The sequence below is a fragment of the Canis lupus genome, chromosome 13, assembly GCF_011100685.1.
Source record: "Canis lupus familiaris isolate Mischka breed German Shepherd chromosome 13, alternate assembly UU_Cfam_GSD_1.0, whole genome shotgun sequence".
Classification (NCBI taxonomy): domain Eukaryota; kingdom Metazoa; phylum Chordata; class Mammalia; order Carnivora; family Canidae; genus Canis; species Canis lupus.
Genome location: NC_049234.1, coordinates 2001139 through 2242001, shown reverse-complemented (window position 1 = coordinate 2242001; position 240863 = coordinate 2001139). Strand labels below are relative to the sequence as shown.

The window sequence follows — 240863 nt, the reverse complement described above, 5'->3', positions numbered from 1 at the left end:
TTCTTCCAATCCATAGGCATGGAACTCCTTTCCATTTGCCTAATTCATCTTTGGTTTCATTCAGTGAAGTCGTGTATCTATTACTTCCTTGGTTAAATTTAGCTTGGGCATTTTGTTTTTGATGCTGCTATGAATGGGATAGTTTTTCAGATGTTTCATTGTTCTAGAAATGCAACTGATTTCTCTATCGATTTTATATACTGTGACTTTATTGATTTGATTAGTTCCAACAATTTTTTAATCAAATCTTTGGGATCTTCTCTATATAAAATATCAAATGCAAAAAAAATTTACTTCTTCGTATCTGATTTTTATGCCTTTTATTTATCTTGCCTATTTTAGATAGGCTCTCCAACACTTGTATTAAGAGTGGGCATCCTTGTCTTGTTCATAATCTTACAGGAAAAGCTTTTGTTTTTTCACTGTTGAGTATGTTCATTTTCACCAGAGATATGGGATGGGTATTTAGTTTTCTTGTAGGCTCTTGTCTGGCTTAATATCAGGGTTAATGTTGGCCTCATAGAATCATCCTAGAAGTGATCCCTCCTCAATTTTTTGGAAGAGTTTGAGGATTAACTCTTCTTCAAATGTTTGGTACAATCTGCTAGTGAAGCCATCTGGTCCTGGAGTTTTCTGTTTGGAGGTTTTTTGATTATGATTCAGTCTCTTACTGGTCTTCTCAGATTTTGTTTCTTCCTGATTCAGTCTTGTGAGTTCTGTGTTACTAAGCAATTCATCTATTCAAAGGAATCTAATTTGCTGGCGTGTAACTGTTCATGCCAAGCTCTTATGATCCTATGCATTTCTGTAATGTCTCCTCTTTCATTTCTGATTTTGAGTCTGTCTGGTGAAGCCTTGTCAATTTCATTTTTGAAAAAAGTTTAGTTTTGTTGATCTGTTGTTTTTTTCTGGTCTCTAGTTCTGCTCTGATCCCTATTTCCTTCCGTTTTTTTTGTTTTGTTTTGTTTTTTTAAGATTTTATTTATTTATTTTTTTTTTTAAAGATTTTATTTATTTATTCATGATAGTCACAGAGAGAGAGAGAGAGAGAGAGAGAGAGAGAGAGAGAGAGAGAGGCAGAGACACAGGCAGAGGGAGAAGCAGGCTCCATGCACCGGGAGCCCGACGTGGGATCCGATCCCGGGTCTCCAGGATCGCGCCCTGGGCCAAAGGCAGGCGCCAAACCGCTGCGCCACCCAGGGATCCCAAGATTTTATTTATTATTCCTGAGAGACACAGAGAGAGAAAGAGGCAGAGACACAGGCAGAGGGAGAAGCAGGCTCCATGCAGGGAGCCCGACGTGGGACTCGATCCTGGGACTCCAGGATCACACCCTGGGCCAAAGGCAGGTGCTAAACCGCTGAGCCACCTGGGGATCCCCCCTTCCTTCTGTTAACTTTATTTTCATTTGATAAATTTTATTTCCCCTATTGATTTCTTCTTTGACCCATTGGTTATTCAGAAGTGTGTTGTTGAATTTCCAGCTTTCCTCTTGTAGTTTCATACCATTGTGGTCAGAACATATGGTTGGTATTTCTGTCTTCTTAAATTTGCTAAGCTTGTCTTGTGTTCTATCATATAATCTATCCTCGAGAATGTTCCTTGTGTACTTGGGAATAATAGATTGTTGGTAATGGATGGAATGTTCTGTCAGTTGGGTCCATTTGGTCCAAAGTATGGTTCAAACCCAATATTTCCTTGTTGATTTTGTCTGGATGATTTATTCATTGCTATTAAGGGTTAAAGCCCTCGACTGTTATTCTATGGTCTACTTCTCCATTCAGGTTTGTTAGTATTTGCTTCATCTGTTTAGGTGCTCCAATGTTGCGTGCATACACATTGTTCTGACTTCTTGCCGTATTGACCCCCTTTATCATTATTTAATGACCTTGTCTTGTTACCATTTTTGGCTTAAAGCTTTGTTTTGTCTCATGTTAAGTACAGCTATCTTTGCTCTTCTGATTTTCATCTGCATATAATTTCTTTTTCCTTCCCTTTACATTGAGCCTGTGTTCTTAAAGCTGAAGTGAGTCTCTTGTACACAGCATAGAATTGGGTCTTATTTATTTTTTCTCCAGCCACTTGATTGGTGAATTCAATTCATATTGAGTAATTATTGATATATTGGGTTTTACAACTGCCATCTTACTGATTTCCATTGTTCCTTTTTCCCCAGTTTTTCCCCCCTGTTCCTTTTTCCTTCTTGTTTCACCTTTGTAAATTGGTGATTTTCCATGGTGGGTATACTGTACCATGCGTATGTTTCCCTTTTTAAATCTTTCGTGAATCTAGATTTTTTGCTTTGTGGTTAACATGAGGCTTACAGAAAACATTTCATTCATGTAACAGTCCATTTTATGCTGATAGCAACTGATCTTCATTTGCCTAGGAAGGCTCTACTCTCCTATTTTTATCACCTTTTAACTCTTTATATATCTCTAACAGCATTTCTTGTAAAGCAGATCTAATGGTGATAAATTCCCACAGTTTGTTGGGCAAGTCTTTATTTCTCCATTGCTGAAGGAAACTCTGGCTGGCAATGTTTATCTTTGGACACTTTCGATATGTCATCCTACTCTCCTGGCCTATCAGGGTTTTTTGCCTAGAAATCAGATAGTCTAATGAGGGTTCCTTTGTAAGTTACACTTTTTACCCTTGGCTGCCTTTAGGATTCTCTGGTTTTTGATAGTTTCCTTGTAATGTGTCCGGGAGAAGGTATTCCCATTGAGATAATAGGGTAAACTTGAACCTTGAATTTGGATGTTCAAGTCTCTCCGCAGGTTTAGGGGAGCTATCGATTTCTAAAAAAATAAACTTTCTGCCCTCTTCTCCCTCTTATCTTCTAGAGTGTGGATTATTTCAAAATTCCTATCCTCTAAGTCATTTATTCTTGCTTGCATCTGCTCTATTCTACTAGAGGCTGTTATAGTCTTCATCTCATTTACTAAATTCAACTCCAGAATTTGGTTTTTATGATTTTTATCTTTTTGATAAAGAGTTCTTTGTTCGATTGAGCATCTGACTCTTGGTTTTGACTCAAGCCATGATCTCAGGATCCTGCGATCAGTGGTTGGCTTCCCCTTGCCCTCTGCCCACACTCTCACTCATGCATGGTCTCTAAAATAATTATTTTAAAACGTTATTTTGTTCATATATTTTCCTTCCTAATATCATTGTATTGTTTTCTTACAACTAGTTGTGTTCTTCAAAACAGTTGTTCTGAATTTATCAGCTAGATCACAATATTGTCTTTGAGCACAATTGTTGGAATTATCTTTTGGGGGTGAAATATTTTTTATTTTCATGTTTGTGTTTTTGCATTGCTGTTTTCACATTTGAAGTAGACTCAAAAAAAAAAAAAAAAAAATGAAGTAGACTCATCCTGAGTCTTTACTGGCTGCCTTCCCATGGAGGGCAGATCACTGGTGTTGCTACGTCAGTTTTCCTAGGCTTTTGAATGGGTCAAGCTGCTCCGCTCTTCTTGCTCCCTCTAGAGGCAGAATTCTTAAAATTTTCCCATCTTTTTTTTTTTTTTTTTTTATGATAGAGAGAGAGAGAGAGAGAGAGACAGAGACACAGGCAGAGGGAGAAGCAGGCTCCATGCAGGGAGCCCGACGTGGGATTCGATCCCGGGTCTCCAGGATCGCGCCCTGGGCCAAAGGCAGGCGCCAAACCGCTGCGCCACCCAGGGATCCCCAAATTTTCCCATCTTTTCTTGTAACTCGCTAGACTGGCTGCTGGAAACCTTGCTTTTGTTTTCCAGAAGGTGGGGCTATTAGCTCCACAGCTCCAGTTTGTGATTTCTCCCTTGCCCAGAGATCATTTTTCTGAGACCACTCTTCACTGAATCTGTTCTCACTGCACAGGGATCTAGCCACATAGTGGGAGCTGATGTGAGTTCAGCACTTGGGGCTTTGAGGGTGCCACTGGACCCAGTGGGGGCAATCCAGTGGAAAGATTCTTGAGTGGGATACTCCCGAAGGTATGTGGGCAGGCATCCTGCTTAGGTTTTAAAGCAGTTACCAGGAACTCTATTCTTTTAATGGCCTTTGGTATTCATTCTTATTTGCCTCCTTCATCTCTCTTCATCCCCCTCAGTCATGGAGGTCCCACTAAAGTACCCTGGCTGCTGCTGGAGACAAACAGGTTTCAGCCATGACCCACACAACTGACATAGCTGGACACTCACTATATGTACAGCTTTCCCCTTCCTCTGAAGGAGAGGTCATTACTGCCAGATGGCTTAGCCCTCTTGCAGCTAGGTGCTGGGTATGTAACTGCCAACAAAAGAGAAGGTTTCCTTTTTAAGTCTCTACTGTAAAGTTTACTGACATTCAGAAGGAGAAGACTGGTTTGCTTGAAGATTACAGAGCCATAGATTTCCACTAATGAACGAAGGAAAAGAGAACAGTTAAAAAGAGATCTTCTAAAGAATAAAAGAATGTGCCAGAAAAAGAGAACTGACTCTAACAACTACAGGAATAAATGACAGTACATTGATACAGAGATACAGACCTGAATGTTTTATTTTAAGAAATACCTTGACTCTGACACAGTTAACATAGGAGCCTTCATTATAAGATTTCTTCACTTTCTCATTTCCATTAAGGAAATAAATATAGTCACGGTTAAAGGAGGGGGGAAAGGGACATTTAAACATTGGGGACAATGTGGAGGTGAAAAAAAGTAGGCTTAGTTTTTTATATGGTGGTAGTTTTATCATTTACATAAGCAATATATATGGGATGGGAACTTTAAGATTTTATTTATTTATTCATGAGAGACACACGCAGAGAGAGGCAGAGGGAGAAGTAGGTTCCATGCAGGGAGCCCGATACGGGACTCCAGGCCAAAGGCAGATGCTCAACTGCTGAGCCACCCAGGCGTCCCAAGGATGGGAACTTTAAGTAATAGAAATTTTTGCCAATTTTTGTTCTTAATTGTTAAGCAACGTTTCCATGTAAGAAAAAGTAAGTTCCTCTTATGGCTCTTAAATTAATCACAATTTATTTAATAATCACTTCATGTTCTAAGACTTAAGTGTTGCATTTCACCCTAGCAGACCGTAATCTACAAGTATAAAATGGGATTTATAGCAGGAAATAAAGGTGATATAATAATCAGTTAATGATTTTTCACTTTTAAAGAACTACATTTCTATCAAACTTTAGAGGAATCTTTCATAGCCCAAAAAATGTAATTTAACTCAAATTTTTAACAAGTTATTAAAACATAAATTAAAATGTACTTTAAACAAGTTCCAAATATTAAATATAAAGATGTTAGCTCTTGGTATGTAAGAAAATATTTACAACTAATAAAAAGTATATTGTAGAATATAATGTTCTATGTATAAAAATAAGTAAAATATTTTATAGCCCAGACCACAGGATCTTTTCTAAACCAGGTTTTATCCATGCAACTCTATTACAATACCATCCCATTAGCATTACTGGAACATGTGCATGCACGGAAGAAATCTAACAAGTCTTGACTTAAAGCTCATACTTCCTTTTTAGGGCATGTACATCTTCCAAAGTAAAATGTTTATTTGGTGTGTCTGAGAGATCATCAAAGAGCTGTTCAATTTGTTCCTTTTGGCTCTTGCTAATTAGGGTCAACATCATCTGGAAGAAAGAGAAAAACTGTATTAGCTTAATTTTTTTAAAAAAATGAACATTTTAAAGTTACAGAAACTCTAGGAGAAAATCCATCTCTATTATTTTTCCACTTACCATGAACCTTTCTGCTTTACTCAGATATAAAAGATGCTGATACACCAGTGAGGGATCTTTTCCAATAAGATTATTTTTCAGAGACTGAATGAGGAGGAAGAACGTATCCCCTTCAAGTTTGTTACTCAACAACACTGGCAAATCTTTTGGTTCAGTGATGGCTAAAAGGTGTGCACAGGCTTCTTTATCATTCCTCATACTAATAGCATTTATAATCTGACCAAATTCATAGGCATTGTTAGGCTTGGTAATCGGTAGTTCTTCATCGCATTCTGGTGGCCCATTAGTTGTGTCCCCATTCTCAGAGGCCATGCAGTGAGTGAAGAGCTCCTCCGAGGTCCTTTCAGGTTCTTCTTCCTGGCCTTCACTCACCTTCATGAGGCAAAAAACGATACTGTGATGGAACTGCCATTGCACACATCCCAAGCTACATTTATTAAAAATGGGAAGGAACTAGAAAACACTAGTAGGCTACATTTTAGTCAAATTCTAAGGAAGAGTAACAAATAGTAAAATCTACTTTTTTTTAGGAAGAAATTTAAATATCCATTCATGAAAATATTTTTAAATTTTTTTTATAGTTTTCCATGAAAGACCTACAGGGGCGCCTGGGTGGCTCAGCGGTTGAGCGTCTGCCTTCAGCTCAGGTTGTGATCTCGGGGTCCTAGGTTTGAGTCCCTCATCACACTCCCTGTAGGGAGCCTGCTCCCTCTGCCTTTGTATCTCTCTCTGTCTCTCATGAATAAATAAAATCCTAAAAAAAAAAAAAAAAAAAACCTGTAACAACTTTCTCTTTTTCATGATAAATTTTACACTTATTTCCTTATATTTAACAGAGACATGGCCTTAAGACACTTATTTTCTTCCCTCAGAGGAAAGATACTCCTGGTTTCTCTCACTTTTTGGCTTTTTACTCTATAATGGAAGTATAAGGTGATAAATGGGATGACATTAGCATTCATGAATACAGAAGAATTCAGCTTTTTTTTTGAGTGTGAGCAAGTGCACGCGTGTGTGTGTGCGCGCGCGCGCGCGCGCTCACGCTCACGAGCAGGGACTGGAGGGGGAGGGGCACAGAGAATCCTAAGGAGCCTCCACACTCAGCAGAGAGCCTTGACAGGAGGCTTGATCTCATAACCCTGAGATCATGGCCTGGGCTGAAATCAAGTCAGATGCTTAACCCACTAAGTCACCCAGGCACCCTATGAGTTGACATTCTTCACTGGAGGCGAAGGAAGAGCTAGAGCACAAGACACTGAATTTGATTCTGGGGGTAGTCCAAGAACTCTATTAGGGCAGTCTTGCTTCAGAGTGGTAAAAAGGCCTTAATCAATCTAAAAAATCCCATGGAGCATGGCAGGGCCACTGAAACTTGAATAAGTCCTATCAGGATTCTCCAGGTCTACCCTGAAACAAAGTTCGATGGCCACAGGCCCTCAGAGCACTATGGGGTGGAAACAAAGCAAACTGTAGGCCAGACTGAGGGCGGAGGCAGAGAAAGGAAGATCCACAGTAATGCAGAATCCCAATGCCCTCCAGGGACCCAACCTGGGGAATACAATGCCTAATTATGGCAAAGGAAAAGTTTTGTTGTTCTAACTGGTTAAGCATCTTTGTAGAACTCCTAGGAATCTGACTTTAGAATCCAATATAAAATCCCCCAAAGAGTATTTTTCAAAGATAATCAAATACAAATTTACCTCTTGAATCTCAATTTTCCTTCTCTCTTTTTCTTTGTTGAATGATGCTATATTATCCTTCATGTTAAGGAATCTGGTTACCTCTTCCAGTTCCACCTTTGCCTCAACAATACTTGAATCTAGTAGGAGAACTTTATTGAGATCGTTTAAACTTTTCTGATAATCCTGAAAGTAGAAAGGCAGAAAAAAATAATCTTCATAAGCAAAAGAAGGGGCACAGATTAGCCCAAGTGGAAGTGAGAATGACGAGCTGAGTAGCACAGAACGTGTGCAGGGGTCCCCTTTTAGTACCCTGATGATAAAGGCAGACCCATAAAGTAGTCTTTAAACATAAAACATCCGCCAGGGGAAAAAAAAAAAAAGAGCACAGAATCTGGAGTTGGAAGACTCAAGTTCAATTCTGGATCACCACAACCTTCATAAGTCTAGTGTGGTAGGCATAGGTTGTCTGCTGAGTAGTAAGTGGAAGAAAGAACATCCTCATGTTGGCATCTGCTAATTAGGAAATGAACAAAATATTAATCTTTGAGTTTTGGTTTTCTCATCTTTAAGGTTAACAAAAGCTTCTCTACTCTGGTTCTCACACAGCATACCAAGTATAAATGAATTAATAATACTTTTTTAAAAAAGATTTTATTTATTCATGATAGACACAGAAATAGGCAGAGACACAGGCAGAGGGAGAAGCAGGCCTCCCACAAGGAGCCCGATACGGGACTTGATCCTGGATCCCGAAATCACGCTCCGAGCTGAAGGTAGATGCTCAACTGCTGAGCCACCCAGGCGTCCCGAAGAAATAATAATTTAACCTATATAAAGGGCTATCCAAATGTCAGCTGTCACAGATTATCCTGCACCATAAAACCCTTCAAAGTTGTATGCTGTTCAAATAGGCTAGCATCAGCATTTATTCTTCCACAGAGTCAAGATAATACATTGGGAGGGTTAGAGGGGAAAGAAAAGGAATCTGAGCTTAACAAAACAGCATAGAATGTGGTAGTAGAGTCAGATACCACAGAATCAGTCTGATGTGACAGGCCATTCTAGAACTACAGACCAGACCAATGTTTGGATTAAACAAAAATTCTGTGAGGAAGAAAAGAATTCCAATGATGTGTAACCTCCCTAAGTATTCACGACCTACCAATGACAGCATGCACTGAAGGCTGAGGCACAGGTAGACAGGCTAGTGGCTATGTGACGTTCCTGGGGGGCTAGCTGGGAAGCCATATCCCTTCCCCCTCCACCCAGGACAGTAGAGCAAAAGTGACTTGTTTAAACAGATAAATCTGCTCTAATTCATTAAAAGGTAAATTACTTACAATACACTATGTGTTAGTAACAAATCACATAGCACTGTGTCAGGACAGTGCAGCTGGAACCTGCTACAAAAACACAAGTGACACTATATTTCCATCCAAAGTGTTCATGCTGGGAACCATACTGAAAGGCAAGGAAGCAGGGGCAGCAGAGCAAGCTGAGGCAGTAATAACTGCTAACTCTTACCATTCTCAGCATTTTTAAAGCATTAGTTTACTCACAATAGCTTACTAACTTCTTTCCCCATTTTAAAGATAAGAAAACTGAGGCACAGAGATATAATCTTTGGGATGATCAAGGCAGCAATGCCCACAAGACAGAAGAATACAGTTGTGGACTCCCAGGGAGAAGCCTGAAAACGGATCTGTGAGCTACAGCCTTGAAAATGGAAGAAGTCCCACACAAGAAACAATACGTTTTTGTTTTATTTGTTTTTAAGAAAAATATGTACTTAAAGAGCAATCTGTCTGCCTGGAGAAGACCTAAGAAAACATGGAATAACACTTTGATAAGAGAAAACAAGAAAGCAGGAAGAGTGGACACGTGGAGGAGGAGCCAGTCAGCCAGCTCCTGAGCCCTGGCCCTCATGGGAGCTTCTGGCTTAGGAAGGGAAACACTAAAAAAAGTAAGGGAAACACCTTTTAAAAACTAAACAAGTGAGTAAGTATAAAGTATCACTAAGCAATGAGGAAAACCAAGGCTTTCTATGGATACTAACGGGGGGAAGGAGTCTCCTTTTGATAAATTTGTCAGAGAATACAAGACCTGAAGAAAAACAGCCATGCAGTGAAGGGAAGAGCAGAGCCTACACAGAGAGAAGTGTGGCTCCTGAGGAGGGCATTAGAAGGTGCTAATTACTTCAATAAGCCTCAAAAAAAAAAAAAGCATAATCACATGTATTATGATAACCTATACTAATCGATGCACTTAACCTGTGAAAACAATTCTATTACTTTTTGAAATTTTTGGCTTTACAGCATACCCAATTAATTGGCTACAAATTCCTTAAGGCCATCACCATGTCTCTTCACCATGGCATTCCACAGTCTAGCATGTAAATGGCATTTAGTAAAAGAAGTAAATTCTAACACAAATACATGATTTCACTCACATGTGAAACTCAAGAAACAAAACAAGTGAACGTTAAGGGGGAAAAGAAGAGAGGCAAACCAAGAAACAGACTCTTGGGAGGGTCCAGGTGGCTCAGCGGTTTAGCGCCACCTTCAGCCCAGGGCGTGATCTTGGAGACCCGGGATCGAGTCCCACATTGGGCTCCCTGCATGGAGCCTGCTTCTCCCTGTGCCTGTGCGCCTCAATCTCTCTCTCTCTCATGAATAAATAAATAAATAAATAAAATCTTAAAAAAAAAAAAAGAAGCAGACTCTTAGAACTGATGGCAGGCGGGCGGTTAAACAGGTGATAGGGATTGAGGCGAGCACTTGTGATGAGCACAGGGTGTTGTACTGAAGCACTGAATCACTAAATTCTATACCCAAAACTAGTACTGCACTGTATGTTAACTGGAATTTAAATAAAAATGTGGGGGGGGGGGGAATTCTAAATGAAAGCCCTGTAATTTTCAAAACTGGCGAGCGTGCACACACACAAAATTAAAATCCACTAGAAAAGCAAAAGATCTAAGAAAGCAGAGTGCTCAACTGAGGAGTACAGGCAGGGCACCTGCTACCCCCCGAGTCGGTGCCAATGCCTTATCAGACACCTAACAAAGTGGGTCCCTGCCTAAGTTCTGGTGCATTTTATAAGAAGTGTCCCCTCTGAAGATCTGGAAATTAAATTCGCTTGGCACATGACTCAAACTACAGAATAAATAAATGTAGCTACAAGAACTCAAACTAGAAATACAAACCGCCAGCCTCGTGATCCAATGGGGTGGGATTACTCAAATTTCGAATTATCTTCCGGCATAATACAATTTCTAGAATTCATTCTAAAGACGTATAAAAAGTCATTATTTTTTTACTTTGTCAGGAAAGCAAGTTTAAAGAATCAGGCAGCCAAGGATGCTTGGGTGGCTCAGTGGTTGAGCATCTCCCTTCAGCTCAGGAAGGAATGAAGGGAGGGAGGGAGGGAGGGGAGAAAGGGGAAAGAAAAGAAAAAAGAAAAGAAAAGAAAAAAGAAAGGAAAGAAAGAGAAAAAGAAAGAAAACGAACGAACACAGAATAGAGAGGCCAGAAATAAACCCATGCATCTATGGTCAACTCATTTATGACAAAAGAGCCAAGAGTTCTCCCTGGGGAAAGGACAGTCTCCAATAGTGTTGGGAAAACTGGACCACTATCTTATACTATACACAAATATCAACACAAAATGGATTAAATTTGAACATAAGGCTGGAAACCATAAAATTCCTAGAAGAAAACATAGGCAGTAAAGCTCCTTGACACTGGTCTTGGGTTTTGGATTTGACACCAAAAGCAAAGGTAACAAAAGCAACAACAAGTGGAACTACGGCAAACTAAAAAGCTTATGCACAGTAAAGGAAAACAACAAAATGAAGAATCACCAAGGAGGAGAAAATATTTGCAAAGCCTATACAGGTAAGTGGTTAATATCCAAAATATATAAACAACACATACAACTCAGTATCAAAAAACAAAATCTGATTAAAAAATGAGCAGAGGAGGGATGCCTGGATGGCTTAGGGGTTGAGCATCTGCCTTTGGCTCAGGGCATGACCCCGGGATCAAGTCCCGTATCGAACTCCCTATATGGAGCCTGCTTCTCCCTCTGCCTGTGTCTCTGCCTCGCTCTCTGGGTGTCTCTCATGAATAAATAAATAAAATCTTTAAAAAAAAATGAGCAGAGAACTGAACATTCTTCCAAAGAAGACATACCGATGGGCAACAGGTACATGAAAAAATGCTCAACATCACTCACCATCAGGAAAATACAAATCAAAGCTACAATGAGGTATCACCTCACACCAGTTAGAATGACAATCATCAAAAAGATGAGATTAAAAAAAAAAAGATGAGATAACAAGTGTTGGTGAAAATGTGAAGAAAGGGGAACCCTTGTTTACTAAAGGTGGGAATGTACATTGGTGCAGCTATTGCAGAAAACAGCATGGAGGTTCCTCAAAAAACTAAAAATACAACTACCGTATGATCCAGCAACTCCACCTCTGGAAGGAAATGAAAACACTAAATCTAAAAGACGTCTGAGCTCCCATGTTCACTGCAGCAATTTACCACAGCCAAGACAGGGAAACAACCTAAGTGTCTTTCAGTGACTAAAAGGATAAAGAAAATGTGGTATTTTTACCCAATGGAGTATTACTTAGTCAAGCCAAAGGAAATCCTGCCATTTACAACAACATGAATGGATCCTGAGGGCACAAGCTGAGGGAATTAAGTCAGAGAAAGGCAATTACCAGAGGACTTCACTTGTACGTGAAATCTAGAACAAAACGGAATTTCACAGATTCAGAGACCAAACTGTTGGCTGTCAGAGGCAGGGGGTAGGGGGAGTGAAAGGGGCAAAAGGTACAAACCTCCAATTAAAAAATATAAATAAATAAAGTCCTGGGGGCATATATAATGTACAGCATGGTGACCACAGGTAGTAACACTATACTGTATATTTCAAAGGTGCTACAAGAGTACATTTCTAAAAGTTCTCATTATAAGAAAAAAACTGTAATGTATGCTGATGGGCTAACTAGACTTACTGTGGGGATCATTTGGCAAATCAAATCATTATGCTGTATACCCAAAACCAATAATGTTTTATATATATCAATTACACCTCAATTCAAAAAATCTCTAAAGAGAAAAAAGCCAATGACCTGTAGGCTTACAATGTGTGAATTTCATTGTATTAGACCCTAAAACAAATTGGTTTTTAAGAAATATAATTTCAAGAAATGCCATCGCCCAGAATGTCATAATTTGTCCTTGTGATGTTACTTTCTACAAACATGAGCATTCATTCAAGTATTTCTACGCAGAAGAATCAGCATAAAGGAAAGTGTAATTACACAATACTTTTAATAGTGTGATTTTCTGGGGATCCCTGGGTGGCGCAGCGGTTTAGCGCCTGCCTTTGGCCCAGGGCGCGATCCTGGAGACCCGGGATCGAGTCCCACATCGGGCTCTCGGTGCATGGAGCCTGCTTCTCCCTCTGCCTGTGTCTCTGCCTCTCTCTCTGTGTGTGTGTGTGTGACTATCATAAATAAATAAAAATTGAAAAAAAAAAAATAGTGTGATTTTCTAAGAGAAGAACACCACTCTACAGTTTCACACTGATGACCAGCCCATTTAAGGCCCAAATCACCATGAGCTTCCCAATCTGTGATGTCTCTACCAACTTCCTTTGGGTGACTCAATCTTCCATTCTGAAGCCTTCCTCCCACCCCAGACAACCCCAATCCTTTGGTGGAGGAATCCAGTGGCACCGCCGGTTGCCTTCAGTGATTCAATAAGAAACCTTCCTGGCCTTTAAGTGGGCCTACTGCAATTCATAAAATTCCTTAGAAAATCAGGAAATAAATCATTTTTGAGCTGGAAGGAATCTTACAAATTATCTAGCTCCATGTTCAAGGCAGTGGAAATCTGAGGCCTATTCCAAGTTTCGGGATTAGTTAGCACAGAACCAGGATCAAATCCCAGGATAATCTCACTCCTTTCCCATGATCCCAGGCTTTGTTTGTAAAAAACCAGTTTGTTTTCAGAGCTGTAATTTACATATTAAAATGCAGATTTCCTCACCTTAAGTCCTTTGTGAGCAAGGGCTCGTCGATAGCATGCTTTCACATTCCCGTTGTCTATCTGAAGGGCCCGATCGCAGTCCTGCTTTGCCTCTTCAAACTGGCACAGCTTCAAGTAACAGAGAGCTCTGATGTAAGTAAGTAGGAAGGTAATTACGTATCATGAAAAGCAAAGACAACATATCTGTGATTTCAGACAACTAATGAAAATCACAACATAGCTTAGTGTCTGTTTCTATAGCCGGGTATCTAACATTTTACTCCAATTACGGCATTTTCTTGCAATACATATAATTACAGCACTGATGATAGAACTGCACACAAAATACAGCCCAGGCCCCTCAAGGAGGCTATAATCTAGTAGAAAAGAGAGACAATTAAAATAAGCAAAAACAATAAACTCTGAACAGGATGCTCCGGGAACACCCTGCTGAGAAGTTCACTGATCTGGCGGGGCTGAGGCAAGGGCTGGAGTAGCCAGGGGAGGCTTCCCAGAAGTTACATTTAAGTTGAAGCCCAGAGTATGAGGTGAGAATTATCCAGTACAAAGGCACTGGGACGCGGGCAGCCCCAGTGGCGCAGCGGTTTAGCGCCGCCTGCAGCCCAGGGTGTGATCCTGGAGACCTGGGATCGAGTCCCACGTCAGGTTCCCTGCATGGAGCCTGCTTCTCCCTCTGCCTGTGTCTCTGCCTCTCTCTCTCTAGCTGTGTCTCTATGAATAACTAAATAAAATCTTTAAAAAAAATTATATAAAAAAAAAAAAAGGCACTGGGACGAGACTTAAGATGTAGGAGAGGAGAGTGGTGGCCAGGGGCCCAGCCAACAACAGTCTCACGGTGACAGTGAGTGAGAGAGAGAAAGAGAGAGAGAGAGAGAGATCGCTCCGGAGAGAGCACGGTGCTCTTGGGGGTTAAGGAAAGGGCCACATGGCTGGGTGCAGGGACAAGGTAGACAGGAGGCCAGGCCAGGTGTTGCAGGGTTCTGTGAAGCATGGCAAGGAGGCTGAGCTTTCTCCCAGGTGCCCTGATGTCCATGATGGGTCTCTGACAGGCACTAACCTGTCTCCCGGGTCTGAGAGGGTGGCCCGAGCTGCAGTGTGCAGGGTGCCATGGAGGGTGCCCAAGCACCTAGGGGATGGTGGTGACCCAGGCCTGGGGTGCTGGCGAGGGCAGAGGGGAAGGCTCCCACCACCGAGAAGCCCAGCCCAGATGGTGGGTGTCAGGAATGCAGGAGAGTGGGGTGCTCGGGTGTGAGGCCTGAGGCGAACAACTGGAAGGCAGTGGGGGCCCCCCAAGGAGAGAAGATAGATCGGCTCAGTGATCTATCTGATCACTGAAGATAGGGAGCGTGCTCAGTGAAAACAGGGCAAGGGCCTCGAGCACTGAGAGCGGCAGGGGCAGGCAGCAGCTGTAGAGCCCTGTGGGCCTGCGGACAACAGATGCAGCGGGACAGTGGCCAGCTGAGGGAGACATGCACAAGAACACCGCAGTGAGAGGGGACAGTAAACAGAATTCATCTGAAATAGCTGGGGAAGCGGGTACAGAGCCCCTGCTCTGTAGGAACTGGACGCTCCCCTCCTCGCAGCGGTCTAGGACCACTGTGTGGTGAAGACTACCTCTCAGCAGCTTTCCAGAACAATCTGCCCATTCTTGCTACACACTGAAGGGTGCTGGTCCCTTCCTTTAGGATTCCAAGACAAAAAAGCCACTCAGGGAGTTCGAAAGGCAGCTGAGTCCTGCTCCTCCGGGGGGAGGGGGGGCGGGGGGGGGCAGTGTCGGGGCTTCCTGGGGGACTGACAACCCCCCTACACACATACACAGCATGCCCTTGATGCCTGCAATGCCTCTGGCTCCATCTCCTTGAAAAATACTCACTGAGGACAATATGCTATATAAATTTTCAAAACAACAGGGGGGAAAAAAAACAACCTTGGCAATTAATTTATCTATAATTTTTAATAGTAAAATTAACATAAGAAACACGTAAAGTTACAAAGAACTTGCCTGTTTGTATAAATGGCACATTCCTTGTTGTTAATCGTTAAGCATTCACTGTATTTACTAAGGGCATCTTTATAGTTTTTGTCCTTTACACATTGATTTCCTTCTTCTTTAAGGTTTTTAAACATTTTTTCATCTATGGGACACCCCCCAAGGGGGGCAGGGAAAAAGAGGAAGGATTCATATAAGCACCTCTACAAAATCTTTAGTACATCTGTAAGCAGATACTCTATTGCAAATTAACCTGGCCACACACCACGCAGAGCTGAAGTCTAACTGAACAAAACTTTGGAAACGAATTAAAAGGACAAACTGGCTCTAAGTAAAAAGATACATCTACAGTGTTTGGTTTAATGACTATTTCACGTAAAATGCACAAGCAAACCTGTTCAAGCCTGAGGTGGACATCCATCTACCACCCACTTCCTTGGAACACGCCGCCTCCCCTGCTCCGTCCTGTGGTTTAGGTAAAACCAACCCCACCCTGGCCTGACCTCCCAGAGTCATCTTCGTTGTACCGTCAGCACACTGGACATCTTGGCCACAATAATCAAAGCGGTCTGGGATGGGACTAGGAGAGCCACTAAGCTACAGTAAGATTTTTGTGGCGGCTTCTGGTAATTCCTGCTCTTTCTCCTGGAACACGAGGAGGAAAAGAGAAGCTATTCTGCCATCCGGTGACGGAACGGGAGAGTCTGCAGGTCTCAGAACAGGGTGAAAGGAGCAAGAAAGAGGCCAGAGAGCTAAAGAATCTCTGAGCTCTGAATCCAGCCATCCCTGCAGCTACTCTACCTGGGGACTCTTCCAGGAGAGGAGCCAATAAACAACCTTTTTCACTTAAGCCGTAAAAGGCTGGGTTTTCTGTTACCTGCAATGAGAGAGTCCCAACTCTTAACCATTACCTGTGTTACCTTGCAGTGATCATGGCCAACTCTGCTTAGGACCCGTTTCCCCTTCCTAAAGGGGCTTGACATTCACTCAGCTATCACCCCCTCCTATTGAACCCAGGTGTTCAGGGGAAGCTGACCCCACTGGATCAGGCCTAAGCCACCTGGGCCATGGCATTTCTTCATAACAGGGACTGGCTCTAGAATGAGCACATGACCCAAGAGAATAAGGACCACATGAGTCAAGAATGTGACAGAATAAAAAAGCTAGAGCTTTAGGTGTTAATATAGTTTCTCATTTTTTAATTAATGCCACCCAAAGCAATAGTGTCTCTCTCCCTTTGGACATTGGTATACATACCCATGAAGCCTAAAACCACCAGGCTTCTATTATTTTTAGTCAGGACCTGAGCCCTGATGAGCTGATGAGCTTACAGTTACATGACCCAAAATATTCCTTACAATTTAAGTCAGTAGATTTTCTGTTACTTACAACCAAAGTTTTCTACACATAAAGTATGAAAACCTGAAGTTTTAAATCTATGTAATAAATCTACCTCATGGAGTAACTAGATATAAAAACAATCCATAAATTAAAATTTAAAATATACCTTCCAATTTTGCAATCTAAAAATCATGATATGATAAACTTATAGTATAAACTTGGAATGTAAATAGTAATCTTATTTGTCCCCTGCACAATGGCATGAAAAAGTAACTTTCCACCTCTTATTTCAAATCACAGAATATTTCTAATGTTTCACATTTCAAAAGATCTCACACGATGGGGCCAAATGACATTCCCCATACATCCTGCCACATATGAGCCCTAAAACAGAGTATCACAGGGATTCCTCTCTGCCAATTTGCTGAAAAGCTTTCCTTAAGCTTTTCCTTCCCTGGTGTTTTTAAACCTTTGGTATCTATTCTAATAATCACATAAATATGAGCAGAAAGAGCCGATTATACTTGTACTTACAACTAGCTAACACAGATCTACAGTATAGTTAGTATGTGCTCTTTATTAATAAACAGCTACCCTTTACTGAGCGAATGAATGCTTTGTGCAAGACTCCAATAGTAGCAAACTCTAGAAAACCAGATATTTCCAAGATTTTCCAAGGAATGCTAAATAATCTTAAAGCCTTAGCAGATGTTCCCTGCATCTTCTTTCTAGTCAGTGAGGAGCCTGACTCCGGAATCACAGGGTGTCTACAAGATGAGACTCAGCCAGAAACACACATGGAGTTCCTAAGCAGGCAGGGGAAATGAGGCCTCAGCCTGCTTTTAGCAGAAAGCAAGAGTAAGTCCCATTTATTAAACACTCTGCACAAAGTAATGAGGTAGGTTCTATGGAGAAGCAGGTATGTTAACTATGATAGAAGGCAGAAAGAAATACCCGCTGGATACTTATGTTGTAGGGTTTTACTTTGTTCTATTATTTCAAACACACCAATCTTACTGCTTTAGCCCTGCCACATTACAGGTATAGTACAGAACTACGCGCTACTTCTTTTTCTTATGAATGATAATGCTAACTACACCTCTATTATTTTGTTTGCATCTCTCCATTATCACTGAGAACAACTCCATGAGACAGTTAGTTATTCATCTTCCCCCTTTCATACATGCTAGGACACTGGGTGTGTGAAGCAACTTCTTAAAACTGGTTAGAAAGAGGGAAAACAGGGTCCTTAACTTAAACCCGGGCCTGATGCTTGAGTTCATGCCCTGCCTTCCTATGAAAATATACACACAGCTCAAGATAACCTTCAAAAGAAAACAGTGTAGGCTTCCCCCACCTGTGATGCCAGGCTGTGGACGGCTGCAGGAATCTCCCACTTGGTTGGGTGGCGGCTCTACTGCCAGCTGCCAAGCTCGCAAATGCGCAGAGGTGGGCACGGCAGGAATGGGTGATAGCTTCTCCCGCCAGCTTGGCCCATCGAGATTCATCAAAATCCTTGTTATTCTAAAAAGAAAATGAGTTTTCTCTGTTAATCATGCCATTTGTTTTTTGTATCACTGAAGCTCAAATTAAGAGTAAGATTTACAACACCACATTTGTGTACTTCCCTATAGAAACACCGTCTTGAGCTATCTGCTGGCCACATAAATGGTCTTTAAAAGGACTTTTAAAAGTTGCTAATAACCATGTTAATTTTAGACCCATTTTGTATCAAAAGAGAAAAATGAAGGCATTTGTAATAGGTTTTTAAAAAATGTCTTTAATGTATATGCAATAAAAAGTGAAATATAAAGGTAAAATTCAGGAGGCCTAGAAGAAATGCATCACATAACATTTGATATAATTACTAAACTGATAATGCATTACTCTTGAGAAGAATCAAAAACATTGTAGAGTTTCTATGCTCAAACAATATGCGGAAGACAGGGGTACAAGACTGGCCACTCAAATAGATAAGGGCAAGCTGTTATGTGGAAAATGTTTCTCCTTAAAACATTTACATATGGCTAAGATACTCTTACCTTGAATTGGTTTTTTTGTCTTTAACATTGTCCACTTATTGTGTTTGCATAAGCATAAAGATGAAAGGACAGGATGCTGGAGTCTACTAGAAGGACCTTTGTACTACTGACATTTACTAATGGCCATCATAAAGTTCCAATTAATAGCTGATTACTACTCTGTCATCATTTTAAACATACAAAATATCGTATTTACATTTAAAAACAAAACTGAAGTATGTCTTAGAAATGAAACTGGTTTTAAAAAGGGTGTCCCAAGACTGAGAAGGTTTACAAGAAATTAGTACACTGCACTCAAGTCAGTTAACTCAGTAGTACTTTTTGTGTGAATAGTCTTTATATTTATATAGAGACAAATGCAATGCACATACTTTCCCCACAGTTTCTTAAACTGACATTTCAATAATGACCTTTGGTTATACTAACCAAACCTCATGTATTTTATTGTTAAAAAAAAGAAAGCTTTTTAAATTATGAAAACCACCCACAACTGCAGAAAAAAAATATTTAGAAAAGAGAATTTTCAAGCAAAACTTGTATTACCAGCAGAGAGGAAGGAAGAAGCAGCTGAAAAGAGATGATGTGTTGCCAGGGAGTTAATAAGTGTATGCAGGGAAATTTAACATATAAGATTCCTGGAGAGGAAGAGAGGAATATGGTTAATGGAAGACAGAAACGAAATAAACACAGATGTTTAAATTAAAAAAAAAAAAAAAAAACAACTGTTGTTGCTCACATGGAAAAGCAAGTATAAATATGAGATTCATGAAAAGGAACAGTGAAATTTTTCAAATGGATATTTTATAAATATACATAGCCAAATCAGACAAAGCCTCATCTTCTTATAAAGTATCCGTAAGACACGTTCAATTAAAAAAATGAATGAATCTTAAAAGTCAATCTGTATAATAGACCTTTCATGAGTACATGTAAAAAGTGTAACACAATCCTCAAAAAGCTAAACACAGAATTCCCATATGACCCAGCAATTCCACTACTAGGTGTACTCCAAGAGGAACTGAGAACAGGTGTGCAAACAGAAACTTGTACACGAACGTTCACAGCAGAAAATTCCCAATAGCCCAAAGATGGAAACAACCCAAGTGTCCACCAACTGACGAATGGATAAACAAAATGTGTCATGTCTATACGATGGAATGTGATTCAGCTTATAAAAAGAAACGAAGCACTCACATATCCTACAACATGGATGAAACCCTGAAAACCTCACGCTAGGTGAAAGAAGCCAAACACACAAGGTACATATTCTAGGATTCCATTTACAGGGACCATCCAGAACAGGTAAATCCACAGATGGAAAGCAGATGAGTGGCTGCTTAATGGGGACAGGGTTTCCTTTCGGGATGACGAATGTTTTGGAACCGGAGAGAGGTGGTGGTGGGCTGTACAAGTGCGGATGTACTAAAGGCCACTCACTCACACTTTAAAGTAATTTTATGTTCCGTGAATTTTACTTCAACTTTTAAAAAATATATAGTGCAGAAGGTTCAGAAATAGGAGTAATCACAGCTCCTCAGATAAATATTTCTCCCTTCAGACCTTCCAACCTACCACTATGAACTGGCCTTCCTAAAATACCTTCCAACAGGCTGCCCCTGTCAGCTACTTCAGCTGTCTTTCCACTTTGTTTCACTGTGAGAAGACCCTACTTTCCCAACTACCTTGGAGATGACCAGGCAGAGGAACACAGGAGTGAATTTTGCTTTCTGTTGGAGAATGAATTCGTTCAACATATTCTACCGAGGAGATCTATACCAGGTACTTCAACTACACAGGGAGATAAAACACAATTCCTGACCTCAAAGAACTTCCAGTAGAATGAGAGAAAAATAATTTTACAAGAAAGAGAAGGATAGAGAATTTACAAATAATATGGAAGCTGCATAATAATAGAAGGCACAGTGTTCCAGGGGCACTGGAAGGGAGCCTCGAGTACATACATGGATGGTGTACCGTGGGGTAGAGGTGAGTGTTGTCAGGGAAAGTGGAAGCTGGTCCTCTCCTAAAAGACAGGATGGAATTAACCAAAGAAGGGGAGTGTGGCTTCAGGCACATATGAGGTAGCCCCAGATGACATTTCAGCAAGGCAGCCGTGCCACAGGGCAAATGGCTTAGAGACCTCCTAGGTGACTGATTTTACAAGCTCAAGATCAGGGAGGCAGTGAATGCTCAAGGTTCCATCTAGCCTCACTCCAGGTCCAATTACCAATAAATTCCCTTTCTTCCAGCCAGGCCAGGATCAGACAGGTCCCACATGACCACAGAGTGGGCGTTCCAGGAAATGGCTGTTGGCTCTACCTACAGATCTTTCCAGCAGCCTTCTCCTAAGTGTGGTGGGACCACGTGGGGAGGTAAGGCATGATTTTATAAAATGAATCCAAAACATGCCGTTCTCATTTTGTACACTTTTGCTCATGATCTCCTCCTGTCCAATCAGTGCTCTTCAAAGACCACCCCAAGTACTTGCTCTTCAGTAACTGAAGTCTACACAACAAAGTAGGCCTAGCCTCTCCGTGACCCTCCCCCCCGCCCCGCACCTTACTAACATATTTTCATAATCAGGGATAATCTGTCTTATGTTTCTTCCCCCCAGCTATATTCCAGTTTGCTTCAATACAGAGATTATGTTATTTTTCCCCTTTTTGCCTTTTTGCGGGGGGAGTGAGGCATGGTACACTAGACCAACAGAGGGCACAGTGTAACACACATAAGCAGTTATTCTCCAGACAAATGGGATAAAAAATAGTACACATAACCAGAAATATTATCCAACTAGTAATTTTTTAATTTCACCTGAAAGCAATTTATGAAGTCTGGAAATTCTTACCTTCCCATCCTCACTCAGGGGGTAAATGGGTCATAATACAAATTAGCTCCAAATTCTTTGCTATTTCACCATGATAAATTAATACTCATCCTAGATGAGTGTCTAATTTAAAGGGCATACAACACAAAAACTAGGAGGCTCATGAAGACATCCATTCTCCTGAGGAGAAAAAACAGCTATGTTTCCACTGACAGATGTGGTGCCAATGAACATGTGTAAACCCTGTAGGAGGAGAAGATTCAACATGGCAGTTTTCACTACATTTTCAGATCTTGTCCTATAATTAGTACTCATTTACAATATCACTGAAAACACCTCCCTAGTTCCACAGATATTTACAAAGATTAAATTTAAATTCTGTGCATTCTGAACTGCAAAGGTCTAGGCCCTGCACTTAAAAAAAAAAAAAAAAGTTTTACTGAACAGAAATTAATGAACCAGGAAACAAATATAAAGGTGATAGAGGACAACTCAAAATGGATTACAGGACAGTTAGAAATTAAGTGTGAGAGAGAGAACTGTTTCATTCTGATGGGAGTAAAAGATGGTTATCATTCATGCAAAGTAAGTAATGGAGAACATGTCTATACTCTGATACTGTTCTTGAAGAGGAGGAGGAGAAATGTAATTCTGGCACAGAACAACTAGACATGAGCCACCACCTCGGTCTGGCTTACCTGTTAATACTGTCATTTGCCAGCTGGATTTTGCAGTCTATCTGCAACACTGTTTTGTAATCCACATAGGCCTTCTGATATTGCTCTAGAGTTTCATAGGCCATCGCTCGACGAAGAAGAGGTTTGACTGAGAATGGGTGAAGTTCCAGAGCCCTGAAAACAAAAACACTACGTGTCATTTGTTTTGAAAATTACTTGTTTAACTTCAACTAACTGAATATACACTATAGTACTGGACTTTCAAATACAGACGTATCTGGTATTTCATACTGGGGACCTACGAGCACACTAGCAAGGCAAACTCAGAGTAGAAGAGCAATCAAACTTAGGGTTACTTCATTTTATTTGCGGTGGGGGGTGGTGGGGGGAGGATGGGGTGGTGGGCAGAGGGAGGAGATAAAGAATCTTAAGCAGACCCTACACCCAGCCTGCGGCTCAATCTCAGGCCCTCAGGTCATGACCTGACCCGAAATCAAGAGTCGGAACTTTAATAACTGACTGAGCCACCCAGGCACTCCTACTTCCTTTAACTGAAACCAGTAGCAAAGTGTGTTAGCATTTACTCTGTCCCTCACTGAGACTGAGCTCCCTGGCAGCAGACAATGTGCCCCACCCTCTCCAAAGCCCCTAGACTCCTCTTTGCCCTAACAGAGCCCACCATGGCATGAGGTACAAAAGTAGGCTTTCAACAGATTCTTGTTATTTACTGATGGACTAAGAGGAAAATTTTTATTTGTACCTAGGAGTTTAACTGTTTAAATCTACTTTACTATATAATGGACTTCATTATATTCTGAAATAAGGCATGCAACAAGAGATAGTATTTATGAATCAAGACTATCCTACTCTCAGTTTTAACAAACTTAATAAAACTGTCAATTAGTATGGTGAGCAGAAACCCTAGGAAGGGCCTACATTCTACATTTCCCAGCAGGGAGTATCTGCTGCCCCTGACCATCCACACTGGGGATGGTAGGTCTGCTCTTCTGGTTAATTCTTCTGCTACATGCAGTTTACAGAGCGGATGCTTAACGTGCTTCAGGGAATGCATAAATGAGGGCTGCTTTACTTTTTCTCCAACAGTCTTGGGGATCCACTGTCTCTTCCCGTCTACAGTGATCTGGCAAGAAGAAAGCTCTGACGGACATATGCCATGTGCCAGTCACCATAGACATTCTTACTGAATTGCACAAGCCTGCAAGGTAAACAGTCATACGTTCATTCTGCAGGTGAGGAAATGGAGAGGAACTGAGCAATCTGCCCACAGGTCAGTTCTTTTGCATTTCAGCTTCAGGAAAGCAAAGGTACTGCCTGTCCTAAGTGCCACTACATTCCCAGTGCTGACATCAATACCTGGCCTGCGGGAGGCACTCAGCAAGCACCTCCTGAGTGAACCTACCCTCTGTGTACCACAAACATACAAGAACACTATAACTAAGGATCTTTGCTGGAGTCATTGCTATTGAGACTCCCCGACGATTCTCCACATTGTACAGATACTCAACTGCACATGCGGGTGTGCTCCAGGGCTCTGCACCATACAGGCTGTCATTAATGAGCTTCAGTTCTCTAAAAAAAAAATTACCAATTTTGTTCTCCTTTGTACTGTACTGTTTTTTGTTTGTTTGTTTGTTTTGTTTTGTTTTTTTTTATGATAGTCACACAGAGAGAGAGAGGAGAGAGAGGCAGAGATACACAGGCAGAGGGAGACGCAGGCTCCCTACACCGGGAGCCCGACGTGGGATTCGATCCCGGGTCTCCAGGATCGCGCCCTGGGCCAAAGGCAGGCGCCAAACCGCTGCGCCACCCAGGGAACCCATGTACTGGGCTTTAAACTTTTTTCTGTAACATGTATGTACTGCTTTTATAACCAATAAAAGTTATTTTAAAAATAAAACTAAGATCAAGTAAAAACTCTTAAATGATAGAAAACAGATTTCTGAGCACCAGGATCTATCACTCTGATCATGGCCTTAAATTCAGCTTAGTTTTATGCTGAGGAGTTATTAGCAACATGAACTGAGATTATAAACACGTATGATACTTACACAACTACCCCATTTCACCACCACTACCCCATTTCACCACTGACTTCCAACACCCAAGGTGCTACTCAGCCACTAAAGCTGGATCCCAGGTAGGCATTTAATCAACACTGAGTGAGATGATGCATCTAATATTTAGCACTCCCAACCCAATAAGTGCAAAGTTTTTTCTCTTTAACCACAATCCTGAAAATGAGTATGAGCATATAAATGGAAATTCCACTAAGAAAAAAAAAAAAAAAGAAGGGCATTCATTCATAAAAACAGAGAGAACTTTTAAACCAGAGCTCCCAAAGGCTTAACTATTCAAGTTAACATAGTTAAGACCCTAGAGTCTTCTGAAACCTGGCAGAGAGCAGCAAAGAGGAGCAAAAGCAGAGAATTATCAGGTAACGTTCATTTTTAGTGAGTGTCAAAATATCCTCAATGGAAAATCACCGAAAGATTTTTTGATGTAGTTTAGATAACCCAAAAGGTTCTCTGGCACATGGGAAAACAGAGGATTTTTTTTTTTTTTTTTTTTTTTTTTTAGCTGATAATTCTGAGAACATAAAGCAATTTCTAGGATAATGGTTTTAAACTTTGGCTTAGGCATCATAATAACCCTGTTTCATGGTTCACCTCAAAGCCTAACAGAAACATGGAGATAGGTAAGGCCCATAGCCCCTTGAGCTCCTCAACACCCTTTACAGCGACCCTCACAGCATACTTCTGGGACACACCTCAGGGGAAATGCTTCAGAGCCAGCCCCAGAAGTTCAGACAAGTAAAATCAAACACTTTTCCCAAATACTTCATAAAAAGTTATTTTCAAAGGTCAATCTATGAAAGCTATTTCATAGGTTCCCTTAAAGTTTCCCCCATGGAAAAAAAAAAAGTTTCTTTAGTATTTGACTCCTGCTACCACTTACCCTTATAATAAAGGCTCACAAAACAATTCTCCAAAGACCAGAGACAATTAAGTGAAAAAATAAAACATAGGCTTCCATTAAAAAGGGATCCCTGGGTGGCGCAGCAGTTTAGCGCCTGCCTTTGGCCCAGGGCGCGATCCTGGAGACCCGGGATCGAATCCCACGTCGGGCTCCCGGTGCATGGAGCCTGCTTCTCCCCCTGCCTGTGTCTCTGCCTCTCTCTCTCAATCTGCATCTCTATGAATAAATAAATAAAATCTTTAAAAATAAATAAATAAATAAATGTATGTATGTATGTATGTAGTTTTGAGATTCACTGTTTTGGAGTAAAACCACCCCATGCCCCTTATGTTGGGACTCATATGCCAAGTATCAAGAAAACACATAAGTAGGTCAGTCTCCAAAGAGGTCAGTACTGACCAGCAAAGCAGGATTCCCCGGCCTAGAACAAGCTCTTATCTGAGGACTCTTAACTAAACCACCGCCCACCTCCTACTTGGAAGGCCATTGAAAATCTCCTAGAATCTACATTCTAGCCTCCTTAGACACCCATGGCTGGAATCCCGTCTTTGACTTCCTCCCAGATCTACACTGGAACACAACAAATTTTAGCCAGAAAATATCTGCTATCTTAAACTATCTCACTTAAGGATAAAGTGAGTCTACTGTTTTGCAGTAGCCCCAACTGTAGGGTTCCCAAGTTTTAACTGATGTCCTGAACTCGCTCACTGGAGGAAGACCTCAGCTAAATCTGAAGGTTAACACAGACATTTGAGCTCTAAGGTTCTTGGCTGCAAATCACAATGTGCTTGGTATTTCATAGATTCACATCGTCTTATTAGGTTAAGTACAGTGGTAAATGTTTAACAACTGGCCCCCCTGAGGAGAAAAACTCAGACTTGTGGTGTTTGCTAATTTTCATGGTGGTATTACTCCAACCAGGCAGATTTCAAACTACCAATATGACTTTAGGCAGCTCCTAAAAATGTAACAATTAGTGTGAGCTAGCACAACAGTGGATGGGGTCTACAGTCAGGCTCAAGTGAATATAAATAGTATTTATCTTAAATTTGAATATGTAAAATTGGCAAAAACAAAACAAGCCCCTCCACACCTTCTTTTTAAACTGTAGGCACAGGGATGCCTGGGTGGCTCAGGGGTTGGGTGCCTGCCTTTGGCTCATGTTGTGATCCTGGGATTGAGTCCCGCATCAGGCTTCCTGAGAGGAGCTTCCTTCTCCCTCTGCCTATGTCTCTCCCTCCCTCTCAGTCTGTGTCTCTCATGAATAAATAAATACTTAAAAATATACAAACTGCAGGCACAGATATTACCTGGTTTTTACCCATATCAATACACCGATACTACCACTGAAAAAAGAACTAAATTGTTCACCTTCTAATGAGGTTGTCCACAGAAGTTATTATTCAAACTAAGGCTGCTGAGTGAAAAAGGGTGATATAAATAATTTTACCAGACAAGAGGAGTAAACTAGGATTGTACCGGTCAAACCAGGACAGACAACTTATTTTTTAGATGCACTAAGAGTAGCTTCTTTCCAAAGGGCTTCTGAAGCAGGCTTACTACTTAGTGGTGGAAGAAAAAAGTACTTTTTATTCATGTAAATACATTCACCAATGTCAGTATGTAACTTGTTGAGTACCAGGCTGACTATAGTATTTGAGGGATGCAAACCTGTATAAAACCTGGTTCCTGACCTCACCCAGCTTAAAACCCAACGCAGTGGGTGACACAGGTACCCATGGGGGTGGGAGCGCCAGTTGCAAGGGTTAGAGCCATGCAGGAGGCAAAGAAGGGGGGCGAGTTGAGCAGGGATGTCGGAAGCAAAGATGTGCAGACAGCATTACAGGCGAGAGCAGAAAGCTTGTTTGGGGGCCAAGTGATAAAGCTTATAATGACTGGGACCTGGACCACACTGAGCCACCGAATGCCCGTGTAAAACACGAAAGAAAAAGCTGCTTCAGGAAAAGTTGCTTTGATGCTACAGTGGAGGAGCTGAAGGGCTGACAAGAAAAGAGCATGAATGAGCTGGTGGCTGTGAAAGTGAACAAAGTCTGCGGTCTTCTATTAACCGTCTTCGTGTACGTGGAGAAGAATTTATGATTTTTATGCATGATTCAATTAACACGTCCTTAAAGCGTCTAAAGAATTAGATTCATGGAGAAAATGTAGTAAGAAATCAAATACTGCATTCACCACAGTGAAATGTAACAATCTCTTGACAAACCTGAAAACGCACAGTTTACCTGTTACAATCTTGAATGCAGCCGCCGCAGTTTCCTTCCTTCAGGTAACACGCCGCTCTATTTGCATATAAGACACTTAGATCGTCTGCACTTCCACTCCCTAAAGTCACATTTAATTGCACGCGGTTAAAATCCCTTAGCGCGACCCGGGGCCCCGCCCCCCGCAGGCCGGCGACGAAGGTCGCGCGGACGCGAGCGCCCGTCACCCCGGCGGCGGCCCCGGGCCCGCTCGCCCCGCTCGCCCCGCTCGCCCCGCTCGCCCACCTGCAGGCTCCAGCCGCGCGATCGCCGCCGAGTACTTGAGGGCCGCCTCGGCGAACTGGCCGCTTTTGAACAGCTCGTTGCCCTGGCTCTTCAAGGCCGCGGGGCCGAGCGCGGCGGGGGCGGCGGGGGCGGCGGGGGCGGCGGGGGCGGGGGGCGCGGCGGGGGCGGCGGGGGCGGCGGGGGCGGGGGGGCGCAGGGTCCCCGGCGCCCCGCCCGCCGCCCGGGTGCCGGTAGGCACTGCCCGCCGCCTCGGCCTCCGCCGCCCGCGCTCGGCCCCGCTTGTCCGCGCCGGCCCCCGGCCCCCGGCCCCGCCGCGGCGCGCCCCTCTCCGGCCGCTTGCCGCCGCCCTCGCCCTCGCCCGTCAGCTTCTTCTGGATGTTGCCCATGGCGCTTGGCGCGGCGGGGCTCCCGGCTGCAGCCGGCTCGGCGGCCTCTGTGGGAAGTGGATGCGGGAAGCGAGTGTTTGCATCACCGGGAGGAACTACCTACCGCGGCGGCCGGGGGCGGAGTAACTCGCTGAACGCCGAGCGGCTCCGGGCCGCAGCACCGCTCCTCCAAGTCGCCGCGGGTCAAGGCGTCCGTGGCGAGGTGCCCCTCACAAAATACGTGCCCTCCTGGCACCGACCATTCACGAACGCACCGAGTTTCCAACCCTTGAATACAGTGATTGCACCCAAGGTACCCTGCTCTTACGTTCAAGAACCGGGAGAAAAAAGTTAATCTGAAGGTGAAATAGAACCCAACTAAGTCATTTTAAAATGAATTTAGCAAAGAAGTTACATAAAATACACGCTAGGTTTTTAAAGTGAGCCTTAATAAACAGTATATCTGCCATTACAATGCCTTGTTAAGCTTAAATTCCTTTCATCTTGATCGGAAGACTTCAGGCATTAATCATTGACTACTGAATCTATTTTTAACTATGAAAATGATGTATAAATATTTCTTTGATGGGTGTCTTATCAATATTTAGAGCTAAGCAATTAACTATTTCACGGCATTGTTAAAAAAAAAAAAAAAAAAAAAAAAAAAAAAAAACACCTACTTCCCAGGCTTCTGTTTTAACAAATTCTGGTTTGTTTGTTTTTTTTAGGTAGGGCTTGAACTCAGAACCTGGAGATCAAGAGTCATGTACTGCACCACTGAACTGGCCTGAGCCAGCGAGGCACCCTTCCAATCTGATTTTTAATGGATATATTTTCATGAACAGTAAAGCCAGGATTTGAACCACATGGACAGGGAGAATTAGAAAACCACAAGTATTTAAATGAAAATCAGTGGATGGTCACCTTAAGGCAAGCAGAGTATAAAAACACACTAATTAGTAAATATGGGTTTCTATACAGTGTAATAACCAAAAGAAGCTTCATTATAAAAACAATAAAAAGATCTTGTTATAGCAAGATCCCCAGATTGGACCCAGTAAGATTATTAGAGCAAGACTACAGTTGTCTTCATCTGATAGCTGTTGCTCAAGTCCCCAAGCCACATAAAAACAGATGAAAGCACAGATCAGTGTCAGCAGAAACAACAGACAATTTAGTATTATTCTCTATTCTCTCATAGGTTATCCCTTCATGTCTGACCAATACTATTCCTAAACAGCTGCAGCTTATTTAAAACTTAGTATGGGTCAAGCTCTTTACATATATCATTTTCCATTATCATTAATCCTCATACCTAGGATTATCATCTACACATTACAAACAAGGCAACAAAGACACAAAGAAAAGCTAGACTGTCCTAGAGCAAAGAGAGCTAGAAACCAGCATAACTGGTTTACGGAATTCAAATGAAATGAAACGAAATGAAATGAAATGAAAGCCATACCTCTCTCTCCTTAAGACTGCAATGTCCTTGAACAACTTTGATAGTCTCTACAAAGGTAAGCCTAGGCCTGATCCTGAAAGACCTGTGAGTCTTGGTGTGTACTGCACTACCTGTGGGACATTCCAGAGGAGTTATTTAGGAGGTGGCTCCAAATGTAGCTCAGAGGTGTGGCCTTATCTTGAGTCTTCAGATAAATCCCAATTGATTTGGATCATCGGAGTCTGGGTGTGAATGGCATTACTCAGGTCTTCCAAAGGATCCCTAGGAAATACTAATACTTAAAGGATGATAGTAAGAAAAATCTCCAGTGGAGATGGAGGAGTATATAGGAATGATAGAAGACTCAGGAGGGAGTACAGCCTCTGAAACCAAGGAGAAATTTAAGGGAGAAAGGAGCAACAGTAACAAATAACAAAGGAAGGGATGGCCAGTAGCATCAGCTGCTAAGACCTACAGAGAACCATTAGATCTAATGCCATGAGGACTTACTTCAGCAGCCTTCAGTAGTGGGGGTAGTTGGTAGATGCAAAAATCCTCAACAAAATACTAACAAACCGAATTCAACAGTGTGATACAAGGATTATATACCATGACCAAGTGGGATTTATCTCAGAAAGTAGTTCAACAGTATAAGATTAATATACAATGTGACACATTAGTGAATAAGGAGGAAAAAAAACGCATGATCACAACTAATACTGAATAGGCATCTGGTAAAAGCCAACACCCTTTCATGATAAAAAATAGAAAACTAGGAACAGAAGTGAAATTTCTCAACATGATAAAGTATACTTATGAAAAACTCAGTCAACATCATACTCAATAGTGAAACCCTGAAAACTTTCCCCTGAAGATCAGGAACAAGATAAGGATGCTGTCTTCACCACAGCTACTCAACACTGTACTGGAAGTTGTAGCCTGATCCATTAGGCAAGAAAAAAATAACAATAATAAGCATCCATATTGGAAAGGAAAAGTAAAACTATTTATTAACTGACATAATAATTTATATATTATGTATATATAATATATATATGTATATATTTGGAGGGTTTATACCTAAAGAATACATACACACACATTACTACTGCCAGGGCTAAAAAGCAAATTCAGCAGTTTCAGGGTGCAAGATACACTAGTAATGAACAATCTGAAAATTACAAAAACAATTCCATATAAGATAGCATCCAAGCAAGTAAAATATTTAGGAATACATTTAACCAAGGAGGTGAGAGACTCGTATACCAAAAACTACAAATCATTACTGGGAGAAAACCAAGGAAAGATCTCTTGATCATAGGTAGGAAGACTTAAAATACCCAAAGTGATCTACTGATCTGACATAATCGCTATCTGAATTCTACAGCCTGTTTTGCAGAAATGGAAAAGCCGATCCTCAAATCCATACGGAATTTCAAGGGGTCCAGGATAGTCAAAACAATCTCAGAAAAGAACAAAATCAAAGGACTTACACTTCTGATTTCAAGACTTACTAAAAGCTTTAGTAATCAAAACGGTGTGGTATGACAGAAGAGTAATTTAGGCCAATAGAATAGAACCAAGAGTCTATAAACCCATATATCCATGGCCAATTGATTCTTTACAAGGATGTCCAGTCAATTCAATGGGGAAAGAATAGTCTAACAAATAGGTGTTGGATTTTTACATGCTGAAAAAAAAAAAAAAAGCTATGAAATTGTGTAGCCACTTTGGAAAATAGTCTGGCAGTTCCTCAAGAAGTTAAACACACACACACACACACACACAGTTGAACACAGAGTTATCATATAATCCAGCATTCTTCTCCTAGTTATATACCCAATAAAGTTAAAAACATATGTACACACACAGAGCTTGTACATGAATTTCATAGCCACGCCATTCATAAGAGCCAAAAAAGTGGAAATAAGCCAAATGTCCATCAACAGATGGATAGAGAGTATGCGCGGTATGATCCATGCAATGGAATATTATTTGTCCATACAAAGGAATAAAGTGCTGATACATGCTGCAACATGGATAAACCTTGAAAATATTACACTAAGTGAAAGGAGCCAGACACAAAAGGCCACATACTGTATGACTGCATTTATAGGAGATACTCAGCACAGGCAAATCTATAGACATAGAAAGCAGATTAACGGTTGCCACGAGAGGGAGATAGAAGTGACTTTTAATGGGCATGAGGTTTCTTTTTGTGATGATAGAAATGTTCCAGGATTAGACAGTGGTGATGGTTGTACAACCTTGTGAATATATTAAAATCCCCTGAATTTGAAAAGGATGAATTTTATGATATATGGATATCTCAAAAAAAATGCTTATTTCATTTTACCCTTGACAACAAAGAATACTTTTTTTCCCCCTTTTTATCCACATCTTGGCCAATTTGATGGGAGAGAAAAAGAATCTATCTTTAATTTTCTTTTTTTGTTAGCCATACAAAATCTGTTGATCATCTGATTTCTTCATTAGTGATTTATTGTTCATATGGTACTGGGCTCTTTCAACATTTTCTTACTGTTTTGTAAAAGCTCTTCATATTAAGACGTTATCAACCCCTTGCCATTTTTCCTAGTTTGTCATTTACCTTTTAATTTTTTGATAGCATCTAACTGGTACAGGTTTTTCACTTTTACACAGTCAACATCATTCAGTCTTCTTTTCATGATTTTATCTATTGTTTTAACTCCTTGAAATCCCTACTGTTCCACCTTCCTGATCCCACCAATTCTAGGACAAGAGAAATAAGTGCATTTTATTGTTTTGAGTTACTATTTAATTTTCTTACATTTTTTTTTTTGAGATTTTATTTATTTATTCATGAGAGAGACAGAGAGACTGAGAGTGAGAGGAAGAGACACAGGCAGAGGGAGAAGCAGGCTCCATGCAGGGAGCCCGAGGTAGGACTCTATCCTGGGACTGCAGGATCACGCACTGGGCTGAAGGCGGCGCTAAACCGCTGGGCCACGGGGGCTGCCCATTATATTTCATTTTTAAGTGGGGAATAAGCAACAGCACAAGTGAGGCTAGATACTTACTTTCCTCCGATTACTTCTTACAGACTCTGTAAGAAGATAAAATTAATACCAAAGTCTCTGACAGCTAGTTTTATGATGATGGTCACATCTAAATGCTCTCAGTGAAGAGAAGAAAAACAAATAGATGGGTGTTCCCAAGAAAGCTCAGGAACTCAAGTCCTCAGATCTAATCAGCCTGGCAAATAGGTATTTCTTCATACTAGTCCTTAGAAGGGCAACTGTCAATTGTCTTGTCTCAGTACCTGATATAGAATAGGTGATCAATAATTGTCAGCTACTAAATTAAATCCACTGGCTAATGTTATACCTCAGTCAGGATGAAGTGTGCCTGGCCAACCCGAATGGCACTTACTGGAGAGCAGCATTATCAGCTGAGGTTACACAACATTAAAAGCTGCATTTTCCCATAGTCTTCAGGGCTCCCTGCATCATACCCCATAATGACTAAGAATTCTTCTTAGAATGTGGTGGGGTGGGGAAACACACGCAAGGATTCCATCCTGATAATCTTCCTCTGGACATTGTTATTTCCTAAAAGTAACTTGGATTTCTCCTGCCTTGCCAAGGCTCCAGGACCTCTTTTTTACATGTCCTCTAACAGTGGAACTTAGTAGAGGTGAGCATAAGATAGTCCTATTGACTTTATTTCATCTTAAAAGGACTACTTCTGGGCTTCAGGCCTTGATTCCACCTAATCTTGATTTGCTTTCCTGATAAAAGGGAATTAACTGGTCTTAAGATTTATATTCCTATCAAGACATTTTTGCTTTCTGAATCTCACATATTTTTATGTATTCCCTAATCTACAAAATAATTATCAAGGGGCACAAATGACAAGATCAGAAATGGTTCTCTTAGGGGCGCCTGGGTGGCTCAATTCTTTGAGCATCGACTCTTGATTTAGCTCAGGCCATGATCTCAGGGTTTGGAAATGGAGCCCTGTGTCAGGCTCTGCAATGGGGGTGGAGCTTGATTAAAATTCTCTCTCTCTCTTCCTCTGCCCCTCCCCCATCCTACGCCCCCCCACACAAGCCCCACCCTCCATAAAAAAGAAATTAAGAAAAAAAAGAGAAATGGTTCTCTTAAAGCTCTGGCTGCTTGGCGATCTGAATCAGAATATTGTTTCTCTGTGGTTCTGATGTTAGGGATAGCTACCTAACTTGGAGAGAAACATCAATCTACTAAATGACATTATACAACAATCCTGACTCACATTTCTAGCCCTTTCCTGTTTATCTCTATGTGAGAGGAGGGCCTTTTTAGTATCTTTCCCCCTCCAGCTTTATTGAGATACAATTGACATATAGTATTCTGTACATTTAAAGTGTACAATATGATTTTATATATTGCAAAATGATTACCACAGTAAGATTAACACATCGATCACCTCGCTAACCTTTTTTTATAACATTTAAGATCTTTTTTTTTAGCAACTTTCAAGTATTATCATATATTAACTGTAGCCACCATTATCATATATTATCATTATCATATATTAACTGTAGCTCCCACATTACCTCCCCAAAACTTATTCATAAGTGGAAGATTGTACTCTTTGACCAACTAATCCCCAAAACCTCTACTCTGGCAACCGCTGTTCTACTCTCTATTTCTACAGGTTAGGGTTTTTCCTAGATTCTACTCATAAGTGAGATCATACAGTATTTGTCTTTCTCTGACTCATTTCACTTAGGATAATGTCCTATAGGTCCACCTATGTTTTTGCAAATGGCAGATCTTCTTCTTCTTATAGCCTAATGTTATAGTGTATGCGAGTGTGTCTCACATTTTCTTTATCCATTTATCTGCTGAAGGACATTATTACTGATGAAGGATAGGTGGAAGAAAGCCAGGTAGGGACAAGGGGCCCTGCCCTAAGAGGAAACCACCCTTAACAGGATTTTACACCACCCTGGAGGAGGCCCTCTACCCTTTCCTACCTGATAGATGACAAAAACCTAATTGGATGACAGACTTAGGGAGGGTTAATGATTAAAACAACAAGCCCATAAAAGCCTCTAGACTTAGAAACTCCTTCTCAGGTCCTCTCCTTCTTTGGGAACCTTTGTACTAGCACTCAATAAACCTTGCTTCACTGCCCACCACTGTCTGGTCTACCCTTCATTCTTTGAGTAGTATGACCATGGACACCAAAGGAAAAATCCTGTGACATTACCATGCCTTGGCTATTGAGAATGCTGCAATGAACATGGGGTGCCAATATCTCAAGATAGTGGTTTCATTTCTTTTGGACATACAAGAAATGGGATGACTGGACCATATGGTAGTTCTACTTTAATCTCTTGAGAAACCTCTATACTATTGTTTATAGTGACTGCATCAGTTTCCATTCCCACCAATTGTGCACAGGGTTCCCTTTTCTCTACATCTTCGCCAACACTTGTTAGCTCTTGTCTCTTTGGTGGCCATTCAAACACATTTGAGGCAATATCTTAGTGGTTTTTTTTGATTTGCATTTTCTTGATGATTAGTGATGTTGATTGAGCACCTTTTTCCTATGCCCAATGGCCATGTGAATGTGTTGTTCAGAAGAATGTCTATTCAGTTCCTATGCTCTTTTTTAATAAAAAATTATCACATTAGTCTTTAACTCACTTGCTCCTCAACATATGTTCAGCTCCAGGTAAGAGTTGGTACAATATCCATGAGCACAAAGAAGATAAATACCAAATTATGTCTGTTTCTTTGACAATGTAGCCTAGGGATGATCAGTTTGGATTTTATAGAACCTATACTTCCCTAGTTGGCATCCAGTAACCACTTTGATGAGACAGAATTTGGAGTCACACAGGTTTAGGGCCACATCCTAGCCATGTGATTTACAGCCCATACAAATATAACAACCTTTCTAGGCTTCCACTGCCTAATCTATAAAAGTGTGGGTTATAGTTTCCTTGAGGGTTAAATAATCTATGTAAAGCAATTTTCATAGTTCTTCGAATGTGCTAATCCTTCAAAAAATAGTACTGAGGAGGGCAGCTCTGTCAAGATGGAATAAACACATTCCACTCATCTCTCCCACTAAATATAACTAAAAACCTGAAACAGAATTGATGGAGCAGCCAAATAAGGACACCAAAAAGGAAATGGCAGTAGGCCAGCTGCAAAAAGGATCGAGAACCTGAAATACCACCAGACCAGCAGTGAGTTCCTCATTTTTCTTTCCTCTGTCATCTCTTAACCTGGTTCAAAGGCTGTCCAAAACCCAGAGCTGGTGTGCTGGGTATGGACAGAAACAGCTTCAGGAGAAGCCATCTATTATTTATCTAAAGCAACAAGACAGCAGATACCTATTGGAGAGAGATCCTGGTTTCTTTTTTTTGTTTTTCCTTTCTGTCCAATGCCAGCCCCAAGCTATCCTACAACAGCTACAGTGGCGGCAGCAGCCAAGTAAGTACATAAAATTCAGAGGGAAAGGAATTCTTTTTCTCTCTCCTGAGAAACTGTGGAGTCCCCACAGTGTCCCCATTGCTGTTCTCTGTCCTCTTGCTGCTCAGTCCTGGAGGCACAGGATCATGGGAAGTGTGCAACAGAAAGGGGAAATTAAAAGCCTGGCTTTCTAGGTAGACGAATAGGAAGTAAAACCTTGGGGTGCTACAAAGAGTAGGGAAGAATCACAGAAAACAATTGTACATGAACTGGGCTAAGCTTCCAGGTGATCCATATCCATAAAGTGACCTTAAGCATCATACTTCAAGTTTTGAGAAGTGAATTACAGAGGAAGACCACTGCCCAGACCCTGGGTAGTAACAGAGTGGTATACAGGTAGGACAGATGCAAGTGGCATTGCAAAGGTTTTGAAACTGAACTGACTTTAGAACCATAGTGCACAGAAGTCATGTAGGAAAACTGCTACCCAAACCTAACCAAGTGATGAACTGCTGAAAAAATATTCTCCAGAAGATTTAAATAGGACTGAAAATCGCATACCATAATATTTGAAGTTGCTAGTATACAGTACAAAACAAGGAAGAAAGAAAACCTTAACATCTGGCAAGGGAAAAGATAATCAATACCAAACCTCAGGTAACACAGAGGTGAATTCTCAAAGACTTTAAGTGACTGTTATAACCATGCTCCAAGAAAGAAAGGCAAACACTACTGAAATGGATAGAAAGATTTAAAAACTTTGCATAGAAGTTGAAGATTAAAAAAAAAAAAAAAAGAAAAAGAAAGGTACCAAATAGAAATTTTAAAATGGAAAAACAGTAGATTTGGCATCAGAGAATGAAAAAAATCAGTGAACTTGAATATAGATCAATAGAAATTTTTCAACCTTCTGTTATTTCAGAAAGAATGAGAAAAAAAGAAGAAAGCCTCAAGGACTTGTGGGACAATACTAAGTGATCTAACAATTGTCAACAATTCCTGTGGGAGAGGAAAAACTGCGTTGCCATCCCAAACCCCCAAAATTTGAAGAATTTGTGACAGACAAATGGTTACCAAGGTTTGAAGTGAGAGAATCATTTGGCTAAAAGAAGAGCAAGGAGTCTTTGGTGTAATGAAATTGCTCTGTATCCTGTCACATGATTTTACACATGCTTGATAGAACCGCATACCAAAAAAGTCCACTTTTACTATGTAAATTTTTAAATAATAATTTACAAACAGGATCAACTGATCTAGTTTATACCGTATTTTGTTCAGTTAAGATTTTCAATTATTTTTTTTTGAAGATTTTATTCATTTATTAATGAGAGATACAGAAAGCAAGAGACAGAGACACAGGCAGAGGGAAAAGCAGGCTCCATGCAGGGAGCCCGAGGTGGGACTTGATTCCGGGACTGCGGGATCACACACTGGGTTGAAGGCAGCGCTAAACTGCTGAGACACCCGGGCTGCGCCAATGATTTCCTTTAATTTTAAGACACTTGGCTTGATACCTTAAGATAAACATAAGCCCTTAGAATAACATTTGCTGCCAGAATTTATGTAAAATCTGGCTGAAAGGTGAGTCTCAATCCTTGAAAAACTAATCACTTTAACTTCTTTTTTGTTCTTTTGATGCCCTGTCTTCCTTTACCATCTCTTTAGTGCTCTTACTCTCTTTTTCTCTCTTCCTCCCTTCTTTTCTGTCCTTTTGTCTTTACCCCGATTTTACTGATATTTTGTCAAGATGTGGATTTTATGTTATATTTGGCACTAAAAAAAACCTTCATTTTTTTAAGTTGAATGAACTGAACACTTTCTATTCTTCTCTCAAAATTAAACTATTCTGTTTTATTACTTACAAGTTGATTTTTGCCTATGAATGATTTTCAAAACTGTTACTTTCCCTTTGGTTGTTCAGGGGCTCTCAGGAAAGAGGTAAATTCATCCCTCCACTTCTTCAGGGAGTAGCGCATCTTTCCCCCTTAAAGGTGACGTAACTGTCATTGTCTTATATTATAAAGATGAAGCTTTATCTAGTCTAGATTCTTTTAAAAAAATTATACCAGAAGTAAAATTATACCTATTTCTTTTGCATATTTAAAAATATTTTTTGAGGGGCTCATACAGCAATTTCCCAGTAATGCATTCATTCATTTTTGTCCTGTACCCTCAGTGAAGGCAACATGTTTGGTTTACAACCAAGCAGATATATACAGAACAATCATCTAGGAGAGGGATTTAAGGTTAACTTGCAAATTATCAATTATGTCAATATACCACGATAATCAGGAATTGAACGTGAGAGAAAGGTGCCAAGTTAAAAAAGAAAAATGGGTTTGGAAGACTCTATTAAGAAAAACACGAAGTGGGATGCCTGGGTGGCTCAGCAGTTGGGCATCTGCCTTTGGCTCAGGGCGTGATCCCAGTCCCTGGATGGAGTCCCACATCAGGTTCCCTGCAAGGAGCCTGCTTCTCCCTCTGTTTGTGTCTCTGCCTCTCTCTCTCTCTGTGTGTCTCTCATGAATAAATAAATAAAATCTTAAAAAAAAAAAAAAAAAAAGAAAAGAAAAAACTCGGAGCACCTGGGTGGCTCAGTGGGTTAAGCATCTGACTCTTGATTCCAGCTGATCTCATGACCCTGAGGTCATAACCCCATGACCCAATGATATCAAGCCCCATGTAGGGCTCCAGGATGGTCCTGATTCTCCTTCCCTCTCCCTTTGCCCCTCCCCCTGCCTCTTCCCCTCTCTAAACAAACAAACAAAAACTTGCTTGTGACTTCATATGGTGAAGCTAGAAAAAGTTTGATAGACTAAGAATTCTGGTAGTACTAGAAAATTTGAGCCAGCTCATCATATAAAAAGGGATGTTTTTGAAGAACCAAAAGAGAAGAGATGATTTACTCTTAACTCCACTGCCGTCTTTGTGTGTTCTTCCACTGTCCTTTCCACCTTCATCCTCTGAATTTTCTACTTCCTGGATAACCATCCTCGTCCCTTTGGTTTGAGTCTTAGATGCAGGTTCAGAATTTTTCATATCTCTCTCAACCTCCAACAAGGTCTTCTGCAACATAAACACCATGTTAAAGAAAACGTTTTCCTTTAATTAAAAATATAACCATTCTATCAGGTAGGAGTATGAAGATATTAAAAAGTGAATAAAGATACATAGGACAACACTTTTTATGGTGACTTTTTTTTTGTTTTTTCAAACAACTTCATTGCTTTGTCTGATTATAATCATACATGTCTGTCGTCAAAAACTGAAAGCATTAATGAGCATGAAAAAAAAATCATCTGAAATCCTGCCACTCTGATAACAACATTCTGACATTCTTAGATGTTTTTACACATATGTACAGATAGTTTTATACAAATAAAATCATGACACGTTTTTAATGTTGAAAATTCTATGTTTTATGCCAACCAGAATGAAAAAAAAAAAAATATATATATATAGAAACATTTCCCTTTGCCCCATGCCCATTTTTAACAGCTTAGGAGGCATAGCTGACAAAAATCACATGCTTAAAATGCACATATTGATAGGTTTTGACATAATATTCATCATTCCCAGAAGTTTCTTCCCATTTCTTTGTAATATCTCCCATTTGCCTCTCCCTGCAACTGCTGTTCTTTCCCTCATGATAGGTTAGTTTGCATTTTCTAGGATTTTATATAAATAGAATCATCCTATGTACTCTTGTTTTGTCTTATTTCTCAGCATAATTATTTTGAAATTTATCCACATTGTGCATTTCTATCAGTTTATTTCTTTTTACTGCTGAGCAGTATTGTATAGTATAGACATAATACAATTTGTTTATCCATTCACTTACTGAAGGACATTTTAGGTTGTTTTTAATTTTGGTGATAACAAAGCCATTATGAATATTTGTGAATAAATCTTTGTATTGATATATACTTGCATTTTTCTTGGGTAAATAAGTATGATTGGAATGGTTAGATCATATGGTAGGTGCATGATTTTATGTTTAACTTCTTAAGCAACTGCTAACCTGTTTTCCAAAGTGGTAGTATCGTTTTATATTCCTAATACTGTCAGATCCTCCATATCCCCACCAACACTTGCTTGGTATGGTCACTCTTTGTAATTTGGGTTATTTTAACAAGTTTGCAATGGTATCTCTTGTGATTTTAATTTACATTTCTCTAGTGACTAATGATCTTGAGCATCTCTTCATATGCTTATTTTCCATTCACATATCTCTTTTGGTGAAGAGTCTGGCAGTCAAATATTTTGCTTATCTTTTTATTTGCCTGTTTGTTTTCTTATTATTGAGTTTTGAGAGTTCTTTGCAGTTCCTACAGATCTTCCTCAACTTACAATGGGGTTATGTGTTGATAACTCCATAACCCCGTTCTAAGTTGAAAATGCATTTACAAGACTCAAAATGGATGAAAGACCTCCTAAATATGAGACAGGAATCCATCAAAATCCTAGAGGAGAACACAGGCAGAAACCTCTCTGACCTCAGGCACAGCAACTTCTTGCTAGTCATGTCTCCAAAGGCAAGGAAAACAAAGGCAAGGATGAACTATTGGGACTTCATCAAGATAAAAAGCTTTTGCACAGCAAAGGAAACAGTCGACAAAAGCAAAAGGCAACCTACAGGAATGGGAGAAAATATTTGCAAATGATACATCAGATAAAGGGCTGGTATCCAAAATCTATAAAGAATTTATCAAACTGAACACCCAAAGAACACATAGTCCAATCAAGAAATGGGCAGAAGATATGAACAGACATTTCTCCAAAGAAGACATACAAATGGGCAATAGACACATGAAAAAATGCTCAACATTACTCGCCATCAGGGAAATACAAATCAAAACCACAATGAGATACTACCTCACACCAGTCAGAATGGCTAAAATTAACAAGACAGGAAACAACAAATGTTGGCAAGGATGTGGAGAAAGAGGAACTCTCTTACACTGTTGGTGGGAATGCGAACTGGTGCAGCCGCTCTGGAAGACAGTGTGGAGGTTCCTCAAAAAGTTGAAAATAGAGCTACTGTACAACCCACTGCACTACTGGTTATTTACCCTAAAGATACAAATGTAGTGATCTGAAGGGGCATCTGCACCCCAATGTTTATAACAGCAATGTCCATATTAGCCAAGTTATGGAAAGAGCCCAGATGTCCATCAACAGATGAATGAATAAAGAAATAAAGAAGTGGTATATATGTACAATGGAACACTATTCAGCCATCCAAAAAAAAAGAAAGAAAGAAATCTTGCCATTTGCAATGATGTGGAAGGAACTACAGGATGTTATGCTATGTGAAATAATTCAGAGAAAGACAATTATCATATGATCTCACTCATATGTGGAATTTAAGAAACAAAACAGGATCATGGGGAAAAGAAAAAAATAAAACGTGACGAAATCAGAAAGGTAGACAAACTGTAAGAGACTCAATTATAGGAAACAAACTGAGGATGGCTGGAGGGGAGGTGGGTAGGGGATAGGGATAAGTAGGTGATGAACATTAAGGAGGGCATATGATGTACTGAGCACTGGGAATTAAATAAGACTGATGAATCACTGACCTCTACTGACCTCTACTTCTGAAACCAATATACATTATATGATAATTAATTGAATTTAAATAAAATTTAAAGTTCCTTAATACAAAAATATTAAAAATTTTTAAAAAAGAAAATCCATTTATAACACCTAACCTACCAAACATCATAGCTTAGCCTATCCTACCTTAATTGTGCTCAGAACACTTATATTAGCCTATGGTTGGGCAAAATCTTCTAATACAAAGCCGATTTTATAATATAGTGTTAAGTATCTCATGTAATTTATTGAATACTATACTGAAAGTAAAAAACACAATGGTTGCATGGACACAGAATGGTTTTGAGTGTATTGGTTTCCTCCTGTGATTACATGGCTGACTGGGATCTGTGGCTTACTACCCCTGCCCAGCATATTGCTAGCCTGGAAAAAAATGAAAATTCAAAGTGCAGTTTCTACTGAATATGTACCACTTTTGCACCATCATAAAGTCAAAAAATCATAAGTAAAGCTATTATAAGTTGAATATATGTATATATTCATGATGTCACAGTTCTTTGGTGGATACACAATTTGCAAATATTTCTTTCCAGTCTGTCTTTTTTTCTTCTTATAGTGTCTTTCAAAGAGCAAAACTTTTAAATTTCGATGAAGTCCAATTTACCAACTTTTTCTTTTGTGGATTGTGCCATTATATCATATCATACCTAATGAATATTTGTCTAATCCAAGGCCTTAATATTTTATCTTATATTTTCTCTAGAACTCTTATAGTCCAGGTTTTACACTGAGATACTCATTTTGAGTTAATCTTTGCATGTGGTTAAGATATAAATGGTTAAGTTCTGAAAGTTAATATGTAAACATGAAATCGCATTGGGTAGTGACATTGTTTTAAATATTTTTTAGAACATTGTCATGCTAACTTTTCAATAAATATACCACTACAAAATGAAAGTACTATGGGAAAAAGATGTGTTCTTCAGGGGGGCCCTAAACCTAATTCACTGAAATGCTAAATTGACAAATACACTAGGGACACTGGCTGCCACTGTGAGAGAGTGAGACAGATAACCTGACAGATGCATGTGGAAACAGTGACAACTTACTGCTGGACGATGGTTCTTCATGGGTTTCTCACATTTCTATGTTGTGAGCAGAGACATAAATAACATTTGTTCTGGACTATCTCTTTCAGGATGTCTGTTACTGAGAAGTCTTGGAAAACAGAGTATTTCTCTTCAGAGAAGAGAGTACGTTTGTTTGCTCTCTAGTAAATAAAGATGGTTCCCTCCTGAACAGAATTTTGGACAGGTTTACTTGTATCAAGTTATAAAAGACGGCACTTTCCTAAATTGTGATACAAACCCGATGAGTGTGCAGCTCTATGTGGGCTCTATGTGGGCCACTCTGCACCATCCCCATGGGACTTGGGGGCTCAGGGAGCTGACGCGAACTTGAAGTTCATAGTTTGCTGTTGTGTGAATAACACAGTCCTCTGTGTCTGACCCAGGAGCCTCATCTCTTCTGCTAGGCCACCTCGTTAATCTGCAAGTAGGGTAAAACCTCAGACTCTTGACAGTTCTCAACATTTACCTCTATTCTTTAGGCCTCAAAACAGCCCCCAGAGTGCATATGTGAGCCAGTCTGCTCAGTCAGGCAGTGAACACTGTCAGTGGTGCTAATGCTTACAATGTACTCTTCTAAGGCCACGGAATGCCTTAATCCTACCTAGGAATGTGCTTAATCCTACCTAGGAAACTTCTATAACACTCTACATAATAAATTGAGATCGGCTCAGTGAAAAGCATTGCCTACAACACTACAGGAAAGAGAAAAATCAAACATCCTTGTTGTGTGATATATCACTTGTATGTGAAATCCAAAAAAGCCAAACTCATAAAAACAGAAGGAATGGTTATTACCAAGAGCTAGGGAGGTATGGGCACTGGGGAGATGTTGCTTAAAGGCACAAACTTGCAATTAGTAGATAAATAAGTCCTGGAGAGCTAAGGCACAGAGTAGAGATTATAGTCAGCAATACTGTATTCTAAACTTCAAAGTTGCTAAGAAACTAAATCTTAATTGCTCTTACCCATAGAAAAAGAAATAATTATGTGATGTGACTGACAGGTGTTAGATAAAGCTAAGGTGCTGATCATATTACAATATATAAATGTACTAGATCAACACATGGACACCTTATAAACAACGTTCTGTGTCTAAATAAAATGCCCTTCAGAAGTAGGCTTACAGTTTTATATAGTTTAAGAGCCTACTTTCTTCCACTTTGAATAGATATTAATAATTTAGGGCATGAGGATATACCTAGTTGTGTTTTTTTTTCTTTTGTGATATATCTAGTTTTAAAGCTGGGAACTAATTCTCAATATCGATCATCCAGCAAGACCGAAGTCATTTTAACATAAATACAGAAATAATAACTAATAGAATCAGGTGAGGAATCCTTTCTGTACTTACTTTGGCCAATTCATTATCAGGTTCAACATTCAGTACTTTATTCAAATCTTCGAGAGCCTCCTGAAGCTTGTTTTGATGTTTATAGGTAGTGGCACGGCGAAGAAGAGCTGAAAATTCACCTCCAAAGGTTAATTTTTTAACATTTGGTTATCATGGTTAGAACTTATTTTTCAAGGGGAAGAATACAAATAGAATCATTTCGCCTGCAATCGTGCAAAGCTTACACCCATTTTCATATTGTTGTGCGTACATGTCCAGAAGATGGTGGTGGGATAAACAGAAGAGGCTGCCTTAGGCACCAGGCCCGGCGCAGCCCCAGGCCCTGCCCGCTCCAAGTGCTTGCCGACTCCAGACCTGCCGATGCCAGGCTGCACTGCAGTTCCGGGAAGCTTTTCATGGAATGTGAACACTTTCCTCCTAATAATCATCGTTAGCAGTACTTTGCCACTTGATAAAAATTGAGAAAATCCTTTCCTCAAATTTAGTATATTGCTGATCAGCAGATAGCTCAGAATACAAGCCGTTAATGAAGCCTTTATAGCAATCTCTAAAATGATTAGACGAAGGTATTTCACACAGGGAATGGACAGAACCCTGATGAGGAGGAGGTCAGCTCAGTTCGGAAACTGAGTACTTTGGTCATTTGCATCAGATCTGTATACTTCAAATAATTCGGCAGTTCTTTAATACTGATAATGAATGTCTTTAGAGTCCCATAATTTTCCATGTATAATGAGAGACCTTTGTATGGTAAGTCATTATTTTAAAAAGAATGAGGCTTGGAAATTGTGAAAAATGAGAAATTTATATCCGATATATTTTAATATGCTATTTTAAAACATACATTTGGCCAATTTGATTTTAGTGTTAGAGTGAGCCATGAAAATCTACAGGATAAATCATTTTGTCATAAACTTAATCAAAATCATTGCATTATACTTTAAATACATGGTTAGCTATTACCATTATTACTCAGAAGGGAACACCATAAAGAACATGATATGGCAGTTATAATTTTTTTAACTTTTTAGTTTTGAAATAATTTTAGATATATGAGAAAGTTGCAAAGATAATAGTTTTCATATATCTCCTTCCAGATTTCCCTGATGCTAACATCTTACATAAAAATGGAATATTTGCCAAAACTAAGAAATTAACATTGGCCTAATACTATAAACTACAGGCTTTACTTGGATTTCATCAATTTTCCCATAATGCCTTTTCCTGTTGCAGGATGAATCAAAATACCACACTGCACTTAGAACACTTATATTTTGAGTAAAACATAAAGTTTTGGAAAGGAAGTTATTCACTTAAGTAAAAAATAAGACTTCTTAATGTTTTATAGCCCTACTCATACTAGATTTGGCTCTACCCATTTTTTTTAAAAGATTTTATTTATTTACTCATGAGAGAGACAGAGAGAGGAAGAGACACAGGCAGAGGGAGAAGCCCGCTCCCTAAGGGCAGCCTGATGCAAAACACGATCCCCAGGGATCACGACCTGAGCCAAAAGCAGACACTCAACCACCAAGCCAGCAAGGTGCCCCTATCCAGTTCGTTTCTTAAATAGTGAAGATTCTAGTGCTTTTGAAATTACTCAAACAAGGGAAAATGGAAACGTAAAGTCACTCTGGTAGCAGAAGATGAACCTTATGGTTGAATGTGGGTTCTAGAGTCTGCTGCCCAGCGTTGAGTCCTGTCTCTGCCATTTGCTAGCTGTGTGACCATAGGTGAATTGCTTTATTTTTCCATGCCTCAGTTTCCACTTTCTGTAATGAGTGTACTAACAATAGCACCTGCACCTCTATCAGCTATTGTGAAATCAGTGAAGTTAATACACGTCAAGTAACTGGCCCAGGGCCTGGCACAGTGTTGGTATGGGCCCATCAGAAGATCACAAAACTTTTTGCCACCTCCTAAAACTGGGAGCCTTCCCATTCTCTGTGATAGAGACAAAATAAAGGCACAAGAGATTTTTGCCGGTGAAAGAAGGGCAATCCGTGGCAATGACAGTAAGGGCTGATGCTCTAGGGTTTCCCCTCAGCATATCCACAGCTTCTGCACACACATTTTCACAGGCACACAAGGGTACATTCCAAGTAGAAAAAATGAAGTGTTTATATCCATGACATTTAAAAAAACAGAGTTTAATATAAATTATGCTGCTGCCTTGTGGAGTGATTCTTTCTCAATAACAGAAATGGAGAGTGGAGTCTAATGTGTATAGTCAGACTCAGACAACAGCAAGGCTGTACAGCCACTGAGACAGGAAATCCAAACACAGAGTAGGTTTTGGTAAAAAACTATAGTTAGTTCTAGGCACATATCTATGGACATGTAGGCAGAAACGCCCACAAAGCCACTGGCAGAAGGTTCTAGAGCTTTGGCATGGGCTTATTATATTAACAAATGTCAGAAATTCTATATTAAATTATACTCAGATTTTTTTTTGATAAAAAGGTAGCTCAATAAAAAGTAACAAAAAGATAAATACTATATAATTCCACTTAGAGGAGATTCCTAGAATAGTAAAATCATATAGACAGAAGGTAGAGTAGTGGTTGCCAGAGGCTGAGGGGAGGGGAAAGAAGAGAGTTACCGTTTAGGGACAAAGAGTTTCAGTTATGTAGGACAAAAAACGTTCTGGAAATGGAGGATAGTGATGACCACACAACAATATGAATATATTAATACTACTGAATTGTACACTGAAAAATGATGAAGATGGTTTTATGTTATGTGTATTTTACCACAATAAAAAATTAAAAATAAAAAAAAACACTATAGTACAAATGCAAGCTTGAGATATTTCTTTTAAAAGATACATATTTTATTCAATGTCCTGGGCTCATTAACCACTTCAATGCAAATAACCAGGAATTTCAATCCCAAGTTATGGGGCACCTGGGTGGCTCAGTGGTTGAGTGTCTGCCTTCAGCTCAGGTCATGATGTGGGGGTCCTGGGATCAAATCCCGTATCAGGCTCCCCATAGGGAGCCTGCTTCTCCCTCTGCCTATGTGTCTGCCCCTCTCTCTATGTCTCTCATGAATAAATAAATAAAATCTTAAAAAATAAATAAATTCCAAGTTGAAGTTAAAAAATAATTTTGGGACAGTGATAATAGAAATTAGAGCATATTTGAAATATTCTTAGTATAATTGCAGTGAATGTCTACAAATGGTCTAACAAAGTCTGATGTAAATTCAAAGCATTCTGTGAATATTTTTTACCTTTTATGTTTCCAGGTTCTAATTCCAAGACCTTTTCACAATCCCAAAAAGCACTGTTCCAGTTCTGTAGTTTGAGTTCTGCTTGAGCCCGATTGTTGTAGGCCACCACGGTGGGAAGCACTGATATACTCCTACAAAAGAGACATTTACTGGTTACACGTAGACCAGAGGAAAACGTAAGAAGATAGAGAAACTCAGCTAAAGTTATAAACAAAATAAGTATAGCCTGCGTTATGGGCAGAATTGTGTCCCCACCCCGTATTCACATGCTGAGGTCCTCACCTCCAGCAGCTCAGAATATAACTATATTTGGAGATAGTCTTTAAAGAAATGATTAGGTTAAAATGAGGTCATGAGGCTGTACCCTCATCCAATATGACTGGTGTCCTTATAGGAAGAGGACATTAGGGCACAGACACATGCTGAGGAAAGACCACTTGCAGTCACAGAAGATGGCCACCTACAAGCCAAGAAGAGGGGCCTCAGAAGATGCCAGCCCTGTGGACACCTTGATCTCAGATTTGCAAACTCCACAATGGTGAGAAAATAAATTTCTGTTGTGTAAGCCCCTCAGCCTGTGTCACTTTGTTATGGCAGCTCCAGCAAACTAATATAGCCTGCATTGTCAAGAATAAAAAAATGCAGTTCTACAGACATACTGAGTCAGTATTTAGGCAGATGCTGAAATATCCAGTTAAGCAGTTTGAAGTTGACTCTGGCTTTAGAAGTGACACAGTAACCTACATATCCACAGACCTCCTAAAAAAAAAACAACAGTGTAGTTAACATCAAATATCAAATACATTTTTTTGACTCCTTGGGGACAATTTCCTAGTACCAAAAAAAAAAAAAAAATGAAGCAATCAACCACACCTAATATCCTTTATTAAGTTGTTATGGTGAGTTTACTTTATAATCTAAAAACAAGAGTTTTTAAAAAATAAAATAAAAACAAGAGTTTAGTTTGTAATCTAAAAGTAGATTTAACTCTAAGGAAATGATCATCATTTTTTTTTTCTTGGTGCAAAAAGGTGGTTTCATTAAAGCACAGGGACAGGACCTGTGAGCAGAATGAGCTCAATAATGATCATAATCAGAAAAAGCCAATTGAAGGAAACAGAACAGTAACAGTAACTGAGGAATACAGACTTTAAGAGAGCAAATTTTACTACATTAGGGATATGAAAGCAAAATAGCTGAAAGAAGGACTTAAAACCTACCCAGTTTTTGCTTAATAAGTTGATTTGGAGTGCTGTGAAATAATATATTCCTAGGTGTAGGGAAGACAAGGGTATTGGTGCACTGAATTTTCTGAAGAATAGAAGATAAAAGGGAAAAGATACAAAAAGTGGCAATTTCCTAAGATCACTAAAGATGAATATAAAGAAATCACATGGTTGGGTAGAGACCAAACATAGACAATACATGTAAGAATAACTAATATAAGAACCTGACAACTGAGCACCTCTCACACAAACACCAGCTCATTTAATCCTCACTATGATCCTGGAGGGAGCATTACTGCTCTTCCCATCTTATAGATGAGAAAAACCAGATGTAACAGAAAGGCTAAGTAACATGCCAGAAGCCACCAGTTAGTAAATGAGTCAGGACTCAAACCCAGTCTGTTTAATTTAATCCTCAAGGCAGCTCTGAAGTAGGCACTCTAACAATCTCATCACATGGAGGAAACTGAGGCAAGAGAGGTGAAGAATCTGCCCAATGTCAGAAAGTGGCAGTCTGAGTTCCCTTAACCATTATGCTATGCTGCTTTAATTTTTCCAGCTCTGTGATTTCTTAAAAGAAGAAAAAAGTTTTTTTTCCCTGTAACATACAAAGAGATTCTCCACTGGTGGAAATCCCTAAGAAGATAGAGAACAACATCACAGCTGACTTCTACCTGCCTGAAAGGGGAAGACTATACTGAACGAGAGATAGATCAAGGGCCTCTTTACCTTGGATGTTCACTTAAACAGTGGAGACAAACTTCTCTAGAGACACAACACTGAAAAAAAAAAAAAAAAAACTTCCATCCAAAGATGGAAAAGGATTGTAGAGAATTATTTATTTCTAAGATGGAGTAAGGGATTCTTTTTTTTTTTTTTTTTTTATTTATGATAGTCACACACACACACACAGAGAGAGAGAGAGAGGGAGAGACACAAGCAGAGGGAGAAGCAGGCTCCATGCACCAGGAGCCCGACGTGGGATTCGATCCCGGGTCTCCAGGATCGGGCCCTGGGCCAAAGGCAGGCGCTAAACCGCTGCACCAACCAGGGATCCCTGGAGTAAGGGATTCTATAAGCACAATTAGTTTATGATGCTATTTTAGGAAGTTAGTCTACTTTTGATCAACTACAAGAGCTTCAAAAGTTCATACAAGTATTTATTGAACATCTCCTATGAACCAGGTACTTTGTTGGGCATTGGGGATACGATGGTATAAAAAACTGACAAGGGCACTCTGCTCTGACAGAGCTGACAGTCTAGTTACTATCAAAACACACAAACTTAAATTGTACTCCAACAAGTACCATAAAGGAGAGGCAAGACTGCTATAAGATCCTATAAAGTGGGGAGTCAGGGATGGGGAGGAGTGGAGTAGGGTGCAGATTTAACCCTGTATGGGAGGTAAAGGAAAACTTCCCTAAAGAGGTGATGCATGGGATGAAATTTGAAGGTAAGTCTGAATTAACTAGATAATGAGAAGAGGAAAGAATATTCTACACCGAGGACCCAGCATATACAAAGGCCCTGCGGTAGGAAGTAGCATCATAAATACTAGGATTAGATCCAGGCAGTCTGACTACAGAACCTGAATTCTTAACCTCTAAGCTATGTGGACTTCCTGTCAAGTTCCATTCAGATGGCTTCATTTTCTCTCTAAAATAGGAAAGTTAGGATCTCTGTCAAACTAGGGGTGAAGAGCTTAAGGGGCTGAGAAAAGTATTGAAAAACAAGGGAAACAAGTGAATTTATGATAAATCTTAAGTACAGTATCTTGAGTGATTCCAACATAAGCTTTTTAGCTTATCAATATCATTTCAACAATTAATTGTAAACATTATCCTTGTTTTTTTAAAAAGATTTTATTTATTTATTCATGAGAGAGACAGAGAGAGGCAGAGACATAGGCAGAAGGAGAAGCAAGCTTTTCACAGGGAGCCTGATGTGGGACTTGATCTCAGGACCTCGGGATCACAACCTAAGCCAAAAGACACTCAACCACTGAGCCACTCAGGCATCCCTATCATTTTTTTTTTAATTTTTAATTTATTTATGATAGGCACACAGCGAGAGAGAGAGGCAGAGACACAGGCAGAGGGAGAAGCAGGCTCCATGCACCGGGACCCCGACGTGGGATTCGATCCTGGGTCTCCAGGATCGCGCCCTGGGCCAAAGGCAGGCACCAAACTGCTGCACCACCCAGGGATCCCCAATTTTTTTTTTTTTAATGGAAGTTTAAACTACAACAAGGAGCACCTGGCTGGCACAGTTGGTAGAACATGCAACCTTTTTTTTTTTTTAAGATTTTATTTATTTGAGAGAGAACATAAGCAGTGGAGAGGGACAGAGGGAGAAGCAGACTCCCCACTGAAAGGAGAGCCCAATGTGGGACTCCAAGCCATGACCCTGGGATCATGACCTGGCTGAAGGCAGGCACTTAACAACTGAACCACCCAGGCACACCTGAGCATCTAAATCTTGATCTCAGGGTCATGAGTTCAGGTTCCGTGTTGGGCATGGATGGAGCCTAGTTAAAAAAAGAAAAAAAAAGGCAACATAAACCACAACAAAAATCTGCTTACCTAGTATAATACATCACAGCCTCTTCATAGTCTCCTGAGTTGAAAGCTTCATTTCCTTTTTCCTTTTCACGAGTAGCAAGGCAAGTCTTTTCCTTCTCAGTTAGACCTAGAAATAAGTGTTATCTACTGTAAATAAAAATATAATTGAATACAATTTTTAATGCTTATTTTAACAGAAGCAGAACATTGTGAAGTAAATAAAAGAAAGTAAAGGATCGCCTATGTCTAGGAAATGTTTCTTTAAACGATTCACAATTTTTCAGGGTTTAGATTTAGTATTGATTTTCTTTCACTTTAAAGGTGCTATAACACCAATGGACTTCAAGTAAAAACAAACTACTATATTTTCTGTTTTCAGAAAAAAACAAAAAAATTGAGGGATTGGAGAAAAAAGAGGATTTGAAAAAAGAATGGAAAACAAATTATAGAAAAAATAGGTTTATATTTTTGAGTCTTACTAAATTTAAGTAGTATAACTATGACTCATATAAAATTAGGTAGTTAAGGGATGAAACTGAATTTGTTAGAGGTGGTCAAGTCTAGGAGAAAATCCATAAATTTTTCATGGAAATCTGTAGCACTTAAAGAGAAGGTCTTCTAGTTCGATAGCTTTTATTATAATTTTGAAAATGCAAAGATGACAAAATATCCTTATTTTTCCCCAATTACCTGCTGTGCCTATTCTTGTCTCAATTTTAGACAAATATGACTTGTTGTTTACTACAGTTTTTTCTTTGTAATCTTCATCAATTTTTGAACATTCCTTTTCCACGTCAAATCTTAAATGAAAGGAAAAAAACTGAAAAAAATGTATAATTCAGGCAAGAAAATAAAATTTATTATTGATATTCTTATACTTGTACCACTGTGCCTTTAGAGACAATTCCAAAAACATATAATAGGTTTATATTACAAGTCATCTGTATTTGCTCTTGGAGACCAGGCAATTCAAGTGAGGACTTACATATTAATCAGACCTAAACTGTTCAGAATTGTGTAATTAAAATTGTGACTAATTTATCTCAATTTAAAGCTTTTGTCCTTTTTTTATTTTTGACGGGTATAGGAATTACCTGAATTATTTTTGGTTTCTTTTATAAAAAAAGGATGCTGTAGATATTTTTACTTAATGAAAAAATAAGATCAAAAGTGCTTAGACCATACTCTTAGTACTCTACTAAAGTCACTTGGTAGTTCTTGATATGTTCAGATTTATAATAATTAAGAAGTTATTATATTTTATGGTATTTTATGGAGAATTTTTCAGTGACAAATTTTGTATTATGAAATATAAAACATACTTATCCCATTCTGCATAATCCCTCGGAATTTTCTTTTTAGTTGGTCTACTATTAGAATATTTTTCCTGAAAGAATAAAATTGTATTTCATGAGACATATTTAATATAAGATTAGCAGGTTTTATGATAAATGTAACGTGAAGTATTGGATTAAGATATACTAATTGAATAGATAAGAAAAATAGGTATTCTTGAAGTTATAATTCAAGTATTGTAACTATTAATGTACAGCATGTTATAAAAGGATCTTATTTTATTTTATTTTTTTAAGATTTTATTTATTTATTCATGAGAGACACAGGGAGAGGGAGAAGCAGGCCCCACGCAAGGAGCCCGATGTGGGACTCGATGCGGGGACTTGATCCCAGACTCCAGGATCATGCCCTGAGCTAAAGGCAGACGCTCAACTGCTGAGCCACCCATGCCGTCTCAAAAAGGATTTTAAATTGGTAGTTAATTTTGGGAGCAATCTATAGGAATTTAAGTACATATCTAAGATTTTAAAACTTGCATACATGAAATGTGATTTTTAGCTATTATAATAATGACAGACAGATACCCAACTTGGACTAATCCTATTAAAATAAACTATTGGCTTAGGTAACCACAGTGATGAAAGGGCAGGGGTAATGCTAGATAAAGGATACATATACTCTTTCCCTCTTGCTCTCCTCCCAACCCCCCAACTCCCATCCCTAGTCTCTGCTTCTTTCTGTCCACTGATTTCATTTTCCCCAGCTGGCTACTTGCTTTTTGTGTAGAAGACACAGTGGCCACAAGCAGTGTGGGATTATAACCTAACAGGCCTCCCAATCAGAAAGGAGAGGGTCTCTTCTCTCCACTTTTAGTTAAGAGAAATCCCAGGGAAGGACTCAGCATTTGCTAGCTTGGGTCATGAGCCCATTCCCCACCAAGCACTAGCTTGGGGCTATTCCTTGGCCCAACCTGGGTGGTACCCCACTACAAGCACTAGAAGGAATGGGAGGAAAGCAAACAATAGCCGCTTTGCTCGCCAACAGTTTCCTACATGGTTTCTTAAAATTTTGTCACAATCTGAAACCAGTTTGAATGGGTCATTTACCCATGTACAATTTTGTAACATTGGACATCAGTCACTTGAGGCTACACAGATCTTGCAAATATTCCTACATTTCATTAAACACTTTAAAAATCCTATCTGTTAATTATCTTTATTGAGCTCATCAGAAAAGTCTTTAAGTATCCCCTTAAGGGAATTTTCTTTTTTTTGTCACAAGCAGGTATTTAAGAGCCATGTAAGAATATGAAATACTCTCAACTGCTCAGATTTTATCACTTGCAAAGTTGTTTTCCTTAAAGTGACAGACCCACTTCATTCATTTTCAATGTCAAAAACTCAAGCCTAAATAACAATAACAATAATTTGTCTGTCAATCACTCTTTCAAGTAAAACGTGTTCCAGGACAGAGTAGTGATGTAAGCTGGCAATTCAATCATATTAGTCTCGAAATAACCACAAGTCCTTTTTGAATACTACTTTTTTTGTCACAGAATATTAAAAAGATGTGATCTCAAGATTTAAGACTTATAATAAATAAATGTTATTGTTTCATCTAAGACATTTTTAAGTCAAACTGGATTTTTTTTTTTTTTTTTTTTTACTGTAAATGGGTAACTGTGGCAGAAACAGTGTGTACTAGCATAGTTTGGTGCCACTTATTCATTGCCTTGATTCATGCTACAGCACAGGCAGCTTTATTTTCAATACAAATGTCAACACAGTGAAAAAGACAAAGCAGTAGCATTATTTTTAAAAATAGCAATGACTCTCTGGACCCTCTGGAGGGATCTCTAGGAGAACCAGGGTCCATGGATAATACTTTGAGAATCACTGTACTACTTACTAGTCTATCTACCTCACAGAACTGTACCGTCCTGTTATATTTTCAGGGCACAGAGTTAGAAAAAAAATGGGTGCTCAATAAATACAAATTTATTTATTACAGATAGTGGCATCCTTACCATATTACGATGTAGTTGAGTTACATAAGTAGTTCTTAATAGGGAGTAAAAAGATACAGGAAGGTAAATTATTAGAGAGTAGTGTGATGAAGAGCTATGGATGTTTTTTTAAATAAAATTGAGCATTCAAGGAAGAAATGAGAATAAGAAGAATTAATTAACCCAGAATGAAGAGACAGGAGTAGCCAATCTTTCAGAAATGATAGGAATAAAAGAAAAGTGTATGGCAGAGGGAATGGAACGTGTGATCCGAGTGAAAGCCTAGAGACTCCGGATGCCCAGAAGACAATGGCTAGATTTTGTAGTATCTGGGTCAGGGGTATGCCCAGAGGCTCAGTTTTAACTTTGAAGTATAAATGGATCTGGAACTCCAATAGGCCCTTCTCTATGGAACCCATGAGTTAAAAAGATGTCTACATGACAAAATAGGGATCAACCACAGAGAAATCATTCTAAGGAGCTGTAAGAATAAGAAAAAAAATACAGTAAACAAGAGCAATAACATCTATAACTGCTTGAAAGTTTCTATTTAATACTTTAAATCCAGAGTTAATCATGTAATAAACTATTTTCTCTGTCTCCACTCCACAGATAAAGTTGTTCCCTGAAATTCTCCCACACTGAATTGGATCTTCTGTGCTCATCAAAACTGGTCAGAGTAGGGGCAACCCCGGTGGCGGAGCGGTTTAGCGCCGCCTACAGCCCAGGGCGTGATGCTGGAGACCTGGGATTGAGTCCTGTGTCGGGCTCCTTGCATGGAGCCTGCTTCTCTCTCTGCCTGTTTCTCTCTCTCTCTCTGAATGAAAAAAATAAACCTTAAAAAAAAAAAAAAAACTGGTCAGAGTAAAGCAGACAGTACAACAAAAGAAAAAATGAGAAAAGGCAGTAAGCCCAAGAAGCAAACCTTCAAAGGGATATGCTATTTCATTTTGATCGCCAAGTGATGAAACAGCCTTCACAAGAAGGCATGACATGTGGCCGGCTGAAAGATAATCCCCAACTCTCAGAGGCCATCACACTGCGGTTATTCTGATTAAATGCTGGCTCCCTTAATAAACAACAACCACCTTCTCCCCCCATCACCCACACCTCAAACCAGATCGGCCTACCTTACTAACATGAAGACGGCTGTTTGAACCACGAACTGGAGGCAAATTATCTTCCATTGCTGGAAATGTTTCAGTCTCATGGAAGTATACTTCATCTTCTTTTTTAATTTCTGATACCCAACTCTGAGAGGTGGGAGAAGAAAAGAAGATACACATACAGTTTGAAGTAATTAACCAGGTGTTAGAAAGGATTATATATCATCATAGTTTCTGCCGGGTCCATTTTTTGGGTGACTATTTGGTCATGCCATTCTATCTATAATGCCCTTCTACTATTCTTTTAAAACATGGTAAAATACAAAAAACTTATCATCTCAACCACTTTCGAGTGTACAGTCCGGTATTGTTATGCACATTCACATGGTGTTGCTATTCCTACTTTTCATATCTAACAAGCTTACTGACATCCATCCCTTCCATCAAGCTTTCCCTGAACTACCTAACTGGGCTAATGCTCCTTCCCCTGTTTTAATGCAGAGATTTAAAGTAATCCAGTTACTGCTCATCTCTCACACCTTCTGTAAGTTCCTTGAGGGCAGAACCTGTCTTAAGTCTCATCTTTGTGATTCAGGAAACTAGCATGGCATCTGGCACATAATAGGTTCCTAATAATGTTTATTAAACTGAATTGTCACAGGTTCTAGGAAGAATTGAGTTAGATTATAGAATGAAAAATAGAATACAATTCTATTATTAATATTATTCAGCAGCTATATAGGGAGGATCTAGTATTTGTCAGACGCTATATTAAATTAGGCACCATGATACAGCAATAAACTATATCGTCTGTCCTAACCGTGTAGGAGGCAGGAAAATAAAAAGGAGGCAGAGAGGTGAAACAGGAGAAGAAACAAAAAGACCGTAAAGGGAGAAAGGTAAAAGGGGGAGGCATTACAGAGGAGGTCAAAGAGTCAGAGAGAATAGGGGGAGAGGGAAAAGTGGCAGGGAAAAGCATGAAAGAAAAGGAGATAAGACGAATCAAGAGGTGACTGAAAAAGAACACGCAATTGGAAAAAAAAAATAAGTTTTGCAACTAAAACTAAGCTGTTATTCCCCAGACAATAGAGCCAAAGAACTCTGGATGTAAGCTGCTATTTTATTATTTTTTTAATGCATTCTCTGATTGGTTTGCAGAAGCTTTCTTTTTTTTTTTTTTAAAGATTTTATTTATTTATTCATGAGAACACACAGAGAGGAGAGAGAGAGAGAGACAGAGACACAGGCAGAAGGAGAAGCAGGCTCCATGCAGGGAGCCCGACATGGGACTCGATTCCGGGTCTCCAGGATCACGCCCCAGGCTGTAGGCAGCGCTAAACCGCTGAGCCACCGGGGCTGCCCTAAACTGCTATTTTAATGTGTAGATTAATTACCAGGTTTTTTATTTCAAGCCAATAAAATGACAAAATGAGAAACCTCAAAGTTTAAAAAACGTAGTATTCTGAGTTAGAGAATACATATTCCTTAAAATTGCCTTCCAGTGTATTATTCAACCCATAAAATATGCTGAAGAAAATCAAGTTAAAAAAAAAAAAGTTTCTCTGGAATCTGCTTTAAGAAGTTATTTCCTAAGCAAAATGAAACCACAAAGGAACTCTGAGAAAATGCAGGCAAACATGATTCTGGTGGAGAGGAAGCTTGCTCAAGTATAAAATCAATTAAAGATCATAAGGAATAAAACTAAAAGAAGTGATTACATAAATTTTTTTAATGAATAAACATGAAAAACATCATATACAAATATAAAAGCTTAATGATAAATTGAAGGAAAATTCATTAGAATATGTATGACAGAACTCTTACAAATAAGAAAACATCATCAGAAAAATCAATAAAGTGTTATCTCCTTCTGGCCGATGGAGTAACAGGGACTGGATCTGCCCTCCTGCTTACACTCTAGAATACTGGATAAGATATATGAAGCAGCAGTTTTCAGACCACTGGACAACAGATAGCAGAGAACAATGATCCTTGGAAGAAAGGAGCAAATGAGGGAAGCTGTGCATTTTACCCTAATCTACTCTTAGTTTCCAAGCTATAGCATAGGGAAAGGAAACCCTAACAGCCCTGTGGTCTCAATGAATTCAGTAGAACACAGTTCAGGCTTCAGAGAGGTAAAGATGGCAAAGATCCAGGGGTACAAAATACACAAGATGAGGGAGCTAGACAGAGAGAGAACTCTAAGGATAACCTGATAGCACTGTTTCTGTTAAAGAAATGTAATTCATAGTCAAAATTGTTCTTACAATGAAAACTTGAGACCTAGTAGGCATCAGTGGTGAATTCTGGAAAACATTAAAGGAAGAAATAATACCAATTACACACAAACCTTCCTAGAATATTCAGGAGAGAGAATACTTCCCAACTCATTCTATGAGGCCAGCATTACCCTGTTACCCAAACCAGACAACATTACAAGAAAACTACAGGCTAATATCTCTCATGACAGTAGGCCCAAAAATCCTTCATAAAATTTTAGCAAATTAAGTCCAGCAATATATAAAAAAGACACATCATGGGGATCCCTGGGTGGCTCAGCGGTTTGGTGCCTGCCTTCCGCCCAGGGTGTGATCCTGGAGTCTGGGGATCGAGTCCCACATTGGGCTCCTTGCATGGAGCCTGCTTCTCCCTCTGCCTGTGTCTCTGCCTCTCTCCCTCTGTGTGTGTGTCTCTCATGAATAAATAAAATCTTTAAAAAAATAGTGAATGGCTGAAGGATTTCCCCCTAGTATTAGGAACAAGACAAGGATATCTCCTCTTACCACTTCTATTCAACATTGTACCAGAAGTCCAAGCCTGTGCAATAAGGCAAGTAAGAAATGAAAGGCACCTATACTGGAAAAGAGGAAGTAAATCTTTCATTATTTGTGGGGATGACATGATCCTGCATATAAGAAAACCCAAAGAATCTAAAGAAAAGCTACCAGAACTAATTTGTAAATTTAAGAAGACTGCAAGATACAAAGTCAATATAAAAAGATCAGTTAGATAACCATAAACTTGCAATGTACAAATAAAAATTGAAATTAAAATTCCACTGATATGAGGTATCAAGATTAGTCAAACTTATGAAACAGAAAATAGAATGGTGGTTGCCAGGAACTAAGGGAGGGGGAAATGGAGAACTGTTGTTTAATGGGTATAGAGTTTCAGTTCTATAAGACAAAATAGTTCTGGAGATTGGCTGCACAACAATATCAATATAACACTAATGAACTGCACACTTAAAAAATCTGTGAATATGAGACAGCCGGGTGGCTCAGTGGTTGAGCGCCTCCCTTAGGCCCAGGGCGTGATCCTGGAGTCCCAGGATTGAGTCCCACATTGGGCTCCCTGCATGGAGCCTGCTTCTCCTTCTGCCTGTGTCTCTGCCTCACTCTGTGTGTCTCTCATGAATAATAAAATCTTTAACAACAACAAAAAAAATCTCTGAACATAACAATGTAAATATAACACTAATGAACTGTATACTTAAAAATGGCTAAGATGGTCAATTCCGTGATATGTATTTTACCACACCAAAAATAAATACATACATAAAATTTCATACTAGGGTGACTTAGAATGAGCAAAATTGAGATTAAAAAATATTAACTTTTAAAATTGTAGAAAATAAATCTTAGGAATAAATATAACAAAATATGCAAGAACTACACACTGAAAATTATAAGACTCTGGCACAAAAAATTAAAGATTTAAATGAACAGAAAACATGATGCTCAAGATCAGAAATTTCACTATTGTCAATTATTACAAAATTGATCCATAAATTCAACATAATCCCAACCCAAAGACAAGCAAGTTATTTTGTAGCTAGCACCTGGCTAGCAAAGGACCTAGAATAGCCAAAACAACTATGAAAAAGGAGAACCAAGGGGAAGGATTTAGACTATCCGATTTTAAGACTTAATCATAATCAAGAGAATGAGATATTAAAGAGAGGAATTTTTTAAAAGATTTTATTTATTTATTCATGATAGACACAGAGAGAGAAAGGCAGAGACACAGAAAGAGGGAGAAGCAGGCTCCCTGCAGGGAGCCCGATGGAGGACTCGATCCCAGAACCCCAAGGATCATGCCCTGAGCTGAAGGCAGACACTCAACTGCTGAGCCACCCAGGTGTCCCTAAAGAGAGACATTTAGATTAATGAAAGAGAATAGAGTCCAGAGATAGACCCACACATACATGATCAATTAACTTTTGATGGTACCAAGAAGTTCCATGGGGAAAGGGTAATCTTTCATTAAGCAGCGCTTAAGGGAACCCTGGGTGGCGCAGCGGTTTAGCGCCTGCCTTTGGCCCAGGGTGCGATCCTGGAGACCCGGGATTGAGTCCCACGTCGGGCATGGAGCCTGCTTCTCCCTCTGCCTGTGTCTCTGCTTCTTTCTCTCTCTATCATAAATAAATTTTAAATTTTTTTTTAAAAATAAAAAAAAGCAGTGCTTAAAATCTTGGATATCTGTATTACGTGTGTGTATATTTATGATTTCTCCAAAATTAAAACAGATCTCAGACCTAAAATTAAAACTAGAAACTGGGACCCTGGGTGGCTCAGTAGTTGGGCAGCTGCCTTCGCTCAGGTTGTGATCCCAGGATCTGGGATGGAGTCCCGCATCCCGGTTCCCTGCAGGATATATAAACATATTTGCAGAAGATGTATCTGATGAAAGACGTGTATTTTACAACTCAATAAGAACACAAATAATCCAATTTTTTTTAATGGACAAAGTATTTAAAAGCTCTTCACAGAAGACACATGGATGTCAAATAAGCACAGGAAAAACCACTCAATAGGGCTAGTCATTAGAGAAACAAATTAAAACCACAGTGAGATATCACTGCATACCTAACAGAAAAGCTGAAATGGACAAAACTGTCAATACTAACTGCTAACCAGGATTCAGAGCAACAGGAGTTTTTATCCATCACCAGCAGGAATGTCACTTTGGAAAACATTTTGTTCATCAACTGATGAGTGGATAAACAAACTGTGAGATAGCCACACAATACTATGCAGCAATTAAAACAAACTATGGACATGCAACAACATAGATGCATCTCAAAAGCATGATGCTAAGTGAATGAAGACACAAAAAAACACACACTGTATGATTATATTTAGAAAATACAAATTCAAAAAAATAAAAAAGACAAATCCATAATGATAGAAAGCAGTTCAGTGGTTAGCAGGGACCAGGATGCAGGGTCAGTACTGACTGCACGGGGGCACAAGGAAACTTTTCAAAGTAATAGAAATGTTTTATAGCATAGACAGGTGTCAGAACTCAGTGAAATACAGACAATTAAATTTTTATTTAAATGTAAGTTATACCTCAATAGAGCTGATTAAAAGAAATCACTAAAGATATAGGCCATTAACAAAAGGAGAAATTCAACTGATGGACAAAAAAATTTACTGTTGCTAGTAATCAAACAAATACACGAATCTTTCAATTCTTTTTTTTTTTTTTTAAAGATTTTATTTATTTATTCATGAGAGACACACAGAGAGAGAGAGAGAGAGAGGCAGAGGCACAGGCAGGGGGAGAAGCAGGCTCCATAGGGAGCCCGATGTGGGACTGGATCCCAGGACCCCAGGATCACGCCTTGGGCTGAAGGTGGTGCTAAACCACTGAGCCACCAGGGCTACCCGAATTTTTCAATTCTTTAATTGATTAAAAATGATTATAGGGGCACCTGGGTGGTTCGGCTCTTAGGGTCCTGGGATCCAGACCCACAGCCCAGCATTGGCTCCCTGCTCAGCAGGGCGCTGGCTTCTCCCTCTCACTCTGCCACTTCCCCCTGCTCCTGTGCACTCAGTCTCCCAAATAAATAAAATCTTCACAAAACAAACCAAAAAACCCAAAAGATATTACAAGCCAACATGTTTGTACAGCACTATTTATAGAAGCTGGTGAATTGTTTCTTTGATAGGACAGAATATTAATCACATAAAACACATGGGTGGGTGTACGAACACAACATACACATTCACAATATTCTCCTGGGTTTGAGAAGCAACCAATACTACCTAAGTGATTACCACTAAAAGCCCTTCACTGACAAAAAGAAAGAAACCTAGGATTTTAGAAAAGTGAAGTAGACACATATACAATGTGGCAATGTCACAAAAAACTTTATCACTGTATACCTTTATATCACTGTCAATATGTCTCCATTCTTCTGCTGTAAAACTGGATGCTGTTGCTGGAGGTTTATCTTTCCTCAAAGCTCTACTTTCAGGAGCCAAGCCTTTAAGGCGCTTTTCACAAAATTCCGTAAGTTCCGGATAATATCCTTCCTCACCAGACCTTTAAAAAAATTCAGAACTTTGGAGTTACCACTCTATTTAAGGATCATGTAGATTTGTAAACCAGGGTCCATGGAGCAGAGGGGTTCTGCGGAGAACTCCAGAGCCACCCCTGCACAGGGATGAAGGCTGGGCTGTGTGGGGGCTTCCCACTCACCTTACTCCATTTTTAGCTGTTAATCTGTGGAGTGATGCAGTGAAGGAAAAAAAAAAAAGGAAGATATCAGCTTCCAAAACACAGTTTGCAAGTTAAATAAACAACGCTCTCTAATACATAAGGTAATTTTAACTTATAAATGGTAATTCAGTATTAAGAGACAAGTGGAAAGTGAGACTGGATTTCCTTCTCAAGGAGGAGTTTGTAACTCCTTTTTCCCCCTGCCAAAGAGGAAGAAAATGGCAGAGGAACAAGTTCAGAGTAACATGCCTCTAAATTCAAGCACTCAAGGAACAGAATTCATTCCCAGAGAGTGGTATGGAGAACTCTTGTTTTTGAAGGAAAACCAATCTTTTCCCCTTCTAAGTGATGGAAGAAAAATGTTCTCTTGAATGCTGATGAGGCTTATGTTCCTTGCTGGAAGTAGACCTAGCCAGAACCCTCTAAACTAACCACAAGATCAAAACAACTATTTTGGAACCTAAGGGACAGGGGCGGGGGGTGCTATCAACAATCTCAATATGTGAAAATTTCCTGCAACGTTTCTAAGAGTCTCAGCTTTCAGGCAACAATATAATTGGTATACTGAAACATAGAAGAATTTTTATTTTTTATTTTTATCTTTTTTATAAAAGAATTTTTAAATGCTTACCTGAGCACACAAAAAATTTTTTCCAAGTGTTTAACATCTGAACATTTTTCAATATACTTGAAATCCAAATGTTCAACAGGAATTTTAAACATTTTTGTTGTTCCAAAGCCCCAAAATGACGGATAATCTTTGGCAGTCATGGCTGAAATGTAGTATAGGAAAATAGTTATGAAGCAAATATATATAATAATACCATCTAGGTCTTTTTATAACATTTATTTTTCATTTCTATGGGAAAAGAAAGTGTTTTCTCTAAAGAGAAAGTAGACTTAAAATTCTCTCTGCTAACAGTCAACAGTCATGGAGCTAAATTAACTAAATTCCTAAATACATGGATTATCTCAATCCTCACTTAAGATAAAACACAAAGCACGTTTTAGTGCTATGGAGAAGAAAAAATCTTTTCCTCTACTCATTTAGGCTCAGTGCCTGAGACTCCAAAACCGATAAAAGATACATTAGCAGGAGAAAAGGTTTATTTTATACACACAAGGGGCAGGGCAGTGGCAAGGGCAGGGGGGTATTCATAGAAAAATGAAAACCCAAAGAAGTTGTTAGGCCTGGGAGGCTACATATCATTTTAACAAAGGGTGATAAGTTGTGGAGAAATAATTAGACAAAGAGAAAAGGAAGTTGGCTTCTAGGAAAAGGTAAATACATGGGAGAAACTAAAGAAGGATAATGGCTTCCTTAATAAGGTTTGTTTATGCAGACTCATCCTGGTGCTGCCCATCTACTATGAGGTTTGTTCTCCTTTACAAAGAGAAATTAATGCCCCGCTATTAGGCAGAAAGGGGGAGGGTGAGAGTTCTTTCTGTCGTTTGTTAACTGTTTTCAGTTTAAAATAATCTTTATGCCTAAGTGGCTTATTTGAGGATGGCATATTCTGGTCCCCTTAGGTGCTCAAACTGCTTTATAAGATAGCTTTTAATGGTGATTTCAATGACGACTTCTACTTCAGCTGTTTGTTCACGTTCCAACCATGCTTTGTGATTCAACACAAATATAATATTCTTAACCTCACCTTCTTTCCCATTCTCTGCCTCCTTACATTCCCTGCTGCCCACTCCCGTCAACGACCAGCTCCCACATCTGTGTTCTGACAGCATGGTGCCCAAAGCTTTCTCATAGCATATATTCTAATTATGTATTTTTGTCTTCCCTCTTAGATTGTGAGATCTCACTTTATTCATCATCATATATTCAGGACTAACCTAAGTAGTACCTCTACCCTTAAGAAACACTTGAACGAAACTGGGAATAATGGGGCCTTGGATGGTTTCACTTTAACGATACTGCTAATGATGACGATAATTAACACCAACAAATACTTACACAGTTCTTAACATGTGCTGTGCATCATCCTGAGAATTTTACATGTATTACCTCATTTAATCTTTCAACTACTATTATCAGGTAGGTTTTATTTCAAGTAGACAGTAGTAGTAACAGTTACGGCTATGGAGCTAAATTACTGTGTGCCATGGATTATTATCTAACATAATCTTCAAAACCACTTTCATGAAGAGTAGTAATAATTACTCCCATTTTACAGAAATGTTTGTGTTAAGTAACCGGCTCAAGATCATATATTAAGTAGCAACTGAGGATTTGAATCTCAGTAGGCGAATGCAGAACCCACATACCTAGCCTTCATACCCAGGCTTTTCAAATTGTAGGTGGCAACCCCTGAAATCAATTTAGTGAGCTGCAGTTACCATTGTTTAATAAGATATTCAGAACAGCAACAAAAAAGTCTGGCTACTTGACATACATACCGCTAAAGTGGAACACTGATTCGTAAAGATTTTTATTTCATGTCTATACAAATGACAACTGTGTGAATATAAATGCATGTGTTGTAAAATATATTTCCCATTGTGAGTCACTGACAAAGTGTTTTAAAAACTGGTACTGTAAAACATACTGAGCTGTAAATTTTAAAACAAGAAGTAGCAATGGGTCTAATTAACCCAAAGTATTTCCCTGAGCATGGCTGCCCTCCGGGATTGTCATACATCAGAGCTCTGCAGAGAGAGAAGGCTCTGTCAGCTTCTGCTGGCTTTGACTGGAGCACAGAACACACATCACCACCTCTGGGGTGAGATCCTGCTGAGAAATGAGACCGTGATTTTCGCACTATGCCGGCAGAACCTGGGATGATGAATGTATCCCATCACAAGGATAGCCTTAAGAGTAGAAGTTACTGTAAAGTAACATGAAGAACTTTTAAATTATCAATGCTGCCCAGAACAAAATGGTTTGCATTAGGAGAATTTTTCTAAAGAGTCGACAGGTCTTTGATGGGAGAAACTTAAGCATCCAAAAGGATTAAAATCTTAAATTTGTCTTGCAACCCCTGAGATTTTAGAATTTGAATAGTGAAGAAAATTTTAAGTGACAGAGCCATCTCTTATCAAATCAATTTCATTCTGCACACTGTTTTAACAGTTCTCTGAAAATCCTTTTTGAAAACTTCCGTTTTTTTTGGGGGGGGGGTTCCCCCGCCCCAGGATGCACATCTCAAGACTACTCAAGTTCCAAAAAACAAGTCATACAAAGCTGTATTTGCTCTCGTTAGAACCCTGGCACATCCGCTTGTAATTTCTGTCATTAGTAAAATCCTTAGTTCTAGTTGCATTTAACCTCTTCTCCGCCATCTGACCCACACCCATTTCCCAGATTCCCGAATCAGCTGACAGGTGAGGAAGTAACACGCAACTCTTCCTCCCAGGCACGCTCTTTCCCGCGCCGACGGGGCCGAGCGCCCTCTGCAGGCGGAGGCCGGGAGGAAATGGCTTCCGTAGCCGTAGCAACGGCTTCTGTGTACGGCGCGGCCCGGGAGCCCGGAGCCGCGGGGGTCGGGCACGGCCCGGGAGCCCGGAGCGCTACAGCCAACCCAACGGGCAGGGGCACTTCAGGCGCCTCTGAACCTGTTCTCCACTCCCCGGCTTTGGCCTCCAGGCCTGCCGCCGCCGGCCGACCCCGGCAACCCCGCCGTTGCGACTCTGCCCCAATATCCGCTACCGTCCGCCGCAGGAAACGAAGGCCCGTGTCTTCATCCCGTCACCCGCTCCCTCAGTAGAGTCCGCCTCTCCCACCAGCTCCCCGAGGGAACCGCGACGCCGAGACGCACTCACCTGGCTCCCGGACGCCGCGCCGCGAGGGCCCCGATGGGGGCGGGGCGCCCCGGGCCCAGGCCGAGGGCCGCCCCCCCCGCGCCGCACGCCCCGCCCCGCCCCGCCCCGCCCCGCCCGCAGAGGCCCTCGCGGGGAGGAAGGAGTCCTAGCCCCAGAGCTCCCTTTATCGTTTGCGTTTGTTTTCCATGGAGTAAAAATGCCTTTTGGTTCTGGATTGTTATACTACCCTCCAGATAAATTGATGACCTTCCTACGGAAATATAATTAAATTCCTACAGAATATAAATATATAAATTGCTACAGAGAACTATTCCTACAGAAATATAATTAAACCAGAGGATCTACAACGTAACCCAGACTTAGATCCTTCCCTTTACACAAAAGAGTAAATGAAAGATAAAGATTCTCTCTTCCTCTGTATGCATTCAACATCTTCTGGGCGCTGCTAAGGAGACGCTGTAATGGGCACTGGAACGTAAAGACAAGTAAGACATAATACAATTCAAATGAATAAAATAGTAGAGATAGTTGGATTTAGGAAATGGATTTAGGACATGAATTTACTTTTATAATTTTAGGTTAGTGTCTGGCACGTAATAGGAATTCAATAATGCATTTCTCTCTCCCCTTGGCACCCAAATTAGATCTACAGTACTGTATCAGGAAAGGATAGTGGCAAAAATTCTGCTGAAAATATGACTATTTTTATTATTTCCATTGCCAGTGCTAGATAATGTTAACTTTGCACATTGATAGACACAGATTCGAACTTCAGAGTAATCCTTAAGTTTGCTTTATTAAATTGTCATGGCAAACAGCATCACATACGCAGTCCAGGTAAAGGCACTTCACACCTCATGGAATGAGCAAGCAAACTTCACTCAGAACTAGGTCTTAGGTTTAAAACACAGACTACTAGGATGCCTGTTAGTTACTGTCTGCCTTCAGCTCAGGTCATGATCCCAGAGTCCTAAGATACAGCCCCACATCAGGCTCCCTGCTCAGTGGAGCGAGACCCTGCTTCTCCCCCTGCTTGTGCTCTCTCTGGCAAATAAAATCTAAAATAAAAAAAAAAAAAAATACCGACTACTGTAACTTGACAACATTTTACTTTCAGAATAGGAGGAAATTCTTTAAGTATATGGGGAAATGGTTGCAATTCCACATGGTCTGTAATTTTTTCATTTGCACTTAATACTTTATTCTGGTTATAATTATGTATATACATATACTTTATGCTGACTTAAAAAGGATAAAAAGCAGTATGAAGGGAATAGACCATGTAGGCAAATGAAAATTATCACTATCATCTTCACAGAGGTTAAAACATTGTACCCTAGAAACAAGGATATTTTAGTTTTTCTTTGAATGTGCACATTCCAATATACATTCAAATATACAAAGAAAAATTAGCCTGTAGAAATTAAAATTACACCAGAAATGAAAATCCCAATAGATGGGATTACAAAGTAAAATTAAAGGAATTTTTCAAAGAACAGGAAAAAAGGAAAGACAAGAAAGGTCAATAAACTCTAATATTTTATAAAAGATCTAAAGAAAAGAGAATATTGAGGGTAGGGAGTTATTAAACTGAAGAAGGGTCTCCTGCCTGGCTCAGTCGGTGAGTGTCCCCAACTCTTGGTTTCAGCACAGGTGGTGTCTCAAGGCTTGTGAGATCCTGCCCTGCATAGGGGCTCCATGCTCAGCCAGGAGTCTGCTTGAAGATTCTTTTTGCCCCTTCCCCCGAATGTGTACACGTGTACTCTTTCTCTCTCATATAAATAAATCTTAGAACAAAAAAACAATTCAAGAAAATTTCCCAGAACTGAAGAGCTTGACTTTCCAGACTGAAAATACCCACCAAGTGACCAGAATAGTGGAAAATAGCCTCATACCAAGGCACATACTTTACAATTTCAGTACAGTGGCAAAGAAAATTCTATGTTTCCAGGAAAAAAATGAAAAAGAATTAGGAGTAAGAAGGATTCTGGACTTCTCAACAATAATACTGAGGGGCACCTGGGTGGCTCAGTTAAACGTTTGCCTTTGGCTCAGGTCATTATCTCATGGTCCCTGCTCACCTGCACACTGGATGGAGTAGTCTGCTTCTCTCTCTCCCTCTGCCCTTCCCCCAACTCATGCACTCAAGTGCTCGCTCTCTCTCTCCCTCAAATAAATAAAATCTTAAAAGAAAATACTGGAAGCTAGAAAACTATACAACAATCCTTCCAAATTCTGGTGTTGGTTAAAAACAACACAAATGGTCATTTCAGGCAAAGAGAAAAGCATGAGAAAGGCACAGGTAAGAAAGAAATAAGGCATGTTACCTGCTTAAGGAACTGCAAACATCTTAGAATCAAGAGTGAGAGGTGGGTTGAAGTGAAGTGGTGACAGAGATAGAAAAGGAGTCAGAGGGATCCCTGGGTGGCGCAGTGGTTTGGCGCCTGCCTTTGGCCCAGGGCGCGATCCTGGAGACCCGGGATCGAGTCCCACGTTGGGCTCCCGGTGCATGGAGCTTCTCCCTCTGCCTGTGTCTCTGCCTCCCTCTCTCTCTCTCTCTCTCTCTGTGACTATCATAAATTTAAAAAAAATTAAATTAAATTAAAAAAAAAAAAAAGGAGTCAGAGACTCCTGGGTGGCTCAGCAGTTGAGCCCTTGGCTCAGGGCAGGATCTCGGAGTCCCGGGATTGAGTCTCGCATTGGGCCTCCTGCATGGAGTCTGCTTCTCCCTCTGCCTGTGTCTCTGCCGCGCTCTCTCTCTCATGAATAAATAAATAAATAATCTTTTTAAAAAAAATACAGTAATGGTGATAATAATAAATATCTATTAGGCTAAGAGTCTTTATGGATTCATTTTATTTTCCAACTAACCTGTGAGATAGGCACTATTATTTCATGCCTACCTTACAAATGAGGAAAGTGAACTCTGGTGAAATCACATTGCCTGTTAACAAAGGACACAGGATATTTGAACCCAAAGCCTTTCACCAAAGTCCACACTGTTTACTGAGCTCTTAAGTACTAACCAATTCACCAATAAGTCCTATTAGCTCAACTCCAAAATGCTATCTTACAACCAGCCACTTCTTAGTTCCCCCAACTGCTACCACTCTGGCCTAGCCATCATTGTTATCCTGAACTACTACAGGTGGCCCTTAACCAGCTTCCCCATCCATCACCCATCCCTACATTGTCTATTCTCACTGAACAGCCCAAGTTATCTTGTAAGTCTTAAATCATGTTACTGTTTACTCCCATCATGAGACCATAAACAAGCAGGCCTCTGCCTACCTCAAAGTTTGAGTCACATGGGCTTCATTCTAAAGTGGGAACAAGGCAAACTACTTTCCACCCCTAAGACATTACACTGGCTGTTTCCTCAATTTCAGGAATGCTCCTTCCCCTGTCTTACAATGTTAGGTTCTTTCTCATCCTTCAGCCCTCTGGCTCAAATAACCACTCTTTCTTGATAATTTTCTACACAGAACTTACTCTAGGAGGGGTGGAGATGTCCATGTATTTGTATTATGTGAGGAGGAAACTTGTTTTTACATCTTCTCAGTTTACACTTTCTCACCTTATATAATTCAGTCTTCCTTAAGACTGGCCAACTTTTTAAAAAAGATTTTTACGTAGTCTCTACACCCAATGTGCAGCTTGAACTCACAACACCAAGATCAAGAGTTGCATGCTCTATGGACTGAGTCAGCCAGACCCCTTTAAGATTAGCTTTTTCTTTTTGAAAGAGACAGGCAGACAGAAACAGCAGGAGGTGAAGTGTGTACAGGGAGAGGGAGGAAGGGGAAGAGAGAGAATCGTAATCTCACAACTCTGAGATCATGACCTGAGCCAAAATCAAGGATCTGGCACTTAACCAACTGAGCCACGCAGGAGCCCCAAGACTGGCTATTTCTGATTTCACCTACTTAAGTTTCCACAACTTTAATCTCTGCTCTGAACATATCTTCAGAGTCTCAAAGCACTGTACTGACCATCATAAATTCCTCCACTTTGAAAATGAAGCTGAGATTAAAAGAAATGAGCTAGTCACTGAGCAGCAGGGGCTGAATCTGAACCAATTTCCATGCTTTTCTCATGGATATGCATGTCGTAGTTATTGGCAAGCAGTTTAAGCAGAGGACATGTTATATGTTAACTTTAAGCTCAGATTTGCTGATATTTATAGAGCACTATTTGAAACTGTCTTTAAGATTTATTTTTTAGAGAGTGAGTGTATGGAGGGGAGGAAGGGGGCAGAGGGAGAGAGTGAAAGAGTCCCAAGCGGACTCGAGACTGGGTGCAGAGCCTGACTCGGCCTCAATCCCACCACCCTGAGAGTATGACCTGAGCTGAAACCAAGAGTCAGATGCTTAACCAACTGTGCCACCAAGGCACCCCCAAAGCAATCTTTTAAAGCAATTTATTTCTATTTTACCTTTTTTAAAAAAACTGTCCCAGTGGGCAAGAGGTAAAGTTACTTCCATTTTATAGATGAAAGGGACACAAAGAGGTAACTGTTTGAAATGCTGCTCTTGAGTTCCAGTGGTAATACTATTTCCATTAAACCATGGTCTAGTTAACCAAATAATATTCAATTAAACCAAAGATAAGTAAAAAAACCTATGATAAAATCAAAACAGTTAAAGAGCAACATTATCTGAAGTGTTAGGGTTTGTTTAGGGGACGTCATAGCATATTTATTGGGACTCTCCTGCCTAAAAAAGACAAGGTCAAGGAGGAATATAGCTGAATTACAAAATTATGAAAGGTACGGCTAAAGGAGAACCTGGACTTAGGAAGCACTCTTTAAAAATCTGAGCATGGTAGCATTTTGTATAGCACATAAAAAAAATATAGAATTTGGTATTCAAGGATGCAGTAGAAATTCAGGTGTTTTAAAAAATGGCACAATTTTTTGAATATTCAGAGACGCACATAGCTATTAGTGAAGGTAGAATATATCTAATCTTCGAAATGAATGTCAGATGGCATCCCAGAATGATGGAATCCTGGAGCAAATGGGAGTATCTTAGTTTCCATATCCCTAAGATTAATGTGAAAGTTTTAAACATTTATCCACAGGTCAATGTAAACCAGTCCCAATTTTTTTTTAATATCCTGAAAGCAGAATTTTTTACCAGAATTCTGATTACATCCCAGAAACTACACCTGCCTTAATAATCTGCTTCATGTACTTTACTTAGGGCTGATTTTGCTTTACAGATGCAACCATTAAAGTTTCTTTTCCCTCATCCAAAATGTACTTAAGATTTTATTTATTTATTCATGAGAGACACAAAAAGAGAGGCAAAGACATAGGCAGAGGGAGAAGCAGGTTCCATGCAGGGATCCTGATTTGGGACTCAATCCCAGGACTCCGGGATCACGCCCTGAGCCAAAGACAGACGCTCACTTGGTGAGCCACCTGGGCGTCCCACCCTCAGCCAATATTTAAAAACATAGTCAAGCATTGTATACAAATACAGAAGGCCTATATCAAGGAAAAATGAAAAATTTAACTCAAAATAATGCATTCATGCTAAGTACATTAGTATACACAGAACAAAATGATGCTGGAGAGTTTACAGACTTGGTGATGTAAAACAGTAGTTTCCAAGGAACTTACTTAATCAGATCTTCAAAGAGCCCTAGAAAACTTCATTTTTAACAAGGCCCCCACAAGATTCTAAGCCTTGATTAAAAGTGTGGTTTAAGGAAGCACTTTTTCACCCTGTGTCAGATTATATATACAATAAAAGTAAATTATTATCAATTATTGAACAAAAAGCTTTTCTTTATAGAAACTATTGATACCTAAATACAAGATGGATTTTAAAATGAAATCATGTGTATTTGTATTCATAAAGATATATACACTAATCAAAGGCTATACAACATTAACAGCAAATCCAGGTACAAACGAAGATAATCCTCTGAACTCCATGTTTCATCGAGCATCAAAAACCACCACTGTATTAAAATGAAATTAAGGACAAAAAGCATATTTAAAAATTGTACGAAGGATTTAACACTTCCAAGTCACTTTCTCTTTGCAATAGCTATTTAATCTAAAATGCAAAAAAGAATGAACTATTTACTATGGCAGTTGGAAATGAACTTAAAAAAATGTTTTTCAATTTTTACTAGTCCCCTTTCCATGATATGAAAGACCAATGCACCAAAAACCCCTAAAGTAATGTTAGCAAGATAACTTACTGGTTTAAAAAATATTGTAATTGTATATTAATAACCACATAACAATGTACTTTCAGTCTTTTAGCTAATTTGTAAGCCTCACTTTTTCCATTAGGTAGCATTCATTCACAATATTTGTATTTCTCCTTGTATAATTTAGTTTGTCCTTAAACTCAAGAAGGAGTATAAGTAAAATAAGTTAAATACAGATCCTGAAAAATGGACTTATGAGAACTAGTATTTAGATACTTAGTAGATGCCTCTACACAGGATTAATTTTTATTATGAAAATAAAAATAAAAGGATTATGAAAAATCCTAATCATGCCCCCCCTTTTTGGTAAGTAGTTCAAAGCACTGGAGCATTATTCTTCACTTCCACCCCCTTCATATGTAACAAGGTAAAAGGATACATCTTTTAGTCCTTTTCTTGTACATTATTCTATATCCACATTCTCTGCATCTGATTGGATCCCTGGATTTTATTTCGTTTTCTGTGTGACATTCTAAAAAAGAAAGCATGTTTATTCAATGTCTAAAGGGAAAATATGACAGACAAGCAAATTATCCTAACCATATTTTTTTTATTTAATTTTTTTTTCTAACCATATTTTCACCCAAAGCACTAAAATGTACTCAATCCCAAGAGTATGGTGCTATGACCACGTTAAGAAGAAAACCACAGGCTCCAAATGGCCTTACTTAGGTTAAGGTGCCACGTCGGTAGACCAAGACTTAACACATAACCTAACCGCAGTTTCAACCCTGCAGAAATGTAACCTCTGACCAGTTAACATGGTCCTTGTCCGCATTAGAAAATTTACTGCTTTTCCTTTCCCCTTAGAACAGCGACCTTACCTGAAACAACGAATCCTTTGCTAATAATTTTTTTTCCACTCCTCTCTACCTTTAATTTTCTGTAGCCCTTTGGAGCTCCCATCTACTTCCTAGACAGGATGCTGCCTGATTCATGAATCCATTAGTAAAGCCTATCACATCTTTAAAATTTACTCAGTTGAACTTTTATTATTTAACAACCAATATACTAAGGGGCAAAGGAAAAAAGTTGTGGGCAGTGCATTTTTTCTTGGAGAGAAAATGAACTCTTAGTGATAGAAATTTTTTTTTTTTTTTTACAGTCGCTAGTATTCTGCTTTATAACTTTAAAGATTACTCACTGAAGTCAAAGTTAAGCGTAATTATTTCAAAACTCTTCCTACTTTACGTTAGTTCTACTCTTACCTCCGCAGATATATATCATTGGCTGCTGCTTTGGGGGTTGAACGTCCTTCTGGGTGTCCATGGATAGTCCCTGAAATCACAGACTCAAATACTGAATAACTCAAAGGGACTCCTCACAAATCCAACTTTCCCAAAATTCCCATTTTTCCGAGGGAAACCTAAAAAGGTCCCAATTCCTAACCTGTGCTTTTTCAAACCCAATGGGTAGAGCTAAAGGACGAAACAAAAACGCAACGTTTTGTGCACTTAGCCTCAAACTGGACACAGTAACAACATTTCACACATATTGTTTCATTATCACCTTTACGACAATCCTAGAAGTACTACCCTTACTTTACAGATGAAGAAACCCAGCCTTGTAGAAGTCAATCTGCGCAGGATTCTTCAGCTATGACGAGGCAGGGGGCACTGGAATCTGACGGCAAAGCTTGCGTCCCCATTGTAACGCAAGTCCTACATTTCCAAAACTTAGCAGAAGGCCAATTACATCCCTCAACAAAGGGCTATGCGAACCGAAAATAAAGGGAGAAAAACTCTCAAAAGCCAAACAGCTCAACTGAACGAAACGGAACAAAGGATTAACACCACCCACTCGAGCCCCAGCTCCTCCCAATTCTAACCTCATACTGACCCTTTCTAACCTTGAGGGTCTTACCAGTTTAAATCCAAATACCCACCTCCAAATCCTAACCAACCACTTCCCCGACCACGCAGCCCGGAGAAACCTCCTACTCTGAGCTTCGAAGCGGATTCCGGCTCGTCCCCGTGTCGCAGCCAACTTCCGGCGCCGGCAACTGTCGCATGGAGTCCCCGCCCCTTCCGCCCCTCCTTCCGCCTCCGGGCGTGGCCGAGGACCCGGGTGGTGCTCAGGCGGCGAGCCGGGGGCGTTCGTTTTGTTAGGCCGCGTGGAGAAGTGTTCGAGTTTTGTCCCAACTTAGTTCACTTTTCAGAAAAGCAAAGCATTTCAGTAGTTCCTCAGATGGAAGGAAGTCAGATATTCTGGCTAATGAAGTCAGTAGAAAGTAACACTTCTCCGGGAGGGCTGAGGGTTAGAAGAGAAAGCGAAGCGGCCGGTGCTCCCGGAGTCCTAGGCCAACCGTCTCTCTGAGGAACACAGAAGCAGCGACTCCATCGCACTTTTCAGATGGTTTTTGCAGTTGTTTGATACCTGTGCTGGGCCACTGGAGCAGCCACCCCCTATCCTTCACATGACTTCAGTTTTGCTTTGCGAAACTTTGGTCGGCTCCTGTCGTCCCTCTGTCCCATGCTTTTTACTCGTTTTAAAGCAAAGGCCGTATGAAGGCAGCTACATCAATTAATTCCACCTAAAACGGAGGGATATTGGTAGGGGTAACTATGCACTGACCTTCCTGCCGTCGCATGTATTCCTCCCTGGATGAAACAAAACCATCTGCGCAGCGGAGGTGTGTTTTCTGAAACATCAAAATCAGTGAGACTAATAGCTATTGGGGTCACGATATGTACATTTGTTTGCTGCTTTCACAGCAGGCTTTTACTTAGGAGGAAGAAGTAAATGAAGTAATCAAAATTTAGAAAGTCATCAGTTGTTAATAGCGATTATAGTTCAGCAGAGAAACAGGTTTCCTTCTCCCCGGCATCGGCAACGTCTTTGATTTCTTATTAAGCAGAATATATTGTTTGCCAGTCTCCCGTCCAGCCACCTGCGAACCTTGAGCTTCTTTTACTTCCAGAAGGAGTTCCAACTGATCTCACCTCTACAGATGGGGCTGGGAGATTTAACTTGATCTTTGCTTTCCAGTCTTCCTGGCTGTCAGTTATTTAATTTCCAGGGAAACATAATGGATTTTCTAGCTTCTTTCACAGAATGATGTACAGCATAAAAATTTTGACCATTACCTCTCTTACAAAGTACCTCACCTCTCAACCAAAGGGGGTAAATGCAATAGAACAGTCAAAATAGGCTTTCCTACAAGAGTTATTAGATAAAACTATTGTTAACATAAGAGAAAGATGATGGAGTGATCCAGAAAGTAATCATTGCAAAATTTACCAGATTCTAACTCTCCAGTTGTGGTATCAAGATGATTCTGGTACATAATTAGATGTCTATGGGGATCAGATTGGATCAGCACATGTAGAATGTAAATGGGTCTTGGCACCCTATGGAAGGGTAGGGTAATTACAAGTGTTATCAAGGAGATCCAGAATTTCAACAAGAGCCCATGTTGATGCTAGTTCTCAATCCAGCACCCTCTTTCCTATCAGGAGGAACCAACAGTCTTAGGATCACAATGAAGCATAGCCAATGTAAACTATTATCATTGCTAACAGCTTTTTAAAAAGATTTTATTTATTATACTCTGGCTTCTCTTCAGATTGAATAAATCTTTCACCTTTTACTAAAAAAAAAAAAAAAGATTTTATTTATTCATAAGAGACACACACAGAGAGGGAGAAACAACCAGAGGGAGAAGCAGGCTGCACGCAGGGAACCGGATGTGGGACTCCAGGATCATGCCCTGGGTGTCCCTGACAGCTAGCTCTCTTGAGAACTTACCCTCTGCCAGATATCACTGCATTTCCCTCTCCTAATGAGGGCAGATGTCTTGTTATCTTGGACACTAGTGCTTTTAACTCCTTAAAATATGGTAATGAAGATGCAAGTTGCTATTTTCCTCTCTGAATCTCTGTTTTTCATTTTCCTTGATCTTATTCTGCATAGTCTGAATGTCATGGTGATTGGAAAAGTCTTTATGTTTTGCTGGATGGTCCCTGTAAGAAGAATTAGATCTTGTGGAAAACAGGTTTTAGAATTTTGAGGTTTAAGTAATGGGGTGACATCCAAACTAGAAAAGGAAGCAAAAAGGCCAAAGACCATGGTAGGTAAAGAATAGGAAAATATAGCTCAGTGACTTATATTTGGGGAATATGAGTAAAGCCAGGACAAGCTACATGTAACTAGGTTCCCTTTCGCCCTTTTAGTTGGGGGGGCGGGCAGTAAAAAATTATTCTTTAAATGATAGGGAGTTATGATACACTTTTTTGTTCTTCCGTCATAATAAAATACCTAAAGAAAAATTAACTAGAGAAAGAGAAAAGAGCAATGTTTAAATGGTATTTGGGATTGTGTGGATTTTAAACCATAGACAAGGGCAGCCCCTGTGGCGCAGTGGTTTAGCGCCGCCTGCAGCCCGGGGTTTGATCCTGGGGACCCTGGATCGAGTCCCATGTTGGGCTCCCTGCATGGAGCCTGCTTCTTCCTCTGCCTCTCTCTCTCTCTCTCTCTCTCTGTGTCTCTATGGATAAATAAATAAAATCTTTAAAAAAAAAACCATAGGCAAAATTCCCTGCCCTATTTACATTATAGTGAGAGGGAGGATCAGACATTAAACAGGTAATACAACATTTTTAGGAGGTGATAAACTACACAGAGAAAATTCAGCAGAGAGGGAGGATTGCAAATGCTGTAGGGGAAAGGGCAAAATGGCCATAATAGAGATTTGTCTGAAGAGCTAGAGAGGGCATTACTCTACCTGGGTATGTGTGGGTGTCTTCAGAGAGGTGCTATCTTGAAGCATGTGTAATTCACCAATTCCTTACCTTAAGTCTTACAGGTGCCTGAAACTTAACGACCTCATACTAAGTTCATCTTATTTTCTTCCAAACCTGTCTTCTGTGCTTCCTCAATCCCTGCCCCATGCACCTGGTTCTGCTGAGTGTTGAGTCTAGCTTCTTCCCCACTGGCTTCCAGAGTCATGCAGTAGCTTCCTAAGTGGTCTCTTTGCCACCACCCTCAGCTCTTTTTCTTCTGTTCTCCATTCTGCCAGAGTGATCTTTCTAAAATTAAAATGCTCTACGATACCTAGAGGATCAACTTCAGACTCTTAGATGCATCCCAAATTCTTCATGATTCAGCTGCTTCCCCTTCTCAGAAATTTTCTTTGCCCTTTCCTCAAATCTGAGCTTCTAGCCATAACAAACTATTTAAAATCTGCCCAACTGTTTGAGGTTTCCTGCTCGTGCACATTTTGTTTTGAGATTGAAGTCACCTGTTGTCTGACTTTTACATTGCCATTTGTCCCTCGAAATCCACCACCTCAGGGCAGCCCGGGTGGCTCAGCGGTTTAGTGCCACCTTCAGCTCAGGGCGTGATCCTGGAGACCCCAAATCGAGTCTCATGTCAGGCTCCCTGCATGGAGCCTGCTATTCCCTCTGCCTGTGTCTCTGCATCTGTCATGAATTAATAAATAAAATCTTAAAAAAAAAAAAAATCCACCACCTCAAGTCATGGTCTTTATAAAGTTAGTTCCATCCGTCTTCTGTAGGGTTAGTTGATCCTCCTTCCTTTGTACTACTACTGTTCCTGTATTACAGCACTTATGAGCCCCTTGACATCATAACTGTGCTGTACTTATCTTTTATTCCCAGTACCTAGCCCAGTGATTGGCACATAGAGCAGAACTTCATAAGTGTTAGTGTGTTTGATTTTAGATATATTCCATTTTGGATGACCAAAGGGCATTCAGATGAGAAATAAATGTCCAGTTGGAGGAGACTGGTGGTAGCTGCTATTATTGGCTTAGAAGTAATGAGTGAAGTTCTGCACAAGAATTATGTAAATACATAAAGTTAAAAAAAATGCTGAGATGGGACGTCTCATTTAGGGAAAAGGCAGAGAAGAAAGTCAGAAAAAGGAGACTAGGAGGAAGCTGCCAAGAGCAGGAGGATGGAGCCTGGCATAGAATAACCTATCCAGTGAATAGCAGAAAATATCTCATCCAGCATAATCAAGCACAATCCCGTGTAGAGATACTGTAACCAAGTTAGTCGTTCCTTTCAGAATTCATCCTGTGTACATCTGTATTACTCAAAGGCGTTATTCGGTTTGTAACCTGCTTTTTATACCTGGCAATCTCAGGAAACATTTTCAAGTGAATATTCACGGGCATTATTTTTAATAGTATCTCACTGTAGGACCAAGTGGCCCTTAAAATGCTCCCCAAGGTGAGAATGGGGAGAGGCAGAGCCCATGAAATTAGGAAGCCTGGCTGAGCCTTGGGCGGAAGGCTGGGAAAGGGCGGGCTGAGCTTTGGTGGGGTTGGGAAGGTGGGAAAGGAGGGCTGAGTTTGGGTAGGGGTGGAAGGGTAGGAAAGGCAGGACCAGACCTCCGGGAAGCCGGGCCGGGGCCTGCGGGTCGCAGGAGGGCCGGCGGGGGCGCGGCGGGGGCGCGGCGGAGCCAGAGGAAGGGGCGGGGCGGGGCGGCGCGGCGCGTAGCGGTTACGCGAGGCGGGCGGTTCAAACGGAAGGAGGGAAACGCGGCGGCCCCACGCGAACCTGCGCGGGGGTTGCCACGGCGCGGCATCCCTGGGGGCGAGGCGGTGGCTCCTGCCTGGAGCACCCAGCGGCTGCCAGTGTGCCGCACCCCCCACCCCCGCCCGGCCGTGGCCCGGTGTCCAGGTGGGCCCGAGTGTGCGGGCCTTTGCTTTCCAGGTGCAGGGACAGAGGCGCCCCGAAGGCGGGCTCTCTTGCCGGCTCGCTCCTCTCCGGGGGACGCCCCCGCCCCCCGCCTCTCGGTGGCGTTCTGGGCCCTGGGCCTTGGGAAGGTCCGAGAGGGACGCACGGGGCCAAAAGACGCCCTGCTGAGACCGTTAACCACCTGCCGGCTGGGAGCACCTCCGGGAGTAAATGACAGCGCTCCGGCTTACGCTGCATTTTCAGAAACCCGAATTTGGGAAGGTTCCTCAGTTCCAAGACTAGCTGGAGGGAACAAGGATATTGAAATTACTATTATCTGGAAAGCAGAAGGAAATTCAGAATGATTTAGGCCTTGTCATATGTTAGGAATAATCCCTGGAGTGTGTATTTTATGTACCTTTCTAATCTTAGCAGCCATCATGCTGTCGCACGTTTCAATGGTCCAAACTAAAGTCTTAAATTGGTAATACTTTGGCATGAGTTTTAAAAGCAAAGTGAACGATTTTCTTGTTTGGAAGCTCACATAACTGACATCTAAGAGCTCAAGATTTACTGATGGTAAGATTTTCCCCTTAAATGAAAATTTGGTTTTAATATAGTTAAATAGTATTTCATTCTCTAAAAAGTGTTTTTTTTAATTGAAATATAATTGACATACAATATTATATTCGTTTCAAGTGTACAACATAGCATGCTATATTTTTATACATTTCGAAATGATCGAAAACTTGATAGACCTACCAAGGTCTGTTATCTGTTATTATCTGTCACTATAAAAAGTTACTACAATGTTATTCACTGTATTCCCTAAGATGTATATTACAAACTCATGACTTAGTTCTTTTATAACTGGAGGTTTGTACCTCTTAATCCCTTTCACTTATTTTGACCACCCTTTTCCCCCATCCCCTCTGAAAACTTCAGATTGTTCTCTGTATCTGAGTCTGTTTTGTTTGTTTCTAAGATACCACAGTAAGTGAAATCATAAGGTATTTGGTTTTGTCTGACTTATTTCACTGAACATAATACCTTATGAATCCATGCTTGTAGTCACAAATGGCAAGATTTCATTCTTTTTTATGGCAGAGTAATATTTCATTGCATATATGTACCACATTTTTTATCAGTTGTCTATCAATGGACACTTAGGTTGCTTCCTATCTTGACTATTATGAATAATGCTTCAGTGAACATGGAGGTGCATATATCTTTTAAAATTAGTATTTTTATTTTCTTTGGATAAATACCCAGAAGTGGAATTGCTGTATCGTAGTTCTATTTTTAATTCTTTTTAATTTTATTTATTTATTCATGAGACAGAGACAGAGAGAGAGAGAGGCAGAGACACAGGCAGAGGGAGAAGGAGGCTCCATGCAGGGAGCCCGACGTCGCACTCAATCCTGGGTCTCCAGGATCATGCCCTGGGCTAAAGGCGGCGCTAAACCGCTGAGCCAACCTGGCTGCCCTCTATTTTTAATTTTTAAGGAATTTCCATACTGCTTTCCACAATTGCTGCACCAATTCGCATTCCCACCAATGGTCTGTGAAATTTCCCTTTTCTCCACATCCTTGCCAATTTTTTCTTTTTTGAGAGCACATAGAGATAAGTATTCTCAACACCCAGGAGTCTGGTTTTAAAAAATGAGTATCAAGGAGTTTGATTAATCAGTGAACTGTTGAATCGGTAAAATTTATAAGCCAATGGGCATTTCATAATTTTGCATTAGTCTTTTTTAAATGATTTGAAAATTAAGTTTTGAAAAACCATGTTTTGTTTGAGACCAACATCTTGGAATAGTAGAAAAATGGACATGATGACAGCAGAGAAAATACGTTGGAGGCAACTTCAGTTGTGTAGATGAACAGAAAATAAGTAGACAGGTTTTTGTTTATGTATTTATATCAAGTGGCCTATGGGTGGTAGGGGAAGAGGATGATACTGCATCCCCATTTTGGTTTAACAGTTTGCCTCTGTTTCCCAAATTCTAGTACAATGAGACACCTAGTGGTGAGGTAGAACAGTTACATTTGCTCTAAGATTATGGAAGGGTTTCTTGACCTAATTTTAATTTACGTTACAGAATGATTCTCAGAGAGGGGGAAATATTCATGGGTGTAGGGGTAATTTGAAAGCTCATTATATGTCATTAACTTAATATTTTGAAAACAAAATTATTTCTAATTATAATACAAATTATAGAAAACAAAGTTCGATTATCTTGCCTGGTAAGCATGTACAGAAGAACAACCGAGATCTTAATGTATGAGATTTACCAAAATTGAATATAGATTCAAAAGGTTGAAAAACACTTAGATACTTTTCCCAGTGGTAATATTCCCATGATCATTTTACTGTAAAGAAACTTGTTTTGTGGTTGGAGTAGCAATTTGTTGTTTTTAAAATTCATTCACTTAGGTGAATGAGCCAAGGGGTCTTTGCAAAGTTATGAGTCTAAGAACTCAGACCTTGAGAATGGTCATGGGGGCTGTGACAAGCCTACATTACAAGTACGAATTACATTATCCTGGTGCTGCTTAGCCAAGTTGCAGTTGAATCTAGTGGCAGCACTCATTTGACACATTTCCAAAGACATGTTTAAAAATTGATATATAGTTTTTTAAGCAGCTTTACTAATATACCAGAACTTTGAAGGGAAATATCCAGCTGACTAGATATAGACCAGTACAAATAGGCTAGAATATTAATACTCTAATTATGTACTTTAGTGCTATTAAAATCTAAAGTAATAAAATCTAAAAAAGATGCTGCCAGATTTTTTTCCTCAGGTGTAGTTCAAGAAAATATTTGTGCATGGTGCTTAGACTATGCTTAGTCAAATAATCTGTAAATATGTATAACCCAAAAGTTTTGGGTTTTGTGATATTAAAAATTAGGTTAAGTAATATACACATAAGTATATATGAGTATATTTATTTTTTAAAGTAACTGTTTTTATTGCCATAACATTTTCTATTATTATCCATATTCATAGCAAGTAATGTGTTTTGGTGTAAGCTGCAAGGCTACTCATTTCAATGGAAGAATAAAATTTATTTTAATTTTGTGGAAACAGATTTTGAAGATGTCAGAGAGACATTCAAATCAAGCTTGCACTGGCGCAGAAAATGAGGTGGACTCTCCTACTGTCAATTTCAAATACTCCAGCTTCAGAGATTTTTGTTCCACATCTTCATTTCAAGATAGTGGCTATAATGAGTTGTTACAACCCTGCAACTTTGATAATACAGATAAAGAATTTTTTGGAAAGAAAGAAAAAGGCTTAACATTAACCCATGAACATCCTGAAACTCCAAATCTGGGTTTAACTCATCCTTTAGAATCACCAACTCAAAAAAAGAGACTTGTCTTTTCTAGGAAGGAACATGATAAAACCCCAGAACTCTGTGAAACCCCTAAAGTCAGTGGAAAAAATTTTTGCTGCGCAGAAGGTTGGACATATCTTTCTCTCTTCTAAATGGGGACTTTGATTCACAAAACAGTTCTCTAGAAAGTAGTATAAACCAAGTTCTCAACTTAGAAAAAAATATTCCAAGTAGTGCTTCAAGTTTTCCAAGGCAAACGAGTTTTAGTCCTTTAGTTACTAGTACATTGAAAACAGAAGAAGCCACTTCCAGCAGTCAAATCTTGAGACTAAATTTTTCTCAACAGAAAACTTCCACAGTTGATGATTCTAAAGATGATTGTAGCCTGTTTGAAGTCGAATGTTTATCTCCGATTCAGGGCAATAGTTTTACTGGAGACTCTATCACATGTGACCTTAGTGGTAGCAGTCTATTTATTAACAATGAGAATACATATCCCAAACTTCTGGGCTCCTCTGCTAGAGGCACACGTTGTGGAACAGATGAGAACATATGTGTGACTCCAGTAAGTAATCTTGTAGCAAACATTAAATTTAATGCAAGTCAAAGGCTCTCTCCTTCAACTGAAGTAAGGGGCAATATTTCAACACCTGAAGACAGTGGTTTTAACTCACTTTGTTTGGATAAATCAGAAGATTCCCTCTCTGACCAGGAAAGTTCTTTTCGAGAACTTCAGAAACATAGGGGAACTGTCAAAGTGGGGGACACCCTAAAAAAGTCGGGGCATCTTCGAAGGCTGAGAAGACTGTCCACCCTTCAAGAACAAAGCTCACAATCGGAGACAGAAAAGGACTCAGACTCTGAAGCAACACCAGAAGCTGCTTCAGATACCTTGGAGGATCAGCTGAGCAGTGACAATAAGATCTTAAGCTTTAAGAATTTATCAAAGACCCCAGCCTTGCAGCTAGTGCATGAGCTCTTCATGAGAAGCAAAAGAAAAAGATTCCAGCAAAATGTTGCACATGAATTCTTAGAAGACACGGATGGGGGCCAGATAGCTGTACTACAGTGTGTACTTGCAGGACTGATTGGCAAGAAAATGGGTATAGAAAAGGTGGACATCTTAACAGAATTAAAATACAGAAATTTAAAGCATATTCTTGCTATGGTTTTAGATTCATTGACTGCAGAAAGCCTATGCAGGTAAGAAATATATCGTCTTTTTTTTTTTTTTCTGAAATAAAACTTCCTTCCTAACACTTTTCTTTTTAACACTTTTTTTTTTAAGTTGGAAAGTTTTTCTGTGAGTTGAGTTGTCGTCCTGTTTTTTAATTTGTTTTGTTTTATTATCTCTATCTTTGATTGTTTTATACTTTATCAAAGGTGGTTTAGTGAACTTCCCAATAGAGCTTACTAATACAGTTCCTTCTGTTTTTTTTTTTTTTTATTTTTTTTTTTTATACTTGTTTTTTTTTTTTTTTTAATTTTTATTTATTTTATGATAGTCACAGAGAGAGAGAGAGAGGCAGAGACACAGGCAGAGGGAGAAGCAGGCTCCATGCACCGGGAGCCTGACGTGGGATTCGATCCCGGGTCTCCAGGATCGCGCCCTGGGCCAAAGGCAGGCGCTAAACCACTGCGCCACCCAGGGATCCCCAGTTCCTTCTGTTTAAAACCCTGTTTTAGGAGCGCCTGGGTGGCTCAGGTCGGTTGGGGGTCCAACTCTTGGTTTCTGCTGGGGTCCTGATCTCAGGGCTCATGGGGTCAAGTCCTGCCTCTGGCTAGGCTCCAGGCTCAGCCTGGAGTCTGCTTGGGAGTTCTCGCCCTGTGCCCCTTCCCCCTACTTGTGTGCATGTGCATTCTCGCAAATAAAAGAGACAGAGTAAGAGAGAGAGAGAGAGAGAGAGAGAGAGAGAACGTACAAGCTAGGGGAGAGGTATGAGAGGGGGAAGCAGGTTCCCTGCTGAGCAGGGAGCCCCACATGGGGCTTGGTCCAGGACCCTGCAATCATGACCTGAGCCGAAGGCAGATGCTTAACTGACTGAGCCACCCAGGTGCCCCCCAAAAAAAAATCTTAAAAAAAAAATCCTGTTTTAGAAGCATCAATATAGTCTTCTGGATAAAGTTCATGTTACTGCCATTTGAGAAGAGAGTTTCTAAATGTTGAACTTTAAATATTCAAGATAGCAAGCTATATTCCACAAGAGTTATTTAATGATTTAATAGTTCACATCCCACTGTCAGATTGCAAATTGTATTAAAGTTATGATACTTGGCCAGAAATAATGTAAAGTATTATGGTGACTAAGAAATGACAGCATACAAAGGATACCATTTAGTTATTTCATCTAAATTCTACAAAATGATGGTTAGCTTTCATTTTAGGGCTTAGTTTTTCCAGAGACCAAGGGAAGATGGATTAATTCATTTTTATTGCTAATAGGCAGTGGAATGTAATTACTTTTGGGAATTTCAAGAAAGTAGAAACTGAAGAATTTGTATTAATGGAGATTTCAGTGTATTGAATGCTGCTACATAATTAAAGAGAACCAGATATTTAGGAGTATTGACAGTGAGAGCTAGGGTTATAAATACTGTGTTCATACTAGCACTTTGGAGGAGTTGCAGAACTATCAGAAGACAAGACCCTTGGGAATGCCATACCAGGAAGGAGGGAACCCTTGTGAACAGGACTTCTGCAAGGTGACGGTTGGAGGAGGACATGCAGGAAAGTTTGTGAATTCGATTTTGATAGGGATATGTCAAGAGTTTGGTTCATAGAATCTTGCTGTTTTTATGGCTACTACTTCTGCTAAAGCCCTTCTTCACCTTTCTTCCACAAATTAATTGTAGGCTATTGTAGAGAATTGTAGGATTTCATAGCTGGAACTCTTTTGAGACATCTAGTCTAATCACATATTTTACAGATGAGAAAACTGTGCTCCAGAGAAGTTAAGTGAGCCAACAGCCTTTCAAAGAGATAGGAATATATCTAGGTCTATAATTGAGGCTCTGATGATGATGATAATGATGATGATGATGATTTTTGGAGAGGGAGAACTGGGGGTAGGGGCAGAGGGAGGGCAAGAATCTTAAGCAGTCTCCCATGGAGCCCAGTGCCAGGCTTGATTCCCACAACCCTGAGATCATGACCCGAGCTGAAATCAAGAGTCAGATGTTCAACTGACTGAGTCACCCAGGAGCCCTGAGCCCTCTGATTTCCAATCCAATGCTTTCCCACAAACTCATATTAAGATTTAAGGCCTTTCTAAATAAACGTGATTGGGAATGTACTTGGTGCAACCCATGTAGTATAATAAATAGTGTACCTGTATGTATGTGTCTTAAAAAAAATGTTCAATGAGATAAATTGTTTAAAAAAAATCCAGGAGATATGGCTGAAATACAGAATTTTATTTTTATATGCTGTAGTGTTTGGATAGAGACCAAGTGAAAAACTTGGGTGATACTTTTGGATGCTCACTTGTGGGAGCAGGTGATATTCAGTCATATTTTTGTAATTACCTCTTCTCCGCAGCCCTCCAAATGTATAGTATTTGTACTGCAGGATGTAAGTATAATGTTAGCAGTGTTTATTTTTGGTAACGTGAGAGACTATGGTCGGTTGAAATAACTGTGGCAAATACCCAGTTACATAGTTCATTTCTTCCCGATTAATGGGTGACTTTCTGCCTTTTCCTCTCCATCACTGATATAAGACACATGTATTGGTTTAGGGAGAGGCAAGGCAACTGAAGTGGCCATGGTAACTGGAAGAACAGTAGTGTTAACAACTCAAGTATTATCTCCATAACAACAAGTGACCTTTTTTTAATTGTCTGACCTTTTATTCCCTTGGAGTGATTTAAGTAATAAAAAAGACCAGAGAGGGATCCCTGGATGGCTCGGTGGTTTAGTGCCTGCCTTTGGCCTGGGGCATGATCCTGGAGTCCCAGGATCAAGTCCCACATCAGGTACCCTGCATGGAGCCTGCTTCTCCCTCTGCCTGTGTCTCTGCCTCTCTCTCTCTCTCATGCTCTCTCTGTGTCTCTCATGAATAAATAAATAAATAATCTTTAAAAAATACCAGAGAGATTATCTATTTTTAATAATCAGTAAAGCCAAAGTTACTGATAAATAGGCAATCACTGGATATAAATTGTATTTTTTCCTTTTGTTTAATTGGAGATAAATAGTTTTATTTTCAAAAACAAAAGTATAGTGATTCCAGGTAAGAGTGACTATTCTTTGAAATTTTTATTTTTTTAATATATATATTTTTTTATTGAAGTTTGATTTGCCAACATATAGTATAACACCCAATGCTCATCTCGTCAAGTGCCCTCTTCAGTGCCTGTCACCCAGTCATTCCATCCCCCCACCTGCCTCCCCTCCCACTACCCCTTGTTCATTTCCCAGATTAGGAGTCTCTCATGTTTTGTCACCCTCTCTAATTTTTCCCACTCATTTTCCCTCCTTTCCCCTATAATCCCTTTCACTCTTTCTTGTATTCCCCCACATGAGTGAAACCATATAATGATTGTCTTTCTCCAATTGACTTACTTCACTCAGCATAGTATGCTCCAGTTCAATCCACATTGAAGCAAATTCGTCCTTTCTAATGGCTGAGTAGTATTCCATTTTATATATAGAGCACATCTTCTTTATCCATTCATCTGTTGATGGACATCGAGGCTCCTTCCACAGTTTTGCTATTGTGGACACTGCTGCTATGAACATTGGGGTGCAGATGTCCTGGCATTTCACAGCATCTGTATCTTTGGGGTAAATCCCCAGTAGTGCACTTGCTGGATTGTAGGGTAGCTCTATTTTTAACTCTTTGAGAAACCTCCACACAGTTTTCCAGAGTGGCTGTACCAGTTTGCATTCCTACCAACAGTGCAAGAAGGTTCCCCTTTCTCCACATCCTCTCCAACATTTGTTGTTTCCTGTCTTGTTAATTTTCACCATTCTCACTGGTGTTGAGGTGGTATCTCATTGTGGTTTTGATTTGTATTTCCCTGATGGCAAGTGATGTGAAGCATTTTCATGTGCTTGTTGGCCATGTGTATATCTTCTTTGGTGAAATTTCTGTTCTTGTCTTTTGCCCATTTCATGATTGGATTGTTTGTTTCTTGGGTGTTGAGTTTAATAAGTTCTTTTTGGATCTTGGATACTAGCCTTTTATCTGATAGTCATTTGCAAATATCTTCTCCCATTTTGTGGGTTGTCTTTTAGTTTTGTTGACTGTTTCTTTTGCTGTGCAGAAGCTTCCTATCTTGATTAAGTCCCAATAGTTCATTTTTGCTTTTGTTTCCCTTACCTTTATAGATGTATCTTGAAAGAAGTTATTGTGCCCAAGTTCAAAAAGAGTGTCGCCTGTGTTCTTCTCTAGGATTTTGATTGATTCTTATCTCACATTTAGATCTTTCATCCATTTTGAGTGTATTTTTGTGTATGGTGTAAGAGAATGGTCTAGGTTCATTCTTCTGCACGTGGCTGTCCAATTTTCCCAGAACCATTTATTGAAGAGAGCGTCCTTTTTCCCATGGATATTCTTTCCTGCTTTGTTGAATATTAGTTGACCATACAGTTGAGGGCCCATTTCTGGGTTCTCTATTCTGTTCCATTGATCATTGTGTCTGTTTTTGTGCCAGTACCACACTGTCTTGATGATTTTTTTAAAAAAATATTTTATTTATTCATGAGAGACACAGAGAGATAGAGAGGCAGAGACATAGGCAGAGGGAGAAGCAGACTCCATGCAGGGAGCGCAATGTGGGACTTGACCCTGGAACTCTAGGATCATGCCCTGAGCTGAAGGCAGACGTTTAACCACTGAGTCATTCAGGCGTCCCTAAATTGGACTCTTTTTCTTTAACTTCTTCATTCTCATCAACTTTGGTTTATAAAATAGGAACTTTGTAGTGCTACCAATTAATGATTGTATTTAGCACTTAGTACATCCAATGAATTATTGATAGTTCTTATGTTTGTTTAATCAAAATGATAGACTTGTTAAGTACCTTAAATAGGAGGAATAGATAGAAACCTCTTGTGCTGTATAAATGATAATCGTTTTCTACATGTTGTGTTCCAGGTTTTTAATTTTAGTCTCACATTTGAAGTTAAAAATCCTCTTAGTCTCCCAGTGGACTCATATTACCTTAATAGGAAACTATGTTTTCCCCTTAATCATTTATAAGATAATCTATTGATATAATGCTGACATATATTTAGTATTTTAATGGGATAAAACAATATGAAATGATGTACATCAAGTCATACTTTTAATGTAAATTTTTAGGTTGAAATTTACTGTCCAAAATCTTTAAAGCAAGTTTTTCTTATTAATTGCCAAATGCAAAAAATGTTAATTTTGTGGAATGTATATAAAATGAAGACCAATTTTTTTATTATAGTGTTTGGAAAGTGAGCAGAAATTGGCGTGAAATTATTGTTCAAGATAAAAAAGCAAATCGGAGGAGGAAATTTTATATCTCACAACTGAAAACAGATTCTGAGGTAATGTATATAATACTTTCCTCAAATGGATTTATAAAAATAATAATCAAAAAAAATTTTAAAAATAAAATAAAAATGATAAAAATAATAATCTAATATTGTTGGACAACCTAATATGGTTTTCCTGCTATCTTTTGGCCCTTTTCACTTAGCAAACATTCACTCATGAATGTTTTACTTTTCCCAAACTCCATTTCCTTCCAGTCCATAAATGTAGACTACCTAGCATCAAGAGCGTCTTGAGGGGTTTTGTTGTTTAGGTGTGTGTGTTGTTAGCAGGGTTTTAATACCAGTGCTATGCTGGATCCTATTCGTAAGTAGATATCCTCATAACACTTTGTATCCAGTCTTTTGAGTGGATTATTATGTGCCACTTGCTCAGATTGCAATGGTGAGTCTTTCTGAAATGGTCCCTGTTCATGTCCTGGGGATGATATGAATAAACAGGTGATTACAATACAGATGTGTTGGGAAGCCCAGAGTTAGTTCTTTTGGAACATTTAAAAGGAGTATTTGATACTTGGGTATCAAGAGAAGGCTTTTCAGAAAAGTACAACTCAGCTGAGACTTGAAGGATGAGGGAGTGAGTGAGTGGCTAGCCAGGTGAAGACAGGGAGGAGTGTTTCAGCAGAGAGAATAGCATAGAGGAAGGCCTGGAAATGAGTGACTGTGGCAGATTAGTACTGGTAAAGCACCATTAGCTTGTATTTTCTTGAAGATTTGAGAACCAGATTTGAAGTTACAGGAAAAGTCCTGCAGAAGCTGATTAAGTCTTCCTAGGGATACTACTTTGTGTAATAGTCATCTGATGACTCTGGCATCCATATGTATGGTATATGCAATTTTTAGACCTTTCTTAGCAATCAATACCAAAAGAAATTCCATGAGAATTCTTGTTCTTGTTCTAGAGAAAAGCATTCAATAACAAGTAAATCTCTAATTTGACAATATAATAATTGAGATGAAACATGGTATAAATAAATATAAATACCTAGATAGATTGGTGGATTTCTCATTACAGTGAAATATTAGGGACTGTACTTAACTTAATGTTGACTTTCTGTTTTACTTTGAAAAAAAGTTTTACCTTCTCACCTATGATATTGCCTTACAACTTACTCACAGCTCCTGGCTACTTATTGCTGTTGCTTATAAGAGAGAAAATATTAATTGCCTTCTTAAATTCTTATGTTTTTAGAGTGCTGCTCTATATGCTAAGGACTTACTTAAAAAACAATTTTTAAGTAAGTATCTATTAATATTAAACCGTTAGCTCCATGTACATTGTACATCCTACAAGGAAAGAAACGTGGTTGTGTTTGGCAACACTTCAGGTAATTCTAGATAAAATATTCTGTCTTTGTATCCTGGCCACTGCTTTTTTTTTTTTTTTTTTTTTTTCCAACTTTATTTCTTGAAGGACTATACATTCTCCCTTACTTGGATTTTTTTTCTTATTTTGGTTTCTTTTTTAGATTTTTTTGTTTCAGAGTAAAACAAATACATGGTTTAAAAAAGTTGGCTGGGATCCCTGGGTGGCGCAGCGGTTTAGCGCCTGCCTTTGGCCCAGGGCGTGATCCTGGGGACCCAGGATCAAATCCCACGTCAGGCTCCCGGTGCATGGAGCCTGCTTCTCCCTCTGCCTCTCTCTCTCTCTCTCTGTGTGTGTGCGACTATCATAAATAAATTTAAAAAAAATTTTTTTTAAATAAATAAAAAGTCAAGTTGGACTATGAGGCGTATAACAAAACACATTCTCTTGCCTGTCCCTTTGTACTTTTGATTCTTGCTCCAAGTTAGTCACTTTCAACTCTTCAGTTCCTTCTGAGATTTACCTCCACATTTCTAACTAGCATGGCTTTACTGCTCTTTCTTGGCTTTTTTCTTTAGAGAGTTTGTTCTCTAAACTCTCACCACTACTACTTACTACCCCACCCTCCTGTCTCTCTGAACTCCTTTCTCCTTTTCTACTGCCTCACTGATGTAATCACACTACCATTTAGGCACAAATCAAAACTAGGAGCTGACATTATTAAGACCATATTGAGATTATGAGTTTTTGACAGCTGAAACATGCAGTTCTTTATGATTACACCTTTTTTCCTATATAACTTTTTTCCCCCCAGAGTTAATAATTGCCCAGTTTCTTTTGTTTTGCTTAGTGTTTCTCTGTACAGATCCCTGATTCATCTCCTATTATCCACCAGAACTGGAAATCTCCTCTGTGTAAGTGCAGACAAATCAGGTATTCTTCCTGTTTCTTCTTTTCCCCAGAGATACCCTTCCTGGTGCACTTTGCTGTCCCGTTATGATATGGACTGGTTGCTTTCCACTTGAACTTTCCTAATGTCTATCATTAACTCAATGGAAACATCATAAGACAAAGTTGTTTGAGGGTTTTCCTCACACTTGTGTAATTTCTCTGAAAACTCCTTACGTGTGAGAGTTAGAAGGCACACACCAGTTACATGTAATAGGATCTCAATTTTATCTGTTTGCTTTGCAGCCATGAGAAGCATTAGAATTGGGATATGCTTTTTCCATCAAATTTCTTAATTTACTGTATTCTTCACTGTTCTTTTATAATCGTGGAAATGAACAATCACATGGCGACTCCACTCTCACATTTACATATTTTCTGGTAACACGATGTGACTATGTTTGAAAAATTTTGGCCTTCACAAACATGTGCCTTGGTTGACTGCTTTGTCTCCTATCGTTCAGAGATGGTAGCACACATTTTAAAGTCTAGGAGGACTGGGATTAGACTGTTTTATTCACTTGGCACCTTTATGAGTTCTGTAAATATTTGTTAAATAAATGAATGTTTATTCTGTGGCTGAAATCTATTTCAACAATGTATCTCTATTCATTTTTTTGATTTATACACAATCACTGTGTTTACCAACTGCATTGAAATCCATCAAAATTTTGGTATGCTCTTGTGTCCTGTACTTGTGTCCTAGGCTGCAAATTATTTATACAGATGTACTATAAAGAAAATATTGAGTCCTTGAAAAAACTCAGTTGTATTCATTCTAATTTTGGAAAACTGATATCCATTACACATATGCATATGTTGTTAAACTGTTAATCATGGAATTTTTCATGACCAGCTAATCTTACTTCCTATACTCATCCTTCTACAATTTCTTATATTTTCTCTCTCCTCACTGTTAGGAGCCAATTGTGCCAAAGGGAGACTATCAAGGGAGAGGAAGCACAGTTTTAGTTAAACACATGAGAAAATTCACTCAGTAGATTTTATTTTGATAATTGATTAAGAACACCAATTTGTTAAAAAAAACAAACAAACAAAAAAAAAACAACTATTTTTTCCCGTTATCAACTCCAACAAAATAGAAGGCTTATTGAAAATATTCACGGGGATGCCTAGGTTGGCTCAGCTGTTGAGCGTCTGCCTTTGGCTCAGGGCATGATCCCAGAGTCCCGGTATTGAGTCTCGCATCAGGCTCCCTCCAGGGAGCCTACTTCTCCCTTTGCCTATGTCTCTGACTTCTCTCTACTTCTCCCTTTGCCTATGTCTCTCTGTGTTTCTCATGAATAAATAAGTAAAATCTTAAAAAAAAAAACGAAAAAAAATTTCTTGGCTAAATATTTAAGTAATATGGAAATCCAGTTCAGATAAGAGATACCTTTTTTTCTGCTTTTCAAACATCAAATCTTGTTTGTTAAAATGTAAGTGTAAAAATGATTCCAGTATTTGCGTGTATTGTAGAAACTAGCCAAACCAATTGGATTTCACGGTCTAGCCAGGCCCATTGTTCTTCTGACATGTGGCTAAGGTAAGAAACCTTCAAGGAATTCCATGATACCCCATAGCAAATTTTACAAAGATTCACTTCTTCTTAAACCTTGACTTAAAAAGGGGTTGGCAAACTCTAGCCTGTGGACCAAATCCTGTTCATTCCTTCTGTTTTGAAAGTAAGTCGTATTGGAACATAGTCTTGCTCTTTCATTTACATATCTCTACAGCTACTTTTGCTAAAATGGCATTTGAGTAGCTGTGACTATCTGGCCTGCAAAATGTAAAATATATGCTATCTGGCCATTTTCAGGAAAAGTTTGCTAACCCATGCCTTAAATGGAAAAAATAACAAATCATGCAAACTTAAAGCTAATATTTATTGTTTTAATTTTGTTCATTTATATTTCTTTGACATTTAAATGTTAGATGAGAGAAAAACATTTTTTTCTAAAAAGGAAAGCTTAGGGAGAAAATTCTAGTGAAATTCAGTGTGAAATCACTTTCAATATTTAAATACAAGTGTATCAGAAAACTGTTCCGGAACTTTTAATATTACAGTATTGACCCCTCTTATCTTTTACCGCAGGGGGCTATATTAAATGTTGAGGATGCTGCCACTCGGCTCCATCTTATAAATCGATCAGCTTTAAAATCTGTACAAGCTCAGGCTAGGATACCAGGTTTTCAGAAAGGAGAAGTTTCAACATTTTCTCCTTGGGGAGAAGTTTTGACACCTATAGCAAGCTCTTCTGTTACTCACTTAACTAGTAAACAGGAAGAATATGTTAAGGTAAGTATTTATCATAAGTTATTAGAATTAAATATTTAGAGTTTGAAATAAAATGATTCTCTGTATGAAACTGGAAGATTTAGTGTGTATGCTTTCACTGCAGGTTGCCAAAACACTATTTATTGATGAAGCATTAAAACCTTGCCCCAGGTGCCAATGCCCTGCTAAGTACCAGCCATTTAAGAAAAGGGGACTGTGTAGCCGCACAGCCTGTGGTTTTGACTTTTGTGTGTTATGTTTATGTGCTTATCATGGGTCTGAAGAATGTAATAGAGGAGCAGCAAAGCCAAGAAATAGAAAAGATGCTCTTCCAGGAAGTGCCCAGAGTAAGCAGAATTTAAGACGCCTTTAAAGAGACTTTCAATATAAAAGAAGCATTCCCCCTAAACAATATTTTGTCTGACTTAAAATTATGATTATTTTGAAAGCATGGAAAATTTCCCATTAATGACAGATGATGATTTATTTCCTATTTTGTATATATCATAATCTATGTCTGTATTCTTTAGTGATGAGTTTGAAAAAATTTTATTTTACTGTGTCACATTTTCCCATTTTAATAAGTGTTTTTAAATAAAGAATTTTTAATGTTACCATATATATGTATTTAAGTGTTTCATGTAACCTTTGAAAATTGTGCATTTCATCACTCTGTGTTGAAATGTCCTTCAAACACTTTTTAAAAATAGTTTTCCAAATAATATTACAAATTTTGAACTTGAGACAGATGGCCTTATAGCCTTAGAAGATGAATATTTGACTGAAATGAAATATAAATAAAATGTTTTCAGAAGTTCTATTGAATTTTCTTCTATAATTTCAATAGTTAAATATAGTGAGTGTCATATGTACACAAACTTCTGGTTAAATAAAATTTACTTAATATTGATTACTAAGAAGATATAGAAAGTAAATTATTAGACATATGTTGCTATTCACCATGAGAATCTTAGTTAATAAACCCTTATAAATCATGCATTTCATTTAAGCACTTTTTAAAATTCCAGAACCATAATCACAGATTCCATTTGTTTAATCTAGCCTGGGTATTAGTATTGTGACAAATTTGGACTAGTTAGAAAAGATTTTTTTAAAAACAAGTAGTTTTAGACTTATTTTTAAATAAGAAAATGTACTAAATTGTTTATAATGTACCTCTTTCCAAAAATGGTTTAAGGTAGCATGGTCCATTTATAGAATAGCAGCAAGAAAGAGGTAAGTTATATTATTGAACAAATTGCTAAGACCAGGGGAACAATTGAAGATGGTTTCATGTTTTTTTTTTGTCTTTAGGTAACTGATGTGTGTATGTATCTATGTACATCATGACCTGAGCCAAAATCAAGAGTCAGGCACTTAACCAACTGAGCCACCTAAGTGCCCCTAGATAAAGATATATTTGGAAAAAGCTGCCCTAAATTTAAAATTGTTGTTTAACTCATTAAACATTTTAACTACTACATATTAAATTTTATCTATATCCATTCTAATTCCACGAAGAATTTTTGGAGGCTAAATATAAATATAAAATTGTCAGTTGTTTTTAATAAGTTACACAGTCTATAAATTTTAAATCAAATTTTCTGATTTAGTTGATTCTAATCAAGTTTAGTTCTTAGTGTCTATTTAGTTTCCTGAGGTATCCTCTACATCAGGGTCAATATACTTAACATTGTTCCATTAACCTCTACCATTGATTTAATCTGACTACCTGTCCTTGACTTCTCTTTCTGTGGCTTAGATCAAATCATATCTTCTGTCATATGAACATTTTCACTATTTTATGTTCTTAGTTTCTGCCTGGCCTAAATGCCATTCCAGAAGTGACTTCATATATTGTAAAAATTGCAGATCCAGTTTCATGGTATGTTTTTGAAAAATGAAAGGCAAAATACTCTATTTTATAGAATTTAAAATCTTTATTTTCCAATATCCTATGGATTCTTATTATTCTATTACACAGAAAGTGAAAAAGGAAGAATAAGCATTTCTTTTGCTTCTTTATACTTGAAATTGTCAGCATTGCAATGTAAGAATCTGGAATCCTATTTCCTGTCCATTAGGAAGAACTTTGCAGCTGTCTTATGTGTTGCAATCACATTGCCCTCTCCCTGTGACCACCTTTGTGGTCTTGTGGCTACCCAGTCTATTAGAATGAGAGAAATTAAAAGAATTGGGGGATCCCTGGGTGGCACCGCGGTTTGGCTCCTGCCTTTGGCTCAGGACGCGATCCTGGAGACCGGGGATCGAATCCCACGTCGGGCTCCCGGTGCATGGAGCCTGCTTCTCCCTCTGCCCATGTCTCTGTCTCTCTCTCTCTCTCTCTCTCTCTGTGACTATCGTAAATAAAAAAAAAATAAAAAAATAAAAGAATTGATCACTGTTGAAACTCTGTTACACTAATCTGTACTGCTGCTCATTTGGCTAAATATGAATAGGATGAAACAAAATACCATTTGTGGGGATAATATATGATCTTAATGTCCTTAGCATTATGCTGAATGACACTATAAAGCCAACCTCCAATTTTTTTTTTTTTTTTTTTTTTTTTTTTTTTTTTTAAGATTTTATTTATGAGAGACACACAGAGAGAGAGAGAGAGAGAAAGAGGCAGAGACACAGGCAGAGGGAGAAGCAGGCTCCATGCAGGGAGCCTGATGTGGGACTCGATCCCGGGTCTCCAGGATCAGGCCCTGGGCTGAAGGGGCAGGCACTAAACCGCTGAGCCACCCCGGGATCCCCAACCTCCAATTTTCTTGTAAAAAGTGTCTGCTTGAAAAAAATTCAACCAATCATAAGTTGAATGTTTACTCTGTGTTGGCAGTGTTCTAAATCCCTTATATGTGTTAACTCATTTATTCCTCACATTAATTCTGTAAGGCAGTTATTACCCTATTCCTTTTATTTATCAGGAAGCCAAGAATCAGGTTAAATAATCTAAGACCACACAGTTAGCAAGTGGGGGATCCAAGATTTCACCAGAGGTAGTCTGCCATTTGTACATGACAAAACTCTGCAGAATCTCCCTTGATAAATTCAATATGCATATAATTACCATGTCTTAAATGGAAGATTGTTTTACCATTAAAGAAAAATCTATTGGTATGCTAGGGAAAAAATTCTAACTTAAAACAGTTCTTCCCTAAAGTAGTTCCTTAGCTTGTAGTTCCTCACAAATTTATAATTTGAAAAATAGTGGATTGCATGAATATACTATTATCTGAGAACTCAGTTCCAGAGAAAGGCTCCTGCTTCAGTGCCAAGGTCTTTGTAACTTAAAGACACAAGGCATGAAAACAAGAATAAGTATTAACACATTCTAGTAATCACTACATTCTTACAGATTTTGATTATTGAGTGACATAAAAAATCCACCAGTTATTGATAGATCTCCATGTTCCCAAGAAGATTCCAATACAATAGGGATGATTAAATTTGACACTTTATTTTTATATTTTTTCCCATTGTTTAATAAAGACATAAGAGAAAAAAAAATACATAAGAGAAAGAATGAGTGTTAAATACGGGGAAAACCAACAGTTTACCTTCTACTGATCTAGGATAAGAACCTTTCTATTTTTGATAGCCTTGCTAGTTAATGGATAGAAATATTCTTTCTTTTGACTTCTACTTGCCTCTAGGAAAGACAGGAATTTCTTATTTCTTATCCCCTAGTTTGGAAGATAAATGGTCAGAAATTTGTGATAAGTGATATAAAGAGAAACAATACTTTAAAAATTACCTGATCATTTTATACTAGCATTTTTCCAGACACAAATATAGACGTTTACAATTATTCCAGGTATTTAAATACTTAATGAAGTCTTAAGGATTTGTTAGCAATAATTTTAGGGTAGAAGTGCTATTGAGAAGATAGTTTTCATACTACTTAGCACTGTGTAAAGCTAAGTTTTTCCATTACCTTTGCTTAATTTATGATTCACGAAACAAAACTCATAAATTTATGACAAAAATTTGCCGAGCATTTTCAACATTTAGTCTCTGTTTCCTGTTTGAATTATTTATGTGGCCTTGTTTTAAATTATGTCTCTTAGAAGTAGTATAACATATACAAATAGTAGTTTAAACATCTTAAAAGATGGAAATAACCCATTACTGCTTCCGTGTGGAAGGTAAATATTTCAAAGCTCACACTAAACCTTCCACAAGGGGGCACTAAAGGCTCATTTATGGTGATTTTAGCTTTCCTTCAAAAAAGTTCTATTGTGCTGCAGAAGCGAGCACTCCTTCAAAAAAGTTAATTTAACTTTTATTAATTTGACATTGATGCACTGTGACATTGCCAGATAGGGGAAATGTTCCTTGACTTAATTTTAAAAATGCATACAGAATAAATTTAGGTAATAGTTATTACTAAGAGTTGCTAATTAAAGTATTTTAGCTGGCTTGCAAGATTGCTCTGTTTTCTGAGATGACTTTTAACTGAACACCTTGTTGGCGGCTGTCTGTGCCTTGGCCATCTGTATTTACTTGCCCAACAGCTCTGCCCTCCTGGCTCCCTCATCATGGACAGTGGAGCCAGAGTGGAAGGAGCAGTAGAACCATGGAGGTGAGTTCTGGTTTTGAACAGTGGTGGTGTGCTACCAATTATTTCCTTCTGGCATTCTCATTTCTGCAGAAAGGTGGTGCTTGCTTGGTTCAGGTCCTAATCACAGCTTGCCTAGATTCTGTAAATGCTTCCTAACAGGTCTCTTTGCTTTTACTTTCTCCCCATCTAAATCTGTCCTAAATAGCCACTGCCAGGTTATTTGTACTAAAATGTGGCTTCAATTATGTTGCTTCCTATTAAAAATGTAGCTGAATTTAGGATCTCCTAATGGTCTTAACTTTCTAGCAATCTCTCTCACCATTCCATGCTGTATACTTTGTTCCAGCCAAACTAGACTCCTGTTTCCTAAATTTCCCTTCTGCTTTTTCCCACTTCCCCTCTCTCTTTTGCTGTACTAAATCCCATCAAACCAAGCTAATCCTTAGTTTCTTTCCATGAATCGTTTTTGACTATCTCAGCAAAAGATGAAATTTTTACCTTCTTTGAATCTAGTGTTTATACTTTTCTTGTGCTGACTCTGGCATGTCTTATATTAAATTCTTGTAATCTTAAAAATAAATAAATAAATAAATTCTTGAAGTCTTTCACCATTAGTAAGTTCCTTAAGAGCAGAACTGTTTTACTTACCTCTCTAGCTCCTTTAGCAGAATGGCTTATCCATGACAGGTGATAGAGCAAATATTAATTGAATTGCTTAATTAATGATTGTCACATGATATGATAATGAACCATATGGTAATAATATGCTGAATGATAAGATATATAAGTATGTATATGTGTATATACACATTAGGTGTTTAGGGGCAGAGGATATTGGCCTTTAGACATGAAATATACATCACTTTAGAATTAAGTGGTAAAAAACTACATGCAGAAAGTAAACAAGATGACATTTGAATTTTTATGTGCAAGGACAGCAAAGATATTTTTGTGTTGGTATTCAAAAGAGGGAAATATATATTCAAGTCATTGCCCATATATTAAATTGAAGCCTTTTTTCCAGCTTGAGATATAATTGACAAAGAGCATTGTATACATTTAAGTTGTATACCATTGATTTGATACACTTCTATATTGCACAGTGATCATCACCACAGTATTAGCTAAAACCTCCACCCCATCACATAATTACCAGTTTTTCTGTGATTAGAACATTTAAGATCTACTTTCTTAGCAATTTTCAAATACAGTTGACCCTTTAACAATGGGTTTGAACTGGGTGGGTTCACTTATATGTGGATTTTTTTTTTTGATGCAGTATTGTCAGTGTATTTCTTTATGATTTTTTCAATATTTTCTTTTCCCTAGCTTAGGTCATTGTAAGAATATAGTATGTAATGCATATAACCTACAAAATATGTGTCATTTGACTGTTAATATTATTGGTAAGGTTCTGGTCAACAATAGGCTATTAGTAGTTAAGTTTTGGGGGAGTCAAAAGTTATCTGTGGATTTTCAACTGTGCAGGGGGTTGGTGCTCCAACCCCCATGTTGTTCAAGGGTCAATTGTATTCTCTGTTTGTAAAAACTGCAACATCCTAGAGCTAGCTATATCAGAGTTTTAAAACTTTAAGTAGGGAAGGGTTAAAAATTGAATTATCTCATCAGTTTGTGCAAGAAGAAAAGTAATGTAATGGAATATATTGACAATTATAATAAATCTAAACCAGCAGGTCCAGATGGTAGTTATCTTGGATAAGTTAAGAAATTGCCTAATGAATGTATTAAACTAATTATATTCCTTCTTCAAAAAATCATGAACTGTTAAGAAATAGAAAAAAATGTTTTCTAGTTAAATGTGATATGAATGTGTGTAGTTGTTATCTGATTTAGATATGTAATTTCATAAAAAGGAAAGATAATTATTATCAAAAAGAGAATGGAAGTAAACAACATATAAATTTTATAACTTGTGTTTCTTATCTCCTTGCCACAATGGCACTTACTGTAGGGACTGGAGTGGCAGTTGGTATACTACATTATTAGATGTTGAATTGCCATCCAGCTCCTAGGAAAAACATTGCACTGCATTGTTCTGTCATTCTGGTTCATTTGTGTGTAAAAATTAAAACTGCTTTAGCTATGTGGAAATAAAAGAACTCAAAGAGGAACAAGCAAAAGGTATTTATTCAGAGCTTGTTTAGCAAGGGAGTCAGCCACTATCATCTGCATTTGGTAGAGATTCAAAGGTAGGCAAGAGGGGAGGGGAGGCTGTATAGTGAATAAAGGGGAAGACTTCAGGTATGCTTCGATTGGAGGTTGTTGGTATGGGGGAGCAGGAAGCAGGCTAACTAGAATCTAGAGGGCATGCTATGTGATTGGTTTGGGAAGCATATTTGACTTTCTCTAGTTGGTCCTTAATTGGAAATAGGGGGAAAAAATAAGAAAACTGGCAGTTACTGACCAATTCTTGACCATTCTGGGGCTATGGCTGCAGAGATGGTGGTTCTGTTTCCAAGATGGGTTGCTGCAGAGAATTGAGTCAGAATTCTGTTGGCACATATGGTCTGGCCATTGTCCACTTGTATATTCAGACTCATGGCCATATGAAAAGTCTCATTACCATTAAAAATTAAAATCACAATGATATAAATTTCAGCTTTTCGTGCTATTCCTACTCATATTCAGAAAAGTTTAGAACTAGGCTTACATGGGACCCTACCACACCAAACTCAAGTAACGACTAGTACTTTTAAATCATTAAACAGGTAGGATGCCTGACATTTGCTTTTGAATGTTGACACACACACACACACACACACACACACACACACTCTCTCTCTCTCTCTAACACATCTCTCCAGCAATATTTGGGAGAATCATTGAATAAATTCTTGCAGCTTCACCTTCTGAACAGGCTACAGAGTAGCCCTAATACAAATTAATCTTTGTGGTTTAGGTCAGCCCTTGAAACATTTGGCTTAGGGTTCATATCTGAAACCTGATCATTTTTCTTTGTCCACAGCAGCTTAACATGATATCATTTCTATCCCATGGTTATGTTGGCTTCTCATTACAATTTTAGCTGTTTTGCAGGGAGCCTGAGATACTTTCCAGAGTTCCCCAAATTGAACCACAGTTATACTACAAAGTCTATTTTTAAGTAAGGTCATCTCAAACATATCTTTCAAATTTGCTAACAATATGTCCTGAACAGAGTAAACAAAGAAACTTAATTCCATTTATGCAGATATAACTCCCCTTATAAACTTTTGGTTCTGGACAGCATTAGTTTTCAACAATGATGCAGAGTAGTTGTAGAAAAAAAAAGTCATTTCTGGAAACACTAGCTAGTTTGGGGGTAAGAGACAGAATATTTTAAAAATAAATAAAATCTAGTCATCAGGGAAATGTGAATCAATCCCACCAGGAGATAATTATTTCATACCCAGTGGGATGGCTATAATAAAAAAGTTAGATAGTAACAAATGTTAGTAAGAATGTGATGAAACCAGAACTCTTAACCCACTGCTGGTAGTAATGTAAAATGGTTCAGCCAATATAGAAAACACTGTGACAGTTCCTCAAAAAGCTACAGAGAGTTGCCAAATGAACATAGGATTACCTTTTGATCCAGCAATTCCACTCCTAGGTATATATTCAAGAGAAATGAAGACATATATCCACACAAAAACTTGTACATGGATGTTCATAGAAGCCTTATTCATAATAGCCAAAAAGTCAAACAACCCAATGATGAACAAACTGTGATATATCCACACAATGGAATATTATTCAGCAATAAGAAGGAATGCAGTACTGATTCATGCCACAATATGGATGAAACTTAGAAACGTTATGCTGAGTGAAGGAAACCAGTCATGAAAGCCCAATGTATGATTTCAGTTGTGTGAAATGTCCAGAATAGGAAAATTCATAGAGGCAAAATGTAGGTTAGCAGGCAAGAGATGAATAGGGGAGAACAAAGGGTATGGGGTTTTTTGAGGTAATAAAAATGTTCTAAAATTGATTTTGGTGATAGTTGCACAACTTTGAATATATTAAAAATCATGGAAGTTATACTTTAGGTAGGTGATTCTTTCTTTCTTTTTTTTTTTTTTTTTTTAAGAAAAGCACTTGTTAGCATTTAATGAACCTCACCCTATGTGGCTTCAAGCTACTAGAAGGCAGGTGCCCCCCACACCCTTTATCTTCTCCTCAGCTCTTTTACTGAAGAATTTGGCCTTCACGATGACAGGCTGTTTGGGGAGCTTTCCCTTTCCCAAAACTTTGTAGTAGCCTGATCGCACCACATCGATAATAGGAGCAGCTCCAGTCTTGTTTTTGGCAGCATTTACCCGTGTCTGCTCACTGACTAAGGTCCACAGTTTATCAAGGTTGACAGTTGGGCAGAAGCTCTGGTTCCTCTTTAAGTGGTAATGTCTCATACCGACTTTTCCAAAGTAACCTGGGTGATATTTGTCGAAGTTGATCCTGTGATGATGCATGCCACCAGCATTACCCTGGCCTCCTGGGTGCTTCTAGTGTTTGCCGATGCGGCTGTGGCCATGGCTCACGTGGCCCCGAAGTTTCCGGGTCTTCCTCAGTCTGGATGGCATGTTGGCGGCCCAGAGGAAAAAGGTAGGTAGGTGAATTGTATGATATATGAATTGCATTTCAATAAAGCTATTACAAAAAATAAAATTGCCAAAACATTTGAATAACTTATAACTTACAAATTTGGGTTCAAGTTACAGTCTTTGTGATTTTAGGGTTGTTTTTAAAATCTCATGAGATTATTTTTAGAGGGAAAGCTTACATAGCATGGTTGTTAAAGCACAAAAGGCTTTGGAATCAGACCTGGATCAACTTGTGGCTTCAACTCTTTGAAGCTGTTTGTCTTTGAGCAAATTATCTCACCTCTGGAAGTCTCAGTTTCCTAGATTGTTGGGAATAATAATAACAATCTCTTAGGGGTATTGTTAGAGGCCCATAGTTAAGTACTCACTAAGTGTTAGCCACACTTGATGACAAAACAATTGACCTCTTATTGATGTGGTTATCTGAAACAAGGATAAACGAATCTTTTCTGTGAACAGGGCACAGTGAGGAATGATTGCAATGCAGAGAAGATATTTAAAAAAACATGCAAACGAACTAGGGGTGGTAGAAGGGGAGGAGGGCGGAGGGCGGGGGCGGGGGGGTGAATGGGTGACGGGCACTGGGGGTTATTCTGTATGTTGGTAAATTGAACACCAATAAAAAATAAATTTTAAAAAATAAAATAAAAAATATCTTTTGGAAAAAAAATGCACTGAGTGGCATGCACTCAGTAGGGGGTAGGAGGTAAATAAGACAGATCTCTTTCAATCCCCAGGAATTTACTATCTGCTAGGTAGCATTGAAGGTAGTGGGCATACCTCTCTGTACAGGTTATTTTTAATATTAATATGGTTTTAAGATAAGAATTTTTACCAAGTATACAGGAACAATAGGAGAGGCCAGTGAAAGGAATTAATAGGAAGGTACACTAGAGAAGATGACATTCAAGCTGAGTATTGACGAATGAGAAAATTTTGCTTGAAAAAGGGCAGAAGGGCTTCCCTGGCAACAGAAACCATGCAAGCAAATGAATGCCTAAAAAGCCCATTTATATGTCAGCTCTCAAATTTACATTTCCTAAATTCCAGGATTCTATATCAATTGCAAATTCAGAATCTTCACTTATAAGGCTCATAAACTTCTTAAACTCTCCCCACAACGTGGTCCACTCACAGCTTTCCCCATCTCCAATGATGGCAACTCCATCCTTCTGGTTGCTCATGCTCAGCTACTTTTTGTTTCATTCCCACAACCAACTTATCAGGAAAATACACTTGGTCCTACCCTTAAAATATATGCAGAATCTGAGTTCTTCTCAAACCTGTTACTGCTACCACCCTGGTCTGAGCCACTATCAGCTCTTGTCGGCTTCTACTTGCGCCATCTACGTCCTGTAGATAGCACCCAGAGTGATCTTTTTCAAATAACAATATGATCATAATACTTCTCTGCTCAAAACGTCTATGGTTTGCATTTCACTCAAAATGAAAGCTGGGTCTTTGCAAGGACCAACAAAATCCGTGATTTTTTGCCTCCCACCTCCCTTTCTTGCCTTTCTATTTGCTTCCACTACTCACCCTTGACTTCATTTGGCCCTCTGATTTTGTTTGGTCAAACAGTGGCTTACAGTTTCATTTTTGCTCTTTGCCTAGGTACTATTGAAAAGGCAATAGCTATAACTAGGCAGGTATTATGGTTCCTTGCTCTAGAAGCACCCATTGTCTGACTCCTTGCTTGCTTAAATTCACATACCTGCAGGGCCCTGACAGGCCTCGGATGTCCCTCACAGTGTAGAAAGCAAATGTGGAGGCACCAAAGGTTTTAAGGAGGTCATATTGGTATTTAGAGAGTTTTGCTTTCAGCATGGGACGTGTATTTAAGGGAAACTCCAGTGGAAGCAAAGAGTGGAAAAGGGAGAAATCAGGAAACTTTTACAACATTCCACACGGGAGACAGTGCTAAGGCAATGGTATGGTAGTTCATGGGAGTGGGGAGAAGATTCCAGATTCCAGAAATACCTTCCTGTAGAATTGGCAAGACCTAGTGCTTGTTTAAATACAGCCTTTTTGGCTTGAGTCACCTAATAGATGAAGGTACCACTTAACATGGGATTTATGTAGATAGATGAAATTTGAAGATAAGGAATGGGGAAAATGTAGATTTCCTTTTGGATATTTTTATTTGGAAGCATCCAAGGAAGAGCCACCAGAGTGTAGGTACAGCAAGCAATTGGATTTAGGGTTCTTAGGCTCAGGGGGAGCCTGAGGTGGAAATGTGGTTGGGCTGGAGATTTGGGGTGACTATGACATTTCTAAAAATCACCTTCCCCCATCCCTTCCCCCTCCTGATTGGAAGTACCATTTTTCTTTTTTTTTTTTTTTCGAATTTCACTTTTTACTTCAATCCTAACTTTTCCTGGAACACACCCTATGGCCATCCTCCATGTATTCATTCTCTTCGTCAACAGCCTCCTCCTCGGGTAATTTCTATGGCTTAGATGGATGTTGAAAACGCAGCGGTCGTAGCCGACCGAAGCAAAACCGTGGGGGCAGGTCTGGCTCCTAAGGCACGCGAATGTTTTAAGTTTTGATGCGGGCATTTCCTAGGGCCGAGGAGACTCGCGAGGCCGGGGATTCCGTGCTCCCGCCCCGCCCGCCAGCCCGTCGGGCCCACTCCCCGCCCCCGCTCGCAGGCCGCGCTTTCCCGGTGCCCTGGACCGTGCGGCCCGGGTCTGGAGCGGCGGGAACAGGCCCGGAGCCGCGGGCAGCCGCGGGCACGAGGCCCCCTCGAGGCGAGGCGGGGCCTGTCTCCGGAGCGGCCCCAGCGCCGGGCGGGCGGGAGGGAGGAGCACCGGCGGCGGCGACCCAGCGCCCGCGCCCCGCGCCCCGCGCCCCGCCCCCGCCCCCGCCCCCCGCGCGGCAGCCCCGGGCCTCCGGCGCGCGCGGGGCCCGCATTGTCTCGGCTCCATAGCAACGCGGCGGCGGCGGCGGGGGCCGCGGGGCTGCGAGCGCTCGGGCTCCGGCTCCCGGGCGAGGGCGAGGGCGGCGGCGGCGGCGGCATGGCCGGGAAGCTGCTGGCGGCGGGTAGGTGCGGCGGCGGGGCCCGCGAGGCCGCCCGGGACCCGACCTCCCCCCCCCCCCCCCCCCCCCCCCCGCCCTCCACGACCGGCCTCCCCTGCGCTTGCGCAGCTCTGTGCTGCGAATTTCACCGCCTCGGTCCCCGGCCCCGGCCCCGGCCCCCCCGGCCCCGCCCCGACCCGGCCCCCGCCCCCGACCCGCGTTTGCATTGCCTCGTTGGCACCGTCTTACTTTGTCTTGCTTAATTCTCCGTTTTGCAGCTGGAATAATGGAAGCCTACAAGGTTAACTCCAGGGTCACAGTGAATTAGTGACCAAGCTGGATTCCAGAGGCCTTTCCTCCCCACTTCCACCTTGAATTCCAACTTAAAATTCAATCCATGTGCAGAGAATGAACAGAGGGCCAAAATTTTAGCGAGCTTGCCCATGTGTAAAGCAGGGCTAGGTGCTGTCTCAAATTATTTCATTTACTTTAAAAGGAAATCAGATTTGAGTGAGATAATGTCATATTTTATCTTGTTTCAGAGCCACCAGATATTACAGAAGAAGGATTTGTAAGTACAATTTAGAGGGCTGGTTTTTAAAATCATAGATTGTAGAAAAAAGCTATCTATCTTGTTTTCTCCTTTTTGCCAAATGAATACGATGGGAGCTTTGGCTTGGTAACAGTGGTGTTGAGTACAAGGCATTTTTACAATCTTTAACAGGTCCAGTTTTAAGAAGAGGCCAATTGATTTTTATGGTGGATGCTATTTACTGTGAAAGCTCTTTTACATAAATGTCCTCATTTAATTTCTCTAAACTCTTTAATGACTCCATGTGAGAGGTAGGTTTTATCTCCCTGGTTTTACTGTGATATGGCTGTGCAGTTCCGGGGTGTGTATATACTGATGGCGTTGGTTGGTAACCAGTGGTCAATTTATAGTTATAATTACTTTCAAAATGTCTTAAATGTTTTCAGGTCACACATCTGGTGGGTTGAGTAGTAATAAGTACTTTGCCAAATACAGTATGTACTTCATCATTTAGGTGAGTGCTATCTTTAGGATGGATTCTATTTTGATTCCTGTTGTATATTTAAGGAACTTGCTCAAAGTTAAACAGCCAGTTAGGAGGTAGCAGAGCCTATTTCCTACTAAGGTCGGAGTTTGATTCAAAGAGCTCTAACCATACTAGGGTCCAAGGGCAGGCTGCCCCATGATGGGCTCTTTGGCATAAAGATTATTTTGAGTTAAAAAGCAGTTGAAACCCAGCAGATTCAGGAACAGCTCTTCACCTCTCCCATGACTGCCTAAAAAGAATTTAGGGAGAGGCCCTGCTCCAGGTAGAGAGCCGTCACCACAGGGAACTACATCATATGAACTAGGTATGATAGACGGGGAGGGACCTGGCAAGGCAAGACCTGTTTGAACACAATCCTCCATGTCCCATTGTTTCCAATAGTTTACCAAACATTGACTCTTTCTTTTTCATGTTCTTGTGAATTGCACTCTTTCCCTTTGAAGTCCTAGATCCCTACTCCTTCTCCTCAGTACAGAATGACATGTATTCCTCATTTTGCCTTTTTATGGAATTTCCATGTTCTTGTGAATTCCCCATATGTACACTATTAAATCTGATCTCCAGTTAATCTGCCCCATGCCAATGTAATTCTTAGTCTAGCTGGAAGACTTGGGGGCCAGAGAAGAGTTTTACCTTCCCTTTACCATGTCTTTATGTTATTTGCCTCTGTCTTCCAGCACTTATTTCTCTTGTTGGCCAATTATCCTATGTGCTTTTGGTTTTTTTAGTCAACAAACACGAGTGCCTCTCTATCCACAGGCAGTACGAGATGCGATGTAGAAGATAAGACTCAAAAAGTTTACAGTCTAGCAGGGAGGGGCTGTGATAGGAGAGGGCTAGAGGCTGCATCTGCAAGCACCTTCCATTTTCACCCTTTTAGACCTTTGGTCCACTCCTGAGAGAGAAGGAGACAGACAGATAAACATCAAGATAGAGGCATAAATAGCTTGTCAGAAACTCCACCCATCTTCCTGTTGCCTTGGTGTAACCCCGGGTAGTGGCAGATTTCTTTAAATTGCTTCTGGAACTGTTCTTCATTCCCGAGGGAGGTGAGCATTTTCTGTACTTCTGTACTTTCTGTTTATGCTGGAATTGTACAGGTGAGCCGACCTTTCCTGTACAATTCCAGCATAAACTCTCTGAGGAGCACTTGGCAGCATTGCACTTAGCCTTGTGAGTAGCCTGCTAACCCCTTCAGGTCTTTGTGACTGGGAACCTGTAACAGCTCCAAGACTGTTAGCCACTCCTCTTTCTCTTGGTGCCTCCGGTATCAGGATCTCCCGGTTCTCCCATCTCTCCTGTTTATGTCCCCATGTTCCAACTTCTCTTTACCTCGGATAGTGTTGACCTTCTTCAGGACTCTGATCCGCAGGCTCTCTCTGGGGGAGCTCATTCTTCCACAGTTTAAGCTATGCTTATTTTGTAGGGCTTCCGGATATATCTGTATGTCTCCAGTCCAGAACTCTGTATTCGTTGGGTTATCGGGCACCTTCATCATCTGGATGCCCCTGCATCACCTCCACAATCACATTCCACCCTCTGTTTTTTTCAAGAGTGTGATCAGGTGAGCATATCTCTCTGCTCCCCTCAGTCCTGTGCTGTTTTTCTACCTCTTCTTCTTGCTTTGGTGAATGGTGCCACTGGCTATTCAGGTATGCAAGCCAGAACGTTCCTTCCCCTTTCTTTAACTCCTGTCTGCAATCCTTTACCAAGTTCCTTTCATAGCTGGGTCGTTTTTTTCTCCATCCTCACAGCTATTGTTTTATTTTAGGCCCTCATCCCTGGGCTTGGACATTGGCGGTAGTCTTAACCGATATTACTGCCTCCAGTATTACAACTCTGTCAACTCCAATTTTTCTTGGCTTAATGCTTCAAGTGCAAACTCCTGTGCATTGACTGCACTGGGTGATATTGCTTTGCTCTACTTTTAGATTTTCCTCCTCCTGTCACTCCTACCCGGGCTGTCAGATCGCTATGGACTCTTTAAAAAAAACTTACCACATTACTTGATTGCTCAACTCTTCTAATCAATCCTGCTACTTATTGAATGCTGACTTCATGCTAGTATTTAATCTCCAAACAACTCCATTAGGTGGTTATTATCACCCATGGTTCACAGATGAGGAAGTTGAAGTCCACAGTGTTAACCAGCTTGGCCCGAGGCTACACATGGAAGAACTGGCAGCGCCAGAATGTCAGACTCCTCCCTTCGGCATTCAAAATCCTTTCTAGAACTTTTTTTTTTTTTTTTTTTTTTTAGCATTTTTTAACCTTACCTCCCAATACTTTCCGTGTGATAGACAATGTTCCTACTGTTTTGGAATTATAGAGTACTTCCACATGCCTTCTGCTCCAGCCAAACTGCTCCTCTTGCCTTCTTGCCTTTGCTCTGGAGTCTTGTCTCAGTTGCGTCCCTGGCCCCCAGCTGTGTCTCTTCCAAGTCTTGCACACCCTTCCAGGCCCAACTCCCCTCCTCAATGAGAGCTGATCAACCTCATGTCATCTGGGCTGCCTCTGGACTCTGTGCAGCTTGCAGTAGAGACCAGCTTGTGACCAGCTCCTCAAATTCCTGTGCTCACCATGGATTGATTATCAGTAGATGAAATAATTCATGCCTCACACATATATTTACCTCTGTTTGTCAAAAGTATGAAAATTACTCTTTTTCTCATTAAGATTCCCAGAAAAACAATGTGGCAGAGCTCTCTGGTTCCCTCAGATCAATTCTCCCGTTTTCTGTAATAGGTGCTAGACACATTGCTTTGCAGAGGATACTACATTTTCTAGCCTTCCTTGCAGCTAGATGTGGTCATGTAACCAAATTGTGGTCAATGGGATATAAGCAGAAGTGTCTTGTCTTCTGGAAAGCTGATGTTTACAGAGATTATTAAAAAAAAAAAAAGATTTTATTTTATTTATTCATGAGAGACACACAGAGGCAGAGACATCGGCAGAGGGAGAAGCAGGCTCCATGCAGGGAGCCCGATGTGGGACTCGATCCCAGGACTCGGGGATCATGCCCTGAGCTGAAGACAGAGGCTCAACCACTGAGCCACCCAGACATCCCTACAGAGATTAAATAACCGACCCACTCCTATGTACACAGCCAGTACGTGGTCCAGCCACAATAAGAACCTGGGTCTAACTGACTAACACACAAAGGGAGAGAAAATGCCGTTTTCTCCTTCCTGCTGGCTGGAATGAGGATGTGATGCTGGAGCTGAAGCAGTCAATGGGATCGTGAGGTAGAAGTGGCATCTGGAGGATGGCAGACTCACAGGGTCAAAGGGGCCTGAGCTCCTGATGTTTGGGAAGCCACAAGGCTAGTCCTGAACTGCTTTTGATTATATAAGGGAAATAAACTTCTCTTATAAATAGTGCTATTTTGGTTTCCCATTATTCCTAGCAGAGTCATATACTGCTATAAAGTGCTCCTATATTCACAGGAATTTTTTAAGATTGTATTTTCTCTATCAGTGATCTAAAAAGTACAGTGCTAAAAATAAATAAATAAATAAATAAATAAATAAATAAATAAATAAATAAATAATACATTGCGGTTGTGGATATCCGTAAAATATTTTAACTTTTACGTGAGATCATCTTCTTCAAAGGGGAGAATAAGTCTTTTAGAATAAATCATTTGTTTTCAGGGACACATGGCCTTGTATATATTTTAACTTTTTATGTGTAAAATTTGCAATTTCTTTACAAAATTGTGAATTCCTATAGGGATTACTGTGGATCCCCTATAGGGATACTGTGTCTCAATACATCTTAATATTTGCTGTCGTGTGTAGCACAACATCCAGAATGTGCTATTAGATGATTAATAAATTTTGGCTGATGGATATTGTCATATATAATAATTAGTGTGATTTGCTTCATTTGTCTTTTGTTTTATTTTTAACAAATTTAGAATTGACACACAATGTTACATTAATTTCAGGTATACAACATAGTGAATCAACTTCTCTATATGTTATGCTGTTTCACTTATCTTTTTTTGCAAAGTTTCATTTGATACATATTCTTTGTTTCTTAAGCACCTCTCTCCTGGCATTCTTCTTTAGTGTCTTCATTAACTTTGTATTTGACTGGTTTTTGATAATTCTCTCTGAGGGAAAATGTACACAAAAATGTGTATGCATTCAATTTTCTCATTAGTTCCTCTGGGGGTATATTTTTAATTATAAAAGCCATGTATGAGTATTCTTATAAATAATTCAAATAATATAAGTAATAAAGTGAATGCTTCTTTTCATCACTTCTTTCTATCGAAGCCCCTTTCATTTTTGTATTCCATAAAAACCAAAATACAAATCTGTCACAGCAAGAAAAGTAGAGTTTAGACTGCTTTATGTTACGTTGGGATTTGATTATATATTAGGTACACACTGAGAAAAGTTTACAGTGAGAGTGATTGTTGAATTATTTTTAACTTTAAAATGGAAAATCATAATGAAGATTTAATTACTTGACTTTTAAATCTAAATCATATTTTTTTGTGTGCCTTAAAATTTTTTTCTAAGATTTTACTTATTTATTCATAAGAGACACACACACACACACACACACACAGAGAGAGAGAGAGGCAGAGACACAACACAGGCAGAGGGAGAAGCAGGCTCCATGCAGGGAGCCCGACGTGGGACTCGAACCCGGGTGTCCAGGATCAGGCCCTGGGCTGAAGGTGGTGCTAAACCACTGAGCCACCTGGGCTGCCCTAAAATGTTTTTTAAAATATTTATTTATTTATTTACTTTTGGGGGGGAGAGGGAGAGGAAGAGAATCTTTCAAGCAGACTGCCCACTGATCAAGGAGCCCAGTGTGAGACTCAGTACCACAAGCCATAAGATCATGACCTGAGCCAAAACCAAGAGTCAACATTTAACCAACTGAGTCACCCAGGTGCCCCTAAAAAATGTTTGAAACTATGCAGAAAGGTGTGTCAAGCCTCAGAAATAATCTTTGTAGAATAAAAATTTAGTAGTACAATTATTTCTTTTTTGGAAGATTGTCTGATATATGAAGACCTTGGGTTTATTAACTTTAAAAGTAGATGCCATCTAAAAAAGAAAAAAGTAAAAAAACAAAAAACAAAAAACAACCAAAAAACCCAGATCCCTTTATTTTTACCATTAAAACAGAGACTGTAGCTTCATGCCATATTTACTGTATTTTACTTGTTAAAAATGATACTCATTTTTAGCTAATCCTTAGCTTGTTCCAATTCATACTCTGAATGGAAGTATAATAAACACAGAGGTAGCATTATATGGAAATGGTGGCGGGCAGGAGCCTGTAGTAGGCACCATTCCTTCTTTTCCCCCAATTCCCTTTCTTGGGAAGGTGTGCCAGAAGTGTTTCCAGCAAGTCATTTGGAAACTGCGACAGGTCCTAGAGGTCTTTTTTTTTTTTTTTTTTTTTTAAAGGATATTGTCTGATAATCAGTTACGGTTTTTCAAGTTCTTTTTTTTTTTAAATTTTTATTTATTTATGATAGAGAGAGAGGCAGAGACATAGGCAGAGGGAGAAGCAGGCTCCATGCACTGGGAGCCTGACGTGGGATTTGATCCTGGGTCTCCAGGATCGCGCCCCGGGCCAAAGGCAGGCGCCAAACCGCTGCGCCACCCAGGGATCCCAAGTCCTAGAGGTCTTTTGGAAAGTGTTAGGTGGTTCCATCTCTGTGGAGTCCATTTCTCCGGTTGGAATCAAATTCCCAGATGCTTTCTGGAACTGCAGAAACAGCATTAGAAGTTCCATCAATAAGTTAGTAAACAACTATATTGTTAAACAACTACTTGCATGTATCGCTTTATCAGGCACTATTGGGGACACACATTGTTGGTCACTGTTCGTCAAAGTGGTATAGTTTCTGATTGGAGAGATGACCTTTCATGTGAAACAAGAAGAGGATATGCAGTTTATATTTAAAGTGTGGATTTTAGGGCAGCCCTGGTGGCTCAGTGGTTTAGCACCACCTTCAGCCCAGGGCCTGATCCTGGACACCCGGGATCGAGTCCCACGTCGGGCTCCCTGCGTCGAGCCTGCTTCTCCCTCTGCCTGTGTCTCTGCCTCTCTCTCTCTCTGTGTCCCTTATGAATAAATAAATAAAATCTTAAAAAAAAAAGTGTGGATTTTGAGATTTGAATCAAAAGTGCATTAGGATTTAGGGAAGCTGTTTACCTGTGTGCAGGGTATAAGATGGAAGAATAGGTGGTAAAGAGTGTGAGATACACTCTTTCTTTTAAATTAGAATATCAGGTTGTAAAGACCTTTGTTCAGGGAGAAAACCTTAGGGTATTTGGCCGAATGAACTGACTAAAGCCAAGTAGGTATGATTAGAGATAAAATTGAGTGAAAGGGAATTGAGAGTTTTCTTAACCTTCCCCAGGTCTTTGAGAATTTCTTCTAGTAGAAGGAGTGAGACTAGTAATCAAATAGAAGAGTATTGCTGAATAGGTGCTGATTGTAATTTGTGATGATAACTCTTGGGAATGAAAAGAGTCTATACTTCTGGTCTTCATTGCATGAACGACCCTTCCTGTCTCCCTCGTTCATAGATGATGTTCATTAATACAGTACAATTTTGTGAACCACTATTCACTATGAGCTCTTAAAATTCCCCAAATCTTTTGATGTAATCAAGGCACACTTTCAACAAGCCACTTTGTTTCCTCTTGTGTTCTCCTATTCTGACCTTTTTCGTCTTTTAGCAGTATTTTTTATTTTATTAATATTGTTTTATTAGAGTCATTATTAGGTTGTCAGTCTTTTCAGCTTTCATGTCCTTGGTGTAATCATACAAGCATTCATTCAACAAAAATGTTGTAATTATTTATTATCTAAAAGATAGATTTATTTATTTATTTTGAGACAGCGAGCAGAGAGAGGGGCAGAGTGAGAGAGAATCTCAAGAAGACTCCTTGTTGAGCATGGAGCCCAATGTGAGGCTCAATCCTAGGATCAGGGGCTCGATCCTAGAACCTCAAGACCATAACCAAAATTAAGAGTCAGCTGCTCAAAAAAAAAAAAAAAAAAAAAAAAGGAGTCAGCTGCTCAAGCAGCTGAGCCACCCACCATTTAGGTGTCCCTAAATGCATTGGGAATTTCTTTTTTATTTTTATTTGTTTTAAAGATTGTATTTATTTATTCATGAAAGATACACACACACACACACACACACACACACAGAGAGAGAGAGAGAGAGAGAGAGAGAGGCAGAGACACAGGCAGAGGGAAAAACAGGCTCCATGCAGGGAACCCGATGCAGGACTTGATCTCTGGCCTCCAGGATCATGCCCTGGGCCGAAGGCAGGTGCTAAACCGTTGTGCCACCCAGGAATTCCCTGCATTGGAAATTTAAAAAGTGAGTAAAAAAGTCTTTTTCTTCTAGAAGTTCACAATCCAGTGCTTGAGATGTGTAAACAGATAGTTTCAGTATAGAGTGTTAAAGATTGTGATGGGGGAACAGAGATGACTACTACTCTAGACTTTGGGGGGAAGAAAAAGGATAGGAGAATAAGGCAAGAAAAAAATCTTTCTAGGTAGAGTGACTAGCATGTGCAAAGGTGCAGAACTGTAAAAAAATTGCTGAGTTGGGGCTGGACAGCTGGGCAGTAGCCAAATTACATTCATCATAAACTCTTTTTGTGATAGAAAGGATTGGGGGACAGGCGGATCTCTTTGTATTAATTGAGATGTGGTTAGAAAGACTGATTCATAATGTTGTGTGGTTAAGGAGGGGAAGGGAAGATGAATTTTGGCATATTATGACCCAGGAGGGTGAAACAGAGGTGCTTAGTGGATGAGATCCCAAGGTAGTGGTCAGAAGATGATTAGCTGTCCAGAGGCTTATTCTAGAGGTGATAATAGTGATTTGGGTTCTGTCACTTAGTACACAGGAGACTAAGAAGGCTGTCCATAAGACTTGGATAGTGTTTTCTTGTACATAAATCTACCCTCCATTATATGACGAAGAAATTTATTTATTTATTTTTTTTTAATTTTTTTATTTATTTATGATAGTTACAGAGAGAGAGAGAGAGGCAGAGACACAGGCAGAGGGAGAAGCAGGCTCCATGCACCGGGAGCCCGATGTGGGATTCGATCCCAGGTCTCCAGGATCGCGCCCTGGGCCAAAGGCAGGCGCCAAACCACTGCGCCACCCAGGGATCCCCCACTGCGCCACCCAGGGATCCCCCACTGCGCCACCCAGGGATCCCCCACTGCGCCACCCAGGGATCCCAAGAAATTTAAACATACAAGAAAGTGGAAAGAATTGTATAGTGAACACCTATATACCCACTGCCAAGATTTCACAATTATTAACATTATGCTGCATTTGTTTTTATGTGTTTCTATCTTGTCCACCATGCCATCTATCCATCAATCCACTTTTAAAATATGTTCCAAGATAGGTTGCAGGCATCCATAAGATACATCAACCCTAAACATTTCTCCCTTTCTCTCTCTCTCAGTGTCTTTTTTTTTTTAGAGAGGGAGAGAGAGTGCGTGCACGTGCACACACAGGGGTGTGGTGGTGGGGTAAGGCAGAAGAGAAGGAGAGAGAATAATTTCAAGCAGGCTCCATGATGCAGGGCTCAGTCTCACAACCCTGAGATCATGACCTGAGCCGAAATCAAGAGTCAGACACTAGCCCCACTGAGCCACCAAGGTGCCCCTCTGTATTCATTAGACAATAACTTCCCATTACTCCACCCAGGCTTCTGGTTACCATTATTCTTCTTGCTGTCTTTATAGGTTGTTTGACTATTCCATGGTACCTCATATAAGTGGAATCCTATAATATTTGTCTTTTTGTGTCTGGCTTATTTTATTTAGCATAAAATTTTCGAGGATCATCCATGTTGTTGCACGAATCAGAATTACATTCCTTTTAAGGCTGAATAATATTCCATGTATGCATGTACTATATCTTGTTTATCCTTTCATATGTCAACGGATGTTTGAGTTGTTTCTACCTTTTGGCTGTTATGAATAACACTGCTATGAACATGGATGCATAAAATTTTGTTTGAGTCTCTGCTTTCATTCTTTTGGGCAAATACTCAGAACTGGAATTGCTGAGTCACATGGTAATTATATATTTAGTTTTTTGAGGAATGCCATTCTGTGTTCCACAGCAGCTACACTACCTCACATTCCCACCAGCAGTGTACAAGGGTTCCAGTTTCTCCACATCCTCACCAATACTTATTTTCCTTTAAAAAAAAAATTGTAAAAAAAGATTGTAGCCAATGTAGTAGGCGTGAAGTGATATCTCGTTTTGGTTTTGATTTTCATTTCTCTTATTGCACATGATGTTGAGCATTTTTTCTTGGATTTGTTGACTATCTTTTTTGGAGAAATGTCTATTCAGGACCTTAGCCCATTTAAAAAATTTGGATTGTCTTTTTCTTGTTTATCAGATATATAATTTGCAAATTTTTCTCATATTCTGTAGGTTGTCTTTTCACTTTCTTAATAGAGGTCTTTGATGAACAAAATTTTAAAATTTTCATAAAATCAATTTATTTTTTCTTTTGTTGCTCATGCTTTGGTGTTATATCTAAGAATCCATTGGCAGGTAACAGGGTCATGAAGATTCATCTTATGTTTTTTTGTAAGTATTTTATAATTTTAATGTTTAGGTCTTTTATTCATTTTGAGTTCATTGTTGTGTATGGTATAAGGTAAGGGTCCAACTTCATTCTTTTGCATGTGGATATTAAGTTTTTATAGCACTGTTTGTTGAAAAATAGTGTCCTTTCCTCATTGAATGGTCTTAGAAACCTTGTTGAAAATCATTTGACCATGTATGAAGGGGTTTACTTTTGGATTCTATTCCAGTGGTCTGTAGGTCTGTTTTTTATGCCATAGTATTTTGATTACTATAGTTTTGTAGTAAGTTTTGAAATCAGGATATGTGAGTCCTTTCAAGATGGTTTTGGCTATATGGGGTTCCTTGAAATTCCAAATGAGTTTTACGATGAGTTTTTCCATTTCTGAAAAAATAATGTTATTGAGATTTTGGTGGAGATTATATTAAATCTGTAGATTGTTTTGGGTGGTGTTATCATCTTAACAATATTGTCTTCCAGTTCATAAACATGGTATGTCTTTCCATGTATGTATGTCTTCTCTAACTTTTTTTGCAGCAAATATCTTTGTAAATGGAATAATTTTCTTAATTTCCTTTTTGGATATAGGTAACTTTTTAATTTCAAGTTTTATGGTTGAAATGTCTGTATGCAGTTACTAATCAAGACTTTTTAATGATGATCTCTTAAAATTCTTGAATAGTCTCTGTTGGTAAGAACCCGTATCACCTAATAAGAGTTAAAAAAATTTTTAGACTATTTTTTGGTAACCATTCAAAATTGCAAGAGTTGATATTTAAAATTTAATTGTTCTTTTTCTCATGACAAATACAATGTCAAAATTTCTTAGGATAAACAAATTGATTTAGAAATCAATAAAATGTTTCATTTCAAATATTTCAAAATAATGATGAAACTATGTTGCAGTATATGCATACAGTTTTTGAGTGATCATCTTGTATCTAGCTTGGGTAACACTACAGGCATACATGAATTACCAATAGAAAGAAATATCTGATATATGTGAAGGCAGAGATTTGGGGCCATCATCTGTAGCCTTCCAGGATCTCCCTTCCCCCCTTCCTCGAAGCTGTCAGCACTTTTGGCGGTGCACTGTTTTCTTGGACATCTCAAACAAACTCTTCTGGCAGTTTCATGGAACAGTGATATGCTCTGCAGATAGCTAATAAATCTATGTCCAGGGGCTTGAGCAACTCCTTGGCTATGCTCAGTGTCTTACAGAGGAGCAGTGGGTGTGGGATATAACTCATCAATCACCTTCTCCAGGGGAGGAAGATGGACATGAGTCCTAAACAAGTTGCTCACAACCAGAGGTCACGATCCTGGGAGCTCCAGCCATCCTTGGCTGCGCCTGGTTGCCTTAAAGGCTGAAGAGGTCCACTTTGACTTGACCCACTAAATTCCGTTGTCTGTATAGCACAGTGTCATCACATCCTACAGGGAAGCTATGGTCTAGTTACTGGCTTATTTAGAAAAGAGGAAAAAAAAAAAAAGACTATGTGTACTTTAGGAAGAAGCAGCAAAAAATAAGTGCATCCTGGTAGGTGTGATTTTGGAAATCTGGTCTATTTTATCCACCAATTGATAAGAGTATTCCTAATCTAAAGTGTATCAGTACAGGATTCCACATTGGAAATTAGATGAATGGCTTTGGTTTAATGTCTAAATGGCTTGCAAGGAAGTTTGAAACTTGGATTATTTTTCTACTTCTCCCATTAGCTAACCTTTACTATGTTTTGCTTTCCACCTTCCTTGCTCATGCATATTTCTCTGTACTCTGCATTATTGCCTCTCATATATGTATTTCTGATTATAGAATTTGACTTTATTTCAAATGCCATTTTCTCCACTGGAGTCTCTTTTGATTCCTTCTACCAGATAATATGTCTCCTTCCTTTGAGAGGAAACATTTAATATTGTAATTTTCTTTTGGTATGTATCATGTTCTTTTGTGGACTGTGGTTTATGTCTGTGTTTATCTTATTTCATCCTCCTTGTTTATAAGGTCTTCTTTGTATATCTTCCTCTTTTAGAGGGGTGAACTAATTGTAGTTCTTCTGATTTGAGGGTGCAGCAAAATAAATTTTTAAGCAAAAAAAAGCTTTTTGCCCACCATAATTAGCTAGCATATATAAACTATTTTGCTTAACCCTCTTTCAGGAAGAAACTTGAGAAGTTTGGACTAAAAACGGAAAAGCTGACTTCACTTTCACAGATGGCACACCTGTAGTACATGAAAAAAACAGGTTTCAAGTGTGTATTCAGTTCTGAAAAAATGTTCCTGCCTTCCATTGCATCATTCTGCAGAGAATCTGTGTTGCTAATTTTGCAGTCAGGTTCATGGAATGATGTAATGGAGGAATTGATTGTAATTCAGTGTTCTTCTTGATTGTACCATTAATAACGGTTACCAGTTTATTGGTTATTCAGAACATATTAATCTCAAATATGGTGACTTTGTTCATTTTAATACAGCCATGTGACTAGATTGTGGAGGCTTTACTGAGAGTAACTAGGCTGCTGCTTCAGATCAAGGCCTTAAATTTTTTTTTAAATAAAGAGTTTTGAGAATAAAGGGTTTATTAAGATCCTTAATAAATAAGGATAAATAAGTAATAAGTGAAGGATTGAATAAAGATTCTCATTATGACAAAATATCTGAACTCATTGGACTAGAAACTTTAGTAGGAAGATGTGCTCATTTATTTAGAGAAATGCAGGTCTTCCTGTGAAAGTGCAACAACAGGAGGATGGAGCACATTGCACTCAGAGACCATGCTTGCCTCTCTTGTAGAACTCCCCCTAATAGTAGCACAAGTGCTGATATTTCATATGGGGAGAAAGTACGACTCAACTTCAGAAAAGAAATACAGATTTTGATGTTTTTGAACACTTTGAGTTTCTGTGCTTGTGAATGTAAACCAAGGAAATGCCCTACAGTGTGGCTGGGTTTCGGGGGGACCTGAGGTTGCTGAGAGCAAACCACTCAACCAAGGTGTTGAGGCAGTGCTCCTTAATATGAAGGTTTGGGGACCAGACCTCATATTAAGGAGCACTGCCCCAACACCCTCCTTGTTGAGATGAGTTCAGAAATGGAAAGAAAACATTCAGAAACTATATGATATGGTGACAGTATGTTTGTATCTATTGAATTTAATAATAAGCAATTGGTCTTTTGTCTTATGTATATATCTTTTGTTTCCTAGTTCATTTGTCTTGCATTTTATAAGTTATTTGTTTGAAACTTAAGGATTAGGGAAAAAAACAAAAGACTTACTTCATCACATAGTTTAGAAATCATTGAGTTAGAGTCTCTGAGAAGGGTGAGGCATCAGGAAATGAAAATATGAATCCAAGGATTATCTAGAAGTTTCTGGCTATGTGTGGCTGGCCATATTCTAGGCAATATTTAGGTTCACTTGATTCTGTGAAGTATACCTTGTGCTTTATAGGTGAAATTTAAAAGTACAATGCTATTTTAGAAAAATTAACAAGGGACTGTACTCCACTACTGTTATTAATTAAAAATACTCATGCTTCCCATCTGAGGATTTTTGATCATGAGCCCAGAAGTGCAGTTTGGCCACCCTTCTTGTAGCACAGTGCCTTCCATCTGGGAGATCCTAAAAATATTTATTAAGTTCAGTTGATTTCTTTTAAGAGTTAGCAGAAAATAGGTAGTTCACCAAATAAAGTCCAGAAAAGTAAAGTAATTTTGAAAGGTAAAATTTGGAAGCCTTTTAGTTGTATACAGCCTCCACCAAATGTTATCTGCCTTGTTCTGCTTTACTGGATCTTTGTGAGTCAGAACTTTGAGAATATATTATTGAGGCACTGCTTTGAATGTAGAAGATTTATGAGATCCTAAGTTGTTTGTTGTTGTTTTAATCAGTTGAGATTTTTTTAGTAAACTGAATCCTTAATTTGTTTTTTGAAAGCTCACAGATTTTTAGTAAATTCCTTGATATAAATCCTATGTGGGTGGCTATTTATTTAGAAAGATTTTATTTATTTATTCATGAGAGAGGCAGAGACACAGGCAGAGAGAGAAGCAGGCTTCATGCAGGGAGCCTAATGTGGGACTCGATCCTGGAACTCGGGATCACACCCTGAGCCACAGACAGACACTCAGCCACTGAGCCACCCAGCTGCCCCCTATGTGGTTATTTATAGCTCTATTCCAGTTGTACTACAAATACTTAAATTACTCTGGGAAAAAAATCTATTTTCCAAGTTAATATGCTACAGTATTTTCCTTATACTGCAACATTCTACTTCAACAAATTTTTTAAATTGGCCATATAAGAAGAAAATAATCAGCCATATGGAAATAATAGCATTGTGACATATTGTCAACTTTCATGTTAGATTTGCAAAATGGAAGTATAATTATGAATAACAAAATAAACACATGTTCTATATAACAGTATGCCATGATGTTCTTTTGACACAATGGAAACAATTGCTAATAAAATAAGGTGTTTTATTTGGAAGAGAGAATTTGTTCCTGGCAGTGGCTTTCCAATTTTGCCAATTTTAAAAGCGACTATGTTGGTGGGTGAGATAGTTACAGAAAAAATATATACAATCTTTGTGCTTAGAATAAATACATTATCAAAGTTTCTTCATGCAAAAGTGAAGCAACTCAAATTCCTAAAGCTATCTCATTCTGGGAGGAAACAGTAGAATATTTTCTTTCCTCAGTTTATCACTTCCACTAGCAATTGAAGAAATTTACATTCTGAATTTCATTTTAACTTCAAACTTCTGTCTTTATTGATTCTGGCATTATTTTTATGAAATATATATAATATAAATGTGAATAATATATATACACAAATGTATAAAGATAAGTCTGTGGGAAATTTCCCTTGTGCAGTGTTTTGTGTACTTCATTCCATTTAAGTGTCGTGCTATATTTTCTCTGTGTTTTGTTTTCGGCATATTAGCAAAATCTTTTATGAGTATACTCCATTCTATTTTCTTATTTCTTCCTTCCAGAGAGTGTAGCACTGTATTCTGTTTATAGTGAGGATTTGCTGTTGATAGACTGAAAAAGATCTGAAAATCTACCTTATAATCTCTTGATATACAGAATTAGAGAATAATATTGGCATGTTATAAAACATTTTAGTATAAGCATGATATCGTGTTTTATATTTTTGCAGGAAGATTCTTTGGCAACAGATGATTTCCTTGTGGACTACTTTAATGAATTCCTAAGCCTTCCAGTAAGTGTATTGTTATGTTCTATGGACTTTATTATCAAAGCAAAATGTTATAATCACTGGGTTATCTTGTAGTACAAATATATCAGGAATAATATTTTTTAAAACTATGAATTAAAGCATTTAGGTAAAGTTTATGTCTTTTTATGGAGTTAATCATTTGGGTTTGCATCATATTTAGGAATTATTGAAGAAAACTGAGTCAGTTGTACCACAATAAAAATGAATGAGTGAATAAATGAAAGAGAAAGCTGGAATTTCTCTAACCATTAAAAGTCTTCTGTACAAAAATTAAATAAATAATAATAAAAAATGAATGTGGATAAACTAGGAAAAAAAGTGTTCCATACAAAATCTGATGCTGTTGTATTTGGCATCATTTCAGGCTTTGAACAGAGGTGATAAGGACAAAATATCAAAAGAAAAATTAAGAAACTGTATTTCTTGCTTCCAGGCAATTATTGGCGTCCCCTTGGAGAGATATTAATGTGGAATTTGTGTTTAAGTCAACTAGAATTTTATATCAACAGTAAAGAAGACATAGGTGGGTGCCAGATAATAGATTTTTAGTCTTAGAGAGTGGTGCCTGATAGACTAGTATTGGGGGATGGTGGGAAAAGTGAAATGGGAGTGCATAAAAACACACTGCTTAGTAAATCAAGTTAATCAGGAATGTCAGATAAAAGATAAGAAAAGGTTTTCAGGGATCCCTGGGTGGTGCAGCGGTTTGGCGCCTACCTTTGGCCCAGGGCGCGATCCTGGAGACCCAGGATCGAATCCCACGTCGGGCTCCCAGTGCATGGAACCTGCTTCTCCCTCTGCCTGTGTCTCTGCCTCTCTCTCTCTGTGTGACATTCATAAATAAATAAAAATTAAAAAAAATTTTTTTTAAAGAAAAGGTTTTCATTATTGGTTATGAAAATGCAAAAAACTTTTTTTTTAATTTTATTTATTTATTTGAGAGAGAGTATATGGGGGTGGGCAGAGAGTGAGGGAGAAGAAGACTCCCCACTGAGTGGGGAGCCTGACAGGGCTCAAACCCAGGACCCTGAGGTCATGACCTGAGCTGAAGATGCTTGACCAAGTGAGCCACTAGGCAACCCCCTCCACCCCCGCAAAAACACTTTTCGTTAACATATTTACCAGGGAAATTTTGGAATATAAATAAGTCACAAGTTATTTTGTTTTGTTTTGTTTTTATTTTTACTTTGTTTTTAAAGATTTATTCATTTATTTGAGAAAGAGAGAGAGCATGGGAGCAGGGGGAAGGGCAGAGAGAGAGAGAGAGAGAGACAAGTGTACTCCTGGCTGAGCAGAGAGCCTGGGCTTGATCCCAGGACCCAGAGACTATACCTGAGCTGAAATCAGGAGTTGGATGTTCAACCGACTAAGCCAGTTAGGCACCCCACAAGTAATTTTAAAGGGAGTGGGCCATGATAGCCTCTAAAGCCTAGCCACTCAAAATGTCTTTTGAAGGGAAAGTACTAGAGGCCTTTCCTTGCCTGGATTAGTTTTTGTATATATGTACGTATCTATGTACACGTGTTTGTTGTTTCATCTTATTTTCCTTTTTCTTTTCTTTTGTTTTTAAGATTTTATTTATTTATTTATTCATGAGAGAGGCAGAGACACAGGCAGAGGGAGAAGCAGGCTCCATGCAGGGACCCTGATGTGGGACTTAATCCTGGGACTCCAGGATCATACCCTGAGCCAAAGGGAGGCTCTCAGCCACTGAGCCACCCGGGCGTCCCTTGTTTTCTTTTTTCCAAAAGAATTTGTTTTCTCTCTTCCTTTTGGCCCACCTAGGCCTCTGGAGCCATTATGGGGGTTAGGTTGAGACATGAAACACACCTCTTCTTTTCCAGCAACAGTCCTGGGTGATATTATAGGATACCTGATGGGTTCTTGTTTGTCTGATTTTTCAACTTTCACCATCCAGTTGTATATTGGGAAAACCCCGGCAGCATCATGAAACTGTCAGAATTTTGCTCTTCCAGATTGTGCAGTCTTTCCTCTCGGCTCTGCATTCTCCATTCTTCCTCTAATTTTTGTGACATTTTAAAGGGAAAAATCTTTGCATTGGATCTGATTTCAGCTTCTTAAGATTTATATTTCATTAACTCAAGATTTGTGATTACCCTGACTTTTACTTGTTCCAAGACATAAATTCCCCTACCTAACTTTCTTTTTAAAAAAAATCTATTTTAAATTAGGGAAGTGACATAACAATACTAGATAAAATTTACCTTAAATGTAAGAAAAATTCGGCAACAGTCCAGCCATCCAGTGAGGATCAACATTATCATTTTTGTGTGATTCCTTTCAGTGTTTAGGTGAAATGGCAGAGTGCCTCTGTAGTCATGTGTTCATCCCACCCAGCAGACCTCTGTAGTTTCACCCTTTCAGTATGTCCCATGCAGCCCACCTGGGTCGCTCTTGCCCTATTTTCTGTTTCTCCAAATCCTTCCACTTTTACATTTTCTCTCTCTCCCCTCATTCTCTCTCTTTCATTCCATTGCATCTGCATATGGTACCATGCAATCTACCTATTAATTACCCATGCTTCATGCCACAAGATAGGAGAAGGGGAAATATGGTTATAGGTTTCCAATAAAGAATTTGGGGACAGAGAGAAGAAAGAATGATGGATTCTCAAACCAAGTTCTGGGCAAGATTCTAGAACAGATTAGTAATGTTTGGTTTATGGGCACTTAACTAAGAAGTAGAAGTCAGCATGAGTTTGCTGAGAATAAGTGTGATCTCTCTTTTTTGGAGTGCTTTCGACAGGCATTTTAGGGGAATTGCATAAATTTAACATATTTTGGTTTCAGGAAAGCATAATGATAATAATAACAGCCACAATAATAATACAAATAAATGGAACCCTGTTACTTCCTATTCAAAACACTCAAAAGTGGCTTCTCACTACACTACAAATAAAGTAGTATATGTGATCTGGTTCTTGCCACCTCTTGGTCTTTATTTCCTATGCCTCTTCCCCTTATTAGTTCTTTCCCAGCCTAACTGTCCCTGTTCGTATTTCTCAACCATGAAATATGCCAAGCATACTCAGAGGCCCCTCCAGGCTGGGGTGTTCTTCCCTGAGATACTCGTTATCACCTTTTCCCTGATTTAAGTCACTTCTGTCCAGGAAATCTTCCCTCCCATCTCTAGCTAAAATAATACATGCTCCACTTAGGCTCATTTATTTGTCTCCAAACCCCTTATCGTTATCTGTGAAATGCGTTTTCAAATATTTGAACGGATTCTCTAACTATAGCCAGTAGGGGTTGACTCTTAATAGCCTAACGAATCAAATCCACATTCCTGGCATGGAGTTTAAGATCTTTGCAATTTGGCCTCTATCTAACCTTCCTGGTTTTACCTGTAGCTCCATACTGCTTATGTCACCGTGTGGGATCTTTCCTGTCTTGGGCCACCCCTCCCCCCCCACACCTGTTCTTCCTGTGCTCATCCTGCAGTGTAATGGTTAGGAATGGGAGTGAGGCAGAACTGTTTGAGTCTAGCTTCTCAGCTTACTACCCATGTGATCTTAGACACATTATTTAATTACTTAATTCCTTGCTTTCCTTCCCTGTGAAAACAATGTGCCTATCTTATAAGGTTGTAATGAAACAAGGTAATGTATATTAAGTGCCTGGCACAGAAGTAGTGTTCTTTCTCTTTCTTTTTTCCCTTGACTAGCTAGACCATCTCATCTTCCATTCCTGAAACATGAGAGGCATTCACTCCATAATGAGACTGATGGATCATCATCAGTCTAGAGAATAATCTTCTGCACCACACAAATTTGTCATTGGTGTTGACTTTTCAGATTATTTTTATCAGGGTCTTGGATGAAATGTTGCAAGTGAACTAGTGTTTTTCCAGCTTAAAGTCACTCAGCTAATAGATGACAGGGTCCACCCAGGTCCATATGGCTTAAAAACTTCTACTACATTGTACTGACTATAGAACTGACAGCAGTGGGATGAACTGAGAGTTTCAATAACAGAATCTGGTCTTGTTTTTCTTGTGGTAATCTGAAATGGTCTAAAACAAACCTAATGTGTCTTTAAGGTGCATTAACAGAAGTATAGTTAAAATCAAGAAAAATATTAGTCTGGAGCATAAAAGGCACCCAATAAATGTTTTTTTGAATCATATTGAGTTGTCAGACCACATTTGGAATATTGTGTTCCATTCTTGGTGCCATGGGTTAAGAGTTGCTCTGCCAAACCGGGCTTGGGGAGACTGAACCAATGAACACTCTTGAAACCACGTCAGATGAGGAAGGGTTGAAAGAAGTGTGGATGTTGAACCTGGGTTGGGGAATGGGTAGAAGTGTTGAAATGGATCAGCTTTTTCCAATTTTTTTTTCTTTTTCCAAATATTTCAAGGTCTGTTTGAGGAAGAGGAGTTAACTTGTTCCATGAAGCTAAAGGCAGAACCAGGGCCAGCGTTTATGAGGATATTTTTTCCTAGAAGAAAGATGGTTTGAAGTTTGCTTCCTAGCAGTAGAACAGAACAATAGGGCTAGCATTGGTCACAGGAGTCAACTTTCTGTCATTGAAGGTATTCAGATAGATTGTTTTATGGGGATATATGTATCAGGTAGGAAATTAGATTTTTCCAGTGAAAGAAAATTTGATTGATAGTCTCTATTTATTTTTATCTCAGGAGCTTCATTGTAAATTTCCTGGGGCCAAGGATAGGTCCCTTTCTCCTGTATCTCCCAAAGCTTCTTGAGGATGATTCTGTTTTTTATTTGCAAACCTTCAAAAAAAATCTTAAAGATTTTTTTTTGAAATAAATAAACCTTCTAATCTTCTGCCTCCCCTCCTCTACCATCTCCACCTCCATCCCAAAGCCCCAATAATATAGGCCTGAGATAGAAAGATGTCAATATAGATGATAATATTCTCAATCTAAAAGTCCTTCAGTTATCTAGATTTCTGAGACTTGTCCATCTTCTTACACATCTGTAGTGACATGGTGGCAGACCTGGATTGTGGCAGCAGTGGTTCTAGGAATCAGGCTTTCTGGCTCCCCCCACCTCCTTCTTTCCATTACCCCATTATACCCGTGGGTTACACTGTAAGATCCAGAAATTGATGGCTGGTAGCCAGCCTCCATGTTATTTTGATGAGGGGAATCCAGGACAGTTGCTGCTTTTATAAATGATTATGGCACTTTCCAAATCCTAGCTTTCATAACTTCATTCTGTTTATTCTGGTGCCAGGTTCATATTCAGATATTGTTTTCATTTGGTGTCTGAGAGAGTTTTTTTTTTGTTTTGTTTTGCTGTCAACTCTTTATGGGTGTTTGCTTATTAAGTTTTCTTCTGTGCTATAGTGTGAAACCTTTTTTTTTTTCCTTTTGGTTTTGTTTTGTGTGTTTTATGCTCAGTGACTGTTGTGGGATTGGGTAGATGAGCCCACATACAGATTTAGGTTGGTCCTCTGTGGGTGGTTTAGAATGTTTGTGACATTTATGGTTTGCAGAAGCTGAAGGGTGGCCTGTTCTATACCCTCCTTGCAAGGATAGGTATGTCATGTGTTTGCCAGACCATGCTTAGCTATGTGCTTTTGGAATTTTACCATAACTTCTTTTTTGGGACTGATTCTCCACACTTTTTTCTTTAATCTGTAAACTATTATAATTTCTTGCAGCTTTATGAAAGATTTATATGTTGGATGGATTGTTGGGTAAAGGGAAAGAGAGAGAAAGAAAGAGAGTAGAGATTTAGGGAATCTGTGGCATGAAGGGGGATGAAGGGCTTGGGGCTTCCACTGCCAAAATTTAAATACTCGGAGATTAATATTTAAGGGTGTTGATGGAGTCTAGGTAGTACTGCTTAGTACACTGTTTATGCCTTTGGGTGTTTTTTTTTTTTTTAAGATTTTATTCATCCATTCAGGAGAGACAGAGAGAGAGAGAGAGAGAGAGGCAGAGACACAGGCAGAGGGAGAAGCAGGCTCCATGCAGGGAGCCCAATGTGGGACTCAATCCCAGGTTTCCAGGATCACGCCCTGGGCCGAAGGCGGCACCAAACCGCTGAGCCACCGGGGCTGCCCTCCTTTGGATGTTTTGACAAGCCTTGTAGCTCTAACGTAAAGCACTCAGATTATCTAGTTAACTCATTTTATTAACTTAGGATATTTTCTATGCATTTTATGTAGCACACTATTCCTTTCATACCATTGGTAAATATGTCCAGTAAATAGTTTATAGTTAAACATCTAAAATGACAATAAAGGGTGGCCCAGGTGGCTCAGCGGTTTAGCGCCACCTTTGGTCCGGCGCCTGACCCTGGAGACCTGGGATCGAGTCCCACGTTGGGCTCCTTGCATGGATCCTGCTTCTTCCTTTGCCTATGTCTCTGCCTCTGTGTGTGTGTGTGTGTCTCTCATGAATAAATAAATAAAATCTTAAAAAAAAAATAAAATGACAATAAAGCTTAGATTGACAGAAGACATTGGTAACTGACTTGTTATAGTCAAGTAGTCACATGTTTTTCATTCGCCGACTAGGATGCATGTTTAAAATACAGCTTTGGAGCTCAATTAGTAGAGACAGAGTTGGAGCAGAGATGAACATGTATTAAATTAACCTAGTCATTAGTTTTTAATTTAAATAGTGTTCAGCTAAATAATTTGGCACCCGGTAAGTTTCAGTGGTGCTCTGCTGGCAGTTTAAGCACATCACTAATTATTCACAGGTTTTTTTTTCCCCCTCTTCTTCTCAGAGAAATGTGGAACCAGCAATTTATTGTGGTAAAAATACTTTCATGCACTTGCTTTTTCTGTGAAAATATTTTTCACACATGGATGACTGGTACTACAAAGTTAGCTTTCATCACCTTCAGGTCAATTCATTTTAGAACATTGGGAAAATGATACCTTTGAAATAAGAAAATTAAGTAAGGGAAAGAGCAGTCTGCAACAGCTTGTGGAGAATTGGGTTTGAGGCTCAAACTGAAGATTTTTCCTGTCATATGATTTAAAAGCTGAGCATTCTCTAAATCAGCTGAGTCAGCTTTTTGGGGAGAACGACTGACTTTCTACATCATTCATTTCTGTCTCCCCCACCTTACATGTGTTTTATTGTCACATGCTAAACTAACTGTAGGAGTTTTGTGGATAGGCTGAGAAATAGTGAAAACAAAGAGCTTGTTGCATGAGAGAAAAAAAATTTTTAAGCAGACAACAGGACTTTGCATAATAAAGACCAGGGTTCGTTCTTCTGTGTACAGAACATAGATGGCCAGCCCCTCCACTTACATGAATACACAGGTAAGTCTACATGAAGTAGTGGATAGAGGTGGGCCTTGAAATTTGTCTTAACCTGGCTCCCCATCATCCTAAGGCAATGATTCTCAAACTTGAACATGCATTAGAATCACCTGAGGGTTAAAAAAAAAAAAAAATCACCTGAGGGCTTGTTAACACAGAATGCTGGGCCCCACTCTCAGAGTTTTTGATTAGATAGAGGGATGGGCCTGAGAATCTGCATTTCTAGCAGGGTCCCAGAGGATGCTGATGTTCCTGGTCCAGGCACCACACTCAGAGAACCAGAATTCAAGAGAATAAGTTGAGAGTTATGCATATAATAGAAAATCCTAGATGAACTCATCCTTTGCCTTTCTCTCCAGGCTTATATCCTATTATTCCCCTCTTAAATAGTAAGTTTTAGCAATGTCAGACCACTTGCAGTTGATCAATAATACGTGTGTTATTACTCAAAATGAATGATTTGTGTTCAGTAGAGAGAGTGATGGTGATTTCAAGAGTGAGGATGATTTTGTCTGTTGTACTAATCCATAAACACACATATACCAGTCCATGAGCATCCTGACAGGGTGTGAGGTGGAGATGAGGATCTGCTGTTCCTTCAGGGGTCTCTTCCTGCTGCCTCTCCCAGTGTAGTCAGCTGATCATGCTGAGGGAGATTACATGCATCTCTCTGTATAACATGAGCTTTAAATACAAGCCCTCCATTTCATATGATTCCTAACTGAAGAATCCATGACCAATTTCAATACCAGAGGAAAAACTCTGAACAGCTTCTTGAGAGGTAGGACAACATTGTAATTTATGGGTATTTTCAAGGATTTCAAGGGATAATTTTGACTAAACATGATTTCACTTTATGTGCCCACTGTAGAGCTCATTGCCTTGCAGGAGGAGTCTTTCTGTCTCTGTGTATTTACATATCTTTCTTCTCTTGGATCAGCATGACCTGAGGACAGATCTGTGTCTTATTCATTTGGGGCTTTGTAGAGAATGCTCTGGATTGGCTCACTCAATGTAGCAGTATATCATCTATCATGATATCTCATTTAACAAGGATTCAATAAATACTTATGGAATAAATGAGTAGAATAACAAAGGAGTGGAATTGGATGATCTTATTAGAAAGCAGAAGATACTCATTTTTTTCCTGAGAGACCATCATAGTCCAATGGAGTATCAAATATGGAAGGCACCTTGGGATTGTTTAATTAAAATCCCTTTTATGATTAAAAAAATCTTAGAAAAACAAAGTAATTTTACTCAATATTGCTTCCATTTAATAATTCTACGTATCCTTTTCTGGATAGATTCTAGTTTAGCCAAATCCCTTTTAAAGTACAATAACTAAACTAGATAAAATACTCTAGTATTACTACCATAGTCTCTGTGGACAGATTTCCTCTTCAGCATTTGCATGTTATACAAATTCAAAGTATTTCATTTTTTGTTGAATCTCTTCATCATAGAGAAAAATGAATGACCATGTATTGTTCCTGCAAGGGCAGAAACAGTGTTTTATTCAACTTATATCCTCTTTGCTTGGGACACCAATTGGCACTAGGGCATTCAAATGTTTTGTTTTTGCTGAAATAAGTGAACTAGGGGAAACTTTGAATCAGTTATTTGCCCATTTTATAAACCTGGAATCACTGTGGTGTTAAGGACCTCTAGAGATCCACTGGAAATCATGGCTTTTGAAGAAGGAAAACACTTTTTTCGCCATGGCAAAGGCTCTATCACATTTCAGTTCCACTGAGATAAATTCTTAAGTTTAAAATTGTAAATATTTTAGCTACATCTCTTTTTAAAAAAGTAAATAGGGTCATGTCATTTAATCATGAACACAATTAATTATAGCTTTCCTTCTGTTGTCTTTGTTTTGTTTTGTTAAAATACTTCTGTGCAATGTGGAAAGATCTTCACTTTCATCTGCTTATGCCCTGACTTTTCCTTCCTCAGGATGGACAGATCCTGCCTCTTTCCTCACTTGACTTGCTTCAGAATTCAAGTATTTCGTGCATAAGAGTAGCAGGATCTAAATCACATATGAAACCAGAACTGTAAAGGATCTGGGTGATATAGTTTTTAGTCGTCCAGATTCTGCATTTCAGGAAGTTGGAACAGATCCCAAGTGAGCTAATCCACAGCGTCTGCTGACACCTACTGAAATTCTGCATCAGCCCTGGGTTTAAAGCAGTTTGTAGTCATGAACCCAGAATTCTACAGTGAGCTCACTAGAGGACTTGCTGTAAATCCATGAAGAGATCCCCTAACCTTTTTCACCTTCAGTTTTGCTTTGTTAGTTGAAAATGAAAGTAATTGCTAACTACCTGTCTTAAAACCTGCCCCTAGCCCCTGTGAATGCTGGGGACAGTAACCCACCCAAGAGAGTTAATAATTACCACACCAAACCTGGCTATGATGGCAGTAGCACTGAGGTAATGGCCAGCCTCCCCCGAGCATGGTGATGGCTCTGCTTATGGATGTAAGCATACTACCTCACCAACCCAAGAGCCAGCAAAACTCCAGACTGCTACAGGGAGATTCTTCCTAAAGCCCAAATAAGATTATATTACTAATTTAGGATTTTCCTACTCCACCCTATTTCCCAAAGGATCAAGATAAGCCTATGCTTCTTAAAATGGCATGCAAAGCCTTCCATGATCTGGTCTTATCCACCTCGTCTACCTCAAGTCTTTCCTCTGTTCCTTTAACTATTTCAACTATGACTATTCTAGTTATATTCTAACTGCATGGAACTGCTTAAAATTACCCACATGCACCATGCCGCTTCATGCCTCTGTGTCTTTACTGGTAAAACACCTTCGTTTGAATCCCAGTTCCACTAACTTTTGTGGGCTTATTGCTTAGCACAGTGCCTGACTTAGAGAAGGTGGTTAGTACATGCTAGTTTTATCATATGTGAGGCAAGATGATAGTAAAGAAGGGGAAATATGTTGTCTTTGGGACCAGATAGACTTGTTTCGATGGCCCTGATGCAGCACTTTACAGTTCTGAATCCATGGCCCATCATATAACCATCCTAAGTGTCCACTTACTATAAAAAGTGATCACAGGAATGTGGAAGGATTCAGATAGTGCATTTAAAGTGTCTGTCACACTCCTGGCACATGGTAGATGTCCAGTAAACAGTGGTTCTTGTTACTGTTATTATTTATACCAACTGTACAGTAACCATTTCCTACTGAGTAGGTAACATTGGCTACTGAGGGGCTCAGTGTCACATGTCCTATTTATTTATTTATTTACTTATTTTATTGGAGCCTTTTTTTTAAACTTGTGTAGCAGGAGCTATTTTATTTCTTCATAGAACTAACTAATTGGCATCCTTTGCTTTGGATTATCACAGTTTTGTGTTCCTCTGTCTACCAGGTGTGAGGGTAGGAGACAGAAAAAAGGAAAACAAATAAAGGCCAAACCTGCTCTATTTTTCCTTGGATCCTCAGTACTAGAAGAAATCTTTTCCAGATGGTCTTCTGCAATCTACGGCACCACTTCCCCCTCCCCATAAATACATAATAACATAAATTAATGTTTTATGTCTGTTCTCTCCCAAGTTTAATTCAGTTCCTTTCTCCTACCAGTTGAATCTTGTCTCTGATATCAGCAGACTCATTTATCTGTTTAATCTAGTGATAGTGTAATTCAGAGATAGTATTTGACATTCAGGTAAGTGATGCCTGTTTGAATCTCATGTTTGAAAGACAGATGCAATTAAGTGTATTTATTGAAGAAACCTTATACACAATTTATTGGTAATTGTTGGTATTTGTCCATTGAGCTATATTTGTCATTTTTGAAGGGAAATCTTAGTCCTGAGGCCTGCAGGCCTGTAGACTGACATTCATATTGAACTCTATTGTTCGTGCACTTTAATTTTTTTTTTTTTTTTTTTTTTTGTTCGTGCACTTTAAATTCCTTAGGAGGGGAGACCATCAGACTTTAGAGATGTGATGTTATCTGACATTAGAAGAATATATATATATATACATATATATATATATACACAGATATGAATATTTATACATATGCACATATATATTTCTAACTCCAATTTTATGACATCCTGCCATTATTAAATTTTAATTATAGTATGTCTAGTTATCTCTTAGTAAAATTTGAAAGAATTGATGCTCTCCCTAGGATGGTTATTGATCCAAGGGGAAGGGCTGGATATCTTCTACTACCTGGCTAAAAATATATAAACTAATCTACATGAATACATGGTTCACTAAAGGTATTCTAAAATAAGTTCATATTCTGAAAAAAGAAACCTGATTCTAGATTTGGAGGACAAAATGGGAAAAGACAGACAGCCAATCCATTATTTATATGTTATGGAGATGGAGGCCCCAAACATGTTTAATGATTTACTCAGAGTCGCAGAGCTACTTAATGGCAAGCTGTCATTCAAGCTCAAGACTCCTGACTATTGTATATTAACTGACTGACTTTAAATAAAAGTTGGCAGCATTTAGTAATTACTGAGAAAAGCTCAGAAATGTTATTGCCTTCAACTCTCTCTCTCTCTCTCTCTCTCTCTCTTTTTTTTTTTTTTTCCACAGTGAAAGGAATGGTGTTGAAATGGTCTTAAATGAAGAACACATTGTATTTAATTTTATCCTTTTGAGCAGGGGAGACTTTAGCTTTCATGGCTCCTGGGGATGAAAGAGATAACGGGAGTGTTATTTCTTCTTCCTTTACTCTTTCTTCCCTAGTAATCCACCCCCTCCTAAGAGTAACATTGCTTCATAGAGACCAGGTGTGTATTTCTTTCCAGTTCCAAAGAAACACAAGGGTAAGATGTTTATGCAAAGGGACTTTCTGCCATAATACATCCTTAGTTCTTGCCATAAGTACATTGGAAAGGAAGGATAAAATGGGTTCCCTTATCTGTAGTCAAGAGATTTCCAAGCTCCTAGAAGAGAAGAGCTAATGATTAAGTACACAAAAGTTTGTGTATGTATATATGCTTATATTAACTGTCAAGTTGTCTTGGAGACAGTGAGTTTCTGCTTTATAAAAATTTAAGATTTCCACAAATTTGTTTTGCAGACCTTTTCAGAGGCAGTTAGATTTAATGTGGATTATGGAGTTTTTGAAATAGTTAACAATGCTCCACAACTTCTAGAAAAGCAACTGAAAAAAATTCTTCGAAACCAGCAACCTCGAAATCCCATCTATGATGTTGTAAGGAAAGGAAAGAATGATATTAAACCTGTTCAGATGAATGCCCCCTATGAAGATGAGGCCATTAACGTCAACTACAATATTATGGTAAGAAAGTATATTTGAGTTTGTATCTTCCTAGGTAGATAAAGCATTAAATAAGACTAACATGAAGTCTCTTGGGCTTGGCCTTCTGAAATGTAACTATATTTATTAAGTTTTATTGTACTTTTACATCATCATATTTGTTAGTTACTGTATCATTCATGTCAAATGGCCAATTTAATCTAGCAGTTTGATTTTCAGTATGAGAAGATTCATATAATTTCCTTTGAATATTTAGGATATCAGGTTCATTTGGAGCAGTAGAAATTTGAGTATCCTTTATAGTTTGTATGCATTCTAGAAAATGTGGGTATACAGTGAATTTATCTGATTTGGATTCTATCCTGACAAAGCAGCTGGGAATTATGACTTCTGACCCTCAAGTTACACTATGTAACTCTGACCTCCCTGGCCTTATTTCTGCTCTCAGATTTTGGATTTTGTCTCCTTAGCATGAGATTAACAACAACAACCCTTGGTTCTAACCTTGGCACTTTAACTTATTAGCTGTGTTCTTGAACAAGTCATTTTGATGAACCTTATTTTCATCACCTGTCAAATGATGCCTTTGCTACCTACTACTTAGGTTTGTTATGTGGCTCAATTGAAAATAAAATGAATGTTTAATATTTTCCATGATTTGAAGTGTCTGATGGAACTAGGCTAAAATATATTCAAAAATTACAACATAGCTCTTTTCCAGCCTGAAAGTTCTTCAATGTGTCTTTTACTGAATTCCAGTTTATTTGTTTTTCTTGTTTACTTTCATCAAATTAAGTACATTAATGATAATAGTATTTAAGATACTTTTATAAATACTAAAAATAAAAAACTATGTTATAGCCTTGTTTTGAAGTTTAAACAAGAAAATATATTCTGGGGGCAGCCCCGGTGGCGCAGTGGTTTAGCGCCACCTGCAGATCCGGGATCGAGTCCCACATTGGGCTCCCTGCATGGAGCCTGCTTCTCCCTCTGCCTTTGTCTCTGCTTTTCTCTCTCTCTCTGAATAAATAAATAAATAAATAAATAAATAAATAAATAAATAAATAAATAAATAATATTTTTTAAAAAAGAAAATATTCTGAACTATAAAGCACCATATAAATTGTTAACATTCATTCATGATAAAAACTTAACAAAGTAGTTTTAGAGGGAACATACCTCAACATAATAAAAACCATATGTGAAAAACCAACAGCTAACATCATCCCCAATGGGGAAAAATTGAGAGCTTTACCTCTAGGATTAGGAATAAGACAAGGATATCCCCTCTCACCACTTTTATTCAACATGGTACTGGAAGTCCTAGCCACAGTAATCAGGCAAGACAAAGAAATAAAAGGCATCTAGATTGGTAAGGAAGAAGTATAACTTTGAATATCTGCAGATGACCCCACCAAAAGACTACTAGAACTGATGAATAAATTCAGTAAAGTTGTAGGATACAAAATTAGTAAACAAATCTGTTGCATTTCACACAACTCACACCTAATAAAAACTCATTAAAAAATAAATTGCTTAAACTTGTTAAAGGCTATCCAAAACCAATAATAAACACTGTACATGGAAATACTGTAACCATTTCCATTAGATCATAAGAAAAGAAAGAGTATATCTTTAAGCTAATTCAAAATTATTTTAGATTTCCTCGACAGAGTTTAAACACAATGAATGTAATTACTATCAATTTGCAAGAGTAAACTAAATTGTCTTTATTTGCGAATTAATAAATAACTTAAATGGTTTTTTAAACTGGAGTATTACAACAAAATCCAGGAAAATTTTAATGTAAACTTAGCATGTGAGTCACCCCCCCACCCCCATGAAGTTAAAGGACTCCAGAGTCCTCAAAATAATCAAAAAACAAACCTGGACACCAAAATTATTTCACATGTTAGAAAATGATACTAAGTTAAAAACCAATGATTTAGAAAAAAAGTTTTGCAAGTATGAGGAAAAGTATTTTACTTAATTTCTTACCAATCTTATCCAAGAAAAAGACAAGTAGTCCAATAAAATAATTGAAGTAATTCAACAAACTATTTATAAGAGTGGAATTAAAATAGAAAATGAGCAGATAAAAATATATTTAATCACACAAATTATCATAAATTGTAAATTTAACAAATTGCAAATTGTAAGTACAGCCAGATACCATTTTTTAAGATGTTAAACTGGCATATAATTTTTTAAAATTCAATTAGCCAACATATAACATCATTAGTTTCAGATGTAGAATTCAATAATTCATCAGTTGCATTTAACACGCAGTGCTCATCATATGTGAAATTGGCCTACAACTTTAAAAAATAATAACATCTAGTGTTGGTAGAATATTAATTGCTACAATCTTTGGGGATTAATCTGACAAAATTGATAAAACTTAAAAATACTGTGACTTATGCCTGGAAAGCCACTTTGGGATTTTTATTCCATACAAATAAATGTGTATATATAGGAGCTGATTGCAGCATTGACCAGTAGTATAAATATATTATATGTTTATCAATAGAAGAACTATGGAATATTATATGACTATTAGAAAGAATGTGTTTGAACTGTGTCTATTGTCCTGATGAGATAGATGCACATGTTGTATTGTTCAAAGGAAAAATCAAGTTGTAAATTAAAGTATATAATATGGTTCAGTTTTTATATAAAATAAATTCTACACAAGAGTTCCAAAAAATCTGTTGCATTTCTATACACTAAAAATGAAGTAGCAGAAGAAAACAATACCATTTACAATTGCACCAAAATAATAAAATACCTAGGAATAAACCTAAGCAAGGAGGTGAAAGACCTATACTCTGAAAACTATAAAACACTGATGAAAGAAATTGAAGAAGATACAAATGGCAAGATATTTTATGCTCATGAATTGGAAGAACCAATATTGTTAAAATGCCCGTATTATCCAAAGCAGGCTACAGATTTAATGCAGTCCCTCTCAGAATACCAACTATGTTTTTCACAGAACTAGAACAAATAATACAAAAATTTGTATGGAGCCACCAGAGACCCTGCATAGCCAAAGCAATCTCAAGAAAGAACAAACCTGGGCAGCCCCGGTGGCGCAGCGGTTTAGCGCCGCCTGCAGCCCAGGGCGTGTTCCTGGAGACCCTGGATCGAGTCCCACATCGGGCTCCCTGCATGGAGCCTGCTTCTCCCTCTGCCTGTATCTCTGCCTCTCTCTGTGTGTGTGTGTGTGTCTCTATGAATAAAAAAAAAAAAAAAAAAAAATATATATATATATATATATATATATATATAAAAGAACAAACCTGGAGGTATCAAAATCCCATATTTCAAGATATATTACAAAGCTGTAGTAATCAAAACACTATTGGTAGTGTGTGGAGGCGAGGAAAAATTAAGGCCATCCCACCTAAAGTTTAGCATTAGCACAAGTACAGCCATCTTAGGCCCCTGTGAATGAAAAAAAAACTGCAGAATGTCCTCAATGTCCTCGGCAGAGAATCCCATATCAGAAAGACAACAGAGCCTATGCCCGTGGTAGAAAATCCCATATTAGAGTGAGAACAGAGCTCAATGCCCTTGAAAGCCCCATATCAGAATGTAAACAGAACTTGAGAAATTCCTCCACCCCTTCTGAAAAATCCCCTAGACCAGCCTATAAAAAACCCAGCTGTAACCCACTTCGGGGTCCAAGTCCCTGCTCCGCTGTGTCGGGTGTACTTGGACCCAAGCTCGAGCTTGCTAATAAACCCTCGTGCGCTTGCATCGGTGTCAGCTCCTTGGTGGTTTCTCGCATTCGCAATCTTGGGCACAACATGGGAAGAATGTATCCCTTAAAATTATTATTTTTGTATCCTTTGGATAAATACCTAGTAGTACAATTGCTAGATCATAGGGTAGTTCTATTTCTTTCTTTCTTTCTTTTTTTTTTTTGGTAGTTCTATTTCTAAGTCTTTGAAGAACTTCCATACTATTTTCCAGAGTCCTCTGCCTATTTTTTTTAAGAATTTTTTTTTTTTTTTTAAATTCATGAAAGACACACGCAGAGAGGCAGAGACACAGGCAGAGGGAGAAGCAGGCTCCATGCAGGGAGCCTGAGGTGGGACTCAATCCCGGGACTCCAGGATCACACCCTGGCCCGAAGGCAGGCGCTAAACCGCTGAGCCACCCAGGGATTCCCTTTCTATTTTTTAATTGGATTGTTTATTCGATGTTGTTGTATAAATTCTTTATATATTCTGGATATTAAGCCCTCACTGGATATACTATTTGCAAGTATCTCCTCCCATTCAGTAGGTGCCTTTTTGTTTTATTGATGGTTTTCTTTGCTGTGCAAAAGCTTTTTATTTTGGTGTAATCTTAGTATTTTAATTTGCTTTTGTTTCCCTTGCCTGAGGCGGTATCCCTAGAAAAAAGTTTCCATGGCCAATGTCAAAGAAATTACTACCTATGTTTTTCTTCTAGGAGTTTTATGGTTTCAGTTTTCACATTTAAATCCATTTTGAGTTTATTTTTGTGTCTGGTGTAAGAAAGTAGTCCAGTTTCATGCTTTTGCATGCTGCTGTCCAGCTTTCACAGCACCATTTATTGAAGAGACTGTCTTTTCTCCATTGTATATTCTTGCCTCATTTATCAAAGATTACCTGACCATACAAAGGAGAGTTTCTGAGCTATTATATAGTCCACTGATCTATGTGTCTATTTCTGTGCCACTTGTGCCCAAGATTACGAATGCGAGAAACCACCAAGGAGCTGACACCGATGCAAGCGCACGAGGGTTTATTAGCAAGCTCGAGCTTGGGTCCAAGTACACCCGACACAGCGGAGCAGGGACTTGGACCCCGAAGTGGGTTACAGCTGGGTTTTTTATAGGCTGGTCTAGGGGATTTTCAGAAGGGGTGGAGGAATTTCTCAAGTTCTGTTTACATTCTGATATGGGGCTTTCAAGGGCATTGAGCTCTGTTCTCACTCTAATATGGGATTTTCTACCACAGGCGTGGGCTGTTGTCTTTCTGATATGGGATTCTCTGCCGAGGACATTGAGGACATTCTGCAGTTTTTCCCATAAAGTTCAGCTCTTATTCACAGGGGCCTAAGATGGCTGTACTTGTGCTAATGCTAAACTTTAGGTGGGATGGCCTTAATTTTTCTCGTTTTCTGACTACGGGATCCAAGTGTCCTTCACATCTCACTCATAAGTAATAAGACCATCAACAAGATGCTACTGTTCAGGTGCTGCCTGCTTCCAAAGTTTCTTCTGTTTTTTGTTTGTTTTTCTCATTACCCGGAAGATAATCTTTGGGGAGGGCAAATAGGTATTTTGGGCTGAACAGAAGGAAACCATTGTTCCCTCAGTTTTCCATCCTTGGGGAGCCTAATGACTTCATGCCATCTGCAAGCAGTGTTGAGCACAGGTGCATGCTCAAGAACATCAGCTTGTCAGATGTTGGCAGCACTACTCTGTGGGCCTTTAATTTCCTCTCTGGAGTTCACAGTGGTCTGTGTTGACTGATGTTAATATCACAGCCCAACTGTTGCTTGAACAGATAATCAATGGAAGTCACATAAATGCAGACACACTTGCCTCAGACTTGCGCTTCACTGGTTGTTTCACTTATCCAGTAGCATTTGTGGAGTGGGCAAAGTATGGACGTTCTTTAGAATTCTGGGGAAAAAGTGAATATAAGACAAAAGAGAATTGATAGTGAGGAAATATAGAATGAACAGCAGCTCAGGAACTCTTAAGCTGGCTCTCACAACCTCCACACAAAATCTAAACTCCTTAATGTCATCTAAAGGATAATTCATAATTAGGCCTGCCAGCTTCTCCAGCTTGCTTCCCTCCTTTCCTGAGATCTCACCCTGCGATCTAGTCATACTAAAATTATCTTTGCTTCCTCTCCTGATCTCCTCTTTACCAAGCTAATCATGTGTCAGGTCAAAGATTGAGTGGCATGTTCTTTGAGAAACCTTTGCTAGGTTTAGTGCCTGAGGGCCCTTCCATAGAAGCCCAAACTTGCTGCACTCACTGCTCTCTACTACTATTGCTTATTGAATTACCTGTAAACTCATTAAAGGTGGGACCTTATCTTTCTTATTAACCTTAGTGTCCCCAGGAGAGTGACCCGGGATGTTAAACATTTAACAATTTTCTAAAATTGGAAGGGCAGGGGCCTGTAGAGAGTGACCATAGTGGCCTTACCAAGTGTCTTTTTTTGGTTTGTGATTACTTTTAACCCATTTTGTGACTGTGAAAAAACCGAGCATGACTTTTTTCCTCATACGTCTCCCTCAATAAGTTACTTGACTCCTCTGGATTCAGTTTGTTAATCTGTAAAATGGGGTTAATCATTGACGCAGGGCTGTTGAGAGAATAATGCCAGAAGGTAAGCAGTGGCTTCAAATGTGTGACTCAGAGGTTCTGCTTTCTCTCGTGCACACAGAAGATAGAGGCAGGGGCTCCTGGTAATAGCTAGAGGTCATTATTGCTCTAGTGCTCTTAATTGTTTGGAAAGGTGATTTTCTTTGACTCGTTTCCTTTTTCACCTGCTCTCTAATAGTGTCTCAGTCGTGAAGAAGGTATTGAGTGGATCAAAAAAGAAAGACTTCCAGCATTTCTGGAAAGTGATTGTTACTTTGAATACAGGTACTGTAGCCCCATCAGCAAGCCTATTTTTTAATTGCCTGGGTTTTTTTTTTTTCACCAATAATCATTTTTCTGTACGTTCTTAATAAAACTGTATACTTTAAAACCCACTAGCATTGGGCAGCCCGGGTGGCTCAGCGGTTTAAGCGCCGCCTTCAGCCCAGGGTGTGATCCTGGAGACCCGGGATCGAGTCCCACGTCAGGCTCCCTACATGGAGCCTGCTTCTCCCTCTACCTGTGTTTCTGCCTCTCTCTCTCTCTCTCTCTCTCTCTGTGTCTCTCATGAATAAATAAATAAAATCTTTAAAAAAAAAAAAAACCCACTAGCGTTTGTATCTCACCTGCTATGGTTTCTGAATGACAGAGCATTTGTAAAAATCACTTCACTTTTCCAAAGAGTTCTCACAGAAATAGTACCTAATAAATGTACCTCAGTTGTGCTTCTTGATCATTATGGTTTTAAAATTATCTACTTGTGATAATGGTATTTATGTGCAGGCTGTTAAAAAAACAAATATAAGTATGTCATGAAAAAATATTGTAAGTGGGCCAAGTTTTTCTTTTATGTTCTCTGACTTTTAATGTGTAAGTACCTAAATATTCTGAAATTTTACTAAAATTTGACATATACTTAGAACCACCATTTAAAAAAAACAGTAAAATAAATTAGAACAGAATAGTTATTAATTAATAGTTCTGTGAATAAGCCATTAATTTTAGCAGATCCTAAGAGAATCGTGCAGAGGGAGGAGATTGACTTGAAAAAAGAAAATTTTAGGTTTTCTTTTCTGAATTCTCTATATTTGAAACTTACTTCAAATTTGTATGATTTCTAAAATGCAGATTAGCCAAATTGGTCTCACAAGTAAGATGGAGTGGATCCGGCATGAACATCACAGTCAATACAGAATTTTCTCCCTGGGTCCTGAGAAAACCACCCAGTCCACCACCACCTGTTGTTGAAGAAGACAATGTTATAATTATGAAAAAGTTCTACATTTCTCTTGGCGAGGTAAAAGTATGAGTATATCTTCATGACTTGGCACTTCAAAAGACTTCTCATTTTAGGGGGAGGAATTTCATTTGTACCACTTGAACAGGGGAAATGACTTCAAGTACTTTTAAGGCAGATTTAGCAAAACTTTTTGTGGGTTTATGCTGACTCCTTTGCTCTGTACTCTTTCACCTGAAATGTAATTGGTATTATTTTCCTCGTGTGTACAGAGGAACAAATGCAAGACTGAAGAACATGCTCGGTGTCACCTGGAAAGCAAGAAAGGATACCTTGAATTATATCCATGGTTTCATTGTTCACTTTTAAAATTTTCACTATTTGGAGTCTACAATTTTTTGTACCAAATGATGGCAAATTGGGTCTTCTCCTCCCTGTTGTCAAGATTATTCCTCAGTAGTAAAAATGCATTACTGTTTAACCATTATCAGATAAATTCTGATAATGGTTATCAGATAATCATTTCTGATAATGGTTATCTGATAATCATTTCTCCTCCATGGAGAAATGTTGGGTTGTCAGTGTGCATTTAAAGAGATCTAACCTAGAATCAAATGTCCTTTTGGATAGTCATGGTGTAATAAAAAACATTGTTTGATCTCTGAATTCTAATTGTCAGGTCTTCTTTCTGGGAACACATTTCCTATATACAATCTGTACAAAACCAGGAATTGCAAATATGTGGCCCATGTGTTGCTCTTCTCTTAGTTTCCATTCATGACAGACATTGCTAATCAATCATGGCAATTTTCCTGCTGAGCTAGGACTTGGTTCCAAATTCTTTTCAACACAGCCCTCTAGGCAAGCACTTCCAATTGATCAAAGATGTCGTACAAAAGGAAAACTATTTGCCATCTCTGTTGGAATAGATAGACTTAATCTATCTTACCTGAGCACTTTTTTTTCATGTATAGTTTCTGTTTAATTTTGTAGTTTGGCATTTCTATCTGTAATATTTGGGAAAAATGTTTGAAATTTTGCCACTTGCATTATTTCCAATGAGCTAATGCTAGGGATGTACTAAAAGCATGTTTTACTTCTCTCTTATACTTATTTTTAAGTATTTTTTTTCTGTTAACCTATGTATTATAGAAATATCAAGAATGTCATAAAAATATGTACTGGTAGTACAGGTCAGTAAACATACAATGGGAAGAATCAATTTAGGGAAACAAGATCTGATTCCTTACATGTAAATTAAGTTGAATATAAGAGAGTAAAACTTAAACTAGTTTACTTTTGCTATTTTCTATGATGAAAAAACTCATTTCTGTCCACTTGAGTAATACGTTAACTATTTAATATCTTTTTTAAAAAGATTTATTTATTTGTTTGTTTATTTATTTATTTATTTTAAAGAGAGACAGTGAGTGAGGGGAAGGGGAGAGGAGGAGGGAGAGGAACAAGCATACTCCTAGCTGAGCATGGAACCTGACATGAGGCTTGATCTCACCACCCTGAGCCAAAATCAAGTGGTGGATGTTCAACCCACTGAGCCACCCAGTTGCCCCACTAATGTCTTCTTAATAGCTTTTGAATTTTGAGGATTCAAAATTCTTTGAGCCTTTCAATCATTTAAATCATGACTGTAGACAAAGATTAATTTTTGTGATGACAGTTGGTAATATTTCTGTGAGTCTTCATTATACCATCTAAACACAAGCAATTGATTCATCTCTTAAGCACATTAGGTGGACTAGTTACCTATGTTTATGTCTGATTACTTGCTACTTCTAATTTTTAATCTGCAATCTTTTTCGTGCACTTGAAATAGCAAGGACTTTTGTTTATTGGCCTCTCTCAGTTCCCTGATAGTTCTTCATTATTTGGGTCTTCTCTCAGTGCTTAGGATACTGCTTGGAATAGAGTAGTCACTCAATAAATACATGTTGAATGAATCTGTAATTAATAATAAATGGCTTGGAAAAAATAAATAATAAATGACTTGGTTTTAAAGGAGGAAAAAAGGGACCAAAAGGAAATTAGAGTCTTTAAAAGTTTTTATCCACACAGGAAACCTTTCTTCTAAGAGGGGCAGTAACAATCTATATGTGACACTTTTCATTTCTCTCTCTTGCTTTTTGGTCTCATTGTGTGGCCTGACCTGCCCTGCTTAATTCTGTATCATAGTCAGAGAACAACATCTATTCCATTTGAGCCCTGCCTCTTTTGTGAGTCTTTCTGAGGCTAAGGGTCACCCAGCTGACTCAGTTGGAGAAAGGAGAAACGAGACACTCCTTTCTCTGCTTTTGTTGAACAGTTTGGATTATCTTAGAAAGATCATGAGGATGTTACTGAGAGAGGCAGGCAGAGCAATTTTCTCAGGAAAGCTGAGAAGAGGGCTTCTCAGGACTGGGGTTCTGAAAGCTGAGGGTCAGCTTGGGAATTGGGTCAGCTGGCTCAGAGGTACAGGAAAAATTGAAGGCTACATGCAGGGGCAGATGGAGTCAGGAATCAGTCTTCAGGAAGCATAGAATCCAAGCAAAGCTGTGAAAACTGAAATCTAAGGCAAAGGGGCAGTTGAGCGTGGGGAGGTCTTTAGTGCCCCTGAGAGTAAGTCTGTCATGTTAGGGAGGTGTTGTAAAAAACACAGAGTCAGATTGGACAGAATTAGGGGGAGGAAATAATTTGGAAGTTGTAAATGGGAATAGTTTGCAGAAGAGGCAGCCAATGACGGATGAGCTATGGGACTGCCAAGATACAGTTAGATGTCTTGAACCTGTAACGGAATCATGAGGTAGGTGCATGCTTCTGGTGGAAGAGTGAAGGATTTGATGTGTATGGGCTCATTTTTACCTTCGTCATTTTATATCCAAATAATCTGAGTTGAAATTTCCTTCCCATTATTCTCAGTTAATGAATTTTTCTGTGTACAACATTCTTTTCTTTCATGGCATGATTTTCCCTTTCATAGTGTACTATGCAAATGTAATGTTATAATGATGTGTTGAGATTCCTGATTGGGAGAACACTGCTAATCTTACATTAAACAAAGGTGCTCCTTTCTTCCTAGGGCTCCTATACTCAAACAAAAGATTGGTTTGCATTAGCAAAACAGAGTTTGCAAACAGTACCAACATTTTCATTACCATCTTGTGTACTCCACAGCAAACCTGAACCACCGGTTGTTTCATCCATTTCTGGTAAGCAGAAAGGACAAGAATGATTTTAGAACTCCTCTTTAAATCTTTTGTAACTGGTGTTCTAATCTTACAGTACAATACGTTGTGGTTGGGGGGAAAAAATAATCTGCATCCCTACCCCACCCCCACTTCACTTTCTACTGTTTTTATTTTTAAAGATTTATTTATTTATTTGAGAGAGAGAGGGAGAGAGAAAGAGAAAGCAGAGGGAGGGGAGAGGGAGAGAGAGAATCTCAAGCAGACTCCCTGCTGAGTGTAGAGTGCAATATGGGGCTCCATCTCACAATCCTCACGTCATGACTTGAGCCAAAATCAAGAATCAGATGCTTAACTGACTGAGCCACTAAGGTGCCCCTCTACTGTTTTTTGAGAGGCAACTTGACATAGGAAAAAGAGTGTGGGTTTAGATGGGTTAATACTTGTTAGCTAGCTGTGTGACTTTTTAAAGTTATTTCACTTGATAGCCTTGCTTTTTTCATCTGTAAGATTAGAATAACGATACATACTAAATATACAGTAAAGGCCTGGCCCAGCACCTGGAGCCTCATGGGCAGTCAGTAAATGTTTGTCTTGTCTCTACTTCCTATGACAGTTTACAAATTATTATTCAGTATTTGAATTTAAGTGGGTGCAACTGTCCTCTCCTCTTAAAAGCATATTCATACAACTTGAGTTTTTCTTCTAAGTTAGACTGTTTTTCTCCTTAGAAAGCAGATATATTTCTACCATGGGGAACTTTTGTGGATGATATCAACTTTTCATAGATATATATAGAAGAAAACTTCCAGAAATGGGTGTCATTAACTTAGCAATGCACTACGTTCTTACCTAATTCTTTTGAAAAGTGTAAGCAACCTCTGAGGACAATAAATCTGGATTCTCTAGAATCTAAATCTAGGAATAGAGAATAACAGTCTCCTTAATTGAAAATAGGTGAATTTATAGGTTTCTCGCTGTTTCCCCCAAATAGTAAAGTAGAAAATCAGAGAGCCAAGATAGTGAAGATTGTAAACAGGAAAAGAACGGGTAGCAGGAAGGTGGTGAACAGAAATGTTAGCTTTTCTCTCTCCCTCCACTTCTGTGGGGTTGGGTGTATACCCAGTATCTTTTCGTAGGTTTACAGAAGTCTAGCCTTTTAATATAGGGGGAACTCCTTATCTTCATTTTCAATAAAAATTATAATAAAATATTTCCAGCTCATTGGGATTTGAAATCTATTACTGAGAAAATGGCTATTGAAGAGGGATACAGATAACAACTGTTTTCCTGCCCTATGGCATTTCAAGGGTTAGATTTGCCATGTGAGATAAAGCACATCAGATATTTTACTGATTTCTAAAGGAGAAAACAGGAGCTAAAGACTATGTCTTTAGAAAAAGTAGAAAACAATCTGTTTGTATTTGTGAGCCTTCATGAGTACCTTATGCCATTTTGATGGTAGATTGTAAGTATGATAGTAATTGAATCTTTCTTATAAAGTAGTGAATTTTTTTAAATTACTGATATGACTCCAGTTCTGATCTGTTTACTGATTGTCTAACTTTACTTATTTATTTTTAAGATTTTTAAACGTTTATTTGAGAGAGAGAAAGCAAGTGTGAGAGGGAGCGTGAGAGAGAGCTCTCATGAGCACGGGGCAGCGTGAGAGAGACCACTCATGAGCACGGGGCAGGGGTAGAGGGAGCAGCAGACTCCCTGCTGAGCAGGGCACCCCCACATGGGACTCAGTCTCAGGATCGGATCAGGACCTGAGTGAAAGGCAGACACTTAGCTGACTGATCCGCCCAGGTGCCCTGTCTAATTTTATTTTATCTTACAGGTTGAAATATTAGAATACATACAATTGTTTAATGTGTATATTCTAATTATTTAATAGATTTGGCCTTTACATATTGACATTCTATGTCAGCCTAAATCATTACATTTTAGAAGTGTATGATGCCTTTTTGAAGATCCTCTGTATTAAGGATGTCAAATATTTAGTTTATCTGCCACTATTACCACCTTATCTGGCCAATCCTGCTGGCAGTTTTTTCTCTACTGGTACCACCTGTAGCTTCAGAACTCCTCCTTAAGCTACCTGAAGTCACTACCTGTGACAAATCCACTTACCATGCTGGCTCTGCAACATCTGGTTAATACTAAAAATAACTTTGTATTCATATCTGATCTAATAGCCTTTTATGATTTATTACAGAAAGCTTTATCTTTGATGATAGAATTCACCCAAGGACAAAAAGGGACTCATCTGAAACCATTAGATTAACTTCTCATTTTGAAGAAGAAGAAGATGGGTCTGTATCTGTACAAGACACTCCTTCTCAAGCCCTTCTAAGAATATACCTTGAGAGGCAACAGGATGCTGATGAAAGCCTTCCATTGCATTTCACAACATGTGAAGAATTTTTAAGATCTTATATAGATTTTATTTTGAGAGTAGCAATTCATCAAATTTTTGAAGAGCCACTTACAGAAAGTCCAGATTATATAAATTTCAACAAAGTAGCAGAAGTGGTGCTCGAGGAGGGTTTTGAGCCTCTCCATGGCAGGAATGTTTTAAGTGAAACATTTCAAACCACAAATGAAAAGTCAAAAGAGATGTTAGAACGAGCAAATTCAAAGAGTGAGAGCATTGGACCAGAAAGCAGGGCTTATTGGTGTATGTCTCACAAAGCTTATGATATTGGCAATAGAAAGGAGTTTGAAAGATTTAAGAAATTTATAAAAGGTACTTTAGGAGAGAGATATTGGTCATTATGGATGGATATTGAGAGGTTAAAAGTTCTTAAGGACCGCGGAAGACATCAAAGGTATGCCTAGTTTTTACTTTCAATAGTTTTTTTTTTTTTTTTAATTACGGAATATTAGTTTGGGTCATTTAAGCACAGGCAGAAAGCCTGAAATAAAAATGAAAATGTAACTTCTACTTTTAGAGGAATGAATAATAACATTTATTTTATTATAGTAATAGTGATTTCACTAGTTCTTTGATTTTATAATTTTCAGATACAAATAGTGGCAATTGTTTGGGTTCATAAAATGTTTCTTCCCATAGATTCTAAACCTGCTTTCAAATCAATCATTCTATTTTATTTTTATAACATTGTAGTGTTATATTTTTTTATAGTGTTATATTTTTATATAATTTTTTTTTCAGTTATATAACCACACTGAATTCAGATATCTTATATAAAAGGTCTTATGCCATGGTAAGAGATCACTGTTCCTAGCAGCCTGCTCAGTTAACAAATCCCATGATCTTTGTTTGGATGCCACTTAGATATTCATATCTGAATAACATATCTCCTAGATATCTTATATCCTCTAGAGAGCCTCCTGGATGTCTCATGGGTCCAGGTCCTTGTTTGGCTACCCTATATTTTTCAGATTACTGTGTAAGTCTTAAGAACCTTAAGAGGGAGGATCCATGGATGGCTCAGTGGTTTAGTGCCTGCCTTCGGCCCAGGGTGTGGTCCTGGAGTCCCGGGATCGAATCCCAGGATCGAGTCCCACATTAGGCTCCCTACATGGAGCCTGCTTCTCCCTCTGCCTGTGTCTCTGCCTCTCTCTCTCTCTGTATGTCTCTCATGAATGAATAAATAAAATCTTAGAAAAAAAGAACCTTAAGAGGACCCTGCTTTAGGAAAGTTTTTATCCTATGTTCTCCTTTCTGCTCTGAAGCAGACCAACTACAGTAGAATGCAATTCCCAGTAAGGGTTTGACTGAGTATAGACTAGTAACTGGGTTATTCCAATTATTTCCATGGCATTCAGATCATAGACCTCATTGTTGTACGTACTTATAGGATCAGGAGTTACCAGATGGCTGATTGTGAAGCTATGGCTTGATTGATCATGAAGTTGAAAGCCACTACCACTTTTCAAGATATATATAAGCAACCTATATAAGTTCTTCAGGATCAATACTGTATTAGTTTGTATTATTGCTGTAGTAGATTGCTACAAATGTAATGGTTTTTAAAGCAACACAAATTTATTCTGTTACATTTTGGAGATAGGAAGTCTAAAACAGGTGGGCAGGGCTACATTTTCTCTGGAGGCTCTAGGGGAGAATCCATTTCCTTGCTTTTTTCAGCTTCCAGAGGTCATCCATCTGCTTTCTTTGGTTTATGGCCTTTCCTCCATCTTCAAGCCAGCAATATAGCATCTTCTCTTTGACCTCTGCTTCTATCCTCACATCTTTTCTCAATGACTGACTCTCCTGACTCCCTCTTAGAAGGACTCTTGTAATTACAGTAGGGTCATCTAGATAATCTAGGATAATCTTCTTAAAATCATAATCACATCTCCAGAATGCCTTCGATCATGTAAGGTAACAAACATTCAGAGGTTCTGAGGATTAGGACATGGACATCTTTGGAAAGCCATTGTTCAACCTACCAAAAACACTTTTCCTGTTCCCATAATTGTAAGAAATATTTTTATCTCCACATTGGTACTTCTGTAACTCATTGTTGGTTTGAGATAGTCATTGCTTGTCTGAAACATTTTAGAAGTGAAAACATTTGACATGTTGAATGTTGTAGCAATGTGTGTGGATGTGTTTTGTTTTAGACATCTTGAGAAGATGAAAAAATTCTATCTAGTGAGCAATGGAGATTGCTATCTTTCTACAGAAATATTATCAAAATTTAAACTGCTAGATGCATCTCAGTGGAATGAAGAACACTTAAGAAATATTCAGACAGAGGTTGTAAAACCATTACTTCTATATTGGTAAGATAAACAATGTAGATCAAATATATTTGCTTTTACTTTTCCTAGATGAGTTACAAGTTATACTTTTTTGTCTTACTGATTTATAATTTGTGGAAATTTAAAATCACAAGATAGCTATATCTTTCACCTTCCTTAAAGGATTTACCCTTTAGATAATTTGGAGATTTGGGGGACTTTAAATCTGTAATAAGGCTGGACAGTATATAAGTTCCATTTTAACTTATGAGCACATCCTTCTCCACCTGACCTTTTTACAGTCAGTATCTCAGTTGGTGTGTTTGTGTGTGTGTGTGTGTGTATGTGTGTGTTTACATCTTGATACAGTTATGGATTTTTCATCTCAATAAATATATTTTAAGTACTTATGATAGGCCACGTGCTTGTACTAAGGATAAATGGTAAACTATAGCTAATTCTAGTGTTTACAGTCTATAAGAGGAACACACTTGGGAAATGAATATAATAAAAGAAAGTGTGGTGAACACATACAATACAGAGGAGAGGCAATTTTTTACTTGGGACTTGAAGGACTCTAAGGAAAAGAGAGGGGACATAGTGGAGAAAATCTATGCCATTTGAGGATAATTGAGCTGCTTTGAGGCTGTGATGGAAGTGATTATGTCACTTTTCTGCTTGAAATCTTTTCCACAGCTTTCAGTGTAGCATTCAAATGCCTTAAGTTAGCAAGTAAGGTCATCATAATTTGCCCCTCACCCACTTCTTCGGCATCATCTCCCATCTGGGTATTCCAGATTACTTAGATGCTTTGCACTTTTCTATAGATAGATAGATAGATAGATAGATAGATAGATAGATAGATAGATAGAATGTTGTTTTTCTCTTTCTTTCTTTAAAAACTTAAATATGTCCACTTTCACCACTGATATTTAACCTAGCCTCAACTGGAAGGCCTGGCCTCAGTGATCAGACAACAAAAAGAAATGAAAGGCATCTAAATCAACAAAGAAGTAGTAAAACTTTCACTGTTGGCAGATTACATGATACTCTATATAGAAAACCTGAAAGACTCCACTAAAAATTTGCTAGAACTGATACACAAATTTGATAAAGTTACAGGATATAAGATCAATGTCCAGAAATCTGTTGCATTTCTATACACCAATAATGAAACAGCAGAAAGATAAATTAAAGAATCAGTCCCATTTACAATTGCACCCAAAACCATTAAATACCTAATCATTAAATACCTAAACCTAATCAAAGAGGAGAAAGACTTATACTCTGAGAACTATAAAATACTAATGAAAGAAATTGAAGAGGACATAAAGAAATGGAATAACATTCTATGCCCATGGATTGGAAGAAGAAATATTGTTAAAATGTCTATACTAGGGGCACCTGGATGGCGCAGTGGTTGAGCGTCTGCCTTCAGCCCAGGGCGTGATCCTGGAGTCCTGGGATTAAGTCCCACATCAGGCTCCCTGCATGGAGCCTGCTTCTCCCTCTGCCTGTGTCTCTGCCTCTCTCTCTCTCTCTCTCTGTGTGTGTGTCTCTCATGAATAAATAAATAAAATCTTTAAAAAAAATGTCTATACTACCCAAAGCACTCTACACATTTAATGCAATCCCTATCAAAATACCATGAGCACTTTTTGCAAAGCTAGAACAAACAATCCTAAAATGTGTATGGAACCATGAAAGACCCCAAATAGCCAAAGCAAACTTGAAAAAGAAAAACAAAGGTGGAGGCATCACAATTCCAGACTTCAGGTTATATTATCTGTAGTGATCAAGACAGCATGATACTGGCATGAAAATAGACACATAGAATAGAAAATCCAGAAATGAACCCATAACTACATGGTCAATTCATCTTTGACAAATCAGGAAAGAATATCCAATGGAAAAAAGACAGTCTCTTCAACAAATGATGTTGGGAAAACTGGGCAGTAACATGCAGAAGAGTGAAACTGGACCACTTTCTTACACCAGACACGAAGATAAACTCAAAATGGACAAAAGATCTAAATGTGAGGGGCACCTGAGGGGCTGTGTCATTTAAACATTTGCCTTCAACTCAGGTTGCTGGGATCAAGCCCCATGTCAGGTTGCTGGGATCAAGCTGCTTTTTCCTCTCCCTCTATCCCTCTCCCTGCACTCATGTTCTCTCTTTCTCAAATGAATAAATAAAATCTTTTTTTAAAATGTAAAAAAATCAAATAAATGTGAGACAAGAAACCATCAAAATCCTAGAGGAGAACACAGGCAGCAACCTTTTTGACATCAGCCATGGCAACTTCCTTCTAGAAATGTCTCATGAGGCTAGGGAAACAAGAGCAAAAATAAACTGTTGGGACTTCATCAAAATAAAAAGCTTCTGCACAGCAAAGGAAACAATAAAATTAAAAGGCCACCTATGGAATGGGAAAAGATATTTGCAAATGACATATCTTAAAAAGGGTTCATACCCAAAATATATATAAATAACTTAAAAAAAACCCAATACCCTCAAAATGAATAATCCAATAAAAAAAATGGGCAGAAGACATGAATAGACAGTTTTCCTAAGAAAACATCAGATGGCCAACAGATACATGATAAGATGCTCAACATCTCTCATCGTCAGGGAAATGCAAATCAAAAATACAATGAGATATTCACCTCACACCTGTCAGAACGTGAATCCCTTGAGAATCCATCCAAGTTGATGTGCATATCAATACTTTTTTTTTTTTTTGCATCGCTAAGTAGTACTCTGTTGTATGGATGTTACACATCCATTCACCCACTGAAGGACATTAGGGATGTTTCCACTCTTTCACTATTAGTAAGTAGCTATGAGCACTCACGGACAGGTTTCTGAATGAACATAAGTTTTCATTTCGCTGGGGTAAATGTCTAAGAGTGAGGTTAGTGGGTCACATAGTCCATTTTTAGTTTTAAAAGAAACTGCCAAACTATTTTCCAAAGTTGATGTACCATTTTACATTCCCACCAGCAATGCAAGAATGATCCAGTTTCTGTGCATCCTTGTCATTGTTTGGTGGTGTCACAATTTTCTATTTTTAGCCATTCTAATATGTGTGCAGTGATAGTCTTTTGCAGTTCTCCAGTGATTAATGATGCTGAACATCTTTTCAAGTGCTCATTTGCCATTTGTATATCCTCTTCGGTGAAATATCTGTTCAAGTCTTTTGTCTATTTTCTTTTTTTTTTTTTTTTTTTTTTTTATTTATGATAGTCACAGAGAGAGAGAGAGAGAGAGGCAGAGACACAGGCAGAGGGAGAAGCAGGCTCCATGCACCGGGAGCCCGATGTGGGATTCGATCCCGGGTCTCCAGGATCGCGCCCTGGGCCAAAGGCAGGCGCCAAACCGCTGCGCCACCCAGGGATCCCTTTTGTCTATTTTCTAATTGGATTGTTTTCTTTCTTATTACTGAGTTTTTTTTTTTTTTTTTTTTTTTTTTTTTTTTTTTTTTAATTTTTATTTATTTATGATAGTCACAGAGAGAGAGAGAGAGAGAGAGGCAGAGACACAGGCAGAGGGAGAAGCAGGCTCCATGCACCGGGAGCCCGACGTGGGATTCGATCCCGGGTCTCCAGGATCGCGCCCTGGGCCAAAGGCAGGCACTAAACCGCTGCGCCACCCAGGGATCCCTTATTACTGAGTTTTAAAGTTATTTTTGTGTTCTAGATACTAGTCATTAGCCAGACATGTAGTCTGCAAATATTTTCTCCCAGACTTTAGCTTGCCTTTTTAAAGACAAGCTTTCCAAACACTTCTTAAAAGGGTCTTTCAGAACTTCCTGTTTGGTGAACATGTGGAGATTTGGGAAGAGTAGTGTGCTTACAGAGCACAGAAGCTTTGTGCTCCTTCCCGCATACTATATTCTATGCATCTTTTCCATCTGGCTGTTCTTGAGTTCTATATTCCTATTTTAAAAATCTAGATTAAGCAAAACAGTAAAAATAATGTAGATAATGGGAACCAGAATTGTCATTGATTTGGAAAAGAGTTATAAATAGGAGAGAACAGAGTGAATCCTCTGGTGATGGCCTGGAATTGGAGATGCAAATGGAAAATGCAATTTTCACAAACCAAGTTACCATACTCAGTTATGAAGACCACAAATAACTGAAAAAACGGGACAAACCAAGGAGGACAAGCAACAGATGATCATGAAGACAAGAAAGGAAATAACTTGAAAGAGAAATTCATCATCTGTCAGATTTCCTCTGGGAGGGTGGTGTATTGGGGGACTGTTTCTAAATGAAGGGTTCCAGGTAAGTTTCACTCCAAACATTTCATCAGGGTAGAGGCAAAAAGGTCTTGAGGCAAGTTTATTCAACTAAAACGAATGTTCCTACAGAAAATGTTGCTGCCTGCGCTAACTATTAAGAACAAATATAACTATCCAGGGGTGCCTGGGTGGCTCAGTCAGTTAAGCATCTGACTCTTGATTTTGGCTTGAGTTAGGATCTTGGGGTCCTGGGCTCAAGCCCTCCCTACCATCGGGCTCCATGCTCAGCATGGAGTCTGCTTGAGATTCTCTCCCTCGCTCTCCTCCTTCTCCCCCTGCTTTCTCTCTCTCATATACATAAATAAATAAATATTTTTCCAAAAAGAATAGATATAACTATCTGAAAGAATAAAAAGGCAGGGAATTTTTCACAGAACAATTTTTTAAAAAAAGATTTTATTTATTTGAGGATGAGAGCAAGAGAGAGAGAGCACGAGCAGGGCAGAGAGAGAAACAGACTCCCCACTCAGCTGGGAGCCTGATGTGGGGTTTAATCCCAGAACCCTGGAATCATGACCTAAGCCAAAAGCAGACACTTAACTGACTGCCACTCAGGGGGCTCCCCCAGAGCAAAATTTTACAGTTTTGATGAGGTCCAATTTTTTAACTCATCCCTCTGTGGATTATGCCTTTGGTTTCAAACCAAAGAACTCTTTGCCTAGTTCTAGATCCTAAAGATTTTCTTTTATTTTTGTAAAACCTTTGTAACTTTATGTTTTTCGATTAAGTCTGTGGTCCATTTGGAGTTAATTTTTGTATAAGATTTTAGGTTTAGGACCAGGTTTAGTTGCTTTGTTTTCTTTTTTTGGGTTTTTTTTTTTTTTTCGGTTTTGCTATGGATATCCAATTGTTCGTCTTCACTTATTACAAAAGCTTTCCCTCCTATTTCCTTCTTTTCTATGTTTTACATTAACATCCAGGACATCAAATTGTAAAGATTCATATAACCACCATGACATTCAAGTCACAATCTGTCACCCCCAAAACTCTCACACCACCCTTTTGTTGTTACATTTTTTTCTCTACTCCTAACCCCTGGCAACCACTGATCTATTCCTTGTTACTAAACTTTTGTCTTTTTGAGAATGTCATGTAAATAAAGTCATACAGTATGTAACCTTTTGAGTCTGATCTCTGCTGGTCAGCGTAATGCCATCAAGACATAATGCATCCACGTTGTTGCATGCATCATAGTTCATATTTTTAAATGTAGTTTTCCAGTTAATTGTTGGTCCATAGAAATATGATTGAATTTTGTGTGTAGTCAACAGTCAGCTGTTGATCCCAAATGGACCTGCTCTGCTTTTCCTGCTGTTTTGGTGCTCTTCCCTTTTCAGGTCTGGCAGACACTTCCTTCCACCTACATATCAACACCATGCAGGTCTTGTGGCTGACAGTAGTCTGTCCCTGCTACTTGTATTTTGGTATTTGTGGGGATATCTTGTCTTATCAACAGTCTGTCCTAAATGTAATCCATGAGTTTTCAGTTTTGCTATCTAGTTATACTGTTTTTATGGAGGGATTCTGAGAGGTAGAAAAATCAATATTGGCCACATTGTCATTTTCCCAGAATCCTTGGATTTTTTTTTTAATCTAGCTAAAAATCCTGTGTATTCTTTAAATTTCAAACTAAAACAGTTTAATGAATATCGTGAAGCAAATACTTACATAACCACCACGTGGGCTGGGAAAGAAAACATTGCCAAGACCCCTAAAGGTGCCTTGTTGATCCAACATCCTCATTCCCCCTTGGAGGTAACCACTATCCTGACTTTTATGATTATAATCCTCTTTTCTTTATAGTTTTACCAACCATGTATGCAAATAAATCCCTAAACATATACTTTTGTCTGCCTGTTCTACAACTTTATATAAATGGTGTCATGTTGTATGCATTCTTTTGTATCTTCTATCAGCATTACCTATAAGAATGGTCTATAACTGTGTTTAATAGTTCTACTGATTTTCGTTGATGTATATTGGTATTTCACTGCATGATTACCATAATTACTATTTTTTTGACATTTGGCTTATTTCCTACCTTTTACAATTAAAGGCAGTGCTGTTGTGTATATTCTTGTACACACAGCCACTTTTCTACAGCAGGTGTACCCATTTATGCACTCTCAACAGAATATGAGAGTACCCATCGCTGTAAATCCATGGTAGCACTTAATATTGTCAGACTTCTAAATTTTTGCCCATGTATTTAGTGTGTCATTGGTGTCCTGTGATTATAATCAGCATTTCCATGAGTACTAGTGAGGCTGATAATCTTTTCAATGGTTGATTGATCATTTGGTCATTTGGATTTCAGTTTTCATGAATTGCTTATTTATCTCATTTGCCTATTTTTCTATTGGGGTCTATATACACATAAGTACATACAAACATATACATATACACACACATACACACATCATACTGACACAGTTCCTTTGATAGTATTATGTGGCAGGTATCTTCTCCCACTCTCTAGAGTTTGAGAATTAAGATATTTGCAGTGTACATAAGAACTTATATGATGGAAGCATGAAAAATAATACACCAGTTTAAGATTGTGAGATTTTTTCCACAATATTTGATGAATTTACATAGTGGCTAATGAAAAATTAATGCTATGAATGAAACTAATGTAAGTTTAAAATGGTAGGGACAGTAGAGACTTATGGGGTCCATATGAGTATAGTATAACGATGGAAATCAGAAAATTGAGACACCTAGATTTTCTGGTCAGCACATGTATGCTTTATTAGATAAGGATCTTATAGATTCCTACTTACTGGTTGCCATGAGAATAAGAGATCATTTTTGATATTTCCAAGTCTGCAAGTAAAGGTTCTGAAATATAGTTAGGATGACCACCCAGATCTCTATACAGTGTTCTTTCTGAATCTAAACTAATTATGAACTTTGGATTTTCTTTCACTCCCAACCTGTGTTCCCATTAGGGGAATATCTACTTTCTTCCTATTTTAAAGGGAGGTAATTTCTTTTACCAGGACCTGAAATATGGAGTGAGAATTTGTCTGTAGGCTGTGGCATTGGGTAGTGGTGGGGAGAAACCCGTCCAAGCAGCAATTAGCATCAGGCCTGACAGCTGGGGTTAACTCTGTAACCAATAGAGTTAGACCACAGACTAAACAAGGATATCCAGTCCAATTAAGCGTGGCCTTGACATTGTGCCAAACATTCTTTTTCCTGGGTTTCTGGACATAGTGTTGGTCTGTCATTTATATAAATTGTTGTAAAACTAATTCTTATCTTCAACAAATTTAAGGCTTGAAAATAAAGCATATGAATAATAACCTACTTTAGTAGTTAATTAAACATAATTAAAAATGTTTATACATTTTAAAATGTGAATTTCATCTACCACTTTTTATTTGGTATATTTTTTAGTATTTATTTAGATAAATACCAAACTGCTTTAAAATGAACACAGGTGCATTTTATGTTCTTATTATTAGAAACTGTAAGTTATTTTTTAAAATCCCTTCATCAACAGATATATAGATTTATTATCAAGCAGATCATAATTTGAATGTAAATTTATTATTTTTTTCCTAATGTATATTGCCTCTTATGTGAGTGAATGTAATTCCAGGTAGTTGATAAGTCATAGAAAAACTTTTTTTTTAAAAGGTTAGGCAGCAGAAAAAAGTGGGAATTTTTAGAAAAAATATTTGGTAAGACATAATGGTAAGCACTGGCATTCTAGATTTTGCAGGCTTTTGATTTTTGAGGCTTATTGTCCAGCCTAATATTGAATTTGTTTTTCCTTTGACTAGGGCACCAAGATTCTGTGTTACTCATTCATCCTCAGCTAAACATGCTAGCGCTGAACTGAAATTCTGGCATCTCCGTCAAGAGAAACCAAGGAAGGACGTTGACCCTTTTCCACAAATGGCAACCCTCTTGCCATTAAGACCTAAATCTTGCATTCCACAGATATCTGATATGCAGGTAGGGTAGACATTTATACTTTGATTTCTTTATGAAGTTTATGGTAAAATATCCATGCTTGGGTTTTGTGCACCAATACTTAAGTTTTATCATAAGCTTTTTTTTGGGGGGGGGGATTGTTGTTAATGTGCATGCTGCAACAATGGGAAATTAAGAAAACCTATGGTTTGCTCTCCACTAAGCAGCCAAAGTGAGCCTTTAAAAATATTTGATCGGGTCACTCTCCTGATCTTGTCACATTTTGGAACCTACATTTTAATAGGATTCCTTGGTGACTGGTATTCAAAGCACTGCCTGTTGGTTCTGAAACTTCAGCATACACACATAAGAGTCACCCAAAGAGCTTGTTAAAATAGATTCCTGGGCTTCACTTGGATATCTAAAGTCAGGAGATCTAGTGTGGGGCCCATGGGTTTACATTTCCAACAAGCTTCCTCCCAGGCGATGATGCTCTTGCTGCTGGTTTGAGGACCACACTTTGAATTAGTGTCACTTTTGTGCGCTAATGGTTTCTTATCCATTTTTTATCCTTTCCTGACCTCCTTTGCCTGCGTGGCTTTTTTTGTGTGTGACTTCACGGATAAATCTAATCTTCCACCATTCGCCCATGTGACTAGTTAATATGCATCTTACAGGTGTAGTGTAGAGAGCACGTATTCTGATAATATGTAAATATCTGTACAAATCACATTTGAGATGTACAACATTTGAGAGGTAAGTGGCAAGATAGAGTAAGTGGTGTGGTTCCTGAAAAGGAACTTGAAGGAGAGCAGTGCTGGACGAGTATGGAAAGATTGATCTCAGCTTAGGTCTTCATCCTAGGGTTGTGAGTCCAAGCACCAGGTTGGGCTCACATTGGTTGTGGAGCCTACTTAAAAAGTTAAGATGTGATTTGTATACAGTAAAGTTTACCTTTACTAGTGTACAGTCTTATGAATTTTGACAGACATGTTCATTGTGTAACTGCCATCACAGTCACAATATAGAACCTTTATCTACCTCCCTAACCCCCAATCTATAGGGTCCTTTTGTTAGTTTTTTTCTCCATTAGTGATTTTCTGGATACTCTTCTAGTTTTCATCCAAGCCAGAAAGGCCTAAAATTTTAACTTAGGCTTTTCTCTGTACAATACACTTAATTTTTTTTTAAGAATACTTGCTTCATTGTGGTAAAAAAAAAAAAAAAAAAAAAAAAAAAACATAAAATCTACCATCTTAACCATTTTCAATTGTACACTTCAGTAATAAGTATATTTGCATTATTGTGAAACATATCTCACGAAGTTTATCTTGGAGGTTTAAAACCATGTACCCATTAAACAGCTCCTCTCACTGGCCCTGGTGACCACTATTCTACATTCTGTTTTTATGAATTTGACTACTTTGTATGATACTTTTAATAAGCTCAGCCCCCCTGCGGTACCACTCATTTAACTGAGTATGGCTTAATGTGATGCTGTGTTCTGAATGAATAAAACAGATGTGAGCCCTGATACTTAGGAAGTTATGCATACACCATACTTAAGTAATTAATTTTGTTTATGGAATTCTTAAAAGAAATATTAGTAGTTGTTTGGCACCTAGAGTGTATGTAAGATTTTATTATTTATTCTGGATAATAAAACATCACAATTATATTCCTTGCTCTCTGGCAACATATATTACATTCCAGTAGAAGTTGACATATAAGAAAAATTGACATTTGCTTTCAAATTATGGAAATAACTAACCTGTAAATTTGGAAACAATACAAATCACTTCTGTTCTCGCCTACTTGTAGACAACTAGTATTATTTTCTCTTAGTCTTGTGAATTTTTCATTTTAATGCACTTATACTTTTGTATTCTATTATTTCTTTTAACATCGTCATCACATTTTCCCATGTATATCATAACTTCATAATCCTTACTTTTAAGTGTTATATAATGTTACATTTATGTACATACCATTCTCAGATCATTGTTTCTTTCTCCTATATTTGGACATTTAACTGTTTGTGTTTTTTTGATTTGTGCATGTAGCTTTTACCAAATAGTTAACTTTTACCATAAATAACATTTAATAATGGAAATAATAGCCACAAAAATAAAATGTCCAAAAATAGAAGAATATATATTTGTTAAGATACAGGTTTTTATTATGGCCCAGTGATATCCTTGCTTCTGTTCTCTGCCCTGCCACCCCAGTTCCCCATTGCCTATCCCCTAGTTCCATCCCCCAAATTTACTTAAACCTATCTGATTATAGAATAAAGAAAAGTTTTTGTGAAGTTCTCCCTCTAGGAAAGAGTCTTCTTACACAATGCTGTGAGTAAGGATATACAAGCCTTTGCCTTTCTTCTCTTACACTCTAAAGAGTTGTAGGGATATCAGCCATCTGGTTGTATAAGAGTGGGAGTTTGGGAAGCAGGACATTTTTATTCTACTGGGAAGCATTGGGAGGTGGTAGACTGAGAGAAGAAATCTTCTAGTGATCAAAACAAATTTAAGGTAGATGGGCAGAGCTTTCTATGCTTTATTCTCTGGCCTTTTGTTCCCCTTTAAATTGCTCATTTTTCACTTTTTAAAAATTATTTTACCACTTTTTTAGAAAGAAGAATCCAACTTATTACAATGTCCTAAATCTCCCAAGAAACCACCTAGAGTAAAAACAGCAGGTCAAAAACCTTGGAAGAGCAAGTCTTTGTATCTAATTTCTTCGAAGGATGATGCAATTGAGAAAGGGTAGGTGCACCTTTTATGTGCCAAGTGTTATTCTGCAGGGGTAAGGTTTTTGAAGAATTGAAAAATTAAATAGAAAATAGAAATTGAAAACTAAATATGCTGATTTTTTTGTATGAGTTTCTTATATTTCAGTGATAGGTATTAGAGTCATGCATACTCTGAATTAAGAGCAGAACTCCTGAGATTAGTAATCTGAAATAGATGATGCCTCTAACCTCCAGCCTCTGATGAGCTGTACAGTCAGAAGACTTCTGAGAAGACTGCACTCCAATTCTTACTAGGGCACTGATCAGTAGTTCAGTATTTCTCAAACTTGTGAATTTGTAAGACTCAAGAATTTTTTCGTTATTTAACATAGCATACATATTACCTTATTCATTTAGATTTGCCCACATATGTACTCTTCTCATTGTTCTTTATTTCAAATGGGATTATTTTCCTTCAACCTAAAAAAACCACACTTTGGTGTTAACTTTGGTGTAGGATTTGCTGGGGAATAATTTTTTTGTTTACTAGTTTATTACTTCACTTTAATTCTTTTTTTCCTTTGAGATAAAATTCACATAACATGAAATTCACCATTTTAAATTGATTTTTGATGTTTTTATTATTGTAGATTGTGCCAAGCATCAGCCTGAGGTCAAATTTAGAGTCTTCTCAGGTCTTCTCTAGTATGTGCCTTTTCCTGGACATACATAGTCACATTCTAACTTTTCTCTGCATATGTATTTTGCTTTTGAGTGTCTTAGTCTTTCATGTCTGGCTTCTCAAAGGAGGAAAAAAGAGAGAAATGAAAATTGGGGAAGAAAAGGGCAATGTCTCTTTAAATTTCCTGGAAGTCACTTCAGCTTGTATGATGTAAAAAAGTGGTCCAGTTTCATTCTTTTGCATGTAGCAGTCCAGTTTTCCCAACACCATTTATTGAAGAGAATGTCTTTTTCCTATTGCATATTCTTGCCTCTTTTGTCAAAGATAATTGACCATGTAATTGTGGGTTTATTTCTGTTGCCCCAAAATTCTTAACTACATTGTTAGCGCTCTGATTTCTTCTAGCAGACTAATTTTTGTATTTCTTTCAGTTTATCTAGTTTGTCTTCAAAGGGAGAGTTGGTCTAAATCACTCTGTCTGCCATTTCCAAAAATAGCAGTTAGTGAGCTTTGTTGTAGATACTTTGCTTGCATTATATCAGTTCTTACTGCCTCCCCATGAAGGAGGCATTATCTTGATTTTTCAAGTGATAAAACAAGTAAAAAGACATATAAGTATGAATTGAGAGAAAAGTTTAATTTTGAGAACTATGCATTGTTTTTATGTTTATGTTGTGGCTAGAGTATAGAGTATTACAGCAAAAGGCAAGATACAAGCTAATGCAATGAGGTTCAGATAGTGAAATTTTTTTATATCACATTAAGAAATCTGGAGATTGTTTTCTATTCAGTGGAAAACATCTAGAGAGTTCTTTTGTGTCATTTATTAAAATTACATTATTTATTTTCAATATTGGAAGTATATGCATAGTTCAAAAATGGCAGCATGCTATCCACTTATTCTATACCTTTGTTTTTACTGAATTTATTGGAGAAGGTATTTCTTTTTTTTTTTTTTTTTTGGAGAAGGTATTTCATAGCAGTAAATACTATCCATTACTACAGTAATAGACTATAATCTATCTTTTTTCCATTGTTTCTTGTTCTTGTAATCTTATCTCTCCTTATGTCTGATTATCTTTCATTTTATGTCAAATGTTGTATTTGTACTCTATTGAGGGACATGGACATTATTTCCAATATTTTTCATTACTAAAAACAATGTTACAATGGATGTTCTTGTACATTTGCTGTATTTCATGTATATACGTATCTGCAGGATAAATTTCTAAAAGTAGAGTTTCGAAATCAAAGTTAATGTGATTTAAAGGTTTTTTTTTTAGATATTACCAAATTGTATTTCTTTTTTTTTTTTTAATTTTTATTTATTTATGATAGTCACAGAGAGAGAGAGAGGCAGAGACATAGGCAGAGGGAGAAGCAGGCTCCATGCACCGAGAGCCCGACGTGGGATTCGATCCCGGGTCTCCAGGATCGCGCCCTGGGCCAAAGGCAGGCGCCAAACCACTGCGCCACCCAGGGATCCCCCAAATTGTATTTCATAAGAGTTGTAACAATATACTCCTTTTAGCATGTATGAGAGCATTCAAGCCACTCTGTGTCTTTTTTTAAGATTTTATTTATTCGTGAGAGAGAGAGAGAGAGAGAGAGAGAGGCAGAGACATAGGCAGAGGGAGAAGCAGGCTTCATGCAGGGAGCCTGACATGGGACCCTGGTCTCCAGGATTACGCCCCAGGCTGAAGGTGGCGCTAAACCGCTAAGCCACCGGGGCTGCCCAACTCTGTGTCTTAATTGGAGAGTTAAGTCCATTTACATTAAAAATAATTATTGATAGGTATGGACTTATTGTCATTTTATTAATTGTTTTCTGGCTATCTTGTAATCCCTTTGTTACTTTTTTTTCCCTCCTTTTGTGATTCGATGATTTTCTGTAGTAGGAAGCAATATTTTTAAGGCAGTGGAGATTTGAGCCTCTTTATATGCCTAGAGTAGTAAGTATCTAGTGGAAAGGGAGAAGTTAAAGATCCACGAGAAAGAAGAAGGTCTATGTTTTCAAAGGAGAACAGAAGGAAAGATTCAAGGACAAAGTCCATGAGATTAACCTTGGACAGAAGATAGGAAACTTTTTCCTGAAACAGGATGGAAGGAAATAAAGATAGGTATAGGTGAATATATTTGTAATTTAAGAGTTTTCAGTCGTGAATAACAGAAAAGTTGGCTAACAATGGCTTAGACAAATTTATTTTTTCTCACAGAACAAGGAATCTGAGGGTAGGCAACTGCCAGTATTGATTCCTTGGATTGGAAGTGTTAGGGCTTGAATTTTTGTAATGTTCTTGGCCATTCTTTAATAATCATTGGTGTTACAGCTCCTGACATCAGGCTTTCAAATCATAAAGAAGAAAGGGCAGTTTTCATGAATCCTTTCCTTTTGTCAGGAAAGCAAGCTTCTTAGAAGCTCCCCAGCAGTCTTTGTTTTGTATCTCAGTAGTCATAACTGTGTCACATGACTGTTTCTGGAACTTGGTCTTAGAAACTTAGTATTTAGCTTTTTCAGTATCTCAGCGGTGCTACTTATGGAGGCATGTCACTGGCAATAAGTGTTGAGTTAGCCAGTCAGTCTGCTACATCAAGGGAGAGGAAATGGAAGCATGTTGTACCTACCTTTTTGTCTGAGAAGAACATGCAAAGCAATCTGCTGGTGGATTGGAGTGCAGCTATCTTGGTGAAGTGGATGGGTATGTTTTATGGAGCTGGAAAATAAGGTTTAGAATAATTGCAGTGAGGGAGAGAGAGCTAGATAAGAAAATATAAAAAGATAATACCTACAGTCATTGGTCTAGCTCCACAGTCTTTCATGATCTCACCCCACACTGCCACATATAAATCCTTAAGAATCACACCTGTTGTGAGGGTTAAATATGATAATGTGAATTGTATTTAGCACAGTGTTTAGTATGTGTTATGTAGTGTTTACTTAAGTGGTAGTGTCCTCTTACCCTAAACAAATTAATTAACTTACTGCCTTTTAAACAAGGCTTTCCCTACTTACTTTCACATATTGCTCACTATTCTCCCCTCTAAAGAACCCCTCTAAACACACACACGTACACGCACACACACAATACATCTCCTACCCATTTTTCAGGGAAAATCTTATTTTATTCATGAGGGACACACAGAGAGAAGCAGAGATATAGGCAGAGGGAGAAGCAGGCTCCCTGATTCCGGGACCCCAGGATCACAACCTGAGTCGAAGGCAGACACTCAACCACTGAGCCACCCAGGTTCCCCTCTTAACCACTTCTTAATGGCTGGACCTGAGACTTGTACTTTTCCCCCCTTATTCTCTCATAGTGCTCAGATGCACACCTAAGATTTGGTGTCGCATGTACCAAAGGTGCTCAATATATGTTAATCAATGAGTTCTTATCCTTATAATTTAGGTTGAGGCACAGGTCAGAAAGCAACAAAGTTATTCGCTTAACATCTTTTACTGACATTTCTGAATGTCTGAAGCCCCAGCTGGATAGAAGATACACTTACACAGAAGAACCTTCGGTAAGTATTTTGAGAACTGATTTATCTGATTCTTCATTTGACTGATGTCCCCTGATTTTAGGGAATTTTTATTGATCTACCATAGTAATTTTTCTTTACTAAACAACACATTTTATTTTTTCCTTCCAAAAAGATTTTTATATAAAAATTTTCCTGTTTCTTTTTATAGGACCATGTTGCTATATACTCCATTGATTACTACTTTTAAAAACAGCTGTCTTCTGGTTTTGATGTGATAACACCTAAGATACAAAATAAGACTGTCTTTTAGTTTTATTAAATTGTTAACATTTGATAAAAAATAGTATTTGATGTTATGTTTTGGAAACTTAAGATTTTTATAAAGCAGAATATTTCCAGTGTATGGCTCCCTTAATCATGTGGATTTGCTACATCAGCTACATGACAATTTTATATTCCCTAGGGATTATACTTTAGGTAGAAACTTTTGTAGTTCCCATATTGTCTGAACAATTAGAATTTTGTATAACTTTTTATTTTATTCTAAGCAAACAATTCTCCTTTTCTTCCAACTAGGTTTTTTTTCTTGCCTACCAAAATAATGGTATTTTTGGTTTTTAGAAGGCCAACAGTTAAACATCATAACATTATATTCTCACTTGAGAATATGTTTAGTAGAGGGATAAAGAGAGAGGCAGAGAGATACTATAACAATGCCTTAAATTGTTCATGCCACAGTTATCTGAAGATTACAAAGAATTCTGAGTTCCATGCAGCAAATACCAGAGTTCCTATGAACAGTACATGCCTTTTCATATTCTAAAGTCACTCTTAAAAAAAATAAAAAATAAAAAAAATAGTCATTCTTAGGTTTGGGGACATAGCCAGCTCTCTGTGTTTCAAGAATGGTATTAGGGTTGCCAGCATTGTTGGCCTCCAAATAAGAGTGTTATATGTGAACTTACATTACCATTTACATTCTGAAGGCCATGACCTGTACAGGGTGAGACTGTCCAGGGAGGAATCCCCTGAGGACAGTTAATGAGCAGCACTGAGAGACCTTGAAGATGGTTCTTTTTATAACTTTCTTGTAGCCATTATAGCATCACCTCAAGGCTAAAATAACTGTAAATATGTAGGGATGAGGCCACCAATAGAGATTTGGAAGAATCCTAAAATGGTATTGCTGTGCCTGAAACATGAAAATAACAGAGGTTGAAAAGTCGCTCTAACATTAAGTTTGAAATCGGTTTGGTTTATAATAGAATAAAGTCTGCTGCTGTAGTTGGCTCCATAAATGACTCTTAAATGACAGTCAGATGCAAACATACTGCATTAATTACTTATATGGTACAAAAATTAAGTAAGTCCAGAGGGAAAATGACAGCCTGGCGGAATTTAGGAAACCCTGTTGTACAGTGTCATAAAAAATCACCATGTTTCTGGGTGGGTCATGGACTTCTGTTTTGTTATCTAGGTTAAAACCATGACAGATGGTGCCTTGGGAGGATTTGACATGGAAAATTTGTTGCAATCTTTGTATGTAGAAAATAGAGCTGGATTCTTCTTTACTAAATTCTGTGAGCATTCAGGAAACAAGGTAGACAATAATGATTTTAAATCTAATTTTATGCCTTTACCTCATTTTAAAGTAGGAGAAGTTGAAGTAATTCAGTGCTCAAATAATTACATTTGATGTTAAACTTCCCATTTTCTCTGGAAAGAAATATGCTAAATATTTAGTGAAAATGTAAACATCTTGATCATAATTCTCTTGGTTCACTATCCTACTAGAATTACAAAGAAAAGGAAAGGATTAACTTGCATTATTTTAAAAAAAGATTTACAGAGAGTGAGAGAAAGAGCACACAAGTGGGGGGAGGGGCAGAAGGAGAGGTGAAGCAGACTCCCTGCTGAGCATGGTGCCAGATACAGGGGTTGATCCCAGGACCCTGAGATCATGACCTGAGCTGCAATCTTAACTGATTGAACAGCCCAAGTGCCCCTTGACTTGGATTATTAACAATAATTTATTCTTCTGTAATTTTGTTTCAATATAATATAAAATTCAGAGTTGATTTCTATTCTCTAATTTTCATTTTTAATAACTCTAACAATTAGAAATTGCAATGGATAGTGGAAGATTCATTGCCAGTTTTGTTTTGTTTTATTTTGCTCAAATATAAAGTATTTTACTGGCTCAATTATTAAGGTAGTGTTTGGTTTTAGTATGATATACATTTGCCCATATTTATCAAAATACCTCAAGATTTTGATTTCATACCAAAATATGTGATTACTCTTTAATTGTTAACTAGCATGTGCCTTATTTTAATGGCCAATTATGTAAGAGGCATCCATGCAAAAATATAATATTTTAGTGACAATAGCAAATTAATATTTTTGTATGTTGCTAATTTGTAATCAAAAATAAGACATCTTAAATTAAACCTGATTTATGGTAACACCAAGGAGCTAAACAATTATTTATATTTGTAATTAGAGCTTTGTAAAGCTTTAATAACTGGGTGATAATGATTTGTATTTTTTCTATTTACAGTTGTGGAAGAACAGTGTGTACTTTTGGTTTGACCTACAGGCTTATCATCAGCTTTTCTACCAAGAAACACTTCACCCTTTTAAAGTATGCAAACAAGCCCAAGTAAGTAATAAATAATGGTTCAATGTGCAGGTCTAAGTACACAAAGAAATGAAAAAGTTGTGTTCTGCCCCAAACAAGAGAAATCTGGGAGTACAGGCAAAAAGGCAACAGTTAAATTGTTGCCATGAGATTACTTCATTTAAATGTCAGTAGAATATTGTTTTATAATCTGATTTGTGGGTTTCCAGTTTTATCTATTTTATTTGGTTTGCTTTACTTTCTCTTTGCTGGCAATTATTTGTTCTTCCAATAAAGGACATCCCATATTTTTTGTAATTTATGCCTTTTTGGTTTGGTTGTGAGTGATTTAAGAGAACCCTGAAGAAAGGACTTGTCATTAATCATTGAAGTGATGGGGAGCAGAGGCATTGGCCAGAGCTGTTCTCTGAGCTTTCTGCAGAAATCAGCTGTTGGACATACTCAGGCTGGTGACCTTCTAGAGGGCAGGAAAGGATGTTGACTATGTAGTATAGGATCCATGTCATCACCTGTGCTTCTGTACTACTCACCATGTAAGACAAAGACTGAGAGGTGAAGAAAAGAATATCTCAAGACCACCCTGAAGCAAAATAGAGGAGGAAGAACAGAGGATTCTCTGCAAAGGGAAACAGAGAGTGGCCTCTTTTGAGGAGGGAGAAGGAAAGAGAATAGAATTATGACTGTAGCTGACTTAATCTTTTAATTTTTTTATTCCTAGGATCTTATGATCTTTTTTTCCCCCAAAGATTTTATTTATTTTAGAAAGAGAACATGAGCAGGGGTGTGAGCAGAGGGAGAGGTAGAAGCACACTTTCTGGAAGCTAGACACAGGGCCAGGACCCTGAGACCATGAACTAAGCCAAAGGCAGATGCTTAACCAACTGAGCCACCCAGATGCCCCAGGATCTTATGATCTTTTTGTAAAGAGAAGTCTTCAAGCCTAGGAAACTGCTAATCACTTCTGTATCTGTTGACCACCTAAGTGTCTCTTTTAGCTGGGATAACCGCATTCCAGAGAACCTCTCCCCAGATGATGCAGGGATTAGCTTTGTCTATTTATTACCTTGTACTCTTATTCAGGATGTCAGAGAGTATTGCTGCTGGATGTTTGTTGTTACTTCTACCACCTAGACTCTCGCATTAATAAGTATGCTTTGTAAATCAGCTGACAGAGCTTTGTACTTTTTACATGAGAACAAGGGCTTCAGCTGCTACCTAGCCTGGATCTGACTCAGTGCCATCATGAAATTGTATCTCTAATTTGCCAGTACCATTTTTTGAGACTACACAGTAGGCTCTTTTGCTTGTTCATCCTTTTGTAAAATTTTTTTTTTAATTTATTTTTTTGGTTTTTTTTTTTTTTTTTTTTTTTGCTTGTTCATCCTTAACCTGTGAGTCTCTACTTTTCCTCCTCTCCCTGGCCTATTCTTCCTGCCTGCTACTGTTATTTATTATGTTTTCACTACTGAAAAGCCTGCTCCTCCTGAAATCTTAAGCTGCTCCATCAAGTGGGTTCTTTGTTGTATTAGTCACCATACTTCCATGCACTTGTAAAAGTGGAAATTCTATTTGTTTGGTAGACTTGCTAATTTTTAGTAATGATATTATTCTACCTGCTAAAGAAGTGTTGAGAAACCAGATACAGCCAAATTTTGGTTATTCTGAGATGGATTATTCTATTTGGGAATTATCAAGGTCTGTAAGCTTTTTATCCTTCTCTAGATTATCTTCTAAAACTTTTTTTAAAAAATAGAAGTAGAATTAGCATACAATGTTATATTCATTTCAAGTGTACAACAAAGTGATTCAGCAATTTAGTGCATTACTCAGCTCTCATCATTGTAAGTGTAGACACATCTACCACCAAACAAGGTTATTACAATATTATTGACTGTATTCCCCTATGCTTGCTTTTCATCTTCGTGACTTATTTTATAACTGGTAGTTTGTATCTCTTATTTGCCTTTGTCTATTTTATTCATCTCTGTACTCACCTCCCCTTTGGCAACCACCAATTTGTTTTTGTATTTAAGAATCTGGTTTTTGTTTTTGTTTTTTCATTTATTTTGCTTTTTAGATTCCACATATAAGGATGGACCTAGAGGGTATTATGCTAAGTGAAATAAGTCAGACAGAGAAAGATAAATACCATATGAATGAACTTATTTTTCTGTAGGTTACTTTTTGGGGAGTCACAGCAGGTGAGGGGAGGGAAACAATGGAGAAAATTGCCTTCAGGTGAATTGGGGGAAATTGAAGGAGCAAGTCATGTGATTTTTTTTTTTTTTTTTTTTTTGGCTTGTTTGCTTTTTACATCTATGGTTACTTTATTTTTTGGTTAATGGAGCAATTGTCTAGGTTGGTTTAGGTTTTAGTTATCCAAGATCTCTGTGCTTCCAGATATGAGAATTGCTTCTAATCCCATAATCCTATAGATTTGTTTCACAGTATGAAATAACACTCATTTCTTTATAATAGAAATGCTGTATGGCTTTCTTCAAGAGTATATCTACAATAGAGATAATTGGATCAATAATGCCAATGGCAGAATGCAATCAGCTGGCACTATGGTAAAGTCACTATGAACTTGATTTTATACTGTTTTTATAGATCTGACAAACTATATGATAGGAGACCAAGAGCTGGTTCCAAGAGACATACTTTTCTGTATGATAGTAAGCAAATTACATACCTTGAAGTTTTATTGCCTCATAAAATATTGCAGAAGTATCTGTAGGCAGACTAGATGAGGAATCAGTGACAGTAATTTAGCATGAGTAATTGTCCAAGAGTTTGAACTGCAGTCTTGGACACATCCTGAAGATTTTACTGCATGGCTTTAAGATAGAGTAGTGTAATTAGAAGCCAGTTGAAATGATCTTGGCAAGGAGAAAAGGAACCACTTACTATAGTGCAGAGGTGAAGTCTTTGACTCTAGCAACAGCTTGCCAGGGGGCTGTCTATCACTGCTAAGATTAGGAGCCTAGATTGTTGCCACAGATAGTACTACTGCTTTTTTTGATACTAAATACTTCGATGATAGAGTACTGCAATAGAACGAAGCCGATCTGGGTACCACTATCTTTTATAATGTCTTCCATCTTTGTAGAAATCTTTCAAAGTGCATTCCAGTAAAAACTATGCATTTAAAAATTACAACTCTCTACAGCATATACTTTGAGAATTTTTTTGAAATTAGCAAACAAGTATGATCATAAATATTATACATGTTTACACTAGAGTCTGACTTCTACAACATCCAATAATTCTATGGTTTGTAGTTCTTGAAAGAACTAATTTTGCTATTATTTTTGCCAACATGTTGGATTCCTTCTTGCATGTACTGTAATTTTGAATTATGAGCTCTTTACTGAGATTTTTACCTATGGTGCTTATGCTAGGCACATTTTTATTTATTTTTTAATTTTTTAAATTTTTATTTATTTATTTATTTTTGTTTTGTTTTGTTTTGCTAGGCACATTTTTAGTGCTGACTTCTCACCTTGGAGTTTCCTTATTTGCCAACTGTAATCTTGAAAATCAAACACATAAGATGGTAAATTCACAATTATGAATCCTTGGGAGATATTCTTCTTTTGTTTTGCATAGAGTCTAGGCCAGGGCAAGCAAGCTTCTGTTTTGTTTCCTAGATTTGGTCAATGTAGATATAGGTAGTGACAGAGATAGAGATAGAGATATATACATGCATACATTTCTTTTTCCCATTCTGCATTTCACATTGTGTATGCCCCTTCAAGAACCTTGGTGTATGTATGGCTCCCAACATAACTTTTCCACCTAGTGAGGGTCCAAGGCCTTGTCTTCGGTACTCAGTGGCTCTTATAATGCACACTCTTGCTTTGCCCCATGGTAGTCCCATTGTCAGCTCATGCTTATCACCCCGATCTTTAGTATATTCCTTAATTTGGGCTCCTGGTAGTTTTTCTTACTATCTCAGCCATATGTTTAAGAGAATGTTCGTTATACTTTATCCAGTATTTCTAGAGATTTTATAGAGAGGGGATTTTCAAGTAACCAGTCTATCAACATACTAGAAAAAGGAAGCAGCCTTATATTTTCTAATTTTATACCCACAGTAAGCATATGAGGTATTTTTATACTACTTTTTAATAGGTCAAAAGAAACTACATCTCTGAAATGTTAACCTTGCTGAAGTTGCATAGCTGGGAACAAAGTTGAGCTCAAACTTGAGATGTATAACCTATTTCAATGCTGTACTTTGCCTCCTTTACCCTATAAAAGTTCTTATATCTGCTTCACAGGACTTCTGTAAGGATTGCATAAGATAATGTAGGTGAGAATATGTTGTAGTAGAGACCTACCTTGGAGAAACTGTAGGTTTGGTCCAGACCCCTGCAATAACGCAAATATCACAATAAGGTGGGTTAAATGAGGTGGGTGGCTTAGTCGGGTAAGCGACTGTCTCTTGATTCTGGCTCAGGTCATGATATCAGGGTTGTGAGCTGAAGCCTCGCATCAGAGCTCTGTGCTAGGTGTGAAGACTGCTTAAGGTTCTATCTCTCTCCCTCTCCCTCTCCCCCTCCTCTCCCATTTGCACACTATTTTTCTCTTAAAAAATACAATACAATACAGTACAGTACAATAAACTGAGTCCAATGAATTTTTTTGGCTTCCCAGTACGTATAAAAGTTCTATTTACACTGTGGTCTATTAAGTGTGCAATAGTCTTATGTCTACAAAACAATGTATATTCCTTAATTAAAAAATATTTTACTGCTAACAAGTGCTAACCCTCATCTGAGATTTAAGTGAGTCATGATCTTTTTGCTGGTAGAGGGTCTTGCATCGACACTGATGGCTGCTCACCGGTCCTAGAGTGGGGGTTGCTGAAGGTTGGGGCAACTGTGGCAATTTCTTAAAACAACAATGAAGTTTGCTGCATGGATTGACTCTTCCTTTTACTTAACACTCAGAGGCCATTGCAGAGTTAATTGACCTGATTTCAATTGTTGTGTCTCAGGGAATGGGGAAGCCCAGGAACAGAGAGAGAGAGATGGGAGTGGTTGGGTGGTGAAGCAGTCAGAACACACACATTTATCAATTAAGTTCATCATCTTATATGGTTTGTGTCATCCCCAAATAATTACAATAACATCAGAGGTCACTGGTAACAAATAAAATAATAATGAAAAAGCCTTTAAATATTGTGAGAATTACCAAAATGTGACACAGAGACACAAAATGAGCAAATGCTGTTGGAAAAAATAGTGCCAATAGACTTGCTCAGTGCAGGGTTGCAGTTTGTAAAAAAATACAGTATCTGCAAAGCACAGTAAAGTGAAGTACAATAAAATAAATTTAGCCTGTATAATGTAGAGCACTCTATGGAATAAGTAAACATTGTTATCATTATTAGAGTCAATACTTCAGCTTTTTCAACTACGGATATTGGGGAAGGAAAAGAGGAGTTTGAAGATACTGAAGCAAATAAGATGGAAGAACAGCACCTCCTAAGTTTGCAGTTATTCATTCAAGCAATACTAGAATTTACTGAGTTTCACATTACAGCTTAAGTCAAAATATACTTCATAGAATCACAACCTTTAAAAAGTATCTTTTACAATATTGTTACTTATTAATTGACACTCACTGAGAGCTGCTATGTGCCAACCAATGTTCTGTGAATACAAAGATGATTAAGACAAAGTTCTTAGCCTAAAGAGCTCACCTTCTAGTGGAGGAGAGAGATAATGAAATAGTTCAATTATATTTAAAATAAAACCAAATTAGTACCTTCTTAACTGGAGATTAAGTTAGTTCTTTCTTCACTAGCAGGTTAATAGTTGGTCATTGTTTTTTTTTCTCTTTTTTTTTTAATAATTGAGGTATAACTTACATTGCTATTTTTGTTTCGTGTACAACATAGAGATTTGACGATCCTATACATTACTCAGTACTCACCATGATAAGTATAGTCACCATATAAAGTTATTATATTATTGACTATATTCCCTATGCTGTACTTTCCATCTCTGTGAGTTACTTAATTTACAGCTGGAAGTTTGTAGTTGTGTTTTTTTCTTTTAAAGGTTTTATTTTTTTATTCATAAGTGACACAGAGAGAGAGGCAGAGACATAGGTAGAGGGAGAAGCAGGCTCCATGCAGGGAGCCCGATGTGGGACTTGATCCCGGGACTCCAGGATCATGCCCTGAGCGGAAGGCAGATGCTAAGCCACTGAACCAGCCAGGTGCCCCAATTTTGTAGTTGTTAACTTTTTTTTTTAATCTATTTCACCCATCCCCTCACCCATCTCCCCTCTGGCAACCATCAGTTCTCTGTATTTAAGAGTCTGTTTATTTATTGTTTGATCATTTGTTTTTTAAGATTCCACCTATAAGTGAAACCATATGGGAGTTGTCTTTATCTGACTTACTTTACTCAGCATAGTACCCCCCAGCTCCGTCCATGTTGTTGGAAAAGGGCAAGCTTTCATTCTTTTTATGGCTGAGTAATATTCCATTATACACACACACACACTCACGTACCACATCTTCTTTATCCATTCATATATCAATGGACATTTCGGTTGCTTCCATATCTTGGCTACTGTAAATAATGCTGCAGTAAATATAGGGGTGCATATGTCGAGGTGCCCTGGCCCGGCCGCGGCTTCAGGCAGGACCACCCGGACGGGGGCTCGGAATCGGGGAACTTCGCCGACGTTTCCAGGCGCTGGGTTCAGTTAAGGCCCCGGTGGCGACAGCAGAGAGGCCCCTCCTGGAGCGAGGCCTTAATCTCCTCCCGGGTTTCGGCAGCAAATGTAAAGTTGCTCCCGCCCGCGGTGGTAAGGAAGAGGCTACAAGGCAAGTGGATCCGAGAGATGAGCTTTCTTGCAAGCACCCTCGGGCGAGGTCCCACGACTCACGAGGGAGAAGAGAGCGAGAGAGTGTGTGAGTCGTGCAGGTCGCGCTGGGAGGGAGTCGGCAGGGTCCTTTTATCCGGTTGAGGCAGGACATAGGCTTGTGTCCGTATTAGGTAAGGTATGGAGGTCATGGGGTGGGAGAAGCCCGTGATGGACAGTTCCCAATTGGGAAGTTCCTGGGTGGAAAACTTCAGTTTCCTGGTGGTGACCTGGAGGCCGCAGTGAAAGTGGCGGGAAAGTCCGCCATCTTGGAGAGCGTCGGCGGGGTGATCCGCCATCTTGGAGCCCCGGCTTCCCCGCCGGCCCATCATTTGTGGTTATTATTTTTTTTATTTTTTTAAATAATCATCAGCTTCTTTTCAAATACCTGTAGGAAGAAGAGAACTGTTTCCTTTTTCTTTTTCTCATTTTTGAGCCCAAAACTTTCATCCTTTGGTCTTACTATCACCCTGTGAAGCAGTATAAAATTAATCTCCCTCTTATAGGTGACAGCACTTCAAACAAAAAATTATAATGTCATGTTTTATTCAGAGTAACTTTAGACTAAATCTCAAATCTTTTCAGTATCTTTTATAATAGCTAGATGAAATCTTGACGTTTTGAAATCCCTCTGCTGACATCTCCTCTCAGGAATTTGATAGCTTGGAAATATTCTGGTCTAATGTTCTAGTGAGAGACTCTGTTGATTCTATGCATGCACCTTCCCACAAAGAAATCATTGATGGGTCCAATAGCAAATAAGACAGTCTAAGTGACTACTTCTATCTACTCAGACTCTGTAGCACTGTCACTGGTTTACTCTTGGGTTTGCAAAATTTCACGAGAGAAAACATAGAAGCTGAGTCAATAAATGTCATCAGACCTGTATAAGGCACTGGTATTTTTAGGGAAGCTGTGAGTTATGATGTGGTCATTGAAAAATGCAGAATTCATTAATATATTCATGCAACAATTTATTGCTATCCTTCTCATTCTCTCTCGGCCCAAATCACTGTAGTTTCCCCTTAGTTGATCTTACACATCACATTACAACATCTGGTGTATACTAGACTGACGGAACATTTTGGGGAACCAAGTACCCACAGGTGTTCCCACTCAAGTGCTATCAAGGCTCAAGAAGGTACTTTTCTTTTGCCTATTTTTCCAGAAAATCCTAGGAAGATTGAGAAAGAGACTACATAGCTTTTTCCCCATAAAATTTGCTTTGTCCTGACAGTTTCTCCATGTAGTTTGAGCTAATTTTGGGTAATGGAAACCTTGGGTGTTACCATAATTCCTTTGAAAAAACTTCTTTTAGCATAAGAGAGGCAGTGTGAAATTCTTTTCTGATCATCAGCTTAGTTTTGTTTTTGTTTTTGTTTTGTTTTGTTTTCTTTGCTTGCTGTCATCCATTACCTTAATTGTTTAGCTCTTCCCCTTACTTGGCATTTACAGGACTTAAATACTTCAGGGTGGTCCTGACATTTTCATTAAAGTGCTATGAGCTAAGTGCTCCCTTTCTAGGCTGATGGTGTATTTTCAGGTGCACTAACAGAGCTCATTATTTCTTTATACAGCAGCAGCAGCATTAAGAATCAAGCTGTGTTTCCTGAAAAATGAATGGGCATGGGTGAGGGGTGAGGTTGGGGTGGTGATTCCACATGGAAAATCATGTGCCTCTTCATAGCTTTATGGTAAGTTGCAGTTGTCTTTATAATTAGGCGACTTCTTGAGTGCTAAGCAATTACTATTGGGGCTTTATTACATTATTTGTTTTTGTTACCAGAGAGATGATGTCCCAAGTCGTAGTCAGGCTTGGAATCCTGAGCACTATGAATCACAGAGCACAGAATCAGTGGGGTTCTCATCTTGCATCTCGTTTTACTGTGCTTGCTAGTGAAGTAAATTCAGGAAGAACACATAGCAGCCAGCTTTCTGACTTACAGTTATTCATTCATTTCTCCTATTCCTGAGTATTTTTTTTAAGATTTTATTTTTTGAGATAGAGAGAGAGAATGTGTGTGTGTGTGTGTGTGTGTGTGTGTGTGTGTGTGTGTGTATGTGAGAGAGAGAGTACACGAACAGGGAGAGTGGCAGGCAGACAGAGGGAGAGGGGGAAGCCGACTCCCTGTGGAGCAGGGAGCCTGACCTGGGGCTCCATCCCAGGACTTAACCCACTGAGCCATCCAAGTGCCCCCTGATGTTTATACTAGCTATCTACATTCAATCTTAGGATTTTGAATATATAGGATTATGAACCAAAGAAGGATCTTCAAATATCCTCTTTTAATCCTCTTGTTTCCAAAGGAGTCAGCATATGGAGTTCTCTAAACCATAATTATCATTATACCTGACATTTATGTAATGTTTACTAACAGGTTCTTTGGTGGTCACTTTAAATGGGTCATTTAATTTAATTCTTCACGATTTTAAAAGGCAGATATTGGTATTCTCATTTTACAGATTAGGAAACTGACATTTAGAGAAATAGAATAATTTCTTAAGGCCATCCATTCAGCAATTAGTGGGTGGCTTGGAATTAGACCCAATATGTGGACTCTAAACTTAACTTCTAAAGTCTTGGCTTTCTTATTGTCTCTAGAAAAAGGAGTATCTGTTTATCATCTTGTTTAATCTTTCACTGTAATATTTAAAATATCTTTAGAGGCATCAAATACCAAAATACCAAATTTTACCCTTAACATTTTCCTCCACTGGACTATAAGCTCCATCAAGCCTGCTTTGTTTACCCTGTGTGTTTAAAACTGGAGCTGGCATATAAAAGATGCTCTAATAATATTTATTGAATGACTGAATAAACTCATTGGCATGTTTATATCCTTAGCAACATATTATAAACCTAATTATAGACAGTCATTACTTTTTTAAAGATTTTATTTATTTATTTATGAGAGACAGAGAGAGAGGCAGAGACAGAGGCAGAGGGAGAAGCAGGCTCCATGCAGGGAGCCCGATGTGGGGCTTGATCCCCGGTCCCCAGGATCACACCCTGGGCTGAAGGTGGCACTAAACTGCTGAGCCGCCCAGGCTGCCCAGTCAATGATTATTTATATATGACTGCCAGCCAGATGTTTTTATTTTAAAATATAAAAAAAAATAGTTTAACGAGCCAACATATACCATCCCCCAGCTTCTGCTGTGATCAGCATTCTTTCTAGGCATGCTGTGTGTATAGTCCAAGTTTGCTTTTTAAAAAGAGCTCTTGGGGCACCTGGTGGCTTAGTTGGTTAAGTGTCAGACTCTTGGTTTTGCCTCAGGTCATGATCTCATGGTTGTTTATAGGATCGAGCCTAACCTCAGGCTCCATGCTCAGTGCAGAGTCTGCTTTGGATTCTTTCTCCCTCCTCCAATGCCCCTCCTTGCACGCTCTCTCTCTCTCAAATAAATAAATAAAATCTTAAAAAAAAAAAAAAAAGAGAGAGAGAGAGCTCTTAAGGAATTTCATTGGAGCAACAGTGAAGTCTCCCTGTCCCTTTCCACCTTACCCAAAATACTTAAAAATAAGTTGCTTATTTTAAAAATATTTTAAAAAATTGCTTCCTGAATCTGAAACTGTGAAATCATTCTGTCAAACAATGTGTAAATATAACAGAGCAGTTGTGTAGAGAATGGTTTCACAAGCCTGCAAGACTTAAAATGAATTTAAAGAAAGAATGTTTCTGGTCAAAGGAAGGCATTAGTCAGTAGTGCATCCAGAAAGGGAATTGTTGGCAGTCCGGGTGGCTCAGTGGTTTAGCGCCGCCTTCAGCCCAGGGCGTGATCCTGGAGACCCAGGATCGAGTCCCACGTCAGGCCCTGCATGGAGCCTGCTTCTCCCTCTGCCTGTGCCTCTTTCTCTCTGTCTCTCTGTCTCTCTCTCTCATGAATAAATAAATAAATCTTAAAAAAAAAAAAAAAAAAGGGAATTGTTGCAGAGGCTGACCTTGACCTTGACACCCTAAGCTGACAGTCTACTCCTGTGAGTACCCGATTAGCCTAATAGATCCCATAGAGAGAACATTCACGGGGCTCATAGTTAACTTCCCTGATTTGACTGTAAGCAACCTTTACATGTAAGCTTGCTTTCTAAGGTGATGGACTAACATAAACATCCAACCTGTTTGATGGTTGATTTTCTCATTGTTAAGTAATCCCTCAGTGATCTCGTTTCATGGTCAGTTTCTCTTGCTTTGTTAGTGTGGATTTAGCTTCCTTGTGACACAGGTTTTGTTTTGTTTTGTTTTGTTTTTTTAAGCCAAAAGAGTTAATATACTTTATGCTTTCCTCATTGAATTATTCTTTGTTCACTGACTTTTAAGAAATTATTTTTATTGGAGGTTAAATGATTCCATTAGTTTAAATACATATTTTGTTTTTGTCAGTTAAAAGGTTTGTTTTTCAGTGAATCCAAAAATTACCAAAATAAAATACTTATTTATTTTATTATTACATAGAGGTAACTCTTTTTTGTATGTCATTGTTTATTTTATTCCATTCTGTATTAATCAGTTTTTGTTTAAAATACCTGAAGCAATGGCCCAAGTTATTCTTAAGTCTAATGTATTTTGTCCCTTGATTTGTGGTTTGTTTTTGGCTTTATTTAACTGTTCTGTTTTCCCTTCTGATTTTTCATTCTGTCTAAAATGATTCAAGTTTGTTTTATTCTTTTATCCTACCAGCATTTTTTTTTTAGGTTCTCTTTTGCACTGAGTTCTTCTTAATAGAGTCTGAGTAATTGCCAGAAATTTTCAGTTTGATTGTCATCACATTATCCTTTTTTGTGCAACTCCATTTTGTGTAGATCTCTGCAGTAATTTAACTCTCAGTATCAGGATGTTGCAATCTCTAGGAATCTTGAAGATTCCTAATTGAAAAACCCCAAGGTCCTTCACATGAAAACCCATTTGTGAAAAGCTCCATCTGCAATTTATTCCCTCTCGGCATAGCTCCTCAGTAATGTTTTTGAGTTCAGAGTGGGATATAAGAGGTCATTAAAAATCATCATTTTTTCCTCTTTTTGCAGAAAAAAACAACACTGGATTGCCTGAGCGTGCTCATTATTTTCTTTTTCTGCCTCACATGAACTCAGATAATGATGTTCTATGCCTGGTAGAGCTGTGAATGGTTATGAAAACAGACCTCACTTTTTGCTGAAGTAAATATTTTGTGATTTCTGAAAGAGTCCCGTATCAGAGCATTTATATTCCTTTTATAAAGCCCCTTGGGGACCCTCTGCCTCTAGCTCTTTGGAATAGTTTCATCTTATTGTTCCATATAAATTCGGAGGATAGACTTACTGAGCCCAGTTAAGAAGATCCCACATTGCTTATTGCTTGCTGTCCAGCACAGCAGTCTGTTCTGTTGTTGTTCCGGCACAGCTGACATCTGTTCTGTTCTTTTTGAGGTGATTTGGGTCTTTTTGGGGACCCAGACACTGTATCCAGATCCACTAATACTAGTTTTATTTCTCAACGATGCTTCACATTTTCTCCTCATAGCTGCTCCTTAGATTCTCTCAGGAGGACAAGTTAACAAGCTTTACCCCCCCTAAACATTTACCTCCTCTGATTTACTGATCAGACCGAAGTGAAATTGAACGTGGAGGCTCCACTCTGCCCTTTTATAAATAAGGACTATTCAGGATGTAAAGTTGCAAAGAAAAGCTTGTTTACTTTCTTCTTTATAGCTCAGCTTTACTCCAGTTGAACTATTAAAAAGAACTTTACCATATCCCTATTTTTAAAAAATGGGTGTCAGTTAAACACTATTTGAGTAAACTGTTACAAATTGTCATATTCTGGTATGTGACTTTGCCTCCAGGGAATATTTGAATTAATTGGTGTCATTTGCCTTTTTTCCAACTTTATTTCTCCTTCTTTCCTTTTTTAAAAAAGATTTATCTATTCTAGAAAGAGAGGGTGAGGGAGAGCCGGGGGGGTGGGGTGGGGAGAGGGACAAGCAGGCTCCTTGCTGAGCACAGAGCCCCACTTGGGGCTTGATCCCACCACCCTGAAATCACGACCAGAGCCAAAATCAAGAGTCAGATGCTCAACTGACTGCTCCACCCATGTGCCTCAATTCCTCTTTCTTTAGTGATCATGATAGGAAAAGAGAAGTATATTTGCCTTATAAGCAGTGACATGATGGTAAATACTTAACAACCCTCTCTCCAGGGGGAAAGAGCCCTGATTTGTAGATCTGCACATCTCTGGGTGTAAATACTCTCACCATGGATGATTTCAAGCTCCCAACATGACATCACTGAATACAGAGTTGGGAAGAGATGTGTAGTAGGACATGCATATATTTCCACCATTCAGATACAATTAGAGGCGAATAATATCAAGAGTATGGATGATAGCAAAACAGTAAAATCATTAGGAAGTGATGAATTTTGAGTATTCATTATTTTTGTTTTCAGCATAATTTAATTGTAGGTTTATATAATTTAGTTTTTAATAATAACTACATTCAAAAACCTGCTCACATGATCCCTGAAAATTCATGAATTGTTGAGCTGGTATGAGGCAGTTCCCATGTACCATTCCTTAAGACAGAGGAAAAGAGATGACAAGAAAACTTTCACTTTGATCCTCTCCCTTTTAAGTTTCTCTAATATTACAGCTGCAGACAACTGACCCTCCACCTTTATTTTTCTCCCATCCTTTAGAGTCTGCTTATGAACTCTTTGCTTATACCTACCAAAAAAGGCACACATCACCTTTGCTTCAGAATCTCCAGGTCCTGGACAGTTTGTTTATTATGAACTGAAAGAAGGAGCTTACCAAAAGAAAAACAAAAACAAAAACAAAACCACCTTTCAGTATATTTCAGTAGTCAAAAATTATTTTCTTCTTTTGTGCTTAGGATGTTTGAAATAGTGTCATGGTTTTTATGGGGATATGTCTTCTTCCCAGGGAGCCAGCTAGGTCTTTGTTGATACCACCCTGTCAACCCATCTGGCACAACCCTAATGCTGCCTCCCAATAAGCAAAAGGCAATAGCAGCAGACAGCTTTATATTTCCTGTACTCTCAGTGGGTATCTTGGACACTTAACTAGAAGAATCTGAAAGATACACATCTTCCTACAGCCTTACTAGTTAAATGATTAGAATCCCTTCTTTCACCATTGCAGTAAGGGGTAGAGGGTCTTAAGAAAAATAGACTTGCTGATAACAAACACCAAATGCTGAAGCATAAACGTTTTCTCCTATTATCTAGCATATTTTAATAAGTTATATTGAAAATGCAGTTTTAAATGTCCCCAATTTTAGTTAACCTGTTGATATATGCTACTAGATGTCCTATAATTTAGTATTAGAATCTTACAGCGTATAGGTTCTGACATCTCATGTCCCTGTTGTACTGAGGGACTCATTTTTAAGTCGTTCAGTTCTGAACTTGAAGCTTTGCATTTATTTTCCTAATTCCAGTCCTGGCCTGGTGGTGACAGCAGAACATCATGCAATCCGTGTTACCAGGCAGTCACAGAAAGATACATACACATGATCATTAAAATAAATACATCAAAACCAAGTATGTGAAATTGTTCCATTAACATAACTAATAGCTGATATGTAACATAACAAATCAACACATGTGCTACAGCATTTAGTATTATTTCTTGACTTTGCCTTTTAAGGCTACACAGAAATTGTTCTTGTTTTCGTTGGAACGCAGATGAGTGTCAAACCAAAGCTCATTAAAGGACCCCTGCTATGAAAAGATGCTTTCCCAAAGACTATGCTCACCTTTGGCACAGCAAGAATACTTTGCTGGGTACTTCTGCAGCATAATAATTGGAATCCAACCCCATAGCTGTCATCATTTTGTCTTTGGTACAATGAGAAAGCCAAATAGCACAGACAGTTGTGGAAATTATTTTATTTTTTGCTTTTGACATTGTTAAAAAGTATAAATTCAATAAATTCACAGTTCTCCTTCCTCAGGTATGTTTTGCTAGGCTTTATGATGCAGTAAAAAAAAATCAATACATTCCAGGGTCTATGAGAATTAATAAATGTGGAGAAACTAAACCTGGAATGCATTAGGATATATTTTAAAGGAGATTGGGGTCCACTTCCATCCAAGAATACACTTATCATATAAACTTAACATAATAGTTTCTTTTTTAAGATTTTATTTTTTTTATTTATTAGAGAGAAAGAGAGAGAGAGAGAGGCAGGCAGAGGGAGAAGCAGGCTCTATGCAGGGGGCCCGACGTGGGACTTGATCCCGGGTCCCCAGGATCCCACCCTGGGCCAAAGGCTGCGCTAAACTACTGGGCCACCCGGGCTGCCCTAACATAATAGTTTTAAAATGATTTTGAAAACTATTAAGCGGCAGTGCTGAAATCTTACAGGCAAAATTACCTTAACGTTGAAAAAATATATCGCAATGGGAAATGTGATTTATTTTAATTTGAGCCATCTCCTATGTAATGTGATACACCTGTCATATATAAGATATTGGCTCTAATTAATGAAGCATCATTTTTATGTTTTTTTCCTTGTAATGGCAACAAAATAATGTGTATTAAAAATAATTTAGATGAAATGTTGTTCATCATTTTGCCATCCTTTTAGAAAGCAAAACAAAATGTTTGTCGAAGTGTTGTTTCTTTCTCTCTTCTGTCTTCATTTCTCCCAGTCTGTTTCTCCATTCCACTATCCAGTTCAGTTCTTCCTCCTGTCTCCATGGTACCTATCCCACATCTTTTTCTCTTGATGGTCTTGTTAACTATCCTATGGTCATGGGAGTGCAGTTAAACAAGAAAATTAATTCCCAGAATTTCAAGACTGTAAGAGATTTCTTAAGGGGGAGGCATTGCTTTTTTTTTTCTCTCCCCTATGTGATACAGAGGCCAAGAAAGTGAGTCACAGGCACAGGTGTAGAGCTGCCTGGGCAAGCTGCCTATTGTGCATTTCCTGATTACATAACCTTTGAGTATCTCCAGGAGAGATGGGGTTTAGAGCTGTGCTGTGTGCAGTGCCAGGCAGTCTGATCACAGACAGGCAGTGCTTGTGTCCCTTCTCAAAAACTTTCCTGTTGGGTTGTTAAAGCATCATAGGTTAATGTTTAAATTGGAATCATGTTGGCCACAGCTGTGCGTGAGTGAATCTCTGCATTAATGTGAATCAGAGTAGCTGACTGGGGTATGAAGGGAGCATTTTCTTCTCCAACATTAGCTACATTGTTATTTACTCAATGGTTAGAAAGGAATAACTTGGGTGGCCAATAAAAAAGCAAATGACCCAGGACACTTAAGCAATGTTTGTAAACCATAATTAGACTATATTATTTAGCTATCACATATCATAATCTTTATATTCCTTCTTAAAGTAAGTTCACATCAACTTAAAAATAATCTTCATCACCTTTATACAGATTTTACAGATGTCCTATAGCCTTTTAATTTTGTTTCCTATATCTGATTATATCCCTTGTTTTTGGTTTATGTAGTCAGTTGTCAGTCCTCTTCTACATCGTCCCTGGATTATTAGAAGCACATACTAGAAAGACACTGTCAGATTTTAAATGCATAATTCAGTTGAATGTATATAAATTTACAGAGTGGCCCAATAAAGAATTGACAATCAAATCCATTTTTTCCTTCTTATCTCCTTACCCACTTTTATCCCTACCACCCTAGGATACAGAGCCCAGAGCTGAGCCTCAAAAGACAGTAAATGTGCATAATGTGGTCTTGGACACTCTGGAAAGATGACCTTTCAAACCCCTTTCTAATGTTTCCAGTTCTGTAATTTTGTAATAAGACTGGTAAAGAACAGAAAAGTAGGGGAAGTATGCCCTCTTAAGGATTATGCTGGTTATCATAGTGGGGGTTGATATTTGAACAAAGAGAAATTACTTAGGTGATAATGAGCAATGTTCAATAAACAGACAGTGAGGAAGCTCCCCCCCGCCAAAAAAAAGTGAGAAGACAGATATCTAAATTTAGGTGCAACAGAAAGAGGAAAGATTTTTACATTTCTGTTAAGATTTTCATTTAATGCATTCATCTTGAAAAAAATATTGGGGGGCTGCACCTGGGTGGCTGAGTGGTTGAGTGTCTGCCTTTGGCTTAGGTCATGATCCCGGGGTCCTGAGATTGAGTTCCACATCAGGCTCCCTTCTGGGAGCCAATGTCTGTGCCTCTCTGTGTCTCTCATGAATAAATAAAATCTTTAAAAAAATTTTTTTTAAGTAACCTCCACACCCAAAGTGAGGCTTAAACTCAAAACCCCAAGGACAAGAGTCACATGCTCTTCTGACTGAGTCAGTCAGGTATCCCTAATGCATTTAGTTGTAACAGAAGTCTGTGAAGTTGAATCCAAGTTCTAAGTAAAATATTTGGGATTTTGGCTTTGATAACAGCTATTAAATTCATATGACTGCAGTTAGACAAATGTGTGTTTCTTAGCAGGGAATATTTTTTTGCCTTCTTTTCCTTTATTTTCAGCTCTAAATATGTGTTGAGCACTTTTGGATTCTCGTTTTAGAGAAATTTTATAGTTTTATCTACCTGGTGTCAATTAAATATAGGAAGAACATATAATTTATTATCTAAATTGGGACTCTTTTTAAAGTGAAGGGGAAAGTGTTAATAATTATGCCAGGACAGTAGGCTTAAGCCAGAATGAGGTCACATAGCTGCCCTAATTATAGCTTCTTGAGACTTTGGGAATATGCAGTTAAATAATATGAAAACCCAAACTCACCAAAAAGAGATCAAATTTGTGGTTACTAAAGGTAGGGGTTGGGTGAAGGGGAAGTTTAAATGAAGGTGATCAGAAGGTACAAATTTCCAGTTATAAACAAGTACTGGGGATGTAACTAACATACAACATGATGACTGTAGTTAACATTGCAGTATGGTATATACAAAAGTTGTATACAAAAGTTGTTTAGAGCAGATACTCTACTTCTCTCTTCACAAGGAGAAAAACTTTTTCTTTTTTTTTTGTATTTATATAAAATGATGGATGATTAAACTTATAATTATTTCACAATATATGTAAGTCATATTATGCTGTATACTTTAAGCTTGTACAGTGCTGTATGCCAGTTATTTCTCAGTAAGATTGGACAAACATAGTTGAACAACAACAAACATATGCATGGACCTCTGTGGCTTCATAGAGGGAAGTCAAAGTGTGAGGTCAGGAAGGAAGGTGGTAGACAGTAGCCTGCAAAGAGTCTCACTGAGCTTGGCTAAATATCTGAATTTTATTTTGTCTTTTGTTGGAATGGAACTACTGCCTCTTATTTCCTCCCCATATTTTTATGCTTGTTCTCATCAGTTTTTCCTTGTTTCAGTGTAGAGAGTTAAATTCCTAGAACTTCCACTGAGGAAGAAAGTGAGGAAAGTGGTAAAGAGTCAAAGGTTATGCTGTGAATGATATGTTATTAATGAAAACTAGAAATACAGAGGGAAGGGAGAGGCTTGGAGGCTCTGAAACAATTTGTTATATTATTGAGTCAGTGAGTTTGGTCTGTAGGCTATCCATGTAGCAATAACAAGTTAGCAACTAGAAGCCACAGTTTGTTTTGTTTTTTTTTAAAGATTTTATTTATTTACTCATGAGAGACACAGAAAGAGAGGCAGAGACACGGGCAGAGGGAGAAGCAGGCTCCTTGCAGGGAGCCCGATGTGGGACTCAATCCCAGGTCTCCAGGGTCACGCCCTGGGCTGAGGCAGCGCTAAACCGCTGAGCCACCCAGGCTGCCCCACAATTTTAGTTCAGGAAAGAAATCAGGTCTAAAGTGGATATTGGGGTTTCTTCTACGTATAGTTAACTGTTAAATTTTGGGGAATGGACAAAGTCTTTCATTCATGTGTTCATTATTCCTAAATTTAGCATTATGCTAGATACTAGGGATATAGTATTTAGACCCAATCTGTCCTCATAGACCCTGTGGTCCAGTGGGAGAAACATACAAGTGCAGAGCCCCACAGGAGCATGGAAGAATGATACCGAAGGGGCACCTGGGTGTCTCAGTTGGTTAAGCATCTGCCTTCGGCTCAGGCCATGATCTCAGGGTCCTGGGATTGACCCCCGTGTCTGGTCTCCCTGCTCAACAGGGAATCTGCTCTCCCTCTCCCTTTGCCTTTCCCCCCATTCATGCTTCATTCTCTCTCTCTCTCAAATAAGTAAACAAAATCTTTTAAAAAATAATAATACTGAGGACAGAGTTCAGGGGTCAAGGAAGACTGACTCCTTTAGAATGAATAGAAACCCAGCAAAAGGCAGGAAGAGGATAAGACTGGAGTGCTTAGAAGACTAGAGTACATAGTGCAAAAGCCCTGTGAGAGGGTGCTTAGCATGTGTGAGAAACTGAAAGAATGTGAACTGAGAAGAAAATACAGTTGAACATAGAATTTTAATGAATACTTTCTTTTAAGGGGAGATAGAGGAAAAGGAATTATCAAAGGAGTCTAAGCATGGAAATAGGTAGAGAATTAGAAGACAGTGATGAAGGCACAGGAAAGAGTCAAGGAGAGAGGGTAATCAACAATGTTAAAGCTGTAAAAGGAGTCAAATACAGTGAAGATTAAGAAGAGAAGCTATTGAATTGGTGTTTGTATGGTTGTTAGTGATCTTAGATCAGTTTCATTGGCTTGAAAACCAGATTGCAGGGAAGCCTGGGTGGCTCAGTGGTTGAGCATCTATGCCTTTGGCTCAGGGCATGATCCTGGAGACCCAGGATCGAGTCCCATGTCAGGCTCCCTGCATGTAGACTGCTTCTCGCTTTGCCTGTGTCTCTGCCTCTCTTTCTCTGCATCTCTCATGAATAAATAAATAAAATCTTAAAAAAAAAAAAAAAAGAAAGAAAACCAGATTGCAGTAGACTAAGGAGTGGGTGAAAAGGGAATGTGAAGATTTGTAGAGATGGGAAAAAGAGAAGAGTGATAGTTTGTGGACAAAACAGTCAAGAACTTATTTTACAATGGAGAGAGACACCTCGTTTGAACAGCTTGGTTGCATAAGGAAGAAGGTAGAATCAACAGCAAAGTAAATTAAGTACATTAGTGCTAAGGAACTAATCAATGTTGCAAGGTTCTGGGGGGAAATGGAGTCAAGACCACACATAAGTGGTTTAGTCTTGGAGAGGAGTCTTCCTTTGAAACATTAGAGGAAGAAAAATATTCAGAAGGGTCTTGAGAAGAAAGTTGAGGACATTCATGCCAGTTTTTTCCCCGTTTAAGTGGGACATAAATCTTTTGAAAGTGAAGAAGCATAAGGAACAGTTGGGTTCTTTATGAGAATGGCAAAGTTTAGAAATGGGGAGATAAGATTTGATTAGAAATACCCAAAAACTTACCATGCTTTGTGATCACAACTGAGGCTCCTTTTTTTTTTTTTTTTTTTTTTTTTTTTTTAATCTATGTATAACGGAGCCAGGTGTCACAACTTTTTTTGGGAGCTTGAAGATAGAGTTGGAAAAACGAATGAATGATTCAGCTGACTTAGAATTGGGCAGAAGATCAAGGTGGTAGGAATTAAGGATGTTTTAGGAGTGTAGTTGAAATGATGGGCAATCTTTAGACCCATCTTACTAGGAAAGTAATAAAAACTAGGTGGTGCACCATTTATTTGGAGGACAGGAAGAAGCCACAGATTGTGCTGAAGGTGTAAAAAGCTTGGTGAGAGGTATAAAAGGATGAAAAATAATGATCAGAAAGAGTAAGTTGTGCTATTAATATAGTATTGGTAAAGTGAAGTGACGCTCATTCTGAAGAAAATCGTAAAGCAGAATTTCAGAAGGTAAAAGCCCAAGCCAAGTGGATATAGTCACATATAGTAACCTGGCTTTACAATAGCATCATGAAATGTCCACGAAGGTATAATGATAGACAATATAAATAGCATTGAGAGTCTTTCATCAGACTGAAGATAGCAGCAGATCTTAAAAGACGTACAGAGTGGAGGCAAGACTGGGAAAGAAAGGGAAAAGAAGAGATTTGAGCAGCCACCAGAAGCTGTCATTTGTATCACCGTTATTCTAGTACTTTACCCTCTTCGCTGTTAATTATGTGTTTAAATCAAAGAAATCATCCTGATTTCTACACAAAGAGTTTGATATGTGGCATGTCAAGTTCTTATTTATTTATTTACTTATTTATCGATCTTATTTATTCATGTGAGACAGAGAGAGAGGCAGAGACACAGGCAGAGGGAGAGGCAGGCTCCTCTCAAGGAGTCTAATCAGGACTTGATCCCAGGACACTGAGATTATGTCCTGAGTCTAAGGCAGACGCTCAACCACTGAGCCACCCAGGTGTCCTTCAAGTTTTTATTTAGACTATACTTTCAATGTAACTGACACAATGACTAAGTAGTTGTGTTTTTCCATTAGAAGTTTTTTAACCCCAAATAAAACCTGACCACTGATTTTTAACTGAAATTATTTGGGGAGTCAAATTTACTCTCCTGTGAGGTAAATTTGAAATTATTGAAGCCAATTCTAGAGACATTTTTAATGTTGTTAATTTGGTCATTTTATTTAGTCTTTAGTTTCTTAATTTATCTTTTTATGACATTCTTTTAATTCATGCACTTTTAAAACTTCCAACTTAGAAAATATTTAAGAATAGATTTCAATCTGACACAAACCTAAGGTATTAGACTAGATAAATTTACAGGTCATTTTTCTACATTTTCTACAGCTTAGTGTCCATCAACTGATGAATGGATAAAGCAGTTGTGGTATATGTATATATGTACACGTACACACACACACACACACACACACACACACAATGAAATAGTACTCAGCCATAAAAAAGAATGAAATCTTGCCATCTGCAAAAACATGAGTGGAGCTAGGGAGTATTATACTAACCAAAACAAGTCAGTCAGAGAAAGACAAATACCATATGATTTCACTCATATGTGAAATTTAAAAAACAAAACAAATAAGCAAAGGGGAAAAAAAAGAGAAAGAGAAGGGAAAACCAAGAAATAGACTCTTAACTATAGAGAACAAACTGATGGTCACTAGAGGGGAGGTGGGTGGGGAGATGGGTGAAATTGGTGATGGGGATTAAGGAGGGCACTTGTGATGAGCACCGAGTGTTGTATGGAAATGTTGAATCACTATACTGTATACCTAAAACTATTACACCATTTGTTAACTAACTAGAATTTAAATTAAAAGTTAAAAAAAATTAACTCCCAAGGTTAGAAAAAATTGTATGTGTATTTGAAGCAAATTTCATTTTATTTTCTTATTTTTTAAAGATTTATTTATTTATTCATGAGAGACACAGAGAGAGAGGCAGACACATAGGCAGAGGGAGAAGCAGGCTCCCCGCAGGGGGCCCAATGTGGGACTCGATCCTGGATCCTGGGATCACGCCCTGAGCTGAAGGCGGACGCTCAACCGCTGAGCCACCCAGGCATCCTGCAAATTTCATTTTAGATATTAAATAATCATTCGGGGCCGCACGTGCCTGCAGCGTGATGCCCACATCCAAGCACGACAAGAAAGTTTCCTTAACCAAAACTGCCAAGAAAGGCTTAGAACTGAAACAGAACCTGATAGAAGAGCTTCGGAAATGTGTGGACACATACAAGTACCTTTTCATCTTCTCCGTGGCCAACATGAGGAACAGCGAGCTGAAGGACATCCGGAACCCCTGGAAGCACAGCCGGGTGTTCTTTGACAAAAACAAGGTGATGATGGTGGCCTTGGGTCGAAGCCCAGCTGACGAGTACAAAGACAACCTGCATCAGGTCAGCAAGAAGTTGAAGGGTGAGGTCGGCCTGCTTTTCACCAACCGCACCTAGGAGGAAGCCAATGAGTGGTTTACAAAATACACGGAAATGGACTTCGCTCCAGCAGGAAACAGAGCAACTTTCACCGTGACCCTGCACCCGGGGCCCCTGGAGCAGTTTCCCCACTCCATGGAGCCACAGCTGAGGCAGCTGGGCCTGCCCACTGCCCTCAAGAGAGGTGTGGTGACCCTGCCGTCCGACCACCAGGTGTGCAAGGTGATGTGCTGACCCCAGAGCAGAACCGCTGCTGAAGCTTTTCAGGTATGAGATGGCTGAATTCAAAGTTACCATCAGATACATGTGGGATGCACAGTCTGGAAGGTTCCAGCAGATGGGAGAGGACTTGCCTGAGAGTGCCTCAGAGTCCGCAGAGGAAGAATCAGAAGGGGAGGACGACGGCTGACAGGCCCTGGACCAGGACTGAGGGGCGCCACCCACTGGGCAAACAGCAGGGAGGGCGAGGGACGGACTGTGTTTCTGTAAGGAATAAAGCTGTCTGCAGGGTGGCTCCCATGGACAGCAAATAGGACTTTTCCTAGAAAAAAATAAAAATATAAATAAATAAATAAATAAATAAATAAATAAATAAATAAATAAATAATCATTCGGCAAGAGTATGGTTCAATTTGTACTATTTTGCACAATGAACTATGTACCTTTGTTTTAGTGAAGGAAGTTTCCAGCCCATAGATTGCCTAATTAAATAGAACATCCAAAATATCTTTTAGGTATGCCCCTTTTCTCATGTTTCACAACGTTTAGGAATAGAGAGGTTCTCTGCTGCTGTTCAAGACTCAACTTTTAATACTTCAAAAATTTTAAGTAGCTCCATCTACTAATTTCCCCTATCCTAAGTCTCATTAATGCTGTCAAAAGACCTTTTAAGTTCTCTTTATATTTCTAGGAAGTTTCAATGCATGACTCATGAAATTTCTCTCTACTTTTTTTTTTTTTATCATATGAAGCTTTTTCAACATCCACCTATATAACTCTTTTTTTAAAGATTTATTTATTTATGATAGACACACACACACACAGAGAGAGGCAGAGACACAGGCAGAGGGAGAAGCAGGCTCCATGCCAGGATCACGCCCTGGGCCAAAGGCAGGCGCCAAACTGCTGAGCCACCCAGGGATCCCCCCAGCTAAATAACTCAAAACATATATGCTATAGTATTTTTTAACTCACTCAATTCCAGTGTCTTTTATCTCCTTTTTCCCTACATTACTATGGGGATAGCCATATATTGGAATCCATCATAATTTAGAATTACTTCAGCTTTAAATTTTTGAACTCTGAAATTACCCCGTTCCGACCATCATTTCACTTTAGAATGCTAGTCTTCCATTCATCCATTTAACAAATATTTATCAAGTGCCTCATGATGTACTGAATTTTATACTACTCCCTTTTACCTGTTCTACATGTCCTTCTCCCTTATCTTCACTCTTTTTTTTTTTTTTTTTTTTTTTTATCCGGTAAGCACTATGCTCAACATGGGGCTTGAACTCATGACCCTGGAGGCAACACATAAGAGACTATTAACTACATAGAGAACAAACTGAGAGGTGCTGGAGGAGAAGTGGGTGGAGGATGAGCTGAATTGGTGATGGGTATTAAGGAGGGCACTTGTGGTGAGCACTGGGTGGTGTATGTAAGTGATGAACCACTAAATTCTACTCCTGAAACCAGTATTACACTATATGTCAACTAATTAGAATTTAAATAACTTGAAACAAAACAAAACAAAAAGAGTCGCATGCTCTACTGACTGAACCACCAGGTGCTCCATTCACTCTCATTCTTTGAAACTCCTCTCTACATATTGTATTATTACTATCCTGACTCTAACGTTATTTGCTTTCCTTCCTATAGTAGGGTTCGTGGTAGATCATTTCAATTGCACCTTAATCTGCCCCTTCAATCTCAACTTCTCTTTCTTAGGCTCTTTTACTATTTCCTCTGAAATTATTCATTATTAGTATGTTTTACAATCAGTATTTATCCATACTTCCTACATATTTATGCATTCTATTGTTCTCTATTTCATCCTGCTCTTTTGTTTGTTTTATGTACATAGTGCAGTCTGCTGGTGATGAATTGTTTACTTGTGTTTGTTGATTTATTACATCTTTGTTTTCTTTTCATTTTATAAGGGTATTTTTGCTGAGTACAGAAATACAGGTTAGCAATTATTTTGTTTTTGCACTTTAAAGATTCAAGGCTAAAGCCTATACCTGGTCCAGCTCTGCTGTTAGGGTGTTTTGAGACCCTAGAGTATTTACAGAGGCATCCCCCCCCGACAGGTCCTGAACTATAACTCTTGTCCCCTCAGTATTGAGAAACTTCCAAAAATCCCAGTTATAGGTAGTCATAAGGACTTTGGCTGTTACTGTATGTGAGAGGAGAAGTCACTGAATAGTTGAGAAGCAGAGTGTTAACAAAAGGATTTCTCTGTTCGCTGTGGTAAGAAAAGACTGTCAGAAAGCAAAGAGGAAAAATAATATGGACCTTCCTCAAAAAAAAGGACCTTCCTCAACTTCCTCAAAAAGTTGGAAATAGATCTATCCTTTAACCCAGCAATTGCACTACTAGAGATTTATCCCAAAGATACAAATGTAGTGATCCATAGGGGCACCTGCACCCCAATGTTTATAGCAGCAATGTCCACGATAGCCAAACTATGGAAAAAGTCCAGATGTCTGTCAATAGATGAATGGATAAAGAAAATATGGTATGTATTTATATTTGGTGTATATATATAATAGAATATTTTATATATGTATATATATGAAATGGAATATTACTGAGCCATCAAAAATTGAAATCTTGCCATTTGCAATGATGTGGATGGAACTAGAGGGTATTATGCAAAACAAAATAAGTCAATTAGGGAAAGACAAATACCATATGATCTCACTTATGTGGAATTTAAGAAACAAAACAGAAGAACATAGGGGAAGAGAGGAAAAATAAAACAAGACGAAATCACAAAGGGAGGCAAACCATAAGAGACTCTTAATCATAGGAAATGAATTGAGAATGCTGGAGGAGAGGGGGGGTAAGAGTGGGACAACTGGATGATGGGCATTAAGGGGGGCATGTGATGTAATGAGCACTGGGTGTTATATAAGACAGTTGAGTCACCTCTACCTCTGAAACCAATAATACATTGTATGTTAATTAATTGAATTTAAGTAAAAAATGAAAATAAAAAATTAATTAAGAAAATAGAGGACTAAAAATAAAATAAAAAATAGAGGACTTAGAATGATGAGAAAGATATATTTGGGAAACTTGGGAGTTAGTGCTGGCAAGAACAGAGATGGAATAAATCAACCTGAATAGGAAGTATTTCCCTCAAATATAAGATATTCTGATATAAATGCCTTTAAAAATCTAAAGCACTGAGGGCACAGCTTTGATATTTATGCAGTTACTATGGAAAGCAATACGAATTAGTCAAGATATTAAGTTGTAGTTTTACCCACTAGCTTTTAAAGGTGCAAGAATCTGCTCTAAATAAAAGCTTGCTTGGGACACCTGAGTGGTTCAGTGGTTCAGTGTCTGTCTGCCTTTGGCTCAGGTCATGATTCTGGGTTCCTGGATTCAAGTCCCACTTCGGGCTTCCTGCAGGGAGCCTGCTTCTCCCTCTGCCTGTGTCTCTTGCCTTTCTGTCTCTGTGTATCGTGAATAAATAAAATCTTTAAAAAAAATAAAAGCTTGCTTAAAAATAATAAAAATAAAAATAATTTTAAAAAAAAGAAAGCAAAGAGGAACCTTAGAGGACCAGTTAAGAGGCTGTTGCAAAAACAGGCAAGAGGGGAAGATGGCGTATAATTTCTTACCTAGCTATTGAAATAACTTCCAAACTACCTCAAATCTTGACCTACTCAAACTGTTTCTTTTCCCTGACAGTGATTTATTTTTAAGATTCATATCCAATGATGTCATTCCTCAGAGAGCTTATGTAACTTTAGGTAAAAAATTCAAATTCCTGACCAGTGGATAAAAGGTCATATTCATGTTCTTCTGGCTTCTGCCTCCCTTTATAACATCCTCTCTTATTGTATCTCTTTCCTTTAGCCAGTGTATCTATTTGGAGCCTAGAATCTCTCCATAGGTCATAAAACTTCCCTAAGCCTTTATGCCACACCCCATATTTTCCTTCTTCTTAAACCATCTTTCTCATCAACTCCCTTTTCTTGCCTCATTGACTCCAACTCATCTTTAAAGATTCAGCTGAAGGATTAAGGATAAGAGAAGCTTATCTTCTCTTGGAAAAGTTTCTGAATCTTTTCCTTTCCCATTCCAAGACATAAATGAGTCTTTTCTGTGGATTTTGTACAGTTCAATAAACATTTATGGCATCTACTCTCTGCCAAGAACAGTTTTAGGAACTGGAGAATGACAATAACTCGCAGTATTTGCCCTCAAGGACCTCATTCTAGAAGAGAAGATACATAATACATAACTACATTATAGTGTGGTAGGTATAACAGTAGAAAACGACCTTGGGAGGAGGGTGTGAGTGAAGGCTTCCTGGAGAAGGAAAAATTGTGTTGGTTTTTATTTATTTTTTTTTGTGTGTGTTGGTTTTTAAAGAATAAATTGGAGTTTAACAAGCAGACAAGGTACATGAGATAAGGTGAATATCCAAGATTGAAGGTATGGAATGGCAAAACAGCAAGGTTTAGGAAAACAACAGAAAAATTGGTATTTGAGTGTAAAATTTAAAAGATGATTAATGAGATGTGAGTTTAAAAATAACGGACGGGCAATCATTGATGATCTTATTTGCAATGCATACTTCTGTTTTAGTATTTATCATACTATATTGCAATGACTGACTTTCATCTCCATGTCACCATGAGTGGGTTCCTTCAGAATAAGTATTGGATCTTAATCATTAATCTTTGCATATATAGTACCTATCCAAGTGTTTATAAATACTCAATAAATGCTTATGTCATTAATGTGGACCCTTTAAAACTTTTAAAAGATTATTTCACATAAGACTATTATTTGGTATTAGGTACACATTTCTATCTATCTATCTATCTATCTATCTATCTATCTATCTATCTATCTATCTAATACCTACCTACCTACCTATCACCTGGGTTGAATCGACATTATCAGGTCCAAAACTAAGTAAAATATTTTAAAATTAAAATTAAATGTATTTAATTAGAGATTGTTAGTAAAACTACATTTAAGTCTGATACACAGGAGCACCTGGGTGGCTGGCTCAGTGGTTGAGTGTTGCCTTTGGCTCAGGTTGTGATCCCAGGGTCCTGGGATCGAGTCCTCACAGGGAGCCTGCTTCTCCCTCTGCCTCCGTCTCTGCCTCTCTCTCTCTCTGTCTCTTATGGATAAATAAATAAAACCTTTAAAAAATTTGATATATATATATATATATATATATATATACACACACACACATACATATTGATATTGAGTATGTAATATTTTTAAAATAAATGCTATTAAATTACTTCTCAGATGTAAATAGCTGTTATTTTGAGAAAAGACAAATGAATAGAATGGAATAGACATTTATGCAGCTTTTTCTTGGAAGCTAGAAATTCCATGTGTATCTTTCCATTCATTCTTACTTCCTTCTCATACCTCTTCCACAGCATTGGACACCAGATGGAGATATTTTTACAGCAGAAAGGGATAATTAGTAACAGTCTTAAGAACTCTGCAACTCATTTGGGTAGGGCAAGTAATCTGTTGGGTCTCTATACTAGAAGACCAATAGCTCACTTTTCAGCCTAGTGTATTGCCTTTTGTTTCTAAAAGGGTATTTAAGACCATTTTGGAAAGTACCACTAATGTGTTAGAAATATCGTGAACATAAGGGGAAAAGGAAACCTATAACCTGGAATCCATTATAATTATACATAGAAGTAATCTGATAAAAACTTGAATATCCAAATGATAGACTCTTGTGTGTAAGACCCACTGGCAAGTTAACTAAGTACCGATGAAGAAATAGGAAAAGGAAAGAGAAGCCTTTTGAATAAACACACTGCTTTGACTTGAGTAGTTTTTATGCATCTTTTCAAGAAAAAAAAAATCACTTGAGCTTGTTTCCTTCTCTTAACCTTTTTAAAATGCCTTTACTGAGGAACCCACTAACAATTATCGTTTCTCCCAACATCCTCTCCTTTCTGTCTCCCCCCTTCTCTGTTAGTATCTTTTTGCCACATACATTGCTCCTTCGGCTACTCTTGACATCGGACTCCAACAGGAAAAGAAAAAAGAAATTTATATGAAAATACAGCCACCATTTGAAGACCTTTTTGACACAGCAGAAGAATATATCCTTCTCCTCCTCCTTGAGCCGTGGACAAAGATGGTAAAATTAGACCAAGTTGCTTTTGGAAAGGTATTGTGGCACTCAGAAATGGTGTGTGACCATTCAAGTTTACTACAAAACTGGTGATAAACAGCATTATTAACTCACAAGAGAAAAATTAAAGGTCTCCTAGGGGCCAGGGGCTCAGAGTTAAGATTTGGCAGGCTCAAAATTGGAGCAAGGAAAGTAGTTACTAACTTCATTTTTTGCCAGTTTCTCTATTGTTTGTTTCTCTAAAATCTTTGTCATTTTTCGTTCTCTGTACAAATATTTCTCTCGGCAGAGAGAAATCTGAGTTTTGGTTTCCTGTGAACCACCAAAATATGCCATGGTAATGTACTAGCTTTGTCCCTTCTTGCCATTTCTCAGCAGTGGCCTTAATTCTGATTAATGGAAAAAGCCCACTTGATTTAATACTAGATGTGTTATGGTAAATATTACACTTCTGGAAAATAGAAATGTTTCATATGTATTGTGGGAAACTTTTTCTCTGACTTCAGTGCTGCTATTTTAAGGCACCCCCAGATGTTCCTCAGGTCAGACTGCTTGATTGGATTAAAGTTTCAACACATCTTTTTTAATTCCAAAAGAGGTCATTTTAAGTCATTTTAAGTCTCCATTCTTGAATATTTTCACTGTTCTTATTAATTTGTGGAGGAGATTTCTTTAAATACTAATTCTGCATCACAGATTAGAACCATTCATGGGCATTTTGTATATAAAGTTAATACATATATCCTGTAATGAGGTCACTTCCAATGGAACTCTGCTGTTTTCATATTGCTATTCTTTGTTCTTATCTCCTCAACAACTTCTTAGTCATGCCTTCTACCAGAAAGAATATTTTGGGTAAATTAAGATATAATTCATACTACAACACCCCAGATAGAATTACCTTATTGGATTGTGACTCTTATAGCTCACTGAATTCAGTGATCAAAATTAAAAGTTTCCTTCCTGATTTCTCTTTATCCTGAAAAAGTAGCATTATATCTTTTCTACTACAAAAATACTTCTATTACACTAGAAAAGTTAGGCTATTGTATAAAATTAAAAAAAAACCTCCCCCAGTCATTATTTAAATTTAATTTTTTAATTGAAGTTTGATTTGCCAACATATAGTATAACACCCAGTGCTCATCCCATCAAGTGCCCTCCTCAGTGCCCATCTCCCATTTATTTACCCCATCTCCCCACCCACCTCCCCTTCCACTACCCTTTGTTCATTTCCCAGGGTTAAGAGTATCTCATGGTTTGTTTCCCTCTCTGATTTTTCCCACTCAGTTTCCCTCCTTTCCCTTATAATCCCTTTCACTATTTCTAATATTCTACATCTGAGTCAAACCATATGATGATGATTGTCCTCCTCCGATTGACTTACTTCACTCAGCATAATACCCTTCAGTTCTATCCACGTCAAAGCAAATGGTGGGTATTTGTCCTTTCTGATGGCTGAGTAATATTCCATTGTATACATAGACCACATCTTCTTTATCCATTCATCTGTTGATGGACACCGAGGCTCCTTCCACAGTTTGGCTTTGTGGACATTGCTGCTATGAACAGTGGGGTGCAGGTGTCCTGGCGTTTCACTGCATCTGTATCTTTGGGGTAAAACCCCAGTAGTGCACTTGCTGGATTACAGGGTAGCTCTATTTTTAACTCTTTGAGGAACCTCCACACTTTTCCAGAATGGCCGCACCAGTTTGCATTCCCACCAACAGTGCAAAAGGGTCCCAGTCATTATTTAAATGCAATGTATGGCAGAAGAGGAAAATGGACTTGAGATAGAATGTTTAAAAAAAGACTTAGAATTATAACTGACAAAAAGTTTTGGCATTGGTGATGATTCTTAAAAAAATGTATGGGAAAGTTATATACTCTTTTTAAAAATTTTTATTTATTCATGAGAGGCAGAGAGAGAGAGAGAGAGAGAGAGGCAGAGACATAGGCAGAGGGAGAAACAGGCTCCATGCAGGGAGCCCAATTTGGGACTCGATCCCGGTACCCCAGGATCATGACCTCGGCCGAAGGCAGACAGTCAACGGCTGAGCCATCCAAGCATACCTACACTCTTTTTAAATAAGAAACTAGAAGCATCCTTAAATTCAGCCGAGACAACTTCTCTAAAAGTCCAGTTGACTGGGTTATATAGACTCTTTCCCAAAAAGAATAATGAAAGAAAGAGACTACCAAAGCTAGCCATTAAATGTAGAAAGTTGTCAGTCTGCCAAACTGATTTTCCATGGAATAAAGAAATGGAGAATGAACTTGTTCTCCTGACTGATTAATACAGTGCAATACCTACTCTGCAGGCTGAGACCAGCTGTGAGGTTAACCTGATGAATGACACTCTCCTCTCTTGCTACAGCAACAAAACCTTAGCCTACAGATTAATAACAATGGAGTGTGGTCATTTCTTCTTCTACTGTGGATTATTTTGTTCCTAAAGCTAGGAATGCCCGCCTTCATGACTATTATCCTGTTATAGAACATAGAAATAGAAATAGAAAATGCAAATGTGACCTGACATGGGTGCATTGTTAGTTCATGTGGGGTGTCCACAAAGGAGGGATGGTCTCTGGTGTCACTGTATCATTATGTAGAAATATTATATCGCATGCATGGGAAGTCTGAATTCGCTGTAGTTAATTTTTTTATGTTGGTCTTCCCACTTTTGCCTCCGAACCAATTTAACTTTATTGGCAAGTGCATTCATTTTTGAGCCCACTGTTATTGGCAAATTGTGCATTTTCCCCACTTTTTCATAATGCACATTCTATTGATGTTACGAGCTTTATTATTATTTTATTAGGTGGAGCTGGTGGAAGACACTCGACAGCTAGACTCCACATACTTCAGAAAGCTACAGGCTTTGCATAAAGAGACCTTTTCCAAGAAAGCTGAGGTAAGACAGCTCTCTACTTCTAAAAACAAACTTTTTATCCTGGAGGGGATTACCACTGTATATATTGGCAGGAAGCAGGGGCCAGGAGAGGGGATTTATATATTGAGGAGATCATGGACTGATAAAATAGGGGACAGACTGTTTCATTTTTCTGCTATTTTTTTTTGCTTATTATGCTGCCTTTGACAGGTACCGCTTTCCACTGACACATCTAATGACAAAGCCAGAAGGAAGCAGATGAGATAGTGTAGGGAGCCCAGCTACGTGCATTCTTTAGTTAAAAGCCCTCAAGCTAAAGTATTCCTTTGAACATTTCTGGTTATTTTCTGTATGGCAGCAGCTCGATTTGTTGTCAGTTCACAAAAAGAGTTAAATTGAGTTTTCCAAACAGAAAAGAAACTGTTGTGTGACAGCAGTAGGCAAAACAATAAAGGGAAAAAATATGAATAGGATTTGGAGGAGTCAGTAAAAAGATCATAGGATTGACCAAGATATTAAAGTGTTATTTTGATTTATAAATCTGCAACTTTTGGATTAGCTACATAAAGCATGATAGATCCCAAAAGCCATAAAATTAAAAGTGTGTATGTACATAAAAGTGACAGTTCATATTCATATTTATCAACATGGAAAATGCCCAAGACATGTTAACATATAAAAAATGTAGGGAACAAAAAACACTGGGATCATATAATCCTATTTATGTAAAATTATATACATAATTCTACGTGTATATATACATGCAAAAAGAGATATCTGGAAAGATGTTCACCAAAATAAAGACAATCAGCTCCAAGTGGTAAGGTTTCAGGTGATACATATTTTTTTTTCAGGTGATCTTTTTACTTTCTCTTTTGTGCCTATCTGAAATTTTTGCTCTTTTATGATAAAATTTTACATAAACAGTAAAATTGTTTTTTAAGTGTAACCTTCATGATAGTCGCCTTTTTAACACAAATTCTGTATTTGAGAAATTACTGATTAAAATCTTGGAAAGGTTACATAAAAATCCAAAAAGGCATTTTGTTGTATTTTAAAACCTTAATGAATGAAAATGTTTACAACATTGTATTTTAAGTTTGTATTTTAAACCTTATGAACTGAAATGTGGCATTTTAGTTGTATTTTAAGTTGCATTTTAAACTTTATGAACAAAAATGTATAATACTTCCCATAATCCTTCTCCTTATTGGAAATTGATTTTTAAAATATTGGTAGTTTTCTCTTATGGTCTGGTGCTTTTCAAAAACAAATAGATGGATGAATTAATTATATAAGGAATTCCATAAAGAGAGGAAAGGTTTTTAAAAAAATAAGCTCTGCCCTTATATAGAGCTTGTAAACTACAAAACATAATGTCTTTAAAATGCCTAAAAATTAACTCTTATACAAAGAAGGTTACATTTTAAAAATGTATTATTAGAAAAGTATTTTGTTACTCTATAACTTTCAAAATTGTTATAAATAAAAAACATTTTATGTTCATAATACATTAAGAAAAAGAACCAAGTTACAAAATCATACATAGTTGTACAGTCCTGTCTTAGTTTTTAATAAACTATGTGTGTGTGCAAAAAAGACTAAAATATTTGTATTTAAAAATGTTAGCTGTGGTATCTCTGAATGGGGTAGTAAGATGTATGCTTTTTGTTTTCTTATTATAAAAGATGTATTACTCCCATACTAACAAAAATAAAATATTTTATAAGCAAATATATAGTAAATGTTTATTGAATGTTCCTGAACAGAAGGGAATGGAACAGCAAGGAACAGAACAGAGTTTGATAGGAATTAGAGCCAGATTCTAGATTCTAAATTCTTTACTTACTTCTACCTAGCATTGTTAGATGATGTTGGCCTAATCATTTTTATTTGTTTCTCTTTTTAAATTTGGAAAATAATTTGCTGAATTTTTTCTTCTTTTTTTATTTTTTATTTTTTCTGGTAAAGATTTTATTTATTTATTCACAAGAGACACACAGAAAGAGGCAGAGACATACATAAGCAAAGTTCAGAGAAGCAGGCTCCTTGCAGGGAGCCTGATGTTGGACTCGATCCCAGGACCCCAGGATCATGCTCTGAGCGGAAGGCAGACACTCAACCACTGAGCCACTCAGGCGTCCCTGAATTTTTTTTCTTTAAATAGAATTGACACTTTCACTCTTGTATTTTTTTATTTTTATTTTTTTACAATTTTACTTATTTATTTGAGAAGGAGGGAGGGAAAGAGCAAGAGAGAACACAAATGGGGACAGTGGCAGAGGGAGAAGCAGAGTCCTTGATAAACAGGAAGCCCAACTCAGAGCTCGATTCCAGAACCCAAAGATCATGACCTCAACCAAAGGCAGACACCCAACTGACTGAGCCACCCAGGTACCCTTAATTTGCTTAAGAGATTTTTTTATCAAAAGTATTATTTCACTAGGACACTACTTGTGAAATTGGAACCGGTATTTCACGGCTTCCTGAGGTCTCTAAAAAAACAGAATACTGGAGTAATGTTCCTGAAGAATATAGGCACTTTAATTTTAATGACCTGCTTAACAACAAACTGGAGTTTGAACATTTCCGTCAGTTTCTTGAGGCTCATTCTTCAAGGTAGGGAACATAACCATTTTAAAATGTATTTCTAAAAAAAAAAAAATTAAAATTAAATGTATTTCTCTTAAAGCATCATTTTTCTAAGTTTTTTTTTTTTTAAGCTACTTACTTTGTTTGAAGATAGTATGAAAGTGATTTGGTGCTAGATTTCACCCATGACAGTAAAAAGTAATGAGCATACCTATCTGAAATCTGTATGGGTAACTTTTCATTGGGGAGTGCATTTTGATAATAATAACTTCCCAAATGGTATTTTAAGTAGTCAAACAAGATTTGTTAATAGTTTTAGCATTGGTTAAATTAAAACATCAGCATGTTTTATTCTTTTGCTTTTCTGCTGTTTCTTTTGTTTTCATTTTTCTCCACATGTGCTTTAATTAGCACCTCTGAAAAGTATCTCCTTTATATTTTTCTAAGCTATTGAAATTATTACTATACTACTTTGTAATTTTTTTAATACTTTGTAATTTTTATTAGCTAATACATAAATGAAACATTGTAGCTTTACACAGAATCTTGGAACCTTATATTTATCTAACATAAACTGAAATATCGATCATATTTTTTCCGATAATTTTCTCCTAAGTTAACAGAAAAGTTTTAGACCTGGGAGCCAAATTTCACATATATAGTTTCCCTTATTATTGATGATAATTGTTCTAAATTTAGCATGTTGCCAAATAGACATGCAGTAGATGGAAATTTTCCCAGGTTTGATATCAACAATACGAGTCCATTATTAATGGAGGAACTCCTAGTTTTATTTATTTACTTTATTATTATTATTATTTAAAAAGATTTTTTTATTTAAATTCAGTTTGCCAACAGGAACTCTAAGACCCTACCAATAACAGTGATAGATTCTTGTCTGATCCCAGTACTCCTGAGTATATTCATATATTTAGCCAAGATGAGACATATTATTGAACTCATTAGTTTCATGATCTAATCAGTTCTGTTAACTAGTCAAGACAGCAACTTGTTTGGTGGTTAGTAGAATTGAGAGAAAAAAAGTAAGGAGGACTGTACTTAGTTTTTGTTTTCATTTTAGTTTGGACCTTATGTGCTGGACAGACATTGAACAGTTCCGAAGAATCATTTATGGAGACCGAAAGCAGAGGGAAGCAAAATCTATATATATTAAAAACAAATACCTTAATAAAAAATATTTCTTTGGCCCCCAAAGTCCAGCTTCTCAATATCAGCAGGACCAGGTATCAATATGTAAACATACTTTCTTTATTGAAATTTGAAAACCAGTTATTTATTTCTTTTTGCCAACAATTGAAATTCTTTTTTTTTTTTTTTTGCTTTTGCTTTTATGGTTTGTAATGTTAGACACTTTGGATATCTTTTTTAAAAAGTTTTAAAGGATCTACAAATTAAATGCCTTTAAAATTCATACCAACTGTACTATAAAAACAGTTATTTAAAAAAGTAATTTATACAATAAAAATAGCTTTTATTCATCTAATCATCCATTCACCCAGCAAATATAAGTGCCCGTGACATATAATGTCATTATTTACTATATTATTATTGTCATCATTATTACTATATATCATTATTATACCATATGGTGTCATTATTTATGGCAAAAAGGTCAGTTTGGGATTCGGCAGTGGGACTGAGCATTCATGTAACACTCGGATCACATGAAATATTGCTCAGTTTTATGCTTTTGAAATAAAAGAATTAAGTGTTATAATTAACTTGAAGTTTGCTAGTACCACTTACTACCTGGAAATCAAATGTGTAATGTTTGATATCTTTATTTTAGTAGTTTAAAAGGATGCATATCCTAATGGTGTACATTTTTAAAGACAAATCTCAGATTAATACTAAATTCAGTAAATTAAAGAAAAATTCAGAAATGTTCATCAGTAGAGCATACCAAATTAAAAAGCTAGATCTTCCAGGAGTAAAATAAGCAAAAGGTTTTGGGAATAAGAAGGAGAAGGAATTCTGAAATTAAGCAATCTTGACAAAATGCCTTGCCATTTTGTTCCCTGAGATACAAATCTGGGATGTATTAGCAAAAGTGTTGGGTATCTCAATAAGCACAAGTATGAAATAAACTCATGGGAGGCATTTGTTTTTTGTTTGGCTTGGGCTACATTGTATGAGGTTTCATGGTATCTAATGCTACTGTGTGAACCCTCCATAGTGGAACATGCTGAGAATTTAAAAAAATTCTCAGTGGAAAAGTTATCCATTGCTGTCATAGCAAATGATTGTGTTTACTACAGAAGAGTTTCCCCAACGACCTTTCTTCCTCCTCTCTGGCTTTACTTTTATTTTTGTTTACGTTTTTATATTTAAGGATATCCATTATCATATTATGTTCTGTATTGATTTTGCTAGTTCTAAATTCAGTTGGGTGAACAGGCTTTTCTCTGCTTAGCCAAGCAGCCTCTTCTCTTTTTTCTTTTTTCTTCTTTTTTTTTATATAAAAAAATCAGCGTTATTAACAGATGGCTAAGAGGGCTTCTCTTTTGTTTTGACGTAAAACAATTATTTTATTAGTAGGATTTGATTGCTTTTATTAATCAAAGGGGAATTAAGAAGAAGGTAATTTCTCCAGTGAGAGGTCCAGAAGTTTCAAGTGGTGTATACACAGAAACACGTAGAGAACAGAATGATTTAGAGGAGGAAATAGCCATTCATAGGTTGTTGAAGCCAATACTTACACAAAAGGAAGATCTGGGCCGCAGAGAAATTGTGTTTCGTAAAAGGTGCCACTTGTACAGATCAGAGACTGTTGTCTGTATAACCTGGTCATTCTCTACTTCCTGCTGCTTCTGTTTTCTTCTTTGAAGTTGTTGGGGCAGCCCTGCATTGCTAGCACCACCATCATCTCACCATCTCCCCCCACAGTGTATTTAAAATATGTGATTCAAGGTTGTCTCCTAATTTGTGCCCCATTTTCCTCATACACAAAAGAAAATGCTACCTTAAACTAGTCAATCTGACCAGAATCACAGATTTGTAGAATATTAGACCTGGAAGAGTGCTTAGAAAAATCACAGACTAGTAATCACCTTCATTCCATAGTTGAAGATGCTGAGGCCATGGAGAAAACATGGCATTGCTTGTGAGCACACAAGATGAAAATCCCACTCCTGGGTTCTCTGAAATATATCACAAGCAAAATCATACATCTAAAACAACCATCACATAAACCACAATTGTCTGTTTGATGTTAGGGGAGTTCTGTATCTTTCCTATACACATATAGTCAGGAGATAGCTTTCAGAAAATGAAAATTGTGTTACCTCGAGCATGCTTGGCACATGGTTTGGGGGTGAATTGGATAAATTAATAATGACTGTTAGTGTTTCTTCACTAAAACAGAAGTTTTCAGTTTCTGTTTCATTTTTATTTTCTTAGATAATGAATTTAAGTGGTGGCTGGGGACAGATGCTCCATGAGCAGCTTGATGCACCTGTTCTAATTGAAGTTCAGAAGCATGTTCTCAATAAGCTAGAAAATGTGTGGTTGCCATTGTTTCTTGCAAGCGAACAGTTTGTAGCACGTCAAAAGATAAAGGTATATTAGTTATGTAATCTTTGAATAGCAATCGACAGTACCTCCTAAAACATCACATATGTGTACCCATTGACCTAGCCGTTGCACTTCTATGGCACAGTAGTTAAGAGCATGGAGTCAGCCTTCCCAAAGTTTTGCCTCAACCCTGCCACATGTTACTTGTACAACTTCAAGGTTTTTTTTTTTTTTTTTTAAGTATATTTATTTATTTTAAATTTTTTTTTTAACTTTAAGCAATCTCTGCACCCAGCATGGGGCTCTGATTCATGACCCCAAGATCAACAGTCACACACTCTTCTGACTGAGCCAGCTAGGCTCTGCTACAACTTCAAGTTTTATAACCTTTCCTCATTTGAAAAATAACTGGGGTTAATAAGAGTAATTGCTTCATAAGATAGTTGTAAAGATGAAATAATGTATGCTTAGTTTCTTAGCATGGCACCTGGCACATGGCCAATGTTCAAATATTGCTTATTAATGTAGTTGTTATTTTTTATATTGTTATTAAGTCCTCATAAACGGGCAAGGGTGTACAATGGAGAACAGTTAAATGATTTATAATTCTGTACTATGAAGATTTCCATATAAAATGGGGTTATAAAATGAGATTAAAATATAAAAATGAGATTTCCACATGTACTAATGTATGAAAGACAGTATTCCTTGAGTGAAACAAGTAGGATGCAGAACAATATACAGAAGAGGTAATCCCATTACATGTTCTTTTTTTTAAAATTTTTTTTAACTTTATTTATGATAGGCACACAGTGAGAGAGAGAGAGAGAGAGGCAGAGACACAGGCAGAGGGAGAAGCAGGCTCCATGCACCGGGAGCCTGACGTGGGATTCGATCCCGGATATCCAGGACCGCGCCCTGGGCCAAAGGCAGGCGCCAAACCGCTGTGCCACCCAGGGATCCCCATTACATGTTCTTAAATCTTTATATCTACTTATATATTTCTTTTACCATCTATCTATATTTGTGTTTGTGAAAAAAGTCTAAAAGGTTCTGCCGCCTGGGGAGTAAGAAGGATTTTTACTTTTTACTTTGTGAAGTGGGATGTGTTCTTTTATTTTTGTTTGCTTGTTGCTTTGCTTGTTCTTTATAAAAAGCAGGTGTTACTTCAGTAACTCAAAATGTTATTATCACACCTAAAACAGGCAAACCTGATCAAATATTTCACCAGGGGCAGATGGTATAATTTTGGACTTTAGTATGCAAAGCACATGCTGTTAGTGTCAGTCAGGAAGAATCTAAACAACCTGCCCTCTGCATTCAGTTAATCAGACACTTGGAGTCTTACTTGTGTGGAAAGATCCCTAGTCTTCTGGGCACCTTACGTTATGGAAAACTCAATAAAGCTGTGAAAATAGAATTTATGGTAGGAAGAAGAGCTGACTTGTTTTAGGCAAAAGTTCCTGGAAATAAGCTTTTGCAGCAACTCACATTTCCTCATTTCCTTTCTTCAGGCTTTGGCTTATTAATATTATTTACCACATTTTCTTGCTATGTTTACCACAACAACTTTATTGTGACTTATAGCCATTTCCTGACCTTAGGCTTCTTTGGGTGGCTGATGATGTAAATTGATTCTGGCAATCTTAAGCCAAATACAAAAGATAAAGGCGAGAATTTATGACAGAATGGTGCGGTAACATCTCACACACTGAGGGGAAGAGTTATCACCCAAGCTCTAGAAAGGCCAAGGGCTGGGACAGCCCTGAAACCCAGCGAAAAGTCCTGGATACTTTCTCAGTTGTGACTATCAAAAAGCAGCATCTGTGATCCAATACTGGTCCCTCTAGGTTAGTGCCCCGATCTACCTGCTGTAGACAGGGAGGTAGATTCACGTAGCACACATCTGGCAGGTATGGTTGCCTAGGGAAAATATTGTGAATAAGCAATAACCTCAAAAAATATCTACTGTATCTCCTCCCTGTGTTGAATAACTTTTGTACTCTTCTTAAATTACTTGTGGCTAGAAAGCGACACAGAAATCTGGGAAGTCCTAATTATCTCTCCAGCTTCAATTTTCATGTGACCCAATGTAAAACTATTATCCACATTTGGGACAATACACTTAGGTATTATTATCTTCACTTTGTAGATGGGAAAACTGTTCAGAGAATTTGAGTGACTTGCCCAGGCACTTAGGAAGGGCTTCCATTTCTAAGTTCTGATCCTTTTTCTCCTAAACTGTACTCTTATCCATGCTGACCTTTACCTCATTTTTTTTATTTATTTATTTATTTATTTATTTATTTATTTATTTATTTATTTATTTATTTTTAAAGATTTTGTTTATTTATTCATAGAGACACAGAGAGAGAGGCAGAGACACAGGCAGAGGGAGAAGCAGGCTCCACACAGGAAGCGTGACGTGGGACTCGATCCCGGGTCTCCAGGGTCACACCCCAGGCTGCACCGGGGCTGCCCTTTTACCTCATTTTTAAAAACTATGAAATTAGGGGCACCTGGCTGGTGCAATTGATTGAGCGACCAACTCTTGGTGTCAGCTCAGGTCATGATCTCAGGGTCGTGGAGTCGAGCCCCATGTCGGGCTCTGTGGTCTGCATAGAGTTTGCTTGGGATTCTCTCTCTCTCCCTTTGCCCCTCACCCCACTCATGCTCACTCTCTCTTTATAAAACAAATAAATCTTTTTGGAAAAAAAAAAGCTATTAAGTTAGTAAATGATGTCAAAAATGTAGACATTCGAATAATTGGGATAAAGTTATTGGTTTTGCTTTTAGATACAGATGAGAGACATAGCTGAAGAGCTCTTATTACAGAAGCATGAGAGGAAAATCGGGGTTTGGAAGGCAAGTAGTGTTTGTTATATTCTTCCTCTTGCAACTTCCACTCTGTCAAAGTATTATTTTTCCTCCCCTACTTGTTCAAAGACTCTCATTGAGCACACTGCTTTCTAAGCTACCAGTTGACCACTGAGACTGTTTAATTGGCTGATGGAATCTGGGGAAGAGTATTATTCTACGAGAGCCACCTTCTTAACGCCTTCCTGACCTGCTAAGCCCGAGAAGTGTGCTTTAAATTTTGGACCTTATATATGTATTTTTGTTTATTTTGCTTGTGATGGATTTATTGAGACAAGCTGTTCATTTCAGCCTATGGTAGTTTATTACTGAGAGTGGATGACTTTACAAAAAGAATGAGAAATATGTAACAGAACCAGCAAGTTAAATTATCTTACATTATACTCTGTTGAGATTTACATTTTGGCTTGAAAAGAATTAAAACTATCATTTTGGTGATTACTGAAGTCACTATAATAGAATACCTTACTGGAAATGGCCTGTTTTGCTTCTTAACAATCACAATAAACACAGCCTTCTTGTTGAGCCTACATATTTATATGAATTCATCCTTCTACAGATCTTGGTGGAATGTCAGACTAGACCTGGGTGACCCTTTACAAACTAACAAACGTAAAATTTTATTTGACTATTAGAGGATTACATGTATCTGTTAGGATGCTCTTTTTTCTGTGTTTTCCTCTTGAAAGGAAATAAACCATTCTTATGTTTGTCTTTTACTATTTTTTGTTGAAATTCTAAGTAGGATGGGCTTTTATTTCATATTATTGTGCATTACGTATTATGTTATTTTCTGTTTAATTAAATTACAGGTTTTAGTTAAATTACTAAGTTTTAGTATCTTAAGAAGTAGGTCTTAAAACATTATTTGCTAAGTGAGTTTAAAATAAACATCCCAGTCTAATGCGTAAGTGTTCCTATTTATAGGGTTGTAATTTTAATATGGAACATATGGTGGGGGTCTTAACTTTTTGACCAGAGTGCAAGACATGTACCTCACTAAAATGATGTTAGACATTCAGTCACTTCATCTGGGTGAAAACACTGCTATTCACCTAGACTGCCTGGTGTTGGCTTCATTTTTCAATTTCCAATTCATCCTCAAGGTCCTTCTGCAAAGCTTTTGCTCCTTCAGGCAGAATTAGTTAGTTACTCCTTTTGTGTTCCCATACTGCTTTTTTACATAACTCTCTTTGACGTTTACATGGATAATCACATAGGATTTGTTTCGAGAAACTCATTTTATGCATCATCAGTAATGGATATTTATCATGTCTTTTGGCTGATGTTACTACAATTCTTAAATTCTTTCAAACTTTGCCTTTGGAATGGTGCTTCTTTGCATGACTGTACACTAAACTCAAATTTGGGGAGCTTCGATAACATTTATCCAGTAAAAAAATTTCTATTCAGTAAATTCAATAAAATCTGTCTTACTTTTTTTTTTTTTTAAGATTTTGTTTATTTATTTTATTTATTCATGAGAGACACAGAGAGGCAGAGACATAGGCAGAGGGAGAAACAGGCTCCATGCAGGGAGCCCGACGTGGGACTCAATCCCGGGTCTCCAGGATTACACCCTGGGCTGAAGGTGGCACTAAACCGCTGAGCCACCCCGGCTGCCCTGTCTTACATTTTTTAATATGAGAGGCTAACAAGGGATGCATATATGATATAAAATGGTCAGAATTTTAAAAATAGACATCTTGTATTTCAAAATTGTGAAGACAGAAATTAAGCATTACTACAGTACCATGGGTCCTCCTAGCTTTTTTGGTATGTAAAGTAAATCCTCAGTCAGAAGAAGTTTATTATTAAAAATAACATATATATATATTTTAAATAACATATTAATGATTTTTCTTCTTGTTATAAATATTAATAACAATTTTTACTAAAATAACATAAAGATGTCTTGCCTAAAAACATGATTTTTTTCTAGTTAGAAGCTGCATAGAAAATTTACTGTTTAACAGGATTCATTGGTAAATTTTTTTAAGATTTTGAAAAAATATCTTAAATGTTCTAGTGCTCCTACTTTTTATTTTTTTATTTTTTTAAAAGATTTTATCTATTTATTCATGAGAGACACACAGAGAGAGGCAGAGACACATGCAGAGGGAGAAGCAGGCTCCCTGCAGGGAGCCCATTACGGGACTCTATCCCAGGGCCCCGGGATCACGGCCTGAGCCAAAGGCAGACACTCAACCCCTGAGCCACCCAGGTGTCCCTAGTGCTCTTACTTTTGAAAAGGCAAGAGAGTTATATTTAATACATAACATGACACATATATAATATATATAGTTATACATATAATGTAACAATATACAATCACAACATATGATTATGTTTTTCTGTTTAAGCACAGAACTCATGCAATGCATAAAATGTAGTTTTTCACCAAAGTCCCAAACTGCTATGATTCTTAACATTCTTAAACAATGTAGTTGTATGTTCTGAATCATCCAGTCATTTCTTATTCTCTCTACCTCATAAAAAAAATGATGCCATAAAAATATAAAGGAGACAAAAGAGAGAAGAACAGAGAGGTAGAAGTTGCCAAATTCTGTTGTATCCATGCCATAAATTTCAACAGCCCAAAGTAAAGGATGTTGAAGTTGGTAATTTTTAGCCTAATAAATGACTTTATTGTTATTTTTTAGAACACAGCTAATTTTCTGTATTTTCTGCTTTGGACAGCCTGTGGAGAGTAAATGGATATCTTCATCTTGTGAAATCATTGCTTTTCGTAAAGCATTATTGAATCCAGTTACCGTAAGACAATTTCAACGGTTTGTGGCTCTAAAAGGAGATTTATTGGAAAATGATGTACTCTTTTGGCAAGAAGTACAAAAATATAAGGTATTATATTGGAAGCTGGAGAAAACCACCTCTTTTTGTGGTGGAAATGCATTAACACATCAGATTCTTAACTGTAACTTTATAGACAAGATTTGTATGATAGCCCAATTTTGTCATCTTCATACCAATATGTAAATATTGAGGTATTTATTGTTTTGTGTTAGATATATTTCTTTTTATACAGTGAAGAGTAAGAGTGAGCCCTGAAATGATAGAATTAGCTTTTCAAGGTATTCACATATATTATGATTTAATAAGAACCTTACTGAAAAGAGTTTTAAATGCATTTTTTGCGTATCACTTCTCCATAAATGTACCATATGCACATTTTCCTGAAGATATCCATACTCTCAGTACTTTAACCAAGACTTCTTTACCAGAATTCCTCCCAACTGTATTGCCAGCATGGTCATCAAAGATAGAGGATTATAGGTAAGTTAACCAGCAGAGATGAGCTTTTCTAATAGAAAGAATGGCCAAATTTTTAACGAAACAAATGAGTAAAAGAACAATTGGCAGTTTATTTTTACGTTTAAGTGTTTATTGAAATCATATTGAATCTTTGCATTGAGGAAAGGGAAGGACTTTCTATGTATTTTAAGCAAGCCTTGAATAAGGGAACATTGTCTAGAAATACCCAAGAGTAGGCATCCAGACTGCTTCAATGCTCCCACAGGAAGCAGATTCATTTCTGGGCAAGTAGCCTATTTTATTCCATTATAAATGGAATAAAAATAAAAATAAAAATAAATTTTATTATTAAATAATTAATATTTAATTGCATAACTGCAATTAAATAATTGCATATTAATAATGGAATAAAAATAAAATTGGGGTTTAAAAGGATGGTACTTTCAATTGGTCTGGAATCTAAGTATGAATTATGCAATGCTAATATTCTGCAGCATTTATATTCATACAGTTAGTAATTGCTCAATAAAATCTATTTCCAAACTTTCTCCAACTTTCTTTTTTTTTTCTCCAACTTTCCATGAAGATGTCTTCTACCTTTTTTTTTTTGTTATAAACAGAACTATTGTTCTATTTACACCTTAGAAATTTTCTCAGGAAAAAATGTTTTGAGATAATTTTTTTCAAAATCTGTCACAGGGTAAGCAATATTAAAATAATTTTTTTTAAGAATTAGAAAGGAGGTAAAGTCTGTTTTCCAAAATAGGCAGTTATTATGAATGGGCAGGATTATTTTTAAGCTAATATGAATATGAGTAGGCCCAGGCCCACTCTGACAGGAGGAATGCAATAAATACAAGAAAAGCATTTTAAAAAGCATACTCATACAAAGTCAACCCTTAGTTGTGTGACTGTTTTTCTTTCAAGACTGTTTTTCTTTCAAGTCTTAATTTAAATATATTTCCTGTGGTATAGAGTGGAGGACGTATAATTCTAGGTGACGTATAATTCTAGCATAATTTACATAATGATGCAGAGAAGGTTGTAGGTCAGGGAAGTCTCGGCAGAGATAATATTTGAATTGGACCTTGAGAAAGTTTGCTAGGTGGGAAGTATTCCACCTGGCATGGCAAAATCTTATTGAGCTCCTACTCTTATTAAATGTTCACTATCTGCCAGATATCGTCTTAATTCTTTTCATATAACAGCTAATTTATTCTTAACAAGAATCCTATTAGATCAATGCTGTTATTCTTGTTATTTTACAAGTATAGAAGCTAAGGCGCACACACACACACACACACACACACACACACACAAAGCTAAGGCACAGAAGAGCTAAGAAACTCCTAATATCATGTAGCTAATTAAGTGGCAGAGCTGGAATTTGAACCAAGGCATTCTGTTGCTAAAGCTCATGCTCCTAATCACTAAGTTATGTCCCCTCCCCATCCAAGCAGTGGTTGTGGTAATATGCTAAGAAATTGAGATCTGGGCTCTTCCCATTGTTCTGAATTGTGAAAATTTGGGTAGAACCCAGCTGTTCAGGTACAGGACGTTAGTTACTTAATTATTTATACATCTATACAATAGACTACTCTGCAACCATTTAAAATCATGCTGTTGGAGAATAATCAATGATAAGCAAAGATATTCATAGGGGATCCCTGGGTGGCTCAGAGGTTTAGTACCTGCCTTTGGCCCAGGGCGTGATCCTGGGGTCCCGGTATCGAGACCCACATCAGGCTCCCTGCATGGAAACTGCTTCTCCCTCTGCCTCCATCTCTGCTTCTCATAAATAAATAGATAAAATCTTTTTTAAAAAAGAAATATATTCATCTTATTGATTTTTTAAAAACCTAGCTACTACTGGAAAACAGTACAATTTAATCTGAAGTGTGTGTGTGTGTGTGTGTGTGTGTGTGTCCATAGAAAAAGAGACTGGAAGGACATATTCCTCCAGCAAATACTTTTTGAGCACCTACCAAGACCCATGCTAAATCCTGAGAACACAATGATGATCAGAATAGTCTTCCCTCTTACAGTGTCATGGGAGGGACAGACAAGTGATAGACAAGACAGCTGTAGGACCGTGATTAGAGCACTGCTGATGGAAGCACGGGGCACAATGGAAGTATCTACAATGGGCATCTCCTCTGAACTGAGGGAGTCACCAAAAGCCTTTTAGAGGAAAGTCTGTTTAAACTGAGACTTTAATGATAAGTAATGCTTCATTAAGCTAGGTACAGTAGGGCAGAACAATTAGAAAAAAAATCAGTTCTGATTTTTGTCTCTTCACCCTCAAAATGAAAACTCCAAAAATTTTGTTTTTGTTTCACAAGCCTTACATTCCATAATTATAAATCAAGCTCACCAAATAATGATATATGATCATCTTACTAGTAATGGAAAAAATATACTTTTGGTAACATATGAAACATATGTGCTACAAATAGGCATTTTCTGAGGGGGATGGTAAATTGAGTTAAAAATGCTAACTTTTGTCTTAATGTAACATTCATATCAAGCTTTTTTCATATATAATTTATGCCAAATTTTCTATAAGGTTTTATATGGCCAGTGCTCAAATTTTCCTTGCTTTAATAGTGTCTGTAACATAATATTTACAATGAGTACCATCATGCAGTGAGTACTTAGTAAGTGCTGGCTCATTTCTGGCCCAGAATTACAAGTTTCCAAATTTATTTGCTTCCTAGTGGTTTAGAGAATCAATGTTCTTGACAGAGAAGTGCCATAATTCAAACCAAGCTCCTTCTTTATTTTAGAAAAATGATAGCCCTACACCTGTAACATGAAACTGGGTCTTTTTAATGTATGATCACTAATTTGAAGAAGGATAATTTAATAGGCTAACTGTAAAAGTGTAAATACTAAGAGATACATAGTGACACACTTGTCACCGCCAGCATCCTGCTTTTGTTGCCTTTCTGAGCCTAAGTCACCTTGGTGTAGAAGCAGTTCTGGTCGGAAAAGCTTTTGCATCCACTTGTAAGTTGTGTTAGGTACCTGCTTTCAGTGCTCTCCTAGGGCCCTGTGTACACCTGTCCTGTAGCACTTACCAGCTATCTCAGATCGAAGTGATGTGTTCTCTTGTTTCTCCCCCAGTGAGACTGAGTCTTTAAAGAGCAGGAACTGTCATGGGGCTCAGCTGGTATATAGCAGGCACCCAATACAAACTCGTTAAATGAGTCAAAGTAGACATTGAAGCTGGTCTTTTGGTTAGGAGTAGAAGCACTTGAGATTAAATGAAGCATGTTTATTTAAGGTATATGCATCAAAGTGTGGGTTCCTCAAACCCGAGAGAAATGGAAGATATTTTTTAAGATGGCTTTCACATGTTCTAGTGCCCTCTTGATCTGAAGTTAAGAGGTATATATTACTGAAAGACATATTGGCACAATTCTTTCAAGTATTCTAGGAATACATTAATCATGTATTGCTCTATCTTTCCTCCTTCCTCAGGACTTGTGCCATTCTCATTGTGAAGAGTCCATCATCCATAAGAAGATCATGACTATCATCAACTGCTTTATTAATTCTAGTATTCCACCAGCTTTACAAATTGACATTCCAGTAGAGCAAGCCCAAAAAATTATTGAACACAGGAAGGAGTTAGGACCATATGTGTTTAGAGAGGCACAGGTAAGAGATCAGGGCATGGAGCTAAGGGTGTTTTATATTTTATGTTATTTTGCAGCTAAGCGTATTTTTAAATAGATGAACAATTAGATATTCTTTTAAGGCTTTTGCATTATTCATATTTGATAAGGTTCCAACCTTCCTAATACTGGGATTTATTCTATTTAATTAAAAACTTTTGCAGGGATGCCTGGGTTACTCAGTTAAGCATCCAGCTCTGGATTTCAGCTCAGGTTATGATCTCAGGGTCCTGGGATTGAGCCTTGCATACAGCCCATTTCAGACTCTGTGCTCAGCAGAGAGTCTGCTTGAGATTCATTCTCTCTCTCTGCCCCTCTCCTCTGCTCACTCTCTCTCTTTCTCCCTCCAATGGATAAATAAATCTTTAAAAATTTTTGCATATTCCAATATAAGAAACTAGCAGTATACTATTTTATTGATAATATATAGCAAATACAATCATGTAAATAACTATCTTTGACTCTCCATGGTTATCATTTGTTTCTTACTTATAATACTCCAGCCAATTCCTCCTTTCTTTCCCACCATTTCTATTTCCTTTAGAAAATCTGCTACCACAAATATGTGGTAAAATACGTGTGTTCCAAGATCTGTATATTTTTAAAGATTGGAATATTCACATAGCTCATAAAGTAAGTGAGAGGAGATGTAAGTACCCAACCAACATAAAATACACAAGCTCATGAAAGGAAAATCATGCCTGTTAACCTGCTCAAGTTACTTCTTTTTAAGATAAATAATAGAAAACAGTGATTTGGTGAACATAATTTATTTGCATTTTTAAAAGCCTTTTAGTAATGTTCCTGAAAAATGATTAAGAAAAATAAATTATAATAGGGGTAATAGGGAAGGCCATGTCATGATTTAAGTGATATGAAACAGAGATTTTAGGATATGATTGCCCTTGAGCATGGAAAAAAGGCCATTATTCCTTTAACATTCATTTGTGAGCCAGCTGTGTTCTAAGTCTTCTAAGGAACTGAAAATGGACTCAGAATCCAAATTACGCATTAAAATGGGTGAAAATATAGAGAAACGACTGAGGATGTGCTAGAGAGAAATAGAGAAAACATGGTGCCAGAATTACAGTATCTGTTAGTGAAAAGATCTTAGAGATCACTTAGCCTAGCCTAGGTCTCTGGATAACCAGGCCAGGGCTTGCCCACCTAGATCAAAGACCTCAAGTCTGCAAGTGCATGTCTGGAACTGCTTACATTGGTTAGTTCTGCCATACTGTCTAGAGATTGAAGCCAGTAAAAGCTATGGGAGTACTCTAGGTTATGCCTTCTACTTGGTTTCCTAAAATGGAATCCCAGACGTGTCTTAAATACAGAATTTGGAGTGTCAGAAAATAAGACAATTTTTAAATAGAGTCCTCACTCCACCTGATTATTCCTCCTGTGTTTCCTAAGGAAGCGTAGAGAATAGCATCACCTTCTATCCAGGTGTGCAAGCCAGAGGTCTGGTTGCCATCTTTATGTCTTTCCTTTCCTTCATTCTCTTACACTTGTATCTTCAGTCCCTAAAGTGTATCCATTGGTCTCCTTGTTATCTGTCATCCTGTCTACTTTTCTCTGACTCCATGCTATCACCTGAGTTCATATCTTATCAATACTTTACAGTAATTGCCAGATGTGCCTCTGGGTTCTCTCAAAACTATTTAACTCACTGTAGACAGAGCCATCTTTTTCAAAATGTTTATCTGGTCATGTCACTTCTCTGCTTTCAATTTCAGTTACTCCCCACTGTCCTCAGAATGAAGACTATACTCTTTTTTTTTTTTTTAAGATTTTATTTATTTATTCATGAGAGACACAGAAAGAGAGAGGCAGAGACGCAGGCAGAGAGAGAAGTAGACTCCCCGCCAGGAGCCAAATGCAGGACTTAATCCCAGATCCCGGGATCAAGACCTGAGCCAAAGGCAGATGCTCAACTGCTGGGCTACCCAGGCTTCTCGAAGACTGTACTCCTATACCTCACTAGGCATACCTCTTCCCACTCCCTGCTACCCACCCGCCAGTCTTCCTGAAATATCTGTTGTTCCACAAAGGAGCCTTACTCTCTTCACTCCTGAGTTTTTTGCATTATCATCTTCTCTTCCTTGTGGTTTTATGTCTCTTTATCACACAAAACTGAAAGTGCCTATTTTCATGCTGACTTTCCCACTAGATTATAAGGTGTTTGAGGGCCGGGAGTGTTTCTTATTTACCTTTGTGGCCCAAATGCCTGGCACAGAATAGGCATTCAATAACATTTTTTGAACACATAGATGACTGACAATGAGAAGTGATCTATTGTGACTCAAAGGAGTAAGATCAAATGGGAAATGAGAACAAAGTTGAGTGAAAGGGCTGCATAGGAGGTAAAAAACAAAAAAGCCTATTGCCTGTTCTAGCATTGTTATCAGTCTAGCCTCTGCCTTATGCCCCACCTGCACCCCTAATAGTTTTAAAGTTTTCTTCACTTAGCCAAATTTACACTGGCCCTTTTTACTCATACTGAAGCCATTGCCTATCTCTTGCCAGTGAGCAAAGTAGTTCTATAATTATTAAAACATTTTTCTTACCTACAGTTTGGTTTCTTTTAAGGTTCTGGAGGCACAGGGTAATTTTCATGACTAACACATATATCATTAACCTAAAATCTTAATTGCAGCTTTTAGGAATAGAGCAGTTTTAGGTCTCCCACTGAAAAACTTGTGTTTTATCCTGGTTACTTTTACTGGAAGAGTTTCCAGATGGAGATAAATGTATTTGAGAGCTAGGAATGACTCCAATTTGGGAGAGGTAATGAGAGGTAGAATAAATAGTTGGTAAATAGAGGAGGAAAAGGGGAGTATTTAAATTTAAGAAGTTCATATAAAAACCACCATGATCCCTTGACATTGGAGCAGGGGATTACTTAAATAAAGACATGGCAGGTAAATGTAAATGAATTTTTTTTTAAAAGCCTACATTTCATCAAATAAAATATCTCTAGTTATCATGTTCAAAATGCCAAGAGGCTACAGAATTCAATGATAAAACTGTATTTTAAAAGGAATAAAAAAATAAAAGGAATAAATAATTTTAGAATTACTAACAATATTCATGCACAGAAAAGAGGAGCAATCAAATATACGAACCATTGGAGGACTCTGTTGATCACAGCAGTGCTTGCTTTTTAAAAATTCCTCTTTTCCCTGAAGAGTTTGCTTGGAGCCTGATGGGATGGTTCATTTTTCTCCAAGGCATTAGGTAAAGGTCATTTCTAGCAATGAGATGTTGGACTTGACCTGATGTGGCAAGTCCTACCTTCTTGGAAGTAATGTATGCCTCTGGAACTAATGGAAATACTTGGCATGGGAATTTGAGCAACAATTCTTATCTCTATTAATATCACAATTAATCATTTAATGTAGAGTATCCTCTTAGAAAGCATTTGTCCAGGATTCCACCCTCCTTTTTAAATGTTACTTTTCTTGTGCTCAGATAAAAGAGATTATATCATTTAAAAGTTACTCAAGATTTATTCTTAGATCTCCAGCTTTAAGTGCTTTTCCAGAGGTATTTCCTTTCTCTAAAGGGAAGAAAAGGGGGGCAGAGAGTTCCTCCTGATGGACTGAATATTTGGAATACTTGCATAAAACAGCAGTGTGTGTGGCAGATCAACTAGTGTATGTTTTAAAAGAAGATATAAATTTCTCATTTGAAAAGACCTAATGGATTCTTTATTAATATGATCAATTGGTTAAGGAAACATAAAGAAAAAGTAACTTTTACGTGTTTTTTTTTTTTTTTTTTTTTAAAGAAAGACTTCTCATTGGTAGTAAAAAACCTTGATCATAAGCATGTGCTGAACTAAACTATACCAATATGTCTGGAGACAATAACTTGGAGGAAACATGCTGTATATTAAAGATAGAATAGTTAATCCATTATTATGGTGAATTAGAGCTTAAATCAGTACATTTGTATGAAATTGTAACCAGAGGCATTGTTTTTTATACAGATGACAATTTTTGGGGTTCTGTTTAAATTTTGGCCTCAGTTTTGTGAGTTTAGGAAGAACTTAACTGATGAAAAAATTATGAGTGTTTTAGAGAGAAGACAAGAATATAATAAGCAGAAAAAAAAATTGGCAGTCATAGAAGACGAAAATTTTGCAAAGGTAAGACAAAACTCATTTTGAGTTGAATCATACTTTTAAAAGGTATGGGATGTGTGTGAATTTATAGAAGAATTTGGGCTGGGGAACAAATACAGAAACATTATAGAATACAGATTTTAGTAGCTGTTAAGACTTTAGTCAGAGGTTTCAGACTTCATTTCGAATTTCTCAGAATTCACCTCAAATGTCACCTCTTCCATGTGAAAACTTCCTTTACCCTACTAGGCAACACAATCAGCTCTCATCCACTGTGGTAACATTCCGACCTCTCTTGGAGAGTGCTTTATATTGTCTCATGAATAAATTTTTGCATCTGTCATCCTCACTGGACTAAGATTCCCAAGGATAGTATCTGTCTTGTGCATCTGTGCATCATAGCACATAGACCAGTGTCCGGCATGTGCTCAATTATTAATCAATGTTAACTGAGTAATGTTAACTGAGTAAATCAGGAATAAAAGAATGAATGAAAAGATGTTATGTACTCACAAGAAAGCATTTTCAGCCTTAACAATTACAGAATGATACACTGAATGTGAAATTTATAGATATGAATCATAAATTGCCCAGCCTGCCTGTTTGTTAGTCTGTCCACTTATTCATCCATCCATCCATCCATCCATCTATCTCTATATCTATTTTCTTTGAATTGAAAAAAAGGTAACTGCTCCCAACTAATGTATTTTATTTATTTGTAAGCTTATGCTTATTCTATGTAAACATTGAAAGGTGCAAAAGTAATATAATGAACATTCATATATACACAGGTCAAAATAAACACTGTTAACATTTTGCTGCATTTGTTTTTATCCCCTCCTTAAAATATTGCAGAAAGAGCAAACTCTCTTACTGCCAGCTCTGAGTTCTATTATCTTCCCTCTCCGCAAGAGCAACCACTAAGCTTGGGGTATATTCTTCAGCTGTTTTTAAAGATAGTGTTTTATGGAGCCTGGGTGGCTCAGTTGGTTAAGTGTCTGCCTTTAGCTTGGCCTTGATCTCAGGGTCCTGGGATTGGGCCCCACATGGGGCTCCCTGCTCAGTGGGGAGCCTACTTCTCCCTCTCTCTCTGCCCCTACCTGTTTGCTCTTTCTCTCCTTTATAAATAAATTTAAAAATGTTTTAAAAAGAAAGATAGTGTTTTATACATATATGTATATGATTTCATAGCCATGTAGAGAACAGATGGAGATTCTCAAAAACCTGCCAGACTTCTCCAAAGCTGCAGAACCAGCTTGCTCTGTTTTGGTGTTTGCATGATATATCTTTTTCTATTCATTTACTACCTGTATCATTATATTTCAATTAAGTTTCTTATAAACAGCATATAGTTGGGTCATGGTGGGGTTTTTTAAAATCTATTTTGCCAATCTCTCTTAATTAGTGTAGTCTCTTTATCTTTAGTGTATTTTATATTAAGTCTGCCATTTTATTTCTTGTTTTGAGTGTTCCCTCTGTTTTTCATTTTACTCTGCATCCTTTGTCTGTATTCCTGTGGATTACTTATATATTTCTTAGAATTTTATTTTGGTATATCTTTAGATATTACCTTATAGATGCATGACTTTTCCCAGTGTATTGGTGTTGATATTTTACCAGTTTGAGTAGAGCTAAAAATTACCTTCTCCCTTTAAGTCTTTTTCCCTCACCTGTTTATACTTATTTTAAATATTCCCTCAACATATACTGAGAACCACATCAAACCCCATCCCTATTATTGGTGGTTGAGGAAAATAGAAGACATTTCAAAAGGAGCAGAAAATGGCAGATGCTAACCATATAAAGCCATCATAAGAATAAAACAGGAAATGGAAACTAACTCCAACATTTTATAATTTTTGCTTCAACCCTCAAACATAAATTAGGAAATTCAAGGAGAGAAGAAAAGTCTATTAACCCATACTTTTGCTCTTTCAGTTTTTCTTCCTTCCTGATGTTCCAAGATTTATTTTTTTTATTCTTTCTTTTCCCTATAGGCAAGGTATTGTTTCTCATTACTACTTTCAAGATTTTTTCTTTTTCTTTAGAGTTTTCAGAATTTGATTATGATACGTCGTGTGCGGATTTCTTTGGATTTATTCTGTCTGATTGCTCAGGTTCTTGAATCTGTAGGTTTATGTCTTTTGCTAAGCTTTTTGGGGGGATTTATATACATATTATATATGTGTGTGCATATATAAAGTTTTTGATCCAGATATATGATTTATGTTCATATTATGTATCATTTATATATGTATATGGATCAGAATGAAAGTATATATACATAATATGTGTATAAATTCCCTATCTATTCAATCAAATTTCTCCTCTCTTGAGTACCTTGTAGCTTCATTTTTGAGAGATTTTTGTCTTTTTCTTCAGTCTTTTTTTAAATTGTCATTTTTACATTTCCTTTTTGTATTTTTGGTCTAATTCTGGCCTGAGTTTCTGTATTTGTGATTTGGAGTATTATTTAATATATGCAAATATTTATATAGGAATATTTAATTACTTTGTGTTATAGTTTTCCTCTGATTCATGACTGAATTTCTTGGACAGTACTGTCATCAACTAAAATATGTACACAGCATCATTTATAATAGTAAAATGTTTTTAATGATTTAAGTTTCTAATAATAGACATTGATTAAATTATCTGTGATGCATGCCTTTACTAGATTATTATTCACCTGTTGAAGTGATTATATAGTTTATTTTTTTATCATTCAGGATTTGAGTGCATAGGACAGTTCATCCATTGGAAATGATGCTGTATTCATTTCACCATCCAAAACTTCGGGTGTATGTTGTATGGAAGGCATATTGATGAATGATACAAAGACCTTCCCCTTTAAATTCCCATTCTATATTTATTTACATAGAAACATTTTCACGATACTTAACATGAAAAGAATATTTTAAAGAGCATATGTAGTGTGATTCCATTTGGTTGAGATTTATGTAATAAAATATAAATTTTAAAATTACAGATTATATCTGTGTCTTTCTCTGGTGAGAAGTTTGGGTAGATGTTTATGAAAATGTTTACAATGGTTTTTCTTACATGCCAGAATTTGAGAGTGATTTTTATGCTCTTTATAGTTTATCATTTACTTTAAAATATTTTTATAGGGATCCCTGGGTGGCTCAGCGGTTTGGCACCTGCCTTTGGCCCAGGGCGTGATCCTGGAGTCCCGGGATCGAGTTCCGTGTCGGGCTCCTGACATGGAGCCTGCTTCTCCCTCTGCCTGTGTCTCTGCCTCTCTCTCTCTCTCTCTATCATAAATAAATAAATAAATCTTTAAAAAAACAAAAAAATATTTTTATATTAGTATAAAAGAAAATTAAAGAGTTCACTAATTATATTGCATTAGTAATATTGACTTGATGAAATCGCAGGTGTGGTACTTGCCACAAAATATTTTTTCATCTAATTTATTACTTGTTTACTGTAAGTTTATGCTAATACAGTTTTATTCCTTTTTTGGAATAATTTAATATAATTACAGGATGGAATCAAACAATATCCAAGTTCTTCAGGATCTGCAATCAAAACAGCTGCTTTAGCCACTGACCCAGTTTTAGGCCTACAAGCATATGGCCGGCAGGTAAGCAGTAAAGGTGTCACTGATGCCACTTCTTCTTTAGATCTTTGGATAATAGAAATGCAGTTACTCAGTTATTTTACAATAGTAGAGGTGTGCTTGTTTGAAAATGAAGGTAAAATTAGAAGAGATTAGAAGTGAATTTCCCTGAGCCTTCAGAGAACATTAAAATTTCAGTTGATCTTGGACAATATAACCAATGAAAATACTTTTTGATACATTTGATGATTTAAGAGGTAGCAGTTGAAATGACTATCTTATTGGAAAGGAGAGTAAGGCAGATAGAGTATAAGAATACACTTGATTAATACATTCTTGGGTTAAAAAAGAAAGAAAAACTTCAAAGGCTTAGTCTCAATTTTTTAATTCTTTGAAGCAGTCATAAAATTGTCCAATACACGACCATCAACATTTACAGTTTTTATGTTTATATTTACATTTATAACTTGTACATTAAGATCACATCTATGAAATTTCATAAGTTTAGTTTATGTCCATTTTTAATATCTTGTATCAAAAGTGTTTCTGTCTTAGGATTACACTAGCTCAAGAAACAATCGTTTTGGCATTTAGGAATGTCAAATAAATTCAGCCACTCAGCTGAGGTAACTGATAGACTATAAAGTTGTTATTAAGAGAAGAGAAACGTCCAATTTTGTGATGCCATGTATTGAGAAAGGTAGTATCTAAAAGTATGTGATACGTAATAATGCCATTTGGGAGAAGATTCATTAGCAGATGAGTAGCATTAAATTTCAGAAACACAGTGTAAAAATAAAGAGGGGAATGTGGAATTAGAGATAGCAGGCTTCTAATTTTCACTGTCATTTGCAAGTCAGTATTACCTGGAAGCCTGAAAAAAAAATCACTAAATTTGCTTTGAGCCTGTTTCCCTGTCTGTTAAAAGGAGAAAGAGAGAGGAAAAGGAATGATGATGATGATGGTGATGATCTCTTGTAATACATGTCAAGGGTTTTGTAAGAAACTAAAAAGCTTTTGGGAGCCAAAGGCATTTCATAAATGAAAATTATTATTGTTGAGATTGAAGGAACACATATGAATTATTCCAGCAATTGGTAGAGTAATAATAACTGCACCATTTGGCAAGTGTGGATGTTCCATATGTGCGTTTGTTTCAGATATATTTCACACATTTAACAATTGGAATTAATCCAAGTGCAAAATACACACCCCCAAAAAACCTTGGATGTCTCTTAAGCATCTAAATTCATAATCAAATTAAATATATATAGGTGCCTGAATTGCTGTCAAGAAATCTATAAAGCCTTTGAGCATTGATTCACTGAGAAATAGTTATAGTACATATAGTTATAGCACATCATTGAATAGTTATATTCAGTGATCTGTTATTGAGGTTTGTTATATTTTAATAAAAAGTGTAAATGAACAGGTTTGAATAAGCCATCTTACTTACCTTCAGTTTATTTCCTGAGGCAAACATTTCCAAAATTAACTTTGAAAATGGTCTTTCTAGCCAACCTGGTGCTACTCCAAGTACATAGAAGCCTTAGAGCAAGAAAGGATTCTTCTTAAAATTCAAGAGGAGCTGGAAAAAAAGTTATTTACAGGTAATTCTTGCTTTTTTTGGCCTCCAGAATTGCTTTGTTACCTTCTACCATGGATTAATTCTAGAGGACTTTGATGATAATTACTTCACTGTTTTCCTTATTTCTCTTATTTTTGTGCAGCCACACCATCTTTTACAAACTTCAAGTCTACTGCTTCCACTATGTCTTTGAAAAAGACCGTATCTTCCCACAACATCCAGAGTAAGTTCTCAGTGATAGCCTATCTGCAGTTCTTTCTCCCTCAGCCTCTCAGGTGGCCAACAACAGAGAGCAGGCAGGAAGGGATGAAGATTGACTCCCTCCCACCTGCCTTAACCCACAAGTTAGGAGAATTTCTGTATACCTGTGTGTGTGTGTGTGTGTGTGTGTGTGTGTGTGTGTATGTGCATGTGTGTATGTGCATGTGTTCTGTCTCTCTCTTTTTTCTTCTCTGCTGAGAACCTAACACTCCATTCCATATTCTAAGTGACAGCACTCACATGGGTATATAACTTGCTGTTGCTAGATGCAAGGTAAGTTCCAAATTAACAGTTGTTCAGTACCATCCATGTCCCTCTAATGCACACACTGTTGCACATACACAGCTGCACGCATGCATACACACAAAACGTGCAGATAATATACACACACATACACACACACAAATTGATGGGTAGGAGTGAGCACTGTGCCTCTCTTCTAAGTGGCACAGTGCCCTGAAAAGGAAAGCTTCTGGGGAATGATTATTTATTGCTTCTATTTACTCCTTACCATTTTTTTTCTTCCACAACGAACAACACAAGAGTAGGCTCTAACTTAGTTTCCCAAGTTTTCCCAAGCAAAGGTTTTCCAAGCTCCCATTTCCCCAAGTTGGGAATGTAAAGAAGTAAAAATCAAGCCAGGTCCTTCTTTCCTGCAGACACTGATGGGATGATACAGTTTTGATTGGCTACTGATGTTAGACTTTAAGAAGCCTTTACAAAGTAGCATAGTAATATAACATCGTCTGTGTGTGACTCATGGACCTAGTACTTGAATAACCCAGTAAAAGACCTGTTTCTCTTATCTTCTCCCTTACTAATCAGCATTTTATGGATTTTGGTTTTCTGTTTCTTGGGAGGGTTTGATGAGCAGGCCTCTGTGTTCTGAGCCCAGGCATCTTTTTTCTCTTTTGGTTTATCCTAATGAATACACCCTTCTGCCACTTCCCTAGCCCCTTCCACTACCCTTACGGTACCTCAATGCATAGGATTTGCTGACATATCTATTCATTTCTTTTGGATCCTTATTATAACTCTTTGTAAGTTTTTTGTTTGTTTTAGATTTACATTTTCCATAGCTGCTTATGTTTTCAACCATTTATTTTTCTTTTGCAGGAATTTCTTAAACAATATTTAACTGATATGGAAGCCCAAGTGATTTTTTTTTTTTTTTGATGGCCTGCATTAGAGCAAGCCTATCATCTAAATAAAGTTTGGTAAATAAATAAATAAAGAAAGAAAGAAAGAAAGAAAGTTTGGCATGTTGTACTTTCATAGTTTTAAAATGATAGCTATTCTGTACTCATGACATATAAGGCCATAAAATTTTTAAAACTTAATTTAGAATGAAATGACTTCTATCTAGGTTAGAAGAATCAAAATGTTTTGCTAAGCATAGAACTTAATAGGGTGTTATGCTTCTCAGGTAATCTTTCAATAAATACTCAATATTTGAGCATTTACTATATTTCCTTAGCAGATATATTCAGCAGGTGGTTAGGGGCAAATTCTCCTAGCAGTATATTGACTCCAAACATAAGGAGAAATGACTTTTAACCTCATCCCTTTCCCCAGCTCTAAAGGAACTATATTTTAAAGCAGTGGTTCTCAAATGCAGACTTCCGTGTGTGTAAGAGTTCCTTGTGACATTTGCCAGCAGTGCAGATTCCTGGGCTCACTCTCTGGGAGTCTGATTCAGTAGCTCTTGGGCAAAACCCATGAATCTCCCTCTAACTATATGGGTAGGATATGATATAGTTATATCATCCTAGGTGATTCTGATATGGAAATTCCACATCACTCTTTTGCAACTGTTAGGGTAAATGAGAAGAACTTGAAAAGGTAAAACCCCCTTATTAACTGGAGCTAAAGAGAGAGAGACCAGACATACACCCTCTTCTCCTCTTTCCCAGAGAGAAAGGAGAAAGTGTCAGAAATGACCTGGGAGAGGATCCCTGGGTGGCGCAGCGGTTTGGCCCCTGCCTTTGGCCCAGGGCGCGATCCCGGAGACCCAGGATCGAATCCCACATCGGGCTCCCGGTGCATGGAGCCTGCTTCTCCCTCTGCCTGTGTCTCTGCCTCTCTCTCTCTCTCTCTCTCTGTGACTATCATAAATAAATTTTAAAAAATTAAAAAAAATTAAAAAAAAAAAAAGAAATGACCTGGGAGAATGAAACTTCACCAGCTATAGACCTCAGGACACAGAAGCTCTAAAGACTATGACCTGGATAACTGGATTGGAAGCCACGGACTTCCACTCTCTCAGAATCCCAGAAAGTATTTTCAAAGTAGAACTTGCTATTTCTGATTCTCTGAAGAGTGACACATTTTAAAGGGGGAAAGCATCAGGAGGCACACTTCAGAGATTGTTTTTCTTCTACAGAAGTGATTTGGACACTCGTTACAGCTTTGGGACCATGGTTTCTTGCTGCTCCACATCCCACAATGGGCTGTGGAGTGCATAACAAGCATATGCTTTGCATATGCTTTGTTTCTTTCTTTTCTTTCCTTTTCTACTTTCTTTCTTCTTCTTTTTTTAAAATTTTATTCATTCATGAGAGACACAGAGAGGCAGAGATATCGGCAGAGGGAGAAGCAGGCTCCCTTGGGGAGCCCAATGTGGAACTCTGTTCCAGGACCCCTGCCCCCCATCATGCTTTGAGCTGAAGGCAGACGCTCAACCACTGAGCCACCCAGGCATCCCTCCTCCTCCTCCTTCTCCTCCTCCTCCTCCTCCTCTTCTTCTCTTTCTACTCTTTTTCTGCCTTCTTTTGGTTTTAATTGAGCATTTTATAAGATTCAGTTTTCTCTCCTCTCTTAGCATGTCGGTTATATGTCTTTCTTAACGAAGTTGCTCCAGAGTTTGCAATATACATTTGCAACTAATAAAAGCCTGCTTTCAAATAATACTGTCCCGCTTCATGGGTGGTGCAGGTGCCTTATAACACAGCATGTCTACTTCCTCCCTCCTGTCCCTCATCACTTTGCTGTCAGTTCATTTCACTTGTCCATAAGCTATATTATCACCGAATACATTCTTGCTATTGTTATTTTAAACTGTTTTCTGAAAAAAAATAAATAAATAAACTGTTTTCTGTTAGGTCAATTAAAAATAAGAAAAATAAAACATTCTCTTCTTTTATTCCTTCTCTAATGCTCTTCCCTTCTTTATGTAGATCCAGGTTTCTGACCTATTATTATTCTCATTCTCTCTGAAGAACTTCTTTTATCATTTCTTGTAAGGCAGGTCTACTGGAGATAAATTCCCTCCATTTTTGTATGCCTTACCAAGTCTTTATTTCCCCTTCACTTTTGAAGGATAACCTCACTGTATACAGAATTTTAGGTTAGTGGTTTTATTCTTTTATTCTTTTATTCTTTTTCATATATTTCACTCCATTCTCTTCTTGCTTGTATATTTCCAGAAAAGAAATAAAATGTAATTCTTATCTCATTTCCCAGGCTTCTTTCAAGATTCTCTTTGTGACTTTGTGCAATTCAAATATAGTATGTCTAGGTGTAGAGTGTATGGTACCTACCCTGCTTGTGTTCTCTGAGTTTTCTAGATCAGTGGTTTGGTGTCTGTCATTCATTTGGAAAATTCTCAGTCAATATGACCAGATATTGCTTCTGTTCCTTTATCTTTCTTCTCCTCGTATTTCCATTACATATGTGTCGCACCTTTTGAAACTGTCCCACAGTTCTTGGATATTCTGTTCTTTTCCACTGTTTTCTTTTTCTCTTTGCATTTCAGTTGTAGAATTTTCTACTGACCTTTCTTCAGGCTCACAAATTCTTTCCTTAGCTGTGTCTAATCTTTTGGGAAACCCATCAGAGGCATTCTTCCTTTCTGTTAAAATGTTTTCATTTTCTAGCATTTCATTTAGGTTTTTTCTTAGAACTTCCATCTCTCTGCTTATATGACCCATCTAGTCTGACATGTTATCCACTTTTTAATTTATATCTCTTAGCATATTAACCATTTTACATTTCTGGTCTGATAGTTCCTAAGTCTCTGCCATATCTGAGTCTGGATAGGACACTTGCTTTATCTTTTCAGACTGGCTTTTTTTTCCCTTTCCTTTTAGCATGCTTTGTAATGTTTTGTTGAAAGCAAGACGTGATAAAAGGAACTGAGATTACCTGGGCCTTTAGTGTGAGGTTTTATGTTTATTTGGCTACGAATTAGACTGTATTTACTGTTTACTGTGGTTGTGGTGCTACAGGCTGAAATTTCCTGTTTGTCCTTGTTTTTGTCTCCTCTGTTGTTTTGGGTTTTCCTGGAGATTCTTTTTAAATTATTTTTTAAATTTTTATTTATTTATGATAGTCATAGAGAGAGAGGCGCAGAGACACAGGCAGAGGGAGAAGCAGGCTCCATGCACCGGGAGCCCGATGTGGGACTCGATCCCGGGTCTCCAGGATCGCGCCCTGGGCCAAAGGCAGGCGCCAAACCGCTGCGCCACCCAGGGATCCCTCCTGGAGATTCTTTAATAGGATCTGAAGCTTACAGTTCTTTTAGCTGCAGTTATTACATCAGAACCCTGTTGATGTGGTAAAGTGTAGGAAGAGGGGAAGCCTTTTACATTCTGATGGTTATATGTCAGTATTTTAGAGAGACTGAGTGGTGTATTTCCCTTCCCCCAGGTCATTTAGACTTTAGTAAAACCCCAGTCCATTAGGCTCTGGTAAAATAGTTTCCCTTGAGGGCAGGCCTTGTTAGGAAGAAAAGAACTCTGGGTGTATTCCAAAATGTTTACCACTCCCCCTACCAGAGGCAGGAGGGGATTTTTCTCTGATTTTTTACAGTGAGAACCTGGTAGAGCTACTGGAAGTAAAACCTAAGAATGTGGACCCCACCCCCCAAGCAGGGCCCCCTTGCAGTTTTTAACTCTCAGGCTGGTCTGCCCTGAGCCCAGAGCAAGTCATCAATAACAACTTAAAGAATTTCTACTAAAATTAACTGCAGCTGCTGGCTCCTACTCCTGGGAAGCTGTGATTCTCTGTATCTGCCTGTCTTTCCAGTTTTAGGGGCAAAACTGCAGTTTTAGGCCCTGTTACCACAGTGCTTTGAAGAATCCAGGGAGAGTTGTTGATTTTCCATTTGTTTAGCCTTTATCTTGTTGAAGACAGTAGTGATGACCTTTAATATATTGAGTGGGATCCTCAAGTTTGACACCAGTATTTTATTTTATTTTATTTTATTTTATTTTATTTTATTTTATTTTATTTGTTAACACCAGTATTTTAAAGTATTCTGTAGTCAGTTTTATTTTTAAGATTAAATTAAGTTAAATTATTTGGTTTTATTGTATTTTATATCTACATCAAATTGATGGCAATTTTTATATTATAAATATTTACATGTTCACTTTGGCCTACTTTAGCATTCCCCAGCACGGACTAGTCTCAACTTCTTTGCTCTAGCGACAGTTTTCTTATATCAACATGCTCAGGAAGTATCTTCTTACTGTGGTTCTGCTGATTCTTCTTAACATCTCTTCATTCGGGATCCCTGAGTGGCGCAGCGGTTTAGCGCCTGCCTTTGGCCCAGGGCGCGATCCTGGAGACTCGGATCAAATCCCACGTCGGGCTCCCAGTGCATGGAGCCTGCTTCTCCCTCTGCCTGTGTCTCTGCCTCTCTCTCTCTCTCTCTGTGTGACTATCATAAATAAATAAAAATTAAAAACAACAACAAAAAAAACATCTCTTCATTCATCTCCTCCTTCTCCCAACCCCACTGGATGACTGCCTTGTTCCAGAGTCTTATCACCTTGAATCTGAGTCCTAATTATATCTCTCTCTTCTGCCTGGCCATTCTCCAGCTGTGCTCAGTGATTTCTATAAAATCATAACTTCTTATGATATTACCTTGCCTGAATCCTTTTCATTAAGATGATCATCAGGGCACCTGGGTGATTCAGTCAGTTAAGTGTCCCACTCTTGATTTTGGTTCAGATCATGATCTCAGGCTTTGTGCTTGGTGGGGAGTCTGCTTGAGATTCTCTCTCTCCCTTTCCCTATGTCTATCCCCCTGCTGTCTTTCTCTCTCTCAAATAAGTACATAAATAAAAATATTTTTTAAAAAGATGATTGGTAAGCCTGTTACTGATAAAAAGAAGTGTTTAGAAGTGTTTTTTTTTTTTTTGAAAGAGAAAGAGACAATGTGTGCATGAGCAGGGGAGAGGGGCAGAAGGAGAGGGAGAGAGGGAATCTGAAGCAGATCATGATCTGAGCCAAAATCAAGAGTCGGATGCTTAAGCAACTGAGCCACCCAGGTATCCCAAGAAATTCTTTATGTAGCATGACATGCATATAGGTCCCTCCTGTCTTCTGATATAAATATTCAGATCAAGCATTTGTTTTTCTGGGAAGCTGTCTTTAATATTCTTCTCTTACCCTAACCCCCCCCTCAACAACTACAGGAATCATCACTCCCTCTTCTGTCTTACCATACTGTGGCTTATTTATTCCTCTATAATAACCCTTGTCATATGAATTATAATTTTTGTTCACATGTCTGTTTCTCTAATGAAGCTGTTATTTGAACTTTCAGTCCAGCACCTTATATAGAATATCTAGAAATCGATGTTCATTAAATATTTCTTGAAAAAAATGAAGGAAATGTTTTCACTGTAAAAAATCCAAGAAAGGGATGCCTGGGTGGCTCAGTGGTTGAGCGTCTGCCTTTGGCTCAGGGTGTGATCCCAGGGTCCTGGGATCAAGTCTATATCAGGTGTCCCACAGGGAGCCTGCTTCTCCCTCTGCCTGTGTCTCTGCCTCTCTTTCTGTGTCTCTCCTGGATAAATAAATAAAATCTTTAAAAAAAAATCACAAGAAGATAAAAATCACTGTATGTGTAAGAAAGGTCAGTATAACTCCATTCACAAAAATTTGCCACCATTAGTATTTTTAGTTAAAATACACAGTAATGTCACAATTTCATGTAAAGTATATAATCTTTGTTGTATCTACATCATTTTTCATATTTATGAAGATACACCATCATGTCTTTCAGAGAAAAAATTAGTGCTCATTAAATCACTTAAATTACTTCAGGCATGGGTTTCTCAACCTTGGCATTATTGATATTTTTAGCCAGCTAATTCTTTGTTGTAGAGGGCTGTCCTATGCAGTGTTGGGTGTTTCACAATATCTCTGGCCTCTACCCACTGTCTGGCCAGTAGCATCTCCCTAGTTGTGACAACCTAAGATATTTCCAGACATTGCCAAATCATACCTAGTTGAGAACCACTGCTTTAAGACTTTGGAACATTTTTGTGTTTAACACAAAAAAATTTTGTATTTTGAGATCTTGACTTACAATGGAACATTTAAACTCTAGTTCCCCAGCATATCCTTTTAAAAAAGTATCAGAGTACCTGGCCCCATAACGCTACCAATAGTGCCTTCTAACTGGTGACTTACTTGTTTTAGTGAATATCTATATTACATCCATTTGAATAATTTCTCTGCTTTCACATCATCATTGGTAGTATAATGCCTAAAGGATATGCTCAGCTAATATTTGTTGAATTAATAAAACTTACAATAAATTCCTTATTTACTTTTAATGTAACATATATGTTAGTTAGGTAATCTTAAAAGTGATTTGGGTTTGTACAAATAAATAAACTCTAAATGTGCGTTACATCTGATGTGTTTCTTGATTTTATGAGTTGAGTTGGTTTCTCATAAACAAAAGACAACTTACTTTTGGAAGAGACTTAGGTTTTAAAACATACAAATTACCATGTATACTTTGTCAAGTTATACCCTTCAAAACATGGGAAAATTGACCTCATACTTTGTTTACATTATTATCTGGGGTGGATAAATATGTTTTGAAATAATAATAGTGAAATAAAAGTAACTTGGCCAATTGGGGCAGATTTTAGCTTGCATATTATTTTCTGAGAAACAAATTAGTATTAAAAGTATAATCTAAAAAAAATAATAAAAAAATAAAAGTATAATCTAATTCATGTTATATTTCTTAAAATGCGAGTCTTTATCATTTGTCATATAATTGAAAATTATAGTACATTAACCATGAATAATTATTTTTTTTAATTGGCACACTGTTTTAAAAATTACAGTGAAATTTCTGCTTCAAAGAATTTCTCAGTTGGTATATATCCAATGAGACAGTAGAATTTGATTCTAATCTTGGATCTGTAACTGCCTTTTCTCATGTAGGGCCGTTTGTTTTACCTCTTTGAGTCTTCATTTACTTATGTATATAGGGCAAAGTGTCCTTTTTTTTTTAGGTTTAGCTCTAATATTACGTGATTTTATGAGTTTATAAAACTGGAGCTTTTTATTTTTTTAAAGATTTTTTATTTATTCATGAGAGACAGAGAGAGAGGCAGAGGCATAGTATAGGTAGAGGGAGAAGCAGACTCCCTAAGGGGAGCCCGATGGGGGACTTGATCCCAGGACCTCAGGATCATGACCTGAGCCAAAAAGCAGTTACTCAGCCACTGAGCCACCCAGGTGCCCCCAATACAGCTTTTTAACGTGTAACTGTCTAAAGAATTTTGGTGTATTTCTCAATGAGCAATTGTCTCTATGTTTGTTTTGTTTTGTTTTGTTTTGTTTTGTTTTTTGTCTCTATGTTTGAAGTATGTTTGGATACAAAGATGAAAAAATTCTGCTCTGTACTGTTTCCTTTTCCAAAGTCAAATATTTAGGGTGTAGGTCTAGCCTGAAATAGTTACTATTTCAGAAACCTCTTCTTTTTTGCAATCATTATAAAATTAATACATGTACCTAGGAAAAAAGAAAAAATTCAATGGTACATGTTTATATTGAACCTCTTTACCCCCATTGTGACAGAGACTGTTTCCTAGCATCTGTCCAGCTCTTACTCCTTTTAGTAAAGGAATCCCCAAGTTTTAGCTGTGTCCATGAATACCTAACTGGAGTTAACTGTTCTTTCCCAGTCTACCCCGCAGGTAGATGTTACCATGTGGACAATGTCAGGTCAAGGGGATGTGAGCAGAAGTGTGAAATACCCATTCAAGTCTTTTCTTAAAATGAAAATATTTGCCAACCATTTTTCTTTTTCCTCTTCCTGTAGGCTGGATCACAGTTGTGGTGCTAGCTGATAATATCCCACCACAAAGATGGGACACCTCCTAAGGAATTATGTAGCCTGGGTCTCTGGATGACCTCAGGAAGGAGAGATGTCTCACTCTGAACTGTTACAAGAGAGAAAAATCCCTGTCTTGTTTGAGTCACTTAATTTTTTGTGCCTTTTTAAAATAGCAGCTTATTCTCGATGTTAAATAATATAAAAATTGCTACTAGTAGGGTACTGCCATAACAAAAACCTAAAATGTGAAGTCCATTAAGCTATCAGTCATTGGGCACAAGGAAAGATAACTGAAGGTAAGACAGCCAGTGACTTTTGTAATATCATAGTGAAATATTTGGTGAGGCTGTAACTTTTTTTTTAACATTTTATTTATTTGAAAGACAGCACTCGTGAGCAGGTGAGCACACAAGCAGCAGGGAGGGGCAGAAGCAGTCCCCCCTCCCACCCCAGCTGAACAGGGAGCCCAGTGCTGGGATCAGTCCCAGGACAACCCAGCGAAAGGCAGGCACTCAGCTGAGCCACCCAGTGCCCCACCCCAAGCTGTTACTTCTGGTAACTTGGAAGGCAGATCATGTGCCTGCTGTGCCATAGATTTCTAAAATAAGTGGTCCAGAAAGGGAAAAGGGGTGGGTAGGTAGGAAGAATTTCAGTGTGTTTATGCATTGTTGGTCCTTGTTGCTTTTAGCTAGGTACCATGAGAGATCTATCAGGCAAGAATTAACTTGTGTACAAATAGAAATGGAAGTTAAGGGCATTACATTCTCTGACTGTGGCTTGCAATAAAAATTAAATATAAAATCTGATAATTTGGACCCTCAGAGTTGTGAAAGTTAACTGCAACTATGCTCCACCAAGCAGTGCTTTGGTCAGTGCCCTTTCAAAAGTTTCTCTTTAAGATGATTCATCTGGATAGTAATGGCCCTGTAACAAAGGTCAAAGTAGAGGAATTGCTTTCCTAATCTAGCCTATAGTTTTATATAATCTTACAATAGCCACCATTAAAATAACAGGGAAATGTGCTATGTATAGAAGTGAAAAAATAAAATAAGAGACTTGGCAGGCTTAAGAACTTACACCAGAAGAGATTTTGACATGGAACCAACTGGTAGTAAATAGACTGAAAGCTTACTAAATTTTGATGGAATTGAATTCTCAACAAAACCACAAGCCTGGCCTGAAAATGCCTGTAAGTTTTCAATCTCTAAAACAACCACCAGGCCCCCAGACTTGCATCATCAGAAAGCAGGCTGTGAAGTTTGTACAACCTCCAAAGAGGCCCACTTTCCAAAGCCAACTTCAGATGTGGCCTAGAGGATAATAGATAAGGAAAATTTATTTCAGAAGGCAAAGCCAGGACCCCAGAGGACTAGAGGAAAGGATTTTTCTCCCATGGAGTAGAATCAAGATCCAATAAAGTATCTTAGTTCAGGCTGCTATAACAGAATACCTTAGACTGGGTGGCTTATAAACAACAGAAATTTATTTCTCACAGTTCTGGAGGCTGGAAGTCCAAGATCAGGAAGCCCCAGCAGTTTTTAGTGTCTGGTGAGAACCCTCTTCTTGGTTCATAGATGGCTATTTTCTTGTTGTGTACTCACATGGCAGAAAGGAGAAGACAGCACTTTGCATTATCTTTCATAAGAACACTACTCTCCCTCATTAGGGCTCTATTCTCGTGGCCAAAGCCCTATCTCCTATACAACCACATCAACAGACGAATTTGGGAGAGGACTTAAAACTTCAGTCCATTACACAAGGTGTTTTCACAGTTGCTGCCAAGATGAATTATGACTTCTGTGTGTTGTCCATTCTTCCCTTTTCAAGTATCATAACTCTAGTGTCTGTTCTCAGTTTTGGTTTATCTCTCAACATGACCCCATCAGCTTTCTACTTGTCGGAATTTCTGGTCCACTGACAAGTGGAAATTCCTTTTCCATCCTCAATACTGTTAAACTTTCATTCTCTTTGGGCTCTTTATTATTATATACGTGGGATTTTTAGAAAGGTGTTATAAAGCATATACTTGGTTTTGACATATCAATTTTGGTGCCTTTAGCAACTTTAAAAAAACTACTGAATTGCTAAATATGGTGGGACTTCTAGAATGGCAAAGTGAGAAGTTCAGCAAATCATTTCACCAAAAAGAAGCAGTAAAGCGAAACATTTTCAAAACAACCATTTGGGAATTCTAGAAATTGAAAAAAAGATATACAATAAGTAGTATTTCCTCAAGAAAAACTACTCAACTTTAGTAGGAACAACTGGGATGCCCTAACTTTCAGAGCCTGGTTTAGGGTTGTTTTCATTCTCTCCATCCTGTTCCATGATATAGTAGTTCTACCAAGGTGTGGTAGACCAAAGGACCAGCAGCCTTGCTGCTAGAGGGAGCTGATTTGATTTTTGGAATATGGGAAAACTCATGCTGAAGAGTTTTTTCAAAACAGTAGGAAAGTCCAGGAACAATAGCAAACATCCAGGAAGGCCAGGCAGTGCTGCCCACTGGTTGGTGCAAGCAACATACTAACAGACCAGCTAGAAACATATGGCCATCTGGGATGCAGGAGGCATAGTGGTCCTTGGAAATCTCATACATATCCCTAGTGGTTTGGCAGCTAGTAGGCTTGCTTAAGGCTACACACATGTTCAAAAGAAATCAGAGAGAACCCTGTCTACTCATAGCTTGTTTAATTAATATGAGGCCTGTTTAATCAGAAGGTAAAAGTTGGGGCTCTCTTACAGACTGTATAAACTTCGAATGCAGTCCCTAAACTATATATCAAAACACCAGCTAAGAACAAAAAACTCCAAGTATTTAAGTGCAATTCCTGTCCAGTCACTGGCTGACCATTAAGTTGTATTAATCCACAGGTGATTCCCAGGAAGCTGGCTTAAAAGCTAAAACAAGAATATATTTTTTTAAAACAACAGAGACATAAGCAGCTGCATACTATAGAGGAATCTCCTCTATAAAATTTGTCCAGGCAAGTCACTAAACAAATAACAAACAAACGTAACAACACCCCCTGAGATGGGTAGTGAATCCAGAATAGAGAGGTGCTACGATATATTATCTAAAATGTCAATTTTTCTTTTTATTTTTTTTTATTGGAGTTCAATTTGCCAACATATAGCATAACACCCAGTGCTCATCCCGTCAAGTGCCCACCTCAGTGCCCATCACCCAGTCACCCCAACCTTCCTCCCACCTCCCTTTCCACCACCCCTTGTTCGTTTCCCAGAGTTAGGTGTGTCTCATGTTCTGTCACCCTCACTGATATTTTCACTCATTTTCTCTCCTTTCCCCTTTATTCCCTTTCACTATTTTTTATATTCGCCAAATGAATGAGACCATATAGTGTTTGTCCTTCTCCAATTGACTTACTTCACTCAGCATAATACACTCCAGTTCCTAAAATGTCAAATTTTCGACAACAAAATAAAGACATGTAAAGAAATAGGGAAGTAGAGCCCATGCACAGGAAGAAAAGTGGTCCACAGAAACTGTGTGAGGGCCCACATGGTAGACCTTGCAGACAAAGACTTCAGATAATATAAACATGCTTAAATAAAAAGGAAACTTTAAATAAAGAATGCTTACAATAATTAAATAGAGACTATCCATTACAAAATTTTAAACAGGGATGCCTGGGTTGCTCAGCGGTTTAGCCCCTGCCTTCAGCTCAGGGCATGATCCTGGAGTCCTGGGATTGAGTCCCATCAGGTTTCCTGCATGGAGCCTGCTTCTCCCTCTGCCTCTCTCTCTCTCTCTCTCTGTCTCATGAATGAATAAATAAAATTTTTAAAAAATCTTTTTAAACAAATGGAAATTCTGGAGTTGAAAACTATAATAACTGAGATTTAAAAATTTACCAGCAAGTTTAACAGCAGCTCTGAGCTGGCAGAAGAAAGAATCAGTGAGCTAGGAGATAGATCAATAGATGTTAGCCAATCTAAAGAATAAAGGAAAAATGAAAATAAATGAGCCTTAGGGAATGGTGAAACACTATCAAGCTCACAAGATATGCATTAAAGAGCCACAGGAATAATGGAGAGCAAGGTACAGTAAAAAAATTAATAATTGGGGATCCCTGGGTGGCGCAGTGGTTTGGCACCTGCCTTTGGCCCAGGGCGCGATCCTGGAGACCCGGGATCGAATCCCACGTCGGGCTCCCGGTGCATGGAGCCTGCTTCTCCCTCTGCCTATGTCTCTGCCTCTCTCTCTCTCTCTCTCTGTGTGACTATCATAAATAAATTTTTTAAAAAATCTAAAAAAATATTAATAATTGCCAAAAACATCCCTAAACTAATAGAAAACACTAATCTACACATCGAAGGATTTCAAAAGCAAATTAGACATAAAGTTGGTTTAAAATCCAAAACTCATTTACTATAATACACTTTATTAAAAAAGGATAAAACCTCATGATCATTTCAATAGACAAGCACTTGACAAGACCCAACACCCACTTTAATAAAAACTCTTAACAAATTGGGAACAAAAAGGAAACCAATAGAGATCATCTACAAAAAACTTACAGGTAACATTTTATTTAATAGTGAAAGACTAAAAGTTTTTCCCCTAATATTGGAACCAAGGCAAGGACATCCATTCCTGTTACTTCTTTTTATCATTGTAGTTGAGAGTCTAGCCATTACAATCAGGCAAGAAAAAGAAAATGTATTTGGATTGGAAAAGAAAAAGTAAAACTGTATTTGCAGATGCCATGATTCTATGTGTAGAACATTCTAAGGAATCCATAAAAACTAGAAGCAATCCACAAGTTCATTATAGAATTCATGATCAATATACAAAATCAATTGTATTTTCTTGTACTAGCAACAAACAAACCAAAACAGGCAAACACATTTTATTTGTGGTAACAACATGATGAATTAAAGACTTACGAATAATATCAACAAAGGAAGTGTAAGACTCACACGTTGAAAACTGTACAACACTGCTGGGAGAAATTAAAGATCTAAGTAAATGGATATGTGGAGTTAAGATAGTGAAGTAGTAGGGGAACCCTATGCTTGCCTCATCTCTTAAACACAGCTAGGTAAATATCAAATTATTCTGAACACCCAAGAAATCTGAGGACTGAGAGAGCAAACTGCACAGGTAGAGGTAGACAAGAGGCCACGTTGTGGAAGGTAAGAGTTACAGAGACATGATTTGGGGGAGTAATGAGTTGTGAGTGTTGCAGAGGGGAGGGAGCCCTGATCACAGAGAGGGAGGAGAAGAGAGGGGGAGAGAGTGTGAGCGGGTGAGGAATTGTACAAGAAAAACACTTCTCCAACATCGTTGACTGGGAGAATGCGAGGGGCTGATTATCATGAGTTTTTACAAGCCATGGAGCTCAAAGACAAGTTTTAGACATTTGCACCATGGTAGGTATGGAGCCTAATGGTTGTAGCTGTGCTCCTGTGGAGAAGGAGGGGAGAGGCTCAGGAGCAGATAGCATAGTCTGAGGATCCCCTGGGTTGCACTGGGAGAAATAGTTCCTCTTCTTGGAGTGCATTTGGGAGAGGTGGCATTGGCTTTTAGGGGACAAAAGAGCCAGTATTGTGCTGCCCTGTTGATTAGAATAGGGGCAGAAATACCTGCTGAGGGCAGCTAACCTGGATGCCGGCTTTTTGCTGTGTTTTACTACAAACTCCAAGCCTCTGCAAGTTCATGCGACTGCCCTTCCAGGACAAGCTGGTACCAGCCACAGTGTGGTATGACCCTCCCCCCAAGGATCAGTGCAGACCTGTGCCACATCAGGTCCCTAAAATGTGGAGTTTTGAAACTCAGCTGGTGCACCTGATATAAAACACAGGATAAAACATCTTTTGCCACTGGGCAGACAGCTCGGACACAGAATGAGGGAGCTGAGAGATGCCTGGACATATGAGGGGAGAGTGTTTGCTCTTCTCAGAGGGCTTCCTGGACAGTGATGGATGGGAACTCCCCTCTCCAGGAACAAGAGAGCCAGCTGATGCCATTTTTCCCTTGCCCATCAGCACAGACAGACTTCAGTGAGCAGCATGCCACCCACTTAACCCCAAGCCTCGCCCCCTTCCACTCTGCAGGTACTTTTTTACTAGGGTAAGTGTGCCTGAGAGCCAGAGCAGCAGTGGGCCCCTTTCCCAGAAGACCAGCACAAACCTCCCTGCATGCGCTAAGTCTACTAACCATAGAGTGTTGCAGTTTCAACTCTACTGGAAATAGGATCTGGTCTCTTTTAACTAGCAGACCAAAGCACATAGAGTGAAACTCACCAAACAATGGAAAAAGTCCAAACACTACTCATTGCAGGCAAGGAGAAACTGCAGAGGACTGACCTGAGAGAAAGAACAGCCAAAACACAACAGAGTACACATTGCATATACCAGAAACATGTCCTGAAGCCTAGATCCTGGACAGTATATGACCTCTTCTTAATAAAATGAAATGTAAAGGCATTCCTAACACAGAGAAGAAGACAGAGACCTAGATAAAATGCCAAGACAGAGGAATTCATCTCAAAAGAACAAGAAAAGGTCACAGCCAGGGATCTAATCAAAACAGATATAATATGCCTGATCCAGAATTAAAAACAAACAGACAAACATAAGGATACTAGCTGGGCTTGAGAAAAGCATAGAAGACACCAGAAGGTCCCTTACCACAGAGATAAAAGACATAAAAACTAGTTAGGCCAAAATAAAAAATGCTATAACTGAGGTACAAGACTGGATGTAATGACCACAATGATGGAAGAAGCAGAGGAACAAATAAGTGTTATAGAAGATAAAATTATGGAAAATAATGAAGCTGAAAAGAGGGAAAGAAATATATTGGATCACAAAGGTAGGCCTAGGGAACTCAGTGATTCCATAAAGCATAACATTGGTATCATTGGAATCTCAGAAAGAGGAGGGGGGAAAAGGGACAGAAGGTTTATTGGAGCAAATTATAGCTGAAAACTTCCCTAATCTGTGTAAAGAAACAGACATCCAAATCCAGGATGCACAAAGAACTCCCATCATGATCAAAAAAAGCAGTTCAAAACCAAGACATAGCATAGTAAAGTTTGCAAAATACAGAGATAAGGGAAAAATCCTAAAAGTAGCAAGAGAAAAGAAATCCCAAACTTAAAAGGAAAGACAAATAAGGTTAGCAGCAGATCTCTCCACAGAAATCTGGCAGGCCAGAAGAAAGTGGCATGAGAGGGAGGGGCAAGACGG

General features: G+C 38.1%; 4 protein-coding genes, 1 long non-coding RNA gene and 1 pseudogene across 24 annotated transcripts; 3 read left to right on the top strand and 3 right to left on the bottom strand.

The window, feature by feature from the left end:
• Positions 1-4508: 4508 nt before the first annotated feature.
• On the bottom strand, positions 4509-65938 carry SPAG1 (sperm associated antigen 1). Its single transcript, XM_038555197.1, has 20 exons — positions 65878-65938; positions 62738-62879; positions 61770-61929; positions 55621-55743; positions 52512-52576; positions 51880-51989; positions 51211-51316; positions 47402-47532; positions 44168-44274; positions 39034-39193; positions 28065-28299; positions 27867-27970; positions 27603-27702; positions 22384-22536; positions 18174-18340; positions 15488-15620; positions 13486-13612; positions 7436-7600; positions 5736-6107; positions 4509-5627 (listed from the first exon to the last, which is right to left on the bottom strand). The coding sequence occupies exons 2-20, from the start codon at positions 62875-62877 to the stop codon at positions 5496-5498; spliced, it is 2790 nt and encodes a 929-aa protein (XP_038411125.1). The 5' UTR covers positions 62878-62879; positions 65878-65938; the 3' UTR covers positions 4509-5495.
• Positions 65939-71373: 5435 nt separating this feature from the next.
• On the bottom strand, positions 71374-74143 carry POLR2K (RNA polymerase II, I and III subunit K). 3 transcript variants are annotated; one of them, XM_038555194.1, is made up of 4 exons: positions 73991-74143; positions 73314-73383; positions 72485-72577; positions 71374-71847 (listed from the first exon to the last, which is right to left on the bottom strand). In XM_038555194.1, exons 2-4 carry the CDS (start codon positions 73372-73374, stop codon positions 71825-71827), a joined length of 177 nt encoding a protein of 58 aa, XP_038411122.1. In that variant the 5' UTR covers positions 73375-73383; positions 73991-74143; the 3' UTR covers positions 71374-71824. The 3 variants fall into 3 exon arrangements, with proteins under 3 accessions (XP_038411122.1, XP_038411123.1, XP_038411124.1); XM_038555195.1 differs by lacking the exon at positions 73991-74143 and adding an exon at positions 73647-73909; XM_038555196.1 differs by lacking the exon at positions 73991-74143 and adding an exon at positions 73495-73620.
• Positions 74144-74224: 81 nt separating this feature from the next.
• Positions 74225-93947, top strand: FBXO43 (F-box protein 43). The gene is given in 6 exon segments (XM_038555193.1): positions 74225-74737; positions 81845-82202; positions 82205-83297; positions 88517-88619; positions 92975-93178; positions 93282-93947. Coding segments are annotated over 5 exon segments (1998 nt in total). The 5' UTR covers positions 74225-74737; positions 81845-81853; the 3' UTR covers positions 93531-93947.
• Positions 93948-99556: 5609 nt separating this feature from the next.
• Positions 99557-109385, bottom strand: LOC119876925. Of its 2 annotated transcripts, none has more exons than XR_005368424.1 (3): positions 109375-109385; positions 108983-108985; positions 99557-102211 (listed from the first exon to the last, which is right to left on the bottom strand). It is a non-coding gene; the product is annotated as an uncharacterized LOC119876925 (long non-coding RNA). The 2 variants fall into 2 exon arrangements; XR_005368423.1 differs by having other exon boundaries at positions 99557-102182; positions 109375-109384.
• Positions 101815-233939, top strand: RGS22 (regulator of G protein signaling 22). 17 transcript variants are annotated; one of them, XM_038555176.1, is made up of 28 exons: positions 101826-102329; positions 105892-105920; positions 107855-107992; positions 121223-121285; positions 133654-133875; positions 140412-140497; positions 141341-141509; positions 144523-144652; positions 146850-147462; positions 149228-149389; positions 157446-157620; positions 160210-160343; positions 164399-164513; positions 165952-166074; positions 167035-167136; positions 195986-196180; positions 198966-199058; positions 201484-201656; positions 202711-202873; positions 205050-205208; positions 207960-208028; positions 210741-210902; positions 214797-214976; positions 218985-219143; positions 222628-222726; positions 224219-224312; positions 224433-224513; positions 233634-233850. In XM_038555176.1, exons 1-28 carry the CDS (start codon positions 102128-102130, stop codon positions 233693-233695), a joined length of 4152 nt encoding a protein of 1383 aa, XP_038411104.1. In that variant the 5' UTR covers positions 101826-102127; the 3' UTR covers positions 233696-233850. The 17 variants fall into 17 exon arrangements, with proteins under 17 accessions (XP_038411118.1, XP_038411120.1, XP_038411116.1 ...); XM_038555177.1 differs by lacking the exon at positions 233634-233850 and adding an exon at positions 225668-225805 and having other exon boundaries at positions 101827-102329; XM_038555189.1 differs by lacking the exons at positions 101826-102329; positions 107855-107992 and adding exons at positions 105324-105373; positions 121737-121826 and having other exon boundaries at positions 233634-233838.
• Positions 189313-190331, top strand: LOC102154516 (annotated as a pseudogene).
• Positions 233940-240863: the final 6924 nt, after the last annotated feature.

What these genes read in the sequence shown, in the direction of transcription:
- SPAG1 (XM_038555197.1), bottom strand. Translation starts at nt 62,877, where the DNA reads ATGACTGCCAAAGATTATCCGTCATTTTGGGGCTTTGGAACAACAAAA. An exon ending in TTGCTCACAAAGGACTTAAG is followed by an intron (nt 7,601 to 13,485) that starts GTGAGGAAATCT and finishes TTCTACTTTCAG; the next exon opens with GATTATCAGAAAAGTTTAAA. An exon ending in GTAAAGCAGAAAGGTTCATG is followed by an intron (nt 5,628 to 5,735) that starts GTAAGTGGAAAA and finishes TCTTTCTTCCAG; the next exon opens with ATGATGTTGACCCTAATTAG.
- POLR2K (XM_038555194.1), bottom strand. Translation starts at nt 73,374, where the DNA reads ATGGACACCCAGAAGGACGTTCAACCCCCAAAGCAGCAGCCAATGATA. An exon ending in AATGATATATATCTGCGGAG is followed by an intron (nt 72,578 to 73,313) that starts GTAAGAGTAGAA and finishes TTTCTTTTTTAG; the next exon opens with AATGTCACACAGAAAACGAA. An exon ending in CAAGAAAAGGACTAAAAGAT is followed by an intron (nt 71,848 to 72,484) that starts GTATCCTTTTAC and finishes ATTTTAATACAG; the next exon opens with TGGTGGTTTTTGATGCTCGA.
- RGS22 (XM_038555176.1), top strand. Translation starts at nt 102,128, where the DNA reads ATGTCTCATACCGACTTTTCCAAAGTAACCTGGGTGATATTTGTCGAA. An exon ending in ATGAATTCCTAAGCCTTCCA is followed by an intron (nt 121,286 to 133,653) that starts GTAAGTGTATTG and finishes TTTGTTTTGCAG; the next exon opens with ACCTTTTCAGAGGCAGTTAG. An exon ending in AAGACGAAAATTTTGCAAAG is followed by an intron (nt 219,144 to 222,627) that starts GTAAGACAAAAC and finishes ATATAATTACAG; the next exon opens with GATGGAATCAAACAATATCC.